The sequence below is a fragment of the Euprymna scolopes genome, chromosome 8 (genome assembly GCF_053919585.1).
Source record: "Euprymna scolopes isolate OS-2025 chromosome 8, ASM5391958v1, whole genome shotgun sequence".
Taxonomy (NCBI): domain Eukaryota; kingdom Metazoa; phylum Mollusca; class Cephalopoda; order Sepiida; family Sepiolidae; genus Euprymna; species Euprymna scolopes.
The window spans coordinates 101,777,387-102,032,911 of NC_136489.1; the positions used below are offsets into that span (position 1 = coordinate 101,777,387).

Sequence of the window (255,525 nt, forward strand, 5' to 3'; positions counted from 1 at the left end):
CCAGAGAGCGCGAATCTATTGCAGGAGATCGAATCGGCTGTACAACTAAGAAAGTAGACACAAGGCAAAGAAGTAACGACGATAACAAAATGATGACAAACACAGATGATCGGTCAAAGACGATAGATATCATGTTTTATTTACTATAGGAAAACGGAAAATCGGGAGGCAATGAAAATCGCGTTCTGGATCATTCAGAGCAAGTACAGGCGTCTCATGGGGTTGAAATTTGTGCGTCCCTGAGGTAGGATGATGTGCCTCAGGGTGATCTTGCTCATGTAGTTGCGAGTAAGACAGAGGTCAACATTACCCTAGCCCTGTCTTTTGGGACATACACACGCGTGCGCAATCAATTGCTGATATCACGAATATGATGCGAGTTAACAAGGCTGTTTTCAGCCACCAACATGCATATATTATCATCTGCTATTAGAGTTGGTAGCCTTGCTGCAATTTTGTGACAACCACGTGCAGAGGGTTAAGAAAGACTATAATTAATATTTATAGATAGTTTTCTTTTTTAATATGAAAACTATTTATAAGTAGGAGTAAGAGCTTTTCATTTTTCCTGGGCAACTACTATGCACGGGTCCGGCTAGTTCCAAATAATTTTGTGGTGCAAGCTAAGCGTATGCAATATATTTAAGTTGTTATTTGTTTATAATAATGTGCTCCAACCAATGAACTAAAAAAATCGTATATTTATACTTTTGATTTGTATTAGTCATAAATCGATCTTAACTCATCTTTACAAAAAAAAGTCATAGTTTGAAATCAATATTTGATTAACCAATCATATTCGTCAGTCAGTCTTTTTGTAATGAAATCGTTCAAAATAAGCATGAAGCCACTTGATATAAGTGTTGTGTAGTAGGGGTTCCATATTGGAGATGACAGTGGGTGGGGGCTTACATTGTGGCATATATATAACGGGACTCATGTACAGGCATAAGGATAGTGACGATGAGGGAGTGAAGACATTTATGTTTTACAGTTCTTTTAACACATATTAGAGGAGAGGAGGCATTTATAGACATTACTTGAGATGGAGTAGATGGGACACATAATTTGGATGGTTTAGAATGTTCATTATAATATGATAAACATTTTACGTTTTTAGTTCGTGAAAGTTGACACAAGACAACAGTTACAAAACACAATGATGATTGCTTTATTCATATCATCGACCGGTCGAATGACGTCAGGAATTCACTTGTATCTACATGGTTAATCTTCCACCCTTCGCCTCTAAGGGGACTCTCCTCTGACTATGTCAACTCTTGGCTGATCAATTCTCTGACTGACTCTCTGACCTCTGACTAAATTCCGAACCCATAATATGGAGAAATGTTCTTTGTCTATGACGTCAGAAGTGTGTTTTTCAAACGTGACCAATTTCACGTGGCTTTACATATGTTTGTCCAACACACTTTTGACAACAAAAGAATCCTCAATTCTGTCTAACCTATTTTAAGCAATATAATTTAATTTGCATTGTTTATTCTTTTAGCTGACATTTTTAATATTCAGATTTCTAAAAGAATTAACAATATTTTTTGAAGATCAAGACGAAAATGCTGTCACTTTTACTGGAGAGATACCGGACTATGATTACAGATTTCCTGCGCCCACAAATTTAAAATAGGTCCGAATTATGGTTCCAACAAGATGGGGCAACGGCACATACGTCTAGAGACACCGTGAACCTTCCCAGCCAATGCTTTGGTGACAACATTATCTCTCGCTATGGCAATGTTAAATGGCCGCCATGTTCCCCAGATTTGATTAGCCCCAACTTTTCCTTGTGGGGATATTTTAAAGAAAAAGTATGTTAACAAATCCCAAATTCTGCAGGAATTGAAGGAAAACATCGGAAACGAAATAAGTGAGTTAAATCGCGATCCCGAGATTCTGCAATTTGTCACGAATATTTTGGAAAGAGCACAAATATGCAAAACTGAAAATGGGCAATAATTAAGACATTATTTTTCATAAATAAAGATTCTTTGAATTTTGCATGTTTTTTTTTTTTTAATTTACCAATCTCTTAGTCAGATTGTGTTAAAATTACAGAAAGATATTATCAAAAATAAAGAATCTATTTAAGTTCAAAACCCTTCAGTGACTTTTTGACGCCCTGCATTACAGCTACTTGTGAGAAGAAACAAGAAAATATAGTCACCACTGTTTTTGAGAAGTGTACAGAATGTATACGCCCCAACCCCCGCCAGCTCATTTGGTATACAACAAACAAATCTGCACTCACCATTGAAATTCACGTTATTTTGATGCGTGACATCCTGTTCCGAAGGTGCTGCATTCAAAAGCTGAAAATCACCTTCGTTAAACGTTTCATTGTTGCTGTCTTGTACGGAAACAATACTTTCAGTAGCAGCAGCGACTTCCGGAATTAAGTCTGGTGCTTCCTGTTCACCTTTCGTATTCATGGACATACATTGGCCCGCCTGCGCACACATGACAATGGATGGAAAAACTTGGATGTGAGTTTTGTCTTCTTCAGGGAGAAAAATTTCCCTATGTCCCTTGTACTCTTCTCGAAGCTTCTTTATATACTTAATGGATTGCTGGTTGTCCATTTCGTCAGACCATTCTGAAATTGAGAAACGTTTATTTATTTCTTCCTCTTTCTGATCAACTGATAATATTACCTTTTTAAAAAAATTTTATTTGGTAATGTGTAGTCACCGCGGCCTGTAAAGAAAATGGTCGCTGAGTTCGAGTTTTATGTAAAAGTCGAAACTCAAAGAAATCATTGGTCTACATGTGAATTATAAAGATAATTATTTCTAAGGGAAGTTTACTTCGTTCCAAAAAAGATAGGTTTTTGTTTTCATATTGAAAGCCGAAATCTATCTTTTGAACTTTTCTATTTCCAACCATTAATTGACTGCGAATAACGGTACAATGGTAAATTACAGATCACACATTCAAGAATTGGCTCTTAACCGGTGCTTGACTATCAATCGAATCATTCCGAAAATGCCAGACAGCTGTGTCTACACATTGCCTTTTATTTAAACCTTTATTTTTTAATTCTTCAGGAACATTAATTTTAAACTCAGCAACCTGAATGAAGACAGATTGACTAGTGACTCCAGAAAAAAGTGTTTCTGTAAAGAGATTACCTTTCATGAGTTAGTAATTATTTTAAGAACTCAGCGGCTATTTTCTTCCTATGTCGCTGTACCTACACATTAGCTTTTATTTAAATGTAAATTTTTGTTTAAATTTTCAGCAACTTCAAACAACGGACGTTAATTTTGTCGAAAACAGTAATATATCCCAAAATTATGAAAATTCATCGAGTAGGACAACTGCTATTGCGTTTTTAGTAAAAATAATTCTATCGTTATAGACTACAACTGTCGAAGCCATAACGGTGTAATCTAAATTTTCCGTTCCGAGTTATGTCCCCTGTGTGTGAACTCTTCACCGTCTACTTTATAACATCTAAGAAAAACTGGAACTTTAACCAATTTTCTGTAAAAATTATTGTTAACTTATAAATAACTTTCTACGCGATAAATTTTCGTAATCTTTGGTTATATTACTATCATTGACATGAAAATTAAGTACGTAATATTGTTTTTGTTTAAAACGGCATATTTTTAAAAATCAATCAGTTGACTGTATCTTATCAAGCACCGAAATTATTTTTTAGTTTAAAAAATATTTGTTAGTTTTCAGACAAAAATATTAGCAGACGAAGTGAATTTTTTTTTTCTTTTTTTTTTTTTGATGGGCGAGAGATTTTATAGATGTGTATTTGTTAGTTTTCAGACAAAATATCAGCAGACGAAGTGAATTTTTGGGTTTGTATTACTGTACACATAGATTCGAAAAAGTTGTCAAAAAACAAATATATAACAAATAAATGTTATCAAAGGCAAGATAAGTTACTTTTCTACCAAACTGGATACATTTTTGTGTTTTTATTCAATGTAACATATTTATTCAGTTCGAAAAACATGCAGTGTTTACCGATGTATTGGAAAATTCAAAATGGCGCCCGACTCTCTCTTTAACATGGTAAGTTTGGCAAAAGGTGTTATAAATAATAAACTAGACAAAATACTATTAAAAAAAAACACCGAATATATATCAACTTATGTCACGGTAACATATATTGGGCGAATTTCTAACAGTATTTTGTCTAGTTTTTTATTTATAACACCTTTTCCTGAACTTACCGTGTTAAAGAGAGAGTCGGGCGCCATTTTGAATTTTCCAATACATCGGTAAACACTGTATGCTTTTCGAACTGAATAAACATGTTAAATTGAATAAAAACACGAAAAATATATCCCGTTTGGTAGAAAAGTAACTTATCTTGCCTTTGATAACATTTATTTGTTATATATTTGTTTTTTTTTTTGACAACTTTTTCGAATCTATGTGTACAGTAATACAAACCCGAATTTGTTTTCTGTTTTTTGTTGGTGGATAGATTTTACAGACGTGTATTTGTTAATTTTCAGACAAAAATATTAGCAAACAAAGTGATTTTTTTTTTTTTTTTTTTTTTTTTTTTAGGTGGGGAGAGATTTTATAGATGTGTATTTGTTAGTTTTCAGACAAAATATTAGCAGACGAAGTGATTTTTTTTTTTTTTTTTGTGGGGATGAGATTTTATAGATGTGCTTGTTTTTCTTTGGTGGGAGAGACTTTATAGATGTGCTTTTTTTTTGGGGGGGGGGAATTTATAGATGTGTTGCTTTTTTGGTGGGGGAGAGATTTCATAGATGTGTATATGTTAGTTTTCAGACAATAATATTAGCAAACGAAGTCATTTTTTTTGTGAGGGAGAGATTTTATAGATGTGCTGTTTTTTGGTGGTGGGGAGAGATTTTATAGATGCGTATTTTTTAGTTTTCAGATAAAAATATTAGCAATCGAAGTGAATTTTTTTTTTTTGGGGGGGAGAGATTTTATAGACGTGTATTTGTTAGTTTTCAGATAAAAATATTAGCAAATAAAGTGAATTTTTTTGGGGTGGGGGAGAGATTGTATAGATGTATATTTGTTATTTTTCAGACAAAATATTAGCAGACGAAGTGAATTTCTTTTGGGGGGGGGTGAGATTTTATAGATGTGCTTGTTTTTCTTTGGTGGGGGAGATTTATAGATGTGCTGTTTTGTTTTTTTTTGTTGGGGGGAGATTTTATAGATGTGTATTTGTTAGTTTTCAGACAAAAATATTAGCAGATGAAGTGAATTTTGTGTGAGGGGTGGAGGGGATTTTATAGATATGTTGTGCAGGGGAGAAAATTGTATTTTCCCCTTTAAGTCTGGTTTTTATTCTTTAATGGGGAGGTGAAATATAATATCATATACAATAATGCAATGTATGGAACCATTTAAATCCAATCTCTGAATGAAAACATCTAGACTAACAAGAATTTTCCATAAGTTTCTGGAATTTAATGTTGTTCAACAATTAACTCAAAAATACATCCACACTCCTCCTTCATCAGAAATTAGAGTTCAGTTTGTCTCTTTTGGCGTTATTAACAAAATCTTTTAAAGAGTAAAACAAAACAATATTATAATTATAACAAGAACACAAGTCAGTCATGAGACTGCATATCAGCCTGATAACGTAAGTGGGGAGAGACAAAAGTCTTATCTGGGCCTCAAGTGTATAAAATATTATATTGTATAAATATTATATTGTATTAATTATTATATTGTATAAAGAATTATATTGTATAAAATATTATATTGTATAAAGATTTATATTGTATTAAATATTATATTGTATGAATATTATATTGTATAAAATATTATATTGCATAAATATTATATGGTATAAATATTATATTGCATAAATATTATATGGTATGGATATTATATTGTATAAAATATTACATTTTATAAAATATTTTATTGCATATTTTATATTGTATAAAATATTACATTGTATTAACTATTCCCAAAGTTATGCCATTGAAAAACTTGATAACTCAAAATCTGTCTATCTAATTAGGCTGACATTTTGCATGGTAGCTACCTTTTATAAAATTGCGTCAGATATATACATCAGATTTGCTAACATCGGAGACTAAAATTCTGTCAAAATTTCGACCATGACTTAACTTTTAAGGTCAAAATCAATATAGACCAAGCAGCGAGTCGCTATGATGAACAGAACCAAAGTTATCACCAAAAGTGTGACTCTTACCTTTTTCGTGACCTAGATATACCAAAATTAAATCAGTCCTAAAACATGATTGATACTTCGGCTAAGTTTGATGACGATTAGTTAAGCAATGTGGGAGTTAGATTGTAAACAAACATAGTGACAAATAAACTCGACTGAAAATCTAACGTTTTGGCAGGGGTAAATATGGTGTCACTTTATATACACCAGGGGTCTCCAAAGTTTTCCGACGTGAGGCGATATTGCTGACTTTTTAGAGCTATGCGGACCAAAATAATAAGCAAAAAAAAAAAAAAAAAAAAAAAATGAACTGGTTAAATACTGTTTTGTTCATTAGCTTTGCTTTTTAGTGAAACTGATTCTCCAAAACCTCAGTTTTTTTAATCATTTTCTGAAAAAAAAAAAAAAAAAAAAAAAAAAAACACCACTCTATTTTCACACATTTCCATTTAAAACAAAATTCCAAAATATTTTTACGTTTTCCACAAAAGCTTTGCAGGCTAGATCTGGCCAGTGGGTCATAGTTTGGAGACCTCCTGATCTATATAAATAAAGCAGTAGATGTATGTATATGTGAATGTCTGTGTGAAAATATTTAATCGATAAACTCTTAAACTGTTAGTCACATAACACTGAGATTAACAGGAAATAGCAATCATACACCAAGGATGGTTTATAACGAGTAAAATCTTTGTTTGGATGAATGAATACATACATATAAATACGTCAGGAAGTTGAAATGTAAAATGTTCATTTCACCTTGCCGGCACAGTCTTATTACTTTGCACATGCGCAAATTCATTCATAGCTTGAAGTGATTTAATTTTCAATCTTTCTTATTTATCAGGTAATAGCTCAAGTGATAGAAAACGCGTATGGAGCGCTAAATGTTTTGGTTTCGATTCTTGCTGATGGCCCCCAATTCATTTTTTAAAACTTTTTGAAATCAGTACTATATATATATATATATATATATATATATATATATATACACACACAAACACATACCCATATATATTTGCGAAAGAAAACCCGAATAACAAGAAATATTACGTAGGCAATACTTCATTAGATTTCAAAACCTGATACTACGACCACAAAAGTACATTCAACAATAAAAACACCGTATAAAAACAACACTAGCGATTAAATACTGGGAACTCAAAGAAAGCGGACATTCGCCGGTAGTCGAATGGAAAATAATAAGACAAGCTACCACGTGTAGGCATCTAGACGACCCATGTAGATTATGCCTTCATGAAAAATTTGCTATCCTGTACTTTAAAGAACCCCAACATCTATTAAACTGTAGAAGAGAAATAGCAAATAACTGTGTTCACAAAATAAAATTTACTCTAGGATAGCGATACAAAATAGTTTTAAAACTAACAAAAACAATAGAAAATAAACAAATAAATAAATTAAATAAACATGAATATACATAAACGATCACACATATATGTATGTATATATATATATGTATATATATATGTGCATATATTTATGTACACATATATATATATTTATATATAAACTAACAATAAAAAAAAACACTAACCTAGTTTTAAAACAGATCCTTTGTCCGATAAAATGCATGCTCATTGGCTGATAGGAAGGGGCGCGGTGGATACTAGAAAGCTGATTGGCTAACTAAAATCTCAATAGGAGAGGAGCATATAAAAACGATAAACAACCACAGAATTTGCGCATAAGCCTGAGGAGTCCTAGAGTGGATGAAATGCCGAATATTCAGTGTAGCTTAATCGCCATACATATTTTATAAATTACTATATATATATATATATATATATATATATATAACCATATATATATATATATATATATATATAACCATATATATATATATATATATATAACCATATATATATAACCATATATATATATATATATATAACCATATATATATAACCATATATATATATATATATATATATAACCATATATATATATATATATATAACCATATATATATATATATATAACCATATATATATATATATATATAACCATATATATATATATATATATAACCATATATATATATATATATATATATAACCATATATATATATATATATATATATATATATAACCATATATATATATATATAACCATATATATATATATATATAACCATATATATATATATATATAACCTATATATATATATATATATATATATATATATATATAAATAAAATAGAGAATTGGCTTTGTAATGAATACAAAATCTGGATAGATTAAAATAATATATTTAAGCATATTTTACGACTGGGCAAAATGATTTTGTCCCAAATAAATAATAGTAATTTAGAACTGTGAAATATGCTAAAGTAAAATAGAAGCAGTCCTATCACTCGGACTGTTTAAATAAAGGCTTATTCTTTTCTATGGCCAAGTGGGAATTGTTATATTTTATTTATAAATAAACATATCAAATGCATATGTTGGATCTGTCACATCTGAACAGACTATCACGATAAAAAACAAAAAAAACAAACAAATAAAAACAGAAAAACAAGAGGTTTTGCAAAAATTGCAAAGGTCAAATGAAAAGCTCAAAGTTATCTCGATACCAGGATAGTCGTGTTGATGACTGTGTCGAATTCGTTTTGCTTCTTCATAGAAAGGTTTTTGCTGTTCCGAAGTCATGCTATGCCACATATTGCCCAGGTAAATGCTGATCTGAGTATTGGGAACCTTAGGAAACATTTGCGCCATGCCAGGTCGATACGCACGGCCAAATAGCATAAAAGCGTTCATTGGTCGTTTAATGATGCCATGTTTGTTCCTTGGTCTGTTTGATTTACTTGGAAAGATTGCACCTGCATTGGAAGAAAAAAAAAATACAATATTTTATTGAAATACTGTTATTCTCGTATACTTATATATTTTATATAGAAAAACTGTGTAAATACATACTATAAAAAAGGTAAATATATATATATATATATATATATATATATATATATATATATTATCATACAAAAGGAACTTTGTCTGTGTGTGTGAGTCTGTTCTCTATGTACTCCAAAACGGCGGAGCCAATTTTTATGAAATTTCACACAGATATCCTTTATGTATCTGGCAGTGTTCTTATTGTATCGGAATGTCTTCGATAAGTATTGATACTCGATAATTAAAAGATCTGATGAAAGAAGGAACAGGCGATTTCCATTAAAGTTAACACCTTATATAGCCTAAGATCTCAAGTGCATTTTAGATGTTTTATTATCACACAAGCCGAAAGGCCCATCATATAAAATCAACAGTAGGTTCTTTGATATAACAGGAGCGTGTTCGAAATGAATGTTTCTGTTTAAAGCAAAACTGAACCATGATACTTGACTTTCATTTTAAACTTAAAGCCATTATCACTGCACAAGCAGAAAGGTCGGGCATATAAAATCAACAGTAGGTTCTTTGATATTACAGGGGCATGTTCGAAATAAACGTTTGTTTAAGCACAATTGAAACATATTTCCACCAAAGTTAACACCTTATATAGCCTAACATCTCAAGTGCATTTTAGAAGTTTTATTACCACACAAGCCGAAAGACCCGGCATATAAATTTAAAACCAATATATATAAAAAAATAATTTTATAAAATCAACAGTAGATTCTCTACATTACCATGTAGACTACAATGTATTGTGGACTAAGTCACTATGTGGAGGCATGTGAAGTTTCCTTCCTGTGCACCGAAATGGGTCCTCAACTATAGCAGGCAATCAATCGATTTGATTGAAAAATGGGTGATTTCACCGATTTCGATGACAATAAAAATATGGGTGTGTGAAACATTCGTTGATCCTCATTCAATCTCGGGCCATATCAGTCTCCCTGTTAGTAGCAAAGAAAGGGTATTAATCTATAATATAAATCTCACCTGTCTGTTTAAATTTATGTGTGTATGTATGTATGTATGTATGTATGTATGTATGTATGTATGTATGTATGTATGTTTGTATGTATGTATGTCTCGCAAAAACGTTCAACAGAGGCGACGGATTTTTACAAGATCGGTATCATTTTGAAACTCGACCCTTCGGACGATAAATATCGAAAAATCGGCAAAAAAAAAAAAAAATATTAATTCCTTCACCCTCAACTAGGCACTTTTCTACAGAGAGGGGTAGCAAAAAATAGTTCCTTTATTACACTTTAGCCATACATGCATGCGCAAAAGCTGTTCTTTCTTGAATTAGTTTAAATATTAAAAAAAAAAAAAAACGACCTAATTTCGCTGACGGTATAGTAGCAGCATTGTTATCTTAAAATTGCCCGTTTGAGCCGAGATGTCAGATACATTTTTTTTTTCGATTTTTAAAGTTTTATTACTAAAACAGGCTTATTTATAACATTTTTTGTTCGTTTTTTTAATTTTTCCATCACGTTCGCTGTTTTTTTTTTTCTGAGTTTTCTTTTTAAGTTTTAATATCGTTCGCTTATTATTCTTTTTTTTTTTTGCATCATGTTCGTGTTTTTTTAAATAATATTTAAACAGGGTTATTACGTTCGCTTATTCTTTATTTTCCATTTTTTATTTACCCCCCCATACACACACCTTCTCTTCACACGGGTAACCCCGCTAGTTATATATATATATATATATATATATATATATATATATATATATATATATATATATATGTGGTATAAAACGCAATAAAATATATATACTATAAAAAGGTACACTAAAAAACAAGTATTTAAACAAACGTTTTTAAAGACATCAGAAAGCTTCAGTTTCATAAGACCTTTTTCATTTTTTTTTTTAATTTTTCTGATGTAGTGTGTAGATCGAAAGAATTTATATAAGTTCCCTGTGTTGTTTGAAGCTGGCCACGGTGTTGCTTTTTGTCTTTCAAAGAAGACATCGTCAGGAGAGCTGTGTGAATATTATTGTGAGGAGGGCTGGGAGGCTTTTTTTATATAGTAGCAGCGGTGAATGCGTGCGAGCTGTGAGTACCCAGTGTAGGAGAGAGGGGTGCCCAATTCTGTGGCCAGGGTTGGGTCACGTAGAGTGCGTTATGACAGATATTTGAGTGTGTTTTCCCTGAATTGGATTGTGATTTGGTTAAGGGCAGATGTTCGCGTTTTAATGTTTCTTGACGTTGGCTTCGTGGTATCATGAGACGAGTTTGAGTAACGTACATTCACTCCAGTTTGTTGGCAACTTTTAAATCGTCTCAATATTTCTAATTCGTTTTTTCATTCGCAATGGAAATGAGTCAAGATATTAAAGTTGTTCGTATTAGCTTTTCGTTGACTTGAAAATGTGTTTCGGGGCGCTTTTGTTCAATCTTCTACTTACGATAATAAAGGTTATTTCTCTGTTATTTTTCTTTTGTCTCCATCTTTTTCGTTTTCTTCTTCATTGATCTCGTCCAGTTGCCTCCTGGCAAAAAAATGTGAAACTGTGTCCATGTCTTCAAATTAGGATACTATATATGTGACTACATGCTTAGGTGTTCTTTTGCGGAGGTGTAAGAGTTGATAGTCGACAGTGTTGATCAGGAAGGATGTACTTAAAGCCAAAGTCGTTTGGGTTCGTTGACCTTACAGGTTGGAGATGAAGAAATCGACAATCATTTTGGCGATAATGTATGCTTGGCGAAACATGAGCGAGGAGAGCTTAGCGGAAGTAATATGTATCTTAGCCGCTTGAAATTATTTATTTGATTTTTGCACCCAAACTGAAATTAGGAAATAAAAATATACAAACGTACTTTGATGCTCTGTTGGTATTTTGTCTGGTAAATGTGCTTGTAAAATATTAGGTTTGAATAGTGGTGTGACGTGACAATAGCCATTTAATAAACTTTTTTTCTGGTGAGCGGCCAAAAAATTTAGTGCCTTATTAAAAAAATTGTAGTATTACTCTGTGATTCTGTGACTAGTGTTGGGGTGATTACGCAAAATCGGAATCGAAGACAGTAAAAGTCGGAATTGTTTGAGGCACCAGAATCAGTGTCGGAATCAGACAAAAAAAAATGTAACTATTATCCGATGCAAATTTTAATTAAATGCCAAACAAGATTATTTAATATGTTTTTGAAACATATTTTTGCATGGCTCGTATTCATGACAAAATAATGAATATTTATTGATTTAAAACTAAAATCTATAGATAGCCTCCTCGTTCCGGAAGTGTATTTTTACATTCGCAAAAAATATATGCATATAATACACGTTTTTTTTTTTTTACTGTAACCTAAAAATTTTTTTTTTACATAGGCATCACCACCTATCAAGGCCAAGAGGTCACTCAAGGATAAAGGTTAAAGAGTGTACAGTAGAAATTGGACAATATAGTAACCGTTAGTAATGGAGATTCGGTAAATTTGTTAACTTATATGGAACGGCTCATCAAAAACTTGTTTACGTTAGACTTGAACACAACCATATTGTAGTCAGCTGGAAAGCAGGAAAACGGAAGACAATTCCATAGGCGTGCAGTTCTAAGAAAGAAGCTTTGTTCATGGAACATACGTTTAGGTTTAGGCACATATAAAGATAAATAAAGATTTAAATTATTATAAAAAAAAAACTCCATAATTAAATCTTTTAAATTTTTAAAAGAACCGGAATCAGAAGCAGTAATTAGATTTATAATCAGGAATTTAGAACAGAATCGGCAATTATATCGGAATCTAGAAAAATACTTTAATCGTCCCATTACTTATTCAGACTCGCAGATAAACGTAATCAGACACGTGGGAACATACTTATTTGTGTGATCATTAGCAACACTCCTATTATAAAATCTAGAAAGCACAAATTCATCAACCTCACTCCCTCACACATACACAGAACGTGGTGCAGGTTGTCCTAGTGACGTCACTTCAGTGGGCGAAAAAGAATTAAAAAAAAAGAATTAAGTTTTAAAAATATCTAGTTTTATTTGAAATGTACAATTGTGAATATTTAAGTTCAGTCAGTGGCGTCACATGGATATTGATTTTGAACATTTTTTTAATTGTCTGACTTTTTTAACGATGGTAGCCGAAATGTGAATGTCGCACTGAGGTTGAAGAGCAACTCGGCTAATCTCGTCACTTCTCAAACTATAATGCTTGGCTGTAGACGTCATTCTGATGTTAAAGAATAGCTTGGTGTACAAAAAGGGACAAGGTTTGTCTTGGGGACAGTTAGATCACAAATGTTGTAGTTTTATTAAAAGGACAGATTTAATCGCAAGAGACTAGACATGAGAAAGAGATATAGCAGCCGACACTCGCTACATCACAGGCAGAAGCTAATTCTCTTGACTCGAGATGTGAAATCCATTTTCTCCCTGGCTTGTCCAATCACAAGCCAGCTCTCAATCACGTAACAGAGTATCTAAAAGGCAAAATCTGAAACTCTCAACCCTCTTTGATCCTAATTCTGCCAGGCAGCAGACTTCGCCTGGGGTTTTGGCCCCAGGCTGAACGTGAGTACTACAAGCTAACATGGCGACCTTTCAAACTTCCATTTGTTTCCACGTGCGGTACCAACACAAACTTTATTTATCATGCTAAAGAACTGCTCTCATCGATACAACTCACACACACCCACGACAACATGCAAACATACTGAAGATTTTACCCTTTCTTTCTCCTTTAATCGGCTTCCTCCATCTCGGTGACTACTAGCCATAAACATGTGCAAACGGAACTGAACTATTCTTTCCTTCAACCAGCCAGCATTATATTAAATTTATTATTAAACAAGAACACTTCAATCTACTAACCCGTTTCTCTCTTCTATTAAATGCCACTAGCGAAAATGACAAATAAAGTTATTTATTAATATAGAATGAAACTCCATTTCGTTGTCTCATCTCTATAGAGACATTGGTTAATTGGCTCAGTTCAGGGCTGATAGAGTGATGACCAGAATGCTACTTTAGTGTTAAAAAAGTGAATCGGCTGATTGAGTGAACGGCTTGACAAGTACAGACAGTTTACACTCGGGCAAAGTAGGACAGTTTTTCCTGACAAGGAAAGATTGATCGCAAATGTAGGTTTTTGAATTGTCCTGAAAAGGGTAGAGTTTGCCCTACGAAGAACAAGGTGATTTCAAATATTATAATTTTATTGTGTATCATAAAAAAGACAGATTGATCACAAAAATAAAATAGTCACGAAAAGGGGTGTAACATTTTAAATAAAGACACAAATGAAATAAGCAGCCTTATTTCAACATTCTTTTTTCTTGATAAGTGGTGATGCCTATGTAAAAAAAAAAAGACCAGCTAATTGGCGCTGATCATTAAGATCAAATCGTATTATCTTAGTATTTCTTCTTTATTCCCAATTCCAAGAACTCTGTTAATTGCATTTCAGATATTAGTCCGTATCTGATCCTCTAACTTAAAATATTGCAGCATTAAGAATTGATTATGTAATGTTATAAATTGAATATTTAAAAAAATTCTTAATGCTGCAATATTTTAAGTTATAAATTTATTATGTTTTACTAGAATATCTTGTCCCTTTCTTTTCCAGTTTTGACAACTAGTCCTTTACTTTTTCATGTTTAAGCTTAACCATATTACTTTTCATGCTCGCATATTTCTATTGTAATCCACGATTTTTCTAGGCTTCTAATAAATTCAGTTGTTCTTTGTTTAATTTCAGTCTTATTTTTTGCTCCTATAATCACATATGTAATAATGATGCATGGCACTCGTCTGCTTTCAATAAAATCCCTCCAATAATCTCTTTTTCATACTACTTTCGTTCTATCTGTTTCACTTGTTACTTCTCTTTTCGAGACAGCAGTGAATTAGTAGCAACAGTAGTCGCTGAAGCGACGTGGTTGCTATGGAAACCAGTCATAAAAAGCGTCGCTCACCTCCTTACATTTTTTTTACGATTTTGAACACCAGAAAATTCATCATAACTTTTGTTTTACTGAACGAAAATTGAAAAAAAAAAAAATTTCACAATATAGCTGATAAGGTGATCTATAGACCATAATAATTTGGTCGAAAAATGAGTGAGTGGTGAAGCTTTAAAGCAGTTCTAAATGACCAAAACTGACACATAATCATATATTCAAACACGGTAGTGTTTGAATGATAATATAATTAACGATGAAATGCAAATGGTTTCCTTCTTCACGTATGAGCACATTCCACCTATCCAAGAGAAGAAACAGGAGAACACTGTCACTCCTGTACCGAGATGGAAATAGCACGTACGGCTCCCATTGGAAGATACAGCAAACAAATGTTAACTCACCAGGTAAATCCACATTATTTTGATGCATAACATCCTGTCTCAGGGGTTGATACATGAAAAATCAGAAAATCGCTTTTGTTAATTGTATCACCGTTGCCACCTTGTACTCAAACAATACTTTTAGTGACAACTTCCGGAATGATTGCTTTCTGCACCCAATTCATATTCGTTAGCGTATCCTATTCTCCTGTGCACACACGAGAGTGGATTGAGAAAGTTGAATGTCTTGTCTTGTACTCTTCTCGAAGCTTCTTTATTTTACTTAATGAATCGTTAGTCACCCATTTCGTCAGACCATTCTGAAATTGAAAAATGTTAATTTCTTTCTTGCAGCGTGTTATCAATTCTTTAGAAATCAACTGAGCCAAATTTCGTTAGAAATGGTCGGTTTTTCAGCCATTTTGGAATGAACAAGCCAACTAATTCATTGAGTAATTTATATAAAGAAGAGTTGTCAGTTTGTATGTGTGTATGTGTGTGTGTGTGCTCAAAGAGAGAAATCCACTAGGTGGAAGAGAAAGAGGAGGTGTTGAGAGAGAGAGAGAGAGAGAGAGAGAGAGAGAGAGAGAGAGAGGGGGGGAGAAAATGGGGAGGAAGAAAAAAGACAAACACAGAGAAAAGTAAGGAGATGGAAGTTTTAGTAGAAATATGTTACACTTTTGTCTCAGGCAACGCCGGGTAGCTATCCTAGTACATAATAAGTATCTAATTTTAATTTAACTGCCTGTTTTATATATTCTTCAATTTTAATTGGCTTAAACCATACTCCTAGAGGCAGTGTTAACAAACTGACCAGAGGATGGTGCAAATCTGTTGGGAACCCCAGAAAGGAAAGTGTTTCAACATTGCTCTGAAGAGCTGTTTCAGCTATCATCTCTTCAGGAGAAAATCAATGGCAAAGGAAAACAATATTATTGACGAAATTAAAGAGCACTAAGGGGGTCTTTAGATGTGCCAAAAATTGAAAAAAGAAAAAAAAACGATTAAAATGGAAGATTTTAATCGGTATATACGGCGTTTAAAAACGACTAAAATTGGCACAACGAGGGGACAAAAAAAAAAAAAAAAAAACGGACACTTCGCAGGGCCGAACTTTTTAGAGGATTTAAAATCATCGTCCTTTTGTCAATGCAATCATTAATAAGGTCCAATGTATAACCATTATTGATAAAATTTCCCCTGATCTTATCACGTTCGGAGTCTAATCTGTTAGGTGAACATATCATGAGGGTTCTATATACCAGTGTATAAATTAGACCGACCTTCCGTGATTTAGGTACAAAAGAAAACCAGTTCACATACAAGCCAGTAAAATCGACTTCCTATAAATGGTAGTGAGAAAGCTCTTTCTTGAACGTTCAACAAGAACATCCAAGAAGGGAAGAAAATTATCCTTCTCACTTTCCATAGTGAACTTCAAAGCTCCATGTAGAGAGTTCAACATGTTCAATGATTATATATATATATATGCTCTTACTTTTTGTTGAAATCGCTCCACACAAAACATGAAGCCACTTAATGTTAGGAGCTAACAAGAACGAAAGATGATTATCACATAGACAGTAGATGTCTATTGGCCTTAATCTTGAAAAGACCAAGGTTAAAAGTAGGGAGAAAACAGTCAGAAGAAGTTCCACAAGCCTTCAGTTCTCGGAAAGAAGCTACTGGAATAGGAAGTTTTATTACAATGAGATATTAATACAGCGAATGAGTCAAACGAGCCGGAACAAAGAAATCAGGGAATATATATATCAGACAATTCTGAAAAAGTATTTGTAGAAAAGACTGAGGCTAGCAACATCACGTCTGTGAGGGAGAGGTTGCGGAGAAGAAGATAGGGTTGTCAATTAATTTGCAAATATGTTTCTGCACCTTAGCAAGAACCCGCAAATGGGATAGAGATTCACCAGCCCAACTATGACAACATATACTGTATACATGATCTGATAGTAGGTTTGTAGTGATATAGAAAAGCTTCAGATATGAGAAAGTCTTTAGAAAAATAGAGAAAACCTACTTTAGGAGAAGCAGAAAGAATAATGGATCTAATATTTGTAAAATGTTGTCAGAAAAACAGTTATAGAGTCGTTTTTAACACAAATAACATATCCAAAAAGACACACACGCACACGTATATAAAAAACACTTATTTTGAAGAAAATCAAATTGTTAACGAATCTCAAGTTACAGTCAGTTGTCTTTGAAGAAAGTTGCTAAATCAAATAACGTTTTATCATTTTTTTGTGTGCTGTTTGGACCAATCCTGGGAAAAATTTTCTTGTTTCAAAGAGAGCAGACGACAGATGATCCATGGATCTAAGAACAAAGTGTAGTATATGTTTTGATACTACACATTAACTTTTTTGTCTTCAATCAGTAGGGGAGAAATCTCTTTAGACTGGGGTAATCCAGAATGCCACTTTTTAGGGAGGTGTAATCTTCCCACATTAAAGCCGGCCTTATGTCAAACGGCTCTTTTGGAGGAATAAGTAAATGAGGATTTATCTATTAATATATGCGACAAAAAGACCTTAACAGTTATTTTTTTTTAATGAGTAATAACTAGGGTTATTTTTTTATTGTTACATTTTCACCCCAAACAAGGCACATTGCCACTTTGATATAGGGGGCTACTATCAGGGATATAAGCTACGGGGGTACTATGTGGGAAGTTGGGCAGCAAGATGTCGGTTCATGTTACACTTGAACTTCTGCATGTCAGTAGAGTTGGGGAAGCAGGAACCCAGAAAGGAATTCCAAAATCTAGCGGTTCTGGGGAAGAAACTATTGGAGTAGAAGGCTCTCTTATATCTAGGGATTTCAACTGTGAAGGGGTGTGATTTTGCTGCTTGTCGGGTTTATCAGGGGTATTTACATTGAGGGGGTACAAGTGCTTGCAGTTCGTCAGTACATTCACCATTAAAGTACTTGTAGAACAAGCAGAGGGATGCTACATTTCGTCGATAGGACAGAGGCTGAAGCTTAGATGAAAGTTCAGGACCTATCAGGTTGGCGACTCTCTTTTGGACCTTATCTATGAGTGAGAGACTAGTAGCAGATGCACCAGCCCAAATATGACCACAATACTCGATACATGGGCGAATGGTGGCCTTATAGGATACTTTCGGGCGTTAGTAACTTTCTAGCACGGTAGAGAGAACCTACCTTCTTCGCAGCAGTCCTGGCAATGCTCTCAATGTAATTTTTCCAACTCATGTTTCCTGTGAACGTTAGGCTGAGGAGTTTAAAAGATGTACTTTCAGATAAAGAGTCTTTGGCCATTGCTATTGGTGGTAGAGAAGGTTTCTTGTAGTTATTGAAGGAAACAAGCTTAGTATTGGCAGCATTGAATGTGACCATCCATTTTCGTCCCCATTCCACTACAGATTGGAGGTCATCCTCTAGTGTTTCTGCCATTTCTTTAGATATGTGTTCATTTGTTTTCCTGTCGTGTCTGTTATGGAGCATGATGTCATCAGCATATATACCCATCTCACAGACAATTTTGTCAGGGAGGTCATTTATGAATATCAGGAACAATAGAGGTCCAAGGATAGACACTCCCGCATTTATATCATATTGCTTAGATGTACGACCATCGAGAACAACCTGGATTTTTCTCTTATCTAAGAAGGATTTAATTATGTTAAGTATTCTTACAGTGATACTGTATGATCTGATTTTCCTGAGAAGACCTTCATGCCATACCCTGTCAAAAGCCTTAGATATATCTAGAGCTACCACTCTACCCTCCCCTGCTTTGTCAAGTGAATGATATATACCATCAGAGATTACAATTAGGATGTCTGCTGTGGAACGGGCTTGCTTAAATCAATATTGTTGGTCGGTCAGAAGTTTAGCATCTGTAAGGTGATGAACTAGAGCTTGGTTAATTATGGACTCAAATATTTTGGTGAAAAGTGGGAGGAGGCTAATGGAGCGATAATTTACTGGGTCAGTTCTTTCGCCAGAATTCTTGAAAACTGGTACCAGAGAAGCAGTTTTCCAGCAGGCAGGAAAGCAAAATTAATTAAGGCATTTGTTGTAAAGTTTGGAGAGAACTGGAGCTACTTCAGTGGAGCACTTTTTTAATAGCACAGCCGGGATGAGATCAGGTCCACATGTTTTTGAAGTGTCAAGATTTTTTATGATAGCATGCACCTGAGAAGGGTTGATTTTCAGATCGTCTAGTGTGGTGTCTGTCCGCAAAGGAAAGTCAGGGAGGTGTTTAGCAGGGTCCATTGTGGAGTTGGAGGCAAACCGACTGGCAAGCATGTTAGCCTTCTCGGTTGCTGAGCAAACAACCTCATGATTGTTGGATAGTAGAGGAATTGTTGATTGCCCATTATTTATTTACTAATGATAACAGCATATTCTTTTCATCGTTTTGACTTTCGAGTATATATCCGACACACTTAGACACAGTTAATCAACCGAGAACCACATCACTCTATATGAAAGCATGTAAGATATCAACAGATACACACTCGAGAGTCAAAACAATGAAAAGAATATGCTGTTATCCTAGTCCTAGTAATAACCAAGGGACACTATATTAGACTATTATATGGTGTACACAGTGTGATGATTAGGGCTAGGACAACAGCATATTCTTCTCATTTTTTTTACTTTCAAGTGTGTATCCGTTGATATCTTACATGCTTTATATAGAGTGATGTGGTTCTCGGTTGATTAACAGTGTCTAACTGTGTCGGACATTTACTCGAGAGTCAAAGCAATGATAAGAATATTCTGTTGTCATAGTCCTAGTGATGATGTATGATAGTGAAACCCACCTAGTAAGGGTTGTGTATGTGTATTGTATGGAGAGAAAAAAATATGAAAATGATACAACGATGGGCGTGGAGTCTTAAAGAGCCAAGATTAGATCTGATGACCTCAAAAAAAGATAAAAGGAAATTACTGGGGCTTGTTTCTGTCATAACTAACCAGCAGAGCATTGCCATTTTTGACAAAGGAAACGTCTATCAGGCATGTGTACGCAGTGTACTAATATATGGAAGTGAAACTTGACCGGTGGGAGTTGAGGACATTCACTTTTTCCTGAGTCTTTTCTTACTCAATGCTTGCCGTGGTGACATTTGGCATACTGATATTTCTGGCCTTGAATTCAGGGATACCTCCATTAGAGAATGCTGACTTATCAGAACAGGAATCTCAAATGAGTCATAGAGAACTTCCATTGGAATCTCTTCGGTATTTTTCTTACTGCACTTTTACTGCACGGTAAGTTTGGGAAAACGAGTTCAAAAAAATTATACAAAATACTGTTAGAAACTCACTCAATATATGTTACCGTGACATAGGCGGATATACATTCGGTGGGTTTCTAGCAGTATTTTGTATAATTTGTTTGTTTAAACTCGTTTTCCCAAACTTAGTGTTCAACATCGAGCATACCGCCATTTTTCTTTTTAAAATATATCGATAAACACTGCATGATTTTCGAACCTATTACACGTTTTAAAGTGAGTAAAACCACTAAAAACTGTTTCAGATAGGTAGAAGAGTAACTTATCTTGCCTTTGATAACATTTATTTGTTATATATTTGTTGTTGTTGTTTTTTTACCACTTTTTCGGATCTATGTGTACAGTAACACAAACACTTCAAATGTTTTACAGAAACAGTTCATTGACCATGTGCCTTACACGGTACTAGTACCGAAAAATGCAAAAGCAAAGAAAAATAAATGTTTGGAGGTGTCAATTGTCAACCGCTCAAATTCTTAAACAAATTTCTGATGGTCTTTCAAAATGATATCATACGCAAATCTCCAGAGAGAATACCATTTCATAAACTTCTGTAATAGGAACATACTGAATACATTTCTATAGGGATTAATATTTTTATGAAGAAATCCCCGCAGAATCGAAAGAGGTTGGTTTCTTTATATAGAAGAACCCAATCATTAATAGAAAAATTAATTTTACAAAAAAGTAAAATAACTTCTGCCAGTCATGCACAGTGTGCGTATATGTCTTTGACAAAAGCATTTTTTATTTCTGAAAATACTCAATGATATGAATGGATTCCATTGACTTAAGTGAGTAATAAAACCTTTTTAGGTATTTATGCAGAATACGGGCCATGCTGAAATAATAACGTCATTGTTTAGAAACCTATTTTTAACATGAGGAGTGGAGACATTTTAGAATGATTCTGTATTTTTATTTAACAATTTAACAAACAAAAGATACTATAAACATTGAATTTAACTTGAAAATCCCATCTAAAAAGACAGCAGTTCATATTCTGTATATATATATATATATATATATATATATATATATATATATATATATATATATATATATATATTTGCTACAACCGGTCTTTTGTCTGCTTTTGGGATGGTGCAAGTATATGAGGGAGTCTCTTTTTTGACTATTGCATATTATCGAAATAGACAAAAAAAAAGTATATTTATTCACCATAAAAAAAAACAAACAAAAACAATGCTGATAGGTTGGTTGGACCGCTCCACAGAAACCATGAATACAACCCCTCTGACAATGAGGGATCTCTTTTAACAGTACCTCAAAAGGAATTCAAAAACACAGTAATACCAATTAATCAAACACATTCTCCCCGACAGAACAGTAATATTTGATTACTGAAAATCATATGCATGATTAGAAAAGAAGTCAACCATTCATTTAACCACAAATGTTTTTCGCTTTTTCAGATCATTACTTTGCTTAGTTTTGTGTGTAGTTTACAAAAAATACCAAACAATGGTGGATGGCTGAGATGATTTCCGAACGTTCATATCCCTACGCTTTATGTTTAAAAAGTGTCTGACTTGTCTGATTGGTTGGTTAACTATCAGCATAGTCAGCTACATACCCTCCAAAAATTTTAAACAGAAACCGAACAGCCAGCCTTAGTAGACTCCTGAATGTGCTGCCGCCATTGCACACAGAAACCACTACCTCAATTGGTTTAAACGTAATTGATGCTTTAAAACTAAAGTCACTTATAGAACTGGCAGCCAGTAATCGCTGTAAAAAAATTACAGAAATTACAGTCCATCAACTACAAAGAATAAGAACAAAGGTTTTGGCGAATAACAAACAAGGTCCTAAATAGATGCATGTCCTCTATCCTGACCATCATCAACAGGCCTGCGGTGATTTCATCAGCATCTGACTTTGCAGCAAACTCAACTCGATCAGGGCTTCTATCTTCAGAATTTCCTTCCAAGACTGAAAATAATCCGAGTGACACCCACATATCTGCTTGTGATACTGCCACACACACAGAACCTTGACGCCAGCAAAGCAACTGATCCTGACAATATTTCAGTTATAATACTCAAAAAGTTGCAATTGAAACCAGCACCTATTCTTGCAAAGCTGTTCAATTGATGCATAAAGGAGAAATGCTTCCCAACACTTTGGAAAACCTCATTAGTTTGCCCAATATTTAAAAATAGTGAAGATTGGTCTTCTGCCTCTCAGTACAGACCAACTAGTCCTTTGTGTGTCATGAGTAAGTTGTTTGAATCCATGTTAAATAGAGAAATTATCAACCACTTCAACAAAAACAACCGACTCGGCAACATGCAATAAGGATTCCATCTGGTGAGATCTAGAACTGATGTACTGGCTGTAATTTCATATGGGATCAGTGAATTTATCGACAGTAGTTTCATCTCAAGAGTAATAGCTCTTGACATAGCAAAGGCATTTAATAGGGTTTGACATAAGGGTCTACTTCACAAGATTTCCAGCTGGAAAAAAATTATAGAAAACGGAAATGTCTTCTCAACCATCAAATCTTTTCTCTCTGATAGATTTATACAAGTAGTCATTGATGGGCAAAAGTCTACAGCTCAAAGTATCAATGCTGGCCCAACCTGGTCTATCCTGGGCCCAACTCTCTTCCTTATCTTCATCAATGATTTCTCAAATCACATTCTAAGTTCATTTGTTGGCATATATGCAGATGATACTATGATTTATGGGCAACACTTCAAAAGCCAATAATGACCAAGATCTCTCTCTCTCTCTCTCTCTCTCTCTCTCTCTCTCTCTCCCTCTCTCTGAATGTCCCTCCTCAGATCTTGAGCATGTGGTGCAAATGGGGTAAAAAGTAGCTGGTTAATTTTAACACATCCAAAACCAAGCTTTTATCTTTTTACCATAAACGCTCAGATCCCCATTTGACCCCAATTGATATGAATGGCTCTCGTCTAAAAGAGGCTCCTTGTTTTGACAAATTTCACTCCTAACCTAAAATGGAAGACTTACATCAAATCTGTTGCCAAGGTTGCCGGAAAAATGGTTGCATCATTTTACTGCTTCAGAAGTTATCTAACTTCCGATGTAATCCTCTACCTGTATAAAAGCCAGATACGTCCTAAAATGGAGTACCGTTGTGGGAGCATATCAGATCAGATTACTATTATAAAACTGATTACTATTACAAAACCGGCTTCAAAATCTAGTAGGTGATGCCCTGCAACCTCTTTCCCACAAAAGAGACATTGCAAGCTTGCCTCTGCTCTGTTGCTATCTTCATGGCAAGTGCTCGTCTGAGCTTCAATCTATGGTTTCCCATCTTTCACAAGAAACACTCGTCTAGCTGCAATGACCATCAAAAGTTTCCCCATTTACTATTTGTGCCTAAATCTAAATGCAAATCCCATGAATAAAACTTCTTTCCTAGAACTGCTAGCCTCTGGAACTCTGTTCTGCTGGTCTGCTTTCCAGCTAACTAAAATATGATTGTCTTCCAGTTCAATGTAAACAAGTTTTTATTAAGCCCTCCCCACCTAAATAATCCATTTCGACCCCATTTTCACCACTAACTATTAATACGCTGTTGTCTGTGTGATTAACGTACACTCATTAACTCTTATCCTCCAGTGGCCTTCGGGCCTTAATACGTGGTAAAAAAATTATATTCTGTATAAGAATCTGCACTCGACAAAGAGTAGTTGGTTGAGGGGGAGGGTAAAATACAAAATAGTTAACTGTTAAGAACTCGTAAACAACAAGAAGAAAAGTAAACAAATAATTTGTTGCAAATGCCGTAGAATTCAGTTCTCTACTGACCTGTATACTTTTAACGTGTGGAAACTATTTGTCAGATTTTTTTTTTTATTTCACTATTTTATTTTGGTGAAACGCCACGAAAGACAGCGATTACTTAACCTTGCTAAATTTAAGCGATTACGTGTAGTTTTACGAGGAGTTTTACCACTCAGATTTAAGGTTAATGGTGCGGTATTTTTTTTTTTTTTTTCCTACCTTTTCAGCATAATTAGTATTTATCATAAAATATTATTCGGAGCTAAGCGATTGCCTTGGTGGTCATTTTAGTTTTTGTGTGTCGAAAAGACAGAGTTTCAGTTTCATCGAAATAAAATTCTATAATAAAAAAAATCTTACGAACAGTTTTCACATCTTAAAACTATATAGATCGGTAGAGAATTTAATTCTACAGAGTTTGCTTTAAATTATTTGCAGTTTTATGTTTCTGTTTATAGACTGTTAACTATTATGGACTTTTACCTCTTGTTTGTTTATTTCTTTTTTTTTTTTTTTTTTTTTAATTAGTTTTTCTTACTTACCTGAGATTTTCAGCTCTGAATCAATCGTTTTATCTGTAATGGATCGCTGCCTTTTTCGAAATTTTCGCATGGCCGTTTTCTGATCAATTTCTAAATGGTAATTATCTTTAGGCATCGTCGACTTTTTCGATTTGCTCTCCAAACTCATCTTTGCTGGCGACCAGCAAATCACAAAAAAGAATGCGTTCGTTCGTTTTTGTTTTTTTGTTTTTTAATTTTTTAATTTTTTTTTTTTTTTTTTTTTTGGTTTTTTGTTTTTGTTTTTAATCTCTTTAAAGTTAATACAAAAACATTTGTAAAAGTTCGGTTAACTCTTGTAACCAAAGAGTCGACAAATAATAAAAGTTAAATCTTAAAACGGACGGGATTTTTTTTATGTCGCTTGTTCGTCGTTTGACAATGAAACATAAATCATTACCTCGTTTTGTTTTATTTTTAATTTTTATTTTTACTTTTTTTTTATTTTTGGTTTATTTTTTTATTCTTTGGAGAGAAGAAGAGAGAAAGAAATTATAAAAGATAGTGAAAGACGCCCATGACTTAATGACGTAACAAAAAGAACGTCATGCGTTAACCGAGTCAACAACGCATCAAAACTATTTCCGATAAATATAATTTAAAAATTAAGATATATCATCGTTGTGTATTCGTTAACGTGGTTAACATTATGGTGTCAAATCCAACTGTCTCCTCGGCTCTCACACAAGGCCAGGACGACTGAGATGTGGCTGCTCAACAATATTCCTTACCACTGGTCGCTAAACTTGTGTTAGCCCTCCTCACCCAACCGCAACCCCCTTGACTATTTCTTCTGATGCGTGATTGAGACCCAAACCAACCAGCACCTCGTACTCCCAACACGGTCAGCTCACTGAAGGCTACCATGGAGGCGTTCACCACTATATACAAGAACATGATCACCAAAGCATGTACCTCATTTTACATCTGCCATAAGATGATCGCCCCCCACCAAGGACAGTTACATTGAAAAATAATGGGGTATGTAACTTCAACTGTTGCTAAATAAACTGTAGGGTCTCTGTATATACAACTTTTGTTTTTATTGCCTACTTCGTTTTCTTTGTGTCAAGTGTCGGATTTTGCTGCAACAACCGGTAATATACTAGATCACCTATAACCCGCTGAATCAGTATTTATCATAAAATATTATTAAATATATAGTTTCTTAACTTTGACATTGGTTGATAAACTGCCCACCTGTGGAACACTGTTTTACTGGCCTACTTCCCGGACGATTACAATATATATATATATATATATATATATATATATATATATATATATATATATATCAAATCCAATGCAAACAAATTCTGGTTGAGGCGTCTTCTTAAATAATCCAAATTCTACTCGATCATTAATAATTATTTCACTACCACCTTACATTCATTAAACCTTATCATCAAGTGGCCTTCGGGCCTTGATAAGTGATGACTTATATAATAACTTGATAAGTGATGACTTGTAAAAAAAAAACAAAAAAAAACAACAAAAAAACAGTAGTATCAGACTTCGTAGCCTCATAGGAGATGTCCTTTTTTTCCTTCCCTGCAATCTCTTTCTCACAGAAGAGATGTAGCGAGTTTGTCTTTGCTTTATCGTTATTTTCATGGCAAGTGCTCGACTGAGCTTCAATCTATGGTACCCCCTCGCCAAACTTTCACAAGAAACACTCGTCTAGCTGAAAACACTATCAATAATTCTCCCCACTCTTTATCTCTGCCTAAACCTAAACGTAGATTCCATGAACAAAGCTTCTTTCTTAGAACTGCACCCCTGTGGAACTGTCTTCCGTTTTCCTGCTTTCCAACTGACTACAATATGGTTGTCTTCAAGTCTAATATAAACAAGTTCTTGATAAGCCGTTCCCCTTAAGTTAACAAATTTACTGAATTTCCATTACTGACAATTACTATATTGTCCAATTGACTACTGTACACTCTTTAACCCTTATCCTCGAGTGGTCCCTGAGCCTTGATAAGTGGTGATGCTTATGTAAAAAAAAAAGAAAAAAAAAAAAAAGCAACCGGCAGTTACGGTTGCTGCTTCTGCTTTCAAGTAAGCACATAACATCTGCTATTCATCCTTTATGACGTCAGTCTGCTTTTGGCTACTGTCATCCATCCTCCTTTATAAATGAAACTGAAGAAGTTATAAAAAGAGACAAGTAAATTTCGACAAGTATCTGATCAAGTTCTTGTGAGTTGTTCCATGTACACCGTGGGCGTTCTTATGGTGTTAATGAATTGCTAAAAACTGAGACTTCACCTCGTCGGGAGGATAATGGATAGGGACAAGCAAATAAGACAGGATACAGACCATAACATATTGTGAATGAAAGGAAATATAATTTGGTTAAAACAAAAAAAAACAAAAACAAAAAAAAAAAAACAAGCCTTTCCTGTTACTCCTTTTGGCCTTGTGCCAGTTTTTGTATTTTTATGCAAATGAATATTGGCGGCAAGTTAAACTTCAAATGAAGACAAGCAAGTCGCCTGCTCTTCAGGATGGTTGATTGATGTCTAAATTCTTTTTTCTTCGGCCAGAGGAAGAGAAATCATTTTTTAGTTCAGTCATTTTTATTTTTTTGTCCCACCCATTTGGGGAGCTATCCTTCACATTAAATTGACCTTGCGTTACACCTGACCCAAGTGAGGAAACGGTAAAAATGAACAAACAAACCAGATTACAAGAACAAACAAAAATACACAAAATGCTCATAGTTTAAGCTGTATACTAGAACCACTCGTGATCTGGTGGGTTAGTATTTGTTATAGATATAATTAAATATTTCTCTCTCCCTCACTTCTTCCTTTCTCTTCTTTTTTTATCCTTTCTCTTCCCCCTCACTCTTTCTATCTCTTTCTTTCTTTGAAATTGTTATCACCCTTGGATGTGGCATTAGGTACGTATTTCAGCTTCCTCCAAGATGGTACTCTCGAAAATTATTAAAATATAGTCTAGATTGGATTCGTCAGCAATCCTTAGTAGGGGCCTTAGGGGACTGGCAATAAACCACACAGCTCTCCCAAAAGAGGGAGTAATGCCGAGAAGGGTGGCCTCTTGAGCCTGAACATAACCATTCTAATTTTTAGTCTGAAGGACAATTTTAGTGCAAAAAAGAAATCTATCTCCCCCCTCCCCTCCTCTCTCTCTCTCGCTCTATCTAAATAACAATTTTATTTTTTATACCCACAGTCACTAGTGTTTCATGCTTACGCAATTATCAGTATAGGATGCCAATTCCTGCTGGTCAGGAAATTTGGACTCAGCCACAAAGCCACCTTTGACTCCATTTGCTAAGCTTTTACCTCAGGATTACTAAACAATTTCCACGAGAATAAAGAGAATTAATAACAAATATATGTTCAATTAGACAATCCAGAGTGTTTGAACGACGGAAGTCGTGAAAGTTGCATAAACGCTAGTCGACTGCCTCTTAGATTATACTTCCCAGACAGTGCTCATTCTTAAGTATTCTTAAAGGAGCTTGATAATATATATTGTATATTTCGGCGTATAAGACGACCCTTAAAGTTAAAAATCATCTTTAAAAAACAATATTTCATAAGATACGGGGCGTTGCAATCTCTAGCCTAGGCTAAACAAACATAATTTCGTGATTTAGCAGTTGTCTTATACAACCGATATATGATAACTTTATTAAAATTTTCTCCAATTTTGTACCTCGTCTTATCTGACTGTCACGTTATATGTCGAAATATATATATATATATATATATATATATATATATATATATATATATATATATATATATATATATATATATATATATGTGAGAGAGAGAGAGAGATTGACGCCTCTTCAACCACCTACATCAATGGCAAATAACACCCTACCTGAGAACTTTACCTTCAAACTCCTCAGCCTAATATTTACGGGCAATATGAACTGGAACAAATACATAGAGGACATTGCAAAGGCTGCTGCAAAGAAGGTGGGTTCCCTCTATCAAGATAGAAGACTACTCACACCTGAGAGTATCCATTACCTTTACAAGGCCACCATTCGCCCATGCATGGAGTATTGTTGCCACATCTGAGCTGGTACATCTACACTAGTCTCCCCCTCTTAGATAAAGTCCAAAAAAGAGTTATCAATCTAATCGGTCCCACTTTATCAACTAAGCTCCAGCCTCTGTCCTATCGCTGCAATGTAACATCACTGTGCCTATTTTACAAATATTTTAATGGAATGTGTTCTGATGAACTTGTTGCACTTTACCTCCTCGACGTACATATCCCCGAAAAACCCGCTTAGCAATAAAATTTCACCCCTTCACTGTTGATGTCCCTAAATGTCAGAAAGCTTTCTATTCTAATAGTTTCTTCCCTCGAATAGCTAGACTTTGGAATTCCCTTTCTGCTGCCTGCTTCCCTGGCTGTACTGATGCATAGAAGTTTAAATGTAACATAAATAAATATCTTGTTAATCTTTCCTAGACATGGCCCCAAATAGTAGCCCCTTATGTCTAAGTGACGATATGCCTTGTAAGGGGTGAACATGAGTAAAAAAAAAAAAAAAAAAAAAAAAGATATATTTTTTCATATAAATATTATTAGCTACATATGTGCATACATATTTTTGTTGAGATTTCTTTAGAAATCCAGCATCGTCAGGCCTGATCTTTGCAACTTGTAAGGATCAGATCCGATGATGCTGAATTTTAAAAAAAATCACAGCAAAAATATACATGCACATATGTAGCTAATAATATTTATATAAACAAAAATACTATAATAACATTCTCTATGTCATTGAGCACTTTCTGATAAACACTAGAGTTTCAGTAGATTTACATCTAGGAATTTACAATGAAGGGAATTTCAAAAGTAATGCCTCCTATTTTTTAATCTACCCAAATGCATCAGAGGGAACCGCAAATTGGACTATTATGATGACTGAACTTAGGACTAGATGATGATCAACGAATGTTTTCACACTCCAATATTTTTATTGGCATCAAAATCTGTGAAATCGCCCATTTTTTAATCAAATCGGTTGATTGCCTGCTCCAGTTTGGGCCCATCCCAGTGCACCAGGAAGAAGCTTCACATGCCTCCCCACAGTGACTTAGTCTACAATAAATTGTAGTCTACATTACACTGTAGAGAACCTACTGTCGATTTTATTAAATTATTTTTTATATATAATATCTTGAATTAAAGTTTAAAATGCAAAAGTCAAGTGTCATGTTTCAATTGTGCTCTAAACAGAAACATACATTTTGAATTCGCCCCTGTCATATCAAAGAACCTACTATTGATTTTATATGTCGGCCCTTTCCGGTTATGTGGTAATACAACTTCTCAAATGCACTTGTGATGTCAGGTTGTGTAAGGTGTTGATTTTGGTCAAAATCGCCTGTTTCTTCCTTCATTGAATTATTTTGATTATCGATTATCAATATTGTTGAAGACATCCTGATACAAAACCTATCTAAGAACACTGGCAAGTACATAAAGTACTTTGTGAGAAATTTCATAAAAATCAGACCAACCGTTTTCGAGTCCATAGGGAACAAAATCTCTCTTTTGAGATATTATCTCACGTCGGTTTTACTTTTGGCAGAATGAAAGAAAGCAATCAGAAATCACAACAGGCTCACCTGTAAACTTCAACGTAAATTTTATTAAAGTAAAAAGATCCAAATTGCAAAAGATGCGCCATCTTTAGCCTTCTGCCAAAACAGAGCTGGTAACACCCGTAAGGGTAGTAGTTCATGGTTTATCTTCATGTTTGCAGGATTCAAGACTCCATGCTGTTCGAAGAATAGTTGCAACAAGTCGATGAGTTAAGTGATGCCTTCCACGGATGAATGCTGCGAGTCTGGTAGTCATCATGGAGTTCACTATAAATAACCGTCCGAATGGTGGACAAAGGGCAGGTCAAAATGTAGACCTTAAATTCTTCTCTGAGATACAGTATACAAGTAATGAAGAATGTTGATCTATCGTAGAGTACAACCGTGTGCAAAGAATACAATATTTTGCCTAACGTAAGGGCATTGATGTTTGCAAATAATAAAAACATTTCACCCTACCTTAGGGCATTAATACGTTTAATGAGACAAAGGGGTTTTGAGGCTACATGCCTCGAGTGAGTTTTCTTACGTCCATCCACCCTGTTGTCATTGTGAAAACTGAGGCGACCTGAAACATAAAAATAGCACCAAAAATATGACTCAGCAGTTAGTAGTAACAACAATCAATCTGATAGGTCCAAACAAAATCGTGGGTGCTCAAACCGACCAATGAGGAGCCTGCTTATTTCTGCAAAATTTCTTACACTTTCTCTCTCTCTCTCTCTCTCTCTCTCTCTCTCTCTCTCTCTCTCTCTCTCTCACACACACACAAAGTTCCTCTTATATAATAGTAGAGATTACGATGAACTTTAATAGAGTTGGAACAACATACAGGGTAAAAAGTATGGTAAAGATACTGTAAACTCATAAATAATGTCAAGGGATATGGAACTTGACAGTTGACCTCCAGAATACCTCAATCCCTCCACTGTTCCTTACGCAGCAGAGACCAGATCTTCTAGAGTAGAGTAAGGAAATGGGAGTAGTAATATGTTGGAACTGCCTATATCCTGGGAGGATAATTTTTCAATTTCAGAAGACAGAAAAGATGAAGGATATGGTGATCTACTGATCAAGGACCAAAAAAAAAAAGAAAAAAAGGATACAATGTGAGATAGTATCATGTCGCAGTGAGAGCTCTAGAATATGTTGAGCAAAAGTTGATCAACATACTGCGGCATCATTTTTGTTCTATGAACACAGAAGTAAGAAAAAAAACTTTATGGCAGATGTACAAGAAGCAGCAGATACTGGAGCTGGTTGAAAAGAAACAATGAGTGTTGGACAGAAAAATAGCTCACACAAACCAATATGACGTCCTAATGGAAGGGGCTCTGTTACTTCAAAAATTCAGTAAAGGAGTAGGAGCTCATGTAGTGGTGTTGTTACATTTTAACGACATTGTGTATGAAAGTCTCGCAAAGAAACCAAGGGAAGTAATTCACTATGATTTTTTTTTCAGTTTAAAAAAAAAGGCATTTATTACCAATCGTTTCCACACCAAGCCTGGCGATCTCTGTATACTCATTAACCCTTATCATCGAGTGACCTTCAGGCCTTAATAAGTGATGATTCACTTGTAATATATATATATATATATATATATATATATATATATATAGAGAGAGAGAGAGAGAGAGAGAGAGAAATAAAAAGGAACAAACTAATTTATTTCTCTATTTCGTCAAAATACTATATATATATATATATATATATATATATATATATATATATATATATATATATATATATATAAACGGTGTTTTTGAAGGCTTGTCAATGCAGGAATTATACAGTCATTGTAAGCAATACTTCCAGCAAACCATGATATACTTCTTATATATACTCTGAGGATTTTGCTATATTGTATGTTTGTTTGACCTTTTGCACACTGGATGACGTCATAAATGGAGTACATCATCAACGGATACAGCTGGAAGACACTGGGAAGACCCTTTATGACGTCATAAAGAGATGATGTCCCAAATGGATAACGTCATCCACTAAAACTAAAAGTCAAATAAGCAGGGCAAAAGATGATTTAAATGCATGACCAAGGTCAACATTTTGTGCTGACTGGTTTGCTGGCCACTCTGCATTCATAGATCAGCAGGCCATCGGCAATAAACCAGCCCTATCCCCCTCAAAAAAAAAAAAGGAGGTAATGTCTGGGAGAGTACACCTACTAGGACCGAATTTTGGTGCTGATGTAACAGTTTTTATCGGCAATACAAAAAACAAGAAAAACTCAGTGTGAACAATAACAAATATTTATTGGAAAATAGGTATGCATCATCATCATCATCATCATCATCATCATCATCATCATCATCATCATCATCGGTTTCACATCAGTTTTACTTGCTGGCGTGCATTGGACAACTTTAAGAAATTGATTTCCAAAGTAAACTATTGCTTTTTTTTTCTCTGGAAAGCAGATTTCCCTGAGACAGAATTCATTTTGGTCCTTGTTTTATTCCTGTTTTTACTCTCTCACTCAATCTTTGTCTGAACAAAACCTTCTAGACAGTTCTCTTATTAAGAATTTTCACTTGAGGTACCTATTCTGATTGGCTAACACAGACCGTTTTGTATTTTCTGTTATTCTATTAATAATTTCCCCCACTCTTTATCTAAACGTAGATTCCATGAACAAAACTTCTTTCTTAGAACTGCACGGCTGTGGAACTCTGTTCCGCTTTCCTGCTTTCTAACTGACTACAATATGGTCATCTTCAAGTCCAACATAAACAATTTTTTGATGAGCTGTTCCCCTTAAGTAATCCAATTTACCAAATTTACACTACTAACGATTACTATGATATTGTCCCATTGACTACTGTACATTCTTTAACCCTCATCCTCGAATGGCCTCTGGGCCTTGATAAGTGGTGACTCCTATGAAAAAACAAAAAACAAACAAAAACTAAAAAAACATTAGATCATCCAATTGTCAAAGATAAAACACCAAAAAGTAATTGTGAACTATTTTGTGTCGCTATGAGCCAAAAATTCATCAGATTTTATACATTTTTAAATTAATTGTTCCGCAATCGAATACGACGTCACTAAAGTATTGCATTCTTTGAACCGAAAGTCAGTCCTGGTGCATATTACGAACTGGCTTTCTTGTAAATGTTTGATCAGACTCGAATGACACCTGACGTCAGTCGCTGCAATATGCTGATTGCAAAACACTGCAAAACAGAAAATAATATTCATTGGATACTAATTGCAAAAAAAAAAAAAAAAAATCTGTAAAACTAATAAATTTAATATAACCACAACCTACCGTAAGTTTCATGGATAAGTATTGTTTTATTTTGTGTGGAAATATATTTTTTTCTTCACGTGATTAAAAACTAAAGTACCATTGCACCTTATGCACCGATTATTGAGGGTGGGGGGTAGAATTTTGTTTTTAGGTTTGGATTAGAGTTAGGGTAGGGATTTTGTTTTTGGGTTAGAGTTTTGTTTTTGGGTTAGAGTTTTGGTTTGGGGTTAGGATTAGAAGCCAGGGTTAGGGGTCAGGGTTAGGGTGTTGTTTTGGGGTTAGAGTTAGGGTTTATGACTTGTTCTGGCGTTTTTAATATTTTATCTAAGCTGGTTAAATTTATTGTCGTGTGCTCCATTGTTATAACTGATTAAAATTAAGAAACTGAACTTTTTCCCCCAATTTACCAAAAGTAGTCTGCTTTGCTCTATATTGGCTAACCGCATCTGTTATCACTTTCTGATTGCTTGATTAGCAACATGATTAGTTTCCAGTCCAGCCATACCAAGCATTTACCAGAAATCTGGTTCATAATATACACCAGTGCTCACCAAATGTATTAAAAGATTAACAATGTTAATTTTATATAAAAAAATATTTCACTGACAATATTGTGTAACACTGGCTGGCACTTGTCTCCATTAGTTGTTGTTGAAATAATAAAAATAATACAAATGTTAACCTTTAAAAGGAAAGAACTTTATTTGCCTTTTTACATTTTGGAGTGAGTACAGCTCTTGTTAATAATGTTCACCGGCAACATACGTCTCGTTAGTTTCGGGGCTAAGAGTGTACTGCCTACTCGCCTGTCATGCTGGCCAGGGATTGGTTAAGGAGAGAGAGAGAGAGAGAGAGAGAGAGAGAGAGAGAGAGAGAGAGAGAGAGAGAGAGGGTGATGATGAGGGACTCTGGATAGTAGTTCCTGGTTTGTGTTCGGTTTATGAGAAAGAGAAAGAGAAAGAGAAAGAGACGGGCTAAGAAATTATTATTTCTTGGGGAATGGTATTATTTTCGTCCTAATTCTTGGCTTTTAGGGGTGACTCAGGTCAGTCCTACAATCTTTAGGGTAAGAATAAAGGAGAGGTAGTAGATAAGCTACCGTGGAATTTCCACAGGGTACTTGTTAGTCAGGAACTGTGTTCTATGTTATGTACCAAGCACTGTTAGTTGTTTTATGTATTTATGATTAACAAAAATTTCAGTGTGTCGCAAGGAGATTTTTATTTTGACAATGTGGCACGAAGAAAGCATTTGGAGATCACTGTCTTATCCTTTTCTAGTTTTCGCTATTTTTTAGGGGGGGGGGAAGCAAACGGATATGTTTTTTTTTTTAAATATATTTTATCTGAAGTGATATAAATCAAATGAAGGTGTCATGTCGCAAAAGACTTTTTTTTTCTTTTGCTGACATTTTAAGATTTTACAGATAAAATGCGAGTTACGATTAGGGTTTTCTTTTATTAATGACAGCTATTTATATCTATGGATAATGTGGTTTAGAAGACATGGCCGATTAAAGAATACATAATTTATTCAAGTATTATATCTGTCTCAGAAGGCAACGAGCATTGTATATAAGTTCAAATTCTAAACTTGGAGCCGATGTTAAGGGCCGATGGATGCAGTGTCAGAAATTTCGTGAAAATAGTGAATAATTCCACCCCATCTTTCCAAGCTTATAACTCCTCGAAAAATGTAATTCAAGCCCTAATTTTTTTTTCAATTAAAGGAGCAAGGACCAAGGTTTCATTAAAAAAAAAAAAAAGACAAAAAGAAAAAATGTGTTCTTATAAAATAAGGTTTTAAACTTCGGACTTTACAGGTAAATTTCTAAAAAACTGATTTTTTTTTTTGTTTTAAATTTGAATATATTATTTATTGACCTTTTCTCTTCAATTTGTGATATATAAACCTATTAAACATAAATTAATTATTTACTTTTTAATAGACATTTCAAAATGGGGGGGGCGTGAAAATGGGGGGGCGTGAAAATGGGGGGGCGTGAATTTAAAAAAAACGTTTGTCTAAAATATTATATTCGGTTTATTGGAAAGAACATAAAATTTCACATTGACCCTGAAAATATCGTAAAAATAGAATCAATAGAAAAATTTTGATAGATTTTTAAAATTTAAAAATTTAAAAATATTGAGTTTAAAAATTGAAAAATATTGAGTTCGGAAAATTCATTACTGTTTTAAAAAAAAAATAAAAATATTTTTATTACTTTTAAAACAACTGTAATAGTTTATTTTGGAAGTATAATCCATAAAGAAAATAAATAACCCACTTTTAACAGAGAAATTACGAGATTTTTATATTGTATTCGCAGTTTCGTGTTAGGGGTGTCAAAAATTCCTACAAAAATTCTGATACTGCTAATGCAGCTATCAATATCAGCAGGATATAAATTGTCACTATTCGAACTGAAGATTTTACCAGCACATAAAATGCGTGGGTACATATTTATATTTTGTTTCTTTATTTCCGTTTGTAAAAAGAAAAGCAAATATCTCATTTCAAACGAGTAAATGCACATATTATTTCCTGTAACGCTCTCCTCATGTCCCACTAATTGCGATTGTTGATTTTGTCGCATTTCCCCCTCCCATGTGAAGTCACGCATCCAGAGTCCTTGGCTCTAAATAAATCCGACCTTTTCATCAATATCAGCTGTCAGATCGTATGCCTGCACAAAACCACATACACACTCAGTCGTGATATCTATTAAAGTTCCTAAAGTTATATATATAAAAAAAAAAAAGAAGTAGATTTGCATAAATAAATGAGATTTGTCTTTGCGCGTGTCTTTGGGATTTCAGTCACCAGCCTTTAGGGATATGTTTTACGCTAGTTTTAAGGTGTTACTTTAAGAGTGTTTTGTATGAGAGAAGTATTTTTTAGGATAGGTCGGATTCAGAGAAATATTTTCAGTGAAAAGATTTGCAGGGTTTATAATCAAATGTAAGAAAAACGAGAGACATTGTCATAGGGTAAACAAAACAAAATAATGAGTTCAGAAAGCATATATTCACAAAAGGGATATTTTAAACATGTTTAAAATGGAGGTTTACAGCTATAGGAAAAATATAGAATGTTTTTTGAATATTTTTAGAGTTTTTGCATTAGTTGAGACACTGGAGAAGTATGAATCGATTAATTAGGAGCCGTGAGTTTCAGGGGTCAGGAAAAATCGTATTTAAAACTTCTCTGCACATTTTATAAATTATAATTCGTTGAAAGTTATTAATTTATTTATTTATTTCCATTTTCGTTTTTTTTTAAGATTATAATGTTGCATATGGGGCAACCAAACCAGCTGCCAACATTCCCTTGCTTTTTATTGAAACCAACCGAGAGCTCTTTTTAGTATCCTCGCTGCTCCCTTAAGTGCAATTGTCTGGATCATTTTTGCACTTGGTTCACCAGGAATATTAGTTAGGTAGGACTTCAGGTTCTTCTTCATAAGCCCTGTAGCACCTATAATAACTGGTATGATTGATATCTCCCCAAGATTCCAGTTTCTTTTCATATCATACATGAGACCTTGATGTTTGATCTGTTTCTCTCTTTCAGCTCTGTTCAGACCACCATCATTAGGGACACCAACTTCAACCAAGGTTGCCACTCTTTCTGACTTATTCCATATAACTATGTCAGGTTTCACAGCAGCATTTTCAAGGTATATGACTGTAGGGATTACATAGTCGTAATGTATGGTTTATGTCATTTTCAACTGTTCTTTTTATGTTCATTTGATTTCGTATGAGTTAGAAAGTCAGTAAGAAAGATTTGGAAATATTTCAATGAATAAAGGTTATATAGATTGCCAAAAGATAATGAGTCAATTAGTTGTATGTGTGTGTGTGTGTGTGTGTGTGTGAGAGAGAGAGAGAGAGAGAGAGAGAGAGAGAGAGAGAGAGAGAGAGAGAGAGAAATGTTGCAGAGATGAGCGCCCAGCGGCACCGATCCACAGATTTGGATCAACTGGACTCCACTGGTTTATTGAAGAAAAATTTGGCTTTTTAAAGGATTTAAGTGACTCTCAGAAAGACCACTTCTCATAAATTCAGAAAGTTTTCTGATTGGTCCAAAATATGATTATTTGTTTTTATTTAGGATAGTGTATTGCACAGATGATATGCGTGCAAATGTGTTTACTACTATATGTCCGGTTAACACTCCAAAAACTAAATATTTACACCACTAAACATATATATTAATTTAACATGTTCATAGTTGTTGGAAGCAGTATTATCCCTTTTGGATACAATTGCTTTCAGCACCAGATTTTTTATATTCACCATTTAAAAAGTTTAAATGAGATTGTCAGCTGGATGATGAATAATGCTATTAAAGGATTTTAAACGGTGAATGAATTGGACAAAATTTGATTACTTGAGAGGACAGCTAAACAGGTATTTGTTGATATTTACTTGAAAACGGTCATGTTGTATTCTGTAGAGAAGCAGTTCGACAGCAATGTGTTCAACAGATTATAACTTATTGGGAAAGAAATCTATTCATGAAAGTTCCGTTTGGTTTGAGATACATATAGGAAGAAAAGAAAGTTATTTGAAGTGTTTGCAGAAAGAAGAGTTCTACATGGATGACCAGAAATTGGAGCGCAGTCGAGCAACGTTCATGGAAAATGGTGCTACGGTTATATTATTTGGTACTCTGTGCCCCTCTCATTCTCATAAATTCAGAAATGAAAATGTCTTTTATCTGTGAAGTTTCCTATCCAATCGGATGCCGTCCAAACTGCTCTGTGTGTTAGCATAATTTTCAAACCCTAACAAACTTTGTCTGTTAAGTATCTGATCAACTTAAAACGGCTCTCAGACCTCGTAAACAACCTAATATTGGGAAAAATATGTACATCAACGTATTTATTTGAAATTAAAAAGAAAAAAACATTTTGTGAACATTCTTATTTATTATATTTAAAGGCAATGTTTTTTTTTTATCAAAAAATTGTGCGTAAATGAAATGAAACAAATCAGAAATCATGGAACGTAATTAAGCAGGAGCACCACCACCGAGAGAGTAGGCCAGTGAACATGACAGCGTAACGTCACTTCTTGATCAACTTGTAGGTATAGATAGTTCCTGGTATTCAACCACGTGGTCACGCTAACAGGCATAAAAAAAAATGACTGTGTTAACGATTGTCCATGTATGTTCTAAAGAGAAAGAACAATTCTCCATTTGGATAATAGTTATTATAATTGCACATTGGGATAATTTTAATCTAAAATATAGTAAGTGAACTCGTTTTTTAACTTTAATTTCTATCGGAAAAAGTCAAATATTTCATTTTATTTTATTTTTTATAACTAAAACTTTTTACTGAGTATTTCCAAATATTTTAAAGTTAGCATTTTTCACAGCATATTTTTTTTTTTTTTTAATGATCGGTGAATTTTCAATATTTTAGCACCAGGCGTGGATTAATTATTTCTTTGAAATATATTTAAAACTTCAAGTTTTTGTTTTTTTTATAACATTTTAACTGTAAATAATTTACATGACGGGTTTGTTTTACTATGCACATAGATTCGAAAAGTTGTCAAAAAGCAAATATATAACAAATAAATGTTATCAAAGGCAAGATAAGTTACTTTTCTACCAATCTGGATAAATTTTTAGTGTTTTTATTTAATGTAAAGTGTTTATTCGGCTCGAAAAACATACAGTGTTTACCGATGTATTTGAAAAATGCAAATGGCGACATGCTTGTTTGGGAAAACGAGTTTAAACAAAAAAATTATACAAAATACTCGCTCAATGTATGTTACCGTGACATAGGCGGACATATATTCGGTGGGTTTCTAAGTGGCTACCGTAATACGGTTTCTAACAGTATTTTGTATAATTTGTTTGTTTGAACTCATTTTCCCAAAATTACCGAGTTCAATAGTGAGCATGCCAACACTTTTCTTTTTAAATATATTGATAAACAATGTATGATTTTCAAAGCGATTACACGTTTTAAAGTCAGTAAAACCACTAAAAATCTTTCCAGATAGGTAGAAGAGTAATTTATCTTGCCTTTGATAACATTTATTTGTTATATATTTGATTTTTGATAACTTTTTCGAATCTATGTGTACGGTAATACAAACCCAAAATTTAATTTAACTTTAAGATACTATTTAAAATACATGTGCGTACACTGCACAAGCACTCTTATTATTATCATAATAATAATAGTAATAATAATAAAATCTGGTGTAGATGACATCGACTGGCACCACACCAACTAGTTGTGAAGGGTCAGGAAGGATGGAAAGACCGAGGTGGGAGAGTACTAACCAAATCTCCACTGGAAGTGTGCAGTTCAAATCTGGTAGTTTGGGGAGGCATTTTGTCACCCAAACCCCAGGAAACACCAATGGCCGATGCCAACGAGAAATCAGTGACAACTGCTGTTGCGATAACATACAATCATCTGCACAAGTGGTCAAGAGGTGGAGAACACTGGAAATCTGGGGAGACTTGTTGTCACTTGGTCTCCAGGGAACACCATAGGTTACTGCCAGTGAGTGATCACTGATGATGGCCTATGAGACAACTAATATGCTACACATTTTGATGAAAAACATGGGGAAAAATGGACATAGAAGAACAGAAAACCAAAACTTTAAATCTAATTTCTGTATTTAAAGTAATAGTTATTTAAATATTTCAACATATAATCTTGTGGGCAAAATCCAGCTTCCCAATAAGGGGCACTCTGGATAGGAACAAAAATAATCTCAGTCATGAAAAATTTCTCCTCCACCAACCGAGGACAGAAAAGGTAAAGTGTAGCATCAAAACAGTGATCTTGCTCCGAATACCAAAAAATATTTGTGTTTAATGTTTCTTTAATTGTTTCTTCCCTAAATTCATAATTCAGTTTTATCAGTATTAAAATGTATATTGCTTTAAAATTACTTAATTTTACATAGATAATATTTATATTTTATATTGAATAAAGTTCAGTTTCAGTATTAATCGAACTGTGTTCCTTTTTCTTTTTAAAAATGTTTTATTGCTCTTTTTCAAATGACCCTCATATAGTACTGATAGTCTGACAATCTGACAAATCTTACCTACATTGCCTACAGGCATTTTTCAATTAACGGTCCTTCTTCTTACTATCGGTGGCCGTGGCAGGAGTCACATGACATTTAAGGATGCTTCTTTAATATAGCACTCTAATATAAAAACAAACTCTCACCTATGACATACGGAAATATTGCACAACAGAAAACTATGCAAAATCATCAAGTAGTTTCATCTATATATTAGAAATATGGCATTTGTACCTATCCAAGAAATAAGGTACTTGTGCAGTATAGTACTCATATGAAAACTCATATGAAAAACAAAGAAAATCCTATCTGTGACGTATATAAAAGTTATTAAAACCGAAAATCACGTTATATATTCGAATAGCATGACTTTTAAATGAGAAATAAGGTGCTTCTTCACTATAGCACCCAGATGAAAAAACAAACAAACAAACTCTTACTCTAGACGCACAGAAAATTTAGCACAACAGAAAATTACTTAAAAGTATCGAGTTCTTTCCTTTTTAAATTAAAAAAAAGGTACTTCTACAGTATCCTACACAGAAAATAAGGTACTTTTATAGTGAAGTACCCATATGAAAAACAAAGAAATTCTTATCTGTGACATACATAAGTTATCAAAATCGAAAAATCATGTAATATATTCGAATAGAATAATATTTATATAAAAAATTCGGTGCTTATTCACTATAGCACTCTGATTTAAAAACAAACTCTTACCTGTGACATACAGAAAATTTAGTACAACAAAAAAATTATGCAAATAATTTTAAATGTGTTGTACATTACCTGCCCTAGGTAAGGAAATTTTTTTTCCACATGCAAGCTGTAAATTTCCTGTCCTAGGGAAGGTACTATTATTCCATACATATGTTGTGCAATACCCGTCCTAGGGTAGGTAAAATATTCTTTTACTCAAGATGCCAAATGATACATAGACATAAAATCTTACTCTATTCTAAAAATAACAGGTATGTTCAAAATTTTTCTCATTGTCTTATACGATCCCGAGCAATGCCAGTCGGCCTTGCTAGTCTAATATATAAAAGGCTATATGTCTGCCTCTCTGTCTGTTTGTCTTCATATTTTCCAACTCTATCTCTCCCGAACTAAAAGTCACAGAGCGGCACTAGGGGGCCTCAAATGATTGAATATTTTTTATGGATCGTTCTTTTATGAGTCTTTAGCCGGTTAAAATAGTTTTAAGGGGTCAAAAAATGGGTAAAAATTGAAAAAATCGTTATACATTTTGTACATTCATCTTAGTTTATTTCTAATTTTTAATCAGTTCATATACATGTTACGTTGGTACAGTGGTAACGTCACCAGCTTTGAATGCTTCACTTTTGCTTTCGGTTTCGATTCTAGCTGATGACACTCAAATATTTTTTTTTACTTTTAAAATCACGATTCTATAATAATATAGACGAAATCTGGACAAATTAAAATATATAATAAACGGGCACCCCCCCCCGCTAGTATCTATATATCTATAAAAGTGAAAGTGTTTGTATGTGTGTGTGTGTGCGTGTGTGCGTGTGTGTGTGTGTGCATTTCCCTATGCAATAACTCTATCAATTTTCAGTTTACAGACTCGAAATTTGATATACAGGGTATTGAGATTTGGGAAAATCTTTGTAATCCATTTTCGGCCAGAAATTTGGCTGTTAAGGAGTCAAAGTTCAACGATTTGACCTTTGAAAACTCTACCAAACTCCTCCGACAATTTTGAGTATAAACATTTGAAATTTTAGATATAGGTTCCTTGAACATGGATCTAACTTAATAACTTGATTTGAGCCCAAAACAATAAATATTAAGGGGTCATAATAGGGGTCAAAGTTAAAAAAAATTTGACCTCTGTGGTTTCTACCACATTACTCAATCAATTTCTGGTCTAAACATTTGAGATTTTACATAAAGGGTATTCAGAGATAGGGCAAGCTTTTTAATTGGTTTGGGTCGAAAATTTGAGCTACCAACACATAAATGTATGCATGTATGTTTACATGTCTGCCTAAAACTTTCGACAGAGGTGACAGACTTTCACAAGATCAGTATCGTTTTGAAGCTCGACCCTTCAGACGACAAATACCGAAAATTTGGCTAAAAACATTCATTTCTTCACCCTCAACTGGCCACTTTTCTACAGAGAGGGGTCGCTTTTTTCACTGGTATTTTCGAATGTTATCCCCTCTTTTCGATTCTCTAGCCTTAATTTAAACATTCATCACTTCTGGTTTGGCAGTAGTCATAATAGTAAAGACGTCGCGTTTTTTCCCCGTTCTTTTCCTCCTTCGTGGTACAGGTTTGAGGCTGCCTTTCTACTACCACTTTTTTTTTTTTTTTGCTCAGCACACACCTCCAAACACTCGGGCAACGCCAGGCACCCATGCTAGTATATATATATATAGAGAGAGAGAGAGGCGTCAGCAAAGCTGTGTGTAAAACGTCAACATTTTACACAATAACAACAACGTCATCATTTCGTGTGTTTACTATTTTCTGAGTCAATTTCCAATGATGAGCATTGGCGCTATAAGTGTTAATGGAAGTAACGTTTTTTTTTTTTGCTATCAGATTCTCATATTTACATTGTAAAATAAATAGATTTATTTTAACGAACTACACAGACGAGAGTTAATAATTAATTTTAACGTCTTCTGTTGACACTTATGTATCTAAAGATAGTGTGGTTTACAGGCCTCCATACTTTTTTGGAAAAAAGCGCCAGAAAATAAGGATAACCCCTCTATCATTTTAAATAATTAAATCAAAACAAATTTTTTTAGATCGATTTTGTATTTGTAATTTTTATTATCTCAAAAGTCATGTATCTTATTGTATGAATATATTTTTTAATATTGGAAACCTGTTATAAAAAATCTGTTTAAACTTCATATCACGTAATATTTGAATTTAATATCATTTAAAGCTTTTTAAAAATAATTATTTTTAGAATTATGTTTTTTGTTGTAGTTCAAATAATTATATTACAGAGAAAAAAAAAATTATCAAAAAAAGTGTTTATTTATTTTTTTAAAATAACATTTAATAATATTGATTTCATGTCCAATTATATTTACAACTTTAAAGGTAAGTGAAATAAATAACAGGATTATATATATATATATATATATATATATATATATATATATATATATATATATATATATAATTATTTTTTTAATTATTTGATCTTTTCAGCTTTGAAAAATGTTAAAATTTTTATTGACCTACATTTATTTTGTTTAGTTTTTATAATATGTATTTGGGGGAGAGTAGAACACCTAAAAAAAATTTCCTCTAATATATTTTTATAAAACTACTTTTATTATTTTGTTATTCAATAATGAATAAATATCAAAAATTTCAGGAAAATATGACTATTAATTAATTATTAACTTGTCTGTGTAATGAATATAAATATATTTAACAAAACCTACTTTTATTATTTTATTATTTAATAATGAATAAATATCGAAAATTTCAGGAAAATATGACGATTATTTGATTTTTGCTAGATTTTTAAAAATGGGTATGTCTACGGCTTCAAAAACGTCACTGCATAGGAATGTTGTTTTAAAACGTCGATAATGTAAAAACAATTTTTGTCTTGCATTTTTATTATTTTTGTATGCTGTAAAAAATTTTTTTTGCAAATATTAGCAGTTTATTTGAAGCTTCTTCTTTTAAATGGTAAAACAGTTAGGATGATAATATCAAATTAAATTACAGTTACATCGTGTTACATACAGCAGGGGTTAAAACTGTGGTATGCATTGGAGGTACCTATAAAATAAAAATCTTCCTGATAATGAAAATTTATTCAAATTTTCAAAAAATACCTTATAAAGCTATAAGGAAAGTATACAAAATTTTAATTATTCAACAAGGAATACAAATAAAACAAGAAGAACGCTTATTCCATGGAGTTTCGAAGAATGCAATCCTTCTCATCAGCGGGAAGAGGTTTGCAAAATATACAATAAATTTTACAGGGTAATGCATCACAGGAAACAAATAATATGACGTTTATCATATTTGCATCAAACGTTGTATTTAACAGTTCGAGACAGTTTGAAGGGATTTAAGGAGATTGAAAAAGCAAGAAACGGAAAAAGGGAGATAAAGGATATGTTAAAAATCCAATGGGAAAGATGGTAAAATCCAGAACAGGAAAAATCTGAAATGGGTCTTTTGAAAATGCATTGGATCCACAAGAATTCCATGCTGTTTGGCAGCCGGCTTTTCCTTCTCATTCGTTCATTTTTTTTTTTTTTTAATGCTATATAAAATATCCATATAACTAAATCGTTATTTGTTATTCTTTCTTGATATGTCATCTTTTTTATAAACCTTCTTTTCTTATACAGTGGACCCAAAATTTTGTTTCTAATTTGAGCGGGAAAATTCCCAACAAAAGTTTAGCACAGACATAGCAGTGAATATTACCCCCCACCACAACCACCAAAAGTCTTAATCCATCGACACATTTCACCATAAAGTGATGTGGGACAAATTCTGTTTAGAGTCATCTCTCTCTCTCTCTCTCTCTCTCTCTCTCTCTCTCTCTCTATATATATATATATATATATATATATATATATATATATATATATATATATATATATATATATTATTAATATTATTGGAATCTTTTCCTTTTTTCCTTGTACATATTTTTGTGAATTATTCCATGGATTTCTGCCTTTGGATTATTATGGGCCATCTTCTTCCAATTACGGGATTTCCTTGGATTTTACTTGTGCAAATGGAAATTCTTTTAACTTTCTTGAAGTTATACATTTGGATTTTACCGTCACTGGATTATTTATCTTCCACCAGACTATCCATTCATGTGTAATCACCTTTTTCTTCACTTTTTTTGTTTTCAAGTAAGATCTTTGACTTACTTGTTGTTTCATCAAATACTTCTGCATGCAAAATCCGATCCCGCATTTTGCTAATTCCTACCCTCTGATGAGAAGGAAAGTATTTCTTCCAAACTCTGCGGATTAAGGACTATCCACTTATCTAGTGTTTCCTTTTCAGATTAAATATGTTTTTAACTCATTTCAAAGTGTTTTTAACATGTTTTATTAACTGTTTGCTCGTATATATATATATATATATATATATATATATATATATATATATATATATATATATATATATATATATAAGTAGTAGCGTTCGTGCATGTGTGTGCGTTTCTCTGTGTTTCTCTGTGTACATCTCTCCTACAGCCCTCACCACTGAGTCGTTCATGACCAAACCTGGCATGATGATGGTTCCTCACCTAGGGATGGTGCATTTTTTATCTTTCAATGTTAAGGTTAAAGGTCATAGTCTATGTATTTATACTCTTCTACAGCTTACACCACTGAAATGATCATGATCAACTCTGAAATTATGATGCCTCCGACCTAGGTATGGTGCACACCATTTTACAAGGTCACGGTCAAAAGTTATGGTTGAGACTTTTCTGAATGCTTGGGTACCTCCAAAGTGGATACCCGCGCATACAGCAAAGTCCTGTGCGAAGCAAAGCATGGGTATCTTTGCTAGTAAGCAAATAATCCTATAAAAGTGCACCTTCCAGTGTTTTAAAAATAATACCTTCCTTCCAGTGACTATTTAAATTTTATATATATTTTTTTCTCGATAATAATCATTCGTGTTCCTTCATTCGTTTTGTTTTTATATCATCTTCTCTCTCTCTCTCTCTCTCTCTCTCTCTCTCTCTCTCTCTCTCTCTCTCTCTCTATTTAATGGATTCTGTCAGCATTTTATGACGTCATCCAATGTGCATGATTATCCCACTTTTGTTTTCATGGATGATACCACAAATGATGACATGCTTAATCTAACACGCAAATTCTATAAAGTGCATTCAATTTACATCATATAGAACAAGACGAAAACTCGAGCAACAGAAAAATGGTGTTTTATGGCATGTCTCGCCATCCGTAGACCTAGTTTTAGTTACACTTCTATACAAAAAGATTGAATAATATAGACAGGGGTGGGGTAGGAGGAGGGGCAGAACGAACAGTGAAAAATAGGAGGGGGTTGATTTTTAGTGTGACGTTATGGTTGTTTATTATATCCCTGTCGGTCTACCGTAATACTGAGCTTGTCTTTTTTTTTTTCTTTTTCTTTCCCTCTTTCAAGTTTCACAAACAGCAGAGCGAAAGAGGTACACGCGCACACAAACTTAAATTAGCTCGTCGGCCATTCTGTGATCATTATCAAATGTTTTATACGTTTAGAAAATCCTACGATTTTATTTTGGGGAATATGATCATTATAGCAGAACCGCAAGATGAGCAGTTGTTATTGTTCTTGTCAAAAAAGCTAGTAACAATGGTCTAGGTTAACATTGCATGGCAAGGTAGTAAAAAAAAAAAAAAAAAAAAAATTTAAAGAGCAGCGTTAAGACCTACGGATGGTCGAAAGCGTAAGAAAAATAACATTAATAATAATAACTGCTGTTGTTATTATTAAGACGTGAAGGTGAGAGGTAGGTAAAAAGGATATACAATTTAACAAGCTGTGTCGTGGTCGTGTGTGTGTGTCAGTTATTCTATGGCCGCACCACTCAGCCACAGTCCTCTGACGCCTTCATCACGTCCGCCTTTAAATAGCAACACTTCTCCGTGTTGGTCAACCTCTTCATCACCTTCATCTTCGTACTCTGCCGCTGCAGACGAAAACAAGTCAACAGCTAGCGACATTGTTCACCAGACAAAAGTGGAGACTGTACAATCAGCAGAACACCATGAGGATTGCAAAAATACCAAAAAAAAAGGTAACTTATTTATTTATTTACAGCATCTCATATTGCATTACAAAAAAAAAACAAAAAAAAACGAAGAAGCACCTGCTTTAATGTTTACATACGGAAATTACTAAAAAAAACATGGTATCTCGAACATAACCTTAATGATTTACCATAGATTTAAATAACATATTGTTTTTTTACGGCCACAATTAAAAAAAAAAAAAAAAAAAAACTAGATGGAGAGAGAAAAATAAAATTTTCGAATTTAGGGTGAAAGATCAATTTTTATATATAAATTTAATGGGCGCTGCTAGTGCTACTGCTACACTATTAAGACGAAATTTCGAAAATCGTAATACTGAATTTTACATGAAAGCAATGGTATCTACGTATTCTTCGTATTTTTAATATATATATATATATATATATATATATATATATATATATATATATATATATATATATATGATTATATCCAAAAATTACGAAAATCAAATCAATGAGGTAGAAAATTGGGTATTATTATACAAACACCGTGACAGCGTTAGGGTTAGGGGTAGGGTTAGGGTTAATTCGCTGTCACGGTGTTTGTATAGTTTTACCGAAAATTGTTTCTTAAAGAAACTAAAAAAATAGAATTTGATGAAAACGACCGTAAGACACGAGAGTTCAAAAGGGGGGGGGTCATTTTCCGTTTCGATTCAAACAAGATGGCTGCAATTTTTCACCTGCTAGCATGATTAAAGATTTTTATTTTCAATAATTCAGTAATATTCAGGTAATTTCGACTGCATAATTTGGAAGCTACCATTGTAATTTATTAGAATTGACAAAAAACTCAGTAGAAACCATTGTTTTTTTTTTTAAATCTAAAAACTGCATTTATCGACTACAAAATATCGTCCTGATAGTGTAGAAGCACCATTTAATGTAAACCTACCCTTTATTTCAGGCCATGATGATATATTAGGACAATTATTAGATAAATTCTAGGCGTTTTATTGGGAGGGGGTCTAATTTTTTTTAAAGAATACATGGTTTTACGAAAGGTTTTGTTTGGGTTAGTGATAGCATTACCTGAAGTGTTCTTTTTTATTGCTTCATTCTAGAAGGATTTCTTTATTGACGGGGGGGGGACAAAACAGATAAAATGTAGTATCAGAATAAACACAGGTACTACTTTTTGATCTCAGACAAAACTAAAAGAGTCTTTCTTTAATTGATTCCTCACAAAATTGGTTTTTAACATGGAGGAATCCAGCTTCCCTTAAAAGGTACATTCCCATTTTAATTAAAATACTTGTCCCCCCTCCCCCATATACTTACCTGGCATAGGTAAGGCAAACGCTTGGCCTTCCGGGGCGGGACGTTTTGAAGTCAGTTAGGTTTGGTAAATTTCATATTGGACAATTGCTATTTATTTGGACACTGCCAAAGTGCCCCCACCCTCATTAAGAAACGACTTTGTGTCTAATTTGCTTTCGTGGGGAAGCAAATAAATACTTACTTGTCACCCATAATTAATTAATTAATATGTGCACTGCAGGAGGTGTGAATGTTTTTATTTTGAATGATGTATTGTGTACTTAACGGAAAGTACTTGCCCGGTGTTGCCCGGTAATCATTACTTTCGTTTTATTTACATAACATTTTCCAAAAAGTTAAATTATCACGATGTCGTTTGGATATTAAAATTGGGTAATATCCATTGAGAGCGTATGGTGGTTATATGAGAAAATAAAGCCATGTACACATTATAAATCTTTATTTTCTGTGTCTTATGTTATACATTAGTACATTAGGGGTCATTTCAAGTTAAAAGTTTATTTACTGCACCCATCAGAACTAGAGAAAATCATGATTTAAATGTGTATGACACGATAACTAATGATGAATATCTAATATGGCCGACCAGACGGGTGATCAAAAAGTCAGATCGAGCGTACCGGAAAACGAAATGAGACCAAATTGACAACTGGCCTTTTTTTGTTTTGTTTGTTTTTTGCGCTTTTCGAATTATTTTGTTATGTTTTATTTCCTTCGTGGATATTTTTTTAGATCAATTAAAAAAAGCATCAAAAACTACGTAACACAGAAAAATGGGTAATATCCATTGAAAGCGTACGGTGGTTATATGAGAAAATAAAGCTGTGTACGCATTATAAATGTTTCTTTTCTGTGTCTTATGTTATATATTAGTACATTAGGGGTCATTTCGAGTTAAAAGTTTATTTACTGCACTCATCTGGACTAGAGAAAATCATTCTTAAAAATCAGAGGAGGGCTTTAACTATTCTCTACTTTTCATCTGATAATTTAATAAACAAAATATATGATAAAACTTGGAATTTAACCTGAAATTCCTATCTGAAATATAGCACAGTCGAAAGCAAAGGATTAAAATGGTCGAGTTGTTTATAAAGAAACCAAAATGTGAATTTAATTTCTTAATAAATTTTAAATATGATTTAAAAAAAAAAAAAAAAAAAAAAAAAACATTCGTTTTGGTACTTGGCGCTATTGCGTTTTCGAATTAGAATAATAGTGAATAAAGAAATTGTGTGGATTATTACGTAGTGACAATAAACACCTTACAAAAATAATCTGGTTAAAAATTCATCTGTTTTTGGTAAATTTTTACTTGCTTTCCACCTTAACAATTACCTTTTAAAACGACGACTTTTATAGGTTTTAGGGTATGCTGAAAACGAATATTGCATTTAAAACTCCCGCAAACAAGTAGTTTGATAAAGCATCAAATAAATAATTTTGATAGTTTGATAATGTGTCAAATAAATAATAATGTAATTCCTTATGTTATAAGTGGTGGTGGCCATTTTTGCACAAGTGCGCCCATATTTTTTTTGGGGGGGGGGGGCACTTGCGCGTACAAAAATAGTCAACACTTATATGGAGGCTTTTTGATATAATAAAAAGTGGTATACGGCATAATCACGGTGACACAGTGACACACCCACACCGGTCCCCGTTGAATCACTTAAGCAGAACTTTGTCAGTAGGTGCTGTGCTGTAATGCTAATGCTCTCCGCTTATCCCGGCATTGTTTCCAGCCGTCCTGGACTTCTTCTTGCCACTGGACTCAAGCAGTACCGATTTAGGAGAGGTGTGGTTGGAGATTGCGCAACCCTTACGTCACAATTACATGCGCAGCTGCCCCTAGGGGTAGGTATCCTTTGTCTTTTCGAGACAGAGAGGCCCATAGGGGTAGGTATCCTTTGTCTTTCGAGACAGAGGCATCGAAAAAGCGGTTAGATACAAGAGAAAAATGTGAAAAATACTTATGCATTATAGATTTATTGGTACTCAGTCATGCACTTATTGATCCGTGCTGAAATAATGTTATTATTTAAAAAGCCATTCTTAACATGGAGAGGGGAGAGTGTTTTGTACCTATTCTGTACTTGAATCTTACAATTGAATTAAAAAACATAACATAAAAAACCTTTAATTAAACTTGGGAATACGATTTAAAAAATAGCGCGGATCAGTAAGTGCATTAGCACCGATTTATTGACCAATTTGAAACATGAGAATAGGGGTTATGAGAGCTCCTCGTACCAGGCATTTTGAAGCCCAATGCTTCTGAGAAGCATTGCTTCTCATCAGAAGAGGGGGCGGGGGCGCTAGGTAACAAAATATGAATGCGACATAGGGGATCTTGTAGGGAGTATAAATTAGAGGGGAAGAGAGGGGTTAAATATGAAAATTTTTTAGAATTTTTTCATATTTACTGTCTTTCTACTTGAGTAATTTTTTAACAACCCCAATGAAAGTGTCATTATAAAGACATTTTTTTAATTATCAGTTAAAATTTAAGTAACAGATTTTTTTTTGTTTTCAAGAATTCAAGTTTTTTTTATTGTTCTTTGTTTCCATTTAAACAAATTTTAACAAAGCAGTAAATATATATATATTATTCCTTAATTGTAATTCATTTTTTTTTTTTAGATGAGCATTATATATTAATTTATGTTTATTTCGGACTATTAGTCTCATCTTTATTAGTTGTTGTTATTTGATCTTTTTATTGGTTCACAACGTTTCGGCCAACTTCCTCTGGCCTTCGTCAGGTGGTAACCGTGACGGATAGAAACTTCGAATCTCCTAACTGCATTCTCAGCCATCACTGCCATCCGTAGTTGTTGTCGTCTCACCACATTTTTGGCAGTGATGGCTAAGAATGCAGTTAGGAGATTCGAAGTTCCTATCCGTCACGGTTACCACCTGACGAAGGCCAGAGGAAGTTGGCCGAAACGTTGTGAACCAATAAAAAGATCAAAAAACAACAACTAATAAAGATGAGACTAATAGTTCGAAATAAAAATAAATTTTAACAAATCAGTAGATATTTTGAGAATTATACGTTTAACAATTGCTGTGTTATTGTATTCAATTTTATTTTAAACTTTAAATTAAACATAACTTATAAATACTGCTAAATTAACTTTTAGTTTATTTCATCATTAAATGATATTGCAAGAGCAAAATTGTTCAAGTTTAACAAAAATGATTAAAAAAAAAAATGATTGTTTACAAATAAAGCAGTCAGTTTTTCAAACGGTCAATTAGTGGGGGTTAATTTAAATATAAATTGATCCCCGATTATTCGGCCAAAATATACTTTAAGAAGTTTACATATTCTTTTAAATTTGTTGTGTCAATGTTACGTAGCTTATTGAGCAATGGTGCAGAATAGTCAAGTTATTTGTTGATTTTTTTTTTTTTTTTTTAGTTTTTTTTATGTTCTGCACAATTAATGATTGGTCATGTATTTAATTACGTAATAACATTTAAAAAAATTAGTTATCTTCAATTTTTGTTACCCGGTGTTTTGCGCGAAGCTGTCATCTGCAAAATTAAATCAATTTATTTTCATTTTTTTTCCTTTTCAAAGTGTATTTTTTAAAATAAGCAAACGAAAAAAAAAAAAAAAAAATAGGGCTTTAAGCATCACACTTTTTTGTTTACAAAAGCCATTCAGCGGAAGTGACGTTAGACGAATGTTTAGGTACGGATGCAGGTTTGTATATAATAATGTATTTTGACACTATTAGGACGAAATTTCGGAAATCGTAATACCGAATTTCACATGAAAACAATGGTATATACGTATTCCTCGTATTTTTAAGATAATTATATCTAAAAATTACGGACATCGATGAGGTAGAAAATTATTTAGTACAGAAAATAAAAAATAGAATTTGATGAAAATGGTCGTAAGACACAAGAGTTCAAAAGGGAGGTAATTTTCCGTTTTGGTTTAAACAAGATGGCGGCAATTTTTCACTTGCCAACACGATTAAAGCTGTTTTGTTGATATTTTACTTTAAGCCCCGTTTCACGTTCGTATAGAAATTTTTTATTTTTTTTTCTAGATTTCGGTGTGCTTTAAAAGAATGATAACCGTTTCTGTTGCAAATTTACCGTTTGCATGGTATTAATCCCTGAACTCTGGGGCTGGTCCTGGATATGACCTTAAACTATTGTGAGAAATTCCATATATATTCGCCATCTTTCTTGTTTAGGCCGCCCACGCAGTTATGGTGGTCGGCCATCATTGGTTAATGAATGAGTCAGGTGATTTGCTTGGCGCTTTTTTTGTATCATGCCTTTATTTTTCAATCCACGCAAGAACTCGGTAAAGGGATGGACTCCAAATCAGCGGCTCCTACACGAAAAGGGAGCTACGTCAGTTCCTTCATGTTGTATCACCAAACTGTTGGTGAACAAAGGATCACATCTCTATAAGCAGAGACAACTTTATATTGCTGAAATTATCCTAATTACATTTCTTCACGTTTATTTACCAAATATCGGATCTTATCTCAATTCAACTAGTCCGAAGCGACTCGCATTATGCCTAATTATAGGCGCCAACATTCCTGCCGAGTCCACTATGAACATACATGGATCCTTTCGAGGAACAATGAACTACCACTCCGTAAATAGTTTATACTACTGGCTACCGTTTTGCAAAACCAACAATCTTTCATTGCTTACTTTTGAATAAATTGTGAGTTTGAAAGGTATGGCTTTTGTATTTGTGGATTCTTTTGCCTTTGCAGGGAGTAAATTGGGTTGTGAGAAATAATTTCTTACACTATATCCAATGGTGAGGCTCCAGCTTGCAGGAGTGTGGAGCCACCCTTTAATTGCCATTGCTCCCAGGTTCACTCAGACCTGGGGTGGTAGTACCTGTTAGGGTCCCAACTATGGGTTAAATGGAAACCGACTTGAAAAAAACAAATATATTCTATTAAAAAAGTTATGGTAAATGTTACCTTATGCTACAACAGAACACCGACCATCTAATTTGTTTTTTTAGGGGTATTCGAGGTCGCTGACAACGAATCTGATAATCAAACCCGCCACAAATTTACCGTTTGCATGGTATTAACTCCTAAACCTTGGGACTATTTTGTGCCATCTCACCGCCTTCGGTAGTGTTTTTCCTACATGCATTCAAACGGGCGTAATGGGATGTCTTATCACATCGCATAGGAATTTTGGTATGCCGAAATCTTTAAGCTATCATTTCAAATAAAGTAAAAAAAAAAATGTGGTTTATTTTTTTTTTTTCGTCTTATGTAGTTTTTAATGCTTTTTTTAATTGATCTAAAAAAGTTCTCAGGAGCGGTTTACAAAAACATAACCATCAAACATATTTTTACGTTTTTCGTTCTTCTGGGGGTGGGGGCATTCAATTATAGGACTTATGTAGTTTAACAGGTGCTTCTGCAGTTTACTTAACCGTTTTTCTGTAAGTAATGCGCCGACATTTACCATTTCACAAAAATTCTGTTTACATTGTAAACCGGAAAAACGGGTAAGTAAATTGCAGAAGCACCTGTTAATGGAATACCTCCCCCCCCCAAAAAAAAAGAATGAAAAACATAAAAATGCGTTTGGTGCTTATGTTTTTGCAAACTACTTGTGAAAACTTTATTTTTTGATCAATTAAAAAAGCATTAAAAACTACGTAAGACAAAAAAAATGAATCCTATTTAAAAAAAAAATTTTTGTAACTTTCTGATTCAAAAGATTCCTACGCGATGTGATAAGACACTTCACTACGCCCGTTCGCATGCGAACGTATCATGTAAGAAAAACACTACCGAAGGCGGTAAAATGGCACATAATAGTCCCAAGATCTAGGGGTTCATACCATGCAAACGGTAAATTTGTGGCGGGTTTGATTTTCAGATTTGTTGTCAGCGACCTCGAATACCCCTAAAACACCATATTAGAGTGATCATTGTTCTGTTGTAGCGTAAGGTAACATTTACCAAAGTTTTTCTTCAAAATAACTGGATTCGGCATTAAATAATCTGAAAAGGGTTGATATACCGTAAAATAAAAACATCCAACCAACCAACCAACCAACCTGAACCCTGGGACTATTTTCCATGATTTAACAGCCTTCCATTATGCACGCAGCAGCATAAACGAAGGCTGTTAAATGTGCACTCGCATACCAAACTGCCTTCTCACATAGTGTAGTAATCTTTGGCAAACAATTTAAAATTAGATGAAAAACAAGTAGTTTTCCAAATATTAAGCCATGTAATTCTATGTTATCAGTGGTGGCCATTTTTATATGCGCTTTACATGTAAAGAAATGGCCACCACTGAACAATAGCATAAGGAATTACATTGCTTAATATCCGGGGAAACTACTTGTTTGCAGCAAAAATATGCACATGCTTACACATACAGAAATGGTCACCACTGATAGCATAAAGATCTGCATACGGATTTTTTAATTTATTTTTCAATTTCCTCGTGTCTGTATTAAAAGATGAAAGCAAATAAAAAAACAAAACCTTTAGGCAATAAACAAACAAAAAATACTACCTTACTAGGTGGCCAGAAAGTGGGTGCTCATTTTAAGTAAAATTTACATAGAAAAGTGATCACCCACTTTTGAAAAAGTAATTTCTTCATATGAAAACTATTTTCGGTTTTAGCACACCGAAATCTACAAAAAAAATAAATTTTTCGATACAAACATGAGGCAGACCTTAAAGTAAAATTTTACGATTTTGTTTAATAATTCAGTAATATTCAGGTAATTTCGACTGCATAATTTGGAAGCTATCATTCCAACTTATTAGAATTGACAAAAAAAATCAGTTGAAACCATTGTTTTTTTTTATCTGAAAATTCCATTTATCGACTACAAAATCTCGTCTTAATAATGTAGAAGAGCTCTTCTTTTTTTTTTTTTTTTTAATGCAAATTTAAAAAAAGAAGTTTTATTCAAAGACTCTTTATTTGAACGTTTATTACAAAACTAGACTACCCGTGACCCGTTAGGTCAGTATGTTATATTAGCTATGGAATTAATGTATGAGCGTGGCACTTGTGACGTAAAGAAAATAGTTTTTTGTGACGTAACAGAAACATTTCCATGAAAGTATATTGAAATGAAAAAATGCATTGAACAGATACCATAATATTTAAAGTTAAATTCAAATTTTGATATATTTTTTAATTTAAACGAAAAAAAAAAATTGGGACGCTAAAAACGTACACGGTAAAACAATACGCTTTATTGTCGCGTTGATTATTTATTTGTAAGAAAATTGCGTTAAAATAACTTAAACATGATATGGAAATGAATGTTGTAAAAAAAAAAGTATTAACAATTGTTTATTTGGATAATTGAAATGCAAAAAAAAAAATTGGGACGCTGAAAATGTACACAGTAAAACAATACATTTTATTGTCACATTGATTATTATGGGTTTATGTTTACGCATGCACAACCAGAAGTCGTAAACCGGATGTTGTGTTACAACACTCGTTACAAGGTCATTTGAGTTTCATAATTATATAGATTATAACCTTTAGATAATAATGTTTATGAACTTTTTTTTTAACTTTTATAATAAAAATATATTATGGACTGTTTTTCAAACATCGGAGACATTGGTAATTTCTTTTTACATTAAACATAAAAATAGAACTGTTAAAAACAAAATATTTATGAATTGTTTTTTGATATTTATTAACTGTTTTTGTGAGCATTTTATTCCCACATAGCTTAGAACTTTGGCAAAGAGCGAAATTAAAACACAACAAATTGAAAGGTGCATTTACCTGATGGTATAATTATAGGTTGTTTTCTTTTCTTGCAATATATGTTACATAATCTGTTTTGCTAAGCTTGGTAGTTGACTTCTTGATGAAGTGGTAGTTGAATCTTCTATGAAGTAAATATCCTTGGCATGAAGATTTAATACGTAGAAACCACTGTATACAGCCGGAACAAATCTTCTGCAGAGACATTTCATTGCAATCACCATTTTCAACATGCACGCATATGAAGTGCATGTAAAGACACAACATTGTAATTTGCCCATTCGAACACATGCAATAAAGGAACTATGTTATACATCGTGTACAGTAATACAACAAATAGTCCAGAGCATTCTGGAACTCTCCTATATCAGCTTTTGAGTGCATAAATTGAACTCCTCGAGGATGCAGTTTTAGGAGTTAACATTATTGCTGACTCTGTCCTTGTGACATTAAACCACTAACATGTCTTTGAGTGCATCATACACCTAAATTCTCGATATGGAAAATACCATATCGAACGAGAATTAAGTTCTAAAAATAACTCGTACTTGCGAGTCGCACAAACAATATCGCTGTTGTCCGGGCATGGAGTCATCACACTATGTCAACATGAAATTCCCTCCCCGATTCCCATTTTATGAATGGCTTTCTATTTTTCTTAAGATGGAAAAGGGATCAATCTGTTAATGATGCTTGAGGCCTGATTTTTTTTTTTTTTTTTTTTTTTTTTTTTTTTGGTGGGGTATAAACAGTACAAGCATTGTGCTGGAGTTCAGCTGTTCATTGCTTCATCATTCTAGTTTGACTATATGCTTAGTGATATTCAAAACTATGTTTACATCAACTGACAATCTGTATTTAGTACCGAAGCTTGTAAGTGTGCTGAGTCATCTGATAAACATGTCATTTGCTAGTTTAGTGTGTACCATGGCCTTTCCAGTGAAAGTGTTTGTGGTCCATTTGTATGTTCAAGTAGAGTTGGTAAAGAGATATAATATTGTTGTTTCCCATGTTGACACCTTTCAACACCGTGCTGAGTTCCACCAAATTTATCTGGTACACATTCCTCTCTTTGCGTAACCAATGCACATCTTCAGTGGCAGTTCTATTAATCTCTTGTGTCTGTAGAGATTGCATTTTACATAAATGTCTAGTTTGAAACTATCTACCTCGCATGAATCATCTTGATACTCTCTCACAGATCTCTCTTATATAAAAAAAAAAAACATTCATCGTCCCAAATTGCTTCTAAGTTGGTGTTTTCTCTTGACCTCAAAACAACCAAGGTTGAGATGGCTTCTGTTGGCTGAAGTATGGTCCATATGGTCTTGTGCAGTTCTAGGAGGTGCACCCTTACAGGCTTTGCCTTCTCACCTTAGGAAGGCATTTATTGCTAATTGCTTGGGGAATGCCAGCGGCGCTGCTTAGACATTTATTTTTGCAGACCAAAGTGCTCTTCCTCTAGAGAACTGGTTATTTAAATCCCATTTTTCTGACCTTGTGTCACATCTTCCTGTCATTGGAGGAAAATAAACAGTAAACAACGTAATTGCTTCAAAGTGCTGCTGTTTTTCTCTTAATAAAGGATGCCACAACTCTAAGCCATCTACACACTGGAAAGTACCCAACCAGCTTTCCGCATAATAAAAATATCTTACGTTGGGTGACAACACATTACATACTTGGCACTTTATTCTATTATCTTCATCTCTGCATAAAGCACTACTTAGGGATTTGCAAGCCAAGTACTTGCATTCCATCCTGCAGTTGCTCCAGTTCCTTACTTACCAATCCAAAGTCAGCAAGATGTTGCCTCACTTTGTTCTTGTTGATGTAAACCTCATCAATGTATACAGATACCGTTTGTCTGATCGTATCATCTTTTAACAAAGTAGCAGTAAAATTAGTTCATATGATCTATGTTATTTGAATATTTGCCAGATTTAAGACTGTATTTTTGGTAATGTCCAAAGAAAAAAATAAACACGACAGCCTGTATTTGCCTGTCTTGTCAACAAACGCTTGTAGGAGTGAATAACTCTGGTTACTTCAGATTTAATAATATATAGAGATTTCAGCAAAGTTTACTAGTGTTATTTATATTTCTAAGCCGGAAGTAACAAGAGTTACTTGCCCCTACATAATTTTGTTGATAAGACTATCAGTCTGCCACGCTGAATTTTAATATTAGCATAAAAATGGTGAGTATTGTTTTCATTTTAAAAAATTAGATAAATCATGATTTTTATTAAAAGTAAATTGTTTGGGAAATAATTAAAACCATTATATTCTTTTTTCAATTTTTGTATGTATTAACGGGTCACTGTTTATCAAGGCCCAAAGATTGCTCGAGGATAAGGGGCTAATGTGTTTGTCAGGTGGTCGGTGGACGAGGAAGTAATGGTGGTTGAAACTGGAAAGAATTTGATTATTTAAGAGGATGGCTTAACAAAAATTTGTTAGCATTGGACTTGAAAAACTACCATGTAATCAGCTGGGAAGAAGTTGTGTAGTGTTATGTTCCACAGACGGTTAGGTTTTGGAACAGAGGAAGAAAGGAAAATTATTTGCAATGGTTGCAGACAGACCCGTTTTTGTTGTGAATGATTTACAGGAGAGGACCATAGATTGGAGATCAGTCATTCACTTAATGTGAAAAATAGTGTTAGTGTAGAGAAAGACTAACGACTCTTCTTTTGTGAGACAGAGGCTGTAGAGAAAAAAAAAAGATATTTCCCACTAGATTTCAAAGTCAAGGTAGGAAAGGGTGCTCAGAGTGGCACTTTGTAAGTTGTAGCAACAGTAGTCCATCTTAGGATGTATTTAACTCTCATAATGGTAGATGATTTGTCTGGGTTGAAATACTCGTAAATCAATATTTCATGTTTTAAAAGGAATTAATGAAACATATCTCTATTTATATATAAAAGGCACTTTGTGTGAGTTTGCGCCCTACCCTATCGACTCCAAAATGGCTGGGCCATTTTTTTTTTAATTTCGCATAAATGTACGTTATGTACCTGGGAGTGTTCTTAGGTAGGTTTTGTGTCGAAATACCTCCAATAAGTCTCAATAATAAAAAATCCCATTAAAGTAGGAACAGTCCGATTTTTATCAAAGTTAACACTTTCATACAACCTAACATCACAAGTGCATTTGAAAAGTTTTATCACCTCACCAAGCAGAAGGACATAGCATATAAAAGTTAACAGTAGATTCTTTGATAAGACAGGAGCACGTTTGAAATATTTATGTTTAGAGCCCAATTGAATCATGATACTTAACTTTTGCATTTTAAACTTTAATTCAAGTCATTATATAAAAATAATTTCATACAATCAACAATGGGTTCTCTACACAGTGCAATCTAGACTACAATGTTTTGTGAACTAAGTCACTGCAAGGAGGTATTTGAACTTAGTCCCGGTACACTGCAGTGGGTTGACGAATTGATGATCTCACTGATTCTGATGAGAATAAAAGTATTGGAAGTATAGAACATTTATTGATCCTTATTCAATCCCGGGTAACATTGGGTCTCCCTACTAGTAAACAAATATATATATATATATATATATATATTTTAATTTCTGATGTCTAAAATTTCTGTAAAATACTCCTTATCTAGAGAAATTGTAAAAAAAAAAAAAAAAAATTGTTTCTGAATTTTTGAGATGAGGATTGATAATTTGAATTACTCTCATTACTATTCTTATCTTGTTATTTGCACAACGTTTTGGCCGATATAACCCCTTCCCCCGATTTTCTTCGTGTATATCTTGTCAATAGCATAAATCTGTACGAAATTTCAAACAGGAACCTTTATTTAATCCTCGTGGGTAACATGCTCTCATTCCATCATCCATGAATGGGTAGGAGTCTGAAGTAATTCAGAATTGACTATCTTGTGGTTGAAGGTTCAATTTTCAGTCAGTGCAGTCGATACTAAGAATATAGTTGTGGATTATTTAAAATTTCTATCTAGTCATAGCTGACAGAACAAAAACATGCTAATCCTGTTCTGTTTGAAATTTCGTGCAGATTCCCAGAGATCAGTAGAATGATTCCTATGATTGACAAGATAACCTGAAGAAGATCGGAGGTTACATTGGCTGAAACATTGTGTAAATAACACTCAAGATGAGTACAGTAGTTTGAATAGTCTGAAATTGATTTTATTTCTTGCCATTATCTTTAAAATATGTCAGCAGCAGTAGTGTCCGTTCAACTTTAAAGTTAAAAACTAGGAAAACAGTATAGTCGGGTCAGGTGTACATAGCTTATAATATTTAGAACTCTGTCCTTTATTATGTAAGTCTAAAGTAAGTAATTTGTTTATTTTTCATAGTAATGATAGAAGTTTTTTTTTTTTTTTTATATTGTTGCTTAACATGTTTTTGTTTTTTTTTAATTTTTTTACAACATCTTCATTTATCTTTCACAACATGAAAATAATATTAAACTAATTAAATTATAAAAGGCTAAAAGCGATATGCAATTTATAATTAATATTTGACATTTCCAGAAGAAATATGCAAGAATTTTAATTATATAATCCTTGCCTAATAAAAAAAAAGTGGCATTTAACGTTACATGGAATTTTTTTTTTTCAATTTTATTTTGTCTAAAAAAAAAAAAAAAAAAGAAAAAAAAATTGTCATGTGATTACTATTTGCATTGATTGTAAACAGTTTGAATTGTTTTTTGTTTGTGGTAAAAATAGTGACACTTCTTTGTTTAAATATTGAATGAGATATTTGGTTTCTCTTCTTTGCATATCTTTTGAAGCACATGGTCATATTAGTTTCTAACTTTTTTTATATGCAGTTCTTTGCATAATTATTGTACAGGATGTCTTAAATAAGTTTCCATACTTTTTTCATATGAGCACTTTTCTTGATAATACACACATGAAACTCTAGCCCCTTTCAGAGTAATCTCCTTTGGCTGCAATGCGCTAGTTGTACCGTTCCAACAACTTCTGGAAGACCCCATGGAAGTCCTCTTGTGTGAGCGTGTCAATGACCCTCGTCACAACTTTTATCTTCTTAATTGTCTCATAGCGACAGCCTCTAAGATTTATCTTAAGCTTAGGGAATAACTAAAACTCACAGGGGGCAAGGTCTGGACTATAGGGAGGGTGAGGAACTGCCTTGATGCCCCATCTTGGTCAAATAGTTTGTGACAAAGATAGCACACCCTTGGGACAAACTTTGCGTAAATCTGTCCACATCTTCAGTTCCTTGGAATAACTGTGTGTACAGTTCCGACACTGACATCAAACTGTTCACTTATATCTATAGACACGCAACAGTCCTTATCCATGAAATTCTTTATTTGGCTAATCAACTCTGGTGTTCTGACTTCCTTACTCCTCCCACACATTCCTCAAACTCACTGCCTTACTTGAATCTCTTATGCCACTCAAAAACTGATGCTCGATCCATGCAAGATGATCCAAAAGCAGTCTGGAGCATTCCATACATTTCTGTAGAATTTTTCCAAATTCAAAACAGAATTTTATTGCATATCATCCTTCTAAAGTTTCCTCACATCCAGCATGCATTTTTGAAATTCACCAGCTGTGACAATCTGGCTTTAGTAGATTGTATTCAAATTCTTGTTGTAGCTGTTCATTTGAACCTGACATCATAAAATAGGTCAGTCATCTCATAAGATGCATTGCAATAACATACTGAATTTTCAAGAGTTTACAACTTTTTTTTTTTTTTTTTTTTTACATGGAGGCCACCACTTATCAAGGCCCGAAGGCCACTCAGGGATAAGGGTTGTTGCATGTACAGTAATCAATGAGATAGTATTGTAGTAATCATTAGTATTGGGGGTTTTGATAGTGTCTTACTTAAGGGGGCGGTTTGTCAGGAGTTTGTTTATGTTGGACTTGAAGACGTCCAAGTTGTAGTGGGAAACAGGCAAGCGGCAGTGAGTTCCACTAGCGTGCAGTTCTAAGAAAGAAGCTTTGCTCATGGAATCTACGTTTGGATTTAGGCACAGATAAAGAATGGGGAAAATTGTTGACAGTAGTTTCAGCCAGACAGGTGTTTCTCGTGAAAGATTGGCGAGGGGGGACGAAGAATTGGAGCTCAGACGAGCACCGTCCATGGAAATAGCGATAAAACAAAAACCGGCTCGCAACGTATCTTCTGTGGGAGAGAGGTTGCAGGGAAGAGAAAAGGGCATCCCCCACTAAACCACGAAGTCTATTTTGTACTCTGTCAAGGCAGGATAGGCTGTTTTTAGCAGCTCCTGCCCAGATGTGGCAGCAGTACTCCATCCTTGGACGTACTTGGCTTTTATACAGATAGAGAATTGCATCAGTAGTGAGATATCTTCTGGAGCGGTAGAAGGATCCCATCATTTTCCCAGCGTCCCTGGCAACAGCAACAATTTTAAATACCTGTACAAAAAAAAATGTCTGGAAACTTATTTAAGGCACCTCATATTCTGCAAGATCTTCCAAGCTGAATTGGTTGGGCAGTAGAAGACATATAGTAATGTTACATTGTATGGTTCTCCTTTCCACCTTTGCAGATGGTTAGGTTAGGGTCTGTTTTGTAGCTTCATTTGGCCATTGCAACTTTTAATCAAGTCAGGACTTCCTGTTTCAGTAGGAGGGAGTCTATGTAATCTGATTGATAGCTGCAGCCTGATCTCTTCCTGAGGTGTTATTAGGAACTTGACTTCAATTCACATCCATGAAGGAGATGGCATTCATCATTAGTAGCCTTTATCTGTACACGGCTGGCAACTTCCCACTTCACATTTGTAATGGCAATGCCAGCAAGGATATGCAGGTTGTTCAGATTGGTAGGCTTCAGGGAACCAGTGATCAACAGTTGCTCAATGCCGGGTCTAATTTATTGGCATGCGTTGATCCATCTCAAACAGGACATGCATACCTCATGGTTTGGAACTTGAAATTCTAAACATTAAAGACTCCCAAAACCTATTAAACTATAAAACTGAATTAGCAGTCAACTATATACATAGTATAAATTTTACTTTGGGATTACAATAAAATAATTAAATAAAAACTAAACTAAACAAATACCTATAATTACAAATAGAAGTGTAACTCCAAACGTGTGGCTCCCTTGTCAGATCGCCGACTCCCAACGTCGTGTACTGTGGATTTTTTGTTCATGGCCGGATCGTTATTTTCTCGTTGGTGACTGTCGGTGGGGACACATGCGTGGTTTCACAAAAGTACAAATATGAACAAAGGAGAAACACACAGTCCAATGTTCACATATAAATTGACTGTTGGACTTGAGTGTGTGTGTGTCTTCTCCCAGTCCTATTGATGTTACATTCGTCTATCTCTGTTTCACAGTCAACTCTAAAATTGTCTATGCCTCTATTTCACAGTCAAATCTATAACTGTTCAACTGTAGTCGTTATCAACTCCCATCCACCGTCAAGGGTATCTAGTTGTCAACTCTGTCCAACTTCCATCCGCCACGACTGGTATCTAGATGTCAACTGACTGTCTCCTCTGTCTTGGTCTCTCAGGTTGCCCACCCCACCCTGGCTACCGGAAACTGCCCTTCCCTGTTTTATCAGTAGGTTTCTATTGTTATTGTTTGCTATTTCCTATCTATTGTTGATTGTAGGATATTTCCGATTTCTTTGTTTGTTCTAAGCTATTTCCTCTTCCTTTGTCTATTCCCTCCCCTCTCAGCACTTAGTGGTTCAAATCCACCCCAGGGCCACTTTATAGTATCACAGAAGTACTCCAAGCATGCACATGTTAAAATAATATCCTCTATTAATTTGACACATTTACAACAAAGGGTGAGTCATTATCTCTATACAAAACAGAATAAAAGAAAAGGAAGTAAGTTAGCCAAACCTTTGTTTGAAAGAAGCCCTGCCACTGGCTAATGCAAACGTTAACTTGTGGAAAGGAAAAATGAATAATCTGATTGGTTAGTGAACTAAACACTGTGTGTGTGTGTGTGTGTGTGTGTGTGTGTGTGTGCGTGTGCGTGTATAAACATTCGTAACACAAATTCCATGCTTTTTAGCCTGACGATTCCCTATGGGGATGAAATACAGAAGCTTCTGTGTAGCTTAATTGCTATAAATATATTTTCATAGCTTACTACCTAGCTTTACTTGCATATTGAGCACTGTTGAAGTAAATACTGAAGATTGATACGCAAGATATTATACCTCCATAACATTTTAGGCAATGGGACGTTTCGGTTCAGCTGATTCAATGTCCTTCGATTCAGCTCAGCTGATTTGGCGTTTGGACAATTCGGTGTTGAACATGCCAATCAGCATTTTTATAAAAAATTTATAACTTTATTTATTTATTTTTTTAATTTTAGAAAAATAATATGAAAATATATCATTTTAACTTTTTGAGGGGGTGGGGGGGATAATTATTTTCTAATTAATCTTTTTAGGATTAAAAGCTTAAAAAATATTTTTGAAACTGAACTAATCAACCATGTGCTGATGCCGTGTGTTTTAGTAAAATAATATTTATTTTGAGTTTCTCTTGTCTCGACATTTTTATTTCAAATGGAAGGAGATATTTCATCAAAACGTGGAAGAAACAGTGATACACGATGGATACATTTTTATTTTTAACATAACTAGCAAAAGAGATCCTTAGTTTTTGGCATGTGAACAGAAAGATCAGTCTAAAGTAAGATCATACACGAAGTATGGAAAAAAGAATTAAAAAAAAAAAAGTTTCAAGCTTAGAAAAGTTAAAAATTGTTGCGTTTTTTAAATATAAATTAAATTCAAGAAAAAAACACTATTTTTTTAAAAATAAAATCTCAATAATAAATTCAAGTATTTTTAGAAAATATATCTAACGAGTCCTTTTTTTTTTTACTTTAAACAATTTAGCTCAAGTTTAAATTTTAAAACATTTTGAAAATTATTGTATTTAAATTTCAATTTTTAATTCAGACAATTTTGTCTTTTAATAATTTTTATCTCAATTTTATTCAAAGAAAAACAATATCTTTGTCTACTGAATTAATTTTAAAGATATAAACAAAACTTTGACTATAACGATGAAGCGTTAATTTGACACAGATCAGCAAAGCCGAAACCGCGACTCTAAATCGGCCCCGCGGAAACATACCAAATCCAACATTTTATGTAGATACATGAAATAATAATCTATATATTAATACGATAGCGTGTGTGTTAGTTTCTGTATCAAGCTTACATCTGGGTCGTTTAATTGTTATGTTCTATTTCTTGTAATAATTTTACCAAGAATTCTTCGTAAGTTTGGTTTGGATTATAGCTGATGGCACTCAAGTTATTTAATTTTTTTTATAAATAATTTTACCAAGAATTCCTCATAAGTTTTGGTTTTTGTTTCGATTATAGCTAATAACACTCCAATAATCTATTTTTTAAAAATAATTTTATCAAGAATTCTTTATAAGTTTTGGTTTATATTCATAAGTTTGGGATTTGATTTCGATTCAAATTGATGAACCCAAGTCATATAGATATATTTTTTTATTTTTGAAATTGCAACTTTATAATACATAAAAATTAACTCTATAATAATATATACGAAATCTGCAAGAATTAAAATATCATATTTAAGCGTATTTTACGACTTGGCTATGCTGGGTGTCTCTGCTAGCTTGGATGAATACTTTTGCAATTTTAACAAAATAACTTACAATATCAGAGTGTCTCCATTTACGCTGGATATCTACAGAATGCCAACATATTACATATGAATCAGTCCCCTGTGGAATTTCCACAGGTCTCGCTAGTAATATATATACTAGTAGGCCATCCAGCATTTACCAGACGTAAAATGCACTTATACATGATAGTTTAATTTATGCAGATTTTATATTTATTATAAAGTCAATATTCTTGATTATTATATTGTACGCAATAAAAAAATATGGCTTGACTGCCATCAGCTAAAATCGAAAACAAAACATCTAGCACACTACAGTGTTATTTGTTAACATCTGAGCCACCAACAGATGGATATTAAAACTCTAAAAATTAATCGACATTAACGTATAAATGTATATTTGTGCATGCGTAGAGAAGCACTTTAAGTCAACTTGTGCCTGCCTAGTTCCATTTTTATCAATTTTGACCATTTAGCAGCTATTTTTACTGGTTAGAAAACAAATCAAATTTATTCCACAGGTCAAGTTTCAAGTCTGTATATCAAAAGTTGACATTAGTTTGGTAGAGACCGTTCCTCAGACAAACAGACAGGCAAATTCACATATATATATATATATATACACTTCAGAATAATGTTATCTAACAAATCAACTGGTTTGGAAACCTGTGATTATAGGTCTTACTATGCTTATAGGTCTGACTTTAGCAAATAAGGTGTAAACCATTATATTTATTTGCTAATAATTTCTCCTCTGAAGAGATGGTAGTCATCGAAATCCTATAGGATAAGGAGTTATAATATTTCAGATGTATTCTTGGTCTTACATAGAATAATAAAAATCTTTTGACTTGAAATTTGACCATTTCACGTCATAAATTTTTTAATTTATTGAATGACAAAAATTTTATATATCTATCTCTCTCTCTCTCATATATATATATATATATATATTTAATTATGATCCACACACATACATTTCATCCTAATGGAATCATCAGTGTGAAAAATAACTGTTTAGCTGGCTGCACGATTTTACATATGATTCTTTATTATGAAGTGAAGGATAGCATTTTTAGATATGTCTGTGTATTGCTAGAAGGGGTTTTGTCCGTCAGTCATGATCTGCCATGCTTCAGTTTGAAACATCTTCATCTATCACTCTTGTTAGCATTTTGAATCTGATATTCTTTCTCCTAAATCCACGTTTGCGATTTACTGACACACTTTGTGTAGGCAGTCAATGTATATACACTAACTGCTTATAGATACACAAGTATATTGGGTTTGTCCTTTTCGGTAAATGGAAATCTTGTAAAAAAATATAATTTGATACTACTGCTGTCTTACGATCCCAAGCAGTCGTAGAAAGGCTGTTACCTGCATTGTCACTCTTGGCAAGGATCAATTTGTGTGAAAATAGATTTGTTTAGTTAGATAAAAGAAAATCTACTGCTAAAATGAAAATTGATAAATGTTCTTTATCATCTGCACAGGTGTTTTCTTCTAATTGACTTATTTTCTTTTGTTACTTACATGAGACATACTCCCCTCTATTACACCCCCCTCTCCCTTTTCTACTTTTATTGATAAGTGACTATTTGATGGTGATTGCAAAATTGTGCTTAACACTGTTGAGAAAATGGCCTTTTTTTTTTTTATCTGGTATTAACTCCAATTCTGTTCTTTCTCTGACCTCCTCCCAGTCTCGACCTGACTTTCAAACTAATCTATCCATGCGCACGTCATCATTCATCATTATATTCAGTTTAATACCGTTTTTTTTTTTTTTTTTTTTTTTATTTTTTTTTTTTTACATGTTTATATAATCACATTGACACACCGGTTCCCATCAGATCACCAAAGTTGAGCGTTGCTGAACCTGGTCAGCACTAAAATGGGTGACTATCTGGTAATACCAGGTGCTGTATCTGTTCTGAAGCCTTAGGAGGAGTGGGTAGTGCTAGGCTATTTTTTCATAAGACATGCTGCAGCAAATAATTCACTACCCCCACGATCCCAAAGGATTAAGGGTTAGATGCTCACAAAAACTAAGGAGAAGGGTTAACTTGTGAGATAATGATCGGTCTAAATTGATGAGGATCATCAGACAGGGGCTTTTGAGTTTGTATGTGTGTGTGACACACGTATGTACGTAGGTAGGTACTACAGTATTGACATATAGATCAATGTCTTGTTTAGTCAGTGCAAGTTGTTTGTACAAGGTGCGGCAGAAATATTTGCCACATTTTGACATACGATCTTCCCAGTCACACTCGTGCAGTTTCTGAGCAATCATTAATTTGTATGGATGGAACTGCATATCAGTGTGCAGAATTCTTCTGTTCAATCAAGGTTAAAGCATGTTTGCGAATTGAACATGGAGATTAATAGAAAGTCTCACAGCTTGAATACTGTTTGGCGTTCAAGCACTTTGAGGTCTTCCAGGTGGCTTTCTTGTAAGTTCAAAATCTCTAGCTCTGATTTGCTACCCATAGCTATATTGATTTTCTATCTGGAACAGCATCATGCCGTCCTTACTTGTAATGAGCTCTGAAAGCTCTATGTTGCAGTTAGAGAATCACCATTCTTCAAAAACATTTCTATAGTAAAAGCACGATGTGTACCAGTCCAAACCATATTGCTTGATAAACGTACCTGAAAAAAAAAAAAAATGGCAAGTTATTATCTAAATGAAAACATCATTGACATTTACACAAGAAGTTCATTAGCAACATATAGTTGAAAGTTTAAAATGTGGGGAATATTATTACATGCCTTTCCAAAATCTCGAGTTGCTTGGTGAAAAATTATTTTGTCAAACGTTTTATGACATCCTGAAATTTTTAATATATATGTTACCTTCTTGTATGTTGAAACAGATATCTATAATCCATTTTTCTCAAGTTTATTGTTTAAGAATTTTTAAAAATTACAAATGATTTGCGACCTCTTTACCCCATCCCAAAGATATATATTCTGCTTACACTTTTTTTTACACACACACAATCTTTTTCACATAGAGATTGGAATTACAGTAGAACCCCAGGATACGATTTTTTCAGGTTACGATGTAGAATGCAATGTTTTTCCGGCCCCCGGTTACGGCATTTGCCCTACTTTACAGTGTTATTTATAATGTTATTTGATTATATACATGTGTATTATATAATGTATTGTATTTTGTTACTAATTTTTAATGTCGTATCCCGGGGTTCGACTGTACATATACATACCTCAATTATACACTCAACCTGATGATACACTTTTATCAAACACTTTGTTACCTATGATGACAGAAACATTTATTTAGCAACATTAATTAGACCACACGCACTAATTCCATTAGTAGTAGGTTATTTCGTTTTGATTAATTGTATTTTGATAATTATTGAATACTGAGTTTAATCTATCATGCTCGCTCAATTCAGTGGGGCTCGGAAAAGGAAGTTGAAATTACAGAGTAGCAAATACTGTTGAAAAGACAGGATATCTGAATTTTTCTCTTCCATCAGCTGGCAGTTAAATGTATGTGATAACCCTGGTGTTAACACAATCCATTTCTGATTCTGAGCATGGAACTCTAGTACCAGATGAACAACGACCGACCCAGTCAACATTAGAGCATACTGACCCAAGGTATGTTCTGCCTTGGCATATCTCTGCTGATGGAAAAGAATTAAGTGAAATACAGCATATTGATTTGGGTTCGAAAGGTCTAATTCAGTTGACAGATTACAATTTCCCATTAAACAACAAAAACCCACCACAGAAATTTTCAGAAAAAAATGATTATTTAACATTGAAAAATAACGGAACTGTTTGTCATTCTTGACTTGTCTATTCAACTATTCTACTGACCGGGTTTTCTGTTTTGCCTGCAGTTTGTTCAGTGGTGAAAGCAAACGTCGTGGAAGCCTGTTTTTGTTCCCAAACACAACTTATCATAAGGAGTGTATAATGGTGTGGTATGATAAACAGTCGGGCAACCCTGTTGACTTACAATCAAATAAACTGATTCAGGAAGAACAAAAGGGTTGTTTTATTTTGTTTTATTAATATGATTCAGTTTTTGGCTAGGAGAAATGTGGCCTTCAGTAACACCAGAAATGGAAATTCTCTCAGAGAAATGGAACAAATAGCAAAATTTGATCTTTCCTTTTCTGAACATGTCAGATGCACTAAGAACCATGAACCGAATGATCATTATCTCAACAACCACATTCAGAACAAACTTATCGACCTTCTGGCTAAATCAATACAGAACAAAATAATTTCCAAAGTTCTTGCATCAAAATATTATAGCATAATACTAGATTGCACACCTGATATCGATTGCAGAGAGCAACTAAGTATTGTTCTTTAGGGAATTGAATTTACAGAAGGATGTGGAGCAGAAATTTTTTAACACTTGAGTTTCTTGATACAACCAGAAAAGGCCTTTTTGATAGAATGATCAACTTCCAAGTATGGTACGACCAAGGGTATGATGGCAGATCCAACATGCAAAGAAAAAAGTAATGGCGGGCAGGCACATTTTTTTTTTTTTAAGTCAATAAAAAAAGCTGTATACATGCCATGTGAGAGTCACCGACTTAATTTGGTAATAGCTGATGCTGCTAGGTCATAAGCTACTTCTATTTCTTCTTTTGCCTATCTATGTATGTACAATTTATTTGCCCCATCAACGAAGCGATGAGCTATTTTGACGATTTCTTCCGTTTATTCCGTGATCACATAATGTCTGCCTTCTGAGAATATGTTGTTTTGTTCAAAGTACCATTTATTGTGGGTTCAGTAAGTTGGGGGTTGCAAGTTGCATTTTTCAAGTAGAGGAGGAGGGTGGGGGCTATGTTAGTTAGCATGGCACACCTTATCGCTCCCTCCCATGTTTTCCTTGATCTTCACTTATGAACTGACTCTGCCACCTCATTGCTTTTAGAAACTAACCCAAGACCTCTCGTCCATTTTTTTCATGGCCATACTATCAGTCTCCTGTTTTGCTCACATCTCCAAATATCATCTTCCTCTGAGATTATCAAATCTAAGCCAGTCTTACATATCCATTATATCACTCTCCTATCAGTTCTCGCCATGCAATGTATGTCCTCAATATAGTCACTAAATATATTGCATGAAATGTTTATTCATTCATTTATTTTGTATGAATTAGATAATTATCATTGGCATTGGTTTCCCTGATATCTTTCTAGTTAGAATTCTTTCTTGAAAGACATCAGGTACTTAAAGGAGGGACCATGCGAAGGTTGCCAGCATCCTAAGTGAAAGTGTTTCTGTGGCACAAACTGAATTCGAACTTGGAACACTCAACTTGTCAGCTCTGTTAAAGTTGGAGTTATTGAACTTGGTGGCTTTCTTCTATTTAGTTATGTCCCTTGTCTTGTTGTTTTGAGTGGATATTCTGTAAATTTCAATCGGAATGGAAGTAAAAAGGAACAAAAATTCTATTGAGGAAACAAAACAAATCCGATGGATGGATAAGGTAAGACTATGCGTTGTTTCAAATGTGGTTCTATTAGGCATTTTGTCAGAGACTGTACTGGTTTTAATCCAGAAATATTAACACTGTTGTGGATTCAGACCATGTACACCTCTCATTAATTCCGAGTCCTGTTATTGAACATTGACAAATGATTCTAATATAAAAATGTCCAATCTTGTAAAAGAGACACTGGGTATGGCAGTGTTGGATCCTGCCTGTTATAGAACTGTTGCTGGTGAACTTTGGTTTAGTGTATGTTTTGGTACATTAAATGACCGAAACAAGCGGTTAATGAAGACTTTTAAGTTCAACAGGATATTTTGTTTTGGTGATGGCGAAGAAGTAAAGGCAATTAAAGCAGTTAAATTTCCAGTAACTATAGGAAGCATAAAACGTGTCAGAGCATACATAGAGGCTGACATTGTCAAAAATGATTTACCTTTGTTACTAAGTCATAAATCAATGAAAACTCCTGGCATGATACTAGATTTTAAAATTGACAGCTGTAAGATTGTAGGCAGATATATAAAATTGCAAAAAGACAACTTGTGGACATTATAGTCTTCCATTGACTTTGTCCGGTGGGATTGGCTCTTGGAAACTGGTTTAATGACACTGTATGTATGGACTTAAAAGAATGCAGATATAACCAATGCTGGATTTTACACCTAATTGACACATCCACTAGGTACTTTGCTGCTGCCAGGCTGATTAAAACCAAGAAGAGTGAAGAAATTATTTGCAACATATTTTTAATGTGGATTTTGGATTTCCCTAACGCTTCTTGAGTGATAATGAGGGAAAATTTAATAACGATGAATGAAAAACTGAATATTGAAACCTGCACCATAGTCGCTGAAAGTCCATTCAGTCATGGCACAGTGGAACGTCACTATCTAATATTGGCTGAAGCAATGGACAAAACATTGGAAGATCAGAAATGTGAACCAGAAATAGCTTTGGCTTTGTCTGTTAGTGCCAAAAATGCTCTTCAGAATCATTCTGGACAGTGCTCAAATGAGCTTGTTTTTAGATCCAACATAAGTCAGTTTTGATAGAGCAGTTATCAGCATTAGACACTTCAACAACCGGTGATATGGTTAGAATAAATTTAAATGCCTTACATTCTGTGAGAAAAAGGTTCATGGAGGCTAAGTTTGAAAAAATTTGGAGAGCACTGCGATTTAATATAAGACCTTATGCAGATGAACGATTTGTGACCGGGGACAGCGTTTACTATAGAAGACAAAACTATAAAGGAGTGGCTCTGCCAAAGTTTGTGGTAAATGTGTATTGATCTGACATGGAGGACCATTCTACAGGATGCATTCATGTCACTTGATGAAGGTAAATAAGGACCTTGGAAGGGTAAGGAATAAAGAAAATGCAATTCCCTTAAATGAGATGAATGAAGTCTTGGAAGAGGAAGTTGGAGATCAACATGATGAAAATTCTGATAGTAACAGGGAGGAATTAAAAGACAATACTACAAGGTCGAGTAAAGGGAAAATAGTGAAATATAAAATTATTTGAAGTAATGAGTGGAAAAAAAAAGATTGTGAGTTCACAACCAAAATCAACTGGAAATTATGGCCATTAGCGAAATATAGAACCAGCAGAAGAAAATGAATGTCCAATGTGTATCAATTGGGATAAGGTTGATCAGTGGCGAGAATTTCTCCAAGTAACAGAAGGAGATCATGAACAACATGTTGTTTTCCTCACAACTGAACAAGAACAAGCAAAAGATGTGATTGATGCAAAGGAGAAAGAAAATGAAAACTCACAAAGTTTATGAATGTGTCCCTAACATAAGTCAAAAATGCATATCAACAAAATGGATGATAACAGAAAGTTAAGGATAACATAAAGATAACGAAGGCTTGCCTTGTAGTACATGGCTATGAAGAAAATTTACACAACCTAAAAACAGACTTCCCAACATGCAGCCGTGAAGCTATGCATCTTGTAATGTTAACAGTCTCCGTTAAGAATTGTCAGGTGGAGACCCTTGATTTCACCTCAGCATTTTTGAAAGGTGATATGCTAGAGAGAGAAGTATTTCTCAGACCACCATCTGAGGCATGTCCAGAGTCACAAGTATGGAAGCTGAAAAGATGTATTTATGGATTGAATGATGCACCCCATTCATGGTACAAGAGAGTTACTCAGGAATTAGCTAAACTAAAAGGAATGGTAAGTTCATATGATAATACACTTTTTTTTTCTTTTTTTTTTTTTTTGGCATGCTTTGTGAACTTGATGGGTATTCTGGTAACGCATGTAGATGACTTTATATTTTGTGGAAATGATTATTAAAAAAAAAAAAAGATTTCAGAATTAAAGAAAATATTCAAAGTTGGAATGCATCAAAATGGAACCTTCAGATTTCTGAGATTGTGCATTAGACAAATGGAAGACTGGATTATTATAAACCAAAACAATTATGTGTCCTTTATTTCTCCAATAGATATAAAGAAAAGAGAATCCTTTAGGAAAAATGATGAGCTGAGTGAAGAGAAGACAGCTTTAAAAAGACTAAATGATGTGGGTATCTACCTAGATTCGATCTGATGTATCATTTGATGTGTGTAGGATGAGTAATACCGGAAAATCTAAAGTGAAGTTACTTTTTGAAGCCAATAAGTCACTGTTAAAGCTTAAATCAAAGACAGGTTCTATATCCTTTCCACAGCTTGAAACTCCTTCAGATTTGAGTGTGGTTTGCTATTCTGATGCTACCTATGCCAGCTTGGTGGATGGTTCTTCACAGGGTGGATTTATAATCTTTGTTTATGGTAAGATTATTAGACTGTCACATCAAATCTTGTAAGTGACAGACATTTGAAGGTTGATGTGGCCAGAGTAAAGTAAAGGAAATGTTGGTAAAGGAAGAAAGCCAAATTGAATGGATCAGGGGACAGGAACAAGTCACAAACTGTTTGACAAAAATGGGAGCCTCTACTGAAATTTTAAGATTTTTGTTAATAAGCATTTTCTTTGTGTTTTTTTTTTCTTTTTGTTGGAACTTTGACTTACACTAGAAGAGACCAGCAATGTTAAAGTTGGAGTTATTGAGGTTGGTGGCCTTCATCTATATATTTAGTTATGTCCCTTGTCTCGAGTGGCTATTCAATATGGTGTCCAGCCAACAGTAACACATGTTTATCCTACGTCATGGGAAGTACTGAGTGAACTAACAAGTTCATGCCATTAATCATTAGCAACCTACCATGCAGTAAATGAAAGTGCATTAAAGTATAACTTTTACTCTGATCCTCCATGATATAGTGGATAGGACTTACAAAAAGCCCAAATCCTTTAACTGACTTGAACATTGACAAACAAATGATGCAAGGGCTACAAGTCTTAAACACTGGTTATTGCAATGAAGGGTGGTCTTATAACTGAAATGGACTAGAAATGAGCAGCAAATGACTGCCAAACTCCCCACCACTATGCTTGATTGTAGGCATGACACTTATCTTTGTACTCCTCAAATCGGTGTGCATGGCTGTCATCGCAGGAGGAAGCCTCTTAAGACAATACACAAGAAAGCCCGCAACCAGTTTACTGAAGACATGTCAACAAAGCCCATAGATTACTGGAACCATATCCTATGGTCTGATGAGACAAAATTTAATTTGTTTGGTTCTGATGGCCTTAAGCATGTGTGGTGGCGACCAATGTCATGGTCTGGTGCTACAGGTATTGGAGAATTACATTTCATTGAGGAGAAACATGAACTCCAACATGTACTGTCAAATACTGCAGAAGAGCATGATCCCCTCCCTCCAGAAACTGGGTCACAGAACAGTGTTCCAGCATGACGGTGACCCAAAACACACATCCAAGACAACCACTGCTTTACTGAAGAGGCTGATGGTAAAGGTGATGAACTGACCAAGCATGTCTCCAGACTTGAACCCAATAGAACATCTTTGGGACATCCTCAAGCAGAAGATGGAGATACACAAAGTCTCAAATACTTGCTAGCTCCATGATGTCGTAATTGAAGAGTAGAAGAGCATTCCAGTGGCTACATGTGAAGCTCTGGTAAACTCCATGCCCAGGAGAATAAAGACAGTTTTGGATAATGATGGTGGTCACAAAATATTGAGAGTTGACATGTTGTATGTTAATATTGACAACTTTTCGTAAGGAGTGTACTCACTTTTGTTGCCAGGGATTTAGCTTTTAATGGCTATATTTTGAGTTATTTTGAGGCGAAAATAAATTAACTCTGTTATATATGCTGCAGACAGACCACTTTTTATTGTGTCAAAAAAATCATTTTTTTCAGTGTTGTTCCATGAAGAGATTTACTTTAATATTTGAAGAAATGTGAGGAATGTACTCACTTTTGTGATACACTGTGTACACACACACACACACACACACACACACACACACACACACACACACACACACACAGAAATGACAGAAAAGAATAGACCCTAAGAGAAATATTTTTCCATATGTTTATTTATATTTACAGATAAGAATAGTGCTGAAATAACTTATAGTATCTTATTGGTCCCCCGACAAAAGGAGGGTGAACCTGTAAATTCACCCTTGTCCATTCGTCTATCCGCACTTTTCTCAATAACTACGCCTTGGAATTTTTGGAAATTTTGCACAAACATTAAACATGATATAAGTAAAAAAGTAACAGAACAAATTTTCCAGGAAAACCCTAGGGGTGCCTTTCGGGTTAAAATGGTAAAAACTGACACTTTTGTGCTTATTAAAAAAAATTGATGCTTTGGATTTTTATAAAACTTTCCAAAAAGTTGTAACTAACTGATTTCTATATAATTTTGTTTGTCTATACTTCGCGATAACTCTTGGATCTGCCCCAGGGGCTCTTTTAGGGCTAATAAAAACACTCCATTTTTGGAACTATTTTACCATATTTGTCCAAAATTTTCTGTGTATGTATCTAGCAGTTTTGCATGGTGCTGAACTCAAATTTAAATATGTTAAGGCCTTATACTTTTAGGGCTAATGGGGGAGGGGGGGGCAAATGATGGACTTAGTCATTTCTTTTTTTTGCATGGTGCAAAACTCAAATTTACATATGTAAAGGCCTTAAACTGCACCGTTTGTTCATTTTCACCAGGATTTGATGTCCCCTGGGGACTTTTGGGGCTAATGGTGAACTTAGTCATTTTTTTATGCCTCGTTCACTGTGCACTCACGGGGAACCATGCATACTTCACTATTTAAAATTGTATCTAACACATTGAAGCATGTCACGAACCAAAAGAGCATCAGACCTATCAGAATTTCTGCGAGGATGAATCGTGGGTCAACATGAAGGGTGGTCTTAGTCAACGCAAAATAGCAGCAAATCTTTCAATACTCATTTCTACTGTTAATACTGATCATATAATTCACAAGAGAGGACAAAGAGTGCACAAAACCTAATCTTGTGTCTTGTGAAAAGAAATGTTTGATACAAAGTCACTAACATTGCAACAAGCTGGGCTTGTGAGATAACATTTTTGACTAATGTCATTTTCTCTGATGTCATGATTTGCATTATTTCTCGACAGTGGAAACGTATGGGTATGGAAAGGTATGGCAAGAGTTTGACGTAAAAAGGTTGCAGCCAACACTAAAAAAATGGGGGGGGGGGTAGATATCAGTATAGGGTGCAATTTGGAGTGATGGTCGCTGAAACCTGGAGGAGTGCAAAGGAAACATCAATTCTGCTAAATGTTTCAATATTACATGAAGGACTCTTACCAATATTCTTAAGTGGTAAAATGAACCAAGTTAACTTCCTATTTATGGAAGATAAAGCTTCTCGTCACTCTGCTAGGGCGGTACAACATTGGTTGAACCATGATTAATAAACTTCCATAGCCAAGTCAGTCCCCAGATATGAAGCCAATTGAAAACCTTTGGAGCATATTCGACCGGAACCTTTGCAAAAGAAAAAGGAAGCCATGTTCTAAGCCTGAACTTTTAGCATTATTGCATCAGGCATGGCAAGAAATTCCTTAAGATGATATTAGTCAACTGATCAATGCCATGCTTAGAATGGTCCTAGCATTAGAAACAGCAAAGGGAATGTCAATCAAGTATTAGTTATTAAATTTGTGACCATTTATTTTTTATTTTGTTCTATAAATTTTGTTTATTGAAACATGCTGTTTCTATGGGTGTCTATTCTTTTCTGTCGTGTGTGTGTGTAATATATATATATATATATATATATATATATATAATAGAGAAAGAGTAATAAGACAATTACAATATTATTCCTGATTCTGATTATTTATAAATTTCTAAATATTTAACCATAAAGTTATTTCCCCCCCCCCTCCCATTAATGTAAAAACACATGTTTAATGTGCATATATTTTCTCAAATGTAAAAACACACTTTAGCTTTCCTGGTAGTTTAAAACCAATTAATATTTATTTTATTATAACTACTAATGGTGGAAGATTTTGTTTTAATCAAATAAAAAAAGATAATTAAAGAAATTGTTTTTGACATCAGAAAATAGGCACAAAATTTTACAATACCAATTTCGATACCCCAAAAGTTCTGATTTTTTTCCATTCTGATTAATCGTCCCAACACTAATATATATATATATATATATATATATATATATGGTACTACATTATAGAAACCTCCATGTTGTTTAATAGTGCTTGAATTTGCGATAAGCACTGATTCAAGAAGTCTCCGACACGGTTTATTTGAAATAAATTTAACTATTTTTACTTGTTTAAAGTCAAAGGTGGTATTATGCTGCAATGAATGAGAGAATAATGCACTTAGATAATTGCTATTTCTTATATCTCTTATGTTCATTGAGCCTTTTTTTCTAATTATATATATATATATATATATATATATATATATATATATATAATTCACCCGATCCCTTCTTTTCAAAGATAGAATCACCTGATCATCAAATCAAAGACAAGATGCAAGCAAGCAAGGACGCGCGGACGGTCCACAGTTTTATAACTATTAAGAGGATGTATATCAAAATTGGATAAGTCTTCTACTTTGCTTACTCAGTTGTAGAATGTGTTTTGTTTTATATAAAAATAGTAACTGAGGCAACGAACATCCATATGTTCTTTTGCAAGTAACTGATGAAGAATACATAGTGTTCTTCTTCCCTCCAGTGAAGATGAACTAGGACAGGCTCTCCTGACATTTAAAAAAAAAAAAAAATCCTTTTTTTACTTGGTGGGTAGATTAAATATCATGAAATAATGAAAAACAAGAAAAATTGATTAAATTTATTAAATTTGATTGAAATAAGCAGTTAATATTAACCACATGTTTAACAGCCCGATGTTAGGATGAGAAGGCGGTTAAGAGATACAAAGGCAGCAGTCACAGGCTGACTTGATTGTGTGATATTCCTAGAACTTTAGACTCTTAATTTCTTTTCCAGATGGCAGTAGAGAAGATACCTCATCACCACTTGCTGCTAGCTGTGTAGTACAGTAACTGAATTAATTTTACTACTAGCGGGACCTGTGGAAATTCCACAGCAGCATCTTTGATAGGTAATATATTGCCGCTGGTCACTCTGTCGATGTTTAGTGTCAATCGAGACCCACAATATTATTGTAGCCCCTTTTGTTTAAACTGTAAAACTATTTATCTAAGTAATCTGGTTAATGTAGTGTCAGAATATATCTGGTTATTACGGTTTGTCTCCAATATCCTTATAGGAGTCTGTGATATATTTCCATTGTATGGACGCTAGCTTGAAGGGAAACCTCATGATATCATACCATATTTAGAACAGATACTACCTTTGGATCCTAGCCAGAAGACCAAGAAAGTATATTTTAGTGTTATGTACGGCCCAAAAGCAACATCATTTTTTTATTTTTAAATTTAAATATTCTTTTCATGCGTCTTTGGTGATTGGGAGATCCTATTTATTAAAGAGGAGGATAGGTGATAACATACTATGAACATTAAATTAGGGTATCTATATACTAATTTAATGATTGTGGTATGTTATAATATCACGTTCTATCCTCTATTTTAATAAATAGGATCTCCCGATTGAATAATTTATATCCTGGAGACTGTACGTACATTAAAGGTACTACAGTATTGATATATAGATTTAAAAATCTATTTACTTTTAAGTTATCGCATGATCTTGTTCAACCAAGCAGTTTTGTATATAGACTAGCATGCCACCCGGCGTTGCCCAGTCGTAAAATATGCTTAAATATGATATTTTAATTGATGCAGATTTCATATGTATTATAGAGTCAATTCTCTAATGATTATTATATTGTACCCAATATATAGTAGTGATTTTATGTTTATAAAGAAATGATTTGGATGCCATCAGTGAGAACCAAAACCAAAACCTTTAGCTACCAGATAAGTATGGTATTTAAACACGTATGTATTAGTTACAACATTGAATCCGGCGATTCTTTATGGTAAAATCGTGCAGATGTCTTATCTAAATTTGTACATATATATGCATATATATATATAAATTCAAGGAAGGACGTCTGGGCAATCCGCAGAGTTTTACGATTATTAAGATATCAGCTACCTTCCTTTTATTACCTCGACTTTTACCGTGTATAGTTCTGATTATGACAAATTTATATATTACTCTTACTAACCAATATTTATTTTTTATCGTTCCACCATTTTTTTTTTTTTTTTTTAATAATCAAGACAAACACAGTTGCATAATTTACAAAAAGTGTATCAGCAAAAGTATGTTACAGAAGTCATGATTTTAGGGGTAAACTTGCCACGAATCATGGTATTCTTTTCCACTGCAAGATGTGATACAAGGTTTGAAGGTTAGGAGAATCAAGCCAGTGCCCTTAAAGCAGAAGCACTCTGGTCTTTTATAAATTGCCCGGGCAGCCACATCAAGTCAGGGTGCCTCAAGTAGTAAGCAATAAACTTGCTCTACTCCAATGTCTGGAAAGGTGGACCTCTTAGGACTATCCAGAATGAATGCACAGCCTCCCAGATAAAAGATCACTGAAATGACACTCTTTCTGTTGACTCAGCATGCACCCATGAGCTCAACTCGATGCCAAATAATTGGTTTCGGGGTGCTGCCACACGTTCAGATGTGACTGTATTTATTGCTGAAAATGACAGACCATAACAGTTTTTTAAACTTTCATCTTCAACTCCTCCTTTCCTCACTTTAATTACTAATTTTCACTTTTCCCTGCTTAATATTATGTCATGTTTCATAGAATTTGAAATGTTCAGGAGAGGCAAGAGGGTCATTGTGATTATATTACATTCTTCTTAAATAAAGAATCTAAATGATCTGACATACAAAATAGCATACAATATTAATCATGAACAAACTAATGGGGAAAACTTTCTCTTTTTCCATGGAATCATTTGTTTCATTGGAAATCAATCAGAACAACAAAAGGATTTGTGCAAATATCAGTAAAATGAAAGAAGAAAAAAGACGCAATTTCCTTTGCTCCAAATATGGTATTGATTGATTTAATGGCTGACTATTTAAAAGGAGAGTAAAAAGTGGACCTTGGGTATACTTTTGGCAGACAGCCTGGTAACTCTTACTTCACTTATTTTATCCTTTAGTCCTCACATTCCATGGGTGTTGTTTCTGATAAAGTAGAAAAAATTGCCAGCTCTTCAATCAGAAAATCGCTCCAGACAAGACAGTAATAAAAACAAAAAAACAATACTACTTCAAGGTAAAAAGCTAACCAATGCTAAGTGTTAGATATTAAGCACTTATCGTTGGCTAGTTTTTGACCTTAAAGTAGTAATTTTGTTATGCTTTGTCCAGAACGATTTTCCTAAAAAGTATTTAAAAAAAAAAAAAAAAAAAAAAAAAAAAAAAGGAACGGTTTGAACATTCTTGGAGATGGTGTGGAGGAATAGCTATTTTCATTCTTTCTTAAAAAATACTCTACAGAATTAAGCTTGTTGAGTTTTATTATGGCATGCTAACAGATACCCATGCTTTGTGCGGGACTTTGTTGTACGTCCAGGTACCCACTTCGCAGGCACCCTTGCAATAAGTGGATGCTGTAGGAGAGTGTATACACATAGGATATGACCTTAACCTCCACCTTGGAAAATGGGGTGCACCATCCCTACCGGGGGGGGGGGGGCATCATCATCCCAGGTTTTCATAATTGGTCCAGTAGTGTGGACTGTAGGAGAGTGGTACACACAAACTTTATATATATATATATATATATATATGTATATATATATATATATATAGAGAGAGAGAGAGAGATTGTAGAAGAAACACACCAAAGAAACTGTTAAATGTTGTTTAAAGTGGTCAAGGCCACAAGCATCGTAGTCTTCCCTGCAAGCATTTATATATGAAAATTAGACCTTTGACCTATTTTTTCCTTTTAATTTAGCCTATAATCGTGTACTTTTGTTTCTTATTTAACCTCTAATCTTATACATTTGTTTTTTATTAAACTGATAATCGTGTACATGTTTTTTATTAAAGCTATAATCGTGTACATTTTCTTTTTTTTTATTAAACCTATAACCGTGTACATTTTTTTTTTTTTATTAAACCTATAACCGTGTACATTTTTTTTTTTTTATTAAACCTATAATCGTGTACATTTTTTTTTTTTTTATTAAACCTATAATCGTGTACATTTTTTTTTTTTTTATTAAACCTATAATCGTGTACATTTTTTTTTTTTTTTATTAAACCTATAACCGTGTACATTTCTATTTCTGAATACTATTGATACTCATGACGCTCCTCTTAAGGATAAAAGGTTTTGTTTGTCAGTTAGTTTGTGGTATTTAAAAGGGTATTTCATCACTATTTGTGAAAATTGAATCCATGAATCATTATATCGCTAGTGGGAGGAGGGGAGGGGGGGCATAAAAATTTCACAATTGTTTCCTTGTAGAAACTTGTGACATATTTCCATTCTGTGGATGCCTGGTGCAAATGCAGACTCTATGATATTATTGTAATGCCTTTGTTCAAGCTGAAATATACTTATCTAAGTACTCTGGTCAATGTAATGTTTGGGGCATATTTCTAATCTATGGATACCGGTGCAAACGTAGACCCTATGATATTATTGTAACACCTTTGTTCAAGCTGAAACATACTTAGTACTCTGTTCAGTATAATGTTTGGAGAGGGGGGGGATATATTTCTAATTCCAAAACCCCTTGTAAAAGTTTGAAATTATTTTTACTAGAATCATTGCTGACCAAGATCACCCAAAAATAAGCATTAATGAGTGTCAGGTGGAAAGTGAGATAATCCTGGTGATTGAGCAGCATTTGTGTATACATAAGCTCAACAAAAAATTGTTTATTTCTATGGACGTCTGGCACAGATGCAGATCTATTGTACCATATTTGTACAGAACAGATACTAAACTTTAATCCTAGCCTGAAGATTAAGGCAGCATATTTTAGTGTCGTGATCATCACAACATCATGTGAAATTAAAAAATTTTTTTTTGTGTATTGCATCTTTGGAGATTAAAAAAAGGGATTAAGGATAATAACATCTGTACGAATATGAAATTGCCTTACAATATTATACACACACATCGTTCACAGGGAACATGAGTTGGAACAGATACATTGAGAGTATTGCCAAGGCTACTGCAAGAAAGGTGGGCTCTCTCTATCGTGCTAGAAAGCTACTTATACCTGAAAGTATCCTGTGCCTCTACAAATCCACCTTTTTCCCATGTATGGAGTATTATTGTCACATTTGGGCTGGTGCATCTGCTACTAGTCTCTCACTCCTAGACAGTATTTAAAAGAGTCGCCAACCTGATAGGTCCTGAACTGTCATCTAAGCTTCAATCTCTTTCCCATCGACAAAATGTTGCATCCCTCTGCCTGTTCTACAAGTATTTTAATGGTTAATGCTCTGATGAACTTCAAGCACTTGTATCCCCTCGACATAAATAACTCCAACAAACCCGACAAGCAGCAAAATCTCACCCCTTTACAGTAAAGATCGTTAGACGTAAGAAAGCCTTCTACTCCAATAGTTTCTTCCCCAGAACTGCTAAACTTTGGAACTCCCTTTCAGGATTCTGCTTTCCCAATTGTACTGACATACAGAAGTTCAAGTGTAATGTAAATAGACATCTTACTGCTCATCTCCTTACATTGTATCCCTGCAACTTGGTCCTGGATATGACCTAAAACTATATCCGATGGTGAGGCCCCACCTTGCGGGCCTTAGGGAGTGTGAAGCCACCCTTTAATTGCCATTGCTCCCAGGTCCAATCTGACCCGGAGTGGTAGTACCTGTTAGGGTCCCAACTATGGGTTAAATAGAATCTGACTTAAAAAAAATATATATACTCCATTAAAAATCATTCCTCAAAATAACTAGATTCGGCATTAAATAACCTGAAAAGGGTTGATATGCCGTAAAACAAAAACAACAAACCAACCCTCCAACTTATGTCTCCGATAGTAGCCCCCTACATCAAAGTGGCATTGTGCATTGTTTGGGGTGAAATGGAATTAAATATTACTAAAATATATATATATATATATATATATATATATATATATATATATATATATATATATATATATATAAAGTAGTAAGTTAGAAAAATATATATGGCAATTAAGCTACGCAGAATATTCCGCGTTTCATTCACACTAGGATTCGTCAGGCTTATATATATGTATATTTTTTATTTATTTAATCACATAAATTAATATACAAGGATATAATTTTATGCGTGAATTTTCAGTATTTACTTCAAGAGTACTCGATACATACGTAGAGCTGGGTAGTAAGTTATGAAAATATATATGGCAATTAATTCAACAAAAAACAAAAAGGTGACCCCCTGAAATGAATAAAGGAAACAAAAAATAAAAGCTCAGCAGAAAAATTTTAATGTAAAAAACAAAATAAATTAATGTATTGAACTTCAAATATTAGCTGCCTTAATAAAAAAAAAAATTAATTTAATTTGCGCTTTCATGTTACATCTTTGTGTGTGTGTATGCATATATATATATATATATATATATATATATATATTGCCATAGTTATTTTCATAACTTATATATATGTATATATATACAGACTAGACTTTTTAGCCCATTAAAAATGGACAAAAGCCTGTTCACTTATAGTGAATGCTTCATGCCAAATTGGTGGTTGAATATGGTTAGATTTGTGCTTATTTTTGTATTGAATACTAATCCCTAACTGTTTAATGAAAAGATAACATAATACTTAGTTCGCTGCACCTTATAACAAAGGTTCATATAAAGTTTCAGTCAGATCAGTCTAGTAGTTTTCAAGAAAATGTGGACAGACAGACAAAGAAAAAAATAATATAAATTTTACATGTAAACTTTATACAGCTTTAGACGCTAGTCCTTTTTTTTTTATTTAACAAACAATTATGTTTCCTTTCACATAAGCAACAGCAGTACTCCTTATGGTGTTTCATGTCATCAGATTAATAAGAATCTGGAACAAATATTTCCATCGTTATTTACCTTAGTGTTGCAAGCTGTTCAAACTGGAATTTCTACCTGAAGTGTTGGTAGTAGTGGCGTAGTGTGGCCTAACTACCTATGATGGTTGAAAATTACATCAGTAACGGTTAGACCTATTTATTATGTGAACAATCCCAGACAATCCCCGGTTGTCTTGCTGATTCAATTTGTTTGGTTGGTGACGCAAATGAAAAGAAGGAAAAATAACTTCAGCTGAGCGATTTAGGGGTTAACAATAATATTTAATAATATTGTTTTGTGAAGAAAACTAATGCATGGCGTACAATAGTAGGCACAAGTGGTTTTGTCTCGGATATGAACCCAAGGTCAAGGTTTCAGAGTTGCCTCTGTCAGAAACTTCTGATGGAAAGTTACTTAATATGCACAGGTGATTTTTACCAATTTATCCAATTAGGGTGAATTCAATTTTGACGCTATGAAGATAGATTGGCTGAATGAAACCCCATTACATTACTATAAAAAGATGAGCGGAGTGTTTTTTGCCAGTTTTGAGCAGTTGAGTCTGGACACCCTTCCACCTACACTACACTCCTCCCCCCGCTCACTGACTACAAGAGAGAAAAAAGAAGAGAGGAAGTAAAGACAGTCAGTTGTTGCAAAAGTTTTTTTGAGCAAATCTGTTAAATAACATGATTATATCTAGAATTTATTTAATAATTTATATAAAAACAAGGACTTACGACTGGAATTATTTTATTTTGCCTACAGAATTCGTGACTCAATAACAAACAAATGCCATCCATTTGAATTGATTTCTTTCAGAAGACAGCAAGCAGGAAAAGAAGGACGGCCATCCTAACAGTTGCCCACGGCATGCATATTTCCCTGGAAACCTTGAGTTGTTCATTTTTATAATCTGAAAGTTGTATGGAAATCTACCCTCTCTAAGCAGATCAAGAAAAACTTTTTAGAGCTGTAGTGGAGACGGTGCTGCTTTATGGTTCACCAGCATAGACTCTCAGTAAAAAAAAATTGAAAGTAAATTAGATGAAACTGAATGCTCCAGGCAGTGTTAAACTTATTGATTGCTAGCAGAACGTGGCTCCATTTGATTCATTAGTTCCTATCACCAGTGTCTCTAAGTAGAACTTTCCAACTTTCGGTGATCATACCCCCTCATTACTTTTAATTTTAGAGGATGAGTCTCCTTGCTGCTTTGGTTGCTTGGGTAGAAAGTACCAATCAAGAATCTGTTCTTGGCAATCAGCCCTATAGGTGTGGGGCTAGGAACTGGCGAAGTACCTGTTAGACTGAGATATGTCACCTGAGTATTACCTAGGAGGTCAACCCTCTCGGGCTTTGCCACCCAACTTTCGGGTGGGGTAAGTTTATTGCTTGTTGCCTAAGGCACTCCAATCGAGATTCCCAGGCAATTTTCCTTTAGGGAAGCTTGCTTGGCATCCTCATTTTCCCGATCTTGTGTCACACCATGTTGAGGTGAGCAGCATGTAAATATCTACCCTCCTCGTTGTATTAAAAATTTTACAACACATTCACTGTGATAATAGCATGCAGGCTAGCAAAAATATGCAACCAGTTAGTTTTTGTGCTAGTTAATTGATAAATGAATTTTAATATAAAATATAGGTTAAAAACAAAAAAAAATGATTTACTTTGCTCCCTTCCTTCATTTTACAGACGAAATATGTCTTATTTTATTCATAATTACGACTTCCCAGAGACTGAGGACACGACCTGAAGCTGTTTCACTGGAGATTTTGGCTATCCGCATATCAGCTCACTGGAATAGACTGCTGCTTGTGGTTGTAACCGCACCAACAATGGATCAGTTCAAGATGAAGTTGGACAGGTGTTGGTCAACTATATTTCCAACTGACTAAATTCGTAGTGCCCCTCCCTCCATCTTTCCTTCTTCTCCTCTCCCCTCATGCTCTTCTTGACTAGGAAACATGTAATGTTTTAATCTATGTGGAATGAATTGAATTGAGTAGTTGAAACAGTGATCATCTTTACAAAAAGATGACACCCTGAAAGTGTGAATGAAACAAAACAAAAGCTTAGCAGAAAATGATACAAGAAATTAAAAACTTAAATGTAAAAAAAAAAAAAAAAAAAACAATTAATGTATTTAGAACTTAAAATATTAGCTTATTTCGTCCTTGAAATAAAAGTGGGGGATGAAGTAATTTAAGTGCCCGCCCCCTTTTGCATTTTTTAATGAGGGTTGTTCCAAAAGTAAAACTTCTTATTTTTGTTTTAACTTAAAAAGTTGAATAGCTACGAAGACGAGAATGGTACCATTAAAACTAGCGACTTTTTGTACTTTAGAATTTATTTTTCTACATAGTCACTGCCGTTCTCAATGCTTTTCTGCCAGGAATTCAATGATACATTTCTGCTTCTGACGCACGTTCATGACAGAGGTTGCTTTCTTAGTCTCACATGGTCAATATCTGCAACAGAGAGATGAAACCTTCAGGTTATGAATGCATAAACTCAATCATGACAATGTTGATTCATTCAAGTAGAAAATATAGGATGCATTACTTTTGAAACGCCCCTTGTAAAATAAATATTGCAAATTTCATTAAGATTAGATATTTCTCTGATTTGGTGTAGGTTTTTCAATCGAGGATGTCTTTTTTTTTTTTTTTTTGTTAAAAAAAAAATTACTTTCATTGTCAGCTTCTAATGATTTGATCGTTGTCAACTTGGCTTGATCAATGGAACAATAAGACACCATTCTGTTAAAAAATGATATCAGCATCAATTATGTCTTTGAAATCTTCAGATAAATAGCTACTCTTAGAATGTTGTCATTAAAGAATGGATCATCTGTTGCTTATCTGTTGGCAGTAATGTCATTGCACTCATCTGCAGCATAAATACAGCTCCATGATTAGAGTGATCTACAACGCATCAGGTCAGAGTATTTGCTGAAAGCACTTCTTTTGTCCAGCATGGATGTTATCCTAAAGATGAATTGTATCTGCTGGTTTGTCATGTAGAATGGTCATCCTTCTGGATAAACCGTTGTAGAAACATGAGTGTTCTAAATTGCAGGAAAGATGACCAACCTAGGAAAATTTGGAAGCAAATGATTGGACAAGACTGCACAGAATAGAATCTGAAGACTACTGACCCATTGAACTTTGATAACTGGAGAGCAAACTTGTATAATATCATAGAACATTGGAAGCCTAAACAAGGGAGAACTAATCTATACTATTAATAAAATTCTAAATGTTAATTTATTTATGTGTGTGTGTGCCTATATATAAATAAAACTTTTGAATGGATGCACTGAATTGAAAAATTATTTTTTTCCCCTGAAAGGTGTGAGCCCCTAGATTGTCCTAATCTATATATGGTTCGTAACGAACAACGCTGAGTCACACAAAAAGCCTGAAATAAGGAGTTTTGGGTCGTTTCATGGATTTATCGAAAAAGTTACCTGCCCATGTTAACGGAATTTAGCACTGTCTGTATACAGTCATGGTAATATCTTTTGGCATATGGACAGGACTTGTGGCACAATGGGTAACATGTCTGACTACGGATCAAAAGATTCCAGGTTCAAATCCTGGCAAGTTCCTAATGATTTTAACCATCATTTTATCCAACATTTATTCATTATCCTTACCCTTAGAGTATTTTTTCAGTGATTTTGTTTTGTGCATGTGGGAATTTCCCATACTCCGAGTTCACAGGGTAAACGTTGATGGTAAGATGATGTTTGTGTTTGGCTCGGCGTTGTGTGTGCTGATGTGGCGCAGTCACAAGTGTAAAATAAATAGAATAATGTACGTTTTAAGTTCAGATTCCAATTAATAATCCTAACACTGTAAGACCTTATGTAATGCACAAAATAAACACAAATATATAAATGTGATATTACCCCGCCATAGTATAACTTATTATGACTTGCTGCAAATTCATATTCGCTACTTGGTATTGAATAATTGAATAGTTTCTTACCATTACTGCTGATAACTAACATGGCTGAATATTCTCGAAGCCTTACAATCTTGGGCCAAGGTGTTTATTTGATTTATGTTCATGTTTGTCTATTCACAAATGTTGTTTATCTATCTTTTCTTTTATTTTATACTAGCTGGGGACGGGATTGGGAGGGGGACGCTCGATGTTACCCAGTTGTAAAATATGGTTAAAAAAAAAAAACGGAACTTTAGTGCCATCTTCTCATATTATTAAAAGAAAAAGAATAGTGTGTAGTGGGCGCACGTAAGAATGTTGAGAATTTTAAAAGATAGGAGAGAGAAAAAATAAAACGCTGCATGATGGACGTGAATTTGCAAAAATTAAGTTCGTAAGCGAACACGTTATCGATTGGACCATAAGAGACATTATGGCGTTGCAGATTTAGCTTTTTAAAATGAAACAACAAATGCAATTTAACAAACAGCGTCAAAACCAAGGTTTTACCTGATCCTATCTCCCTTCAAACAAAACAAAATTTCTTCATGAAATAATTGACAATTTTTTTCTAATTTTTCGATATTATGCACCCGAGAGATCATTCTTTCTAACAGTACCACATACATGCCGCTTCGATGCGGATGACAAAAGTTTTTAGCGGACATACGTACACACACATAGACGGCTGAGTTTTATATAATAGACTAGCAAGGGGTACCCGGCGTTGCCCGGGTGTTTTTCGATGTGTGTTGTCAAGTGGGGGTGTTAATGAAAACCTAAGAATAAGCGAAATAAAAAAAGAAAACAAAGTGGGGGGTACCGGGGGAGGGGGGTAATCAAAGCATCAAAAAAAAAAAGACACAAAAAAAAACTAACGTAAGGCAAACGAACCATGTTAAATGTAAAAATCGAAAAAAGAAAACAGAAAAAAAAAAAAAAAAAAACACGTGAAAAATGGCTTAAATAAGCCTGCTTCGATATAAAAATTTAAAAAATCGGTGGGTACCCGGGTGTTTTTTGGGTGTGTGGTCGGGGGGTGTTAATGAAAACCTAAGAATAAGTGAAGTAAAAAAAAAAAAAAACAGAAAAACGAACGTTATGTGAAGAATGGCTTAAATAACCCTGCTTCAATATTAAAATTTAAAAAATAAAAAAAAATCTCACACCACGATTCGAATCCAAAATAATAAACCAACGTGCTAACCAACTGAACAACGTACATGAAATTTAGTTAATTCTTCAACTATTTAAACTAAATTAGGTCATGATATCATCTGACGCATGCGTAGAACCGGTCGTCGTCATGAGAGGACGGTTTTTGTTGCCCCCCCCCCTTGTAGAAAATTGTCGATTTCAGGGTGAAAAAATTAACGTTTTGGGCCAATTTTTCGATATTTTTCGAGCGAAGGATGGGGCTTCAATATGATACCAAGTTTGTGAATTTTTGTTCTGTGTCGAAAGTTGTTAGCGATCACACATACATACATACAAACATGCATACACACATTTTCGCTTTTATATATATAGAAGAAGACTAGCAGGAGGTGGGGTTGGGGGCGCCTGCCTTGCCCTGTCATAAAACATGCTTAAATATATTTTAACTCCTACATATTTCTTATTATTACAGAGCCAATTCTCTATTGAATATTATATATAGTACTAATTTAAATTTTTTCAGAATCGAAACTAAAATATTTAGTGCTCCAGCAGTGTTCCCTACCATTTGAGATAACTCGACATATAGTTAAAAATATTTAAAATTGAACCACTTTTAAATGATGATTGAATTTGTGCCTGCATAAAACTAATAGAAATATGACCAAGTTGAAATGAACAGTTTGCATTTCAACTTGCCGACATGTTTCTGTATTCATTATTCATCCATCCAAACAAAGATTTTACTCGTTATAAACCATCCTTGCTTGGTGTATGATTACTATTTTCTGTTAATTTCAGTGTTATGTGAAAAGTTCAAGAGTTTATCGATTAAATATTTACAGTCACACATCTGTACATGCATACATACATCTATTGTTTGATTTATGAGGAGCGTGCAATAAGTAATGCCCCTGACCCACTTCCAGTTGTCTGATCTAGCTGAAATTTTGCATGTGCAAGGATTTATATCTCTACGGGTTATGTGGCAAATTACAGCTCTAAACTAATTGTGGTTTCTGTTTTACAGGTGTTTGAACTGAGTCAGGTGTGAAATCGAGCCTGTTGAATGTTGAGCAATGATCCGGTTTTTATATTTGAAAGGAGGCACACCACAGGAGACTTTTGATGAAATGAAAGTAACTTATGGTGATAATGCTCCGTCATATGACCTTGTAAAATGCTGGCATCGTGAATTCAAACAAGGCCGGAAGTCTGTGGAAACAGCTCCCAGACCTGGTCGCTCCCCTTCTGCCATTGATGAGGTATCTGTCCGTCAAGTTGAGGCAGCCATTTTGGAAGATCGGCGCATTACTATTCGCCAAGTAGCCCAAGGGTGTCAAAATTTGTACAGGGTCTGTGGAAACTCATTCATGACCATATGCATAAGGTGTCTGCCAGATGGATTCCCAGGTTGCTCACACCATTCCAGAAGTGAGAACGCATTGAGTGCTCGAGGATGAATTTGGAGATGTGCCAAGAAGATGAGTCAGTTTTTCAAAAAACTGATTACACAGGTGAAACCTGGTCCATCACTATGATCCAGAGACCAAAGCCCAGTCAATGCAGTGGAAGCACTTGAACTCACCACCTCCAAAGAAGGCAAGGTGCAGCCCTCCACTGGCAAGGTCATGCTCAGTCTTCTGGGACCAGGAGGGAGTAGTGATGACAGATTTCCTGGCAAAGGATACCACAATTACAGGAGCCTATTATGCTTCACTTTTGAGGAAATTAAGCGAAATCAAGAGGCAGGGCAAGATCAACAAAGGTACACTCCTCCTGCAAGACAATGCTCCGGTCCACAACTCACATGTCGCCACATCAGAAGCACGAGTGTGTGGTTATGAAATCCTTCCCCATCCTCCCTACTCTCCTGACCTTACACCCTCTGACTCACCTCTTCCCAGCCATGAAGTTGTTTTTGAAAGGAAAGCATTTCCCAGATGATGCAGCCTTGATTTTTGAAGTCACATCGTGATTGGAGGACCAACCTGGGGTGTTCTACAAAAACAGTCTCCAGAGCTGCATCAAACGATGGGAGAAATGCATAACCCTGGGTGGTTCCTATGTAGAGAAAGACTTATAACTGTGCCAAGTTTCGTTGCTCTACTGCTATGGGAAGTTGGTCAGGGGCATTACTTATTGCACGCCCCTCGTATATATAAAATTACAGGAAGGACACATGCGTAACAGATCTTTGTATGATTTTGTATGAGATGCGTATAGAAATTAGGATGCTTTTGTTTTTTGTGAAGGCAGCCCAACCTAAACCAATTCTGTGATTTACAGCTGTTTGCTCGTCGTTAGATGAAGACAGCTTGTTCCCAAGGTAAACAAACTATATTTCTGTTCAATTAGATGGTTTCAGTTTGAAATAAACACAACTCTCCCTTTTGCAGTGGTATTGGAGTCAAAAACTCCACAAACTTATTTCAAACAAGCAGAAACAAATGTTACACTAAAAATATATAATACTTCAATAAAGTTTCAATTTCTTTTATTCAAATCTATTCTATCGTTATTTGCATGGCAACTGCTCATCTGAACTCCAATCTATGCCCTGCCAAACTTTCACAAAAAAAAAATCACTCGTCTAGCTACAACCACTATCAACAATTTCCCCTACTCTCTATCTGTGCTTAAATCTAAAAGTGGATTCCATAAACTAAGCTTCTTTCCTAGAACTGCCCGCCTATGGAACTCTTTTCTTTTCAGATGATTACAATATGGTCATCTTCAAGTCCAATGTAAATAAGTTCTTACTGAGCCATACCCGTAAATAATTAGATTATACCAAATTTTTCACTACTAACAATTACTACACTACTGTCTCAAGTACTACCATACACTTTATCCTCAAGTGGCCTCCTGCACCTTGATAAGTGGTGACCCCCCCCCCCCTTGTAAAAAAAAAATGATAATTGCACTATAACTTTGTTATATTTAATAGATGCATTTTATATTAATAAAGTTTTCTGGTCATTATTATATAAATATACTTATGTTTTTTTCTAAATTCATATTAATCATACACCAAATTTAAAATTTAGTGATCCATGAAGTTCAAATGGTTGCTGACTGCTGCTCTAAGTACAATTGTTTATCTGTGATGTTTGATGGTAGAATCACTGTAAGATCAGTTAGAACCCTCATAGGAACGATGAAAATTTGATTGCTTGGCTTGTAGGAGAAAGATTTATAAGTAAGTTTAGTTGCTCTACCAGATTTCAGCTAAGTCACACTTCATGTAAGGTCCTAAAATATGGGGAGTGCTAATACCCTCCCTTCCCTATAAGATAATCCAGAAGCAACTTCTAGTTATGGAAATGGAGTTCCATAGTTCAGTAAATCAAATTTACTCCAAAATCAAGATCATTGTCTTTTTAAGTGAATATATCAGTTTTGATGATCAAGAACATCTTTAGTCCCTTTGTATGAGACTAGCGGGGGGGGGGGGGTACTCGGCGTTGCCTGGGTGTGGAGAGGTTTTATGGTAAGGATATTTATCAACGGAGCCTTAAAAGAATGTTTCGAAACCCCCTAAAAGAATTAAAATAGCAGTGATTACCTGTGCGAGTGCAAAAAAAAAAAAAATAATAATAATTGATCAACAGAGCCCTAAAAAAAAAAAAAAATAACCAATCTTCTCCTAAGAAAAATGAAAATAGCAGCGAGTGCAAAAAAAAGTAGTAAGCAGGTAGGCAGGCTTGAACCTATAACGCTAAGAGGAAAAGGAGGTGAAAAAAAAAAAAGGAAACTGTTTAGTCGTCTCGTCCACATGACTTGTGACGTCACAGGCATTCAAAATAACATGTTTTATGTCGATGTTACGAGGCGTGATTAACTTTGCAAAGATGTTGACGAAAAAAAGCGACCCCCCCCCCTCCTTGTAGAAAACGGCCCAGTTGACGGTGAAAAAAATGAATTTTTAGGGCCAATTTTGGGATATTTGTCGGCGAAGAGACTGAGCTCTCAAACGATACCAATTTTGTCAGTGTTGGTCGCGTGTGTTGAAAGTTTTAGCTAGACATACATACACACACTAACAGACAGGTGAAATTTATATAATAGACTAGCAGGGCTACCCGGCGTTGCCCGGGACCGTAACAACAATATAGAAACAAAAGCAGATATTGAACATATGTTTTATTCTTAGGGGAGAGGAATCTTTCAGGGTGAGAGAGAGAGAGAAAAAATAAAGAGTGTGAGAGAGAGGCAGAAGAGAAAGTTGTTCCATCCTCTTTCCCAAATTTGACTACTGTTCACGTTTGAACTCTCATCATCGAGTTGATCCTCGATTTGCCTATTGGCCTTGATAAGTGCTAATATAGAGAGAAGAGAAACAGGGGTAGAGAGAGAGAAGATAAAGAGTGTGAGAGAGAGGCAGAAGAGAAAGTTGTTCCATCCTCTTTCCCAAATTTGAATACTGTGCACGTTTGAACTCTCATCGTTGAGTTTATCCTCGAGTTGCCTATTGGCCTTGAAAAGTGCTAATATAGAGAGAAGAGAGACAGGGTGAGAGAGAGAGAAGATAAAGAGTGTGAGAGAGAGGCCGAAGATAAAGTTGTTCCATCCTCTTTCCCAAATTTGAATACTGTGCACGTTTGAACTCTCATGGTCGAGTTGATCCTCGAGTTGCCTATTGGCCTTGATAAGTGCTAATATAGAGAAAAGAGAAACAGGGTGAGAGAGAGAAGATAAAGAGTTTGAGAGAGAGGCAGAAGAGAAAGTTGTTCCATCCTCTTTCCCAAATTTGAATACTGTGCACGTTTGAACTCTCATCGTCGAGTTGATCCTCGAGTTGCCTATTGGCCTTGATAAGTGCTAATATAGAGAGAAGAGAAACAGGAGTAGAGAGAGAGAGAAGATAAACAGTGTGAGAGAGAGGCAGAAGAGAAAGTTGTTCCATCCTCTTTCGTGAGAGAGAGGCAGAAGAGAAAGTTGTTCCATCCTCTTTCCCAAATTTCACTACTGTGCACGTTTGAACGCTCATCCTCGTTGCCTTTTGGCCTTGATAAGTGCTAATATAGATAGAAAGGGAAAGAGGGTGAGAGAGAGAGTAGATAAAGAGGGTGAGAGAGAGAAAGAGAAGAGAAAGAGGTCTAGAGAGAGAGAAGAGAGTGAGAGAGAGAGAAATATGGTGAGTCGAGTTGATCCTCGAGTTGCCTATTTGCCTTGATAAGTGCTAATATAGAGAGAAGAGAAACAGGGTGAGAGAGAGAAGATAAAGAGTGTTAGAGAGAGGCAGAAGAGAAAGTTGTTCCATCCTCTTTTCCAAATTGTAATACTGTGCACGTTTGAACTCTCATCGTCGAGTCTATCCTCGATTTGCCTATTGGCCTTGATAAGTGCTAATATAGAGAGAAGAGAAACAGAGTGAGAGAGAGAGAGAGCGAGAGAGAGAGAGAAGATAAATAGTGTGAGAGAGAGGCAGAAGAGAAAGTTGTTCCATCCTCTTTCCCAAATTTCGCTACTGTGCACGTTTGAACTCTCAATCTCGAGTTGCCTATTGGCCTTGATAAGTGCTAATATAGATAGAAGGGAAAGAGGGTGAGAGAGAGAGAGTAGATAAAGAGTGTGAGAGAGAGAAAGAGAAGAGAAAGAGGTCTAGAGAGAGAGAGAAGAGAGTGAGAGAGAGAGAAATATGGTGAGTCGAGTTGATCCTCGAGTTGCCTATTTGCCTTGATAAGTGCTAATATAGAGAGAAGAGAAACAGGGTGAGAGAGAGAGAGAAGATAAAGAGTGTTAGAGAGAGGCAGAAGAGAAAGTTGTTCCATCCTCTTTTCCAAATTGTAATACTGTGCACGTTTGAACTCTCATCGTCGAGTCTATCCTCGATTTGCCTATTGGCCTTGATAAGTGCTAATATAGAGAGAAGAGAAACAGGGTGAGAGCGAGAGAGAGAGAGAAGATAAATAGTGTGAGAGAGAGGCAGAAGAGAAAGTTGTTCCATCCTCTTTCCCAAATTTCACTACTGTGCACGTTTGAACTCTCAATCTCGAGTTGCCTATTGGCCTTGATAAGTGCTAATATAGATAGAAGGGAAAGAGGGTGAGAGAGAGAGAGTAGATAAAGAGGGTGAGAGAGAGAAAGAGAAGAGAAAGAGGTCTAGAGAGAGAGAGAGAGAAGAGAGTGAGAGAGAGAGAAATATGGTGAGTCGAGTTGATCCTCGAGTTGCCTATTTGCCTTGATAAGTGCTAATATAGAGAGAAGAGAAACAGGGGTAGAGAGAGAGAGAGAAGATAAAGAGTGTGAGAGAGAGGCAGAAGAGAAAGTTGTTCTATTCTCTTTCCCAAATTTGAATACTGTGCACGTTTGAACTCTCATCGTCTAGTTTATCCTCTAGTTGCCTATTGGCCTTTATAAGTGCTAATATAGAGAGAAGAGAAACAGGGGTAGAGAGAGAGAGAAGATAAAGAGTGTGAGAGAGAGGCAGAAGAGCACTACTGTGCACGTTTGAACTCTCATCCTCGAGTCGCTTATTGGCCTTGATAAGTGCTAATATTGATAGAAGGGAAAGAGGGTGAGAGAGAGAGTAGATAAAGAGGCTGAGAGAGAGAAAGAGAAGAGAAAAGGTCTAGAGAGAGAGAGAGAGAGAGAAGAGAGTTAGAGAGAGAGAGAAATATGGTGATAGAGAGAGAGTTAGGAAAGAGGACACAAGCGGTTCTAATAAAATGTGCATCTATAGGAGATAATGCCTGGGAACGTGTGCACTGTTTTTGTTGGTTTTGAAGCTGCCTCTTCCCCCCCCCACAGTTTAACAGTGGTGTGACGTCAAGAGAAATAGGGTGAGAGAGAGGGAAGAGTAAGTGGGTGAGAGAGAGAGAGAAAGAGAGAGAGAAAAAAGAGAAAGACGGTGTTGGTTTTGTGAAAAAAGTTGTTATTTACAATTGTTCGCCATGAGTGGATGTTGACGTCACGTCACGTGACATGACTAAGCGTTTTTTTTACGTATGAATAACATTTTTTGTTTTAATTATAAAGTCTACACTTAATTTTATAGAAAATAATGTATATATAATAGAAAAAAAAATTTACTGGTTTTGTTGGATTCAAGTGGATCCCCCCCTCCAGTTTAAGAGATAGGAGGTCACGTGGTAATATACAAAATGGCTAGCGTAAATATAAAGATCGGTTTTATTATCGACGAATATTTTGAAAGCTGAATTTTTTTATTCCTGTACATTTTTTCCTGACATTTTTCGTTAAAACTCTTGTATAAATACTATTTTTAACCAGTTAATTACGTTGGAGACATTGTCATGAAGTTTAATAATATATAGAACGAAGGAGAAGAGAAATTACAAAAGTATCGATAAAAGAAAGTTGTTATTTACATTTGTTCGCCATTACTGGATGTTGACGTCACGTCACGTGACATGACTAAGCGTTTTTGGATTACGTAATAATAACATTTAAATGACAGGTTTTTTTTGGGGCCCCCCTGGGAGAAAAACGATCAGTTGACCCCTTTCTACTGGTCCGTTTGACGTGAAATTTCGATATTTGTCATCCGGGTGATCAAGGTGCAATATGATACCAAATTTGTCAACTCTGGTTCCGTCTTTCAAAAGTTTTAGCGTTACAAACAAACATACATACATACACACGGACGTTTCGCTTTTATATATTATACTAGCAGGGCTACCCGGCGTTGCCCGGGACCGTAACAACAATGTAAAAACAAAAGCAGATATTGAACATATGTTTTATTCTTAGGGGAGAGGAATCTTTCAGGGTGAGAGAGAGAGAGAAGATAAAGAGTGTGAGAGAGAGGCAGAAGAGAAAGTTGTTCCATCCTCTTTCCCAAATTTGACTACTATTCACGTTTGAACTCTCATCGTCGAGTTGATCCTCGAGTTGCCTATTGGCCTTGATAAGTGCTAATATAGAGAGAAGAGAAACAGGGGTAGAGAGAGAGAAGATAAAGAGTGTGAGAGAGAGGCAGAAGAGAAAGTTGTTCCATCCTCTTTCCCAAATTTGAATACTGTGCACGTTTGAACTCTCATCGTCGAGTTGATCCTCGAGTTGCCTATTGGCCTTGATAAGTGCTAATATAGAGAGAAGAGAAACAGGGGTAGAGAGAGAGAGAAGATAAAGAGTGTGAGAGAGAGAGGCAGAAGAGAAAGTTTTTCCATCCTCTTTCCCAAATTTGAATACTGTGCACGTTTGAACTCTCATCGTCGAGTTGATCCTCGAGTTGCCTATTGGCCTTGAAAAGTGCTAATATAGAGAGAAGAGAAACAGGGTGAGAGAGAGAGAAGATAAAGAGTGTGAGAGAGAGGCCGAAGAGAAAGTTGTTCCATCCTCTTTCCCAAATTTGAATACTGTGCACGTTTGAACTCTCATCGTCGAGTTGATCCTCGAGTTGCCTATTGGCCTTGATAAGTGCTAATATAGAGAGAAGAGAAACAGGGTGAGAGAGAGAGAAGATAAAGAGTGTGAGAGAGAGGCAGTAGAGAAAGTTGTTCCATCCTCTTTCCCAAATTTCACTACTGTGCACGTTTGAACTCTCATCGTCGAGTTGATCCTCGAGTTGCCTATTGGCCTTGATAAGTGCTAATATAGAGAGAAGAGAAACAGGGGTAGAGAGAGAGAGAAGATAAACAGTGTGAGAGAGAGGCAGAAGAGAAAGTTGTTCCATCCTCTTTCGTGAGAGAGAGGCAGAAGAGAAAGTTGTTCCATCCTCTTTTCCAAATTTTTTTTTTTTTTTTTTTTTTTTTTTTATTACATTTTCACCCCAAACAAGGCAAATTGCCACTTTGGTGTAGGGGGCTACTATCAGGGGCAACAACTACTGGGGTACTATGTAGGGATTTGGGCAGCAAGGTGTCGGTTCACGTTACACTTGAACTTCTGCACGTCAGTACTGTTGGGGAAGCAGGGACCTGGAATGGAATTCCAGAGTCTTGCGGTTCTGGGGAAGAAACTATTGGAGTAAAAAGATCTTTTACATCTAGGGACCTCTACAGTATGGGGGTGGGATCTAGTAGCCTGTCGGGTTTGTCGAGGGTGCTCGCGTCGTGGGGGCACAAGTGATTGCAGTTCATCAGAGCATTCACCACTAAAATACTTGTAGAACAGGCAGAGGGATGCAACATTTCGTCGATGGGACAGAGGCTGAAGCTTAGATGCCAGTTCAGGGCCTATCAGATTTGCGACTCTCCTTTGAACCTTGTCAAGGAGCGAGAGACTAGTAGCAGATGCACCAGCCCAGATGTGGCAGCAATACTCCATACATGGGCGAATGGTGGCCTTATAGAGGTACAGGATACTTTCGGGTGTTAGTAGTTTTCTAGCACGGTAGAGAGAGCCCACCTTTCTTGCAGCGGCCCTGGCAATGCCTTCAATGTAATTGTTCCAACTCATGTTTCCTGTGAACGTTAGGCCAAGGAGTTTGAAAGATGGACTCTCAGATAAAGAGTCGTTGGCCATTGCTATTGGTGGTAGAGAGGGTTTCTTGTAATTATTGAATGAAACTAGTTTAGTCTTGGCAGCATTGAACGCGACCAACCACTTTTGTCCCCATTCCACTACAGATTGGAGGTCTTCCTCTAGTGTTTCTGCCATTTCTTTAGAAATGTGTTCATTCGTCTTCCTGTCGTGTCTGCCATAGAGTGTAGTGTCATCAGCATATATACCCATCTCAGAGGCAATGTTGTCGGGGAGGTCATTTATGAATATCAGGAACAATAGAGGTCCAAGGATAGAACCCTGGGGCACCCCCGCATTTATATCATATTGTTTAGATGTGCGACCGTCGAGGACTACCTGGATTTTTCTCTTATCTAAGAAGGATTTAATTATGTTAAGTATTCTACCAGTGATACCGTATGATCTGATTTTACTGAGGAGACCCTCATGCCATACCCTGTCAAAAGCCTTAGATATATCTAGAGCTACCGCTCTGCCTTCCCCCGCTTTGTCCAGTGATTGGTATATACGTTCAGAGATCACGGTGAGGATGTCTGCTGTGGAACGGGCTTGTCTAAATCCATATTGTTTGTCAGTCAGTAGTTTAGCATCTGTAAGATGATGGATTAGAGCGTGGTTAATTATGGTCTCAAATATTTTGGCAAAAAGTGGAAGGAGGCTAATGGGGCGATAATTTGATGGGTCTGTCCTTTCACCAGAATTCTTGAATACTGGTACAACAGAAGCAGTTTTCCAACAGCCCGGAAAGCAAGCTTCATTAAGACATTTGTTGTAGAGTTTAGAGAGAACTGGAGCTACTTCGGCTGAGCACTTTTTTAATAGCACAGCTGGGATAAGATCGGGTCCACATGCTTTTGAGGTGTCAAGGTTTTTTATGATAGCATGCACCTGAGCAGGGGTGGTTTTCAGATCGTCTAGTGTGGCGTCTGTCCGCATAGGAAAGTCAGGTAGGGGGTGGTTGGAAGGGTCCAGTGTGGAGTTTGAGGCAAACCGACTGGCAAGCATGTTAGCCTTGTCGGTTGCTGAGGAGACAACCTCGTGATTGTTGGTTAGTGGGGGAATTGTCGATTGCCCATTATTTACTACACTGTTGTAGATTTTCCAGAAGTCTCGAGTTCCTAGTTTTTGTGCTTCGATGCGCTTTTTAGTGGTTTCCGTAAATTCTCTCTTAGCTGTCGCTATTTCTTTCTTAACGTTATTTCTAGCTTCTATATACTTCAGTCTGTTTGAACTGGACTTATGTCGGTTAAACCTACGGTATGCATGCTGCTTTTGAGTAATGGCAGTTGCACAAGTCGACGTAAACCATTGGGGAGAGTGGGGCTTACTATAAAATTTCCGCATGGGAACATGCGCTTCGATTGCAGTTTTGAACCAGTCAGTGGTCTCGTTTGCACACTGTTCAGCAGGGAGAGAGAAAATATTTTTCCATGGAGCATCTCTAATTAGTTCCCTGATGGCTTCCCAGTCAGCCTTATTATAATATCTCGTTGTTTTGAGCACTGGCTCTTCAGTTTTGGGTCTAGAGTTTAGGGCGATTTCAACCATTATCACTGCATGATCAGCGTTCCCGAGTGGGCTGTGGGCCTTCGCTATGCAGTCATCGGGAACTGTGGTCAAAAAAAAAAAAAAAAAAAAAAAAAAATTGTAATACTGTGCACGTTTGAACTCTCATCGTCGAGTCTATCCTCGATTTGCCTATTGGCCTTGATAAGTGCTGATATATAGAGAAGAGAAACAGGGTGAGAGAGAGAGAGCGAGAGAGAGAGAGAGAAGATAAATAGTGTGAGAGAGAGGCAGAAGAGAAAGTTGTTCCATCCTCTTTCCCAAATTTCACTACTGTGCACGTTTGAACTCTCAATCTCGAGTTGCCTATTGGCCTTGAAAAGTGCTAATATAGAGAGAAGAGAAACAGGGTGAGAGAGAGAGAAGATAAAGAGTGTGAGAGAGAGGCCGAAGAGAAAGTTGTTCCATCCTCTTTCCCAAATTTGAATACTGTGCACGTTGAACACTCATGGTCGAGTTGATCCTCGAGTTGCCTATTGGCCTTGATAAGTGCTAATATAGAGAGAAGATAAAGAGTGTGAGAGAGAGGCAGAAGAGAAAGTTGTTCCATCCTCTTTCCCAAATTTCACTACTGTGCACGTTTGAACTCTCAATCTCGAGTTGCCTATTGGCCTTGATAAGTGCTAATATAGATAGAAGGGAAAGAGGGTGAGAGAGAGAGTAGATAAAGAGGGTGAGAGAGAGAAAGAGAAGAGAAAGAGGTCTAGAGAGAGATAGAGAGAGAAGAGAGTGAGAGAGAGAAAGAAATATGGTGAGTCGAGTTGATCCTCGAGTTGCCTATTTGCCTTGATAAGTGCTAATATAGAGAGAAGAGAAACAGGGTGAGAGAGAGAGAGAAGATAAAGAGTGTTAGAGAGAGGCAGAAGAGAAAGTTGTTCCATCCTCTTTTCCAAATTGTAATACTGTGCACGTTTGAACTCTCATCGTCGAGTCTATCCTCGATTTGCCTATTGGCCTTGATAAGTGCTAATATAGAGAGAAGAGAAAAAGGGTGAGAGCGAGAGAGAGAGAGAAGATAAATAGTGTGAGAGAGAGGCAGAAGAGAAAGTTGTTCCATCCTCTTTCCCAAATTCCACTACTTTGCACGTTTGAACTCTCAATCTCGAGTTGCCTATTGGCCTTGATAAGTGCTAATATAGATAGAAGGGAAAGAGGGTGAGAGAGAGAGAGTAGATAAAGAGGGTGAGAGAGAGAAATAATGCTTAATTCCCTCAAATGATTTTACAAGTTTCTAAAGACACGATAATCTGTTGGTGTAAGGCCTGCAGAATATGGAGAGCGATATAGCATTATCATGAAAGATTGGAGGCTAAAAAAAATTATGAGAGCACATGAAAAGTTAATTAGTTGCTAAATTCGTTGCTAAATTTGTATATCTACTTATATATAAAAATCACTTTGTGTGTGTCTGTCTGAGTTTATTCCCTATGGAGTCCTAAACGACTGGGACGATTATTTGGAAATTTCACACAAATGTACTTTGTGTCTTGGAGTGTTCTGAGATAAGTTTTGTATCAGAAAGCCTCTGATAAGTATCTATAATCGAAAAAATCTGATTAAAGGAGCAGTCCGATTTTGACCAGTCTAATATCAAAAGTATATCTAAGAAGTTTTATCACTTTTGCATTTTAAATTTTAGTTCAAGCTATTATATAAAAATAATTTTATAAAATCAACGGTAGGTTCTCTAGAGTGCAATGTAGACTATAATATATTGTGGACCACGTCACTGCAGGGAGACATGTGGAGTTTCTTCCTGGTGCACCGTACTACGTCCCTGACTAAAGCAGGCAATCAATTGATTTAGTTGAAAAATGGGAGAGTTCACTGATTTTGATGACAAAAGTATTGTTGATCTTTCGTCAATCTTAGGCAACGACTAGTCTCATTGCTGGTATATGTGTGTGTGTGTATAAAAAAGGAAAGACCAAAATTATATATATATTCAATAAACATTTAGTCTTTATTTCAAGACTTCCTCAAAATGATTGCTTTGAGGAAATAAAATGTTTTATTTCTTCAAATTAATCATCCCAACGTTGATGAATATGGCAGCTGTTAGGTAGGATGAGTGGTAATATGGATTATATTTAGTTAAATTTAGTTTTACACCAAGGGATTAAAAATCCTTTGTGAAAATTTTCAGATACCTTTGATTTTTGTGAAATTTTTCACAATAAGTATTCAAAATTAAATCATAAATATTCCCCAAGTTTTAGATTTTTTTTATTTTAAAAGGTTTTATTGGTTGCAATATGGACACAACCTCCTATTTGAAAACTAAATATTTTAGATTTGCATTAAATTTGATTCATTGTCATTAAACATTAATTAAGCAAAATTCTCCAAATTATTTTTCTCAAAGACCCTTAAGCTTAAGCCTGGATTTTGAACATCAGAAATTTAAACTCAAAACGATGTAATGGATTTTGATCAGAATTGGAATAAGACATAAGGTCTGGTATCATCATATCTTGATTTTAATCTTTATAAGGGAGCATAAAATTTGTGCAAGAATCTTTTGTTTGAGGAATTTTACTTATCCTAGGATGGATATTCTTTTTATATAAATCATGTATGTATATTATCAGAGTTATTCGATATTTGCTAGGGCGAAAATGTAATATATTTTTTTATTTAAACCTCTCTCTCTCTCTCTACCCCACCTCTTTCCACCCTCTCTTTTCCACTCAGCCTAGTCCTTTCTCTAGACATACACACTTTTCTACATTACTCATGGAATAAGTCGGCCTAAAATAAATAACTCCTTAAAAAAAGTCAGTTATTTCCCTTTAGTTAATATATCAAACATCTAGAAAACGAACCTCTCTGATAAAATCTGCATCGGTTTAACATCAAATAATGAATATTTTTTTCTAAGTTTTAGATATTATTCATCCGAGGCAGTGCTAATCAAGAAAACTTAGTTACTTACAACCAACTTTGTGGATGTTTGTAGTTTTAGCTGAACATACACACATAAAATCAACTGGTCTTTATACAATAGAAGAACATGTAATAAGTGGATTTTGTTTTCCCTTTCAGGTCTCTCACTGTTTAGGTATTTCACATCCGAGCTTACAAGAGGCTATCTTCCGGAAAAAGACCAAAAGAATTTTACAGAGAAACGGAAACGAATCTACACATTTATTCAAGTCCCACTTCAGTTGGAACAAGTAAGTCACCATTTTTATTTTTCCTTTTTCCACATTGCAAAGAGTATTCATAGTAAGTATCCACACCAAAATTTTCTTTTCATTATATCTGAAATTTTTTAATCTACACACATAAATTTTTTACAAAAGAAACAATGGTACCAAATTTATTTTGAGAGCTCAATTAACCACTGAATAATAATGCCTGCTCAAAGTTTGTTGGAAATTCGAAAATTTGTCATCTTGTGTGCTATTTGTCCAGAAGTCAATTTTGAGTGTATAACTAAAAGTATGGGCTTAAAAAATTAAAAATCCTTATAAATGCAATATCTTGTGATGGATGAAAATTAATCATGTTGGCAAAAAAAAAAAAATTATTTGATCAAAAAAGAAACAAAATCCTATTACCTCTCAAAAAAAAAGACATGAAAACAGAACTTTAACTTTGACCAGAAGATTTGTCACTTAGAACTGAGTATTACATAACATTTTGATCCACTGAACCGCAGGTTCTTCTGGACAATTCCAGTATGAATTTTCGGAGCCTTACACGTATTGTTTTAGATGTGTAGCATTACTACTTATATTATAAATTGAATAATAATTGTAATTAAATAATAATTATTTAAACTATCATTTCATGCTTACGCAATCATCAGTGTAGGGTAACAATTCCTGCTGATCATGAGATTCAAACCTAACTTTTGCTCCATTCGCTGAGCCCCTGCCTCAAGGCTACCAAACAATTGCCATGGGAACAAAGGGTATTAAGAACAATTAAACGCCTAATTTAGGCAAATACAATAACACTCTAGAATGTTTGCACGAGCAGAAGTCTTGAACATTGGATAGATGCTAGTTGATTCCATTAGTTATAACTCTGCAGACAGTGCCCATCCTTAAGTATTCTTAAAGGGACTTAATAATTATTCATTTTTTGAGCTAAAAAACAAGGAGGCTTTAATTTTGGAACAACTCTTTTGTGTGTGTGTGTGTGTGTGTGTGTGTGTATATATATATATATATATAAACACACACACACATGGGTTGCTTCAAAAGTAAAGTCTGCTCTTTTTTTTCTTTTTTTTCTTTTTTTTTTAACTCAAAAGGTTGAAGATCTACAAAGACAGGATTAGTGCGATTAAAATGAACAACCTTTTGTGCTCTAAAATTTAATTTTCTACATAGTCACCACTATTCTCAATATGCTTTAGCAAGGAATTCAATGAAGCATCGCTGCTTCTAACACACGTCCATGTTGCTTTCTTAGTCTCACACTGTCAATATATGCAACAGAGAGATGAAACTTTAAGGTCATGAATTCATCAGTTCAGTTATAACAATACAACTTGCAATCACCTCTGATCTATTCAGGCGGAATAAAAAACATAAGAGGCATTACTTTTGGAACATCCTTCATATAATACAAATCGTGATTTGTTATGCTGAAATTTAACATGTATGAAATTGAAGATTAATGTTTGACTTCTTGTGTATTTTACTGCTTTGTTTCAGCAGTGCGATGTTAAAGCAAAAGAATGCATTTTGCTGATATTTGTTGTTTCAGCAAAATTGTCTTTTTTTGCTGTTAATGTTGAAGTTGGCATTGTTGCTTCTCAAGCACCATTCAGCTTGTTTCTATTGCTGAAAAACTGTTTTATTCTGTATATTTTTGTTTCGACAAAAGTTGTGTTGACAGATTTGTCTTGAGGAAGAACATGAAGAATGAAGGCAAGTTTTTTTGTCTTTTTTTTTTTTAGAATCTAGTTTATCTGTTGTAGCAGCTGTATTGACATCCTCAGTGTGATTTGCTGACTAGCTTTTGTCAAGATTCTTGGTCTTTGTTACCATTATTTTTTTTTTTTTTATTTAAAAAAATTTTTATTTAATTTTTATAGCTCTTCCAAATCACATCCTTACATCATTTGTAGACATTTATGCTGACGACACTACCATTTATGGTAGCACATCTAAGACAGTAAACGACCAAGTTCTCTCCGATTCTCTCTTTTCTGGTCTTGAGCACATAGTACAATGGGGAAAGGAGTGGCTGGTTACTTTTAATGCATCTAAAACCAAGCTTCTCTCTTTACATCATCAACATTCTGATCCGCATCAATTGAAATGAATAACTCTCGTCTTCAGGCGGCCTCAAGTTTTGACAAGCTTCTGGGCTTGACCATTACTCCTGATCTTAAAATGGAACACATACATCAAATCTGTTGCCAAGGCCGCTGGAAAAATAGTGGGATCTTTCTATCGATCCAGTAGATATCTCACTACTGATGCAATTCTCTATCTATATAAGAGCCAGGTATGTCCAAGGATGGAATACTGTTGCCACATCTGGGTAGGAGCTGCTAGAAAGGACTTGTCCTGCCTTGATAGAGTTCAAAATAGACTTCGTAGCCTCGTAGGAGATGTCCTTTTTTCTTCCCTGTAACCTCTATCTCACAGAAGAGATGTTGCGAGATTGTCTCTGATGTATCGTTATTCTCATGGAAAGTGTTCGACTGAGCTTCAGTCTATGGTCCCCCCTCGCCAAACTTTCACAAGAAACACTCGTCTAGCTGAAAACACTATCAATAATTCCCCCCACTCTTTATCTGTGCCTAAACCTAAACGTAGATTCCATAAACAAAGCATCTTTCTTAGAACTGCACACCTGTGGAATTGTCTTTCATTTTCCTGCTTTCCCGCTGACTACCATATGGTTGTGTTCAAGTCTAACGTAAATAAGTTCTTGATGAGCTGTTCCATATAAGTTAACAAATTTACCGAATTTTCATTACTAATGAATACTATATTGTCCAATTTCTACTGTACACTCTTTAACCCTTATCCTTGAGTGGTCTCTTGGCCTTGATAATGTGGTGATGCCTGTTTTAATAAAAAAAAAAAAAAAAGCTCTCCCTCACTCCCCACCTTCAAACTTGATGCTTTGCTACTCAAAGTTTTCTTTGTCAACTTGGGTAAAGAGAGGGCATAATTGCTATTCTTGGTTTAAGATACAAACCTGTTTGAATGTGAACAAGACGAAGCAAGAGGGGGAGCCAACATTTCCACCCAAAGAGATGCTAAGCTCATTTCTTGTCTTGTGACATATCTAATTGTTTTTTATCATTATTATAAACTTGACATTTTCAAGACTGGCTTTTCTAGCTGATCATCAAACATTATAGATCAATAAGGTTGACAACTTGCATTGCATGAAGAGAAATTATATAAAAACGATAAGGGGGAAGGATGGAGTATGTGCTAGTTTGATTACAATATTTAGGCGTGAATAGAATATTTTCAGGGAGCTTCTGCCATTACTTACCAGCAGAGTGTTACCACTGTCAACCAAGGGAAGAATGTATCAGGCATATGTACACAATGTGATCATCTATGGAATTGAAACCTGGTTAGTGAAGGTTGAGGACATGTGTTGCATGGAGGGAAAAGATATGAGATGAGACATTGAATGAGAAAGATTAAATCTGGACAGTATAAAGAAATGTGTGTGAAACAGGCGACTTTGATGGTATGGCTATATTAGAAGAATGGATGAGTTCTTGGATTAGTAGATATAAAACAGTCGAAGTAGTAGGGTCTGTTCACAGAAGGCATAAAAATGAACTTTGATTTAACTTCTGTTTTACATGCTGGCATGTGTTGGATGGCTTTAAGAAATTGACTTCTAAAATAATCTATCTCTGGTCAGGTCTTTATTTATCCTTCTTTCTCTCAAGTCCATCCTTATCGTTTCCTTTCATGTTTATCTTTGCTTTCTACTGTCAACAGATCCTGCTACCTCAACTGTTCTACATCTTAATGTGGCCATACCATCAAAGTCTCCTGTTTTGCACATATCTTCCTATACCGTCCAGATTTAATCTTCCACTGAGGCATCAGAACTAATGTTGTCTTTAAAACTTCCATTATGAAAGTGCTATTTCAATGTTAATGAAAGACTGTTCATGACAGACTGGTAAAACTGCTGTTTCAAAGTTAATCTTGACATCCCCTTCCTACCAAGTTTTTTTTTTTCTCAATTTTACCGAATTGAAAGTAACATCTTTTAATTGTTTCTATGTTAAGTAGAAGCTGAAATAGCACAAAGTATGTATTTTTCTTTTTTTAATCTGCCCCCCCTCTCACACAAGATACAGTGCCACCAAGATGTAAGGGCTACTATTTGGAAACGAGTTGTTTGTTCACATTACAATTGAACTTCTGCATGTCAGTACAGTCAGGTAAAAAGGGGCCTGGGAAAGAATCCCAAAGTCTAGCAGTTCAAGGGAAGAAACTATTTAAGTAGAAGGCTTTCCAGAATCTAGGGATCTCTACAGTGTTGGGTTGGGATTTTGTTGTTTATCGGGTTTGTTGGGGGCATTTATGTTGCGGGGGCACCAGTGCTTTGAGTTTATCAGAGTACATTCTATTAAAGTACTTGTAAAACTTGCACGGGGATGCCACATTTCGACAGTGGGACAGAGGTTGGAATTTGGAGTTTGGCTGACAGTGTAGGACTTGTTAGGTTGGCAACCTTTTCTTTTTATTTATTTATTTTTTTAACCTCATCTAGGAGAGACTAGTGGTAGATGTACCAGCCCAGATGTGACAACAATACTCCATACATGGGTAAATAATGGCTTTGTAGAGACACAGGATACACTCGGGGGGTGAGTAAGCTTCTAGCACAGTAGAGAGCTCACCTCCTTCGCAGCAGTCCTAGCAATTAGCTTAATGTATTTGTTGCAATTCATGTTTGTGAATGTTAAGCCTAGGAGCTCAAGGGAAGTACTTTCAAATACTGTATCTTTAGCCATGGCGATCGGTGGTTGAGAAGGTTTCTTGTAATTATTGAAGGAAATAAGCTTTATCTTGGTGGCATTGAACTTTACCATCCAGTTTGAGACCCATTCCACTACAGACTGGAGGTCTTCCTCTAGAGTTTTAGCCATTTCCTTAATTATGTACTCATTCGTTTTCCCCTCATGTCTATTATAGAGCGTCGTGTCATCAGATATCCATCTCAGAGACCATTTTATTACGGTCCTTTATGAGTATCAGGGATAATATAGGTCCAAGGATTGACCCCTGTGGCAAACTCAAATTAATAAGTTCTAACTTGACCGAAAACATAAGCTCCTTGATGGAGTTAACGAGTAGAAAGGAGCAGGGGGGCGTTTTAAAAGAAAGATGGATGCTTGTTAAGATAGTCGACAGATCGATTTTTTTTTTTAAATATGTGGTTTTAAGCAAAAATATCAGTACTTAATTATTATATCGAAAATAGTAAAATATCCAAAAATTACAAAAATGCATTGAGTAAAAAATTATTTATAGTTAAAAGTAAATTTTATGGAAAATAATACTTATCTCCCTTTTTGCAACTTTAATGACTGACGTTTTGTTTTGGACCGTAGTGATAGACTTTTTCTTTTTTTTTATTACTAAAAACACAATCACAGTTGTTTTACTCAATGAATTTCCGTAATTTTTTGATATTACTATTTTTGATATAACAATTAAGTAAGCAATTAAGTACTGTTGTTTTTGCTTAAAACCATATATTTCTAAAGAAATCGATCTGCTGATACTATCTTAACAAGCACCAAAAGATGTTTCACATATTTCTTTTTTTAATTCTATTTTATTATCGACTCCTCCAGGCAATGCCGAGTAGCCCTGCTAAGTTAGTAATACAACTAACTTAAATCCCTGTTTGCTGAACACATCGATAGAGATAATTAATGTATTTAGTGAATGTATTAAGTGAGATTTAAATCTAATAGTCAAATTATACATGACTATAAATAAAACAATAAAATCTTGTATTGATCAATGATAGCATTGTAAGGTTTGGTTCATAATAGCCAACGTTGATTGCTGAAAAAAAAAATGTCATCACCTCCATTCATCTCTGGTAACAAGGATTTCATACCAGCCGAAAATCTATCCTTAAACTCTTTTGCACAATGAAATATTGCCTGACTCTGTCTTAGCAGCTGCACACTTCCAGACCTCCTCTTTTTAAGGGAAGGGAGAGGGGGTTGTTGCTGATCGCCTGAGGCACCCTACTGGAGAATGCTGATAGATTCATTCTTAGCTACTTTTGTACTCTGTCAGGGAGCTGCCTAATCCCCCCCACACACACACACACACGCCCGCTCTCTCACATGTCCGTCTTGAGCCACACCTTGCTCCAGTGGGAAGCAAGTAAATGATGACCTCTACACTCTAATATGATGGAGACTTACCTAACCAAAGTGGAAGAAAGAAAATTGTTTCTACATATGCTTGCGGATATAGTTAACTTGCGAACTGAACATTCACAAAGCTAAAATTTAATGACCCAGCGAATGCGGCATCAGTCAAAGTGAAGTTAATTCAAGCATGAGTTTTTAATTTTTTTTTTTAGTCTAGAGTGAGATGGTCTAAAAAAGGTGTGTTTTAGTTGAGTGGTAGTTAGTCTCTGGAATTGGTGAAGACAAGACACATCGTTATATCATTCAAATATGATAGTGTTTGAATATATGGTTAAGTGGCAGTTTTAGTCATTTAGAACTGCTTTAAAGCTTCACCGCTCACTCATTTTTCAACCAAATTTCAAACTATTACAGTTTATAAATCACTTTCTCAGCTATATTGTGAAAAAAAAAATTTTTTTCAATTTTCGTTCAGTAAAACAAAAGTTATGATGAATTTACTTGTGTTCAAAATCGTAAAAATTCGTAAGGAGGTGAGCGACATTTTTTTATGACTGGTTTCCATAGCAACCACATTGCTTCAGCAACTAGTGTTGCTACTAATTCACCGCTCTTACGAAAAGAGAAGTAACAAGTGAAACAGAGAATGAAAGCAGACAAGTGGCGTACATTGTTTTACATATGTGTGCGCTATGTTTATGGGGGCAAAAAAACAAGACTGAAATTAAACAAAGAACAATTGAATTTACTAGAAGCCTGGAAAAATCATGAATTACAATAGAAAAATGCGAGCATGAAAAGTAATATGGTTAAGCTTAAACATAGAAAAGAAAAGAAGATATTCTAGTAAAAAATATAATAAATTTATAACTTAAAATATTGCAGCATTAAGAATTTTTTTTTAACTTCAATTTAACATTATATAATCAATTTTTAATGGTACAATATTTTAAGTTATAAATTTATTTTTTTACTAGAATATCTTGTTCTTTTCTTTTCCATGTTTAAGCTTAACCATATTACTTTTCATGCTCGCATTTTCTATTGTTATATATATATATATATATATATATATATATACTTATAGAGAGAGAGATAAAGAGAATAAGAGGAAAATATATCTCTATATAAAGTTAGGTATGTGTATATGTTTGCATATTTGTGTATCCCTAAACAAATTAACTGAACATTATGAATTTTGGGACACAGCTACTAGGTGTAAGAGGTTCAAATGTAGGCTATATTTAGTTTTAGTAAAAAGGGGATGGAAGCCCTTCAAGAAAATATAGATACCTCCATATCTTGTGAAATTTTAATAATTGGACATCAATTAATATTGTTAAATAGTTTGAGCGATTTCTACTTAAAAAAGAAAAGAAAAAAATCATGGCAAACTAAAATATTTACTTTTCACAAATTATTTCATTTATATCATAGCATTTTCAGACAGAAAGTCATCTGTTTGTGAAAATTCATATTCAAACGAATTGAATATCTCTTTTTTTTTAATATCTTATAATTTTAAACTTCATGTTCAAACAGGGCGATAAATTGAATATTTTTGTTTAAAATTATAAGACACTTAAAAAATCTTATTCAGTCAGATATTAATTTAATGCAATGACTAAATGATACCATGTGACTAAGTCACTTCATAAAAATTATATTTAAAAGAAAAAAACTAGAGAAGAATGACCGGCATGCAACAGCTGTTTAAAAAAAATGCTTTGCACCATTTTGTCTATTCTGTAAAATGTGCTATTGATTTTACTGCAAAATCGATGTTTTTACTGACATATATTCTTTCATTAAATTATCTTTCTAAAAATGTAAATTTATTAAGAGAAAAGGCAAGCAGGAAGAGGAGTCAAACATACATGCTAGCAAATTAATTCCAAGACAACGCTGGGAAGATACAACTAATAATAATATAATTTAACAGGTCATATCTTTTAATTACTAATGTCATAGAGAGAGTTGGAGGAGATAGCTCTCTTTCACTACCAAAGTACTCTTCCTGCAACGCAAATCATCCTGTACTAATTTTCTAACAGATTAGTTGTCCACACCTAACAGTGCTTGGAACTCATTAATGGAAATATTTTTTTTATTATTCAAATTTGAAAATGTAATTAAAATGCTTTGAAAATGATAAAGAAAATATTAAGAGTATCCCTTCAAAATATGTCCAAGAAAGAAAGTGTAGGTAGAAGCTTGTTTAGTCTGAAAATGTAGAGTATCAAATATATAATAAGATTTTAATATGTAGTAATAACGATTCTACCAACATGCGTTGTTTGGAAAAAATTTTCTGACAGTGTGAGTAGATTCGAGTGTGTGAGGGGAAAATTCCTCTGACTTTCTGTATTGATGATTTTTCAGGCAGATTAAAAATAAAAACAAGGGAAATTGAATGAAACATCTATAATTTCTGAAAACGCCAATAATTAGCTTAAATCGATGCCGAAGCATATTTATGCATGCCATTTCTGTTAAGAAAGCTATACAAGTCAATAAAATAGATTGGAAACTATTAGCTCATGAGTTTAAAATCATGTGGATGCACACTTTTGTAATCCTTTACATTTTTTTTTTTTTTTTTTTTTTTTTTACATTAACAGCTACGAATTAGGAATGCTTATTTTTTTTTTTATTTTTTTTTTTTTCAGTAATTACTTAAAGTAAATACCAAACATTTGATCATCTTAATTTTTAAATTCATTAGCTTTATAATAATTACATCTACACCAAAAATACATGCAGTAGATGATCAATAAATAAGGAGTTTACAACTATTCTTACACCTATGTGCATCCATACCTTTTTCAGCATTTACTCTGCTTCTGCAAACATTCAACTGAATCGTGATTATCATTTGAACAAAATCTATGTATTCTATTTATATTAAACTGATTTATTAACATTAAACTACTCTATTAAAGAATTTACACTAAAATATATGGAAACAGCACTAACCCTATGCGAGTTTAACAGACTCCCTCCAGAGGAGGAAGTTCCATGAAAGTATGAAATTCACAAGCAGTCCTCAGTCGCATGTATATCCGCACTAAGGGTGATGACGATGTTAGGTTTTTGCAACTCTTACAGAGAAGTGTCGATGTCCTGTATGTAGCGGAACGTCGACTAAAATATATAAGTCCACATAGCTACATAAATAGACTTTTTCTTAATTCTTAAAATCGCAAATATCAATACGTTCTCCACTAACTGAATAAAAGCTGGCAGAATGAATTTACACACGGTCTACATGCTAATTTTTTTGCAATTATTTCAAAGGCGATCAAATTAAATTCATCATGTTTTTAGCATACATTTAACTATTAACTCCATATAATCTAGATTCAAACAGCATTACATAGACCTGTCTAGTTATTTAAGTTATTATTTGGTAGTTTATATGAGGTTTATTTTTTTCTTTTCTTATTGTTTTGAGTACAGTAATGATTACAAAATTTTTCTATCTTTCGAGGTACACACAATTCATTTATTTTAATCAAAACATACATTAAAATTACATTTTTTTTTTTCTATTTTCTTTACAAATATTTAATTTTTCTCTCCTATAAGAAATGGTTAATGTTGGCAGAATAAATTTAGCCCAAAATAACATCGGCATAATTAACCACCATGGGGGCGTTTTCTGCTTCAGATAGTTTATAGCATCACTGTTTTCATAATATAAACGAATTTATTTTTAGTTTGTTTATGCATTTTCTTTTTTATTTATAAAACTAAATTAATTTTAATTAAAAAAAAGCAAAACTTTTGAATTTTTGGAATCTTCATTATTTATTTTATTTATTTATTTTATTTATTTATTTTTCTTTAATGTCACATTTACATAGTGTACAACGTTTATTTCATTGATTTTATTTCTCAAACCAGACGTTCAATTGATTGAATCCAAAAGCACCTCCTGTTGTTTGTTTGATGAAAAGAAAACAAATGTCCAAGGGTCAGGGTTTATAGTAAAGGTCATTCTACTTGGTTGGTTGCAAATCAATAGCATTTTTCAGTATTTTAATAGTGGCCATTTGGCATACTGATTAATGGGCTGGGTGACCAATGTTTAATTCTCTATCGAGTCATATCAAAGACTCAAAAAGTGGTCTTTGGTGCCACTTTGCTAAACACTCAGCATTGTAAAGCGTGGATTAAAGATGAGTGGAGTAATCTTAGCAGAGGAGTGGTGCCTACTTTTCTACCTCAGTACAAGAAATGAAAAAAAGAGCCTTTGTGTTGCTCTTGACTATGGTCTATCACTTCTATCTGTTTTAAAGGAAGTCAAGTTCGGTAAGGAACAGACTATTGATTTTAAAGATGAGCAATTCACTAGAATCTTTCCACATTTATGTATGCAGTCTTTTATTCATGTCTGCTGTGACCACATCAGGCTGTCTGAAGATGCTGGCTTCTTGACCTAAAATGCACCAAACATAGATAATATATTTTTGTTTCTTCCTTTCACATTGCGAAACTTAATCATGTTCTGCGAACTCAACAAAAACAATTTTCATCTACAGAACAACCAAACCAAACACCATGAATAGATATTTAAAGATATAAAGAACTTGATGCAAAATTATTGTATTTTATTTGGCATTAAATAACCCAAAAGGGTTGATGTGCCATAAAACAACAAAACCAAACCAAATTTATTGAAACAGAAACAAATAAAAAAAAATTTTGTTCGTTTTTTATTCTTCGACGAGTGTACACCCTTTCATCAAATATCCATATTTATATAAAATGTCTCCGTGAAGGTTAAAAATAGTATATATAAACATCTCGAACTGGAAAGTTCAAAAACAGAAGAAAAAAAAATGTATCAATCAGTACAAAAAACAGAAAGAATAAAAAGAAAAAGAAAAAAAAGAAAATGTGCAGGATTTTTTTTTTTTCTGAATTCATTTAAGCAGGGAGGTGTCAAGACTTGTTATCAGCTTTCTCCATTCTTTAAAACCTAGAAATTGTTTTGTCCAGCAGGTTTTTTTTTTTACTTACTAACTTTTGTGGGACAGAACATATATGTTCATGTGTGTGCATGTGAAAATATATGCTTTTGTATATATTTTCTATTCTTTTTATGTACCAATCTTTTTAACTCCAAAGTTCAATGCTTGTTAAGATATAACAGAGCATATATATATAACAATTTTGCTAGATTCCAAAGTCCAAGATTACCAGTTTTTTTTTTTTTTTTTTAACAAAACCTTACAGATCTGTTTTATTCATGGAGGAACAACCAATATTAGCATGTGAATTCCTGATATTTCCTCCATGGATCTCTGTTTTGAAAAATTAATTGGTTAGAGTAAGCTGAATAAAATGTTGGACTTTAGAATCTAGCAAAATCTTTATATATACGCGCACACACGCACCCATGAATAAATACACGAGTGAAGGACGAGAAAAGTTTTCTTTGAGCAGATGAACTAAATAAAAAAGATAAAATTAGTAGCTTTTTAGCTAAGAATCGCTCTAATTAAAAATAAAAATAATAAAAAAAAATGTGCTCTTTTTCTACCCTCTCTATCCCTTAATCTCACCCTTTTTCTCTCGCTCTCTCTCTCTTCACTCTATTTCTTTCTTTCTCTCTGAAAAGTGCATTTCAATGTGATAAATCTTTTTAATCTCCACACTTTATCTACAGACTATAAGCAGACAATGATGATGACAAAACCGCAATTAACACTTAACAAAGGCCTTTGATATTATTGATTACTAGCAAGGTTACCCGAAGTTGCCCGGGTTAAAAGATAACATAAAGCTCCAGAACATTCTAAAACTAAACATCAGCTTAGGTGAATAGGTTCTTACCTTATTTTAACATCGCCTTATTTTAACATCCCCTTACGTTACTGGCTGTGTCATTATTTACCGCATCTCAAAGGTAAATATATAAATATTGAAACATAAGTACGTCTTTACAACTAGCACTTATTTTTATCAGATTTATTCGGATAAACCACCTTCACTCCACCCGCCCCTGGTAACTCAAAATTAATTTGGAAATATACATAGCACTCATTTTGTTTGAATTCTTCAAACTACTGGTCTCATTTTGAGTGTCATTTTCACAAAATTTCAATCAACGTAATCTCCGTCAAACGCAGAAATCTGCATAGAATTTCGAACGGAACTCTTTATTTACTTCAGAGGTAGCATGCTCTCATTCTGTCAGACTTAAGTAATTTGCAATTGTATTTTTCGGTCACTTACATTGACCATTCCTCATCTCAAAAATTTGCAAATGCAATGCATAACACTATTAAAATTTCTGTAACAATGGCATTTGAAGTCGCTACAAAACCACATGGATCAAGGGCAAAACGAGGGAATGGTAGTTCAAATAGCTTGAACATGTATTGAGCTTCCTTTTTTCTTTTTCTTTTTTTTGCGGTGTATGGGAATAACAAATGTTGTAGGTGATAGATGTTCGTTCAAGAAAGCGGTGGTCACATAGGTTTGAAAATATCTCTGGAGTCTGACCACCGAGGTGTTTCTTTGTTTGAAATAAAATTAGTACCTTAATTGGAATTCAGAATGAAGGCAACTGACTTGAGAAAAATAATGTCAGAGATTATCTGCAGATAAGTTCTTTAAATGGACATTATCTAGCCGTTATCTCCATTCAATATCTAGAGTAGTCAGCTTCTGGGTAGTCAAATGGTGACCACTTACAAAGGCCAGAATCTAAAATTTCTAGTCAGGGGTGTAAAGATTCTAGAAGATGGAAAGTTAGTCGGCTCTCTGTCAGTAGGTTTTTCTGAGGGCTGGTGACCAGTGTGCCTCTTCAGACAAGACGGATGCCTAGAGTTCTTAACTAAAAGACTGTTGATTGGACTTATATTCTGATTTGGTAAGGCAAAAATTTAACTTAAAAAAATGAGTCCCATTTTAATCTCCAAAGTAAAGTAAACCGTTTACTATTTGTTTATAAACTAAAGTTTTGGGTTTTGTTTGGAACAAGAATTCATTTGTTGCAGCATTGACTAAATTGAACAACTTTGGACTAGGATAACAATTGAGACGATTACAACCTGTGCAGTAAATATACATAGGCTGATGATGATACCATTTAAATTTGAAGTCTCGGGGAAGCAATCGACAAGAAAGTTAATGATGAATTGGACAAATGCTCAAGACTATGATCTTCATAAAAATGGCCTTCACTTGAACCGACTTTGTGATCAAACTAAGTGAAGACAAAAATCTATTATTGCAGATCTCGCCATAGCTTAGGAATAATGCCAGAAAAAGAAACATGGAATTCTTTGTAAGATTTTAAATGTGTATTTTTGTAATTGTATTTGATGTTAGTACATAATTCAGTTTTTAATTGCATCACCAAGCAGATGACAGACTCCAACTGTATAAAGAAATCATTAAGATTCAATTTAAAAAAAGATCAGAATAATGACCACCAAAGAGATCGGCCAAACAAATAAGGGTTGAGACTGTCATGCTGTTTCTTCTGCTGAAAGACGAGCACAAAACCATGAGTGGCAGAATTTCGGTTTCACGCATGTGGCGAATCTCTCTGGAGTATAAATCAAGTCATCCATGTCGTATGACAACCTTCCTCTTTTAAATTCTAATCAGCAACTGACTTTCAATTTGATTATTTATTTACAAATATATATATATATATATATATATATATATATATATATATAATAAAGTTGATTTTTTTTTTTTTTTTTTTTTTTTTTTCATTCAAGTCAAACACCATAGGACTATACACAAGCACCACACATATTACAATATGGACACACTTTCAGCCATCACCTAATGCATGCTTCCAGAAATTATAAGTCAGTTTTATACAATATTATAATTTCCTACATTAATTCCAATCAAACTGACTCTTCAAAAACAGTTATACTTTGAGGAAGTAAGAGTATGTTTCACTCAGTCTAAAAAATTTACTATTACTTCCTCATGCAAAGTCTTAGTTTTAATTTTTAAAATTTATTTACTTCTATTTGTATTGTCTAGAAGCATCAGAACAAACAATAACTGACCCCCCCCCCCCCAAAAAAAAACAATGCACAAACATTGATTCCCCCCACACACACACACACACTTTAAAACATCAAATATTTTACAGATATTTTTAATACTTATTCTATTATATTCCAGCTCTGGCAAAGCCGTGGACAAGTCCTGCTAGTTTCAAATATATCTGTTTAATCCACTTGTTCTCATGTATGGGAATGCAATTGATCCCCGGGTCGCTGACCACCAAGTAACCTTTTACAATTAAGTTTGAAGACATTATGTCTTGCTTAAAATTATAATTTCTTTTTGTTTTTATTGTTGATTCCAAATACAACAATCATCCTAATAGTATTGTTCATTTGATGGAACCAGGCATAAAAATCTTAACAATACACACTTTGGATGTAGTCCTTCACTGCTCTCCAGTGTATTTCACTCCTTTCTAACTTTCTCTTACACAGAAACTAGAATTCATGCCAAATCAGTCTATTTGCAATACAATCAATTTTATGTACAAACAAAAAATTTACAAGTTAAAAATAAGATTAATAGCTTTCTAGTGGAATTAAAACCTGATGTAATATTGCCAGTGGGATTATTATATACTATGTAATTGCACAGCGCAGAACAATTCATAATTGCAGTAATAAAACTGTCTTTTATGAAGTAATAAATAACCTTTATAAGTGTAAATGGTTTTACAAGTCAATAAGGAAATCTTTTGAAGTATATCTTTTTAAAAATCTGGACCCAGACTTTCAGGCAGCCAATGTGGACAGGAATATATGAGTTTATAATGATGATGATGATGCCTTCGATTTCATAAACAAAAGCTATACAATATAACTAGCTTATAGCAATAGTATGTATATAATATGTATACTAAAAAAAAAATAGTAATTTCAAGATGGGTAAAATATATTCCCCCACCCATCCTTGAACAGAACAGTTTTGCACCACTTTTTATAGACGCTTTTAAGATTATCTGTTCTTATATCTGTTCTTATTAATTGTTATTAATTTTAATAAAGGAAACTGGTCTTTTTAATTATTATAATCTTGGATGAAGTTTTTTTTTTTTTTTTTTTTTTTTTTTTTTTTTACCATGAAATTCTCTCAAGAAAAATTTGTTCTGGACTTATATGGCGGTTACCATAAATTTTAACGACGTTTGAAAAAGGGTCACCATTTCGGTCGGTCCCCCTTTTGGGGGCACTTCCAAAATTAGAGAGAACAAGAGTGCTGAAAAAGAAAGGTTGTGGAAAAGAAAACATTGCGTTATAATTAAGTGTGACGAGACTTTAGGATTGATGATGTTTTATAAAAGTTTCCAAGATTTAGGTGTACAAAGAGGATGGTACATTTTCTTCGATAAAAGTCATTACCCAGGGAAACTGGTCAGTCGCATGTTGATGCTTCTATCGTTCGCGCATGTCTGAGACAGATTTCTTCTTTGTATCTCCCTCCAGGACAGTCTTCTATTCTGATTAGCTGAAACCTCTGGTGATGTTGAGAGAAGAAGGGAAAAGTAGAAGAATAGGGAGAAAGAGAGAAATAAGGGAAGCATACTGTAGCAGCATCATAGTAATAGTTCACTACACTTATATTGTTTGTGTGATGGAAAGTGACCTACTTTTAGCCAATTCAAAGCTTTGTGAATATGGATGATTAGTGAATTCAAAACACTAGTGATGTCTTGCATGTCCAGCGGCCATTTAGGGGGGAGGGACATGCTCAGAAGTTCTTTTTAGAAAAGTTTATTAGGGGTACAAAATTTATACATGACAGAAGAGAGTTCTTTTTAACCCTAGATGTCTTTTGCTATCCTCATCAGGGACGAATGATGGCATTTTGATTTTTAAAAAGAAAATAGGGGGGAGAGAAAATAAAAAGGAACAAACCATATTATGTGTTCATCAACGTTTCGTCTTTATTTCGAGACTTCCTCTGGATGAATGAGATTAAGAAACAAAAAATACCAATACAAAATATTTGAAAATGTTTCACGTGCACAGTGTGACGCAGTTCTATTTCAGAGAAACGGAAAAAAGACGTTGGAAATTCAAAAAGGAGGGGGAGGGCTGGTGCTGTTAAAGAGAAGAAATTTTAGTGACGTCATATAGTCGTTAATGTAATTTTAAAACTATGAATGCAAGTTAATATTCTTATTGGGAAAAAGATATATCATTCATCCAGAGGAAGTCTCAAAATAAAGACGAAACGTTGATGAACACATAATACGGTTTGTTCCTTTTTATTTTCTCTATTTTGTCGAAATACTATTTCCATCATTTTCATCATATATATATATATATATATATATAATAAAATATGCATCAAGGGCGCTTGAAAGCCAAATACAACGTAATATTAGGAAAATAAACAAATATTTTACTTGTTTGAAATTTATCACAAATATATTTCAGAAGTATTCTCCATCTTCAGTGTGTTTCTTTTTTTTCTTTTCTTCTTCCTTGCCATGTTGTTAATTTGGAGAAAGAAGTTTTTAAAGAGCCGCGCATTGTTTCTAGCGGTCGTGTTTTGAAATGTTTGAACTGTGCATAGCCAACACAAGAATAACGTCAAAGAATGAGAGTTCATATAGAAACGTTGCTTTAATTTTAATAAAATAAAAGACGCATCAAGCGCGCTTGAAAGCCAAATACAACGAAATATTAGGGAAAAAAAAAGAAACAACACACTGAAGATGGAGAATACCTCTGAAATATATTTATGTGATAAATTTCAAACAAGTAAAATATTTATTTATTTTCCTAATATTACGTTGTATTTGGCTTTCAAGCACACTTGATGCATATTTTATTTTATTCAAATTAAAACAGCGTTTCTATATGAACTCTCATTCTTTGGCGATATATGTGTGTGTGTGCGTGTAATAGATATTATTAAAGAAGAGAAGAAAAAAAAACTTGTGAAATAATACAAAAAAAATAAAAATGACATCGTTCGCCCCAGATGAGGATAACGAAAGACGTCTCCGGTTAAAAAAAACTCTCTTTTCTGTCATATATATTTGTAAGTGTTAGCAATTTGTATGTATGGGTAATAGTCCATTTTGAAAGATGAGACACAACGACAATGAAGCAAACTGAAAAAAAAAAATGCAATAAATTGGAATATTGAGTTTTGGTTATTTGTTTTATTTTCGGGGGGGGGGGTATCTAAAAAAAAAAAGGCATAATACTACAAAACCAATTGTGATAGGCATTAGATTTATAGAAAGCAATCTTGGTGAGCATTTGACCAACAAGATGTTTGTTTACATTACTTTTAAGTTTCTGTATATTGTTACAATCATGGGAAAGCAGGGACGGATTTTTAAAGGTGAGCAGTTCAAGGAAAGAAGTTATACGGTATAAAATAACTTTCCCAATTAAGGGGGAGTGATTTTTGCTGCTGGTCGGATGGGCAAGAGACATTTATTGCAGAGATACAATTGCAGTGTTATTCTGGTATTGTCTAAACCAGTTCCTTGCAAATTTGGGAATGTCATTGAGACATTATTATGCGATAAAAGATTCTTCAATTTCTTACAAAAATCAATTATGAAGAACTCTGAGGGATGTGACATGTATGGGAAAGGAATATATTTATTTAAAGTTGCCTTAATGAACAGCTGTTCCTGGTCATAGCAGGTAATATCCTTAAGTTTTAGTCTTTCAACATCTCTCCAGGCTGTTCTACGCATTCGTATTTATGACTTACACCAACCAATTATATTCTTGTGAAAAGGAACCTGATCAATGAACCTGAGGTAATCTCATCAGCATCGGACAAAGCCAAACGCTTTGCCAAAAACTTTGCAGCTAATTCTACCCTATGCGATCACGTTCGCCAACTCCTTTTATTTCCTCCTGTGTCTGAAAACATGCTATGCAACATACAAATATCAAAACCTCGATTCCAATAAAGCAACTGACCCTGAGAGCATTCTTATTATAGTTTTGAAACCTTCAACCAGAACTAGCTTCCATACTTACAAAACTGTTCAAGTGTTGTCTTAAGGAGAATTGCTTTCTGAAAAACCTCATCAGTGTGTCCCGTATTCAAAAATTCAGGTGATTGCTCATCTCCCTCTTAATACAGGCCAATAAAAACGACATGGTCTCTGAAAGAAATAAACATTATACCGGTTGTGATAGGAGCAACTGGCTTAATAAAAAAGAATCTTCATAAATACTTAGAAGCAATCCCTGGAAGACCAAGCTGTAATGAAATACAGATAGCAGCCATAAAGGGAACAGTATCTATTCTTAAAAGAGCCTTCGAATATAAATTTAAATCATAACGGAATCAAGTGTTAGTTCGAGGAAGGAGCCCCTTGATCTCTTCTGAAGTAAAATACAAAAAAAAAAGCCAATCAATCTTCTGTGTGCCATGAGTAAGTTGCTGGAATCTGTGTTAAATAGAGAAGTAGTCATCCACCTCAGCAAAAATAACCTCCTCAGTGACATGTAATATGGTTTCCGTTCTGCTATATCTATAGCAGATGTGCTAACAGTTATATCTGATAGGATTAGTGAATCTCTCAATGGAGGCTTCCTTTCTAGGGCAATTGCCCTTGACATATCAAAGGCCTTTGATAGGGTATGGCATAAAGGTCTACTCCACAAAATCTTAAGTTATGGTATAGCTGGAAATGTCTTTTCAATTATTAAATCATTTCTCTCTAATAGTTTCATAAGAATAGTGGTTGATGGGCAGAAATCAGAAGCTTACAGTATTAATGCTGGAGTCCCCCAGGGGTCCATCCTGGGCCCAAGTCTCTTCCTGATCTACATCAATGATCTCCCAAATCGCATCCTAAGATCATTCATAGACATTTATGCTGATGACACTACCATTTATGGCAACACTTCAAAGGCCATAAATGACCAAGTTCTCTCTGATTCTCTCTCCTCTGATCTTGATCACGTGTTGCAATAGGTAAAGACGTGGTACAATGGGGAAAGAGGTGCCTGGTTAATTTTAATGCATCGAAAACCAAGTTTCTATCTTTCCATCATCAGTGCTCTGATCCCCATCTGGCATCAATTGAAATGAATGGCTCTTGTCTTAGGGAGGCTCCATATTTTGACAAGCTTCTAAGTCTGACCTTTACTCCTCTGTTGCCAAGGCTACTGGAAAAATGGTGGGATTGTTCTACTCCTCCAGTAGATATCTCACTGCTGATGCAATTAATTCTCTACCTGTAAAAGAACTAAGTATGTCCAAGGATGGAGTACTGTTGCCACATCTGGTCAGGGGCTGTAAGAAGCAGCTTATCCTGCCTTGACAGAGTTTAAAATAAACTTTGTAGCCTAGTGAGGGATGCCCTTTCCTCTTCTCTGCAACCTCTTTCTCACAGAAGACACATTGCAAGCATGTCTCTGCTTTATTGTTATTTTAATGGCAAGTGCTTGTCTGAAGCTCCAATCTATAGTCTCCCTAGCCTAAATTTCACAACACTCTTCTAGCTGAAACCACTATCAATAATTCAATAATTACCCCCACTCTTTATCTGTGCCTAAACCTAAATGTAGATTCCATGAACAAAGCTTTTTTCTTAAAACTGCACACCTATGGAACTCTGTTCCATTTTCCTGCTTTCCATCTGACTACAATATGGTTGTTTTCAAGTCCAACATAAACAAGTTCTTGATGAGCCGTCCCCCTTAAGTAATCCAATTTACCAAATTTCCACTACTAACAATTACTATATTTTTACCATTGACTACTGTACACTCATTAGCCCTTACCTCCTCGAGTGGCCTCCAGGCCTTTATAAGTGGTGACGCCTTTATAAAAATGATTATTACATTACATAAGAATGTTAATCTTAGTTCAAGCATGTTATAAAGTTTCTTTAAAATTAATACTGGTAACGTTTTCTTCCTGTTTTGCATTTAATTCGTATTGTGATTTATGTTTTTTTTTTTTTCAGTTTATAATCTATGGCTTCTTCCAGTGTGTTGATGCATTTTTGTTCATTTTTACGTTCCTGCCCTTGCGGATATGCTTGGCTCTCATCAAGCTCCTCACACATCCATGTGGTTTCTTTATGTATGGGTAAGTATTTCCAACCTATACCTTCCCCCACCCCCCATACACACTCTTTCACAACAGTTTTGCCTTTTGTAGTTTAGTTCAGATTTTTAATTTAAAAAAAAAAAAAAAAAAATGAACCTCTAATTTTAAAAATTTGCTTATATCGAACACAAGAAAAACTTTAATATATTTATATATCCGGAAAAAAATAGGTATCTACAGCAAAAGAAAAAATGTATATTTACAAAACATCTACAGCAAAAAGTTAAGAAAGATAACAAATAGAATTTTAATTCAGAACAAAAATCAGTTTTATCATATTTTGCCAATCCACCATTGTTAAAAGCAGATATTCCATAAATCAGGGGGAGATAAGTTAGTCTGTCATTTAACCATTGTAATAATAAACGACAGATTAACAAAATACAAAAACTTATTTAAAAAATTGTTTTTTCTTATTTCACCCTAAACAGGGCACAGTGCCACTTTGACATAGATTAGCCCTTATGTTAAAATGCCACTGTGCTTTATTTGGGGTGAAATAAACTGTTGAACTTTAAAATTATATCCCAGGTCTCTGCTTCCTTAATTGTACTGACATACAGAAGTTAAAATGTAATGTGAACAGATATCTTGCTGCTCAACTCCCTACATAGCAACCCCTGTAAATTTGGTCCCAATTATTTTGAGTTATTATTGAGGGAGTTGAGCAGCATGATATCTGTTCACATTACACTTTGACTTCTGTGTGTCAATACAGTCAAGAGAGCAGGGACCTGGGAGAGAATTCCAAAATCTAACAGTTGGGGTGGGAGGGGGGGGGGGGCTATTTGAATAGGTTTAGGTTTTCCGGCATCTAGGAATCTCTACAGTGTAGGGGATGGGGGTAGAGTCTGCTGTTTGTTAGATTAGTGTTGTTCCTAATTTTTGGTGAGTATACTTATTTTGGATCAAGTAAAGAATAGATACCCTGTAGCAGACAATGACGTCTGGCGGCGACCGGCGCACATTTCAACTAACACCGGTGATTCGACCTTGACATTGGCACAAGCATATGGTGTCGGTTGTTTGTAAACACGTCAAATAGCAAACATGCTTGAATATTCACCAGCAATTTTTTTTCTTTTAATATATTTACAAAACTTTTGAAGATTTAAAAAGAAAAATATATATTTACAAAACATTTTTTTAAGTAAGTAACAAAACGAATGTATTTAAATAAAAGATATTTAAATAAATGGGTGTCTTTCTGTTTCGGATTTTTGCGACCCAGATTGATTTTTATGTACCGTGTTTTTTTTTTGGGGGAGGGAGTCTGTGTGCGTTTTTAAGACAATTCAATATTTATTTATTCTTTAAAACATTAACTTCAGCGACAATTAATATATTTTTAAAATAATATTTTTAAATATGTAATTTGGACAAATATTCGCGAGCAAGATTTTTTTTAAACTAAAAGATATTTAAATAAATGGGTATCTTTCTGAGGGCGTTTTTAATATATTTACAGAACTTTTTAATAACTGTTTTATTCTTTTTATCAAGCAAAAATAGAACTTTTACAATGACATATATATTATGGACTGTTTTTCAAACATCGAAATTTTAAAATTAAAGTTAGTTTTATTTATAAAAAAAAAAAGACAAGGTGTTTTTTGTTTTTTTCAATTAAATTATAAACTTTATTTGAACTTTCAACAACATTTTACAAACATAAAAAATAGACTTTATAGATATTTTATAATAATTTTTTAAGTTTTTTTTTATCATTTCATTGTTGAATAAAATTTCAAAGTGATAAATGGTGAAAAAAAAATATCTCAAAGAAAAAACACCTTGTCTTTTTCTTTTTATTTTTTTAAATAAAACTTTAATTTTAAAATTTCGATGTTTGAAAAACAGTCCATAATATATATTTCATTATAAAAGTTCTATTTTTGTTTGATAAAAAGAATAAAACAGTTAATAAATACAAAAAAAACAAAACAAAAATAAAAACCAGTCCATTAAGTTCAAATAAAGACTGTTTGAATAAAACTTATAAAAAAAAAGGTTCATTCTATATGGTTTGGGCCATTTTTTTTTTTTTTCTGTGTATGTTTTTAATACAATTCAATATTTATTTAAAGTGCGATGTATGTCGGTGGTCAGTGAAGGAGAAATCCTTCTAGGCCGAGGCAATTTTTATGCATAATAAAATCACAAGTATAAACAATCGAGATTTAAAAAATATATTATTTTATTCACATATCTTTTTATAATTTATTTTTATAAAGATGAAATGTAATATCACAAGATAGAAATCTTTTTATAATTTTTATTTTTATTAAAAAAAAAACGCACTCAGAAAGACACCCATTTATCTTTTTATTTCTAAAAGAATCTTGCTTGCGAATATTCGTCAAAATTTAATATTTAAAAATATTATTTTAAAAATATATTATCACTGAAGTTAATGTTTTAAAGAATAATTAAATAGATATTAAATTGTCTTAAAAACGCACACAGAAAAAAAAACACGGTACATAAAAATCAATCTTGGTCGCAAAAATCCGAAACAGAAAGACACCCATTTATTTAAATATCTTTTATTTAAATACATTCGTTTTGTTACTTACTTAAAAAAATGTTTTGTAAATATATTTTTTTTCTTTTAAATCTTCAAAAGTTTTGTAAATATATTTTTAAAAAAAGAATTGCTGGTGAATATTCGAGCATGTTTGCTATTTGACGTGTTTACAAACAACTGACACCATGTGCTTGTGCCAATGTCAAGGTCGAATCACCAGTGTTAGTTGAAATGTGCGCCGGTTGCCACCAGGCGGCGGCATCTGCTACAGGGTATTTATTCTTTACTTGATCCCTTATTTTTGCATGATATGTAAGTATATCAAACAGTTTTTCTTTTTTTACTATTTTCATTTTTGTCCAATGTTATATAAAAACTAAAAATTTTCTTTAACAGTATTTTCATCTGTATTACTGTTTAACATGTTTGCTGACAGTGCACCTGTAAAGGAAGAACTCAACCCCAACAACTGACAACATACAGCCTTTTTGAAGGGTCCATCAATAGACGAACATAAAAGTGTAGCCACTGGAACTTAGTTAACACCCTTGTAACAAGGTTGACAACACAACCATCCCAGCCTGGTCACACTAATTGGTTACAGTGTGATGCTACATTCTAATCTGAAAGAATACCAAGAAAATCATATCAAAGTACTGTCTTGACCCTATTAAGATTTCATTTTGTTTAACTGCAGATCAACTGCTTTGATTTACCTCATACCAAAATCTAATATCAATTGTAATTAATTCACTGCATATGATTAATTAAATGCAAGTTGTATTTCGCTCATAAGGTGAGGGAAAGGGGCTATGAGTCCATATCCTTCCCAATACAGAATTAAAATTGCAAAGACAAATATTATCTATATATTTGAACCTATTAAGATTGTAGTGGACTGGTATATATCCCCCAGTGGTTAGGAAAAATGAATTGTTTTGAGGAAGAAACGAAAATGTTAAATTGAATTAAACGAACTAGAGTTTATTTCATGAAGAAACAAATGAAAGAAAAGGGTACAGCACATGTTTAGTTTGGCGTGCGTCTCTCGCTGTTAGCTGGTGAGAGGGAAAGTCTATTGTTGTAGAGAGAGAAAGTGTGTAAGGTTTACGTACTGTAAGTAGGCTCTTGCCCTACACATAGTAGCAGGTGATGTGAGGCGCACTCGTGAGCCCCGCAGGGAGCGATTGGTCCGTCAACTGCCCAGGTCGAGAGCCGAATCGAAAAGAAGGAAAAGCTCAGATCTCTTGCTTTTGTAGTTTGTTTCCAGTGGTCTTTTGCGCATGTGTGGATTTCCTTTAAAAGGGAAGTGACGTTGTCCATGTGTGTGTATGTTAGCGTGTGTGTGTGTGTGTGTATGCACGTGAATGTGAGTGTATGTACGTGAACGTGAATATATCTACGTGTGTGTACGTGCGCGCATATGTTTGTGTGCGCGTATGTGTATGACAAGAAAAATGGCTTGAGATGTGAACGTGTGTTTTTGTGCAAGACTAGAAAGGGCTCGCACAAGATAATAGAAAATCCAATTTAAACAAACAAGAAAAATTGATGATGAAAATAAAAATTAAATAAATTGCAATATTTATTAATCCATCAAAAATTCAAAGAATTATAATAAAGAAAAATATTTTAACCTATGAATTTTCAAAGATGGACTCTTTTCATCAGAGGATTAAGTTAAGTAAAATATGTATCACTGATTAGTTTAAAAATATATATAAAAAATTTTCAATAAAAGGAAATAAAGATCAAATAATCAGTCAGTTCATTAATGGAATGGAACTCTGTAAGGACAAATCTGAAATCCAAAGACTGAATGAATTAAATTAAAATCCAAACGGTCAGTTAAATTTGAATGAAACAAATAATCTATGAAATAATACTCTTTAAACTTCAAACAGAAGAAAAATAGAAAATCCATAAGTTAAGATTTTTTTTTTTTATTATTATACCTTGTTTTAACTTTTGATGGATTAATAAATATTGTAATTTAATTTTTATCAAGTTTTCTTGTTTTATATATATACTAGCAGGCCTCTTAGCATTGCCCGGTCATAAAATACGCTTAAATATGATATTTTGATTAATGCAGATTTGGTATTTATTATTATACTTGCCTGGATGCCCAGCATTGCCCAGGTGTTTGGAAGTGTGTGTTGAGCAAAAAAAAAAAAAAAAAAGTGGTAGTAGGCAGGCAAGCCCGAACCCGTACCACGAAGGAGGAAAAAAAAAAAATGTGACTCCTTTGCCGTTGTGTCCATTGCCAAACCAGAAGTGGTGAAAGTTTAAATTAAGGCTAGTAAATCGAAAAGAGGGGATGATTTTTGAAAATATTGGCAAAAAAAGCGACCCCACCTCCCTGCAGAAAAGTACCCAGTTGAGGGTGAAGAAATTAATGTTTTGAGCCAATTTTTTCATATTTGTTGTCCGAAGGATCGAGCTTCAAAACGATATCGATCTTGTGAAAATCTGTCGCCTCTGTTGAAAGTTTCAGGCAGGCATACAAACATACATACAAAGAAGTTTTTAAAAAAATTTTTAAATGACTCCTGCGCACCACGAGAATTGAAACCAAAATGTTTAGCTTAAGATTTATTTTTTCCTTTGATGTTAATGCCTGAGCTATGAAGACATGTTTGCTCTAAGGCTAAAAATTAAAACATGAACCAATAGCTATTATGTTATGCATGCATATTTGTAATACTGACCTCTAGCTAGCAAATTCCATTTTTTTTATATTTTCACACTTTTGCACTGATTTTCCCCAGCTAAGTGACTTCCTGTTTCTTCTATCCACCCCAACGCCACGCATATGTCTTTTTCTTAATTTTGACTTAGTTTAAAGTTATTGGAATTGTTTAGAGGAAAAAGTTTGCTTTTTTTTTTGTGCTGCCCTCTGTCTATATATACACACACACACACACACGGTTTCCAAGTTTTAGGTTTTTTTTACCATTGGTTACTCACATCTTTCCACTTTATAAGTTCTGAAAACATTAACTAAAAAAGTATTTTTAATAAAAAAAAAAAAAAAATTGGTGATTATATATTATTAATCACAACACTTTATGTACTTGCATAGCATGCAAAAATAAGTATCCTCAACAAAATTTAGAAAAAAATGATTCAGTAAAAGATTAATTACAAGTAAAAAGTCAATTTTATCATAAATTGCAGTTTTATCAAATTAAGTAATATTGAAGATATAGTAGAACCCTGGGATATGGCATTAATCTGTTCCGGGGTTGGGATCGTAAGGTGAAATCGCCATATGGTGGGGTCTAAGCAAAATTTTATACAGTATATATTAAAAATTAGTAACAAAATACAGTACAGTATATAATACATATGTATATAATCAAATAACACCGTAAGGTGGAGCAAATACTGTAACCAGTGGCTGGAAAATCATTGTATTCCACATGGTAAGCCTTTTAAAAACCGTATCCCATGATCACTGTATTCTGGAGTTCTACTGTAACTCTAAAAACAGGGGAGGTAATGCAGTCTGTTATTTTGGCAACCGGTACTTCTGCTTTTGTCAATGGCGGATCGAAAAAAATGTAAGACAGATTTTTATTTTTAATAAAATGTTCTAGGCAATCTCCAATTCGATAATTTTTTTTTTTTTTTTTTCTAATTTTTGATGAGGATATTTCTGCATAATATGTAACTACATCAAAGCATCTTTTTACTTGCAATTTTCACTTGTGACTAATAAGTACCCAAAAAGATTGTTTAGGCACATTAATTGCATCTCATATTTCTTCTGTCTTTGATGGACTAATATTGTTTAAATGGGGTGAAAAAATTTTTTTTTTTTTTTTTTTTTTTTAATGTTATAGCATTTATACAAACTTAAGTTATTTGCAAATCCCACAAGATCCTATTACAGAAATATATTGATACAAAAATTTTAAGCGTTTCCATGCAACAAACAAAAGGTTTGTCTGAAACCGTAAAGAGGTCACTGATGCGATACAGAAACATACCACCTCATCTCCTTTGATGGCAAAGCCATTTTCGGAGGAAAATCCAAGACATTTTTAGAAAGAACTTGTCTTGTGCCACAACTGTAGATGACTTTTATGTGCCTATCATCAAATGCAATTTCCATCAACAGTTTCTTTCTAAGAAGTACTTACATGTGAAACACATTAGCATGGGACTGCTTCTCTGCAGCTTACAATTCCAATGTCAACAAATATGTCAGAAACCATTTCCATAAGTATTCAAAGCATGCCAATTCTATTCATCATTTTCAATCTTCTCATAATATTCTTCAACAACCCTTCCATCCCATGAACCTTTATCCTCAAGTGGCTTCTGGCCTTAATAAGTGATGATTTCTTGGCTTAAAGAAAAAGAAATTTCTAATACTATCAGTGGATTTAATCTTGCATTGATGATACTAGATCCAGAGAGTGTAACAGCAACTGGCATTTCATTCCAATAACTTTTAATACAAGAAGTCAGAACTTCCTTTGTTTCAAATTACCTCCCTTGAGTGTAACCTTCTGGGAGGAGGATTCCTCATACATTTATACTCCTTCCACCAAATCTTAAAATGATCTCTTTGGGAATATGTCCTTTTATTTCATTAATTTTTTTTTAATAATTTTCATTTGGACGATTTAGATTAAACTAATTTTCATCAAGAAAATATTACATCAACCCTTTTTATATTGTTCCAAGTGACTTTTTTTTCCATTTTTTTTTTAAGGAGAGTTATTTCATAATAGAACGTTTCTGAATTTTTTAGATGAGGATTGGGTATTCGTATTATTTGGATTCATTGAACTACTGTTCTCATCTTTAATGTGATTTTCACAACATTTCGGGTGATGTAACCTCTGACTTTATTGTCGAACTTGGGAATGTTTCTGTCAAACTCGGGAATTTGGACGGAATTTCGAGCAGAACCCTTTATTTACTTTATTGGCGGGGGGGGGGGGTAGTGTTCTCTTGTTCCATCAGCCATAACTAGATAGAGGTCCTAAGTAATTCACAATTCATAATAGAAATTGACAAATTTAAAATAAAAAATGAAGAGGTTAAAATATATTAGTCAATAATATATTACAATACAATTGACATAAATATTCAGTTTTATAATTGTTCAAAAACATTTACTTTATCATCCTATTACAAATTTCTTTCAAATTCCAATTTTAAAAAAAAACTAGTTAAGATATCAAAAACATTTGGAAGTTGCATGGAAATTTTCATAAATCTCAAATGCTTAGGCAGGTTTCCTTTCTTTCTTTTTTTTCTTTTTTTTTTTTTTTTTTTTTAAAGCCCTGGTCATAAAAAAATGTTATCAATAGACAGAGGTTGCCGAACTAATTAGGGAATGTATAAAATTTAGGAACATCACAGTAATTAGACAATACAGAACTCTGAAAATGTAGATACATGTTCATTTACACAGTTCTAAAGCAGCACATTCAGAACACGATGCAAAAGGAGATCACCAGTAGATCTCTGAGCAAATACTGGTGTGATTATGCAATTGGTTTTGTTGCAGGTGTTGTCTGTCCAGACACAGCACAGGATGATATTCAAGCATTCTGGTGGGGCAAGAACCATGAAATAATCTGTAGGCAACAGATGCAACCGTCACATTCCGGCAAGTAGACAGCAGATCTAATCTACGCAGAGGGAACAGGGTTGCGATAATATATATCTGATAACACGATGTTGTAGACGCTCAAGAGAATCGGAGGACATCCTGCTAACTCAGACGAACACTATGGACCCATATTGCAAGTGGGGATGAATCATTGCCTTGTAAAGCCTAGTCAGCAAATGCCATTCATGAGGAATTTGGTGGCTCAGGATACGCAACACGTAAAGCTCCCTATTAATCCTGTTGGATACACAAGACAAGTGGTCATCAAACCTGAGATTGCTAGATATTATTACTTTCTGATAGTTATGACATTTTGAGAATGACACAAATATGTCTTGCAACCAAATCCCACAAATAGGGACAGGAGAGAGGCATCTAAAGGACAATAGTGCAACTTTTTTTTTGCAGGTTATACAACATATCCCAGTCCCTTTCCCACTCAGATGCAAAAACAAGCAGTAACTGCAGATATACCAATGCTATGTAAGGGTTTGGGTGTGACACAGAAATTTGTGTGTCGTTGACATAGCAGCTTCGGAACACAGTCAAGTTGTCACAGTTAAAATGAGATGGTGCACTGTCCATTAATGTCAACAGGTTGTTGATGAAGAGCAAAAATAATGTTAGTGCAATTTCCCTGCGGTACCCCCACTGAGACAGGAAGCTCATCCGATAAACAGCCAGCAACCAAAATTCCCTGCAGCCAATCAGACAGTTGTAGTTCCAAGAAAAGAGCCTCAGATGCCAAATGAGAATAGTTTCTGGTGCAGGAACGATTTCAAATGCTTTGGTAAGATCCCAAAATGCTGAAATTGTACACTTCTTAACCTCACATTCTGATGCCAAGTGCTGATAAAAACAAGTAGCTTGTTCTGCAGCAATACAATTTTAGAAAACCGAATTGAGACGTATGGGTTAGTTTATTTTATGAAGTAAGGCACTCACAATGTGATCCATGACCTTGCCAAGACAAGAGGTCAGAGAAATTGGACAATAGATAATTTTGGTCTTTGCGCTTGTAAAACAGAACCACGGTGAATATCTTCCACAGAAGAGGCATGTGACCAGATATGGATAACAGGCTAAACAGATAAGCTAAGAGCTTCAATAATGAGCGAGTGCACTGATTAAGCAGAATATTGGGAATATTATCTGGCTTCATACTCTTTCCAGTGTCAAGTATGTTCAGTTTCGCAAGAACACAAGTTCTTACTAAGGTCTAATTCAGATTTTTCTGGCTAAGCTCATAAAATAGTGTTTTGGCTTTCAAACAAATATTTAGTCACTTATTAATTTTTGATTATCATAGTTGTTTAAGAGGATTAAACTCCGCTCTCCATATTTACTCTTTTGGTTTCCTTTTCTCGGTAGAAAAGACCATTCCCTAAATTGAGAAAGATCCGTTACCATGAAATGGTATCTTTCAGAATATCTATTCCTTTTTTGTTTACTTTTAGTAAATCACATTAAACATTGTATTTTTATTTATTTTACTTATATTAATGATACAACAAGTTGTAATGTATGTGGTTCGTTTTAAGTAAATATATATTAAATAATGTTTCTAGATTCAGTATTTTAACAAATTATGATAGTACTACGAATTTATTGTTATAAACAATATCATGGTAAATTCACAATTTATTCATTGAAAACTAGGGTATTTTTAATGTAGTTAAAAGAACAAAAAAGGGGGTTGAAAACAAATATACAACAAATAAATGTCATCAAAAAGTTTATTTGTATTTTAAGATATTTTAAAGCAATTTTGGTTAAAAAAAAAATAACAATGTACACTTTGTTCAGTTAGAAAGAAACAAAAACATGGCTGCCATAAACATTGCTCAAAGATCCTTAATAATCGCTCAAAAGAATTAAAAATTAAATAAGATACTGTTAAAAAAAAACACCCAATAAATGTTACAAATAATGCAAAAATGTAATATCCTATCAGTATTTTGTTTAATTTTTGATTTTGGAGTCATTCTAAAGAGTGATCAAGCAATGTTTATTGCAGCTATTTGTTTTCATTCTCACTGAACAGTGGACACTTGGTTTGTTTTGAACCAAAAATGCTTTAAAACGCAAATAAACTTATCCAGATAGGTAGAAAAGTGATTTATCTTGCCTTTGGTAACATTTATTTATTTATTCCATACTTCTTTACTGACCCCTTTTTATTCTGTTAGCTACAGAAAAAAAAACTATTTGAAATAGGTAATTTTAAAATACATTACAGACTAATGAATAAAAATACATCTTGAGTCATATGTTGATAAGTTATATTTTTTTAAATTGTTTTTTAATTTCTTTTTCCTTAATTTAATTTTAAAATTTATTTTTCACAATTGTCCAATTGCAGTTCCCGAAAGATCCTGGAGCCTGCTCAAACCTGTGACATTCTAAAAGGCATCATCATTGTGATAAGTTGTTGTCTTCTCAATTATTTGGATATTTCGATGATGTATCACATCATCCGAGGACAAGCAGTTCTTAAACTTTACGTCTTCTATAACATTGTTGAAGTAAGTTGCCTAATTTTATTTTTAACAGCACATCAAAAACTTGGGGGCAGGGGTATCCTTTCTCTCTCCTAATTTCTATGACATGGAAAAACAAATTTCACTTTATGTATAACTCGTTTCCTACTCTGCATTGTCTTCACTTTCATTTTTGTTTCTCATTTTTTATATGCCTTTTTCTTTTTTTATTAAATTATTTTTAATTGAATTGTGAATGTTAAATTTAATCATTACTGTATTGTTTGGTCATTAAATTATTAATTGAACCAAATTTTTATAAAACAACTAGCGTGGGGTACCCGGCGTTGCCCGGGTGTTTGTAGGTGTGTGTGAAAAAAAAACCCCGAAATTTGAAAAAAAAAAAAACAGGTGCCCGTGAAAAAAAAACGAAGCCTTGACAACGCGCAGTTGGAAAATAGTAAAGTGTGAAAAAAAAAAACAGGTGCGCGTTTTCGATTGACGTGACGGCGATAGGTATTCAGCAGTTAGCATTTTGTGCGGGACAGTTTTTAATGAGGTCAATAAATCGGTTTGTTTGTTTTTAAAAACCCGCTCCCTGTTTATTAGGGGGAGCGTCTCGTCTCGAAATAGTAATTAGAGTCGAGTTTCACTTTTTGTTTATACCGAAAACCGAATGTAACGCGTGCCGATGCAGGAAATGTGGAATAATTAACGTTTGAAAGTCAATAAAATTAAATAGACAGGCGAGCTCCGTGGTTAAGTGAGATATTACAATTTATAGATGATATAAAGTTTTAAGAAGTTGTGAAGTGAGCGAGCGCTTCTCTGAAAGAAGCCTTTTGTGGACATCGAGGAAAAGCGTACATACATACATACATACATACATACATACATTTTCGCTTTTATATATATAGATGATTAATTTTGTTCAGCTTTAATCTCTATAAAATTATTGAGTGTAATTAGCTTCCAAAACTTTTGATTTTTTGAATGAGTAAGAATTTTGAAGCTAGGAATTAATCAATTTATTATAAAATAATAACTAAGTTTAAGATAGGTTTTAATCTATACAAAATTATTGGGTGCTAATAGCTTCCAAAACTCTGGGGGGGGGGGGGTGATACATGGTGACCTGCTAAGGATTTTAAAGACAAAAATTACTTTCTATCAGCAATTTATTCAACCATGCTTTCATATTTCAAAGATTTAAAGGTAACTTTTTTCCAACTATTAACAAAAAATTAAAATGGCTGACTTGTTATAAATAGGATGTAAAAAAAAAAAATGTTTTAGTTTTTACTAATGATTACAATAAATATTTGAATAAAATAAATATATGATTATCGTAAATAAAGAAAATATAATTCAGTGTGTAATTACCAAAGTTATATTGACATAAGAAATACATACATAGGCACACGCACACACATAAAGTTGTCTCATAATTTCATTAATTTAGAGACAACGGATGTGTTTCAAGACAGTTTAGATCTGATAGCCTCAGAAGAACGTCCCGAAGGACACCAAATAATTTCTTTTAAAAAAATCTATAAGATAATATATAATAGTACTGCTTGCATAATTAGTCTGAAGAGGACAAAATTCATTTATATTCATCAATTTCTCTTTAAAATTCTTGTGAAATTTACTAAAATTCTATTTGTTTAATGATGTATGAATTTATATAAATGAGTGTTGCAATAACAAGCCACTAACTTATTGCCAAAACTGTAATGAAACTCTTTTGTGTGAACTGCTTTGCTCCTTAACATGTAATGTAAGTTCTATCCTTTTGATTTCTAAAATATATCGCACATATCTAGTGACCTATTTATAGGAGTCAATATTTTGTTTTCTAAATTTTTTTTTTCTCTTTCAATTTGTGTATTTTAATCTATATTTAGTCATTACACAAAGTTTCAACTTGGGAGTAAAAAAATTAGATATATTTGACTTTAATGGGTTTAAATCTAGACAGTATAACAAGATATGTGTAGAACAGGCTTTGTAAGAATGAATGAGAGTTTTTAAATTAGCTGATTTATAACAGTTGGGGTTGTAGGTCCAGTTCACAGGGGAAGGCCAAGAAAAACGAGAGGAACTGATGAGAATGAGCTTGAGGGATAAATAAAGATCTGGCCAGAGATAAGTTGATTTAGAAATGAATTTTTAAAACTTGTGCACTGCATGCCAGTGAATATGACAACGAAATGAGAATAATACCCATTCCTGTATTTCATTAATTTCTGGAATGGGACATTTTTTTTTTTTTTTTTTTTTTACAAAGAAGTCCCCACTTATCAAGGCCCAGAGGCCACTCGAGGATAAGGGTTAAAGAGTGTACAGTAGTCAATAGGACAACATAGTAATCGTTAATAGTGCAAATCAAATTTGGCAAATTGGACCACCCAAGGGGAACGGCCCATCAAGAACCTGCTCATGCTGGACTTGCTGACGACGATACCGGAGTCAGCTGGGAAGCACTTTTTTTTTTTTTTTTTTTTTTTTAAGTAATATTTCATTTTGGACTGGGGATTTAGCTGAGTGTAAATCTACAAATTTATTATTATTGGCTCACACAGATCATCAAAGATCTCTCCTTGAAAACCGCCTGTGGTGTTCCTTGGAAGCTGAATGACAACAAGTCTCCCCAGGTTTCCAGTACTCTCCACCTCTTTCGATAACATTTGCAAATAAATTTGCATTATTGCAACAGCTGCTTGCCATTGATTTCTTGTTAGCAGCGACTATTGGTCTTCACTGGAATTTGAGTGGCAATAAGCCTCCCCAAGGTCCCAGTTCTCTTCATACTTATCCAGCAGAGGCCTGGTGAGTGGGCATTTAAAAAGAAAGTCAAAAAGTTCTTTTTATTTCATTTACTTTTATCCCCAAAAGGACATACATGATTAGGGGTCAGATTTAAAGGATCTTTATATTAGGGTCCGGATTTATAAGGACCATCCTATGTAAGAAGTTGTGCAGCAAGATGTTTATTCATATTACATTTAAATTTCTTCATGTTGGTACAGTTGGGGGGAACTAAGGTAATTCCAAAGACAAGCAGTCTGAGAAAAGAAGTTATTGGAGCAGAAAGTTTTATGGCATCTGGGAACCTCTATAATGAAGGGGTGTTATTTTGCTGCTAGTTGGATTGGTCGAGGGGTATTTATATTTTAGAGGGTACAAATGGTACAAATGGTGCACATTCCATGAAAGTACTTGTTTTACAAGCACAAGAATGCAACTGGTGATGGGGCTGAAGCTTGACAGACAGTAGAGGACATATTAGGTTAAAGACTTTTTTTTTTGCGCTCTGTTCAAGAAGCTAGTGGGCAGTGCATCAGCCCATAAAGCTAGTGGATGGTACATCAACCCAAAAAGCTAGTAGGTAGCGCATCAGCTCAAAAGGCTAGTGGACAGTGCATCAACCCAAATGTGGCAACAATAACCCATGGATTAGCAAATGATGACTGTGTAGAGCTATAAGATACTGGCAGGTGTGAGAGGAGCCCATCATCTTTTTAGCAGCAGACTTGACAGTATCTTCTATGTATTCAAATTTATCGTGCCTATGAATGTAATTTTGAATGTTGGACTAGATGGGAGTTTGGAGAGATTCAATCCAATGGGTCATCACTCATATATAATTAGCGGCTTGTATTTGCTTCCCTTCAACTCATCACTAACAGACTTTTCTAAATATATGATGGAAAGCAGTGGCTGAGAGTTAATCGTCTGATAATTTTTTTCTCATATAAATTATTTTCCTGTTAATTTATTTTTTTATTTTTTATTTACTTATAGCTTGCTGATAAACTCTTTATTGGAATTGGTCAAGATTTCTTGGATTCTTTATTTTGGAGTGCGACGGAGCCGCGAGGGCGGAAAAGAGAACATATTGGAGTTGTCGGCCATCTTCTTTTGGCTATTATTTATGTCAATATCCTTTTCTGATTTTCGTATTGTTAAAATTTGATTGTATGCAACACATGCACACACACACATATATATATACTAGCAAAGTACCCGTCGTTGACTGGGTTCAAAAACAGCCTACAGAAAATGGACTCTGATTTATGAAAGTATGATAGGTTATGAAAAGGAAGGGGTGTAAAGAGATAGCTTCGAATTTGGGGGTGTCAAAACAAAAGCAAAATATGATGAAAGTAAAAATAAAATAGATACACCCCATAATTTATTATACCATACCTGTTCACACTGAAACACTTATCACAATATTTTGTGCATCTATATTAAAAAACCTTGTTAAACTTTGTGACATATTTCCATTCTATGCGGTCAGGCGCATAATTTTATTATACCATATTTCTTCAAACTGAAACATAATTATCAAAGTATACTTACGCAGATAGATATGAAAAGTCTTTATTAAAGTTTGTGCCTATTTCCATTCTATGGAGGCCATGCGCGAACGCAGACCCCACAATTTTATTATACCATCCCTATTTAAGTTAAAACATACTTATCAAAGTATTCTTATGTATATCTATATCAAAAACCCTTGTAAACGTTTTTTGTTTCATTTTTTATTTCCATACTTTAGGGGCCAGACACGAACGCATACCCCACAATTTTTATGAACCACCATTCTGCCAGATCAAACATACCCATTCCTGATCCTTAATACATCTTCTATCATTATATGTAATCAGTTTTTTTTTTTAAATATTCAACCATATAGGAGCCTATTCATGACCAGACACACACACACACACACACAGATGTTCAGCTTTATATTATAGATATATATAATATGTATATACTATAAAAGAGAAAATCTGATTTAAAACAAGTTTATGGGTTTAAAACAAACATTGGCATGAAGAACAGTCACCAAATGATAATTTTTCGTTATTCATTGTTTTCATACTGTTACAATTTTGAATCCCTGCTAGAATACATCTGCTACATCTAGCCATATTGATAAGTGGAAAATTACAAGACAACCATATGTGGATGATTATAATTAAAATATATATATATATATATCCACACACAAAATTAAAAACTTTAATGGTTTAAACCCAAACAATGCAGAATTTTTTTCAGTAAATAAACCCATTTATTTATTAAAATAAAATTTGATATTTCGATTCATAACAGAATCTTCGAAAAGAAAATGCAGTTTTTTTTTTTTTTAATTTTTATGCCATGGTGAGAGTAAGGCTTTACAAAAAACTTAATGCATTTAGCTTTAAAATGACACCACTTTCATCTTAACTACCATTCATAGTTAAGCAGGTATAAGGGCTTGAAATGTGCCCAAGACTTTTGGAAACCCCTGTATTACTTTGTTGTTTTTTCATTAAAATTTCAAACTCTTGAAAAGCAGGAGTACCTAATCCTGCTTTGTTGTTTTTCTTAACATTTTGTTTACTTCTTCACAGTATTTTGATTTTAGTCCAGGCCACCATCTTAAATGTTGCCTTCAATTCACACAACAAGTCTCTCCTCATCATCATGATGTCCAATAATGTGAGTACCAGCAGTTTCTTTGCACTTTTCTTTCGTTTGCAACATTTTCATTGTTTATCCATTTGAGGATTTTTTTTTTTACCTATTTATTTTGTTGAGAAAGAAAAATCCCGAAAGGATTCATAAAAATATTTTTTTTTAACTTTATAAATGGATAAATAAAATTGCTTTGCAAAGAAAAATCTTTTATTCTATGCGTTGCTCTCTGGACGCATATTTAATATTTTATGAATGATTTTGATAAGGTTTGTGTGTTGTTAGACTGTTGTCTTTATCTTTGTTGTTATGTTTACAACATTTCAACCATGTTGTATGACAACAACCAAAGTGAAGACAGCAGTCCACAAAGACTGTAGACAGCACTACCTCATCTAAGAATTGTGAAATAAAAAGATCAAGGGTTTTTTTTTTTTTTTGCCTATTTTCTTAATACTCTCTCCCATAAAAGTTTTGCATAAAGTTATTTGCTTATATGTCTGAAAATAGAACAATGAAATTAGAAATCAGTAATATCAGCAATTATTAAAACCTACTGTTTAAAACCATTATTAAACATCCCCTTTACACTGATAAACAACATTCATTAATAATATAAAATGATTACAAGATATGTGGAAAGAAACTAGAGAGTGCTCAATTAGAAGGATAAGCACATAGTATTTACTAATGTACTGTGGCATTGATGGAAACTGGGGTTTCACAAAGAGATTGTCAGTCCAAAGTTCTCTGGAAAACTTCTTGGCAACTTTGAATTGATGATCAAATATTTCTGGTTTCTTTTTGAAACCTTAGTTCCATCATGCACTAAGGCCTATTCGTTTTTTTTTGTTTTTTTTTTTACTATTATTATTACTTACTCACTAGTAGTAGTCATACAGACCATCATTAAAGATTTCTCTTGGAAAAACAACTGTTCTTTGGAGTCTGAGTGACAAGTCATTTTCATCATCATCATTTCTTTGAAAACTTAGCAAAAAAAGACAGAATTTAAACAGAAGAAAATGGGCTAGAATCATGGTTACAACAAAACTGTTAAATAATATTCAGTTTCAATTATTGTCTCCAATTTTTAAGGTGTTGTCTTAAAATTCACCTGACAAACTCATTAACTATGATCTCTGGGTGGCCTTTGAGCCTTAATAATCAGTGACACAAGAAAAAAGAAAAAGACTTTAATGTATGGTAATACTTGAAGAAATTCTTGTTTAAAAAAAAAGTATTGTACCTCCTGCAAAAAGATTTGGGGGGGGGGGTCTCTGAAAGAAAATTAAAATCTTTTTAAAGAAATAAAAAAGAAAAATGCCAACATTTATAATCTATATTATTTGGATTATTTAGACTACTGTTTTCATACCATTTCAACCAATATAACTGATCTTCTTCCAGTGTATCTTGTCAAACTCGGAATCTGCACGGAATTTTGGATGGAACCCTTTATTTAATCCACAGAGACAGCATGCTCTCATTCTTTCAGCCATAATTGGGTAGAAGTCTTAAGTAATTTGCAATAGTATTCTGAGTATTGCCTGCACCAAGGATTGAACCTTCAATCTCCAGAAACTTGGAAGAAAGATTCCAGAGTTCAACAAGTTACACCTGAAGAAAGAAGGTTGGAGGTTACATCAGTCAAAACATTGTGAGAATACATTCAAGATGAGAACAGTAGTCCGAATAATGTGCATTATTAATCCTCATTTCATAAATTCAGAAAAATAATATAAAATCAGTACGGACCCGAATTAGTACAAAAAATAAATTGTTTATTTATCATACCTCTTTAGGCATCCAATTTTAATCAACTCATTTCAACTTTTAATGAATTGTTTTTGTTTTTTTTTAATCTTCCAGAATAATTATGTTGTAGATTTAGATTTTGACCTCATTCTTGCCAATAAATTATCAGTGCAACAAAGAAATTTAAAAAAAAAAATGTATTTCATATTTAGATATCCTATTAGTTATTTTGAAAGTTCCAAATGATCCTTCATTTCTCTCTTTAGTAAAGTAGTTAAACCTAAAGATTCTAACCTATTTTTATAATTTAGATCTTTTATTTCATTATATATATATATATATAATATCTAAATTATAAAAATAGGTTAGAATATTTCATTATATATATTTATATTTCTGTAGAAATATATTTTCATATAATATATACCAATCCTTATTTAAGAAGCTCATATATATATAATCAGCATTTTTATTTATGTTTTATGTTCTGGAATTTTTCTAGATTAATAATTCGGATTATTTGGACTACTGATCTCATCTTAGATGTTATTTTCACAACGTTTATGACGATGTAACCTCACACTTTATTCAACAACCCACGGCATAACAGATAAAGTGCTAAATTAATAATCAGTTCTAAGTGACAGTCTTCTGGGAGTTAAAGGTTCAATCCTCAGTGCTGGGGACACTAAGAATACATAACAAAGTCTTAATTATAAAAACAAGCAAATAAAATGTTAAATCTGTTTGTATAAATTGTAAATAAAAGCCTTCAAATTATTATTAATCAGTATTTTTATTTTTACAAATGGCATGAGTTAAAATTTAAGGATCTAAAACTCGATTTCGAAGAATCGCGCTCTATCATTTTATTTTCCAGTTTCATAAAGTCCGAGTAAATGCGTCTCTAAGACTCTTCCGGTACTTTGTTTTAAAAAAGGTAAACGGAATTTATTTCTCCAAGGATTTTATAATGGATGAAAGGTTTAAGTTAAATAAAATTACAAAATAAGGTGTCAAATTAAAATTGGGTGAAAATTACAAATTCTTTCTTCTTCAAAATCTTCCTATAGAAACTGCTTTAAAGAAAAATATTTTTAATACCAAGCAAAAAATATGAATCCATTTTTATCCATTAATAAATAATATTCTTTGCAATGCCAAGTTATAAACAACTTTTGAAATATAAGCTTTTTTTTCTTTTTTGTCTTTTTGATTTGTTTTTCTTTTTTGTTTTTGTTTTTTTACTTTTCTTTCTTTTTCCTGTTTTCCTTTCTCTTTTTGTTTTTCTTTTTTGTTACTTTTCTATTTTTTCTTTTCTTTTTTGTTTTTTCTTTGTTTTTCATTTTTTTTTTCTTTTACTTTTTGTTTTTCCTTGTTTTTTAAATTTATAATTTATCCTTGGATTTCCCCATATATTTCTTCTAATAGATTAGATATAATGAAAACTACAAAACATGAGATGAGGTTAAATTGTTTGAATCAGAAAAAAAAGTTAGTTTATAATTCCAATTAAATATTTAAAAAATATAGACAAAATTCAAAATTAATTTTTCTCCATTTTCTTTTTAATCTTTCTCTCCCTCTATCTTTTCCTATCTTCTTATAGGCTAAATAGTATTACTACTTATGATATTCCTTTTTATTTATAATGTACTATTCCAGTTTTATTATCTGTTGCTTTTGACTGTTAGAAATAAAGGGTGATGGAAGCAAGAGTAATAGATAATATATAGAATAAGCAGGGAGGGCGATGAGAGCGGCTAAAAGTGAAAGTTGGTAACAGGTGGGTCACTTGATGAGCAATTTGCAAATTATGCCTGATTGTTTTATGATTGAAGGTTTTTCAAACATAACTTCATTAAATTGAGGAATATTTTAGCATGTATTTCGTGTGATTAAAACATATAGAAAAAAGCCTTATTTATATGAATTGAAGCTTTTTTTAATTTCTCATGCATAAAAAAAAAATTTCAAGTATTTTCATTGCAAATTTTTTTTCATCTTGTTGTTTAAAGAATTAAAGAGTTTGAAATTAGAAAAGTCTCTTTTTTTTTTATAAGACTTAAACTCTATCATAACTTGGTATTCTTAGTAGACTAGCAGATCACCTGGCATTGCCTGGTTATAAAATATGCATAAATATTTTTTAATTTATGCAGATTTTGTATTTATTATTATAGTCAATTCTCTACTGATTATTATATTGTATTCAATATATCGTAGTGACCCCCCCAACCCACCTCACGCATGACCCTGATGTAAAATATGCTTAAATATGATATTTTACTTCATGCAGATTTTATATTTACTATTAGAGAGCCAATACTCTCTTGATTATTATATTGTAACCAATATATATAGTAGTGATTTCAAAAGTAAAAAATGACTTGAGTACCATCATATAGAATTGAAACCAAAGCATACAACTCTCCAGCCTTTTTTGTTACCATTTGATCTATGTGCATATAAATCTTTAAAAAATGTTGTTAAAGATGTAAATGTATATTTGCACATGTGTAAAAATAACACGTTTAGTCAACTTCTGCTGAAAGAAGGTATGCTGTAATAACCAAGGAATGCATAGAATCGCAGAAAATAGGAACTTGTGATTTCTGGAAAATTTATAATAGTGTGGTGAATAAAGGACAATCAATAATTCCCTCACTATCCAAGAACCAGAAGGTTGCATGCACAGCAACCAAGAAGGTGGAACTGCTTATGCAGTGATTCACCTCCAGCTCCACCTAAAAGCCAACAAACAACTCCCTCCCAAATTTCCCTATGCTGACAGAAGTCACAATTGATGATCTGAAAATCACCTCTTTCCATGTAAGCGATATCATAAAAAAACTTAGACACCTCCAAACTCTACAACAACTGGCTTGCTGAATCTTGCTTCCCTAAAAGCTGGAAGATGACCTCTGTGGTACCAGTGTACAAGAATTCTGGTGAAAGGACCGACCCTCTCAATTATCACACTATCAGTCTCCTCCCCCTCTTCGCTAAAATCTCTGAGACACTAATCAATCAAGCACTAGTTCACCACCTTCCAAAAGCTAATCTTTCTGACAAACAGTACGGATTTAGGCAACGTTGTTCTACTACAGGTATTTTAACAGTCATCTCTGAACACATGTACCATGCATTGCTTAAGGGGGGGTGAAGGCCTTTGACAAAGTCTGGCATGAGGCTGCTAATGAAAATTAAATCATATAGTATAACTGGACGAAATACTAAATATAATTAGATCCTTCTTACACAATAGGACTATCCAGGTTTATCATTGATAGATGTTCCTTCAAGCAGCGTAACATTAATGTGTCAGTGCTTCAGGGGTCAATCCTGGGACCACTATTATTCCTGATATTCATTAACAACCTCTCTGATAATATTGTGTCCGAGATGGGTATATTTGCTGATGATACAATACTCTGTAACCTGCATGAGGGAAGAACGGATGTACACAAATCTAAGATAATGACCGAATCCTTAGAAAATGATCTCCAAACCGTAGTGGGGGCCATAAATGAATGGTAACATTTAATGCTAGTAAGACTAAGCTTCTCTCCTTTAACAATTACAAGAAGCCTCTCCAACCACCGATATCACATTCACAGACAGTTTAAACAAATTTGTGATGAGTAAAGAGGACATCAACATGAGGAAGACCGAGAACCAGGAAGAATGGAGAACCATGATCGTCGATGTCTATAAAACCAGAGTAGACATTTGGAGATGATTTTTTTAAAAATGACAAACAATATATGGTAGAATGTGTAGGGTTGGCTTATTTTAAAAGAAATTTTTGATAGTTGATATCCAAAAAATTTATTTTAATTCCTACCATCACATGAGGAAATTAATTGAAAAATTGAAATGTTTCAATTCTTTTATTATAATTCCAGTTATCTCAAACGAAAACCAGTCCAAAGTATGATATTGCATAAAAATATAAATTTTATAATTTTCTTTAAAAACAAATGAAATTTAATAGTTTTCATTTAATTATACAGGACACTTTTCTGATTGAATATTCCAAAAATTCACTTTTTTTTTTTTTTTTTTTTTTTTTTTTTTTTTTTTGCTACTGAATATTGATTATTGTTCTTTAACATTTTGGATAGCATTCCCCCCCCCCCTCAAAAGTTAGGAAATAAAAAGTTAGTATTAGTTATTTCATCAAGTTGGATGAAAATTGTGCTAAATTAGCAAAATTTTATGATTTTACTTACTTACTGTTTGGTGGTTGTTGTAATAGTTTTATTAATTTCTTTTGTTAATGTTTTCTTTACATTTTCCACAATAAGTAAGTCTCGAGGGTGCTTAGTGAATTTTTTTTTTTTTTTTTTTTTTTTTTGTATGAAAGTATAGCTTGGCCTGTGAGGGTTGACGATATGTGTTGTATAAAGAGAAATGATACAATGGGGTCTTACAGAGAGACTTAGATCTGAAACCTCAGATAAATATTAAATATGTCCAGTATGGGGAGATGTGTGCAGAACAGGAGACTTTGTTAGTTCGGTCACATTAAAAGAATGGATGAGAGTGCTTGGGTCAGTTGAATAAAACAAAAAATGAGTGGAAATAATAAAGATGGATTTGAAAGAAAGAAGGATAAAGATATAACCATAACTTATTTTGTTGTACAATTTCTAAAAGCTGTCCAATATATGCCAGCATGGAAAGCAGACATTAAACTGAATGTGATGATTAGAAAAAATAAAAATTAAGCCTCTCATCCATATTTATTTATTTATTATTTTTACTATTTGGTCACCACTTATATAGGTCAAGAACCACTCAAAGAAACAGTTAATGAAATTGAATGGTTGTCATCTGAAATTGAGGAACACTATGAACTGCGTTTGATTATGTATAGGACGATTTATGACAAGAATTTGTTGCCATTGGATTTGAAAATAATTCTAATGAATTACAGTAAACAAATATTATGAATGTGATGATTAAAAAAAATGAAAAAAGTGAGTTCTGAGTTACTTGATATTTGAAAAAAAAAAAATGTGATTCAATTTGTCAAACATAAATTAAAAACGCCTCATCTTAAATATTACACTTTCATTAACATATGGCATCAAAACAAATCATTATTTATTGCAGATTTAATGGAAATATATCATAAATATCACAAAATACTATCAGGTGTGATATTAATATTATTATTTTAAAAAAACATTTGAGGGGCAGGATTGAGTGAAATACAGGCGACATAATTAGTCATGTTTGAATTTAACAGATTACTTTTTTAGTTATGATGCCTACGTAATGTTAATTTTTATTCACAAAATATTTAGTTTTAGTCCTGAATTCAACAAAAAAAAATATATTATGATGTATATATCTGTTACATAACAAAGATTTCATATTTCCAAAATCACATAAATTGATCAAGTCATTTTAGTTTTAACTAAGAAAATCAAATTTTATGAATAAGCAAAAATAGATTGTCTCACATCACCATCTTGAAAAAATAAAGGCAGATAACTCCACAATAATTCAGACTTGCAAGATCAGTCTTGTAATGCTAACGATTTCATATTAATCGTTTGAAATTGTTTAAAAATGATTTATATATATATATATATATATATATATATATATATATATATATGACAAATGATTAATAAAACATGTTAAAAGACATCTTGAAAAAGAGTTAAAAACATATTTAATTTTAAAAAAGGAAGCACAAGATAAGTGGATAGTCCTTAATCCACGGAGTTTCGAATAAATACTCTCCTTCTCATCAGAGGGCAGGAATTATATATATATATATATATATATATATATATATATATATATATATAAAAATGCTTGATCGATTTACGTGATTTTTGTTCCATGATGTATACGTACATCATAAAGATTATTCTGTATTTTCGTTTGCTTAATTGGGTTGAATTCTGAACAAGCACCAAATATTTTAGCCAAAAATAAGTATTGGATCGTTACTCTGTATTTATTTCAATCTTGTAGAAAATCTTTGCAAATGTTTCTGTTAAAATTTTACTCCTTCAAGATTAGTTGGCAGAATTCATTTATTCATTACACGCCGGCAGTGGTTTCCATTGGGCTCGAGTGACAAGTATGTTACAAATTTTCCATTACAATATGCTGGGCTTGTCATTGTTGCAATCTTCATAGATGGCTATTTCTATTTTCAATTTGTATCTCCTGGTGTTCTGTCCATGATTTTTATCCAGGATATATGTTATCCCTACACATTTCTTTTACTTTATCTTTTATTACTATCATTATTGCTGATGATGTCATCAACTCTAGTGTTTTTTAATGATATCATTATCATTATTTCTATCATTATTATTGTTACTGTCAATTATTGTGGTTTTGTTACTAATAGGATTACTATTAGTGCTGATGTTGTGTATTATTGACTTCATTCCTATGAGTAACTATGAGTGTTAGCATAAGTAACCATTGTAATGACCATTATTGTGAATGTTATTACAATTATTATTACAATTGTCATAATCTTTAGCATTATTATCATTATGATTAATATATTGCTGCTATTATGATTTCCTTGATGTTTGGTGGAATCGATGTAAGTGTGGTAAATATGTCTCTGCCTTGAAATGTATGAATCTGAAATCATTATAAAGGAATGTAAGATGTTAATGCTCTTATTGAACCTTTCATAAACGATATTTTAAAACAATTTCTTTATATACCTGTGTTCAATATATATATATATATATGTATATATAACCTAACAGCAGTTATTAAATCGGACATTCTTAAGAAAACAAGCACATGCAAATCCCTCAATTCACCTTGCTACCTATGCTTAAATGAAAAACTATTCATTTCCAGGTTCAAGCATAGATAGGCTCCTTAGTAAAAAAAAAAAAAAAAAAATGAAATCTCTGTTAACTGTGGTCACTATAAATCGCACCTTCTTAGCCATTTTGATATCCTTTCATAATTCTGGGCTATCTTTATTATCTTCATTTTTGCATTATTATGAACTATATATAATAGTTCACTGAATATTGCATGTTTTTTTACATGGTATAAGTAATGTGGACTTTGTTAAACACCTTGCCTGTCTTTTTATAACCCTCTACTATTATTACTTGCAATTTCACTTCCATGATGCATACCCACTTCCATTTTTTTCTCTTTTAATCTTACTATCTTTTATACACGCTTCTATTCTTTTATTTTTCTTATTTTACCGTTGTTTTGAACTTTCCTAACCACTAGTAAATAGCCCCCATCTAGCTTTTCTTAATTTTCAGTGACTCCTCCATCATGAAATATTGTCCTTTCTGTTTATTACCACTACTAAATCTTTTAATCAATTTTTCACTTTAACTTAGCATTTTGAAACTCATATTTTCTCATTTTAATTTCTAAATGTTATGAAATTATATTTAAATTTTAATCATTTTTAATCCATGCTTTATTTTTATTTTACTCTTATATCCATGATTACATCAGGTTTATACAATAATTCTTAACGTTTATTTTACTTGTATACTTATTACTCTATATTTTATTTTTTATTTATCTTAAGTAAAGGTCATTGATTACCCGACAAGGATATTGAGACGACATGTCAAGGTTTGACCATCTTCTTTCGAAGAGTGTCAAATGGTATTAGTTATATGTTCATGAAAATACACACACACACACACACACACACACACACACACACACACACACACACACACACACACACACATATATATACACACACACACACACATATATATATACAGAGCAGAGTCACTGGTTCATTAGGAAAATTGGTAGTGGAATAGGTCCTGGTGGTTCTTCCATTCCATTGCGAGGCAAGAGTTAAAGGCAATAACTGAAGGAGCATTAAGAGTGGGAAAACTTAGCCCATTCCAAACAGGAGTAACTCTGCTAGAGAAGAATTGTCCACGTCCTTGATTATGTCATCCTAATAATCAACTATTAATATATGGTAATATTCCTACTTAGTATTTAACATACGTTTATCACTTCCTTAATTTTATTCATTTTTATAAACTGTCATTATGATTCTATTTACTAATAATTTTTTACTTTATTATTCCTTATCTTCATCTATCATTATACTTTGTCTTTTTATATTTTCTGGATCATTAAGATTAATTCCCTTAATTTTAATGTAATTATGTTTTATTTTTATTATTTACTAGCAGTTCAGCCCGGCTTTGCTCGGGCCCTATGTACTGTGCATAACTTTATGTGCGTATGTATATATTAAAGTGTGAATATGTACCGTAATGCCTTTCTATATAATAGGCTTCCTTAACTACCAGAGAAAAAAGTTGGTAGAGATAGCAGAGGTCAAATTTTTTTTTTTAACTTTGATCCCCAACTTTGACCCCCTTAACATTTATTGTTTTGGGCTCAAATCAAATTAAAACGTTTGACCCATGTCCAAGTAATCTACATCTAAAATTTCACCCAAAATTGGTGGAGGAATTTGTTAGAGCCTGCAAAGGTCAACTCTTTAAACTCTGACCTCTTGGCAGCGAAATGTTCACCCAAAAGCTGATTAAAATGCTTGCTACATGTCTGAATACCCATTATGTAAAATTTAAAATGTTTAAACCCAAAATTGGCTTAATAGTTTGCTAGAGATCACAAAGGTCAAATCTTTTGAACTTTGACCCCTTGACAACAATTTTTTGGCCGAAAACCGATTAAAAAGCTTGCCCTATGTCTGATTACACTTTATGTAAAATTTCAAATGTTTAGACCAAAATTGGCTGAGTAATTTCATAGAGACCGCAGAGGTAATTTTAAAAAAAAAAACTTTGATCTCAGTTATGACTCCTTATCATTTATTGTTTTCGGCTCAAATGAAATTAAAAAGTTAGATCCATGTCCAAGTAAAATATATCTAAAATTTCAAGTGTTTAGACCCAAAATTGGAGGAGTTTAGTAGAGTTCTTAAAGGTCAAATCATTAAACTTTGACCCCTTAACAGCAAAATTTCTGGCCAAAACCTGATTATTAAGATTTTCTTAAATCTCAATGCCCCATATGTAAAATTTTGCATCTGTAGACCGAAAATTGACATTTATTTGGTAGGGAAATGCACAGGCAGACATTTTCACATTTATAGATATATAAATATTACTAGCATGGGTGCCCGGCGTTGCCCAGGTGTTTGGAGGTGTGTGTTGAGCAACAAAAAAAAAAGTGGTAGTAAGAAGACAAGCTTGAACCCATACCACGAGGGAGGAAAAGAACGGGGGAAAAAAAGCGTGACGTCTTTGCTGTTACGACCACCGCCAAACCGGAAGTGACATAGGTTTAAATTAAGGCTAGACAATCGGAAAAAGGGGATGACTTTCAAAGATATCGATGAAAAAACGACCCCTACCTGTAGAAAAGTGCCCAGTTGAGGGCGAAGAAATTAATGTTTTTAGGCAAATTTCCGGTATTTGTCGTCTGAAGGGTCGAGCTTCAAAACGATACTGATCTTGTGAAAATCTGTCACCTCTGTCGAAAGTTTTAGGCAGACATACAAACATACATACATACATTTATATATTGGTAGCTCAAATTTTCAACCCAAACCAATTAAAAAGCTTGCCTTATTTCTGAATACCCTTTATGTAAAATTTCAAATGTTTAGACCAGAAATTGTCTTTAGTAATTTGGTAGAGATCGCGGAGGTCAATTTTTTTTTTTTTAACTTTGAACCCTATTATGACCCCTTAACATTTATTGTTTTGGGTTCAAATCAAGTTATTAAGTTAGATCCATGTCCAAGAAACCTATATCTAAAATTTCAAGTGTTTATACCCAAAATTAGCGGAGGAGTTTGGTAGAGTTCTCAAAGGTCAAATTGTTGAATTTTGACACCTTAACAGCCAAATCTCTGGCTGAAAATGGATTACAAAGATTTTCCCAAATTTCATACCCTGTATATCAAATTTCGAATCTGTAGACTGAAAATTGACAGTGTTATTGTGTAGGGAAATGTACAGAGAGACACTTTCACTTTTATAGATATATAGATTATTAAAAAAAAATTTTTTTGACATAATTGCTTCCTAACCATTACTGGTATGTTTATTCTTATTCTTAAATTTTATCCTTAAATTTTAAATTTCATCGTGGTAAATATCACTTATTCTTAGCTAGACCGATCTAAATATAACTATTAATCTTTAAATTTTAAATAATTAATTCCATCATGATAAATATTACTTATTTTAGCTTGACCTATGGAATTATAACTATTAATCTTTGCCTCATAAATAGTAATGGTTATATTTCCATATTTTCCACACATATATGTATATGTTCTGTTTGCGACTGTGTATATGTTTAAATTAATGTTCTAATGTATACATTTATTTTAACTCCTTCCTTTCTCAATAATTTCCCCTCACAACAGTCCTCATGTTTTGTCACATCCCCCTTCCCCCTTCGTCATAGATAACTCAATAGTGTTTCATCCTCCTCTCACTCCTTATTAACGCTGTAATCCACACTGACCTTCTTTTGTATATCTTCTGTTCTCGCTTTTCTTTCCTTTTCTTTTTTCTTCCCTTTCCATCTACTCTTTCTTTCCTTTCAATGTCTAGAGTCTAAAATGTCACTTAACCACCATTCCTTCCTTTTGAATTTAACGTTTTTTTACTTTTTTTGTTCTAAATATCTCCTCTATTCCTTCAGTTAGGACCAGCCTTCTTCACAGGAACACAGGCTTTATTAGATTGCCTGAAGAAGGCTTGTGGTCTGAACCGACCATTTGTCTAAAACATTAGCATGTTCAGTGTAATGCCTATTTAATATTCTAAGAATAGCCTATATACTGGTCAAATGTAGTGCTTTCAACAAACCCTCCAACCCAATCTGTTGGGCCTGGAATTTTATTGTAGTTTGATAAAAGGGTTAGGTGAGAGCCCAGCATTCCTTGCTATATAACATAAACTGTTGATATACGACTTAACCCGGAATTTAGAATGGGAACAGATTGCAATGTTATCAGAGGTAGCAGTTAACAGAATTTCACCAAGGTTGCCTGTTGTTATGAGTTCACATACATGACTTGCACTTAGCATATCTTCTAGGTAGCAAAAAGAGTCTACTACCTCCAAGATGTTGTCATCTGGTGCCATCTCTTTGTAGAGACAACCGTCAATTAGTTTGCTGTAATCAGTTTTCACTCAATCCAGTCTAAGCATGTTTTCCCTTGATTGGAGTCTTAACATAATTTTCTATTTTGGTTTTGATTAGATAAGACAGATAAGTATATTGTCTAACCTTCGCTCAGAAAATCACCGTTCACTTCTCGACTAATTGAAGATTACTTCTTTCACAGATTTCGGAGAAATATGTAAGAAACTTGTTTTTTTTTTCTTCTTCGAATTCAAATATTTAAAAAAAAAAAAAATAGGTTGGATATGGTAATGTTTTCAATTTTTTTTATTCTCTTAGAAAAATGGCATTATTTTCAAAGTTGTCCCACTTGAGTTGGGAATATCTTATGAAAATACCAATTTATCTTTACTTCCCCATCCAACAACAAAAACAAAAAATTAAAGCTAAAGTTCAAATATCCAGCAAAACGTATTGAATTTAACCATTTCTATATTTCTCCTTCATCATCATGAGTCGCCTTTTCCGCTTGGTGTGGATTGCGAATCCATGTGATTTAATCTTTTACCATTCCTTCCAATCTAGGGCAAGTTGGTTGATGGATGCCCAACTGCTGAGGGATGTCCAATCAAAAGCATTTTATCTCCACCTTCTCCTTGGCTTTCCTCAGCCTTTGTTGCCTTTTAACATACCCTCAAAGCATAACTTTGACATGCCAGTGGTTTATTATTTGACATGGCTAAAAAGTTTAAGGGTTTTACTTTTGATTTTATCAAATAGAGGGGGTAGGGAACTAGTTTGACAGAGGGAGGATATTTTTTTTTTTTTTCAATCACGTGATGTCTCGTAATGAAATGCATTACATGGTTTTGAAACACCTCAATGCGATTGGCTAGTTGTTTATTTCATGTGATACAATAAAGGCCATATAAAACTACTGGGAGGACATAAATAAAGTTTTACTTTAACAGTTATCGGCACCCTTTTTGATTTTAGAATGGTGCTGTGTTTTTGGAAAACCACCCAACTCAACCCAATTTTGTGTTTAAATGTCATGTTGTAATCACTGGAGAAAATCAGTTCATACCCTAAATAAATCAATTGGGAGACCTGTTTAATGGGTTTACTGTGAATAGTTATGTTTAGGTTAAAGTGTGATTTAGCTGTAGCCATTGTTTTCTCTAGGTTTATTTTTAATCCTTTGCATTCTTTACTAATACATTGCCAAAAATTTGAAGTTTGTGTGCATGAACGATGTCATCAACATAGGAGAGATTTGTCCACCTATAAAAAAACCACTGGTAGGTCCATCCTGTTTTAAGCATAACAGCAGCTAGTGCAACACGGAACAGAATTGCTGAAAGCCTATCTCTTTGCTTGATGCCCTTTTTGAATGTTTATGCAGTGGCTATAAAAGCATGTGATCCATCGTAAAGTGATTTTAAAAGATAAATGTAGTTTTTGTTGAGAGAGGTTTTGTCTAAAATTGACCAAAGTTTGTCTAATTTGATACTATCGAAAGCTTTTGTAAAATCGATAAAAATGATGTACAATGGTTTATTAAAATATGAACTACTTTTAAATTTAATTAAAATATAAACTACTTTTTCTTATTTTCAAAATTATTAGATAGAAAATAAATTTAATTTAACCTACAGAATGAGAATTTAAAATTTGAAATTATTCCCAAAATTATAACTACTTTTTGCTAAATATTTAATGAAAACATTTTAGAGAATGTCCAAAATATTTATTCCCCCTTTTTTTTTTTCATCTCCAAAATTCTGTAAATTCAGTTTTTGCTTTTTGGGGTTTTTTATAACATTATTCCTCTTTTCTAATAATTAAGTAATATGTTTTTGCTTAAATTTGTTTTATTTCAAAAATACTCTAGGTTATATTTAAAGCAGTTTCAATCTCCTTTAAAACTTTTTATCTTCAAAAATGCACTTAAAATATTTTGCACTTTATAAATCACATTTTTTTAATCATTTTAAATCTTGCTTGCACAAATCAGCACGCATTCCTAACTGGTTGGGGGTCACTCTTCTCGTCTCTGATTCACTCTACTTGATTCAACTCTAAACCTGTTTTGGATATGCATTATTTTATTTTTCTTATGTATTTTTATCTTAAAGTAAAGTTTATTCTGTACAGTTGTTTGCTATTTCACCTGAGCAGTTTAATAAGTTTTGGGAATCTTTTAAAGTTTGAAATTTTTCATTCACACATAATGTACGTGGGTCACCTAACTTTCTATATGTATTGGCCTGTCATACTATTTTCCACTCAATTATTGGTGGGCATCTACTTTCTTTGAGCTCTCAATAATGGGTCACTAGTGCTGTTTATGGGGATGAAAAGTGGAAGCCTCTGTGCAACATAATTGCCATAAATATATATTTTCATACTTACTAAATTAACTCTACTTACATATTGAACACTCTTGAAGTAAATACTGAAAATTGGCACATAATATATTGTATCTCTTTATAACATTTTCTGTGGATTCATGAAATTATATATTTCAAGATTTCTTATATTATTTTATAATTTATACCCAAAGCAAGCCATTGTATTTACAGTTGTTTAAAAAAATCTGGTAGTTTTCCATAAAAACAACTCTTGAATTAATATATCTCATGCCAGTTGATGGTGGCCAGGGGTAGCATTCCTTGCTAATCTAGTCAAAGATAGCTTTGTGGCATGGTTCAAATCCTTTGACCAGCGGCAATCGTAACTTTCTGCACTGATGTTTGCAAAGGCATGAAACACTAGTGTCAGTAGGTATAAAAAATAAGAATTTATAATTTATTATATATAAGCTTAGTTTAATGAACTTGTCATTTGTAATTGAAATTCATTCCCTTTGTGAATCAACCTGAACTACATAAATTTAATTTATATTGTTATATATATATATATATATATATATGTATATATATATATATATATATATATATATATATATATATATATATATATATATATATTCATTTAGACTAATCTCGAGGAAGACCTTTTTAGATTGAAATGTATAAAATGGAAAGGGAACAAAAAAAATGGCAGTGTCAAACCGTCCTCTTGTTGATACAATGCACAAAAGTCTCTTTTCCTTTCTTTCCTCAACTTGCAATAAATCCTCGTGTATTCGATATTATTTTCCACCGTTTGTTCTCATTCTAAATTGTCCAACAAAAAACTCTACTCAACCCTCATGCTTTAGAATTCGTCGTTTTTAACAGTTACCAATTGTGTACATATACAAATTAATGGCATACGTTCACCAATGAGCAACCTACAAAATTACGCTTGTCATTTCTTTACGTTTTTTTGCTTGCATTTTACAGGCTAAGCAAACATTGATTTCTATTACATTCCTTCCTGATATCACTATCACATAAATAGCAGGGAGATGGTAATTAACAATGGTAATTTTGTTTACCTAAATTGAATAAAAATATATATATAATGCATTCTTAATCTTAATGACATGACTATAATATAGTAAGCCGTTTTGTTTGTTGATTATAAACTCTGCAGTTGATAGACAAATGTAATTTCATGTGAACTTCTGACCTCAAAATATTTGAAAAAGGTGTTTGATTAGAAATGTCCGATTCATCCATTAAGCTATTAAAATTGCTATTACACACACACACACACATATATATATATAATCGATAATGAACATTCCAAAGCCAAATATGTATTCAATTTTTAATTCATAATATTTTATTGTCTTACACATGTTATTTTGAACGGTGGAAAAATACAAAATAACTCATCAAGCAAGGTTTATATGTTCTTTAGGAAAAACAAACAGTTCGAGTTTTTTTGAGTTTTTTTTCCTTAGACTAAAGAGGAAAAAGTTGTTGAAAAGAAACAGAAATCCTTAAAAATCATAAGATTAAAAAACTTATTAAAAATATATTGGAACCCTTCGGGAGAAAAAGATATTACTTATATATAAGTAATAAAGTCTACCGTTTATAAGCACTGTTTATATGGAATGCAAAATTCAAAATTTAATGGTTTAAAGATCAAAACAAGTGCAGAATTTCTTTTTTTTTTATAAACAAAAATATCTAAAAAAAATTAAATTCGATATTTCAACTCATAACAGTATCTTCATCAGGAAAGTGCAGGTTTTACTTTTTTTTTTTACATACCATGGTGTTTGGTGGTAATGCTTGGCACATTTTCCTTCAGATGTTGGCAAAGTGTAATGTTTAAATGTCCGATTATAGTAGAAAACGCTGGTCAAGCATGTATATGTTAAGTCATAACAAGTCTACCGTTTATAAGCACTGTTGATATGGAATGCAAAATTCAAAATTTAACGGTTTAAAGACCAAAAAGACATTTGAACATTATACTTCACCAACATCTGAAAGAAAACATGTCAAACGACTATGGTTCATAAAAAAAGCTATTTCCTGATGAAGATTCTGTTATAAATCGAAATATTGAATTTAATAAATGGCACTTGTACAGTTTAATCAAGATATTAAAAAAAAAAAAAAAGGTTATATTGTACGTATTCGTTTTGAACAGAAAAAAAATTTCACTTAATTTGATTGAATAGTTTTTATTTTTACAGCGGAAAAACACGTTTTTATGACACCGCATTGAAGGTAGACATCTTTTGAATTTTTTGAGCACGCCACAGGGAGATAACTCAATTTAAATCGCCAACACTCCCTCCCCATCTTTAATACTAGCTTTTCTTCCTAAAAACCTTTTGCTCAGTGTCATAAATTTTTTTTTCGCTGTAAAAAAAAAAATACTTGATGAAATTAAATGAATTTTTTTTTTATTCGGAGAATTTCATTCCATAACGTATACGCACAATTTAAACATTTTTCAATATTTTCATTTTTAATATCGTGATTAAACTGTACAAGTACGTAATAAATATATATGTTTCTTTATATAAAATAATTTTGCATTTGTTTTGGTCTTTAAACCGTTAAAGTGGGAGATGATCTTTCCTGTTCCTTACAGCCCTTTGCTCACAAAATAAATCTTACTTGTCCCACTCTACTTGATCGTCGTTTTCAGGGAAGGTGCTTGGCTGAGCTCCCTTTAAGACATTTGCAACAAGAACTCGTATTAGTACAACAATGGAAAAAGACTTTCCAAAGAATTTTCCTTTCTTCTTTTATGAGCTTAGCATCAGGAGGAATCTCCATGGGCAAGGCTTCTTTGCAAGGGGTTCCTATCTGTTAAATACATTACCATAGGATGGCTTCCCAGTATACTACAACATCTTCAAATCTAATGTCAACAAGTACTTGTCGTGAAGTAATGTTCAAACATAGTTCATTGTGTTGATTAGTTTTTTTTTGTTTGTTTATTTTAGTTTATTACTCCAATACTGTTCAAAAAATTTTTTTTTAAATGTTTTGCACATAAAAAAAAATAAATAAATCCATTTCTGCTAATAAAGTAATGTTGCCATTTTCTTTTCCAGTTTGTTGAAATAAAAATAAATGTATTTAAAAGAGTTGACAAAAAAAACCTGTTCCAGATCTCATGTAGTGACGCCCGAGAACGGTTCCAGTATTTCATTCTCTTGTTTGTCGTATTCATACGGAATATGGCAGAATTTTCTTGGAATCCAGGTGAGTGAAACAATTTTGATCATTACCTGTATTGTTCTTTACTCAGTCGAATTTGTAACTGTTTGTTTGCGTATAGCCTAGTGTCCACATCACTTAACCAATTGTCACCAAACTCGGTCTAAATATTGCTTATGGTCTCACTTAGCACCGAGTTAATCTATAATATAAATCTCACCTGTTTAAATGTATGTATGTATGTTTATCTAAAACTTTCGACAGAGGTGACGGATTTTCACGAGATCAGTATTATTTTGAAGCTCAACACCTCAGACAACAAATATCGAAAAATTGGCCAAAAATATTAATTCCTTCATCCTCAACTGGGTAGTTTTCTAGAAGGAGGAGTGGATTTTTGCAAGCCATTTTTCGCAAGTCATCGTATCGGTTGGATTGACTTTGCCTAATTTTAACGTTCTGAACTTCCGGTCGCATCATAGAGTAGCGGTAAAACGTCAGATCTTCTTTCACTTTCTTTTCCACCTTCACGTCACGGTTCAAGCCTGCCTGCCTACTACTACCTTTTTTTTTTTTTTTTTTGCTCAACACATACCTCCAAACACCCGAGCAACGCCGGGCACCCAGGCTAGTTTTGAGATATAAGATCATGGAAAAGTAAGTCATACTTTTTGGTGAGCTTAGGTTTTGTTAATTGTAGAGACTCACTACTTGGTCCACATTGTAGCTAATGAAGTTTCACATTTTATATTAACATTGACATGTTCAGTCAAATTTGACATTTTGATGGGAGTTCGACTTGGGTTATCAGGTGAAAGTATGCAGTCTCAAGTTTTATGTTCGTATTGATGTACTTGGGAGAAGTTTAAATCTTGTTTGAAAGTCTCCGATAAGATGTCATTATGTTCAATGTATAAACATTATCAATGACTTCTCATTTCATGGTCATTGGTTTTATTGAGATTTTGTTGGTTGTCCAGAATTTCCTATATATTAAAAAACAAAAATACAGAAAAACCTTTATGATCTACATACTTGTGATAGAATGAAAAAAATCATATTCCAAAAATTACGTAAATTAATCAAGTAGTTTATTTTTTTATAAAGAAAATCATTTTTAAATGATTTTAAGATATTAATAGGAAATCGTAGGCATCACAAGGCTGATCTCGCAAGTTTGAATTATTGTTGAGTTTTCTCCGTCATATAAACGTTGGGTTCATATCTAATGTTTATAGCTTTCGTTAAAGGTCTTTTACTTTGTTCAAGTTATGGCATATTTTGAGTTTACAACATAATTCAGTGACATAACGTTGGTTCTACATGTATTGAACACGGATATTCATTTAAGCAACTGTGTATATTTTCATATCAAATAATGTTCATTATTTATATGCGTAGTGCAACATACCTTAGTTCACTGTCTCTCTTCTGTCTCCTTGTGGCCATGTGTCTTTTCTGTCTCCTTGTGGCCATGTGTCTTTTCTGTCTCCTTGTGGCCATGTGTCTTTTCTGTCTCCTTGTGGCCATGTGTCTTTTCTGTCTCCTTGTGGCCATGTGTCTTTTCTGTCTCCTTGTGGCCATGTGTCTTTTCTGTCTCCTTGTGGCCATGTGTCTTTTCTGTCTCCTTGTGGCCATGTGTCTCATGTTGACTTGTGACTGCACTACTGTTCTTTCTACCTGATCTCTCTCTCTGCAAAGATTAAAATTAAGATATGATAATACTAAACTTTATGCCTAGAATTCTTATTCCAATTTTGATTAAAATCCATTATGTCTAAAATGTAACATTTAAATTTAAAGGGTTTTGAAAAATTAAAATTCAAAGAATCTTGTTAAATTCATGCCAAATGAATATGGATTAAATTTAATGCAAATTCAAAATATTTGCATTTTCAAGTCTGAAGTTATGCCCATATTATATCACCTAAAACCACTTAAAAATACTTCAAAGAAACCGAAATTCAAGAAATATTTATTAATTGACTGATATATAATACCATATGCATATTGTTAAAATTTCACCAAAATATAGGTTATTAGAATTTTCACAAAAAGCTTCTACCTCTTCCTTGCTGTCTTTGCATAAACTAAATTAAACTAAATATAGCCCATGTTTAATAGCAGCAAAGTGGAATCGATAGATTTTTTTTTTCTGTGTGGATTTGAGAGTTGGAGACTATGGACAACTGGAAAACATGAGAATATTGAAAGAGAGTGACTTACATTGTGATGATTTGCACCAAATTAAACAATTTGGAAATCTTAGCTCCTTACTCCTTTAATATTGTAAAATGTATGCTGGAGAACTGCGACAAAGAGTGAGAGCAGTAGCTAGCAGGAATAATTGTAGCAGGTTTTCTGAATATGTCTGCACAACAAAATTCATAGAGGAGTTGCAAAAAAAAACAAAAAAAAACAACTTTTTTTTTAAACAATCAAGGTGCAGCAATACAATCCTTGACGAGAGATGAGTGTCAAATTGGCAGTTATGAAGAAAGTGCTGAACAAGTATTTTCAGTACTCTTTATACAAGAGTTACAAACTCCAACTACTTACCACCAAAGACAAAATGAACCGCCTTTCAAAAGTCAAGAAACTCTTTAATAAGGTCAATCAAGTACACACCAAGTGGCTAGCCTACAATCCGAACTATGATGGATTTTGGGCATGTTTCCAACATGTTGACTTATATTTTCAAAAAGGGACCTTTGACTAAATTCTGATGGCTATATTAGAGTTGCTGTCCTTTGATAAGTGCTGGTCGGAGAGGGTGACTAAAGGAAAGTTATTTATATGTGTGGCATGAGGATTTGAAGTCCTATATCACACCTCCAAAAAACCCAGAAATATAGGTCTGAGAATTTCCATAATTTCATCAATTCCAGCCTCTCTAACTCACCTAATCACAACTTTATGGACTCTTATATGTAAGACACAGTTGAAAAAGATGCCATCCGTCCTATCTGCAACACCAAGGATGAGCTGATTGCCAGAATCAAACTGGTTTTCTAGTGTCTTTTGAAAGACACCAAAAAGACTGGGTTCCAAGTTCAAGAGGCCATGCTAGAGGCTCAGGGCAGCTACTTCAAGCGATCTGTATTTGGCAAGATTCTTTGAGAAATTTATTTTTGATTTTGAGAGTACGTAAATTATTGGCCAAGATACAATGTTATTTTTCTCTTTCTAAAAACTATCAAATTTATCCTGAGCACATGTATTTTAACTATTATTATTGGCCAAGATATAATATTTTTCTCTTTTTAAAAAGTGTCAAATTTATCTTGAACGCGTATTTATTAACTAGACTTTTTGGCCCATTAAAAACGAGGAAAGATTATAGCCTAATGACTTAGAATAAGTGCTTTATGCCAAACTGATGGTTGAATATGGTTAAATTTGTGCTCGTTCCTGCATTAAATATTAATCCCTAATTGCATCAAATGAATATAATATTTAGTTCTCTACACTTTATAACAAAGGTCCATACAAATTTTCAGCCAGATCAACCCAGTAGTTTCCAAGAGAAAGTGGAATGGATAGACGGGCATAGAGAAATAAAATGTAGATTATTCTGTGTATATTATTGCTATTGTTGATCATTGCAAAACCACATTTATCCCATAATAGATCATTCTATAAATTGTAAAATATTTTTTTTACAAAACTTAAAGAATACTTGATCTGTTATTTATTATCTGGACTCTATTCAAAAGAAATACTTTGTTCTTCTCTTAAAAAGTTTAGCCATAGCTAATTTCAACTTCTGTTGAATAAACAAGTAAGTGATTTCCTCCACTTCCTCCATAATCTGAATAATAAAAATAACAAAAACGAGAATACTCGTCCAATTGATTGAGAGAATAAACGTCATATTTTTTTCCCTTTCAGATCACATAGCAGTTATTCTTCCTGATGCGGTAATGATTCTCATTGCAGAGGTCATCGTTGATTGGTTGAAACATGCTTTCATTACAAAATTCAATGAAATTTCACAGGAAGTAAGTTTATTTTCACATCTTTAATTTTTTTTTTTCTTTTTTTTTTTTAATAGATTCTACATTGTACAATCGCCAAGAAATGCTGTCTGCATAAAAACACTCGTCCCCTATCTCATCACTGGATTGATGTCAAGAAAGACATACAGCCTATAAAAATCTTGACTCGATTAAGGAAATAACTTTCAAAGAAAATTGTCAATGATAGAATTCCCCCTATAAAAAAATAAAATAAAAATTATCATATATATACACGTGACTGAACAAAACGATCATATTCCAAAAATCACATAAATTGATCAAGTTTTATTTCTATAAAGAAAATCATTTTTTTAAACAATTTTAAATGATTAAATCACGTCGACGATTTTGCAATTTTTAATTATTGTAGAGTTATATGCCCTTATTTCTTCAAGATGGCAACATAAAACAACCCCGTTATGCTTACTCATAAAATCTGATTTTTTTAGTTAAAAATAAAACTACTTGATCAATTTACATGATGTGTTGAATATGACCTTTTTTTTTTTTTTTCAGCTCGGGTACATAAACGATACATATTTTTTTTATTTTTGTTTTTTTTAATTTAGGGGGAAAAAACAACCATCAAATTATCTACATTTCGAGTTGTGAAATTTAGATGTTGGAAAGTTTGGTGAGATTGTTGAGTTGCTTAAATTACTTGGCCGAAGATAGGTTAGTTTGGAAACCAATTTCTAAAAGCGATTCAACGCATTCTAGGTGTTAAACCGAATATGGTGGTAATGATGATAGAGCAACAATTTAATTTTTAATTTCTTTCATAAACACAATTTTGAATCATTCTTTATTTCTTTTTTCATCAAGAACTTGTGAGTTTCATATCAAGCAATTTTAAAATGAAATGTGATTTAATTTCAAAAGCAAATGTTATTTAAAAAAATAACTGACGTTGACAAATACTTGAAATTTGAAGATTTCAAAATGAATGCAAATCTGCATTCCTTTCTCGTCAGATGGTAAAAATATTGGATGATAAAAGGTATCAGAATCGCTCAAAAAGTTAATTTTTTTTTTTTTTTTGTATTATTCGGACTACTATTCCCATCTTGAATGTTATTCTCACTTCATTTCAGCCAATGTAACCTCTGACTTTCTTCAGGTATATGATATCGAACTCTGAAATTTGTACGGACTTTTACATTGAACATGACCAGATAAAAGAGTAAAGTAATTCTTAATTAAATTTTTAGTATCACCCAGACTGAGGATTGAAACTTGAACCTTCGAAAGACTGTCATTTAGAACTGGTTATACTTTTTATCTGTTGAACCATAGGCTCTTGTGGACAATTCTAGTATGAATTTTATAATGTATATATTGAAATCATAGACTCACGATCTTTAGCTTTGCTGGACAAAACCAAAATGGCAGTTTTAGAACCTTCCTATGTGGGATCAGATATCTTTTAGAGGGTCTTTTCTCTGATTGTTATCTTTAAAGTGAGTGTTTCATGTTTTTGACTTACCGTTCTTGTTTTTCTTAAGTACCTTTCTTCATTTATTTTGTTTTTTAGCACTGTGTTGATTTTTACTGATATTTTATTGTCTCTAGTGAACTGCATGATGGACTAAAGACGGTGTTTTCCATCATGGTTAGCAGAACGTGCGGAAGACAGTAAAGAAGAAAGTATAGGTATTCACTGAAATGTGAAAAATAAAGAAATGAAGAAAAGTTATGATTTTAGACTGATTCTTTCCTTAGGTCATTGGAATGTAACTTACCAGTTTGTGTGTGTATGGTGGATACTCCCGTTGATTTTAACATGAGATCCGCCATAACAACTTAGGGGTGTGTAGAACTATCCAAACTTTTTGGTACAACTGCTTATCTCAGTCAGTGCAATGGCTGCTACAGAACAGATAAGACAGTAGACTTCAGGTTTTTACATCAGTTTTTTTTCTTCTAGTTGCATGTCTTAACAAAGGGTGCATCTCTCCCAATGGATTACATGCACCCCCAGATACCAACCTTGAAATTTCTACATCCTGTACAGTAATTAGCATTGCTAAAGTCATCCATCTGGTACTAGTCAGGCTCATCGTTACTTAACTTTGGTGATAACTGATGTGTGTGTGCATATATATATATATTTAGGAGAATAACCTCCAAGATGAATAGTTCTAACAACATAGATTACCAATCCTCATCTTAAAAATTCTAAAACAAGTTTTTGAAATGTTTTCATTTTTTTTTTCCTCTCAACAGGTTTATGCTGACTTTTCTCTTAGTTTGGCCAAAGACATGATTTCTAGTCGTCAAACACAAGTAAGTAAATAATGTTTCTTATTCATTCCTGGCCCTGTCGGTGGGCATTAAAATACACCGACTGCCCCCCCTGCAGAGGGTAAAAGTCCTTCAATGAGGCTACCTGTTGGCCGTGGGTGGCGACCCGTGACACCTTGAAACAGAATCCTGGTGATTGAAGGTCTTGGAGGACAAGTTTATAAGCCTCCTCTTCCCAACACATCACTTTGGCCCTTATCTCGGTTAGACGGGCGGTCAGAGGGGTCTGATCCGATCAATCGGCTGGTCAGATCAAGCCCTACGTCTACTATCAATGGTTTGGACTAAACTGAGAAATTTAAAATTAATAAAAGAAATCCTCTCAAACAAAACCATAGAAACCAACAAAACTTCACCCCAAAGTAGACGTTTGAAAGCGTTGGCCAAGGGTCAATCAGCAGAAAGTGTAGAACCAAATCCTGACATGACTGCAATCACAACTTTTTTCACGCTAGATTTGAGTAGTGAAAATTGGGTAACGACAGATGCTCGGTATTTCTTACTTGAATCAGTATACTGCCTGTGTAACTTTGACTCTGTCAAGGCAAATGGGTTTCCCCCTTGACAAGTCCCAATATCGGGCTCTGAGGTGGGTGGGGAACACAGGCAATGAAACTTTTATCCATAATTATGTCAAAACAAAAACAAAAAACCCAAACGTGCTTTCTCAGACTCAGAAAGTGAGGAAAATGTAGACTTTCCTAAATACTATGTAATAGAATCACTAGATGAAACATCAATGACAAAATTATCCCCTTTTCTCATCGAAAAAGTGCTAAGCAGGAAAATAAACCCAAAAATGATTAAAAAAACAAAAGATGGTAACCTATTAATTGAAATTGAGACAGTAAACCAAAGCTTAAATTTAGAAAACATGAAAACTTTCCATAATATTAACATTAAAGTCACCCCACACAATAAACTAAATCAATTCAAAGGAGTTATCTGAAGCCGGGAACTATCACTTGCTTCACCAGAAGAAATCCAGAATGAACTAAGCAAACAAGGAGTCATTGACTAGAAAAGAATCTACATGAAGAAAAACTCAGAGAAAATACCAACCCATATTTTATCACATTTAACACTCCAAAAATTCAATCTAAAATTAGAATTGTCTACACCATAGAACCAGTTGAAATATACATCCCAGATCCTCTGAGATGTATATTTCAACTGTCAAAAATTCGGTCACCATAGAGATGCCTGCAGAGTTCATTCCACGTGCGCTAAATGTGGCTCTGAAGAAGTAAGTCACAATGAACAAGAATGTCGTGAGTTCAAATGTACAAACTGCCAAGGCAAGCACTCTGCCTATTCCAAAAACTGAACGATGGAAAATTGAAAAATAAATCCTAGCCACAAAGCATAAAAGTAATATTTCTTACCTAGAAGCAAAAACAATAGTGGAAGGAGTTATAAAAAACTAAACTTATGCAAAAATTACAGAAAAAACAAATCCCACCAACCAGCCTGATAAATACGACCAACTAATTGAAAAACTGGTACAGCTAGAACCGAATGAACTGCTTAACTTTAAAAAAAACTTAAAAATACAACACTCTCAAAAACTGGAAAAATTTAAAGCAAAAAACCAAAAAAGAACTCAAAGTATTTGTCTCCTCCTGAACCCAAACTTCCCCCCTTAAAAGCCAATGTCTCCAAGAACAAACTTTCTAAAAACCAAACAATAAACCAATAAAACAAAAATTAGAAAATTTGATGGAACCTGATGAAATGGAAACTTCCTATCTAACACCATCAAAACAAAAGAAAAACCAAAACAAAAGTTATAAGGTCCCGTTCAAACTCCAGATCTAGAACCCCAATCCCTAAAAATCAAACTGAAGATGAAATGGAAACAGAATACCGAAACCAACAAACAGAAACATTAAATCAAGAACCCCCCCCCATCGATCATGATCAAAACAAAAGAAAAACCAAAACAAAACGGACATAAAGTGCCATACTGATTCCAGTTCCAGATCCCCAAACAAAAGAACCAAAATAAAAGACCAAACAGAAGACAAGCCAAAAACAATGGAACATCATAGGGAAAAAAGCAAGCCTATACTTCCAAATAAATAAAAATGGCAGAACAAAATAAAAAAAACTAGGAACATAGCAGCTCTACAATGGAACTGTAGAGGATTGAAGCCAAACTATGAAGAACTACAGCAATTTATCAAAGAATACAATCCGAATATCATATGTTTACAAGGAACTCTACTGAAGGAAAATTCCAAACTATCCTTTAAAGACTATGAAATATACAATAAAATCAACCTTTCACACATAGACCGTAGACCAATTGGCGGTACAACCATTATGGTAAAAAAAGCAATACCCCATGAGAAACTCGACCTAAATACAGAACTTTAAGCCATAGCAGTAAGAGCTACCTTACACCAAACTCTCACAATCTGCTCGATCTACATTCCACCAAAATATAAACTAGGGAAAACTCAAATAGACAGATTAATTGAACAGCTCCCTGCACCATTCCTAATCCTGGGGGACTTTAATGCACACAGTCATCTTTGGGGAGACAGACAACCAAACCACAACAAAAAATAATAGAAGTCATACTAGAAACTACAGAAATATGTATACTGAACAACGGCAAACACACCTACCTACATCCACCTACAGGAACAACCTCGGCCATAGATCTAACACTTAGCTCTCCGACAATTTACATGGACTTTAATTGGGGTATCCATGAAGAACAGTGTGGTAGTGACCACTATCCAATTATCATCAAAACAAACAATCCCACAATAGAAAATGGAGCATCAAAATGGCAACTAAAGAGAGCTGACTGGTCCACATTCAGGAATCTCTGCCAAGCACAAATAAATAATGAAATACTTCAGGAACCTGGCCCAGTAGCAACGTTCACTCAAAGGTTAATAAAAATATCAGAGGAAACAATCCCCAAAACTTCAAAGAAAAATAGTAAGCATAAACCATGGTTCACAAAAGAGTGTAAAGAAACAATCAAGAAATGGAAAAAAGCCCTAAAATAATTCAGGATAAATCCATCCACAACAAATTTAGAGATTTACTGGCAAGCCTTTGCAAAAGCATGACAAATAACCAAAAAAAGCCAAACGGCAAACATGGCAAGATTATGTATCTAAATTAAATAATAAAACACCTAGCAAGAAAGTATGAGACATGGTGAGGAAAATTAATGGGAAACAAATCCAATACCCCACTATACACCTTAAAAAAACTGATGGTGGAAAATGCACTGAAAAAAAGGACATGGCAAACTTACTTGCTGAACAACTAAACAAAAAGTCTTCAACCAAACACCACAACTTTAACATTCCAAAACTACAAAATAGAAGCAGAAAAAGGAAAACTGAATTTCACCTCAAACAACACAGAAAAATATAATCTACCATTCACACTATCCGAACTTAAAAGCGCTCTGGATAGAAGCAAAGATACTGCTACCGGATCAGATGAAATCCATTACCAATTTTTGAAACAACTACCAGAAACTTCATTAAATACTCTTCTAAACATATTCAATAATATCTGGCTCTTGGGTTACTTACCTAACGCTTGGCGAGAGTTCACAATCATACCAATCCTAAAACCTGACAAAGACCTCTCGAATCCAACAAATTACCGCCCTATCTCTCTAACTAGCTGTATCTGCAAAACTATGGAGAGACTGGTAAACGATCTTCTCGTATGGATATTAGAAAAAAAAGAAGATATTAGACAAACATCAATGTGGTTACAGGAAAAAAGGGGAGCACAATGGATCAGTTGGTTAGGATGGAATCCTACATAAGAGATGGACTAATTAGAAACCACCATGTGGTGTCAGTATTTTTTTTATTTAGAAAAAGCATACGACACCACATGGAAATACGGCATCATGAGGGACCCGCACAACCTGGGAATCAGAGGAAGGATGCCAACATTTATACAAAATTTCCTTAAAAACCGTACTTTTAGGGTGTGCCTTGGAGGAGAAAAATCTGAAGTGCATGAACAAGCGATGGGAGTGCCCCAGGGCAGTATGATATCCGCTACACTCTTCCTGCTAAAAATCAATAGTATTGGTAAAGTAGTGACCACAAACATTGGTAAATCCCTCTTTGTAGACGACTTTTCAATCACCTATTCATCCCCTAATATGTCAACAATAGAAAAAAAATTACAGGAATGCCTTAACAAAATAGAGAAATGGGCTGATGAAAATGGGTTTATCTTCTCAAAAACCAAAACAGTTTGCATGCACTTTTGCAAAAAAAAAAGGATATCATCATAACTCACAACTAAAAATTAATAACAATGCAATACCAATGGTACAGCAAACCAAATATCTGGGGATGATCCTGGACAATAAATTTAACTTCAAGCCACATATAGAAACACCCAAAAAAAAAAAAAAAATGCCAAAAAGCATTAAACATACTAAAGATAATATCACACACAAACTGGGGAGCAGACAAGGAAACCATGCTCCTACTATATAGAGCACTCATTAGACCTAAATTGGACTATGGTTGCATTATATATAACTCAGCAAGGAAATCATATCTAGAGAAACTTGAGCCCATACAAAACCAAGCACTCAGACTCTGTTTAGGAGCCTACTGAACATCGCCTATTCAAAGCCTGCACACAGAAGCTAATGAACTCCTCCTCCACCTGAGATGGGAAAAACTCTTGCTCCAATATACGCTGACATTTAAAAGTCTACCAGAAAATCCTGCTCATGAAAAAATATATACATCCATGTATGAACATTTCTATACCAGCAAATCTACAGCTGTTAAACCTCTGAGATATCGCCTTAAAAAGGCTATTACAGAAGGATACGAAGAACCAAAAAACATACAAAGTTACACAATTAATAATACTCCACCATGGACAATCACAGAACCATATATTGACACGACTATTAAAACAGCTAAAAAACAGATTAACTACCAAACCTATCAAAACAAATTCCTAGAGCTAAGGGATAAATACTCCACATACAAAACCATCTATACAGATGGCTCAAAAATAACTGAAAGAGTAGGAGCAGCAGCAAAAATGCATAATACACACAAGCAAGTCCGATTACCAGACAGTGCCTCTATATACACCGCAGAGTTACAGGCTATTAAGATGGTCTAGAACTAGTCCGAGAGTCTAGCGAGAATAAATTCCTTATCTTCAGTGACTCCATGTCCAGCTTAATGGCATTGAAAGAAAGTAACATAAACCATCCATACATCCTGGAAATTATGGAAATGTACCAACACCAAGTAAAGGTAGCAATTAAAATTGTTTTAAAATAAATTAAAGGATTTAATCGCTACAAATGCATGAAGGAAGTACACATAGTTTGTATAATCTTTTACTCGAGATTCTAGAAAGGAATGAGGGGAAAGATGGTTCAAACTATGACAGACTTGAAAAGGCTTTATTCTAGCAAGGTTTACACAGCTGTCAAATCTCTGCATGAATAACAGAAAAATGAACAAAGAGGAAGTAATTCACCTTTATAGGAAAGCATAAAAAGAGATTGAAAAGGTCTTTTCATCACAAAGTCAGACCTTATTCATGGTAGACAAGAGAAGTCAACATTTTATGAAAAAAATGTGTAAAACCCAATTTTTTTATTATTTACTCTTTTTCCCCCCATTTCTTCTCCCTTTATCACATCAGTATGACTTTAAGTTTGAATTCTTTTTAAAAATGTCATTAAAAAAAAACTCGCAAAACTGTTCGTACAGTGCATTTTCTGTGTCATAAAACATGAAATCAGTTGACTTCTTTTCTAAGTTCTGATCTGTTATTGTCAAACTAATTCCAAATTTCTCTGTCACATTAGATTCAACCAATCAGATATTCATTCTCGCACATGAGGACAGGTTAAACTATAGTCAAATCTTGTCAATTATACCCAAGTAACCTTATTTGATAATCATTCTACTTTTAAATTTAAAAAAAAACAAAACATTATTACTTAGTAATATGTAATATTAAACAATCTTCCTTTGAGGTCATTAGATCTAAACATGTGTGTAGTGTGAATCTTAAAGACTTGCTTAGATTTGATGATTTAGAGGAACATTAAATATAGACAGTATAGGGAGGTGTATGCAGAACAGGAGACTTTGTTAGTTTGGTCACATTGAAAGAATGGAGAGGAGTGCTTGGTTTAGTAGAACAGTTAAGATAATAGGGTCATTCATCAGAAAAAGGCCAAGTAAAGCATGGAAGAAAGTGATACTTGATATCTGCTTCACTATTCACTATTCCGATCAGAATGAGCTAACTTTTTCCGAAGAAGTCATTTTTTTTTTTTTTTTCTTAAAATGTAGAACAGTTATAATAGCAATAGAAAATAACGGAAAACATGAAGTGATAAGGTTGGATTTGAGAGCAAAAATAATAAATAAATATCTGACTAGATTGGTTAGTTTGGAAGTTAATTTCTAAAAGATGCCCAACACAAGCAAGCATGTAAAACAGATGTAAAACAGAATATGATGATAATGTAATAAAAAAAAAAAAAAAACTTCTGCACATTTCAATCTATAATTTTTTTTTATTTTATTTTTTTTTTTTTTTAGGCTTTCACGGACCATTCAGATTTGCTATCTCGCAGAATGGGTTTCACACCACTTCCTCTGGCCTGCATTCTCTACCAAGTTTGTGTTCGTTCGTTCAAAGTACATGGTTATTTGGGGTTTGCTGTCATGGTTATGGTCTACCTTTGGTATGTATAATGTATGCATACATGGGAAGAAGCTTGCATTTTTATCTTCATCAATTCATTGTCACAAGCAGATAAAAAAATAATTCTTACTCTTATAGTGGATTAAAGTGTAAGAATGAACAAACGCAGTAACACGACAAAAACTAAAAGGTTTTATTAATATGAGTTAATAGTCTTGTTTAGAATTTTCCTTGTATTAACAAAAAAAAAAAAATCTGTATGATGTACATACCCATGATGGAATGAAATATCATATACCAAAAATCACATAAATTGATCAAGTAGTTTCATTTCTAAATAAGAAAATCAGATTTTACGAATAATCCAGCAGCGACTGGCTTGCCCGCCATTTTGAAAAAATCTCAAAAGAACAAGGGCTATAACTCAATAATTCATACTTAATAGATTTATGGTGTAATGCCTACAAATGCCCATTGATCACTTAAAATCATTTTCTTTATAAAAATAAAACTACTTGATCAATTTACGTGATTTTTTTTAATGATATTTTCGTTTAACCATTGATAAATACATCATATAGATTTTTCTTTATTTTTGTTTGTTTGGATATGGGATGATATTGGACAAGAACCATTTAATTTCTCTTCAATATTTCTGGAAGGAAAAAAGAATTTGCTAGCCTGTCTCTGCTCTATCGTTGTTTTCATGGCAAGTGCTCAACTGAACTTTAATCTATAGTTCCTCCTTGCCAAACTTTCACAAAAAACATACTCAACTTACAACCACTACATACGATTTCCCCTACTCTCTAACTGTGCCTAAATCTAAACGCAGATTTCATGAACAAAGCTTCTTTCTCAGAACTGCCTGTCTGTGGAACACTGTTCCACTGGCCTGCTTCTATGTTGAATACAACATGGTACCCTTCAAATCCAATGTAAACAAGTTCTTGTTGAGCCGTCCCCACAAATAATCAAATTCTACCCAATTTACACCATTAACAATTACTAAACTACTACCTTGCCTTCATTAACTCTTATTCTCAAGTGGCCTTTGGGCCTTCATAAGTAGTGACTCTCAAATAAAATTTTAAAAAATAGTAATATCGGTAGAAGTTAGTGAGGATACATTTTTTCTCACTTTATTTTCTGTCTTGAGTTTGTGTTTATGCTGGTCATACAGTTCTCTAGTCAATGAGGAGCTGATTAGTGTGGTTATGTTTGAAAAAAAATTTTTCTTTTCTTATGGAAATCGCTCCAGACAAGGCATGAAGCCACTTGATGTAAGAAGGTAACAAGAACGAAAGATGATTATCGCAAAGACAGCAGATGCCTATTGGTAAGAGGAAAACAGTCAGCAGGAAGAGAGTTCCATAATCCTTCAGTTCTTGGAAAGAAGCTACTAGAAGTTGATATGAGATATAAGTTTGAAGAATGTCAGCTAATAACAACTGTCAGTGTCTGTGTCTTTGAGTTTTTACTTTAATAGTGACAGGAAGTCTCCAGGGCAATTCTTGCTATATTTTTTATGATGTTTGATAAACTGTATTTCTACACTTTTTCTGGTTTATCCAATTGTAATACTTTTTGATAAGAAAAAGTTGTTTATGCATTTGCAGGTCTTTTACCATTTTTGTCTGATGCTGCGGTTTCTCTTCATTGTCACTGCATTCCATTTGTGGCCATTCATCTGTTTAGTTAGATTAATAAATCCTAAATAGGAAATACAGAAAGACATTTGCTGAGAGTTTCTTAAAGTTTTTATTTTGGGAGAGAATTGACTCTCATTGGAGATAGAACGACTAAGGTTCTTTGAGCTAATTATTTAGTTAACTTTTTAACTAAAATGGTGACATGTGGGCAGAGATATTGGGGTAACATTTTGCACTTAGTGATTATCAAAGTTTTCTTTTTATATTATTAGCCAACTGTTTCACACATTATTGGTGATGTCTCCTTTGCACAGCTTCCACAGACAGACTCATTTGAAATCCTTTGTTTTATCTCAACTCAAAATACACAACGCCATTCGTCATCTCAATTTGTATCTCTATTTTGTCTAACTTATCTAACTTATGCTTAACTTTGGCCTTATATGTCGGCCATTCTTGATTCAACCCTGGGAATGATTCTGTTTGGCAAACTTGAGTCATTATGACATGTACTAAGTGTGGCCCTTTGTCAAAATCCATGCTAGCTAACTTAATCGCTATTGACATAGGGTCATTAATATGTAATACAATGCATAAAATGATTCAGATTTTTACCAAGGAAATCAGGTGATTATCTGTACTATTCTTTGTTAATTTTTAGCGTCATCTCGGTTGTGTTGCTGGTACACAAGTTTCGTACCAAACTATGAGCCATTAATCAGAAAGTGAGATGCTAAATAAAACAGATTATACCATATTTATTTAACACTAGCAGTTCTTCATAGAAATTCCATGATGTCCGTTACATCAATCTGTTTTCTGAAATAAATCTATTTCGGGCTCAATGCTCTTAAGAAAAATAATTACCCTTTCTTCCATAAAAATAATTGTCACTAACTCTACTTTAAATAAAATGAATATGTCTCTTGCCATAAAAAGTCACTGTCAGTTAAATATTCTTCATATTAATCAAAATGAATGTCACTTTTTGAAATGTATTTAATATTGTACAATTTTAGTGGACAGGACAACATAATTTGATTTTGGAATAATTTGTTCTAAAATGAGTTAAGTTAGAATATTTTTACATTAGTGACATCAGATCCATCACCAATCATCATTTTCCTGATCAGATGATCTTATGATCTTATTTGTTTCTTTTTAAATTTGTATGAAAGGTGATAACTAAGGCTAGGACAACAGCATATTCTTTTCATTGTTTTCACTCTCAAGTGTGTATCCGTGTTAGATATATACTCGAGAGTCAAAACAATAAGAATATTCTGTTGTCATAGCCGTAGGGATAACATACATGCAAAGTGCTCTAGAATATTATTATATAGATAAAAAATAACAAATACATTATATGATAGAGTGTACCCACATGGGCGAAGGTTTCTGTTTTGATTCTTAAGATTATGGGGTGCAACTAGGATAACAACTCGAGGCTCACTTCTTCTCTGGGCCTTAATGGATATCATAGAGGTTATAGCAAGACATCTGGTGCTTCTGTATTATACAAACGAAAAGAAATGTTGAATTTCAAGTAAAACAAATGGTACATACATAATTGTTATGTTGCAAGTAGTAATATATCCAAAAATTATGGGAAATGATAATGTAGAAAAATTAATTATTAATTAAAAACTGTTTTAGATTAAGTTTATGTGGGGAATAAATTTTGTCCAACATTTTGAATTACATTCGTCACATGACGTAAGCAACAGAACTCAATTATCTCCTCTGTCAACTTATCTCCTTTTTAGTAAGCGTAATATAGTGCAAAGTTTCCCAAACTTTAGGACACCATGGAGCCCCTAAGCATGGCAAAGGTTTTTCATGAAGCACTGACAAGATAATTTCTAAAGAATATTGAAGCGCCAGACATCTTGCATCTAACATACTAAACTACAAACTTTCTAACTAGCAAATTAAGGAAGCTAACTCCTAGTTAATGCGACTAACACAGGAGAGTTCCTTTAGATCCCTACACCACCAAGTAAAAAATTTGCCATATTTAATAAAATGTTTTTTGGGATTTTCTTCTTTTTTTTTTTTTTTTTCAACCATAACGTTCACTTTTGAGTATGAATGCTACAAGACCTGTGAAGTCTTAGAATCTTTGATAGCAAATAAAATAGGTCTCAGAATTTTTTAGATAAGGATTGGTTATTTAGAATGCTATTTTCATCTTCATTGTTATTTTCACAATAGTTTGGTCAACATGCTTTAGGTGCATCTTTTCAAACTTGGGATTCTTTATACAACAATAGTGTTAAAAAAAAAATAACATTTTATGTGGGTACATATAAAATATGTTTCTGATGAATTACAGTTTGAACAATTTTCATATTGCATTGTATAACTAAAAATACATATTGTCTTGAAACAACTGTAAACAACTTTAGTACATTTGTTTGTTCTCTTTATCTGGAATATGATTTTAAAATAATATATATATATATATATATATATTTCCTGATTTTTTTTTTTTTTTTCTTGATTCTGGTACAATTACTGATACTGTTTTAAATTAGTGATCCTTATTTTTAAATATTTAGCTATAGAATTAAGATGGGGGGGGGGGCAGGATTATTGTAAATTACCCAAGTAATATGTGCATATATTTTCGGTTTGGTGTATATGAGTATTATTTTATCATTAATACCAGCAGTTGAAAATTAAGTTTTAAACAAAGATGAAAGTGAAAGAATGTTTTTGGCATTGGAAAATGAGCATAAAATGTTCCAATGCCGATACCCCCAAAAGTTCTGATTTTTCTTATTCTGATTAATCTTACACACACACACACACACACACACATATATATATGATAATAATAAAGAATCTGATTGGTTAACTAGAAAAATTATTACCACACCAGTATGTGTGTGTACAGGGTGACCCCCCAAAGAAAACAGGACATTCAATTGTTTTTCTGAGCATTTTACAGTCAACGGAGAAAAAAAAAGGCCAAAGACCCTAGTGTTTTGATGTGATGTTTTGAATATAATAAACTAGTTATGACCAAAGTGTTATTTCATATGGACAAAACACTAAGAAACGGGGCCTAATTAGAGTTGGGGCCCGTTTTATTTTGGGTCACCCTATTAATTCCATTCATTAGCCTAGTGAGACCTCATTCAGATGAAATGAGGTAAATTTTTTTGTTACCTCGCCCCCGAAGCTTTATGTATTTATGATCAGTGTAGCTTAATTGCCATATATTTTCATAACTTACTACCTAGCTCTACTCGCATACTGAGCACTGTTGAAATAAATACTGAAAATCGATGCATAAAATAGAATTTCTCCTGATAAAACTTCATAATGTGGATGCATGAAATAATAATATTTATAATGATCAGTAACATGGAATAAATAATGTGACATATTGAAATTATTGCGATACTGAACCTACTCATTACTTAAATGGTTGATTGGTTCAGAGCATCTGGTATTCTCAAGTTCTGGTCTTGTGGCAGGCTAAAAGTAATGCCTAATGAACTAGTGTTTTAATCAAAAGTTCCAAATCACAATTTCTGCTGTGAAATTCATGAAAACAAATTCACAAAAGCCACTTTTATCATTTGTGTGGGTGGGCTTTTGTTTTTTGGGAGGCATAGTCGCTTGATGTTTTGGGTGTTTTTTTTAATATAATTTTTATATCTATTTTTTTATTTTATGTGTTTACTTTTTTCTTGTTTCTCTACAGTTTAATGTCCACCAAAGTTCTGAACACGATGCTTTTGCTGGGGCGAGCTAATAAATTGATCTATGGACAAAACAATTCATCATCCTCGTCTTCTGCTCCCTCCTCACCACCTAAGACAAAGTTGACCAAGTCCAGTCGGGCCTCTTCAGCCAGCAAAGGCAGCAGCACGACGACAACTAGAACAAACTCTAATCTCAGACATCGAACAACTCCCTCCAAAGTTAGCACTCCATCCACGAGAACCTCTCTCTCTACCATCACCCCCTCCACTCCTCCTCCCACCCCGACCAAAACCACTTCTGCATCATTTCTGAACACGACTGCCACAGTCTCTGCCTCTTCAGCTAGCACTTTGTCGCCAGGAACTGGCAGCCGTTGTAGCAGTTTCATCTCTGCCGACCAAAGTTGGGAAGATGAAATTGCCAATGTAGTTGCTCCGTCCCCTGCTGCGGATGCAACCCCAGCAGCTGACGAAGCGACAGCCAAGGAACTTGCCATTAAATTGTCGCAGTTTAAACCGGTGTCACCTCATGTGATTGAACATCAACCTCTGCCTTCGATGGACAGCGGCATGAATGTTGCAGTGAGTTTAAGTGAAAAAGACACTTTGTTGTGGTCGGATCGGGAAGCGAGTCAGGAGCGTTCGACAAGTATGGACTATAATATAGGAAACAGTGAAAAGCGTAAATCTGTGCCATTCTGACAAAGCATTTTTTTAGATCCGCGGTTCGTGTTCATCTTTGTCAATGAGCCTTATTCTCAATTCTGACCCCTGTTTGATCTGGCAGCCACGTTTGTCTTAATACTTTTGATGATAATGACTTCAAAATATAATTACATTAAAATTGACTGCGATAACTGCCATACCCCTCCCCCACACTCCCCCAATGGTTTTCAAAATGAGGATGATCGTCGAAATAATAATAAAAAATATTGATACTTTGATTGCTTTGATAAATTTTATTGATTTATTTAATTTTTTTTTTTTTTTTTTTAATTTTGTAAATGAATTTCTTATCAGTGGTTGTAGTGTTGGAAACCTCCCAGAAAGAGGAGTGTAGATTATTCCCTTTGTGAAAAGAGAGTTGGGGTTATAGTCAGCTAATGTACTTCCTAACTTCCGGTGTGGCTGCTACTACTTTTATTGTTCCACAGTATTCCTATTGTGAAACAATTTATCAAAATAAAATGTGAGAAAAAGGACATTATTGAAAAATATACAATAAAAATTAGCAAAATTATACAGATAAAAATAAGTCTTTATTTGCACTTTTAATAACAAAATTAAAAAAGTAAAAGGTTTTATTTCATTTTAAATTTTATAACAAAGATATTTATGAAATTATAAAAATCCGTTTTTTTTTTTTTTTTAATTTTAAAAATGTTTTTATGAGAATTTATATCATAAATATATGTTTATAAAAGTATAAAAATAAAATTATTGAAATCAAAATAACGAATGAAATTATTAAAATCAAAATAACAAAATTTCAAACATCTTTTAAAAAAAAAAAAAAAAGTATCCAATACATAATATTCTCTAAATAGTTTTAAGATTTCAAAAATTGTTTTCAATAATTCTTTAAAAAAAAAAAAGAAAATAATGCAAAAACTGTTTTCAATAATTCTTTAAAAAAAAAATAAATAAAACTAATTTCAATAATTCTTGATTAAAACAAGCCTGAAAAACTTTTCAATTATTATTAAATAAAAAAAAAGAAAGAAAGATCAGAAAAAAAATTTTAAAAAAAAAAAAAAAAAAAAAAATATGAGTACATGCACAGGGGAGATATAAACGTGAGAGAAAAAAGTGAAGGAACTGATTTGCCTTGCCACTGCTTTCAGTAGTGGCTACACCAGAAGTTAGAAAGTACATTGGTTTGCTATAACTGGAGTTGGATATAGCTCTGTATTTTTGTAGTGCTTGTAAGTATTTGTAACACAAGAAATGCACTGATAGGTTGAGAGATGATTACCAGTTTATGTGCAACAAGTCTGTTGCAATATTTTGATCCTATAATGGGGTATGATCCCACACAGTCGGACGATTCTATTTATAAACGATGCTGCTAAGAATTGACAAATCAAATTAATTCACGTTCTGCTACAAACCAATCAGGAACCAGAATTGCTTCATAAATATTAAACCTTTTCTGGAGCAATTTCACATGTTCTTTCCCGGGTTTCGACACGGTAAGAATATTTTGTTCTGTGGAACTGTCTACTACAAACAAGTCACCTACCAGGACTTGTGTGTAACAGCGAACCATCTGAAGCTCAAAGTGGCTTACACTTCTACAAAGTCTAAGACAGAAATGTGGAAAAAGTATATCTAGATCCAAAGTCATTGAGGTTGTCAAGACATTTTGTTACCTCGGTGATATTATTGGAGCACAGGGTGGAGCAGGTGCAAAAGCTGTGAGTGGATGATAAAGTTTGTAAAACTTGTGATTTTACTAACCAGTAGTGTGTTAGTGTTGTCAACCAAGGAAATAGTCTATCAGGTACAAGGAGAGTAGAAAATGGATCTTGGGTTTACTTTCAGTAGCCACATAGCTCTTTTTTCTTTTTTTTTTTTTTTTTTTTTTTTTAAGTCTTTTGTCCTCACATTCCATGAATGATGTTTCTGACAAAGAGCGAAGAATTGCTGTTTTCTGGGTCAGAATATATTTTATCTAACACCTATCGTTAGCAAGTTTTTAACCTTGAAGTAGTATATATATATTTTTAGCGCCTTACATCTCTAAATGGCTTCATGCTTTGTTTGGAGCAATTTCCATTAAAAAAGTGTAATACTGTATGAAAGTGAAATCTAGCCATGGATAGAAATGATATGAGGATGATATGATGTCAGCCTTAAACACTCACTTAGATCTGATGACCTCAGTGGAAAATTAACTCTAGACACTATAGGGAGATGCATGTAAAAGAGTAGACTTTAATAGTATTATCATGCTGAAAGAATGGATGAGAGTTATTGAGTTTGATGTAAAATAGTTAAGGTAGCAGGGTCAATTTGTAAAGTGAGATCTGACTAGTGACAGTTGAGGACATGCGTTGCATGGAGAGAAATATTATTAAGTTAGTAGCTGTAGAGCAATTTAGGCAACAGATTAAGTGCACAGGAAAAAGTCAAAGGAAACATGGGAGAAAGTGATAAGAATGGACTTGAGAGAAAGAGGGATAGATAAAGACCTGGCTAGAGATGGCTTGAAAGACAATTTCTTTAAGCCATAAAATGATAGTTAAACAGAATACTATGATGATGATGATAGTGAATTCACTTTCATCTGAAAATAAAGAATGGGTTATTTGCGTATAAAAAAACAAACAAAAACACTATTTCCAGTGAACTGCATTTTCGTAGAATTATGTGAATGCATCTAAAAAAAAATAAAAAGTAACCCTTGAAACAAGAGAAACATTTTTCAAATGAACATCTTGGTTCTCCGCAGTAAATGGGAATAATATCAAAATGTAAAATAAAAATATGATTCTGCAATGGTAAAAAAATAAAATAAAAAATAAATTTTTCATAAAATAATTTCTATTCAATGAAAAATAGAATTTATACAAATAAATATTCATTGAGATTGCAGAAATGAATAGAGGACGAGGGGAAGAGTAATGTGATTGTCGACATTGTTCTATTTTGTCATTTAAGTTAAGCAATGATTTGCATGATATTTATTTTGATGGGTGACCAGTTATTAACAAAAGTTTAGTATCATTTTACATTTTATTTCACCAGAAATCAACATTTTGTTAATTTATAAACACATTAAACATTCTAGTTTATTATAAGACCATATTTTTTTCATGTTTCAAATCAATTTTATCAAAAACATTATCTATTTTAGTGATATTAATAGGAAATAGGAGTTAATATTCTCTTACACAAATAAGTACTCTAGCCACTACTATTCAAACAGTGAAAACTTTTTCAAATATGGACGCTACCTTCGTTTTCCACAGTAAATGAAAATATCAAAATGCAGAATAAAAATATAATTTTACAATAGTAGAAATGTTATTTTAGTTATTTTTCATGAATAAAATCATTTTCATCCAATAAAAATGAAATAAGCTTATGCAAATAAATATTTACTGTAGAGGTTAGTGAAAAAGAGAGGTCTTCCTAGACTGTCAATTTTTATTTTCATCTCTATCCAGGCTGCCCCCCCCCTTTTATTTTTCTAGGGAGTGGAAGAGCTGGATATTCCCCCACATTAAAAAAAAAAAAAAAAACCTTTTGTTTAACTTTGCTTTTTGAAGGGAGGAAAGTAAATATAGACTGATAGACAAATTTGTAATTAGATTTATAGATTTTTAAATTTTAGATATTTACAAAACGGCTTTGAAATCAGTCTAACTTTACAAAGATTGTATATCTGTCTTCTGTATGGTATTATACAACAGTATTTTGAAGTAACCCTCATTATCCACTTTATTGTGTACAAATTCTTCAATTATGCAGATTGTTTTCTTGTAAGATATGTTTTCATTGGCTAATCAAGATAATTTTATGGATTAAACCAATCGCTGAATTTGTTTCAAATGAGTGAACAAATGTTGCAAATTTGAGTGATGTTACTAAGATGTCCGGCATTATTGTGGAAGACTTCAGCACCAAAGTCAGCAGAGCCTAGGTCATTACTGAAATTACATTTTCCGTTGTTGGTCCTGTGCAGTTCTATTAGACCTACTCTCCTAGGCTTTGTCGTCTCCATTTGAGAAAGAGTTAGTTTATTGCTAATCGTTTGAGGTACCCTTTCCAAAGAATGCAGACAGGGCTGCCCAGGCATTTTTTACAGTTCAGAGTGCTCTCCCTCTAAAGCAGAGGTTGTAAACCTCAGTGGGTAAAAATTATATAGTTGGAGTAAATAACTGAAGTACCTGATAAATTTTAAATAATTATCTCTTTTCAGATTGCAATGTCTAAAAAAATGTAATAGAAATTAACTTTGTAATTTTCTACTTAGAAAAGTTTTGATTTTCTTTATTTTTCTGATACGAATGTATAATACTATATTTTATACAGAACCTAAAGTCTTAAACAATAAAAAGGTTCTTGACCATCTTGTTCTTCTGTCACTTTATGATAACTATGAATTTTTTTTTTGTATGGGAGTAGGATTTAAATGGGGAAATACATGAGGCCGGTGAGCCAATGATGGAGGAAAGAGAATGGCTGCTCTAGAGTGTTGATTGTTCAATCCCACTTTCCAATCCTTGTGTCACATCATCTAACTGTAGAGAAAGAGATTAGTAAATTGGTTAATGCTTGCAGCCAGTGGAATCCAAATTGTAACAGTATTCAAAGGTTAAACAAGAGTTACCTCTTTATTCACTGGAGTGATGACAAAGGGTATTGCTTTCAAATAATGGTTTTCTTTTTCTTTTTGTTTTTTCTTTTTTTTTTTTTTTTAAGATAAATTCAGTTTGCCTGATTTCCGCTGAAGCAGAGAGATGCGTATGTAGAGCTGTCATATTTGATCTCATAACATAAAATATTAAGAATAAATTATATTTTTCTAAGACAAAAAATGTCTTTTCCATTGTATACCCAGTTATTTTCTTTCAGCTAGCAGACTCATTTTTTATTTTTTCCTGAAACCAAGAAAAGACTGTACCGACAAAGCAAAGAAGTAGTGCCAACAAGGCACTTAGCCCCCTGTTTGGACCAGTTGTTTAAATATCACAATTTTGGGAATCTAAAACATGGGTGCGGAAATATTGATAGAACAACTGATCACAACTCATGCGGCAGTCGTGGCCACTGGCTTACCCTAACTAACTTTCCACGCCACAAAATATTCTTGCAATAATGTGAATGCTGACATTAATATCGACGAGCAGACGAACATGAATTTACATGTTTCACCATAAAAAGATTCCAAGGTAAGTTTAGTTTTTTTTTTTTTTATTATTATTTTTAGAGAGAGGAAAAAAGAATTGGTAGTAATTAACACTAATTTATTTATGTAAAAACTGATTAATTTATTCGTGTGAGTCATGTCTTTAGTTTTTGCTTTGTTTTGCTAGAACACAAAATAATTTGTTTTTAAGTTTCGATTAGAAGAGAGAAAAAAAACGTTTAAAAAATAACTTTTTTTTTTTTTTTAATCGTTTCTTTTCACTTTGTAAGAAAGGAAAAAAAAGAAATAAAACAGCAGTGTTTCAGCCAATGTAATTTCCAACCTTCAGATGCCTCTCATCAAACTTTGAAATCTACAAGGGGCATTCCAGAAGTAATGCTTATTTATTTATTCCACCTAAATAGATCAGAGGAGATTGCATTGTTATGGTGACTGAACTTATGCATTCATGACTTGACAGTTTCTTGTCTCTGTTGCAGATATTGACAGTGTTAGATTCTAAGAAAGCAACCCGGGACATGGACATGAGTCAGAAGCAGAGATACGTTATTGAATTCCTGGCAAAAGTGCATTGACTATGTAGAAAAAAATTGTAGGACTAAAAGGTTTGCTCGTTTTAATGGTAACACTCAGTCGATAATATAAATGAAAAAATGTTTGAGAAAACTTTAAAAAAATGATTTCCTTTAATTTTTTTTTTTTTTGGGGGGGGGGGTCAATGTGCGCTGCTTGTCCAACCTGCAAATTCCGAAAGTCGTTCTTGACATGGGGAGGTTGGGGGTGGGAATTCCAAAAGGCATTTTCTTATTTTCAACCTACCTACAACTTTCGGAATAAAATCCCTTTGCAGGTTGGACAAGCAGTCGCGTTATCATAAAACGAAACTTTATGCAATATTATTTAAAAAATAAAAATAAAAAATTTTTTAAATAGTTATTTACTTTCCTCCCTACAAAAGCAGTTAGACACTAATGTCTAAAATGCGGGGAAAACTAGTTCCCCCAAAAGAGGAACACAGGATTGGAAATATTGCTTTAGTCTTCAGGGATTTATTCTACTTTTTTTAAAAAGATTTTCTAATGTTTCATTGCTATTGTGTTACGAAATTCAAATTTAAAAAAAAAAAAAAGCCACTTGTAAAGTTTAATTTAAAACAAAAAAAAAACTTTCTGCTGAAAGTTGTGACTGAATTCGTTTTTTTTTTTTTATTTCAATAATAAATAAATAAACTTGTTTATCTATTTATTTATTTATTTTGCAAAGATTTTTTTAAAAAGTGGCCCACTGGGCTGAAAAAAGAAGTCTCAATCTTAAAGAATTTGCCAAACATAATCACGACTCTGAATAAGTCGTTTTATTATTTATTTTAATAACATTTTTTGTGCTGACGGACTTAGTATATCGCTTGTGTAAGAGCGAATATTTAATAAAAATCAGGAGTTTTCTTTTTAGGTATGGACTTAAACAACATACTTGCCAAAAATCTCTTGAAACTTCTGAGTAATTCGTTTTATTGTTTATTATAAGATTGTTTTACAATATTTTATGCTGACAGACCCAGTCGATTACCTGCGTCGAAGTTGCTTTAATCAGCAGCAGTGGCAATTTAGTCGTACAATGATCGTATATCATTTTTAGTTGTACATATTTAGTAAAACCCTTGATGTTATGTTTTTTTTCCCCTTTGTCTTTGTAAAATAGTTGTGAAGTATCTCTTACCATATGACCTCTGGTCACCTCAAGATATGAAAGGTCACCCCAGATATAAAAGGTGTGTGGTGTGCAGAGCACGCAGGAGAATGCATATTCCAGTAATATGGGACTTGTAACTACGTCTTATTCTTGTCCTTCCTACTTGCTTAATAAAGTTGCCTACATTTTCTTTGTCTTATCATTCTTTCTGCACAATATAACAAAAATTCAATCATGTTCTGCAAAGCAAAAAAAAAAAAAGCAATTTTCCTCTACAAAACAACCAAACAAAACAATAAATATTTGAAGATATAAAGAACTTGAAGCATAAAACTTTTTCCAAAATTACTGAATTCGACATAAAATAAATGTTGTAAAGCAAAACAACCAAACCAAATCGGTTGCCAGAACTGAACTGATTGTTACTAAACACTTCCATCTGTTACATCAACTTGCCCTGAGCTATGCTCATCTTCCATTCTGTCGCATAAGGTTCTTGGCAAGAACCTTATGCGACCACAGCCACCAACCCCCAGTATTTTCTCCTGTATCAGGAAATACTCTATGCGATATTCAAATATCTGTACGTGAAGTTGCCAAGCTAATCAAAAACCTTGATTCCAGTAAAGCAATTGGCCCTGATATTATAGTACTAAAAAAGCTCCCATATTACAAAGTTGTTTAAGCGTTGTCTTAAGGAGAATTACTTCCCTGGAAAACCTCGTTAGTATGCCCAATATTTAAGAATTCAGGTGATTGGTCATCTTCCTCTCAGTACAGACCAATCAGTCTCCTGTGCGTCATGAGTAAGTTGCTGGAATCTGTGTTAAATAGAGAAGTAGTCTACCACTGCAGCAAAAATAAACTTCTTAGTGATATTCAATATGGTTTCCGTTCTGCTAGATATACATCATGTTATAAAATAACACAAGCGTATGGAAGCAAGTAATTTGGTTTCAACCTTTATTGAGAGTCAAAGTGAATAAGCATATATATCCTCAATCAAAGCCGGAACGGTCAGCTGGGCGTCAGGAAGGCCGGAATAAGGATTAGAGAGGTAGGGATCCTGGCCTGATCAGGTTCGGGCAGGTACAGGGGCCTAGATGCTGGTACGGTCTAGGGATGACGTCCGGGACTGGAACAAGCGGTGATATGGTGACTAGGCGCTTTGAATCAAACTGCTGTCGCTGAGGTGCCGCTGCTACTGCTGGATGGAGCTGAAGGGAACGGCTGTTGCTGCTGCCGCTGCTGCTGCTAGAAAGTTGAGGGGAACGGCTGTTGCTGCTGCTGCTGCTGCTAGAAGGTTGAGGGGAACGGCTGTCGCTGAGCTGCTGCTGCTGCTGGATGGAGCTGAAGGAGATGGCTATTGCTGCTGCCGCTGCTGCTACTAGAAAGTTGAGGGGAACGGCTGTCGCTGAGCTGCTGCTGCTGGATGGAGCTGAAGGAACGGCTGTCGCTGGTATGGTGCAAGGGGTTGAGGGGAACAGCTGTATCTGCTTCTAACTGGTAGCGAGGCGACCTGCTCTGGTCAGCGATCTGCTGGAAGACTGACTTTTTCTCTGACGGCCGGCTTATTTATACGGCACGTGCGGACGTAGTAAAAGGCACATCGGCTCCGGCGTCAAAATGGCCGTCGTATTTTTTATTTGTGTTTGTTTCTCGTGCTTTAATGGATTGTAGAGAATTATCTGTTTGGTGTGTGTGTATGCATGTGTTTTCTCGATTTAAAGCTGAGAAAGTTGTGAATGTAACCTAGTCGGTGTCGTATTGTTGGGGTGTTTTGTGGAATCATTATTTGCGTTTTTATGCTATCTGAGTTGCGTTTACGGTAGTGTCTGTGATTTTTTATTTAGGTTTTTTCTTTTGCTGTGCAACTTTCTCTGGAGGTTTTCTATGTTGAAGTAAGGTGCGAGTTATTTTAATGATGTGTGTATTTAAAGAGATGGGATTTGAAATTGTCCTGTGTATTTATTGTGTTTGACTACGTTGTAACGGCGAACAGATTTGTCTTAGGGTCGCCATTGTTGCTGCCGTCATTGCCTTGCTGATTTCCGGTTTATTCATGGAAATGTGGAGAGATATGCGAATATAACAATCAGATGTGCTTACGATTCTATCTCATAGGTTTAGCGAATCTCTTGACGGAGGCTTCCTTTCTAGACATATCAAAGGCCTTTGATAGAGTATGGCATAAAGGTTTACTTCACAAGATCTCCAGTTACGGTATAGCTGATAATATCTTAATTATTAAATCATTTCTCTCTGATAGGTTCATAAGAGTAGTGGTTAATGAGCAGAAATCAGGTTCACAGTATAAATGCTGGAATCCCTCAGGGGTCCATCCTGGGGCCCAACTCTCTTCCTAATCTACATCAATGATCTTCCAAATAACATCCTTAGATCATGCTTAGATATTTATGCTGACGACACTATAATCTATGGCAGTACATCAAAGACCGCTAACGACCGTCTGATTCTCTCTCCTCTTATCTTGAGTATGTGGTACAATGGAGAAAAAAGTGGCTGGTTACTTTTAATGCATCTAAAACCAAACTTCTGTCTTTACATCATCAACGTTCTGATCCCCATCTGGCATCAATTGAAATGAATAGCTCTTATTTTGAGGAGGCTCCATGTTTTGACAAGCTCCTGGGCTTGACTGTTACTCCTGATCTGAAATGGAACACGTACATCAAATCTGTTGCTAAGGTCACTGGGAAAATGGTGGGATCCTTCTATCGATCCAGTAGATATCTCACTGCTGATGCAATTCTCTACCTATATAAGAGTCAGGTACGTCCAAGGATAGAATACTGTTGTCACATCTGGGCAGGAGCTGTCAGAAACATCTTATCCTGCCTTGACAGAGTTCAAAATAGACTTCGTAGCCCAGTGAGGGAATCCTTTTTCTCTTCCCTGCAACCTCTTTCTTAGAGAAGAGATGTTGCGAGTCTGTCTCTGCTTTATCATTATTTTCATGGCAAGTGCTCGTCTGAGCTCCAATTGATAGTAAACCCTCTCCAAACTTTCCTGACATACACTCGTCTACCTGAAAACACTATCAATAATTTCCCCCACTCTTTGTATGTGCCTAAACCTAATTATAGATTCCATGAACAAAGCTTTTTTCTTAGAACTGCACGGCTGTGGAACTCTCTACCTTTTGTCTGCTTTTCAGCTAACTATAATATGGTTGTTTTCAAGTCCAACGTAAACAAGTTCTTGATGAGCAGTTTCCCTTAAGTAGTCCAATTTACCAAATTCCCACTACTAACAATTATTACGATATTGTCCCATTGACCACTGTACGCTTATTAACCCTTATCCTTGAGAGACCTTCGGTCCTTGATAAGTTGTGACTCCTTTGTAAAAAAAAAAAAAAAAAAAAAAATAGTATATTTCTGAATTTTTTGATGAGGATTAATAATTTGGATTATTTGGATTATTCGAACCACTATTTTCATCTGGTTTGTTATTCTCATAACTTTCAGTCGATGGCAAAGACTCATGGCCTAACAGATAAAGTACTAGGTAAAATTCAGTTCTAAGTGGCACTCTTTTTGATGTTTAAGGTTCAATCCTCAGTGTGTGCAATACTAAGAATACAATTGCGAATTACTTAGGAGTTTGACCCAGTCATAGCTGATGGAATGAGAGCATGTTACTCCCGTGAATGAAATAAAAAAAATCTGTTCCAAATTTGACAGAAAGGTTCCCCAAGTGTGACCAGATACACCTGAAGGTTACAGCATCCAAAATGCTGTGAGAATAGCACTCAAGATGAGAAAAGTAATTTGGATGATACAAATTGTCAGTCCTCATCTCATAAATGTCCAAACAGAAGAAGGACCAATTGAGAGAGAAATTTCATTTATAAAGCACTAATTTATCTATATAAAAGCACAAAACGATAGACTGAAGGAAAGGGTATAAATACTCGATAAAGAAAGTGGTGACAACTCTGTAGTTGTCACCAATAATAATCAACTAAAGTTTAAGGGAAATGTTTTCCTTTGACACAACGTTATCAATGATTAAATATCACCTGTAAAATATCACTTGACAAGTCAAGTACATAACTAATAAAGCAACAACTTTATACGCAAAATGTGACTTTATTGATCAACATAGTCTCCTTCTAGGATGATTCACTGGTTCTTGTGCTTCTTTAATAATTCAATATGTTTCTTCGAAGAACGATTTGTCTTTAGTCTCAAAATATGCCTTGGTTTCCAATATCATTTCTTCATTAAACCAAATCTTATTTCCTGGAGCATTCTTTTAAAGTCTGCAAACAACCAGTAATAACTTAGAGAAAAGGGTTGGTGTAGAAGAAATTGGAAGTGTGATTTGTGTATTTTTGTCATCGTTGCAATTGACTTGCGAAATGTTGCACTGTCTTGCACGTTTTTCATCTTCATTTATGGCTACTTTCAAACAAGTTGTTCCTTCAAACGCACCGATAATCCTATGTAATTATTCAATTTTTGTGATTCTTTCTTTCGTTAAGTTAATCAGTGAATAAAATACCTTGTGCATCTCAAAATATGGTGACTAGAACCTTGTCTACTGATGTTAGCATCATTTTCCGCATTAAACAATGGCTTTCGCCTGTTGCTATGCACTCAGCTGTTGATTTGACTCTGGAAGTAGTGGTTCTATGTTTCATCCATTGTCACATATTGATGCAAAAACATTTCTGTTGCATTGAAACCATATCAAATAACACTACACTGAATGTTTTTGATCAACTTGAATCAGGCCAAAAATATATGGTCATATTTAATGCTACTAAGACAAAGCTCCTTTCCAACCACCAATTGTCAGTCGATTGTACTCTTTCTCAAGAATCTGAAGTGTAAATTCTTCAGCCTGACATTTCTCAGGCAACATGAAATTAAAATAAGTACATAGAAGATGCAGCCAAGTTTGCTTCAAAGAAAATTGGCCCCCCTCAACCGGGCTAGAAAACCTCTTAAATCTGCTAGCATCTTATATTTCTGTAAAGCCACCATTCACTCATCGGTATACAATATTTGAACTTTTAATGGCGTCCTCTTTCAATGGATCACGTAGATGTGGGAGCAAGTAGATATTCAGCAAGTTGAGAATAATGATTCAGGATCACTTCAAGTTTATATATATCATATAAATTTTATCAAAATAGAATGCATTTAAAGTTTCAAAGGAGGTTCAGCCTTCATGCCTTTTTTTTAGCTTTTAGATTAGAAAGGCACTTAGGCATTTGGGTCCACCTCCATTGTTTTCCCCAGAAAATTTCATAAAGATGAGATGCATTTATCACCACTCTGAAATTGACAACCCCATCTCCTAACTATACTTTCAACAGACACCGGTGAATGTTGATCAGTTCATTTTTTTTTTTCTGCGTGGAGGAATTCAATAATGCATTTCTGCTTCTGTCGCATGTCCATGGCGGATTGCTTTCTTTGTGTCTCACACTGTCAATATCTGCAACACAAAGATGAAACTTTCAGGTTATGAATGCATAAATTCAGTCATCATAACAATGCAATTTACAATCCGCTCCAATCCATTTGGGCGGAATAAAAAAATAGGAGGCATTACTTTTGGAATGTCCCGTGTCAGACTTAAACTTGAATTTTTGGATTATACACCGGACACCTGAACACTACTGCTTATATTCTTTTCCAGTTGAAAAAAAATTATTTTGATACAATTTTCTCCACCTCCCTTTTGTTTTTTTTTAATTAAATGGGGGGGGGACAATATCAAAAACAGGTTTAGATCTGATGACCTCAGTGGAAGGTTATATCTGAACACTATAAGGAAGTGTGTGCATCAAAGAAGACTATGTTGGTTTGGTCACATTCAAGGAATGAATAAGAATGCTTGGATGAGTAGATGTAGAACAGTTGAGGTAGTATGGTCAGTTGGCAGGGGAAAACCAAGGAAAACATAAGACGAAGTGATAAGGATTGATTTGGGAGAAAGAAGGATAAATAAACACCTGGTCAGAGATAAGTTGATTTGAAAGCCTCCTTAACATATAAAATGAGCGTTAAAACTGATGATTTTTTAATTTTTAAGAGCAAAAGCAATATTTTTTATTGTTTTCCATTTTATCTTAGTAATCGGCTTTGAAGTATTTAGTTGTTAGCTTGCATGATTTCACTCTTAAACTATGTTTAATTTTCCCTGCCCCACTCCTTCGTGTAGGGGAGGGGGCATATAAGTAACTCTCACCCAAGGTCTTGTTAGATTTATTAATGCAGTCACTAACATCATATAGGATAATAATCTATTTTAATCTTACAAATGATTAGCATTAATCTGTTGCTTCTGGAAATTAATTTAGTCTATTCCTTTTTATTTATTTATTTTTTTTTATTATTTTTTTATTTTTTTTTTAGGCTTGATCTGAATTCAGACCATAAAAATTGGCGTTGTCATTCTCTCCATGCAAAAACAAACCTTAAATAATAATAAGATAAAAAAAACAACCCTTTTTACTAATAATCATCATATATCGAGGCTAAAAGCCACTCGAGAATAAAGGTTAATGAGATAGATGAGGTAGAGTGACAGTTGAATGATGATGAATACTATGAGAGGATTGAAAATCTTCACGTATAACTCACTCTAAACAATAACGGATCTAGAAAACAGCAGTTCTTTCTCCTTTGTCAGAAATATTGATCCTGGAATGTCAGGACTAAAGGACAAAATAAGGGGGCAAGTGATAGGTGCGAAGCTACCGAAAATAAGCTCCAGATCCACTTTCTACCCTCGATGCTGCAACAGTGCAATGCATTATGGATGTTGCATAGTAGTTTTTCTTTTATACAAAAATGTTTTCTTTTTAAAGTGCTTGACTGAGTTTCAATTTTTTTTTTTCCTCCTTGTAAGACATTACTAGCAAGAATTCATCTTTCTACTCCAATTCCTTTCTCCCTCCATGTGCCTTAACATCAGGCGGAATTTCCATGGACAGAACTTCTTTTCAAAGTCTTCTCACCTATGGAACACATTGCCATGAGACGGTTTCCCTGCTGCTTACAACTTGATCATCTTCAAATCCAATGTCAACAACTTGCCATAAACTGTCTCCTACACATAATTAATCAAACACAGTTCATACCATTGATCAATATTAGTACTCTCATAGTGTCCTTCATCTTTCGGCTAGCAATCGCTCCCATTTTATTATCCCCTTATCCTTGAGTGGCTCTTGGCCTTAATAGAATCGTGTCGTTTGTGTGCATCACTGAAATTGAATATAGACGCACCACAAGACAACTCTTTGTAAACGAATGAACGTGTTGAAATTCAGTAATTATTCAGTAAATTAATTTTGGTTATAGGAACACTAGAAGAATACCCGACACAGGATGGGTAAAATTTATTCCCTTGCGCCACTTTTATGTTCATTTACAAAGATTAAAATATATAATAATACTAAACCTTGCGATTCTGAATTTTTGAGGTGGCTCATGGCGTAATGGATAAAGTATTTGGTATATTCAATTCTAAGTGACATTCTTATAGAGGTTCAATCCTTAGTGCGGGTGATATTCAGAATACAACTACAAATGACTTAGGACTTCTACCCGAAACGAAATGAGGAAGACATGCTACCCTCATGGATTAAATAAAGGGTTCTGTTTGAAATTCTGTGTCGATTCCCAAGTGCAACAAGATACACCTGAAGGAGGTTCAAGTCCACATCAACTGAAATGTAATAAAAAATAACACTCAAGATGAGAACAGTAGTTGAATTAATCCAAATAATACAAACTAAAGGATTTATTTAAAATCCTTTTTCTGATTTTGATCAAAATTCATTACATAATTTTGATTTTAGAAAACATCTCAAATTTAAGGCTTAAGTTTAAGAGGTCTTAAGAAATAAATTGAAATTCAGGTAATCTTTTTTAATTGATGTCTTATGGCTGGATCAAAATCAATGCAAATCTGAAATATTTGTATTTTCAAATGGGGGTGGGGATTGTGTTCATATTATGCACCCTAAAAAACCTATAATACTAAAAAAAAAATTGAAAATGGTGGAATATTTATTAATTGATGTTGCGAGTCTCTCTGCTTTATCGTTATTTTCATGGCAAGTGCTCATCTAAGCTCCAATTTATGGTCCCTCCTCGACAAATTTTCATGAGAAACACTCGTCTAGCTGAAAATACTATCAATAATTTTCCCCACTCTTTATCTGTGCCTAAACCTAAACATAGATTCTATGAACAAAGTTTCTTTCTTAGAACTGCATGCCTATAGAACTGTCTTCTGTTTTCCTGCTTTCCAGCTGACTACAATATGGTTGTCTTCAAATCTAACATAAACAAGTTCTTGATGAGCCGTTCCACTTAAGTTAATGGAAATTTGGCAAATTTATTACTAACGATTACTATATTTTCCAATTGATTACTGTACACTCTTTACCCCTTATCCTTGAATGGCCTATGGGCTTTGATAAGTGGTGATGCCTATGTAAAAAAAAAAAAAAAAAAAAAAAAATTGATGCCAAATACCTATTTTCAAAATTACACTAAAATTGGAAATATCTGAATTTTCGCAATGCCCCCCTTTTTTACCTCTTTACATAAAACTAAATTAAACTAAGTATAGCCCACATTATGATCTCTTATGCCAAGTAGCTGTGTTTCAAAATGGTGGCACACATTCATTTGCATATGTGGATAGTAATTACACATAAATAGGAAGACTCAGTTAGTCTGAGTGTGTGTTCACCAGAAGCCACCGAAGGCCGCCGAGAGCAGATATGTTTCTCCAGCAAAGACTCTCTTATTTGACACCATTATGTAAATATCCTGTAAATATACCTTTTCCTAATACACTTCTTATTTGATCTACCTTTGTTTGTTGAGTCATCATTTGTATTGCTTTCTACGTTACTTGTTTCAACCTGCAAACCTAATAATATATATACTAGCGGGGGGGGTACCCGGCGTTGCCTGGGAGTTTGGAGGTGTGTGTGTTTAAAAAAAAAACGTTGGCCGGGTGTTTGGAGGTGTAAAAGAAAAAAAAGTAGGATTGAACTCCCGAAGCCTTGACGCGAAGGTGGAAATGAAAGGGAAAAAAAGTCAGACACCTAATCATCTCGGCCACGAGAGGAGAGGAATTGATAAGCGTGTTAAGTTAACATTTATAAATTGAAATTGACAGGTGCGAGGAACTTACGTCGCGTGATGTTTGACCTTGAAACATGACGTAAGCAATGGCCGTTCAGCAGTTAAGATTTTGTGCGGGACAGCTTTTACTGAACTTTGGAGAACGAAAAGAAGCTTCCCTGTTTATTAGGGGAGTGTCTCAAAATGAAAGCAACTGTCTGATTTGACAATAAGCTGACATTGACCAAGCATTACATCGCTTTCTGGAGACCACTGGTCGCGGGCCAGGGAGCTGGATATTCGAATCGAGTTTTGCTTTTTTTTATACCGAAAAATGAAAGCAACACGCTGCAATCCAAAAATGTGGAATATTTAACGCTTCAAAGTCAGACAAATTAAATAGACAGTCGACCCCCGTTGTTAACTCATAGATATTATGATTTAGACATAATATAAAAAGTTTTAAGAATGAGGGAGCCGACCAAGAAGCTTGTTGAAAAAAGCCTTTCATGGACATACACAAAAAGCGAATATACATACCTACATTTTCGCTTTTATATATATATAGATATACACACGACACATACAAATCTTTTATATAAATAGGTGATTCAGAAGTATAGGCGATTCTAAGTACAACTGTACCAGTATCTGATGAAAACCTAGCCTTCATGTGAGAATGTTCTGATTACCAAACATGACTTCCTGTTTTAGTTAAAAAGGGGTAAGCAAATTGATATGAAAGAAAATTTGTCAAACTTTTGAACACGTTTTTATTTATTTATTTTTTTTTTAATATGTTAAACAACAGGAAGTCTGATTTTGTAATCTGAACATTTTCACATCGAGACTAGGTTTTCACCTAACATAGATACAGTTGCATTTAAAGTCACGTTTTTGAATTGCCTAAAAATATATTATTTTATATTGGGGGAAAAAAAGTTCAATAGTTTCAAATGCTTATAAAAGCGTACAAGCGACAGAGAAATTACATTGTATTGCTTTTAAAAAAGAAAAAAAAACACCCTTTTTTAACACTACACATAATGTTTTAAGCAAACTACAACATCTTCCTCACATTTTTTATTTTCATTTTTTTTCTCTTATCTCTCACGCTGAAGTTCGTTTTATGAATGACTTTCAAATTCTCTCTGGTGTCATTTTACTCATACCGACTGCTAGTAGCAGACCATCATCAACTGATACTTTCCATATCTTAAGCGTGTGGTTTTTAGCCATCAATATTAATGACTAAAAGCCAGTAATATTACGAGACACACATTAATGTGGTACTCACTTGAGAGTATTTCAGATAACTTGCAGCAGGCGACATATTAGTTGAGACGTTGTACAATACAATTTCTCATAGAAGCCTTTACAGTAAGACCATCAATTTTCTCCATCTGAGGCACTGTACCCAGGATTGTGCTATTTCAATGTTTTATCATCGACCGCGTGTCTTCTATTCATACAAAAGTTCAGATAAGACATATGTGTGTTGTATGCTCCCTCCACCCCCATTTCTCCTCATATTTTTTTGTAAAATCACTGACAGCTATTTAAAGACTCTCACTGTGATGGATATACATTTGTCTTATAGTCATGCCAGTTCAACAACTGGAATCAATTGTATTGCCAATATGTTTTGTGGTTCAATTTTAAATTCTGAAAAAACAACATATAGAGACATATATTCGATTTAAGAATTTATTGCTTGACAAAGGAATATATAGAAGGGGTTATTTTAATTTCCTTAATCCATAGATTTTCAACAATGGCTCATATCATCAGAGGAAATGAAATGCACTTAGCAAAATGTTCAGCTGCGAATGGACGCTATTTTGCTTTTCAGCACAATTATTGAAAATAGTTTTTTGAGTGGTAAAAATTGAACCACAAAACTTATATATTGCTCTATTCTTAAATATTGAGCTTTTCCTTTTTGGCTAGGATCTCCTTGAAAGTATTACTTCAAGTAATATCTATCAGGATTTTTCATCTGAATTTCTATCAGTGTCTTATCTCGCTTATATATAAAGCTTCCTCAAGATGAGAGCTATTTATTTTGATTGGAGAAAAGTGAGGATCAGCATTGGTGATGAAAGGAGTAGAGGGTTGGTTTTAAACATATTAAAGTAACCAGACACTTTTTTCCTCACTGCAAGACGTGTTCCAGGTGAGAAGAGAATCATAAAGATCTTGATTATTGATGTTTTTCAAAGTTTTAAAACTGAAGCAGGACAGACAGACATACCAGACAAGCAAAGCCTCTCATAAAGTATAAAAAGTTTTATTGCGATTTTTTAAAAACATTCAACAATGACCTCATTAAAATTCTTGTTACCTGCTGACTTAAGACTAGATTGTTAAAGCAAAAAAACAAAAGTATTTGAAAACTAGTGGGGGGCCCTGTGGAAATTCGATGGTGCTTTCTACATGAATCTGTATAATTTATTAACTAGCGGGACCTGTGGAAATTCCATAGAGCACTGGTTCATATATAATATATTGATGTTGGCATTCTGTGGATGTTCAGCGTAAATGGAGACGCCCTGATATTATTGTAGCTTTTTTGTTAAAACTACAAAAGTATTTATTCAAGTTAGCAGGGACGCTTAAATATGATATTTTAATTCTTGCAGATTTCATATATATTATTATGGAGTTAATGTTCTATAGATTGATATATATTATAAAGTTGCGATTTCAAAAAAAATATATATATATATATATCTATATGACTTGGGTTCATCAGCTTGAATCGAAACCGAATCCCAAACTTATATATATAATCTTAGTTCCTTCAGCTATAATCGAAACCGAAACCAAAACTTATGAAGAATTCTTAATAAAATTATTTATAAAAAAATATATTACTAAGGTGCAATCAACTAAAATTGAAACCGAAACCAAGATTTATGAAGAATTCTTGATAAAATTATTGTTTTTTTAAAATAGATCAATGGAGTGCCATTAGGTGTATCAGAATTTTTGTGGAATTTTTGACACCCCTAACAGAAAACTGCAAATAAAATATAAAAAACTTGTAATTTATCTTTTAAAAGTGGGTTGTTTATTTTCTTTATGGAATATACTTCCAAAATAAACTATTAAAGTTGTTTAAAAAATAATAGAAATATTATTTTTTATTTTTTTAAAAAGTGTTTACAAAGTGCCTGCGCGCGTTCATGCAGCCATGTTTTTTATGTAATGAAATCAATTGAATTTTACAAGTTAATTTTTTTTCAATTTTAAACCTAAAAAATCTATCCAAATTTTTCTATTGGCTAAATTTTTATATTTTCAGGATCAATGTGAAATTTTATGCTCTTTCCAAAAAACTGAATATAATATTTTAAACAAACATTTTTTTTTTAAATTCCTACCCCCATTTTGAAATGTTTATTAAAAAATAAATAATTAATTTATGCACCAAAGTTTTATATATCACAAATTGAAGATAAAAGATCAATGAATAAAATATTCTAATTTAAAACAAAAAAATGTTTTTTTGAAATTTACCTGTAAAGTCCAAAGTGTAAACCCTTTTTTTTTTTTTAAACCACATTGATTTTTTTTTTTAAGTGGAAGCTCATAGCTTACACAGTTAAGTAAATATCGGATGCTGACGACATTTTTTCTATTTCATTCAATGTTTTCTTTTTTTAGATGTAAAAAAAAAGTTTACTCGATAAAGTTGAAATAAAATATAATATTTAAAAACTCATGTATTTCATTAAGAGAATAAAAAAAAATCGGTAGAGTGGGTTTGTTTTTAAACGGCAAAAACTATTAAGTGAATGTGTTCAGTTTTCAACTATGGTGGCCCCAAAATACTAATTTTGGTTTACAGCACGCGATAGAAAGGGACATTAATTGTGATGCTCAGCACCACCGAAGATTCGATACAAAAAAAAAGCAGATATTTGTTTCCCTTTATTTCAACTGTGAAAAACATCAGATCACGCGTTTTCTTTTTTTTAAATCCTTGCTTAAAAAAGTATTTTATTTAAAAAGGACATGGAATATAAAATATAAATATGGATAAATTCTTAACAATGAAGAATGGAAGTACCCAATGAATAGTACTTTTTATAGGTAAGTGATTTTTTGGAATTATATATATTTGCTATAATCAAAGTAAGTAAAATTTCGTTGATTTTTTTTAAAAAATCTTTTTTAAAGAAAACCGATTTTAAAAAACAAGTATTGCATAATTTGCTAATAAACCTGTTATTTTTGTTAAATTTGGTCTTTGCTCCTTTAACTGAAAAAAATTAGGGTTTGAATTACATTTTTCAAGTAGTTATAAGCTTCGAAAGATAGTAAGTTAAATTATTAAAGTTTTTATCAAGCATTTTTAATGGCCGCTTCTGATACACCTAGAGTGCTATTAGCTATAACCGAAACCAAAACTTATGAGGAATTCTTGGTAAAATTATTTACAAAGAAAATAGATGACTTAAGTACCATCAGCTATAATCGAAACCAAAATTATGAAGAATTTTTAGTAAAATTATTTATAAAAAAAATTAAATTACTTGAGTGCCATCAACTATAACCAAAGCGCAAACTTATGAAGAATTCTTAGCAAAATTATTTATTTCAAGAAATGGAAGTACATAACAATTAAATGACCTGGATGTAAGTGTGATACAGAAAATAACACACATGCTATTGTATTAATATGTAGATAATAATAATAATGATAATAATAATGATAATAAAATGTCTGTCAGGGTTAATACCATTATAGCGACGGCCAATAGACTGAGAAAAAGTTGCTGTTTTTTTTCTTAAGCTAATTAAAATATGTTCGAATCCATTATTTCTGAACAACTTTTGTTTTTTTCCAGGAAGATAAAACTCTGAATTTTATATTAAAAACAGTAAAATTTTTCAAAAAAAAAAAAAAAAAAATACTTGACTCAATTTTTTGTATTTTTTGCTGAAGACATAAATAAAATTTAAATATTTAAAAAAAAAAAAAAAAAGTTTTTGAATCAGTTAAACTAATTTTTTATGTTTAAATAAGATTTAGGATGATTTGCTATAAGAATACGCAGTACTTGTACAGTTTAATCAAGACATTAAAAAATGAAAATAGCGAAAAAAGGTTATATTGCACATATCCGTTATGGAACGAAGTTCTCCGAAAAAAACTTTCACTTAATTTCATCAAGTAGTTTTCTTTTTGTTTTTTCTTGTTTTGTTTTTTTTTTTTTTTTACAGCAAAAAAAAACAATTTATGATACTGAGCAAAAGGTTCGATTTTTAGGGGAAAAGCTAATAATAAAGATGGGGAGGGAGTATCGGCGCTTTACGTGGAGTTATCTCCCGTGGAGTGTTCAACAAATTCCATAATGGCTGACTCCAATGCGCTCTCATAAAAACGCTGTAAAAAAAACTACTCGATCAAATTAAATTAAATTTTTTCCGAAGATCTTCAGTCCAAACCGGATACGTACATTATAACCTTTTTTTCGGTATTTTCATTTTTGAATGTCTTGATTAAACTGTACAAGTACCGAATACGCAAAAATATTAGAATTTCAAATAGTTCCATTTTTTTTTTATGACTAGTATAAAATTTCCTAAACACATAGATGATAGGCGCCATGGGGGATTGTAAGATATTTAAAGTATGGAAGCATAGACGTGTTTAAATATTTATTTAAGCATTTCCATGAATTTTAAAATTTTGATATAACCAAACAGGCAATTGCCAAAATTTTTTTTTGCTTTTCTTGTTTTTGTTTTTTTAATTGAAATAAATTAGAATTCCAAACACCATTTATGGTAAAATACCTTCAATATTGCGTTATTTTTAGCTTGAAATGTTTTTGTTTGTAGCCCCGTTGGACACCATTAATTATCATATCTCACATAAACAACAAATTGCAAAAACAATTATTGTAATTTTTAAACTTCCACAATGTTATATATATATTTTTTCTTTTTTGGTATCGATTCTTCAGAGCATTCTTTATTTAATCGTATATTGGCAAAATTGGGCTTTCTAAAAGAAAATTTTTAATTTATTTTTAAAGATTTTAAAGCAGTGTTTTTCGTAAAAATGATGAAAAATTTTTTTATGTCAATCTAAAAGAGAGGCATCTCCAAAAGTCACCACAGAATTACCCCCCCCCATATGTAAAACGATGTAACTTTATTATAAATTAATATTATCAATATAACTTTTGTACCATTTAAAAGAAGGACAAAATAAACTATTAATAATTTTTTAAAATTTTTTCATCGTACGAAAATAATGAAATTGCGAGACGAAAATCGTGTTTAGATAATTAGCGCTTTAAAATAATGTTCCCATGTAGTAACCATTTCGAACGTGAAAACATATCCGTGTTTAATAAATCTAGCAAAAATCAACTACTCGTCAGATTTTCGTGAAATTTTTTATACTTATCCATTTTAGAATGAAATTACATAAAATGCAGTTTCCGTAAAATATACGAGGGGAAATATTTTTTTTTAGTGTTTTAGTATTTATTTTTTCGAAATTTTAATAAAATATATTTAAATCTATCGAAATTTCTATTTATTATGAAACATAAGAGTTCAAATATGTAAAACATATTTTTTTTAATTTAAATACACGTATTGAACAAAAACTTACTTTGAAGTTGCAATTAAAAAATTGATATAAACTTAATATTATGTTTTTTAATAGCGTTTTTGCGAATTAATATATAGTATAATCAGTTGAATTGCCAAGAAAAAGAAACTTCCTCAAAATTGATTTTTTAAAAGATTAAAACGATTAAAATGCCATTATTTCAAAATGATAGATTTTTAATTGTATTTAAAAAAAATTTTTAATATTAAGTTTTAATATAAATATGACTCTTGTCAGCTATTTTATCACAAGATTAAAACCAATTTGAAAATATTGCACAAATATTAAGCATTTTGAAGGCCCCCCCTCATATTTTGTATGTCTCTTTTTACCGAACAAAATATGTAATCAAATGAACATTCAGGAAAACCGTATTTCATATTTAATATACAAATATTTATAATATTATTAATCGTTAAACTGTGTAAATCTTAAAACCTAACAAAATTATAACAAATATTAATTATTAATTGCAGTTTAAAGAAGATAAACAAAGGTTTTAAAAAATCATTAAGTCACTTCTGCTTTTCCATAGTTTGTATAGTTAACACAAATCTGACGTCACGGAATCATGCGTATTTTTTTCACATTCGTTTGGCAATGCCTACTGAAAGATAATAATTAATAACATATTCAATGTATTTCACACTTCAAAAACACAAAAGATGTTAAATTAAACACATTACAAAATTCAGATTTTCGGTTTCAGAATTTGAAGAGCAGCTGTTTTGTTTTTTTTTTGTTTTTTTTTGTCTTTTTTTTTGTTTTTTTTTCCTCTAGTTTTAATCTACCCCCCTCCCCATACAGGAAGTATATGTTCAGTTCTGGCTTTTTATTTTTTTAAGGATAGGAGAAGGCAATATATATACATCGATTATGAAAAAATTTACACCTTTATAAAATTCATTCTTTACTTAATAATCAGTGAAAATTTCACATTGATAAGATAATTACCTGATTTTGGTAAATTTTTTCAAGAGAGACTTCATCCACGGCCACCGAGAGTACGCTTCATCACATCAAACCTTATACCCCATCTCCATTTTCTCCGTCGTGTGCGAGCCTTTCCTAGTCTCACACGCATTCACATTTCAAGCTATATTACTTGTCATATACATACGCACACACAAACATACGCGCCCACGTCCACACACGTACATATATTCACATTCACGTACATACTCACATTCACGTGTATATACACACACGCTAACATACACACATGTACTCACATACATGCACGCATGGACGTCACTTCCGCTTTCAAAGGAAATCCACACATGCGCAAAAGACCAGCGGAAACACCTATAAAAGAAAGAGCAACAACCGGCTTCTCCCTTTTCGAGACTAGCTTTCTAGGTGGCTGGTCGGCGCGCTAGCCGCCGCCGTTTCGGCAGGCGCACGCTCGTGCGTGTCACGTCCCTGCGACTATGTTTGGGGCACGAGCTAACAGACCGTATGTACACATTCTCACTCTTTCTCTTTCTATCTACTACTGGTCCCTGAGAACACCAACACGTAGCTGACTGCTAACATGGCGTACAGCTTAACTTCTATCCTCTTCTTTGTCTACACGCTGGACTATCATTCCAATTTCCACTACAACACTCACTTCTCTTCCCCACGCGCGAACAAACGATAGTGACCCGAACTTGAGATGAACACACATTTCCTTTTCTTTCTACAACACCAGTCCCGCAACGAACATTGGTTACACACGCGCGGACATGAACACATGTTATAACTAAAACGTTCATTCTTTCAACAGTAAATAAACGACACGTTTATCTGATCCGTCAATTGAGTCTTTGTTTCCTTCAATTCCATTCGTTTCATTATTCTTTTGTAACGGGATTGGGATTTATATATCCTACTCCCTTACAGTCGCTATGCTATTAAGAAAAAGTATTCTTCTTCTGTAAAAAATAAAACAATCACGATGACCCGCTAAATATTCTTTTGATAAATAAAACGTATATTTTGTTCCGCATTTCTTATTTTAAAATTAATAGTTTCAGCTTTCTTGCCGTGAAAATAATTGTCTATTAAATATTCTCGAAATCATTAAAACGAAAGTCACTCTTTTGAAATTGTACTGTTTTAGTGGACAGAAAACCTAATTTTGAGCAATTTTTTTGAACAATTCACTTTAAAATTAGTAAATCTCATGTGGGGAGGTGCCGCTCAAAGCACCTTTTCCTGCTTTGATAAAATACAAAACCGATTTAGAAATCTAGTGGCAAATGTTTTTCCTATAGTCACATAAGAGAGATCTCTGTCTTTATTTTCATAGTAAGTGCTCGACTGAGCTCCACTCTTGTAAAATATTTATAGCAACAACAAAAAAAATTGTCTAGCTACAATTACTATAAGTAATTTTCCTTTCTCCCTCTGAGCACCTAAAACAAAATGAGCAAAATATATCTCCGAGAACTACTCGTCTTTGGAACACAATACCACAGGGCTGTTTCCCAGCTGACTATAACATGGCCATTTTTCATGTCTAATGTCAACAAATTCTTATCAAGCCGTCATCTCAAATAATCAAATTTTGTTCAATTTCAACCATTGTTTCCAATCCTTGAGGTTTTATCTTATCATCCACCTGAAAAACTCATTAACTCTTATCCTTGAGTGGCTTTTAGGCTTTGATAAGTGGTTAATCGTTAGTACATTCAGGAGAGTAGAAAGTGGACCTTAGGTTTACTTTCAGCAGCCTTGTAACTTTTGCTTGTCGTGTTTTGTCCTTTAGTCCTCACATTCCATGAGTATTGTTTCTGACAAAGGAGGAAGAATCGCTGTTTATGGGCCTGGAATCTATCCATATAACACTTATTGTTGACTATTTTTCGACCTTGAAAGTTTTACTTAGATCAAATGGCTTCATGTCTTGTCTCAAGCGATTTATACTAAATGAAAAATTAGGAATAAAATTTAAATATCACTTTATTATATCATCAGAACAATAAAGAAAAATAAAAGGAGGAAAATTAAGAAAAAAAAAAGAAAATTCTGATGATATAATAAATTATAACTTTAATTCCTCATCTTTCATTTAATGTACTTGTTTGCTCCTCTTCATAGTGTTGAGCTTTTCTTTTCTTTGATAAGTTTTGCTTGTTAAAGATATAGTCTTTGATAACAATTGTGAGTGAGTGTGTGTGTATGTGTATATATATATATATATATATATATATATATATATATATATATATATATATGAAAATATAAGTTCATACATACACTTGCTTACTTACAAAACAAAGGCATGCTAATGCACACACACACACACACACACACTTTTCAAAACACAACCTGCCCCCCTCCGATACAAATATATTTACTCGATTTCTCTTCCTTTTTTCTAGAACATTCTTGGACTCTTCTGAACTCTCATTCTTCACGAACCTTGTCTTTCATTGTTTAAATAAAAATGAATTAATTTTGTACGGATGGACTTTGTCAGTCATTTCATTTTGATACTGCCTTTCCCTCCACAACAATCGAGTGGAGATTCATAGAAACCTTTGAGACGATCGTTTGGAAAATGAATGCTAATAATTGGAAGAAATTCGTTAGAATACGGAACGTTCGGCAAAGACAGAAACTTCATTATTTCAAGCAGTCGAACTTTGTACCTGTTTGACCTCTCGCCAATTTGGTTGTGTAATCAGGTACATTGTTGACGGAGTGAACATGAACATCTTCATGGTAGGCTTTAAAGCCTTCAATTATATCAAGAATGTTAATGTTCGCACATCAAGTCAATCAATTTACCTGGGACACTATCGTCAGACAGAAAGTCGCGCGGAGGGTAGAAGTTGTTTAGGTGAGTCGAATGAATGGTCGTTGGCATCTCTGGGGAATGGGAAGAGTTATTTGAAATACAGGCAGAGGGAAAATGAAAGGTTGGAGATAGACATTAGAAGGAAATGGCAAGAGAGACAGATATAAGGAAATGCGAGGAGAGAGAGACATGTCCGAGGAATCTCTCTCTGTCTCTCTCAGTGAACCAAATTTTACACTTGTTTTAATGTGACAATTAAAAAGTCATTCTTGCAGATTATTTGTTTTACTGATGTATGTATTTCAGTTTTAAAAGCATGCTATCTCTTTCTGTCTCTCCCTCCTTCTTTCTCGCTTCCTCTTTCTCTATCTCTTTATCTCTTACATTATCATTCACACAAACGTTTCTTACACATTGTTTCACTCTCTTTTATTTCCCCTCCTGCACTTACACATACTCTTTCTCTCTCTTCACCCGTTTCTCTCTTTCATACTACCGTTTTCTATCTCTCTCATACATTGTTTCTCTTTCATATAGACTTATGTATCCTCACTCACACAAATGTTTTCATATAGTCCCCCCACTCTCTCTCTCTCTCTCTCTCTCTTATGCATACATATACATACATTCTCTCTCTCTCTCTTATATATATATATATATATATATATATATTTAAATAAGAGAGTAGTCACCAACAATGTGTATTTTTTAACATTATTTTATTATTCCGTGTCTTGGTTTTTCATTGAGAATTATGTTTGGATCATTGTAATAATGTTTTTAAGTCATTAAAATCGTTTTTACGCGCGTTTCAGACGTTCTGTGAAGTGTCCTCGTCAGAAATTATTTTCAAATGTGTTGGAGATGTAAAAATGGCAATTTTCGTAGTTAATTTGAAGTTTTTCCAAGGGGTGGAGGCTTGTAAGGGTTTATTATTCATTGGCATGCTCAATTTTTATTACTCTTTTGTTGGGCTAGTCGAGGGAGGCCGCTGACCTGGTTGTAATCGCTGTCTCTTTCTGCTAATGTTTTTTCTTTTCCTTTAAGGTGGGGTAGGGTGTGTGTGTGTGTTTGTGTGTGTGTGTTTGCTTTTATTGGTTTGGGAATGTGTATATTGTTTTATAGTGTTATGAGGTTATTTGCTTCCTTAGGAAGGCAACTGTGATCCGAGGTCGTTACTAATGTGTATGTGAGGAGAGGGGGACCAGCTCTTCTGAAATAAGGGTAGGGGTGCTTTCATATTTAAATATACATCTTTCTTTCGTTGGAATTTCTTAACCCATTTTATATAAATATATACTGTACTTTGGGGTAATTGCATCAAGTCCGGAGTAATTGCGCCAACTAGCTAAAAGTGCTCTTTTGGCAACTATGAATATAAAGAGCACGGTATATATACAGGGTGACCCAAAAAGAACGGGCCCTAACTCTAATTAGGCCCCTGTTTCTTGGTGTTTTGTCTGAATGAAATGAAACTTTGGTCATAACTAGTTTATTATATTCAAAACATCACATCAAAACACTAGGGTCTTTGGCCTTTTTTCTCCGTTGACTGTAAAATGCTCAGAAAAACAATTGAATGTCCTCTGTTTTTTTTTTGGTTTTTTTTTTTTTGATCACCCTGTATATTCCCTGCAGAAATCGATGTATTTTATACTCTTTCTTACTGTAATGAATGCCTTTCATAATCTCTAGAAAATGCTGCTTTTCAGTAGAACAATGCTCTTCCCCTTTCCTGCAAATTCCATGAAAACAACACAACTGACTAATCCCCTAACAGAAACCAATTTGAACATAGTGAAATTGTTATACCACCAAAACAATTATAATACCTGATTTGTTCAACTAAGGAATTCTTCACATGAACATTTTTTTTTTCAACAAATTCCTGCATTGAATATCGTAACTCTTAAGGTAATCTGACAACTTGTTTCAAAAACATGTTGCACTATTCAGACACACACACACACAACTAAATGATTAATTCATCCTAGTTTTGAAGTCTGCCTTGACAATAACTTTTGGCCGTTTTGCGTAAGTTCCAGAAAAAAGTGAGTTACATTCGCCCCCACGCGCGCGCGTTTCATAAATTGAGCGAGGAGGGAGGGGGGCTTTTCAATTTCCTGGAACTTTCCCACAATCCACTTCCTGATCATCACTTTGGTTTTGGTAATATTCATTCTCAAACATTTACTTTCTATAATTTTGAATGGCAACGATGCTATTTTTGGAGGGAGAGGGGGCTAAAGTTATTCTTAGTAAATCACATAATAATGGACTTATTCAGAGACAATAAATATAGTTACGTCTAAATACTGTGGCAGTGACACATGATAATTATGGCCCCAGAATCATGACGTGTACTTCTGTAACATACTTTTGTTAATAATATCACTTGATTATTACCAACCTACAAAAGCACAATACACAGCATTTTTATAAGTTTCCAACTTAACAAGTAGGCATCCATTATTTCACAAACAAGTACTAAATCATCAGCAAAAAGCAACTTTTCCAGACAACGGGCACAAAAAACTCCCTGAACAGCACTTCTAAAACATAGATGAAAAGCAATGACCTGATGTCATCCCACTTTAACATGAAATAAATGAATTATTGTATTACTTTTATTATCTTGTTTTTGTTTTTACAAATTTTTGCTAATAAAAAATGTTTTAAACAATTGGGTGCTAAGTAGGACGTCCCCAAGTAGGAAAGGGCGAATGGAGCATTATGTTGGAAGAAGATACTAGCTAAGAGAAATTTTTGTTTAGTTCTGGAGTGAGAAGGATGACCAACAACCCCCACTCCCCCTCTTTTGAGTTGACCTTATGCCTAAGTTTTTTGTTTGTGTAAATTTTTGCCTGAATAAAGGATTTGTGTAAACATATGATATGTATATGTAGATAGAAATGTGATCTGATGATCGTCTCAGTGATTGTGCTATAGAAAAAAAAAAAGAAACGAAAACAACAAACAATAATATTACTATATTTTCAAAACCGATAGATTCGAGGAATGCATCGGTTTTTCAGTTGAAAGAAATGAAGAAGGGGTGGAAAATTATGAAGATGTAAAGGAAGACAGAGAAAATATAATCAGATATTTCTGGTTCGAGTCTCAAGGTTGTTTTTGCTAACTCGACCCCCACGTTATAATTTAAGTAGACTAGAAAGTGGATCTTGGGTTTACTTTTCATGGCTTCATAACTCTCTCTTCTCTTATTTTCTTCTTTAGTCCTCACATTCCAGGAATGATGTTTCTGACAAAGAGGGAAGACTTGCTGTTTTTTGGATCAGAATCTATTCCATCTAACACTTATCGTTGGCAAGTTTTTGACTTTGAAGTAATATATTTTTTAGTTCTTTACATAAAGTGGTTTCATACCTTGTCTGGAACGATTTCCATAAAAAAAGTACAAACAACACAACACAAATTATAGGTATAACTTTGTTATTCTCAGTGTCTGCGTGTGATACCATCATTATGACTAAGGCTCAGGATGCTGTCTAGTGATTATTTTCCAGTTGTATTAGCTCTAATGACAAGCAAATCGTTAACTCTCTTGGCGATCTCTCCCAACCTGAACTTGTCTCGTCTGTTCCATTGCCTCAATATATCTACTTTTGACCGAAAATCCTAAATGTCCAGTCTTTCTTTAAGTCACTCTCAGTTGGTCATCAGAACTGAGTACATCTATTTTTCTTAGCTTATCACTATCAGTCACCCAAGAACTAACAACTGTCAGGGTGCCATCATGCCCGGGGAGTTTAATAGATTCGCCAGTCTCCCTATCGGCATCCAGTTACATTCTTTTCTCATAATTTTTAAATTACTATGAATAATTTGGGGGTGGGGGGGCTGACTGTCCATAGTATCACACAAATATATATAATATGTTGTAGAAAGCAACTAACAGTCTTCTTGCAATCAATTTCCATATGAATTGTGAATCCAAAAGAAAATAGGTTGAGAAAACCTAACAATGTTACTAGAAGCTGTCTTTCACCCCCCCCCCAAAAAAAAAAGAATCTTGAGGACCCCCTGTACGATAAATTTGGCCATCATTCACTTGAAGTCTCGTAACACCTCCCCCAATTGGCGTTATGAGCCTCGTTGGGAAACCCTGATATACATTATTTTGGGACACTCTGTGTGTGTGCGCGCGCGTGCGCATATCTTCAAGGAGGTCAATTGCTCTTATTTTCTCGGTTAGTATTTTATTTACTATTTTGCTCCATTTTCCAAACTTTGAGTAGTGCTAGCAAAACAGCAGTACCTTCTCTTCAGCAACAGTTCATAGCTGGGCTTTTATGCCTCTTAATTTCCTATTTTAGCTGCTGAAACTAGTTGAGCTAGGGGGCAAGGACCTCTAGTATCAAGGCCAAGCGACTGACCCTTGTTAGACTCCGTCATGGCTATAGTGTCACTTTCAGAGCCAAAAAGATTTACGCCATTACTTCTTCCAGCCTGGTGTATCAACAGGTTAAGGGGCCCTTTTTATCCTGAGTGCCGGCCTGCTAGTATGTACATATAATTTATTCCTTTTTAATTAGAAATATCTCATTCTTCATGACTTCTTATTTGGGATTAAAAGCTGTCCTCTATAAATAAAGGGGGTGTCTCCATTCACAACTTGAGAAACTTGCTGGATGGCTTGAGGAGAGAACACACCATGTTTTATTTGAATATTTGGTCAGTGTTTACTTCCAATAAGAGTTATCCCCTCATGTCAGGGCTCTGACAAACACCTATACAGAGAGATCGAAGTTGCCGGAGGATGGTGTCTAGTAGACGTTCAGTTTCTCTTCGGTTTGTGTGTGTATGTATGTGTATATATATATATATATATATATATATATATATACCTGTGTGTATATATATGTATATATCAACAAAAAATAATTTGAAAGTCTTACAAATCGACATCGACACATGGGAAGAACTTACTCTGCAAAGGCCGAAGTGGTGAAAGCTCGTACGTGAAAGTTGTGATGCTCTAGAGAAAAGAAAGCAGGCCCACAGCAATCTGAAGTGAGAGCTTTGCAAAGATTTAATTGCCACACTTGTGAAAGAGTACTTTTGTCAAAAGCTGGCTATGTCAACCACCTTAAGTCGCACAAAACTCCTGTTCAGGTCAACTTTGCACCTATTAGTCCGAACCAAACGATCTGTTTAACATGCAGCAAAGTTTGCAAGTCTACTGCTGGTTTGAGAAGACGTGATTGTTCATAGGAATACCCTTCAACCTCCAGAGGAAGTCAACTCAGTGGAAATTGCTTAATTTGTATGTCACATCTGCTTCAAGATGTGCAAATCTGTGGCGGGAGTGCAAAGTCATCTGAGATGGCATGGACGACAAGATTGGGAGAATTCAATGTGACAGCAATCATCTGGAAAGATGCAGCAATCATCATATGGATATGTATAGATTTGTGTGTATATATATATATATATATATATATATATATATATATAGTAGAAATGGTAATTAATAAAAACTGGAGAAAGTGCTCAATACTGTTGTAGAGCAAATATGCGTTTTATTTTTTATTACCATATCTTTCTGTTAAGTTACAATATTGTTTCAGCTCCCCGGCCGTTTTTTTGGCCGTCTGTAGCTTCCTTAGACTTTTACAGAAACCCTTTTTTGTAAAAGTCTGAGGAAGCTACAGACGGCCAAAAAAACGGCCGGGTAGCTGAAACAATATTGTAACTTAACAGAAAGATACGGCTATATATATATATATATATATATATATATATATATATATGCGTATGTGTACATATAAATTTGTGTATATATACATATATCTATATGTGTATGTATGCATCGGATTATTCAAGGGGGGCGAACTTCAAAAATCACAAGAAAAATATTTTTATTATGCAAATATGTGCAAATATATGTTTTCTGTTGTGGCATTAAATTGTTATTTAGCGATTTAAAATATGTCCACTTAATGTTGAGTTAATTTATATGTATGTATGCACATGTGAGAATCGGCTTGTGCGGGACTAGATTTCATAAGCATGTCAGTAGTTTGACTTACATCCAGGTCATGTCAAAGTCAATTCATACCACTGGACAAGATATGAAATTAGAACAGCATCATAAAAAAAAACAAAGAATAACTAAATGCATAATAAAAAAACAAAGAATAACTAAATGCATAATAAAAAAAAACAAAGAATAACTAAATGCATAATAAAAAACAAAGAATAACTAAATGCATAATAAAAAAAACAAAGAATAACTAAATGCATAATAAAAAAACAAAGAATAACTAAATGCATAATAAAAAAAAAACAAAGAATAACTAAATGCATAATAAAAAAACAAAGAATAACTAAATGCATAATAAAAAACAAAGAATAACTAAATGCATAATAAAAAAAACAAAGAATAACTAAATGCATAATAAAAAAAACAAAGAATAACTAAATGCATAATAAAAAAACAAAGAATAACTAAATGCATAATAAAAAACAAAGAATAACTAAATGCATAATAAAAAAAACAAAGAATAACTAAATGCATAATAAAAAAAACAAAGAATAACTAAATGCATAATAAAAAAACAAAGAATAACTAAATGCATAATAAAAAAAACAAAGAATAATTAAATGTATCATAAAAAAAAACAAAGAATAACTAAATGATTAATAAAAAAAATGTCTTGCCATTTCACCATACTCACACTTTTGTTACTTTTCATCTTCAAAAAAAAACAGAAATAAAAAAATTTGTATTAAAAAATTCAACAAACCTGGTCCCTGTTGATTGCGGTGTAATGCCAGTTCTGTGCAGTTCTAGGAGGTCCACTTTCCCAGGCTTTCCCTTCTCTCTTTGAGAAGGGCTAATTTATTGCTAATTGCCTAAGGCGTCCTTATCGGGAATGCCAACAGGGCTGCCAGACACGTTTTGCAGGTTAGAGTGCCTTTTCTCGGGGGTGATAACTTCTCGGTCCAAATTTCCAACTCTGGAGTCACAGTTCTTGCAGTGGGAGAGAACTAAATACCTCTAATCCATTTTTACATCAGTTGAGACTTGTGGCCTAATGAAATTAGATTTTGAAACATGTCTGCACATATGTAGCCAATAATGTTTATATAAAGAAATTTATACTATAATGCTGCCCTACTTGTCATTGAACACTAGTTTATAAACGACGGAGATTGATTGGATTCTAGTAAACCACAACAATACAATCATCTACTTGAAAAATACTCAGTTTGTATATACCAATCGTAATGGATTAAAAAATCTTTCTCATAAATAAAGTTTTTTATAATGAAAAAAATTTTTTTTCATATATCAATTTTCAAAATTTCAAAAAAAAAAAATCCAAGCTCAATGAATACCTTTTTATTGGATTCCAGAGCATATGTAGTGTAATATGATAATTTTCTGAGTTCCAAACATCAAGTTTTCTCAGTTGGTCATTTATTATTTTTCAAAAGGTAGCCATTAAATTATTGTTTAATATTACGACTAACAAGCCTGCAAAATTATGTTATTGCTGCATATTTAGTCAAGTATTCATCAGATATTTAGCTTAAAAAAAAACATAAAAACGCCATTTTTTACATGGTTCAGCTAACTAACACACTCTGACGTTCCTTCTCATTCCGAAGATTATCTTATATATATAACTAAATGTCTGTATGTTTGCATGATGTTTGTTTTTCTCTATAGAAAGAAATATTAGAGAATGTACATAAATTTAAAAGCATATTCTTTTGTAAAGTCTACCAGGAAAAAATGTATATCATATGTATAAAACCCTCCGGGGGAGATAATGGAATTTGTGCCAAATGTTTACATTACCCTCTATGTGTTGAATATCTCGACCCCCTCCCCCCAGTTCTTAGTTACTCACAGTGACAAAAATTCTTTAAATTTCAAATACATATATTCAAATTTGATGAAATTTAAACCATATGTGTAATCTCTGGGATAGAGGTCTTTGTACACACAGGCAAGAAGATGTGCACTAATCCTAAGTCCAAGTGAAAACACTTTTAACTTCGTCTAGTGTTGAACTCCTCAAAATATAACCAGATACTCACTGATTACTGGAATTTACTACTCTAATTACCTTCTACCCCGAAATTCATTATCAAGAAAAAACTTTTAGGGTTTTTTTTTTGGGGGGGGGGGTTCAATATATAAGACAGATGGCTGTTGGGTGAAAATTTCTGGTAACATGAACTAGGTTCGTCTGACAATTGACATTTCTATTTACCATTGAGATATTCATTTTTTTGATATCTCTAAAAAGAGAAATATTGCATCGTTTCCTTGGCCTATCTGGGATTTTTGACAAAGTGTTAACCCATAACAGGACCACATCTGACTCACTGAGCTTGTCTAATAAGGCAATCCAGCATCACTCAGCACCAGAAACAGTGTTATATATGTATATGACACTAATTCAAGGAGTTTTTCAGCATTTTATTTTGTTTCTACTTTATTGGTGAAGCAAAATGGGGGTGGGTATTAGTAAAAATAAAAAAGTAATATGGCGTTATGAGTATAATCAAAAAGTACATAGTAGTAATTCTTGTTCATATCTGTAGTCATTAACATACAGTCCTGTTTCGTTGTATCACATCTCATCAGTGCCACTAGACTAGCACCTCTCCCAAGCTAATGATTGAACCTTAAACCGTCACGTTGATAGTCAGCAGTTCTACCGATCGACTCATGGGAGCGGTTCCCGCAAATAACCTCGCCAAATGTCTATTTTAAACAAACATTCGTCCACCACTTTTTTAGTGTTCAAACCGCTTATTTATAAACCTATATATACGAGGGGAGTGCAATAAGTAATACCCCTGACCCACTTCCCATAGCAGTAGAGCAACGAAACTTGGCACAGTTATTAGTCTTTCTCTACATAGGAACCACCCAGAGTTATGCATTTCTCCCATTGTTTGATGCAGCTTTGGAGACCGTTTTTGTAGAACACCCCAGGTTGGTCCTCCAACCACGACGTGACTTCAGAAATCAAGGCTGCATCATCTGGGAAATGTTTTCCTTTCAAAAACAACTTCATGGCTGGGAAGAGGTGAAAGTCAGAGGGTGCAAGATCACGAGATGGGGAAGGATTTCATAACCACACGCCCGTGCTTCTGATCTGGCGACATGCGAGTTGTGGACCGGAGCGTTGTCCTGCAGAAGGAGGGTACCTTTGCTGATCTTGCCTAGCCTCTTGATTTTGATAGCTTCCCTTAATTTCCTCAAAAGTGAAGCATAATAATGGGCTCCAGCAATTGTGGTACCCTTTGCCAGGAAATCTGTCATCACTACTCCGTCCTGGTCCCAGAAGACTGTAAGCATGACCTTGCCAGCGGAGGGCTGCACTCTTGCCTTCTTTGGAGGTGAGAGTCCAAGTGTTTCCACTGCATTGACTGGGCTTTGGTCTCTGGATCATAGTGATAGACCCAGGTTTCATTCTGTGTAATCAGTCTTTTGAAAAACTTTGACTCATGTTCTTGGCACATCTCCAAATTCATTCTCGAGCACTCAACGCATTCTCGCTTCTGGAATGGTGTGAGCAACCTGGGAATCCATCTGGCAGACACCTTATGCATATGCAAATGGTCATGAATGATAGTTTCCACAGACCTTGTACTAATCTTGACATCTTGGGCTATTTGGTGCATAATAATGCGCAGATCTTCCAAAATGGCAGCCTCAACTTGATGGCAGAAGGGGGAGGGGACCAAGTCTGGGAGCTGTTTCCACAGACTTCCGGCCATGTTTGAATTCACAATGCCAGCATTTTACAAGGTCATATGATGGGGCATTATCACCATAAGTTTCTTTCATTTCATCAAACGTCTCCTGTGGTGTGCGTCCTTTCAAATACAAAAACCGGATCACTGCTTGACATTCAACAGGCTCCATTTCACACTTGACTCCATTCAAACACCTGTAAAACAGAAACCGCAATTAGTTCAGAGCTGTAATTTGCCACATAACCCGTAGAGATATAAATCATTGCACATGCAAAATTTCAGCTAGATCAGACAACTGGAAGTGGGTCAGGCGCATTACTTATTGCACGCCCCTCTCTCTCTCTCTCTCTCTCTCTCTCTCTATATATATATATATATATATATATATATTGCTTAATTTAAGAAAGACTATAAGCTGAAACCATTGTCAATGATTTTCTTCACTCTTTATCTGTGCCTGAATCAAAATTCTTTTCCATTTGCCTGTTTCCCACCTAACTACAACTTGGATGTCTTCAAGTCCAACATAAAGAAATTCCTGATAAACTGCCTTCTTAAGTAAGACACTTTATCAAATCTCCATTACTAACGATTACTACGATATTATCCCATTGATTACTGTACACGCAATAACCCTTATCCCCGAGTGGCTTCCGGGCCTTGATAAAAAAAAGCTCATCTTTTCCTTTACCAATAGCCAATTACTTTAATTTGTGAGATAACAGGCAACTTTTCTTTTATGAAGTGACTCTTAGACAAAATTAAGAGCATATATATAAATAAAGAAGCACATAAAAGCTGGTATATTAAGAAGAGTTACTATAGCTGTAGCCAGGGTGTGCCAATTAGTATTTATATATAAATACCTTAGTAACTTTTAACGTACATATGTATGTGTGTCATAGTTTCCAGATTATAAATTATTTGATCGGGAGATCCTATTTATTAAAACGGAAGATATAAGGTGATAACATACTACGAACATTAAATTAGTATGTAAATACGCTAATTGAATGTCCGTAGTATGTTATCATCTTCTATTTTACTTTGTAATGAATAGGATCTTCTGATCACCAAAGACGCAATATAAAAACAAAAAAATTTTTTTTTTTAAAACAAAAAACCTTTGATATAATATTATACTGAAATTTGAGTAATATTTATTAATTGTCTAGCAGGGACGCCCGGCATAATCCAGTCATAAAATACAATTGAATATGATATTTTAATTTATGCAGATTTTGTATATATTATTATAGTCAATTTTCAAAAATAAAAGAATATATCCATATGACTTGGGTGCATCAGCTTGAATCGAAACCAAAACTGATAAAGAAATAAAAAATATACTAGCCTGGGTGCCCGGCGTTACCCAGATGTTTGGAGGTGTGTGTTGAGCAAAAAAAGAAAAAAAAAAAAAAGGTTGTTGTAGGCAGACAGGCTCGAACATGTGACACAAAGGCGGAAAAGAAAGTGGAGGTGTGTGTAAGGGTGTTGGTTGAGCACAAAAAAAATAGGAGTAGTAAGCAGGTTCGAACCAGTAACGCGCCAGATCTAAAAAGAGATGAATAAAAACCAAATGGTTTTGTCGATGTGCCTACCATGGTTGTAACGTCATGGGCGGTCAAAATAATGCCTTTTATGCAACGTCGTTTGAATGACTTGCAAAAAATGTCAGCAAAAAAAAAGCGACCCTTCTTGTAGAAAACTGCCTAGTTGAGGGTGAAGGAATTAATGCTTTTGGCCAATTTTTCGATATTTGTCGTCCAAAGGATCAAACTTCAAAAGAATACCAATCTCGTGGAAATCTGTCGCATCTGTCGAAAGTTTGAGGTAGACATATATACATACATACAAACAGACAGATGAAATTTAAATTATAGATAACTTAAGTTCCTTCAGCTATAATTGAATTCATGTAGAACTGTGGTAGGAGATCAATTCACCTGTTTAATATTTTTTACTCTGACTCCCCTAGTTAGGATCAAAGCAAATATTTCATAGTGTACGTTTACCATGAATCGCCATAATTATTTCGTTTTATTATTATATACTCTTACTTTGCCCCATATGACTCATTTTCTGCAAAAATAATGTATGGCCTCTTTCCATTTCATTTCATTGACTACTCCGACATAAACCTTCATTCTAGAATTCACATTTAGAATGAACTCATTTATAATCAACATGGCTGCCAGCAAGTTCATTAGTTATCCATCTTGGTCTATTACAAACACTGTGTAGTGACACAGTTAGCAGCATTTCCATGGAATTGGAACTCAAGTTGTTTACTCTTACATTTAATTTCATGTAAACGCCTCCACTCCAATGTGTCTGTGTTTTACGACAGGGGTGGCAGACAAAAACAAATGTTTAACTCTAATTTCTTTGAGAAAAAAAGGTTAATAATGGCCACTTTACAAACTCGGGCCACACTTTTACAAACAAAAACCGCCCCCCCCCCTCAAAAAAGGGCCAAATGTAAACATCTTCATTAATATGTTCTATAGACAAAGTAAATGGCTACATCAAAGCTGTAAAGATGTCTGGTCCTAAATACTTGCATCTTTTCTTACATAATTTCATAACGACATTCTCTGTGCTATCAAAATCATGGTCTTTTTAGATAGGCTTTCGGGGCGGGGGAGGCGGAACTAATTTTTCTTTATATAGATTCACTTGCACTAAGAGACGTTAATAATACATCATACAGTTCACATATGGTTTAAAGCATACCAGAGGACTTTGAAGAATATTTGAAACTGTTATATTTAAATTCATTGTCGATAAAGTTGCAACTGAGTACCCTCGGTTAGTTCTCGCTCTAAAAATGAGATTCTTCTTTTTCTTTTTTTTTCTTTTTGAGAGGATTACCTGTTTGAACACAAACATTTCAGAATTTCGGATGCGTAGTCCGTTTTCTATATATACATTTATAAAGTTACATTCAGTGTTTTTTTTTAGGGTGGAGGAGACTATTAAACCAACTACAAACCCTAAGTCAAGGTGGCAACAATGCACCCAAATCTATAACTTAATCCTATCAATAACCTGGCCAGAAATTGCATTATCATTTTACATTAAACTTATACGTGAATATGATCATTTAGGTCGGTTGAACTGGCTTCCTCCAAAGTAGGAAGTGTCAGGGAAATGGTAAATTCACAGGCGGTCCCCAGTCGCCCATAAGGTTTGCATGATTTGCAAGACAAATTGTCCAATTTTTTTGTGTCAAGTTAAAATAATTTTTTTTACAATTTCACAGTTCATTAGTAGAAAATAAAAACATTAACAAATGAAATAAAATAAATAATAATTTTTTTTATAAGTTTCACACTTCGTTATTAGAAAAAACAAAACAAATGAAATAAAATAAAAAATTTTTTACAAGTTTCACAGTTCGTTATTAGAAAAAAAAAACATAAACAAATGAAATAAAACAAATAATTATTTTTTTACAAGTTTCACAGTTTGTTAGTGGAAAATAAAATATTAATAAATTAAATAAAATGAATAATTTTTTTTTTTACAATTTCATAGTTCCTTATTAGAAAAAAGAAAGATCAACAAATGAAATAAAATAATTATTCATTACAAGTCTGGTTTAGCTGAGTATTTTAAACCATAACAGAAGTTCATCTTGAACTTTGCATTCATTTTATATTTTTTATGTAAATTTGCTTTCTTTGACAATGTTCATAAATCTCTAAAAGTTAAAATGTTGAATGTTTTAATTTTCACATGTTTCTTTTTATTTAAATAACAAATTGTCTAACTTTTTCTATTAGTAAAAGAACCAATTTAATTAAATACTTTTTTTTTACAAGTTTCAAAGTTCGTTATTAGAAGAAAAAATTCACCTAAATAAAATGGTTTATTTTAATTGGAAATTGTATCAAGTGTCTTTAATGTTACAGGTATTATTGCTACTGCTATTTTCCTTATCAGCAGCATTTTTTCCATCCTGATATAGGGTACCAAGAGTTTCGTTTATGGGTCATTCCATAGCAACATTTACATTTAGATTGCTTTTCTTTCTTTTTTTTTTTTTTTTTTTAGGGGATGCACATTTTTTTTAATTATTATATTTAATTTATTATTAATTGACTTCATAAAATAATGACTAATTGCTCAAAACAAAATTATTTCAGTCTAGAATGATCCCTGCTTTATTGCAATGGTTTCAGGATTGATTGAAATATTACTTCATAAACATATTTTATTCATTACTTTCTTTTTTTGGAATGCACATTTACTTAAAGTTAACAAACATGCTTTTCAATATTTCTTTTCATTGGTGGGGACATCAATTCTTCACTTACCAAATTCTTCATAAAATAAAACAAATTTAGCTGAGTTTATGATAATGCACTAGATAACTATAGTTTAATCTGTTTTTTAGGGAGAGGCTTTTAACGATTACGGTAGCCACGCTTTATATCATCTTTCCACTAGGCAATGCTGGTACATGGGTCTTGCTAGTATTATATATACATATTATATTGAAAAAACAATTGCACAAAATTAATATCCCAATCGAATCTATTGAGAATTTTAACTTTTCATTATTAATAAATCATCATTTATCAAGGCCAAAAACCACTCCAACATAATGATTAATGAGATGAATGGATTCTCATTTGTAATGATGAAAAATATTATGATACAATTTAAACTGATAAATGGAATGAACAAAATTGAGTTATTTATGAGGATCGGTTATGATAAGTATTTGTTGGCATTGTATTTGAAGAAGACATTGTTGTAGTCTGCATGGATGCAGTTCGGATGTAGTGTGTCCCACAAATTGAGAAAAGTTCCGTTTTATCATAATATAGGTCTTTATTTTCAATTGACTCCCCTGAAAGATACAGATCACAAATATAATATAGATGTATATATTTATAAAATTGTGTATATTTTTATGTATAGGATTCGCTCCTAAACTAATTAGGCTATCATTGAGAACTTTTAAACACAACTGCTTGGCATGAAGAGTCTAAATGTGGGCTATATTTAGTTTGATATAGTTTTATTAAAGGAGGTAAAATTGAAGTGTAAATCCTTTGTGAAAATTTAGATACCTCCGATTTTTGTAAAATTGTAACAATACGTACAAGGCAATATTCCACAGATTTCAATTTTTTGTATTTATTTATTTATTTATTTAAGAATTTTTAGGTAGCTTAATACGAGAACAACCTCCCGTTTGAAAATTAAAATATTGCAGATTTGCATTGAATTTGATCCATAGTCAGAAGATTCTCTGAATTTCAATTTCTTCTAAAGATCTCTTGAGCTTAAATTTTAAACTGAAATTTATTTCATATAAATTACAATAAAGATTATAGATATAAGGTTTAGTATCATTATATCTTCGTAAGGAGATGTAAAAATGGTATAAAATTATGCTGTTCGGAAAATTAATTCGACCTATTCTGGGATGGACGTTATTCTAGAATATATATATATATATATATATATATATATATATATATATATATATATATATATATACTAGAAAAAGTACCCGTCGTTGACTGGGTTAAAAAACAGCGTACAGAAAATGGACTCTGATTTATGAAAGTATGATAGGTTATGAAAAGGAAGGGTTGTAATGAGATAGCTTCGAATTTGGGGGTATCAAAACCAAAGCAAAATATGATGAAAGTAAAAATAAAATAGATAAACCCCATAATTTATTATACCATACCTGTTCACACTGAAACACTTATCACAATGTTCTGTGGATCTATATTAAAAAACCTTGTTAAACTTTGTGACATATTTCCATTCTATGGAGGTCAGGCACGAACGAACACCCCATAATTTAATTATACCATATTTCTTCAAACTGAAACATAATTATCAAAGTATACTTGCGCAGATAGATATGAAAAGTCTTTATTAAAGTTTGTGCCTATTTCCACTCTATGGAGGCCAGGTGCAAACGCAGACCCCACAATTTTATTATACCATCCCTATTTAAGTTAAAACATACTTATCAAAGTATTATGTACATCTATATACAAAAACACTTGTAAACGTTTTTTTTTTATTTTTTTTATTTTTTATTTCCATACTTTGTGGACCAGGCACGAACACAGACCCCATAATTTTAATGAACCACTGTTCTGCCAGATCAAACATACCCATTCCTGTGTCTCGATACATCTTCTATCATTATATGTAATCAGTTTTTTAAAATAGTCAACCACATAGGAGCCTATTCGTGACCAGACACACACACACACACACACACATTCAGCTTTATATTATAGAAGATATACATATATATATATATGTGTGTGTGTGTGTTTGTCCCGTCATACGCTGTCAGATGAATCCATTCAGCTGAAAGGAGAAAATAAATAGCTACTCAGACAACTCTCCTGCTTTCAATCTATTTCCATAATGAGACGTTTTCTTTCTTTTTTACTTTCTGCTTTTTATATTGAGTTATATATTTTTCTTTAGTTTACACCTTTTTTAAAAACTTTTCAGTTTGAGTTTTTTTTTTCTTTATTTCTTTTTTTAACTTCAGCTATTGCGACGTTATTTTCTATGAATATTAAGCGTGAATACTGTCAGAAGATTTTTTTCTGTTATTTTAAAATAACAGCAAAACTTTCTGAAGTACTTACTTGTTATTGAAAAATATTATTCTACACCGAAAATTACAGAAGATGATCAAGTATTTTTTTATTATTTTTTTATGAAATTCAACTATGCTTCATAATACAGAGCAGTTCCTCATTATCAAATTTTCTTCTTAGTTCATGACTCATGACCCACTTGTTGTTTCCCCTTGTTGTCTACAGCATAAAATTGCCAAACGCCTTTGATAGAGTATGGCATAAAGGTTTACTTCACAAGATCTCCAGCTACGGTATAGCTGGAAATGTCTTCTCAGTTATTAAATCGTTTCTCTCTGATAGGTTCATAAGAGTAGTGGTTGATGGGTAGAAATCAGAAGCTCTCAGTATTAATGCTGGAGTCCCTCAGAGGTCCATCCTGGGCCGAACTCTCCTCCTGATGTACATTAATAATCTTCCAAATCACATCCTGACATCAATCATAGACATTTATGCTGATGACACTACTATCTATGGTAGCACATCTAAGACCGTAAATGACCAAGTTCTCTCTGATACTCTCCCCTCTGATCTTGAGCACATGGTACAATGAGGAAAGAGGTAGCTGGTTACTTTTAATGCATCTAAAACCAAGCTTTTATCTTTACATCATCAACGCTCTGATCCCCATCTAGCATCAATTGAAATGAATGGCTCTCGTCTTGGGGAGGCCTCATGTTTTGACAAGCTTCTGGGCTTGAAATAGAACACATACATTAAATCCATTGACAACGCCGCTGGAAAAATGGTGGTATCCTTCTATCGGTCCAGTAGATATCACACTGTGGATGCAATTCTCTATCTATATAAGAGCCAGGTACGTCCAAAGATGGAATATTGTTGCCACATTTGGGCAGGAGCTTATTCTGCCTTGATAGAGTTCAAAATAGACTTCGTAGCCTCATAGGAGATGTCCTTTCCTCTTCCCTGCAACCTCTTTCTCACAGAAGAGATTGAGTTTGTCTCTGCTCTATCATTATTTTCATGGCAAGTGCTCGTCTGAGCTCCAATCTATGGTCCCCCCCCTCGCCAAACTTTCACAAGAAACACCCCCCTCTTTATCTGTGCCTAAACCTAACCGTAGATTCCATGAGCAAAGCTTCTTTCTTAGAACTGCACGCCTATGGAATTGTCTTCTGTTTTCCTGCTTTCCAGCTGACTACAATATGGTTGTCTTCAAGTCTAACGTAAACAAGTTTTTGATGAGCTGTTCCATATAAGTTAACAAATTTACCAAATTTCCATTACTAACGATTACTATATTGTCCAATCTCTACTGTACACTCTTTAACCCTTATCCTCGAGTAGCCTCTTGGCCCTGGTAAGTGGTGAAGCCTATGCGAAAAAAAAAAAACAAAAAAAATTAATTTTTTAAAAATACTGAGATTTGGGGCATTTTACAGTTAAGACAACAAAACGAAAAAGCAGTCAAATATTCAAATATATAACAAATAAGTCTTAAGTTAAAACAAGAATAAAATGGCTGACATAAGACCGTCATCTGGGAAATTATCAATAATTGCTCAAAAATCGAAAATGCAACAAAATACTGTTAGAACATCACATTTTTTTACACAATTGGTGACATTTATTGGGTGGGTTTCTTCCAATATTTTGTTTAATTTTCGATTTTTGAGCAATTATTGAAATTTCCCAGATGACGGTCTAATGTCAGCCATTTTATTCTTGTTCTAACTCAATACTCGACTCTACTTTTGTGTCAAAATCAATAAACGCTTTAAAATAAGTTGAAACAAAAACTTATCCAGGTAGATAGAAGGGTAACCCAAATTGACTTTGGTAATATTTTACTTTAACCATTTTTTCGTTTTGTTGTCTTAACTGCAAAATGTCTGAGATTTTTTATTGAAATGTACAATTACTACTGGTCTGCGTATATCATATGTGGAAGATAGCTTAAGAAGTAGTCTCATATGGTGACTAAAGAGGAAGTGAATTCGGCAAGCAGGCGTATATTGTGTATATTTTTATGTACAGGATTCACTCCTAAACTAATTAAGCTATCATTATGAACTTTCAAACACAACTGCTTGGCATAAAGAGTCAAAATGTGGACTATATTTAGTTTATTTTGATATATTTTTATTAAAGGATGTAAAATTGAGGTATAAACTCCTTTGTGAAATGTCAGATACCTCCGTTTTTTGTAAAATTTTAACAATAAGTACAAGACAATACATATTCCACAGATTTCAGGTATATATTTTTTTAGGTATTTAAATTGATTTTAGGTAGCTTAATATGAGAACATATATATATATATATATATATATATATATATATATATATATATATATTTCTCGATCTAAAATTTACTAGCTAGATTCTAAACAAAATCTGGACATTTCTTTTACTATAAATAACAAACCGAAAGTGTGTTCTAAAAACAAATATACAACAAATAAATTATACCAAAGATAAGATAAGTTACTCTTCTATCTACTTAGATAAGTTTTGGCGCTTTAACTTATTTCAAAGTGTTTAGTAAGTTTGAAACACATGTAGTGTAGAACAAATCCACTCATTAAATGCCACAATGATATTTATTGGATGGATTTCTACTAGTATTTTGTTTAATTTTCTATTTTTGAGCGATTCTCCAGACTCGTAACTATGCTTAACCCATATCCACCATCTTGTTGTCGTTTCAATGTAAGCACTCGCCCGTGTTTCAATGAATGAAACACTGTTTCATACTTAATAAATGCTTTAAAATAAAAAAAAATAAAACACAAAATAAAATTCTCCTGGTTGGTAGTAGAGTAAATTATCTTGCTTTTGGTAATATTTATTTGTTATATATTTGTTTTTTGACAACTATTCCATTTTGTTATGTATAGTAAAAAATAAAATGCCCTAAAATCTCTAGCTATAGCAGGAGACAGCACTAAATTGTCAACACTGGTAATGAGCCGGTTTATTCAGTCTCCCTACTTGGTAGGTAGAAACTGCTGTATTGATAAATGAATAAGCTTCTTCCTCTTTCCCATCCCCCAATTCAAATGGACTTTAACCATTTAGTTTAGAAAAGAAGAGTACCTGTTGAATTGAAATCTCCAATCTCCACCACGTCTTCACATATGACAGGCTTGGCCATAGTACCTCCTCCCTTCTCTTGTTGTTAAATTTATCATTCCATGATCCCCAACATACTGAAACTGGACTTCAGGACATTTTCATAATTTTGAAAGCAGATAATGTTTTGTAATACCAAGTAAGAACTGCTTAAAGTTTTGCTCTCATTTTATTTTTAACTACCATATTCCACATGTCCTTTTCTGCACTAATGCTCCAAAAACACACAAAGAAAAATATTTCATTGACGAATTGTGTGTTCAATAAATGTAAAGGTGAACCAAAAAAAATCATAAACATATGCTGATTAAGGTTTGGGAATCACAGGGATATTTTAAAATAGTGAAATTTGAGGCATTTTACAGTTAAGACAACAAAACGAAAAAGTGGTTAAAAATTCAAATATACAATAAATAAATGCTACCAAAGACATGATAAATTACTCTTGCATGTAATAAATTAAGTATTTTTTTTTTGTGTGTGGTGTTTTCACTTATTTTAAAGCGTTTACTGTTTTTGAAGCAAAAGTAGCATCAAGTCTTAAGTTAAAACAAGAATAAAATGGCTGACATTAGACCGTCATCTAGGAAATTATCAATAATTGCTCAAAAATCGAAAATGCAACAAAATACTGTTAGAACATCACATTTTTTTACACAATTGGTGACATTTATTGGGTGGGTTTCTTCCAATATTTTGTTTAATTTTCGACTTTTGAGCAATTATTAAAATTTCCCAGATGACGGTCTAATGTCAGCCATGTTATTCTTGTTCTAACTCAATACTCGACTCTACTTTTGTGTCAAAATCAATAAACGCTTTAAAATAAGTTAAAACAAAAACTTATCCAGGTAGATAGAAGGGTAACCTATGTTTCCTTTGGTAACATTTTTTAAACCATTATTTTCGTTTTGTTGTCTTAACTGCAAAATGACTGAGATTGTTTATTGAGGTTAACTAAAATGTGAAATTGCCGTCATATGAGTGGTCAATAAAAAATTTATATTTTACAGAAGCAAAACAAAAAAGAAAAAAAATTATGTAGCCTCTAGATCAAAATTTACTACCTAGATTCTAAACAAAATCTGGACATTTCTTTTACTATAAACAACAAACCGAAAATGTGTTCTAAAAACAAATATATAACAAATAAATTATACCAAAGATAAGTTACTCGGGTTTGTATTACTGTACACATAGATTCGAAAAAGTTGTCAAAAACAAATATATAACAAATAAATGTTATCAAAGGCAAGATAAGTTACTTTTCTACCTAACTGGATATATTTTTTGTGTTTTTATTCAATGTAACATATTTATTCAGCTCGAAAAACATACAGTGTTTACCAATGTATTGGAAAATTCAAGATCGCGTCTCACACCCTCTTTAACACCGTAAGTTTGGGAAAAGGTGTTATAAATAAAAAACTATACAAAATACTATTAAAAACCCGCCGAATATATGTCAACCAATGTCACGGTAACATATATTGAGCGAGTTTTTAACAGTATTTTAACCGGTTTTTTATTCATAAAACGTTTTCCCAAACTTACCGTGTTAAAGAGAGAATCAGACGCCATCTTGAATGTTCCAATACATCAGTAAACACTGTATGGTTTTCGAGCTGAATAAACATGTTACATTGAATAAAAACACGAAAAATATATCCAGTTTGGCAGAAAAGTAACTTATCTTGCCTTTCATAACATTTATTAGTAATATATATGTTTTTTGACAACTTTTTCGAATCTATGTGTACAGTAATACAAACCCAGTTACTCTTCTATCTACTTAGATAAGTTTTGGTGCTTTAACTTATTTTAAAGTGTTTAGTAAGTTTGAAACACATGTAGTGTAGAACAAATCCACTCATTAAATGCCACAATGATATTTATTGGATGGATTTCTACTAGTATTTTGTTTAATTTTCTATTTTTGAGCGATTCTCCAGACTCGTAACTATGCTTAACCCATATCCACCATCTTGTTGTCGTTTCAATGTAAGCACTCGCTCGTGTTTCATACTTAATAAATGCTTTAAAATAAAATAATAAATGCTTTAAAATAAAAAAAATAAAACACAAAATAAAATTCTCCTGGTAGGTAGTAGAGTAAATTATCTTGCCTTTGGTAATATTTATTTGTTATATATTTGTTTTTTGACAACTATTCCATTTTGTTATGTATAGTAAAAAATAAAATGCCCTAAAATCTCTAGCTATAGCAGGAGACAGCACTAAATTGTCAACACTGGTAATGAGCCGGTTTATTCAGTCTCCCTACTTGGTAGGTAGAAACTGCTGTATTGATAAATGAATAAGCTTCTTCCTCTTTCCCATCCCCCAATTCAAATGGACTTTAACCATTTAGTTTAGAAAAGAAGAGTACCTGTTGAATTGAAATCTCCAATCTCCACCACGTCTTCACATATGACAGGCTTGGCCATAGTACCTCCTCCCTTCTCTTGTTGTTAAATTTATCATTCCATGATCCCCAACATACTGAAACTGGAATTCAGGACATTTTCATAATTTTGAAAGCAGATAATGTTTTGTAATACCAAGTAAGAACTGCTTAAAGTTTTGCTCTCATTTTATTTTTAACTACCATATTCCACATGTCCTTTTCTGCACTAATGCTCCAAAAACACACAAAGAAAAATATTTCATTGACGAATTGTGTGTTCAATAAATGTAAAGGTGAACCAAAAAAAATCATAAACATATGCTGATTAAGGTTTGGGAATCACAGGGATATTTTAAAATAGTGAAATTTGAGGCATTTTACAGTTAAGACAACAAAACGAAAAAGTGGTTAAAAATTCAAATATACAATAAATAAATGCTACCAAAGACATGATAAATTACTCTTGCATGTAATAAATTAAGTATTTTTTTTTTTGTGTGTGTGTTTTCACTTATTTTAAAGCGTTTACTGTTTTTAAAGCAAACGTAGCATCAAGTCTTAAGTTAAAACAAGAATAAAATGGCTGACATTAGACCGTCATCTAGGAAATTATCAATAATTGCTTAAAAATCGAAAATGCAAAAAAATACTGGTAGAACATCATATTTTTTTACACAATTGGTGACATTTATTGGGTGGGTTTCTTCCAATATTTTGTTTAATTTTCGATTTTTGAGCAATTATTGAAATTTCCCAGATGACGGTCTAATATCAGCCATTTTATTCTTGTTCTAACTCAATACTCGACTCTACTTTTGTGTCAAAATCAATAAACGCTTTAAAATAAGTTGAAACAAAAACTTATCCAGATAGATAGAAGGGTAACCTATGTTTCCTTTGGTAACATTTTTTAAACCATTTTTTTCGTTTTGTTGTCTTAACTGTAAAATGACTGAGATTGTTTATTGAGGTTAACTAAAATGTGAAATTTCCGTCATATGGGTGGCCAATTAAAATTTTTATATTTTACAGAAGCATAACAAAAAAGAAAAAAAATTATGTAGCCTATCAGCCATTTTATTCTTGTTCTAACTCAATACTCGACTCTACTTTTGTGTCAAAATCAATAAACGCTTTAAAATAAGTTGAAACAAAAACTTATCCAGATAGATAGAAGGGTAACCTATGTTTCCTTTGGTAACATTTTTTAAACCATTTTTTTCGTTTTGTTGTCTTAACTGCAAAATGACTGAGATTGTTTATTGAGGTTAACTAAAATGTGAAATTGTCGTCATATGAGTGGTCAATAAAAAATTTATATTTTACAGAAGCATAACAAAAAAGAAAAAAAATTATGTAGCCTCTAGATCAAAATTTACTACCTAGATTCTAAACAAAATCTGGACATTTCTTTTACTAATAACAACAAACCGAAAATGTGTTCTAAAAACAAATATATAACAAATAAATTATATCAAAGATAAGATAAGTTACTCGGGTTTGTATTACTGTACACATAGATTCGAAAAAGTTGTCAAAAACAAATATATAACAAATAAATGTTATCAAAGGCAAGATAAGTTACTTTTCTACCTAACTGGATATATTTTTTGTATTTTTATTCAATGTAACATATTTATTCAGCTCGAAAAACATACAGTGTTTACCAATGTATTGGAAAATTCAAGATGGCGTCTCACACCCTCTTTAACACCGTAAGTTTGGGAAAAGGTGTTATAAATAAAAAACTATACAAAATACTATAGGCACCGCCAAAAATGGCCGCAAAATCAAGTTGTTGTTGTTTTTTAAAACTAAATTACATTTATTAAAATCCATTATTTCTGAGTAACTTTTTTTTTCCAGAAAGATAAAACCCTGAATTTTATCATATAGAAAACAGAATAATGTAAAACTTTTTCTATTTTTAATTCAATTTTAAATGTTAAATTTTCCCAAAAAGTTAACAATTGACATTTTTTGTCTTGCACAAAAAACGTACTTAAATATTTAAAAAGAAAAGGGTTTTTGAAATAATTTATTTATTTATTTATTGTCTAACTAAGATTTAGGATGATTTTCTAAGAGAATATGCAAAAATATTATAATATAAGTACCTGAATTTCAAATAATTCCACTTATTCATATAGATAACCAAATATTTCGCGTCGACGTAGAGTTCAGATCGACTCTGTTTATGTTTTCTTTTGATGATAAGAAAACTGTGGAAGACCAAACAGGCCAAAAAAACTTATTTTTCAGTGACGAAAATTTCAATGTATTATTAAGCTGAGGCTGGCCAGTACCAGATGGGTGACCATTTGTATGAGTTTGGTTTTTAATGTGTATGTGTGTGGGGGCCAGGCTCCCCAAAATGGGGGGGGGGGGCAATTTAAAGCAGAATAAAAAAAAATTATTTCAGCGCGTTTGGTCCACCGTAGTCGAAAGGCGGCAAACGTTTTCAAACGAGATCGAAAAAAATGATGCTATTTTTAACACAAAGGGCACAATATTTATCGAATTTTTTTTTTTGTATCGATTATTCAAAGCATGCCCTGTTTAATAATGGTCATGCATTATTCGGGTCGCTAAAAAAAAATTGTTAATTTATTTATCAAAAATTTTAAAATGGCTTTTTTCGTATAAATATTAAAAAAATTTTTTTTTTGTTTTGCTTAACTTAAATTAATTATTTTACTTAACATATTCACCGAATTTCACACTTCAAAACTCAAAAGCGGGATAATTAAACACAATCGAAGTTCTGATATTCAGACGTCAAAATAAGGTATGCAAACAATTTTTTTTTTTTTTTTAAATCTATAATTCTGTCCCTTACAACAACACAATATGTTTTGTTCAGTTTCAGATGATTATTTTAAGCATATTTGTTCCCACTTCAAAACAAGGGGGGGTTTCGTAAGCAAAAAAAAATATATATATAAATATCGTTTATGAAAAATAAGTACACTGTTATAAAGTTCATTCTTCTCCTAATAATCGCTGAAAATTTCGTATTGATCGGATAATTACCTGATTTTTGGTAGATTTTTAAAAAGACGGTCCGTCAAAAAGTACTGACCTGCCCCCCCCCCCCAGTTTTGGCGGTGCCTATACTATTAAAAACCCGCCGAATATATGTCAACCTATGTCACGGTAACATATATTGAGCGAGTTTTTAACAGTATTTTAACCGGTTTTTTATTCATAAAACGTTTTCCCAAACTTACCGTGTTAAAGAGAGAATCAGACGCCATCTTGAATGTTCCAATACATCAGTAAACACTGTATGGTTTTCGAGCTGAATAAACATATTACATTGAATAAAAACACGAAAAATATATCCAGTTTGGCAGAAAAGTAACTTATCTTGCCTTTCATAACATTTATTAGTTATATATTTGTTTTTTGACAACTTTTTCGAATCTATGTGTACAGTAATACAAACCCAGTTACTCTTCTATCTACTTAGATAAGTTTTGGTGCTTTAACTTATTTTAAAGTGTTTAGTAAGTTTGAAACACATGTAGTGTAGAACAAATCCACTCATTAAATGCCACAATGATATTTATTGGATGGATTTCTACTAGTATTTTGTTTAATTTTCTATTTTTGAGCGATTCTCCAGACTCGTAACTATGCTTAACCCATATCCACCATCTTGTTGTCGTTTCAATGTAAGCACTCGCTCGTGTTTCAATGAATGAAACACTGTTTCATACTTAATAAATGCTTTAAAATAAAAAAAAATAAAACACAAAATAAAATTCTCCTGGTTGGTAGTAGAGTAAATTATCTTGCCTTTGGTAATATTTATTTGTTATATATTTGTTTTTTGACAACTATTCCATTTTGTTATGTATAGTAAAAAATAAAATGCCCTAAAATCTCTAGCTATAGCAGGAGACAGCACTAAATTGTCAACACTGGTAATGAGCCGGTTTATTCAGTCTCCCTACTTGGTAGGTAGAAACTGCTGTATTGATAAATGAATAAGCTTCTTCCTCTTTCCCATCCCCCAATTCAAATGGACTTTAACCATTTAGTTTAGAAAAGAAGAGTACCTGTTGAATTGAAATCTCCAATCTCCACCACGTCTTCACATATGACAGGCTTGGCCATAGTACCTCCTCCCTTCTCTTGTTGTTAAATTTATCATTCCATGATCCCCAACATACTGAAACTGGACTTCAGGACATTTTCATAATTTTGAAAGCAGATAATGTTTTGTAATACCAAGTAAGAACTGCTTAAAGTTTTGCTCTCATTTTATTTTTAACTACCATATTCCACATGTCCTTTTCTGCACTAATGCTCCAAAAACACACAAAGAAAAATATTTCATTGACGAATTGTGTGTTCAATAAATGTAAAGGTGAACCAAAAAAAATCATAAACATATGCTGATTAAGGTTTGGGAATCACAGGGATATTTTAAAATAGTGAAATTTGAGGCATTTTACAGTTAAGACAACAAAACGAAAAAGTGGTTAAAAATTCAAATATACAATAAATAAATGCTACCAAAGACATGATAAATTACTCTTGCATGTAATAAATTAAGTATTTTTTTTTTTGTGTGTGGTGTTTTCACTTATTTTAAAGCGTTTACTGTTTTTGAAGCAAAAGTAGCATCAAGTCTTAAGTTAAAACAAGAATAAAATGGCTGACATTAGACCGTCATCTAGGAAATTATCAATAATTGCTCAAAAATCGAAAATGCAACAAAATACTGTTAGAACATCACATTTTTTTACACAATTGGTGACATTTATTGGGTGGGTTTCTTCCAATATTTTGTTTAATTTTCGATTTTTGAGCAATTATTGAAATTTCCCAGATGACGGTCTAATGTCAGCCATTTTATTCTTGTTCTAACTCAATACTCGACTCTACTTTTGTGTCAAAATCAATAAACGCTTTAAAATAAGTTGAAACAAAAACTTATCCAGATAGATAGAAGGGTAACCTATGTTTCCTTTGGTAACATTTTTTAAACCATTTTTTTCGTTTTGTTGTCTTAACTGCAAAATGACTGAGATTGTTTATTGAGGTTAACTAAAATGTGAAATTGCCGTCATATGAGTGGTCAATAAAAATTTTATATTTTACAGAAGCAAAACAAAAAAGAAAAAAAATTATGTAGCCTCTAGATCAAAATTTACTACCTAGATTCTAAACAAAATCTGGACATTTCTTTTACTAATAACAACAAACCGAAAATGTGTTCTAAAAACAAATATATAACAAATAAATTATATCAAAGATAAGATAAGTTACTCGGGTTTGTATTACTGTACACATAGATTCGAAAAAGTTGTCAAAAACAAATATATAACAAATAAATGTTATCAAAGGCAAGATAAGTTACTTTTCTACCTAACTGGATATATTTTTTGTGTTTTTATTCAATGTAACATATTTATTCAGCTCGAAAAACATACAGTGTTTACCAATGTATTGGAAAATTCAAGATGGCGTCTCACACCCTCTTTAACACCGTAAGTTTGGGAAAAGGTGTTATAAATAAAAAACTATACAAAATACTATTAAAAACCTGCCGAATATATGTCAACCTATGTCACGGTAACATATATTGAGCGAGTTTTTAACAGTATTTTAACCGGTTTTTTATTCATAAAACGTTTTCCCAAACTTACCGTGTTAAAGAGAGAATCAGACGCCATCTTGAATGTTCCAATACATCAGTAAACACTGTATGGTTTTCGAGCTGAATAAACATGTTACATTGAATAAAAACACGAAAAATATATCCAGTTTGGCAGAAAAGTAACTTATCTTGCCTTTCATAACATTTATTAGTTATATATTTGTTTTTTGACAACTTTTTCGAATCTATGTGTACAGTAATACAAACCCAGTTACTCTTCTATCTACTTAGATAAGTTTTGGTGCTTTAACTTATTTTAAAGTGTTTAGTAAGTTTGAAACACATGTAGTGTAGAACAAATCCACTCATTAAATGCCACAATGATATTTATTGGATGGATTTCTACTAGTATTTTGTTTAATTTTCTATTTTTGAGCGATTCTCCAGACTCGTAACTATGCTTAACCCATGTCCACCATCTTGTTGTCGTTTCAATGTAAGCACTCGCTCTTGTTTCAATGAATGAAACACTGTTTCATACTTAATAAATGCTTTAAAATAAAAAAAATAAAACACAAAATAAAATTCTCCTGGTTGGTAGTAGAGTAAATTATCTTGCCTTTGGTAATATTTATTTGTTATATATTTGTTTTTTGACAACTATTCCATTTTGTTATGTATAGTAAAAAATAAAATGCCCTAAAATCTCTAGCTATAGCAGGAGACAGCACTAAATTGTCAACACTGGTAATGCGCCGGTTTATTCAGTCTCCCTACTTGGTAGGTAGAAACTGCTGTATTGATAAATGAATAAGCTTCTTCCTCTTTCCCATCCCCCATTTCAAATGGACTTTAACCATTTAGTTTAGAAAAGAAGAGTACCTGTTGAATTGAAATCTCCAATCTCCACCACGTCTTCACATATGACAGGCTTGGCCATAGTACCTCCTCCCTTCTCTTGTTGTTAAATTTATCATTCCATGATCCCCAACATACTGAAACTGGACTTCAGGAAATTTTCATAATTTTGAAAGCAGATAATGTTTTTTAATACCAAGTAAGAACTGCTTAAAGTTTTGCTCTCATTTTATTTTTAACTACCATATTCCACATGTCCTTTTCTGCACTAATGCTCCAAAAACACACAAAGAAAAATATTTCCTTGACGAATTGTGTGTTCAATAAATGTAAAGGTGAACCAAAAAAAATCATAAACATATGCTGATTAAGGTTTGGGGATGACAGGGATATTTTAAAATAGTGAAATTTGAGGCATTTTACAGTTAAGACAACAAAACGAAAAAGTGGTTAAAAATTCAAATATACAATAAATAAATGCTACCAAAGACATGATAAATTACTCTTGCATGTAATAAATTAAGTATTTTTTTTTTGTGTGTGTGTGTTTTCACTTATTTTAAAGCGTTTACTGTTTTTGAAGCAAAAGTAGCATCAAGTCTTAAGTTAAAACAAGAATAAAATGGCTGACATTAGACCGTCATCTGGGAAATAATTGCTTAAAAATCGAAAATGCAAAAAAATACTGGTAGAACATCACATTTTTTTACACAATTGGTGACATTTATTGGGTGGGTTTCTTCCAATATTTTGTTTAATTTTCGATTTTTGAGCAATTATTGAAATTTCCCAGATGACGGTCTAATATCAGCCATTTTATTCTTGTTCTAACTCAATACTCGACTCTACTTTTGTGTCAAAATAAATAAACGCTTTAAAATAAGTTGAAACAAAAACTTATCCAGATAGATAGAAGGGTAACCTATGTTTCCTTTGGTAACATTTTTTAAACCATTTTTTTCGTTTTGTTGTCTTAACTGCAAAATGACTGAGATTGTTTATTGAGGTTAACTAAAATGTGAAATTGCCGTCATATGAGTGGTCAATAAAAAATTTATATTTCACAGAAGCAAAACAAAAAAGAAAAAAAATTATGTAGCCTCTAGATCAAAATTTACTACCTAGATTCTAAACAAAATCTGGACATTTCTTTTACTATAAACAACAAACCGAAAATGTGTTCTAAAAACAAATATATAACAAATAAATTATACCAAAGATAAGTTACTCGGGTTTGTATTACTGTACACATAGATTCGAAAAAGTTGTCAAAAACAAATATATAACAAATAAATGTTATCAAAGGCAAGATAAGTTACTTTTCTACCTAACTGGATATATTTTTTGTGTTTTTATTCAATGTAACATATTTATTCAGCTCGAAAAACATACAGTGTTTACCAATGTATTGGAAAATTCAAGATGGCGTCTCACACCCTCTTTAACACCGTAAGTTTGGGAAAAGGTGTTATAAATAAAAAACTATACAAAATACTATTAAAAACCCGCCGAATATATGTCAACCAATGTCACGGTAACATATATTGAGCGAGTTTTTAACAGTATTTTAACCGGTTTTTTATTCATAAAACGTTTTCCCAAACTTACCGTGTTAAAGAGAGAATCAGACGCCATCTTGAATGTTCCAATACATCAGTAAACACTGTATGGTTTTCGAGCTGAATAAACATGTTACATTGAATAAAAACACGAAAAATATATCCAGTTTGGCAGAAAAGTAACTTATCTTGCCTTTCATAACATTTATTAGTTATATATTTGTTTTTTGACAACTTTTTCGAATCTATGTGTACAGTAATACAAACCCAGTTACTCTTCTATCTACTTAGATAAGTTTGGGCGCTTTAACTTATTTTAAAGTGTTTAGTAAGTTTTAAACACATGTAGTGTAGAACAAATCCACTCATTAAATGCCACAATGATATTTATTGGATGGATTTCTACTAGTATTTTGTTTAATTTTCTATTTTTGAGCGATTCTTCAGACTCGTAACTATGCTTAACCCATATCCACCATCTTGTTGTCGTTTCAATGTAAGCACTCGCTCGTGTTTCATACTTAATAAATGCTTTAAAATAAGATAATAAATGCTTTAAAATAAAAAAAATAAAACACAAAATAAAATTCTCCTGGTAAGGTAGTAGAGTAAATTATCTTGCCTTTGGTAATATTTATTTGTTATATATTTGTTTTTTTGACAACTATTCCATTTTGTTATGTATAGTAAAAAATAAAATGCCCTAAAATCTCTAGCTATAGCAGGAGACAGCACTAAATTGTCAACACTGGTAATGAGCCGGTTTATTCAGTCTCCCTACTTGGTAGGTAGAAACTGCTGTATTGATAAATGAATAAGCTTCTTCCTCTTTCCCATCCCCCATTTCAAATGGACTTTAACCATTTAGTTTAGAAAAGAAGAGTACCTGTTGAATGTAAATCTCCAATCTCCACCAAGTCTTCACATATGACAGGCTTGGCCATAGTACCTCCTCCCTTCTCTTGTTGTTAAATTTATCATTCCATGATCCCCAACATACTGAAACTGGACTTCAGGACATTTTCATAATTTTGAAAGCAAATAATGTTTTGTAATACCAAGTAAGAACTGCTTAAAGTTTTGCTCTCATTTTATTTTTAACTACCATATTCCACATGTCCTTTTCTGCACTAATGCTCCAAAAACACACAAAGAAAAATATTTCATTGACGAATTGTGTGTTCAATAAATGTAAAGGTGAACCAAAAAAAATCATAAACATATGCTGATTAAGGTTTGGGAATCACAGGGATATTTTAAAATAGTGAAATTTGAGGCATTTTACAGTTAAGACAACAAAACGAAAAAGTGGTTAAAAATTCAAATATACAATAAATAAATGCTACCAAAGACATGATAAATTACTCTTGCATGTAATAAATTAAGTATTTTTTTTTTTTTGTGTGTGTGTTTTCACTTATTTTAAAGCGTTTACTGTTTTTGAAGCAAAAGTAGCATCAAGTCTTAAGTTAAAACAAGAATAAAATGGCTGACATTAGACCGTCATCTAGGAAATTATCAATAATTGCTCAAAAATCGAAAATGCAACAAAATACTGTTAGAACATCACATTTTTTTACACAATTGGTGACATTTATTGGGTGGGTTTCTTCCAATATTTTGTTTAATTTTCGATTTTTGAGCAATTATTAAAATTTCCCAGATGACGGTCTAATGTCAGCCATTTTATTCTTGTTCTAACTCAATACTCGACTCTACTTTTGTGTCAAAATCAATAAACGCTTTAAAATAAGTTGAAACAAAAACTTATCCAGATAGATAGAAGGGTAACCTATGTTTCCTTTGGTAACATTTTTTAAACCATTTTTTTCGTTTTGTTGTCTTAACTGCAAAATGACAGATTTTTTATTGAGGTTAACTAAAATGTGAAATTTCCGTCATATGGGTGGCCAATTAAAATTTTTATATTTTACAGAAGCATAACAAAAAAGAAAAAAAATTATGTAGCCTATCAGCCATTTTATTCTTGTTCTAACTCAATACTCGACTCTACTTTTGTGTCAAAATCAATAAACGCTTTAAAATAAGTTGAAACAAAAACTTATCCAGATAGATAGAAGGGTAACCTATGTTTCCTTTGGTAACATTTTTTAAACCATTTTTTTCGTTTTGTTGTCTTAACTGCAAAATGACTGAGATTGTTTATTGAGGTTAACTAAAATGTGAAATTGCCGTCATATGAGTGGTCAATAAAAATTTTATATTTTACAGAAGCAAAACAAAAAAGAAAAAAAATTATGTAGCCTCTAGATCAAAATTTACTACCTAGATTCTAAACAAAATCTGGACATTTCTTTTACTAATAACAACAAACCGAAAATGTGTTCTAAAAACAAATATATAACAAATAAATTATATCAAAGATAAGATAAGTTACTCGGGTTTGTATTACTGTACACATAGATTCGAAAAAGTTGTCAAAAACAAATATATAACAAATAAATGTTATCAAAGGCAAGATAAGTTACTTTTCTACCTAACTGGATATATTTTTTGTGTTTTTATTCAATGTAACATATTTATTCAGCTCGAAAAACATACAGTGTTTACCAATGTATTGGAAAATTCAAGATGGCGTCTCACACCCTCTTTAACACCGTAAGTTTGGGAAAAGGTGTTATAAATAAAAAACTATACAAAATACTATTAAAAACCTGCCGAATATATGTCAACCTATGTCACGGTAACATATATTGAGCGAGTTTTTAACAGTATTTTAACCGGTTTTTTATTCATAAAACGTTTTCCCAAACTTACCGTGTTAAAGAGAGAATCAGACGCCATCTTGAATGTTCCAATACATCAGTAAACACTGTATGGTTTTCGAGCTGAATAAACATGTTACATTGAATAAAAACACGAAAAATATATCCAGTTTGGCAGAAAAGTAACTTATCTTGCCTTTCATAACATTTATTAGTTATATATTTGTTTTTTGACAACTTTTTCGAATCTATGTGTACAGTAATACAAACCCAGTTACTCTTCTATCTACTTAGATAAGTTTTGGTGCTTTAACTTATTTTAAAGTGTTTAGTAAGTTTGAAACACATGTAGTGTAGAACAAATCCACTCATTAAATGCCACAATGATATTTATTGGATGGATTTCTACTAGTATTTTGTTTAATTTTCTATTTTTGAGCGATTCTACAGACTCGTAACTATGCTTAACCCATATCCACCATCTTGTTGTCGTTTCAATGTAAGCACTCGCTCTTGTTTCAATGAATGAAACACTGTTTCATACTTAATAAATGCTTTAAAATAAAAAAAATAAAACACAAAATAAAATTCTCCTGGTTGGTAGTAGAGTAAATTATCTTGCCTTTGGTAATATTTATTTGTTATATATTTGTTTTTTGACAACTATTCCATTTTGTTATGTATAGTAAAAAATAAAATGCCCTAAAATCTCTAGCTATAGCAGGAGACAGCACTAAATTGTCAACACTGGTAATGAGCCGGTTTATTCAGTCTCCCTACTTGGTAGGTAGAAACTGCTGTATTGATAAATGAATAAGCTTCTTCCTCTTTCCCATCCCCCATTTCAAATGGACTTTAACCATTTAGTTTAGAAAAGAAGAGTACCTGTTGAATTGAAATCTCCAATCTCCACCACGTCTTCACATATGACAGGCTTGGTCATAGTACCTCCTCCCTTCTCCTGTTGTTAAATTTATCATTCCATGATCCCCAACATACTGAAACTGGACTTCAGGACATTTTCATAATTTTGAAAGCAGATAATGTTTTTTAATACCAAGTAAGAACTGCTTAAAGTTTTGCTCTCATTTTATTTTTAACTACCATATTCCACATGTCCTTTTCTGCACTAATGCTCCAAAAACACACAAAGAAAAATATTTCCTTGACGAATTGTGTGTTCAATAAATGTAAAGGTGAACCAAAAAAAATCATAAACATATGCTGATTAAGGTTTGGGGATGACAGGGATATTTTAAAATAGTGAAATTTGAGGCATTTTACAGTTAAGACAACAAAACGAAAAAGTGGTTAAAAATTCAAATATACAATAAATAAATGCTACCAAAGACATGATAAATTACTCTTGCATGTAATAAATTAAGTATTTTTTTTTTGTGTGTGTGTGTTTTCACTTATTTTAAAGCGTTTACTGTTTTTGAAGCAAAAGTAGCATCAAGTCTTAAGTTAAAACAAGAATAAAATGGCTGACATTAGACCGTCATCTGGGAAATTATCAATAATTGCTTAAAAATCGAAAATGCAAAAAAATACTGGTAGAACATCACATTTTTTTACACAATTGGTGACATTTATTGGGTGGGTTTCTTCCAATATTTTGTTTAATTTTCGATTTTTGAGCAATTATTGAAATTTCCCAGATGACGGTCTAATATCAGCCATTTTATTCTTGTTCTAACTCAATACTCGACTCTACTTTTGTGTCAAAATAAATAAACGCTTTAAAATAAGTTGAAACAAAAACTTATCCAGATAGATAGAAGGGTAACCTATGTTTCCTTTGGTAACATTTTTTAAACCATTTTTTTCGTTTTGTTGTCTTAACTGCAAAATGACTGAGATTGTTTATTGAGGTTAACTAAAATGTGAAATTGCCGTCATATGAGTGGTCAATAAAAAATTTATATTTCACAGAAGCAAAACAAAAAAGAAAAAAAATTATGTAGCCTCTAGATCAAAATTTACTACCTAGATTCTAAACAAAATCTGGACATTTCTTTTACTATAAACAACAAACCGAAAATGTGTTCTAAAAACAAATATATAACAAATAAATTATACCAAAGATAAGTTACTCGGGTTTGTATTACTGTACACATAGATTCGAAAAAGTTGTCAAAAACAAATATATAACAAATAAATGTTATCAAAGGCAAGATAAGTTACTTTTCTACCTAACTGGATATATTTTTTGTGTTTTTATTCAATGTAACATATTTATTCAGCTCGAAAAACATACAGTGTTTACCAATGTATTGGAAAATTCAAGATGGCGTCTCACACCCTCTTTAACACCGTAAGTTTGGGAAAAGGTGTTATAAATAAAAAACTATACAAAATACTATTAAAAACCCGCCGAATATATGTCAACCAATGTCACGGTAACATATATTGAGCGAGTTTTTAACAGTATTTTAACCGGTTTTTTATTCATAAAACGTTTTCCCAAACTTACCGTGTTAAAGAGAGAATCAGACGCCATCTTGAATGTTCCAATACATCAGTAAACACTGTATGGTTTTCGAGCTGAATAAACATGTTACATTGAATAATATGTCCAGTTTGGCAGAAAAGTAACTTATCTTGCCTTTGATAACATTTATTAGTTATATATTTGTTTTTTGACAACTTTTTCGAATCTATGTGTACAGTAATACAAACCCAGTTACTCTTCTATCTACTTAGATAAGTTTGGGCGCTTTAACTTATTTTAAAGTGTTTAGTAAGTTTGAAACACATGTAGTGTAGAACAAATCCACTCATTAAATGCCACAATGATATTTATTGGATGGATTTCTACTAGTATTTTGTTTAATTTTCTATTTTTGAGCGATTCTCCAGACTCGTAACTATGCTTAACCCATATCCACCATCTTGTTGTCGTTTCAATGTAAGCACTCGCTCGTGTTTCATACTTAATAAATGCTTTAAAATAAAATAATAAATGCTTTAAAATAAAAAAAATAAAACACAAAACAAAATAAAATTCTCCTGGTAGGTAGTAGAGTAAATTTTCTTGACTTTGGTAATATTTATTTGGTATTTATTTGTTTTTTGACAACTATTCCATTTTGTTATGTATAGTAAAAAATAAAATGCCCTAAAATCTCTAGCTATAGCAGGAGACAGCACTAAATTGTCAACACTGGTAATGAGCCGGTTTATTCAGTCTCCTTACTTGGTAGGTAGAAACTGCTGTATTGATAAATGAATAAGCTTCTTCCTCTTTCCCATCCCCCAATTCAAATGGACTTTAACCATTTAGTTTAGAAAAGAAGAGTACCTGTTGAATTGAAATCTCCAATCTCCACCACGTCTTCACATATGACAGGCTTGGCCATAGCCTCCCCCCCACCTCCTTTCTCCTGTTAGTAAATTTATCATTTCCATGACCCCAACATACTGAAACTAGAATTCAGGTCAACTTTTCTACTTGATACTGACCTATCATTGATTAGTTCCTTTGAGAGTGTGAAAGGGTCAAAAACAGGAATGCCCCTTTGTGTGAAGATAGTCTACATCTTATTAAAAAAAAAAAAAAAAACGACAAAAAAAAAAAAAGGTTTTCCAGTTTGTTTGCCATAGTTAGTAATTAATTGAAGAACATGTCTCAAATTGTTGAGATGGTATAATAGTTTACATTAATTAATATTACCATATATATATTTGGCCTTGATGAAGGAGAGACTAAACTTGCTGCTATGGTTTCAAATGATCTGAAATAACAGCAAGGGAGGCTTCATTTCAAATATTTCTCATATGTTATATCTCTCCTCTTTTGGAAAAGGATATGATTATGAATACCTTTCAGTAACAAATAATCCTTATACTGTGAAATTCATGTATGAAAAGCAAAGAGAGGAGAGATAATATGAGAAATATTTGTTTTTTTAACTTTAAAAAAAAAAAGCTGAAGAGCTACAAAGACGGGAGTAGTGTTATTAAAATGAGCGACCTTTTATGATCCATAATTCATTTTTCTATATAGCCACTACCATTCACAATGCACTTTTGCCAAAAATTCAATGACGCATCTGCTTCTGACGTGCGTCCATGACAAAATTTGTTTTCTTAGTCTCACCGTCAATATCTATAACAAAGAGATGAAACTGTCAGGTCATGAATGCATAAGTTCTATCATCATAACAATGCAATTTGTAATCCTCTCTGATCAATTCAGGCAGAATAAAAAAAAAGTAGGAGGCATTACTTTAGGAACGTTCCTCCTACTTTTTTTTTTCTACACAGTGATCACCACTTATCAAGGCCCGGAAGCCACTCAGGGATAAGGGTTATTGCAAGTACATTACGTTAGTGTGGAGATTTGATGAAGTGTTTACTTAAGGGGGTGGTTCATTAGGAATTTGTTAACGTTGGTCTTGAAGACATCCAAGTTGTAGTCCGGTGGGAAGCAGGCAGACGGAACAGAGTTCCACAGGCGTGCAGTTCTAAGAAAGAAGCTTTGTTCATGGAATCCGCGTTTTGATTTAGGCACAGATATAGAGTGGGGGAAATTTTTCACAGTGGATTCAGCTAGACGGGTATTTTTCGTGAGAGATTGGCGAGGGGGGACCAGAGATTGGAGTTCAGACGAGCACCTGCCATGGAAATAACGATAAAACAAGGATAGGCTCGTAACGTCTCTTCTGTGGAAGAGAGGTTGCAAGGTAGAGAAAAGGGCATCCCCCACTAAGCCACAAAGTCTATTTTGTACTCTGTCAAGGCAGGATAGGCTGTTTTTAGCAGCTCCTGCCCAGATATGGCAACAGTATTCCATCCTTGGACATACTTGGCTTTTATATAGATAGAGAAATGCATCAGTAGTGAGATATCTTCTGGAGCGGTAGAAGGATCCCACCATCTTTCCAGTGACCTTGGCAACAGACTTGATGCATGTGTTCCATTTCAGATCAGGAGTAAAGGTCAAACCCAGAAGCTTGTCAAAACACGGGGCCTCACCCAGACGAGAGCCATCCATCACAATTGATGCCAGCTGGGGATCAGAGCGTTGATGATGTAAGGATAGGAGTTTGGTTTTGGATGCATTAAAGGTAACCAGCCACATCTTCCCCCACTGAACAACGCGCTCGAGATCAGAGGAGAGAGAATCAGAGAGAACTTTGTCATTTACAGCCTTTGATGTGTTGCCGTAGATGGTCGTGTCATCAGCATAGATGTCAACGAATGATTTAAGTATGTGTGTAGGGAGGTCATTGATGTAGATCAGGAAGAGAGTTGAGCCCAGGATGGACCCCTGAGGGACTCTAGCATTTATATTGCAAACCTCCGATTTTTGTCCATCTACCACTACTCTTATGAGCCTATCGGAGAGAAATGATTTAATGATTGAGAAAACATTTCCAGTTATACTGTAGCTGGAAATCTTGTGAAGTAGACCCTTATGCCATACCTTTTCGAAGGCCTTTGATATGTTAAGAGCAATTGCCCTAGAAAGGAAACCTTTATCAAGAGATTCACTAATCCTGTGGGATATAACCGTCAGCACATCTGCAGTAGATCTTGCAGAGCGGAAACCATATTGTGTGTCACTAAGAAGGTTATTCCTGCTAAGGTGGTTGACTATTTCTCTATTTAATAGGGATTCCAGCAACTTACTCATAACACACAGACTTATTGGTCTGTACTGAGAGGGAGATGACTTATCACCTGAATTCTTAAATGCAGGGCAAACTGATGAGGTCTTCCAGGGAGTCGGAAAGCACTTCTCCTTAAGGCAGTGCTTAAATAGTTTCGTAAGTATGGGAGCAAGTTCTGGTTAAAGCTTTTTTAACACTATAATTGGGATGTCATCAGGGCCAGTTGCTTTACTGGAATCTAGATTCTTGATTAGCTTGGCGACCTCATGCACGGATATTTGTATATTACCTAGCTTGTTCTGTGTTATAGGAGAAAATATGGGGAGTTGATGGCCTTCGTCGCATAGGGTAGAATTAGCTGCAAAGTTCTTTGCAAATAGTTTGGCCTTATGGATACAAATGATAAAAACAATACTTTGACTTCTTTTCATTTCTCCTTTTTTTTCACTTTGTATTACAAAATAACTGAACAGACGATGTCATTCATTAAAACAGAAGTGGAGATTACTGTACATATTGAATGATGTTATAAAATGTTCTCTATTAAAACGGAGGAGAATAATAGATTCTTCATGTTTTCTCTAGATGACCCGTGACCCTTTGGCAAACATTTTATATTGTTACAAAGGGAAGACGTCACAAAGGAATGACGTAATTCACTGAAACAGGTTGAAGACATCAGGAAGACATCCTTGATGACATTGTAAAATGCTGAAGTAAAATGGAGAAGGCAGACGACCTGTGACCCCAAAAAGCGCCAGGCACACTGTAAGGTATCATAAAAGGTGTTGTGAATGATGTCACAGATATAATAAAAGGAAAGTTTATGATACCACAAAAGATCTCCAGCTATGGTATTGCTGGAAATGTCTTATTAATTATTAAATCATTTCTCTCTGACAGGTTCATAAGAGTAGTGGTTGATGGGCAGAAATCAGAAGCTCACAGTATTAATGCTGGAGTCCCTCAGGGGTCCATCCTGTGCCCAATGCAACGCAAGCATGTTTCTGCTTTATCGTTATTTTCATGGCAAGTGCTCGTCCGAGCTCGATTCTATGGTCCCCCCTCGCCAAACTTTCATGAGAAATACTTGTCTAGCTGAAAATGCTATCAATAATTTCCCCATTCTTTATCTGTGCTTAAACCTAAATGTAGACTCCCTGAACAAAGCTTCTTTCTTAGAACCGCACACGTTTACTACGATATTGTCCGATTGTCTACTGTACACTTTTTATTTTTTTTACACAGATGTCACCACTTATCAAGACCCGGAATCCACTCAGGGATAAGGGTTATTGCAAGTACATTACGTTAGTGTGGAGATTTGATGAAGTGTTTACTTAAGGGGGCGGTTCATTAGGAATTTGTTAACGTTGGACTTGAACACATCCAAGTTGTAGTCCGGTGGGAAGCAGGCAGACGGAACAGAGTTCCACAGGTGCACAGTTCTAAGAAAGAAGCTTTGTTCATGGAATCCACGTTTTGATTTAGGCACAGATAAAGAGTGGGGGAAATATTTCACAGTGGATTCGGCTAGACAAGTGTCTTTAACTCTTATCCTTGAGTAGCCTCTGGGTCTTGAGGAGTGGTGATTCCTTTGTAAAAAAAAAAAAAAAATCAGGAAAGATATCATCCATTGCAATATATATTTATATACATTTCTGTACAAAGGTTTATATAGTAGCTCAATAATGGATAATATGACTAGAGCTCTTAATTTAAAATTATATAATCCTAGTTCATTCAAAAAAAAAAGATTTTATTTATTTATTTTCTTTTTACTAGAAAGTTATCACTTATAAAGGCCCAAAGGTCACTTGAGGATAAAAGTTAATGAGTGTCAGATAGCCGGTGAGACAACACTGTAATGATCGATACTGGTAGAAATTAGGGAGAATTTGTTTATTTAATAAGATAGATTAACAAGAACTTGTTTACATTGAATTTGAAAATCAGCTAGGAAGCAACCCTGCGGTATTGTGTTTCACAGGTGGATAGTTCTAGGAAAGAAAATTTCCTGATGAAATTTTCTTTAGTTTTAGGCACAGATAAAAAGTAGGGAAAATTGTTGAGAGTGGTTATCGCTAGATAAGTGTTGTGAATGTTTTATTGGGGGGGGGGTCATTGATTAAGGCTCAGTGAAGCACAACTAAGTATTTCTGCCAATTTCATCTATATATATATATATATATATATATATATATATATATATATATATATATATATAAGTAACCTTGTGTGTGTGTATAACTGTTCTATATATAGTAGTGATTTCAAAAGTTAAAAAGAAATATATATATATATATATATATATATATATATATATATATATATATATATATATATATATATGATTTGGGTGCCATCAGCTAGAATCGAAACTAAAACATATTGCTACCATCTGACCTAAGGAAACCTGCATATCAAATCTTTACAAACTAAGGCAACTAAACGTATAAATGTATATTTGCCCATGCGTAGATGATACACATTAAGTCGACTTATGCCTGCCACATTCTCATTTTTTGCCTGCTGGAAAAAAGCTGCTAAGAACTGTAGTTGTCAAAATGTACTTGTTTGAAAGCAGCATGATGTCATAAAGAATGTTCTCTCCCTCTCTCTGTTTTAATAGGTGACATCATCATTTTGTGACATCATTAGGAGTCTTTTTTGACCCTCTTTCTTTGTTTTTATCAATAACGTCATCTCCCTTTGTGACGTCGTGCACTGATACAAACAGGAACGATAACAAGCAAGCAAGAGTAGGATGTCATAAAAAACGAATGGTGAACTACCTTTAAATATATTTCTATTCAATGCAGTAAATTTATAGCTTGAACAGTACCTGACTGGGATTTTGTTTACTTTTTTTTTTTTCTTTTCTTTTTTTTTTTTACACAGGAATCACCACATTATCAAGGCCAAGAGGCCACTCAAGGATAAGGGTTAAAGAGTGTACAGTAGAAATTGGACAATATAGTAATCATTAGTAATGAAAATTCGGTTAATTTGATGACTTATATGGAACGGCTCATCAAGAACTTATTTACGTTAGACTTGAACAAAATCATATTGTAGTCAGCCGGAAAGCAGGAACACGGAAGACAATTCCACAGGCGTGCAGTTCTAAGAAAGAAGCTTTGTTCATGGAATCTACGTTTAGGTTTAGGCACAGATAAAGAGTGGGGGGAATTATTGATAGTGTTTACAGCTAGACGAGTGTTTCTTGTGAAAGTTTGGCAAGGGGGGGCATAGACTGAAGCTCAGTTGAACACTTTCCATGAAAATAACGATACAGCAGAGACAAACTCGCAACATCTCTTCTGTGAGATAGAGGTTGTAGGGAAGAGAAAAGGACATTTCCTACGAGGCTATGAAGTCTATTTTGAACTCTATCAAGACAGGACAAGTCCTTTCTAGCAGCTCCTGTCCAGATGTGGCAACAGTATTCCATCTTTGGATGTACCTGGCTCTTATATAGATAGAGAATTGCATCAGCAGTGAGATATCTACTGGATCGATAGAAAGATCCCACTATTTTTCCAGTGGCCTTGGCAACAGATTTGATGTACGTGTTCCATTTAAGATCAGTAGTAAAGGTCAAGCCCAGAAGTTTGTCAAAACTTGAGGCCTCCTGAAGACCAGAGCCATTCATTTCAATTGATGCCAGATGTGGATCAGAATGCTGATGATGTAAAGAGAGAAGCTTGGTTTTAGATGCATTAAAAGTAACCAGCCACTCCTTTCTCCATTGTACCATGTGCTCAAGATCAGAGGAGAGAGAATCGGAGAAAACTTGGTTGTTTACTGTCTTAGATGTGCTACCATAAATGGTAGTGTCATCAGCATAAATATCTACAAATGATGTAAGGATGTGATTTGGAAGATCATTAATGTAGATCAGGAAAAGAGTTGGGCCCAGGATGACCCCTGAGGGACTCCAGCATTAATACTGTGAGCTTCTGATTTTTGCTCCTCAACTACTACTCTTATGAACCTATCAGAAAGAAATAATTTAATAATTGAGAAGACATTTCCAGCTATACCATAGCTAGAGATTTTGTGAAGTAAACCTTTATGCCATACCCTATCAGAAGCCTTCGAAATGTCAAGAGCAATTGCCTTAGAAAGGTTGCCTTCGCCGAGAGATTTGCTAATCCTATGCGATATAACTGTAAGGACATCTGCTGTAGATCTAGCAGAACGGAAACCATATTGAGTGTGACTAAGAAGGTTATTTTTGTTGAGATGGTTGATTACTTCTGTATTTAACACACATTCCAGCAACTTACTCATGACGCACAGGAGAATTATTGGCCTGTACTGAGAGGGGGATGAACGATCACCTGAATTCTTAAATACAGAGCATACTGATGAGATTTTCCAGTTCTATTTCGCTAGTTCTGGTTGAAGTTTTTTGAGTACTATAATTGGAATACCGTCAGGGGCAGTTGCTTTACTGGAATCAAGGTTTTCGATTAGCTTGGCGACATCACATACATATATATGTATATCACATAGCGTGTTTTCTGATACAGGAGGAAATATTGGGGGTTGGCGGCCTTGGTTGCAAAGGGTAGAATTAGCTGCAAAGTTCTTGGCAAAGAGTTTGGCTTTGTTTGATGCTGACAAGATTACCTCAGGTCCATTGTGGTAGTTGGGATAGAGCACACGCTTCTGTTCAGGATTCTGTTTGCTATTTGCCAAAACTGATGGGAACCAAGCCACTGCTCAGCTACTTTGGACTTGATGGACTGAGCATATAACTCTCTTGCATTCTTTATTGCTTTCTTACAATGGTTGTTGGCAGTCCTGAAAGCGGCTTTAGTTTCCATACATCTATTACGTTGGAAGCAGTGGAAAAAGTGATTTCTGTACACAATGGCAGCAGCACATTCTGGAGAGAACCATGGTTGGCTGTTAGGTTTTTGCTGGAATTTTTTCGAGGGTATGAAACGGTCTATACTTAAAATTAACCATTCGGTCGGGTCTGATACTATAGAGGACACATCCTTTTTAAACATGGAATGCAGAGGTAGATCCAATATAAATGTATGGAAGCTATCCCAGTCAGCTTTAGTGTATCGATATACTGTACGATGGAGAGGTACGTCTGGGGACTTATTACATTTCATTTTTATCTTAATTGATACAACAGAGTGGTCGGAAGATCCAAGAGGAGACAGAACAGAAACTGACCATAGTTCAGGGCAAGTTATGAGAAAAATGTTTAGTAGACTTGCATACTGGCCGTCATTGTCCGGCACATGGGTGGATTCGTGAACAATCTGAGTGAGGTCATAAGCAATGGAGAAATCATGATAGAACCTCCCCTCATCATCGGTCTTGTTTGAGTGGGTCAACCATTCCACGTTGTGAACATTGAAGTCTCCATATACATGAATGTTAGCTGAAGGATAAGCAGATAGGACTTGGTCAATTTTCTCAGATATGCTTTTAAAGATAGTAACTCCGCTGTTGTGGGGGTGATAGAGAGTAAATATAAATGCAGTAGTGTGAGCTAATGCAACCCGGAAGCACATATAGGGTAAGTTAGGATCTTCCCTGGAGATGTCCCTACCATATGGAAAGCTATCTTTAATATAGGCACATATTCCATGCCCATGGCGATCTTGGGGGTCAGATTTAGAAGTTAAGTTAGAGTATCCTTATATTGCAAACTCTTCTAGGGAAATAGCCTGTCCAATGCCAGTTTAAAAGGTCTGGTTTAGTCTCCTGTAATTGGGTTTCAACCTCTGGAAGGTTAGAACATAGACCCCTGATGTTGGAGAAGGAAACATGGTAGTAGGGGTCTACGTTGGAAGTTAGAGAACCGGGTTTAATTGTGTATTTTTTCTTGAAACTTGTCATGATGGAATTTTGGAATTTGTGGACTAGGTCGTCAGATATGCTTAGAGCAGGACAGAGAGGGGAAACTAAGAGAGAAAAAGAAATGAAGAATTTTTTTTTTTATTTGTAGAACATGATAAGGTAAAGCCGTAACAATTACCCACTAATATGGCATTGAGAGGCTCCAACAGAAGCTACTGTATGGTCCAGAATCCATTCACCAAATGGCAGTACAGCAGCTCCAGTATTTTGCACCTGCTGATAGGACAACCTCCTTAGTGGTTAATCCAAGGTTCGGGTCCCTGACTATCAGATAAAACGTTTACCTCCAGCATCCTTACTAGTGACATCAGCTTCTCATCAAGGTTGGTAACAACCCCAAGTGAAAATCTTTCTGTGGAGCAAACTGGATTTGAACTTGACATACCGAGGTTATCAGTCCATGTCGTTAGCCACTGTCACCTCTTCACTGCTGTAATAGATGATGATGATAGTGTTGAGTTATAGTTGATAGGAATGGAGCCGATGTTGAAATTGCAGGTAGGAATCTAGTTGCTATTAATAATGATGTTGGTGTTGAATTATCATGAATATGAACAAAACATGGTGTAGATGATGAGGATGCTGGTGTTGGCAGAATATGAACTTGTCCTTTAATTGTAGACTAGCGGGGGGTACCCGGAGTTGCCCGGGTGTTTGGAGGTATGTGTAGTTTTAGGTAAATCAAAACACCCGGGTGTTTGTGTTGAGGGGGGGGGGGTAAAATAAAAAAAAAAAGTTTTGATAGGTAAGTATGAAGGATCGAACCCGAACCCTTGAGTCGAAGTTGGAAATTAAAGTTTGAAGAAAAAAACGTGCGACGCTAACCACTGAGCCACCACGAAATAGCATGTTTAAATTTATTTAAGTATTAAAACTTGGCAGGAGCTTGTACTTAATGAGGTCAACTTTGACTGCGGAGCAGTATTTTATTTACTGCGGGGCAGGGTTTTTTTTTTGTTTCTCCAAGATGTTGTGGGGAAAACTAGCTCCCCATAAAAAGGGGATTGTCCAAATTGAATAGCAATTGCCTGATATAAGGAGAACCTCAACATTGATCAAAGCTGATTGCTTTCGGACGTTTCTGGAAAAATCCGTCAGAATTAGTTTTGCTTTTATTATACAAAAAAGCTTAATGCACATACGGCGATCGAAACATGTTGAATATTTATCTTTTCAAAGTCGAGCAAATTAAATAGACAGACGACCCCCGTTGTTAACTCGTAGATATTATCATTTAGACGTGATATAAAAAGTTTTAAGAAGTGAGTCGACCAATCGCTACTCGGAAAAAAAGCCTTTCTCAGACATTCACAAAAAGCAAACATACATACACACATACATACATACATACATACATACATACACACATCAGTGGTTAACGTTGCACACATTTTCGCTTTTATATTCATAGAAGACAGGATTTCTGCTTTTAGTTATAGATAGGACATAGCTGCTATAGTAGATGATGATGATGGTAATGATGATGATGGTGATGATAATGATTGCTGATGGTGATTATTATGGTGGTGATTGTGATTATGATGATGATGATGATAATGATTATGATGATAATGATGGTGATGATTATGCTGGTAGTATTGGATGGTCGTTAGCCATCTAGAACCATTAGGAATTAGCTTGTCGCAGTGAATGAGCTGCATAACAATGTTTGAAATGAAGGTTTTTTAGCCTTCGTGCTAAGAATAGAGTTGCTACTGATGCTGAATGTTGTTGTCGAGTCAGTGCAGTTAAAATCACTGCTACTAGCACTCACAAACATCATGCCTCAAAATTATTTCTTTTCCATGAAGTCGCCTTTGTTAGCAGTAGCTATTTTTCAAACTTGCAAGATTTAAGGTTCACTCCGAACGCTGAAAGCAGCAAGGTCCGGTGATTGCATACAAAGTCAGGAAAGGTCCATCCCAGAATAAACAAAGAAATGCCAGTTACACCTGTAAAGGAGCAACATTATTATCTTCACTCCGTAGATTTGTGATTTCGAGCAAGCCTAACATGGCCTTGCTTGCCACAGAAGTAAAGGCAGAGACGACCATAGGACGTGATCTTGAATCATTCTGAATTTTCAATAGAGACCAATTAGTTGGATTGTGACCCTAATACCACTGGGTATCAAACCTGTCTGCTATGTGCGGTCCTGCCAGGAACTACATATCTCTGACACTAGCACATTTTGATCCCCCTCTATCACAGTGAGAAAGGGTTGGATTTTAAGGAGGTGCTACTACTGTTTCTGGATCGCCATCTTTAAAGCAAGTCTGGAGGCAAGCCCCAAAGTCACTGCTAGTAAGAAGATTGGAAACTGCTGCTGCTGTTATTAGTGCTGGCACTTGGTCATAATTGTTGTTTTCATCATTATGGTCGCTTGCCAATTTGTATAATATGGCAAAGTGTTGGCAAGTAACAGAAATGCTTTGCTTTGATAGAGTTTTATCGGCTGCTGATGATAGTACTTCCGATGTCACTTGATTGGTTGGCGCAATAGTGAATGTGGGGTATGCATATACGATTTTGGTGTGCCCATGTACCATTGGAAAACGAAATAATCAAAAGGTCCCATTGTATAATAAATTGGATTGCGCGATCTTGAAGGCAGTTTACTGGCACAACGTTATGCCTAAGGACAACAAGACGACTACGACTGCATTTGTGAACATAATATACATCTTAGGATTCATGTCAAGGGTATCAATGAAATGTGGTGCCCAACAAGGCAGTGGCTAGTCCATATAAGGAGGGAGATGCTGTATGGGCGAAGAATCCACAGGGAAGATGTCTGATGCTGTTCAGCACAAGTACTGACGAAAATCAATAGAGAACAATCAGTCTCAGTTGATGGAATACCACGCTACATAAAAGATGTGAGTCTAGTGTGCCAAAATGATTGCTTCATTCGTGATGACGTTACCTCCTCAGATGATGAAGCCCCACTGCTATGCAAACAACCATATGAAGAAAGCTCCTTAGAGAATGATGCACCAAAGGATCTAGGGCAGGAAGAGTTCAATGATGCAACAGATGAGCGTGCCAGTTCTTGAACCGGTACCGTTAAGGTGAAGTACCAGGAAAAAAAAGCGGCCTGCCCAACATTACCATTTGTGTGATCTCAAGATCAGAGAGGAGTGTGATGAGCATGTGTAGAAACACTCAAAATTGTTTCAGTCAGGCCTACTTACGGTTAAAATGAATTCATTTAAGAGTTATAAAAAGCCAACGTCAGAGTCGTTCAGCGAGTTGTTCTAGTACCATGTCATCTCTATAGAGTTGTTTAGAATCCTGTTGGGCCGTTTCGACAGAGTTGTTTGGGATCATGTTGGGTCGTTTCGACAGAGTTGTTTGGGATCATGTTGGGTCGTTTCGACAGAGTTGTTTGGGATCATGTTGGGTCGTTTTGACAGAGTTGTTTGGGATCATGTCAAATCGTTTCAACGCAGTTGTTTGAGATCATATTGGGTCGTTTTGACAGAGTTATTCGGAATCATATCGGATCGTTTCGACGGAGTTGTTTAGGATCGTGTCAGGTCGTGTTTACAGAATTATCTGGGATCGTGCCGGATTGTGTGGACGAAATTGTTTGGGACCGTGCTGAATCATGTCAGCAGGAATGTTTGGTACTGTGTCGGGTCATATCGATGGTATTTTTCATGTTAAGTCGTGTAGACGGAAGCGTTCGGTTTATGTTTATTATCCACTTTCTGTGACAGTTGCTGCAGTCATACTACCACATGTGATAACAATATTTTTTTTCATCTCCCTTCCTTGGTGAAGCCACATAAATAATTTGATGATTATTCTTGTTAAGGATGTTACAAAAATACAAACAAAGGGATTAAATTTATATATCGGTTTAGTATTGAGATGTTAGTAGTGGCTTTCTGTTGGCAATACTAACAGTCCGTAAATAAATATATATACTCATTCAAAGGATTCCAATGATGAAATAGTATATTTGGTTGCTGTGGTGAGAATCAGTTGTACTTAAGGGAGGATGCTGCTGCTTTTGAATTGCCATCTCTCCTTGCCACAAGTCTGGGAGCAAGAGCCAAAATAACATACAAATATCTGTGCGTGATGTCGCCAAGCTAATCAAGAACCTTGATTCCAGTAAACCAACTGGCCCTGGTGGCATTCCAATAATAGTGTTGAAAAAGCTTCAACCAGAACTTGCCGCCATACTTACAAAACTGTTTAAGCATTGCCTTAAGGAGGAGTGCTTTCCAACACCCTGGAAAATCTCATCAGTATGCCCTGTATTTAAGAATTCAGGTGATAAGTCATCTCACTCTCAGTACAGACCAATAATAAGTCTCTTGTGTGTCATGAGTAAGTTACTGGAATCCATATTAAATAAAGAAGTAATTAACCACCTCAGCAGAAATAACCTTTTTAGTGACATGCCAATATGGTTTCCGTTCTGCTAGATTTGCAGCAGATGTGCTAACGGTTATATCTCATAGGATTAGTGAATCTCTCGACAAAGGCTTCTTTTCTAGGGCAATTGCTCTTGACATATCAAAGGCCTTCACAAGATTTCCAGCTATGGTATAACTGGAGGTTTCTCTCTGATAGGCTCATAAGAGTAGTGGTTGATGGGTAGAAATCAGAAGCCCACAGTATTAATGCTGGAGTCCCTCAGGGGTCCATCCTGGGTCCAACTCTCTTCCTGATCTACATCAATGATCTCCCAAAACACATACTTAAATCATTCGTTGACATCTATGCTGATGACACGACTATCTATGGCAATACGTCAAACACCGTAAATGACAAAGTTCTCTGTGATTCTCTCTCCTCTGATTTTGAGCGCGTGGTACAGTGGGGGAAAAGATGGCTGGTTACTTTTAATGTATCTAAAACCAAGCTCCTATCTTTACATTATCAATGCTCTGATCTCCATCTGGCATCAATTGAAATGGATGGCTCTCGTCTTGGGGAGACTTCCTGTTTTCTGGGCTTGACCTTTACTCCTGATCTGAAATGGAACACATACATCAATTTTGTTGCCAAGGTCGCTGGAAAAATGGTGGGATCCTTCTACCGCTCCAGAAGATGCTGATGCAATTCTTTATCTTTATAAAAGCCAAGTACGTCCAAGGATGGAGTACTGCTGCCACATATAGGCAGGAGCTGCTAAAAACAGCCTATCCTGCCTTGACAGAGTACAAAATAAACTTCATGGCTTAGTGGGGGATGCCCTGTTCTCTTCCCTGCAACCTCTTGCACAGAAGAGACGTTGTGAGCCTGTTTTTGTTTTATTGTTACTTCCATGGCAACTGCTTGTCTGAGCTCCAATCTATTTCTCAGCAGAAAGGGAGATGCACACAATTGTATCTTGCTTTCTCGCATATGCTGAAATCATCAAAATGCAATGGCATAACAGGGTAAAATTCAGGACACTTTTCTGTAGGTTGAAGGCTCAATCCTCAGTGTGGACGTTAGTAAGAATACAATTGCAAATTACTTAAGACTTATTCCCAATCATGGTTGACGAAATGAGAGCATGCTACCGCCGTGAATTAAATATACAGTTGCATTTGAAATTCCAGGCAGATTCCTGAGTTCAACAGATTCCGGAATTCGACAAGGTGTAGGTTGCATTAGCCGAAACATTATGTGAATAACACTCAAGATGAGAATAGCAGTTCAAATAATCCAAATTATCAATCCTCATCTAAAAAATTCAGAAACATAATATCAAATCGGTTAACTTTTGGTTTTGCTTTTAGGAGTATCGAGTAGTAATTTGACATTGCAAATTATTTAGACGGAAATTATTTTTGGCATAGTGTTTGCATTATTCACAAACAATTTTTTTTTTTTTTTTACTTAAAATATGCTTTAGTAATAAATAAATAAATAAAATTAAAATAGTAAGCTATTGTAGGTTTCATCGTACACGTGAAATACTGAAATGAAATCTTGATTGTACAAATATAGTCGATGTCTTTATAAACAAGTTGAGAAAGCGGCTAACTAAGGAAGAGCAATAACTTAGGTTCTTTAGTTAAAAAATTATAAATTGGAGTTAGCTAGCTTCTTTCTCACCTTGTGTCTAAAGATGGCGACTATATTTTTCCGTCCCAGTTTTTTTTTTATATATATGTAACTTGTGTACGATAATATTTATA

The 255,525-nt window shown here is 33.6% G+C and overlaps 2 protein-coding genes across 3 annotated transcripts in view; one reads left to right on the forward strand and one right to left on the reverse strand.

The window, feature by feature from the left end:
* Window positions 1-25,591, reverse strand: part of LOC145283673 (uncharacterized) — a 75,958-nt gene extending 50,367 nt beyond the window's left edge. Inside the window, exons 1-3 of the mRNA XM_080132685.1 lie at window positions 25,040-25,591; window positions 8,780-9,028; window positions 2,267-2,611 (exon numbers count right to left, since the gene is read on the reverse strand). Of these exons, the coding sequence (XP_079988811.1) occupies window positions 2,267-2,611; window positions 8,780-9,028; window positions 25,040-25,187 (742 nt within the window). The 5' untranslated portion in view covers window positions 25,188-25,591. The remainder of the gene's footprint in view (window positions 1-2,266; window positions 2,612-8,779; window positions 9,029-25,039) is intronic.
* Window positions 25,592-47,043: 21,452 nt separating this feature from the next.
* LOC145283674 (transmembrane anterior posterior transformation protein 1 homolog) lies at window positions 47,044-179,052 on the forward strand. 2 transcript variants are annotated; one of them, XM_080132686.1, is made up of 12 exons: window positions 47,044-47,836; window positions 104,722-104,852; window positions 124,998-125,122; window positions 135,668-135,830; window positions 139,593-139,728; window positions 141,187-141,284; window positions 143,899-143,958; window positions 159,613-159,763; window positions 163,610-163,719; window positions 165,964-166,023; window positions 172,635-172,780; window positions 178,108-179,052. In XM_080132686.1, exons 1-12 carry the CDS (start codon window positions 47,614-47,616, stop codon window positions 178,808-178,810), a joined length of 2,106 nt encoding a protein of 701 aa, XP_079988812.1. In that variant the 5' UTR covers window positions 47,044-47,613; the 3' UTR covers window positions 178,811-179,052. The 2 variants fall into 2 exon arrangements, with proteins under 2 accessions (XP_079988812.1, XP_079988813.1); XM_080132687.1 differs by lacking the exon at window positions 143,899-143,958.
* Window positions 179,053-255,525: the final 76,473 nt, after the last annotated feature.

Excerpts from the sequence above, each read along its gene's own strand:
- LOC145283674 (XM_080132686.1), top strand. The coding sequence starts at position 47,614 with ATGGCCGCACCACTCAGCCACAGTCCTCTGACGCCTTCATCACGTCCG. Across the intron at positions 125,123-135,667 it reads TGTGGTTTCTTTATGTATGG|TTCCCGAAAGATCCTGGAGC; the intron begins GTAAGTATTTCC and ends GTCCAATTGCAG. Across the intron at positions 159,764-163,609 it reads AGAATTTTCTTGGAATCCAG|ATCACATAGCAGTTATTCTT; the intron begins GTGAGTGAAACA and ends TTTCCCTTTCAG.